The sequence below is a fragment of the Carassius auratus genome, chromosome 12 (genome assembly GCF_003368295.1).
Source record: "Carassius auratus strain Wakin chromosome 12, ASM336829v1, whole genome shotgun sequence".
NCBI classification, from domain to species: Eukaryota; Metazoa; Chordata; class Actinopteri; order Cypriniformes; family Cyprinidae; genus Carassius; species Carassius auratus.
The window spans coordinates 14,868,755-15,157,112 of record NC_039254.1 but is presented as its reverse complement, the minus strand read 5'-3'; the positions used below and the strand labels follow the sequence as shown (position 1 = coordinate 15,157,112).

The 288,358-nt window shown below is 37.3% G+C and overlaps 7 protein-coding genes across 14 annotated transcripts; 3 read left to right on the top strand and 4 right to left on the bottom strand.

Moving 5' to 3' along the window:
* Window positions 1–125,437: 125,437 nt before the first annotated feature.
* On the bottom strand, window positions 125,438–151,945 carry LOC113111942 (inositol polyphosphate multikinase-like). Its single transcript, XM_026277211.1, has 6 exons — window positions 151,397–151,945; window positions 148,876–148,961; window positions 138,063–138,159; window positions 137,799–137,971; window positions 131,048–131,129; window positions 125,438–128,699 (listed from the first exon to the last, which is right to left on the bottom strand). The coding sequence occupies exons 1-6, from the start codon at window positions 151,551–151,553 to the stop codon at window positions 128,170–128,172; spliced, it is 1,125 nt and encodes a 374-aa protein (XP_026132996.1). The 5' UTR covers window positions 151,554–151,945; the 3' UTR covers window positions 125,438–128,169.
* Window positions 151,946–152,704: 759 nt separating this feature from the next.
* Window positions 152,705–159,036, bottom strand: LOC113111944 (ubiquitin-conjugating enzyme E2 D4-like). 2 transcript variants are annotated; one of them, XM_026277213.1, is made up of 7 exons: window positions 158,822–159,036; window positions 155,569–155,632; window positions 155,453–155,484; window positions 154,980–155,057; window positions 154,794–154,899; window positions 154,605–154,698; window positions 152,705–153,185 (listed from the first exon to the last, which is right to left on the bottom strand). In XM_026277213.1, the coding sequence occupies exons 1-7, from the start codon at window positions 158,843–158,845 to the stop codon at window positions 153,140–153,142; spliced, it is 444 nt and encodes a 147-aa protein (XP_026132998.1). In that variant the 5' UTR covers window positions 158,846–159,036; the 3' UTR covers window positions 152,705–153,139. The 2 variants fall into 2 exon arrangements, with proteins under 2 accessions (XP_026132998.1, XP_026133000.1); XM_026277215.1 differs by lacking the exon at window positions 155,453–155,484 and having other exon boundaries at window positions 158,822–159,026.
* Window positions 159,037–161,398: 2,362 nt separating this feature from the next.
* On the top strand, window positions 161,399–165,200 carry LOC113111943 (transcription factor A, mitochondrial-like). The gene is made up of 8 exons (XM_026277212.1): window positions 161,399–161,451; window positions 161,540–161,639; window positions 161,966–162,093; window positions 162,168–162,238; window positions 162,674–162,823; window positions 162,965–163,060; window positions 163,659–163,715; window positions 164,774–165,200. The coding sequence occupies exons 2-8, from the start codon at window positions 161,554–161,556 to the stop codon at window positions 165,014–165,016; spliced, it is 831 nt and encodes a 276-aa protein (XP_026132997.1). The 5' UTR covers window positions 161,399–161,451; window positions 161,540–161,553; the 3' UTR covers window positions 165,017–165,200.
* A 199-nt stretch (window positions 165,201–165,399) lies between these two features.
* LOC113111940 (DNA-directed RNA polymerase III subunit RPC4-like) lies at window positions 165,400–171,544 on the bottom strand. Of its 2 annotated transcripts, none has more exons than XM_026277209.1 (9): window positions 171,448–171,544; window positions 170,937–171,114; window positions 170,665–170,711; window positions 170,272–170,420; window positions 169,204–169,328; window positions 169,004–169,106; window positions 168,632–168,897; window positions 167,130–167,282; window positions 165,400–166,071 (listed from the first exon to the last, which is right to left on the bottom strand). In XM_026277209.1, exons 2-9 carry the CDS (start codon window positions 171,111–171,113, stop codon window positions 165,919–165,921), a joined length of 1,173 nt encoding a protein of 390 aa, XP_026132994.1. In that variant the 5' UTR covers window position 171,114; window positions 171,448–171,544; the 3' UTR covers window positions 165,400–165,918. The 2 variants fall into 2 exon arrangements, with proteins under 2 accessions (XP_026132994.1, XP_026132995.1); XM_026277210.1 differs by having other exon boundaries at window positions 171,467–171,538.
* Window positions 171,545–172,568: 1,024 nt separating this feature from the next.
* On the top strand, window positions 172,569–234,210 carry LOC113111939 (protein bicaudal C homolog 1-like). Its single transcript, XM_026277208.1, has 21 exons — window positions 172,569–172,918; window positions 182,823–182,869; window positions 195,314–195,383; window positions 209,220–209,299; window positions 209,901–210,059; window positions 211,251–211,304; window positions 215,174–215,362; window positions 217,498–217,749; window positions 218,478–218,609; window positions 221,884–222,088; window positions 223,159–223,317; window positions 223,675–223,856; window positions 223,983–224,124; window positions 225,465–225,618; window positions 225,717–225,873; window positions 227,351–227,390; window positions 228,785–228,939; window positions 229,147–229,300; window positions 230,521–230,678; window positions 231,530–231,629; window positions 233,822–234,210. Exons 1-21 carry the CDS (start codon window positions 172,726–172,728, stop codon window positions 233,950–233,952), a joined length of 2,913 nt encoding a protein of 970 aa, XP_026132993.1. The 5' UTR covers window positions 172,569–172,725; the 3' UTR covers window positions 233,953–234,210.
* Window positions 234,211–248,658: 14,448 nt separating this feature from the next.
* LOC113111938 (phytanoyl-CoA hydroxylase-interacting protein-like) lies at window positions 248,659–275,802 on the top strand. Of its 6 annotated transcripts, XM_026277203.1 has the most exons (6): window positions 269,823–270,071; window positions 270,162–270,213; window positions 272,375–272,571; window positions 272,707–272,881; window positions 273,131–273,248; window positions 275,058–275,802. In XM_026277203.1, exons 3-6 carry the CDS (start codon window positions 272,407–272,409, stop codon window positions 275,593–275,595), a joined length of 996 nt encoding a protein of 331 aa, XP_026132988.1. In that variant the 5' UTR covers window positions 269,823–270,071; window positions 270,162–270,213; window positions 272,375–272,406; the 3' UTR covers window positions 275,596–275,802. The 6 variants fall into 6 exon arrangements, with proteins under 6 accessions (XP_026132986.1, XP_026132990.1, XP_026132987.1 ...); XM_026277201.1 differs by lacking the exons at window positions 269,823–270,071; window positions 270,162–270,213 and adding an exon at window positions 248,659–248,950; XM_026277205.1 differs by lacking the exons at window positions 269,823–270,071; window positions 270,162–270,213 and adding an exon at window positions 267,713–267,859.
* A 1,124-nt stretch (window positions 275,803–276,926) lies between these two features.
* On the bottom strand, window positions 276,927–287,993 carry LOC113111937 (protein FAM13C-like). The gene is made up of 10 exons (XM_026277199.1): window positions 287,596–287,993; window positions 281,516–281,708; window positions 281,207–281,348; window positions 280,911–280,992; window positions 280,158–280,354; window positions 279,961–280,044; window positions 279,749–279,844; window positions 278,940–279,124; window positions 278,029–278,130; window positions 276,927–277,643 (listed from the first exon to the last, which is right to left on the bottom strand). The coding sequence occupies exons 1-10, from the start codon at window positions 287,762–287,764 to the stop codon at window positions 277,520–277,522; spliced, it is 1,374 nt and encodes a 457-aa protein (XP_026132984.1). The 5' UTR covers window positions 287,765–287,993; the 3' UTR covers window positions 276,927–277,519.
* Between the last annotated feature and the right edge of the window lie 365 nt (window positions 287,994–288,358).

The following is a 288,358-nucleotide window of genomic DNA, read 5'->3' as shown; positions in this document are numbered from 1 at the left end:
GCAAAGGCTCAGCCAATGATCACCTCCAGGATGATCAAAGACAGTCTGGAGTTACCTGTAAGTACTGTGACAGTTAGAAGACGTCTGTGTGAAGCTAATCTATTTTCAAGAATCCCCCGCAAAGTCCCTCTGTTAAAAAAAAGGCATGTGCAGAAGAGGTTACAATTTGCCAAAGAACACATCAACTGGCCTAAAGAGAAATGGAGGAACATTTTGTGGACTGATGAGAGTAAAATTGTTCTTTTTGGGTCCAAGGGCCACAGGCAGTTTGTGAGACGACCCCCAAACTCTGAATTCAAGCCACAGTACACAGTGAAGACAGTGAAGCATGGAGGTGCAAGCATCATGATATGGGCATGTTTCTCCTACTATGGTGTTGGGCCTATTTATCGCATACCAGGGATCATGGATCAGTTTGCATATGTTAAAATACTTGAAGAGGTCATGTTGCCCTATGCCGAAGAGGACATGCCCTTGAAATGGTTGTTTCAACAAGACAATGACCCAAAACACACTAGTAAACAGGCAAAGTCTTGGTTCCAAACCAACAAAATTAATGTTATGGAGTGGCCAGCCCAATCTCCAGACCTTAATCCATTTGAGAACTTGTGGGGTGATATCAAAAATGCTGTTTCTGAAGCAAAACCAAGAAATGTGAATGAATTGTGGAATGTTGTTAAAGAATCATGGAGTGGAATAACAGCTGAGAGGTGCCACAAGTTGGTTGACTCCATGCCACACAGATGTCAAGCAGTTTTAAAAAACTGTGGTCATACAACTAAATATCAGTTTAGTGATTCACAGGATTGCTAAATCCCAGAAAAAAAAAATGTTTGTACAAAATAGTTTTGAGTTTGTACAGTCAAAGGTAGACACTGCTATTTTTTTGAACACACCCCTTTCAACTAATTGCCCAATTGCACAGCCTTAAGAGCGTGCATATCATGAATGCTGGGTCTTGTTTGTTTTCTGACAATCTACTGAACCTACTGGTAACTTGTTTGCCACGTAGCAATAAAAAATATACTAAAAACCTTGATTATTCTGGTTAGTCACATTGTACTGCTATTATTTTGAACAATACTGTAAGACAATGTACTGCAGTTTTTATGTACATTAACTGTTCCTACAGACAGCAAGCTTTAAGATGTACACAATAATGAATTGTCTGTAACTACTCACTTTCAGTCACAGAAACATGCTTTTTTGTTGTTGTTGTTGTTGTTACATCAACAGCACTCCAGTTTCAGCCAAAACAGAGAACAAACAGAGATGATTTGCTTTCAATCACAATTCTATTAATGTATCATAAATGTGACAGGCCACTTCACCAGCGAAAGCACCTGCATTGTTCTTTTGAAATCAATAACACTTGCTCACTTTGCATTGGAAAAACTGTAGAGTTAACTTTATACTTCATGTTGAAAAAAAAAAATGTTGCCGGCAGATTTAATCTTTCATAAACACAAGTAAAACTTGTTTGTAAATAATTTGTGCTTACACTTTGTGTCATTGTTACAGTGTAATTATACATTTAAGTACTGAATAATATTAATTAACTACATGTACAGTACATCTACAGGTAAAGTGTTACCTAATTTCTAATAAATAAGTAAACACATTTTGATGGTTGCATCACAATGCATATGCTTCTTTTTTCTGATGTAGTAAACTTGCTCTGTAGCTCACCTGGTAAGGCATTGAACTTTTCAATGCAAAGTCCCTTGAAAACAATAAAATAAATAAAAGAGCTCAAATACATAAAATATCTTTGATACTTTAGCAAATGGGCTTTTATAAAGTGTACCAAGCACATTCTGAAAAGTGCAGACATAATTTGGATTAGCTCCCGTGTGGCTGGCTGCAGTATATGTCAAACCCAGAATTCTCCATGTAAAGAAAATTGTGCAGCAGGCAAACTAAAAACTACTGTGCAAAATGATAGTGGCCGGTTCTGGGACACTTTGGCTTTATTTGTCTGCAGTGGAAGGAAATACATAATCCATTATTGTACAGTCTATGGTTTTATTTTCAAATGTGATATTTTTGGAAACTTCCTTTTTTCCATTTCTAAAGTTATAATTACGAGTTTGTCATGTTGTCATTGACCACAGACTTTTGCCTGTTTCTTGGGTAAAGGTTATTAAAGCCAAAAGGTATGGAAAAAATTTAGAGTAACATTTTTTGAGTAAAACCTGTTGAGCTAACCTAAAGTTTCACAGTGCAATCTAGATATTCAGCTGGTTGAAGATTCCTAATTTTTATTTGCATCAAATGGTTATTTATTTACGTCAATATGCATGATTGTAATGGCAGGGAAAACAAAGCAAAAGCTATGTTTCTCTCCGTCACCATGTTCAAAGTTATCAGAAACTGTAGTATCAAAATTATCTTTGAGCTTCCAATTTGTAAATATGTAAATATATTAATAAGCATTTATTCACTTTGTAGTATTTTATTTCATTTAGAGTGCTTTGGCCCCCTATAGAATCACCCCTGGATCACTCTCGGATCACAGCTTGAGAGCATTACTTATTCACATCCGCATCGCCAAAGTAAATTGTGGCAGTTAATTGATTAGAGCATTTTTATTTATAAAGAACATAGGGGAAACCTCATGTGTTTCATATGTGTATGTGCTGAAGACGAAGATCAAGGTGAAATGGAAGTGAGCGTGAATCCTCTTGGAGCCATGGCCTGGCAGGCTGGCACAGTGAGTGGCATCTCTGTGTGTGTCCACTGAGACGGACTGTTGAAATGAGCTCTGGTGCTCAGGGTCTGGCATCATCTCTCTCCTCCACCTCCCTCCAGTAGCATCAACCCGCAAAACCCAACAGCATCTGCAAGCCAACACAGCTCTGCCAGACCCCCTCCAACTACTCTTACAATAGAAAGACATAATAATAATACAGGAGGAAAAGAAAAATACAGATAACAATTTTTGTTTAAAATAATTAATTGAAAAATGAACATGAATGCTATGCCGTTAATTAAATTTAATTAAACCAATCCTCATAATATTAGTCAACAGTCTTTGCAATTTTATGTAAACTGTAAAAAGTTAAAAGTTGCAAATACAAAATAGGATTATTGGGGTATGTTTAATAAGAAAAAAAAAAAAAAAAAAAACGTCTCCAGGTTATATATGTAACGAGACGCTGCGTTGAAAAATGCTTTGGGAATGTCCCTACATGACCACGTTCTGAAGTACATGTAAAACAGCCCAATGGAGCAGCTAGACATCATGAGCAGGGTGACATGAGTAACCATGAAGTATAAAATCGCATTCAGCAGTCACGCAAGTTCGCTTCGATGAAGTAGCGCAGGGAGTATAACAAAGAGACGCAGCGTCTCGTTCAATCTGAGAACCATTGTTAAATACGTAACCTGGAGACGATCCCCTTCAAGAACTCAAGCTGCATCGAGAAACGCTTTGAGAAAGAGAATACCCACTGTGCCATACAAGCAAGTCCCTGTCTTTGTGTATTTCTTGAGCACATCACGATAAGAGAACTTTGGACCCTGGAGTAGATACCAATTCTAGATTAAAGGTGGACAAAAGTGTGCAAAGAGGACCAACCCGCTGCAGCACAAATGTCCTGCAAGGCTACACCCAAGTTGAAAGCCTTGGATGCTGCCCTACTCCTGGTGCAGTACGCTCTGACCCCCATAGGGGATGGAAAGCCAGAGTCCTCATATGCCTCATAGGCCTCATAAGCAGATTAAGCCTTTCATGGCCTACTTCCTGGAACGGAGTAGAACAGAATGCCTGAAGTACTATGGGCCCTGGTGAAGAAGAGGGCACCTTAGGGACATACCCGACCTTCAGATAAAGGAATGCCCTAACCATGTCTGGAGCAAATTCCAGGAGTGCCTGGAGATCCCCAATCCTTTTAATAAGTGAGGAAATAGCGAGGATAAAAACAGTCTTGAAAGTGAGAAACTTGACTGGAACTTCTTCTATGGGTTCAAAGGGGCGATGCACAAGCCCTCCAGAACCACAGCCGGTTCCCATGTAGGCACATTACTGCACTGTACTGGCCTCAGCCTTAGGGAGCCACATAGGAAACGAGTGACAAATGGGTGTCTTAACAATGATTGACCACCCAGAAGGGTGTAGTAAGCAGCTAATGCCGCCAAATTTATCTTCAGAGTGGAGGGAGATAACACTGCAGAGAATCGCTCCTGCAAAAACTCCAGAACTCTATCAACTTGGCAGTTAACTAGGTCTTCCAGTCATTCTCAGCACCAAGAAGTAAACACTTTCCACTTTAAGGCATACAGTTTCCTTGTAGATGGAGATCTGGTTTGGAGAATGGTCTCGACAGCCTCAGTTGAGAGACCAGATGCTAGGAGCTGTGCCCACAGGTTCCACAGCTCCAGTGGGGGTGGACAATGGTGGCCCCCATCTGAGAGAGGAGGTTCCACCTGATTGGAATCTCCAGCGGAGAGCTACTAGCAGCAGAAGAGCCCCATCCCTGTGTAAAATCTCCAGAAATCCTGGGAGCAGATTGATCAGGGAAAAGCATACAGATGAAGCTTCAGACACGTCTGTACCATGGCATCCAGCCCAAGTGAAGCTGCATGCATGAGGGAGAACCAGGGTGGACAGTGTGTCATTTCCTGAGATGCAAATAGATCTCTTTCCGCCTTGCCAAACTCCTTCCAAAGGATTAACTCGATACGAGCAGGAAACAACGTGCCTGCATCGTGGTTGAATCCCACACCACACCTTAATAAGTGGTTCTCTTTAGTGGAGAAAGCACACTTTTCTTGATGTTTAGTCTTTACCTCAGCTCTCTCATATGAACGAGGATGACATTTTGATTAATGAGCTGACATCTGCTCCAATTGAGCTACTAACCGATCACCTAAGGGAATGACTCAAGATTGGTATGATTTGCCCCCGAAAGCAAACCTCAAGAACTTACAATGTTGAGGAAGGATGGAAACATGGAAATAAGCATCTTTAAGATCTAACGTAAAAACCCAGTCCTCGGACTGGATTTGAGATACTATCTGCCTGATAGTGAGCATCTTGTAGCCATTTTGACATTTGATAGCACAGTTTAGAAGACGGAGATATAAGATTGGATGAAACCCTCCATCCTTCTTTGGAACGATGATGTAACGGCTGTAAAACCTGGATGCGGAAGACGATCTATGGCCCCCTTCCTCAAGAGAGTATTTACTTCTTGTTCCGTTACCAGAGCCTGTTTGGAGCCTACTAGTATGGGTCCTGATTGATCCTGTTGTAATGAGAACCCAACTGGATTCTGTAACCTTTCTCTACAAAATGTTTCTACCCTGCCAAAAAATCTACAAAGGGAACCAACCTCTCGAGGCTGGCCTCTGGTTTTTATTAGAGGAGCCAGTTCGGTGCCCTGAAGCAGATGACCGGCAGGGAATGACCAAACTGACTGCTGTAGCACCCTCCCTCTAGGGGACGAGCCCTCCCATGCTGTACCACCGCCGGGCAGTTGCTGGGAATTTAACTCATCGGAGCTCAAGGTCCGCAGATTTCAGTCTAAAAGACCCCAACCTAGAGTGTCGCCCTGAAAATCGATCTTTCTGTGGAGGGATGCGGGTTCCAACACTCTGCTTTTGAGACTGGCAAATCTGTGGCCCAACGCAGTTCGGCTACTATGTTGGATTCCTCCTCCCCCCGTCATCCAGGTCCCTGTGCAGGTCAGCCTGGTATGCTTGTAACACCACCATGATGTTTAAAAATGCTCCAACCTGACCTGCTGTCATATAAGCTTACCCAACCAGACTTGATGTCTAATGGGCCTGGTGGGAAGAGGATGGGGAGAGATAGCTCGCAAGCGTCTGCTTCACCATTGGTATCGCCCCATATCCCTTATCATTCAGCCCCACGATGTTGGAATAATTTGAGACTGTGGGGCTGTAAATATGGGATGAGTACGGTTTCTCCCACAATCTTGACACCTCAGCATGGAGATGGGGGGAGAAACGTAAGGGCCCGTCATGAAGGCTGTGATCTGGATCTCAGAAAACTCTCATCTAATTTATTCTTTGGATGAGTGATATTTAAATTGGCTACAGAACGAGTAACAACCTCCACGAGTTCCCCATACGTGAGGGACTGTGGTGGTGGGTCCACAGTTTCCTCTGTCTCAACACTCATAATATCCACCTCCTCAGAGAAGGATAAACATAGTACTTGGCTCTCTCTGGTGGGGGAAGAAACCTCAATGCGGGCTTCCAATCCATGATAGGGAGCAGTGGATCTGGATTCTTGGAGAAATGAGAAAAGCAAGAGGCCATCTAGGATCCCTCCACCAATGATTTCTTATTTGTTTTAGACATATTGAATGAATGCTTGTGACTGACAGACAAGAGTAAAGAAGACTGACACATACATAGAGCGCTACTGAAGAGCAGAAGCTAACTTGCGAGATTGCTTTTATACTTCCTGGTTACTCACGTCACCCCTCTCATGACGTCTCACTGCTCCATTGAGCTGTTTTAAACGTACTTCAGAACGTGGTCACGCAGGGGCGTTCACAAAGCATTTTTTGAGAGAGCTGGAGTTCCTTAAGGGGAACTATTAAATACCAAATGTCATACTTAATTTGATTATTTATTTTAATTTATTTATTTATTTTATTTTTTTTTGTGAAATTGGCCATTTCTGAGTGAAAATAGTTTCTACACCAAATATGTAGCTGTTCATAAAGAGGAGTTTACAGAAGGGTTCACTAAAGCATAACGTTGATATGATGGCTCTAGTGTAGCAGAAAACAAGAAGTGTTCTAACTCAGGCAGTAAATTAATGCAACAGTGATGACTTTAAAATCAGATGTTGTGAAAGGCGTCAGCGATGTGCAGGAATCATAAATCAGGAATGTCGGTTAGCTTTGTGACAACCCTTCATTTGTCAAGGAGTCCTCCCATCATATGAACAACCTTACAACGTAATTGCAGAAAACAAGTCTGATTGGTATGCATTAGATCGAGTCTTTGGAATACCATTAGGAGTGAGCTTTTAACCTCATGCTGAACCCTGGTTTGTAATTAAAACTGTGATTAATGCTACTTATTATCAGGTCACTTTCACCACCATATGCCAGTGACAGCAGTACCATTCTCAGAGAGAGAGTGCAGTGTGGATGTTCAATAGACTGCTAAAGTAACCACCCACTTTTTCACCAGCTTTAGTGCTAGATTTTTTTTTTTTTTTATTACCCCATTTAAGTTTACCAAATGGATTTAAAAATTGTAAGACCAAAGCAATCAAGGCTTTCTTCCTAAAAAGATTTAAGAATTAAATAGATCATAGAAGCCTTTGGTGCTGGTGATCTCTACCAGTGTATTTTTAATTTAATTTAATTTTTTATGTTAAGGCCCCTTGTTTTCCAAATCAATATCTAAAGAATTAGTGTCATTTCAGGATTCCAGAAGTTATAAGAGTTGAATGTTCTTCAGGTTTTGTATTCTTTTCTAACCAAGGAATTTACTTGTCCACCATTCGTGATTTACAGGAATTTCAAAAACATTTTATAATCACTATTTCAATACAATAAATATGGTTGCACTTTATTTTACAGTACGTGTACTAACATGTACTTATAGTGTACTTACAGTGTATTTATCTAAGAAAGTTCTGGTAATACAAGGTAACACATGGGGTGAGGTTAGGTTTAGGGGTAGGTTCAGGGTTAGTACCTAGTTATTACATAGTTATTGTAATTACTATAATAAGTACATAGTATGTACATGAGGAATAGGACTGTAAAATAAAGTGCTACCATAAATATTTTAAAGCTTGGCATAACTACAAAAATGCACATGGAATTTATATTTATACTATATTAATTTATTGATAATTTACTATCTGTACACTGTACAAGAAAAGAAAAGAAAAGAAAAGAAAAGAAAAGAAAAGAAAAGAAAAGAAAAGAAAAGAAAAGAAAAGAAAAGAAAAGATATAGTGCATGGCAATTAACAATTTATTAACAACGCTACTAACAAGTACAATATGTTTTAATGACATACAAAAACACAAGTTGTTTGAAAGTGTTTAGAAGCATAAATCATCACATAACATCAGAGCTTATAGTTGGTCTGTTTTGAAGTGTTTATTAACATTATTAATATAATCAAATGCTTTTTCTTTTTTTTTGAGAAAACTGAGATTTTTATTTCCGGAGCGCTACTGTTATTCTAATAGTGTATTAATTTGTTACAATCAATAAAGATATGGTTATTTGGGTTACTAGGAATTAGTCACAAAACATTCCCATGCTACTGATTTGGTCTTATCCAACAGAGTGGATGGATACAATTATTTCGGTTCTGTATGTAATCCAGGCCTTTTCTGATACATAATAATTGGTTTATTCTGAATGTTGCCATGTGAGCCAGTTAATCTAATCATTGTGGTTTTACTTTGATGTGATTCCATGACAACATATAAATAGAATGCATTGGGTGATCTTGGAATTGAAACAAGTTGAAGTTCTGGGCAATTTCACAACAGTTGCACCATTTCTGAGTGAGGTTCTTATTTACTCAATCCATCATAAATTGAAACTAAATGCACAAGTAAAACACAATCCACCTGATCAAATGAAAGATAAAAGCATTATAACCAGACATATATCCATTAAAATGCACTTTTGACATTTTAAAGAGTAATTCCAGGTGTTTGAACAACAGTAGTGAACCAATGCTGTGTCACTTGAATGACATCTTTGATAATAAAGATGACACCGATGATTTCTGGCATTTAATTTAAACATGAAAATAAACTATATTACATTCCAGAGCTCATTTTATTTATTTTATTTATTAAAATGAATAATTAAACCATATTAAAAATTATCCTACAGACCTTATCCCCTTCACCCCTTTTCAGCGCCGCGCCAGTATTTTCACAGCATGAAATTACGTTTGTACGAGTTTTAAAATCTTCCCAGGCTATTCTGACACTTGTTATGGCATCCACTTCAAACATTACAGTGCATATGATAATGTTTGTGAACACTATAATAACTAAATCCACTTCAACGGCTAATTACACTTCAAAAGTGATGCTATAGAGAAACCGCAAAAATTGAAGTTCAAAGATAAAAAACCCTAAAGATGGCTGTGCATTTGTTTCAGATGCATAATGTCCATGTAGTGTACTCGTGGTGACATTCTTTATCGTTCTTCACTTAGGGGTAAAAAGAAGTTTGAGTTACCTGATTAGCGACATACTTTTAGCAAACATCCCGACTCTGCCCGCATTGCTGATATGTAGCTTCCTGGGGCATTTATACAAACATGTAAATATGTGCTGCTTTGAAAGCAGTGAGAAATGTGCAAAAAAAAAGAAAAAAAGCCAAACAACAGACATTAATTAATTGCAAACTACTACTGGTCTTTTCGAATTTCTCAGATTTTTATACAATTTAAATTATTTGTCACAATGTACATATAAACATTAACGTAACATTTTTCAGCAGACATGAGATTTAACATATCTTTATAGGCTTTCTTACATAATTTCACATGTCTAAAAAAAATGCTTAAAAATGTATAAAATATTGTTCCCTTTCAGTCGGTCACTCTCTATGTCACATCGGTGACCGACAAACTGGTATCTCGCTTCGAGAGACTAATTTACTTTGAGTGTAAACTAAATGAGCGAATGCATATTAGCATTCATCCAGCTGCAGCTGATCACAACGTGAGCATAAAAAGGCATTAGGTGCAATGCATACCAGCTTTTTGCTTGGCAGCCGAGCAACAACACCGTTCTGCTCCATCCAATCTCTTAAGTGAGCTATGAGTTCAACTCGCTCTTGGAAGCTTTTGGCATTTGCGACATGACACTTCAGTGGTGGTCATTCCTGTGTCGAGTGGGTTGCGCACTTCAGGTTGCACTACCCCCTGTTGTGCTGCAAGTGACATTCCCCTGTGCGCCTCAGCACTAAAAGAGCATTTTCCTGAAAGAGTGATTCCTCTTAAAGAGCTCACATGGGTGGGTATTTGTAAAGACAACGGATAGCCTTTTCTGGATGTGGTCGTTACCTGGCGCCAGGTGATGGTAATGGCTGTGCCTGATCGATATGAGGGACGCAGACAAAGTTCAGTTCCTTAATGCCCCGGGTGTCCCAGACCGGCCTCTTCGGTGATGCAGACAAGAGCCTAGGACAGAAGCTCTCAGCTGCAGAGAAGCAGACTGAGGCGGTTCATTACACCCTGCCCCGGTGGGCAGCTGCTGCCTCCACCCGGCCACCAGCTGTAGCACCCCAGCCTGCTAGTCTCTGAGGGTGGCCCCCTGCATCCACCCGCATTCCCACACCACATCCATGGCAGACTTCAGCAAGCAGCTGGATGTAGGCAGGCCACCCTACCCATCCTGGACCTCGTCAAACTCGTCAATGCTGCTCTGTGGGGGATGGTGAAGGCACCTCTCCCTCCCCCAGAGGAGTGCCAGGTGGAGAATCTGAAAAATCTTGATGTGAGAGTGGTTTCTGTATCCAAAGGAGATTCACGGATGGCCCATTACTCACTCATCCTCCTCCTTCACCAACTAGCAGCAGCAGGCAGTTCGAGAGTGACAACAAAGGCCCTATTCATGCACCCTCTACCAATCTGTGGAACCAGATAAGCATTGCACCACACACTCAGACCCCTCTTCAGTCTCCTCACAAGCCGTCCGAGTTTGGTCTCTGTGTTCCACTTCACTGCCCCACTGTGGGTATGGTCAATGTCAATGTCAATTTTATTTATATAGTACAATTAAACATAACCACTTGTTGACCAATGTGCTAAACAACAACAATAAAAAAAATTCAATAAGACAAAACATAATAATACTATAAAACAATGCATTAGAAAATTCTCAGTTTTAAAACGCTAAATCAAAATTGTATGTTTTCAACATAGATTTAAAGACAGATGGTGAAGGTGCAGATCTAATACAAAGGGGTATTGCATTCCACAATCTAGGGGCAGCTACCGAGACCTGTTTGTCTCTCCATAGACGCGGTCACCCCTACATTTCAGCCTCGACTTAGGGATGTATAATAATCTCTGGTTGGGCGACCGGAGAGACAAGAGAGGTGGGTGTTCAGTCAATAATTCAGAAAGATAAGTAGGGGCAAGACCATTTAATGATTTAAAACACTAAAAGTAGAATTTTAAAAGTATAGTGGTGGCTCCATTGATCATGCTTGCACAGTATCTGAGTGCTTGGCTAGAGTTAACCGGCCATCTCGCTGGCTTCTGCAGACCATCTGCCTCAGCTATGTGATTCAGTTCACCTGGCATCCCCCCAAGTTCAGTGCCATCCGCTCCATGAGAGTAATTTTTATTCAGGATTCAGGATGTGATAGAGCCGGTCCCTCCAGCTGATATGCGGATGGGGTTTTACAGCTCCTACTTCTTTATACCCACGAAAGGCAGTGGGTTACAACCAATCTTGGACGTGAGTGTCCTGAACCCAGGCCTTCACCGGTTACCATTCAAGGTGTTGATGCAGAAACGCATTTTTCCCCAAGATTGGTTTGCAGTGACCGTGACCATTTCTGCGGTTTGCATTCGAAGGACAGGCATATATGTACAAGGTCTTGATCTTTGGACTGTCCCTATCTCCCCATGTCTTCACGAAAGTCATGGAGGTGGCGTTTGTTCCTTCTACTAGCATAGTCTTGGGATCAGTAGTGCGAGCACAGGGACCTGGACCTAGAGTTGTTAAAAGGGTGCCTTGCCTTGAACCCTCTCAAGGTGAACTTACGAGGCAAGCAAATGCTGGTCAGAAATGGACAACACAGTGACCAATGCATACATCTACTGACAAGGTGGTCCGCTCTACTGTTGCATGTCAGAACTCACCCGCCACCTCCTCCTTTGGAGTCAGAAGGTTCTGAGGTCACTTCTTGCCATTCACATTCCATGCCTGCTCAACCGTATGCCCGATGAGCTACACTCCTGGGAAAGTTGCGACTCCATCCTCAGAGATTCCAGCTGATTTGGAGAACTTTCGTGGCCACTCAGGTAGACCTGTTTGTCTCTCCATAGACCACTCACTGCAAGTTGTTCTACTCCCTGACTAAGGAAACACATGTTATGGACATACTGGCACACAGCTGGCCATTTCCCCCAGTGAGCCTTCTCATACAGATGTCATGGAAGGTCATGGAGGATGAGGAGCAGGTCTTACTTGTAGTGCCGTATTGTCCTACTCGGACCTGGTACCCCAAACTAGTGCTCATTGTGACAGCCACTGCCTGGCATATTCCTCTGAGGAAGGGTCTGCTGACTCAGAGACAGGGTACCCTGTGGCACCTGTGTCCAGACATCTATGGAAACTTCATGTCTGATCCCTGGATGGGACGCAGAGGTTCTTGGTGACCTACCCCAAGAGGTAGTGGACACCATCACTTCAGCGAGAGCACCGTCTACAAGAAAAGCTTGTGCCTTGAAGTGGAACCTATTCCTTGAGTGGTGTTCTTCTCATAAAGAAGACCTCTGGAGATGCCTGATCGAGGTTTTGCTTTCTTTTTTGCAGCAAGGGCTGGAGCGAAGGCTGTCTCTCTCCACCCTTAAAGTCTATGTCTCTGCGATCGCTGCTAACCAAGACCCAGTAGAAGGGAAGTCGGTATATAAGCATGACCTGGTCATCAGGTTCGTTAGGGGGACTGAAGGATAAATCCTTCCTGGCCCCCCTCCATACCCTCTTGGGACCTTTTTCTAGTGCTTGAATTTGAGCCTTTGCACTCAGTCGAGCTAAAGTTTTGTTCATTGAAAACTCTGCTCCTGCTTGCACTGACCTCCATTGAGAGGGTAAGGGACCTGTATGCATTTTCAGTGAACAATTCATGCCTAGAGTTTGGGCCGCCTGACTCCCAGGTAATCCTGAGGCCCCGGCCCAGCTATGTGCCCACGGTTCCCACTACTCCCTTCAGGGATCAGGTGTTGAGCCTGCAAGAACTGCCCCCAGAAGAGGCAGGCCCAGCCCTAGCTTTGCTCTGTCCCGTCGGTTCACTGAGATGCTACGTTGACTCGACACAAAGCATTAGGACCTCAGACCAGCTCTTTGTCTGTTATGTAGGCCAACAGAAGGGGAAGGCTGTCTCTAAGCAGAGGATGGCCCACTGGATTGTGGATGCCATCCCCCTAGCTTATCAGGCACAGGGTGTGCCCTGCCCGTTCAGGTTGCAGCACACTCTACTAGGAGGGGTTCATTCTCCTGGGCACTAGCTCATGGCGCCTCACTGACTAATATTTGTAGAGCTGTGGGCTGGGCGACCTCCAAAACATTCGCTAGATTGTATAGCCTTTGTATGAAGTTGGTATTCTGATAGGCCCCATTTAGTGTTGGCTTGCTAAAACTACACCAGAGTGTCCATAATGTAGCCCCTGTCGAGCTTCTCCATCCCCTCAGCAGATACTGTGGAATGTCCTGAGCCAGTCCTTCACTCTTTGAATCCTTGAGAACATGATCAAAAGTTTTAAATAATAAAGGCTTTTTATTTCTTTATTTATTTGAAAGAAGGCTGCAATTATTTGATCAAAAACATAGGTAAAAAAGTAATATTATGAAATATGACACTAAAATAGTGGTTCTCAGTTAAAGAACAGCCTTTATTTGAAATATAATTACTTTGTAATAAGTATTAATATCTTTCCTTTCACTTAAATCAATTTAATGCAACCTTGTTGAAGAAAAGCCACGATCATATTTTGTGCATGTTTTTCGCAGCTTGTCAGTGAACAACGGCTCTGTGTAGTAAATGCTGCTCCATGTAAAAGCACGCATGTGATGGAGATTTACCGCTGATTACAGAACCGGCTTTACTGACAAGATGCGCATCAAATACCGCATGCAATTTATTGTGCAGCCCTTCTTGCTTCCATTGTGTTGTGACTGGTTTCCGCTGTATTGTGATTTGTTTTCCGTTGTGTTGGGGCTTGTCTCCATTGTGTTGCAAATTGTCTCCACTATGTTGCAACTTGTGACTTGATTTTCACTTGCTGACAGTTTTCAGGATATTGCAAACAAAAATTAAAGCTTAGGCAGCTGACTTGATGCCTTGCTGTATTTGCTTACAAAGGTACCTCACAAAACTGATTTCAGACAGACTTCTGAGGCAGCATAATGGTTTAATGATCTTGTCGGAAACTGTGGTGACATACAACCATAGCTTATTACTTCTGCCAGTTGTATTCAGGCTTTAAAATTCATAAAGTTTGTGCTCATTTGTGAGGATTATCATGATGAACCAAACTTGTAAGAATCATAAACTTGTATTGATCACAGAGCTAATTTCTGCAGTAATCCAAAAGCCAATGGAAAAATCCTGTTAGTTTTTTGTCGAGAGAGCCAGTGTGATCGTAGCTTGGTTGGTCTATAAAAACACATCATCATTGCAGCAGAAATAATTACCCAAGTGAGATCTCAACAGTGCATTTTTGCCAGATTGAGAAGTATTACGTCAGTTTACATGTTTTTGTGAAAGTGTGTTAAGCATTTTAATCAAGTTAAATTATTTGGATATATTTTTTTACATTATTTATAAAGCCATTTTAATATGATCAGACAATCTGTTTGACCATCAGGCATTTTTCCTATGGTCTCAAACAGCTCAAAATAAAAATAAAATCACACACAAAAAAAAAGACAAGGAAAAGGGAGTGTGATACATTTTTCATTCTTTCCCCAAGACACTGCTACTTTGTCAAAGAGAATATCTTAATTTTTCACTCAGGTCAGTGGAAGATTTCTTCTTACCCTATCTCATTCTGCTCCATCATGTATGGTCCATGCCCTCTCCGCAGACAGGAGTTTATCCTGGAATTGAGATGCAACCCCCTATCGTTTGTGATCAGTTTTTACCACCCTCTGACCTGGAGTATTGTAGGTCAGTTAGCCCTTGTATGAGGAGGACAAGCGCTTGTTAGAACCAAATGCTGTTGGGTAAGATAGGCCTGAGATGGGTAACCGTCAGCCAGGCCTGGGGCTGTATGACATGATGCTCATTTATTTTAAACATTCAGCTATCTTGATATGATCACACTCGACAGGAATACGAGAGAGCTGAGAAACACATGGAGCCAAATTTGAATTTCACACGTCATTATATTGCCTGTAGTATATTGTACAGAAGCCTGTGAACTATTTGGATCTGCTGTACTCATATTGAAAATTGCCTTAATAATGCAAGGTGAAATAAAAAAATGACATGATGACAAAGTAAAAATGAAAAAAAGGTCATTCTGATAATGTCAAATGTGTGCGATATAAAGTTACACTTTTATCTTTTTTTCACTTCTCAAGACATCAAGTGGTGGACTGGAGTCACACTGATTACTTGTGGATTATTGTGGTGCTTTTATCAGCTGTTTGGACTCTCATTCTGACAGCACCCATTCACTGCAGGGGATCCATTGTTGACAATTGATGTAATTCTTAATTTAACTCATCTGCATCTTGGATTGACTGAGGGTGGGTAAAGTCTTTCTCCCTCATAATTGCATGTTTAATTCATTATGTTTTTTGCCATTTCTTTGTAATTATACAATATAATACAATACAGTCAGTGTTGCCATGGACACATGCATTATTATTGTACCGCTATGTGCTACAGTTGGTCAATCAGAAAATAACAAGCCAAGTCTGGTGTCTCTAGATATTGTTCAATAAAGGTGTAGTGATATAAACTTTTGCTGTAAAGGCCGTTCAGTATATAGTTCAGATCAGTTAACTGTACCATTTACATTTTAGTTGTAACATGCTAGACTGCATGACTGCTGAAAAATAGCAAATCTTGGTGCTCATGTTAAGTGATCATTACTGAAACTAAAATATGTAACTGGCAAGAAGAGTTTATTCCTGTAGTGTGAAGAGACATGGATGGAGTTAACTGTGATTACATACTGATCACTGTACTATTATCCAGCATAATATCAGCTCATGCATTCACTGGGAATATACATTTGCGAAAGTTGTAATTTGCTCTTATTCACAATTCAGTTTTCAATATGTTTTCAACAAGTGAAGCATCAGAATAAAAGCATATTGTAGTCATATTAGCACCATGTTCTGACTATTATGTAATAATTGTTGTGTTTTCTTTATGATGATTATATATATATATATATATATATATATATATATATATATATATATATATATATGAACTGATGCCAGAGGCTTCTGCATTATTGACTCAAGGGGCTTGAGGTCACTCTCAACAACACCTTGGTGGCCATAGATGTATTGATGGAAACGCTTACAGCCAAACAGTATAGTAAAGAGTTCTTTCTCTATCTGAACATAATTGATTTCGCTCTCAGAAAGTGACTTTGATGAGTATGCGATAGGTCTTCCATTCTGCATCAGTACTGCCCCAAACCCATACTTGGAAGCATCATCCTGTAATCTGAACTCTTTGCGAGGATCAAAATAGGCTAAGACTGGGCCTGGTTCACATGTGAGTAGCTCTTTCATCTTCTTGAAAGCTTTGTCATGTTGGAAATCCCAAACAAACTCACTTGACTTCTTAAGAAGCTATCACAATGGTGCCTTAACATCGGAAAGGCCAGGTGCAAATTTGGAGAGGTAATTGATCATACATAGCTCTGTCTCGAGTTCTCCTTTGTCTTTAGTCTCTCACAGCAGTGACTTTGGCTGGGTCTGGTTTTACCCCTTCTGCAGTAAGAAGATGCCCAAAATATCTCACTTCTGTAGCACAGATTGCGCTTTCTTCTGGATTAAGCTTAACTCATCTTTCTATTGAACACTGAAGCATGGCCAGGGGCGTTGGACTGGGGGTGAAACCAGTACTGATTACCAGGGCCCCAAAGGAAGAGAGGGCCCTTGAAAAGTCTGGAATATATATTTTCAGGGGGGGACATTAGGACTGCCTATGCATAGGGCTCAGGATCTTGTGCAGTGCACCTGAGCATGGCATGGAGGTTTTCACCATGTTCTGCTTTGGTCTTTCCATAAATGAGAATGTCGTTGACTATGGCCATGACCCTATTCAAAGCTTCATATGTTTCATAATTTTTTTTACTGGAACTCATCTTGGGCTGAAATCAGTCAGAAGGGGAGGCATAAGAAAAGTTCATAGTCAAAAGTTGACTATGAACTTTCAACACAAAGACCGTGTTGAAAGTTCATAGTCCTGATGACTCCTCAGTGAGCTTAATGGCCCAATAACCCGATCTGTCATCTAGAATGCTAAAATATCGGGCACCAGCGAGTGTGGATTTTATATCTTCAAGAGTGGGTAGAAGGTAGTGAGGTCACTTAATGGCCTTGTCAAGGTCCCTTGGATCCAGGCACACCCTCAGCTGACCTGTGCGTGGTTTTTCTGCTACAACCATGGATATAACAAATTCGGTTGGCTTTATGACTTTAACAATAATATTCTTTATTTCCATGCTCTCAAGCTCCTCTTTAAATGGTTAGTTCACCCAATGATCATATTATACATATGAAAATACACTGGTCCAAAAAAAAGCAAATTCAGCATTTTCCTCTCTTCCGTGTCTGTTGTGAGAGTGTTTAAAACAAAGCAGTTTGTGATATTCGGTTCGCGAACGAATTCGATGTAACCGGATCTTTTTGAACCAGTTCACCAAAAGAGAAGACAATGCTGAATAAAGTTGTAGTTTTTGCTATTTTCGGACCAAAATGTATTTTCGATGCTTCAAAAAATTCTAACTGACCCTCTGATGTCACATGGACTACTTTGATTATGTTTTTCTTACCTTTCTGGACATGTAAAGTAGACTGTACTCACAGTTTCAATGGAGGGACAGAGCTCTCGGACTAAATCTAAAATATATTAAACTGTGTTCCGAAGATAAATGGAGGTCTCACTGGTTTGGAACGACATGAGGGTGATTTATTAATGACATAATTTTGATTATTGAGTGAACTAACCCTTTAAGAAGGCTGTGTAATGCAAGAGGAATGTGTCTGGGTGGATGAACTACTGTGGATGAACTACTGGGGTTGCATGTGGGTCAAAGTTTATGGTACACTCACTCGGAAACAGTCCAATTCCTTTGAAAACATCTTCAAACTTCTCCAAGGCTGGCACCTCCTTCTGTGTTTCTGTAACTGACAGTACCATCTTAATGAGGCCAAAATCCTTTTAGCCCTAGGGCAGGGGGTGCATTTGTGCCGAGTACATAAAATGTCATAACCATCTCAATGTTTTTGTGGTTAAAATTTGGGTTAAATGATTTCTTATTTGCTAGTAAAGAGACTGAAAGAAAGGCTTTGGGTGTAACAGACTTCACAAACTAAGCTGTGTGATATGGTGACATTTTGGAATCTAATATGAAATAAAAAATATTACTGCACATTAAATAGGGTCATAGGGTCATATTTAAAGCACTATATAAATAAAGGTGATTGATTGATTGATTGATAGCATTAATAAAACATACATACTTTATCTGAACTTTTGGCCACATAAGGTAATTTTAACATTTACAGAGGCTATTCTGTGATTTCATTGCCATTCAGATCCAAAACGTCTGCGTTTTTCTCCCATCTCCCCTGTAAAAATCTTTTTCCCTTTTTTTTTTTGACAAACCCCAAGGTTGTGTGTTCAGTTAATTGCATGAATCTGAATCCACATCTGTGAATTTATAAGAAGGGATCATTCCTAAGTAATTTTGAACGTCCTTACTGGCCACTGCCAAGACAAATTTCCAAACAGGTTCAAGCTTTGAAGTCACTGCTCCACAACAGCTAAAATAAATTAAAAGAAAATAAAATCAAACCTTTTATAATAGGCATTACATATTTTAGAAATGTATGATATGCATTTATATAAATTAGTGCTTGCACAACTAATCATTTTACTAGCTGAACAAGTAGCTGGGTCAATGTTTACAATGTCATCAACATGAAACTGCTTTGGATTGGTTTTAAAAGTGGCTCATTCAATGATTCAGTGTGTATGTTTTCTTTTGAGTCAATAATTTTATGCACTAACAATAACAGACATTTTGTTTACATCTAAACATCTGACTGAACATTTGATCAGTGCATTCCTGGGTTCGGAAGATCACAGAACTCACTCATCTATCATGAATAGAACAAATACATGACTTTTAATCACTGAGCCATGCAAATGTATTATTAAAGATGTCCCCATGAGAAACTATTTCTGTCTGAATAGGGCTCATATTAGTACTTTGTCTTTTTTTTTGTTGCAAAAAAAGTCATAATCTATAATGTGACCCTTAGAAAATGTTTTATCTTTTGCTGCTGTGCCTTATATAAGTACTTGTTTTATTTTTTTATTAACTTGTAACATTCTTGATCACTTATTGGGAAGACACTTTGGCCCACAGCTAATTTTTCAGCAAGGCTGGAGCTCTGGCACTGTTGAAAGCTATTTCAAAGCCAAAGAATTAACTTTTCATTGCCAAATGCAAGGCAGCGCTCCACAAGACCAAAGGGAAGTCCTGATGTCTGACTACCCTACACTCTAAAAACTGCTGGGTTGAAAACAACCCAATTTGGGTTATTTTGACAACCCAGCGCTGGGTCAAAAAGGGACGAACCCAGCGCTGGGTTGTTTTAACCCAACCAGTTGGGTTATCATATTTAACCCAGCCTGCTGGGTTGCCATTTTTTATGGTTTAAAATGACTATATTGCAGGGTTTCAAAAACCAGAGCGGGTGTTTTTTATCACTGTATTTCAGAAGGAAAACTACTGTATTTAGAAAATGTTCGATATCATTTCGCATGTGCTTGATAAGGCAGCGTTTGTGAGCTCAGCACCGCTCTGCAGCCATTACCGGAGAAACCTACCTCTCCCGCTCTTAGCGCCTCCTGCTGGCAGAAAATAAACTCGCAGAGTGCAGCCATGTGGGGAAACAATGCATTTCTACGTTAAAATTAACCCAAATTGAGCTAGGCATTAAACCTACAAATGTTGTTCATTTTAAATATCACTTTTACACACAAATAATAATTATCAAAAGGAAAATATTTATTAAAAACAAGAGAAAAGTCAAAAAGTAACATGTTAGAAGAAATGCAGAAAAGGATGGCATTAACAGCTACAGAGTTCATAAACAAAGCATTGAACATTTGATGAATATAACTGAATTAGGTTTTTTTCCAACTATTCTGGCATGACAGTACACAAATAAATCACAACATTAACTTTGATATTATAACAATTAACAGACGCGTGTGTGTGTGTGTGTGTGTGTGTGTGTGAAAGAATGTGAGCAGGTGTATGAATGACAGTGTAAACTCTTCTACTAAACAACACAGAAAAAGCATTTAACTTTTTTTTTTTTAACAAATTATACACTTACAGTTTGTTTCATAGTCCATGAATACAGATCATGCATCACGGTCAATTTTCATGATCTCTTTAGCATAACTGATGTAGTCATGAAGAAACCCCATCAGCACAGCATCTGACATCTTCTACATCATCCAGGGCAGCGTCCTCCTTTAAAACCACCGCTGCATCAGTTCAGGGGAAAGAAGATTCTCCTCTCTGACCAGCATTCATCCCAGTCACCACCTGCTCTTCATCAGTGGCCTAAGAGAAACACATTTGAAAAAATTAAACATTTAATTAAACTATCGATTTTCAGGTAGAGGTGTATTCACATCCGTAAGGATAGGTAAATAATCGGTTTTAAAGTTTCAACACTTTGTGTGGTTGTTTAATGTCTGTCTATCACAGCTCTCATGAAGTCTATAATGGCAGCACTAGTGTGAGGACATGCGATATTGTTTGAATAAATATTGCTTTCAGAAAGCTTCTTTGAAACATTAAAACAGACATGACATTCACATACCTCACAAATGTTCATGTACGTGGAGGGCTGCTCTTCAAACCGTTAGTTCACCAAATAATTAAAATGTTTATAATTTACTCTCCTCATGTTTTTCCAGACTCATACAAACTCTGCTCATTTTTTGGAAAAAATATGAATATTTAATATTCTCTTTTTGTGTCCTCCATTGCTGGTCTGGGAGACCAGTATTTTATTTTGAACATACATGTTTGCTATCATATAATTTAAGATGTATTCATATATAAATATCAGAATTTACTTCTACAATAACTCTATATTTATGAAGCTTGAAAATACTGATTATCTAAACTATAAATGGATTAACAAATATTATGAGAAAACTAAAAATATATTAATTTATGTTGTAAAGACAGACAAAAGTCTTATAGGTTTGGAATGACTTGAGGGCAAGTAAATTATTTTTTGTGTGAACGTTACCTCTAAGAGCGAAGACCAAGAATGGTGACTCTCCAAATCAGACAACTCCAAAGTTGGTTTGATTTCTGCAATAAAAAACACAGACATCAATGGTCTTAATGAAATGAGCACGTAATCACACTGTTGTTGCATCAAAATGTGAAGTAAACTGGCAGGAGACAACAGAAACATTTTCTAAAAATAACTTACATAAAATCTCAAAGGAATGATGCTCTCCCATGTCTCTTGCTTTTAACATCTACAAAAACAAATATTATTTTACTCTTAGTAAAACACAACAACAACTGATAACATGAAATTATGAAGTTTACTTGCCTTAAACGATCTTTCCCTCTCTTCCAAAGAAGCTGAGAAAACCACCTCCTCACACAAGCAGACTTGTGTGTCCTTAACTCCAGTTAGTTTGAGTTCTGCAAAGAGGGACATCAATGGTTTCAATAAAATATTAACATATACATACATATATATACACACACACAGACATATATATATATATATATATATATAAAATCACACTGTTTTTGCATCAAAATATGAAGTTAACAGGCAGGACACAACATAAACATTAATTTTCTAAATAAAAAAAAAGTAATAATAACTTACATCAGTCTCAAAAGAATGAAGTTATCTTGTCTCTGGATTGCAACATCTAAAAAAACAACATTATTTTAGTCTTGGTAAAAATAAAGATAACTTGATGTTATTCTGAAGTTTACTCTCCTTAAACCGTCTGTCCCTCTCTTCAGAAGAACACCTCCTCCTCATCCTCACACAGGTCTGTGACTCCTCACACAAACAGCTTCTGTGTCTTTAACTCTCAGCGCGAGGACAATGAAGACAGGAGCTGGACAAGTCTGAAATATTACATGTAAAACATACTTTTAACAGTTACCACTTCAACAGCCTCAAAATAATTATGCTAGTCTTTACTACACAATGCCGTTTCCTTTAGGAGACAAACATGCATTCAGTTTAACCGCGAAAAAAAAGACAAATTCACATGACCATAACCGTCTGTTAACGCCTCAAAAAGTACAGATAATGTAAAACCTTGTGTAAATATGACAAAATACATTCACAGACGTTAGATTAAAAGTACATCCTCCGTTCAGTACCGTTACATGAGGCAGTTAAGACCTCCGTGTCTGAGGCGAAAACCGCGTCCGTTTTATTTTAAAAAATATATATATATATATATATATAACGTTAAGCTCCTTTGTTTCCGCCTTTCATACAACCGGGTAAACAATAAAAGATAACTTTACATTTTGAATATTTACTTACCATAGTCTTTCACTCGCTTCTCGCTTCTATCACGCTGAGAAAATGGCGGCTGCTCGCACTGGAGACGTACGATCTTGACGTGACGTGCGTGCTCTCCTTCACGTCCGCGTCCTCAACCCAGAGGAAAAATTTTTTTTAAACCTTATTTTCAACCCAAACTTGGGTTAAAACATCCCAAAGTCCTATCCAACGGCCTCAACCCAGCAGTTGGGTTGAAAAAACAACCCAGCGTTTTTTAGAGTGTACAGCCTGTCCAGATGAAGAGGTCTAGCTTGTGAATGGCTGTTACAGAGCTCTAAATATACCCAAAATTTGAGTTTTTATCCACTGAAAATGCTATAGCATGTTAAAATCATGTATTTATTGTCACAATCAGTAAGGAAATTCAAGAACCAGTGGGGTTTGGTTTTCATTGCTGTCAAACCTGCCATCATATTGATCTGTATTTTCCAATATAAAGGTCAATAAGAGGATTTTGTGTGTGTTCAGTTTTTGGGTTTTGTTAGAAAATTAGACTTTGAATCACCCCATTGTCATATTAAACACATACTTTAAATTGGCTGAGATAACCCAACCTGAACTGGGCAGAAGGTGAAATACAATATGTATGACTTGGTTCTGTTTTAAATCTTCTAGGTTGGCTAGCACTGGTCACTATAGAGTTTCATTTTACTGGAAGGAGAAATGTCAGCATTCTTCAAAATATGGCTTCAGAGGAAGAAATAAAGTCACTAATTAATTATTTTAACCGCAATTAACAGTACAGAGGAAAATATATTGTTCTGTTTACCTGATGAAGCATCTGGGTTTCTAATGAACAAAAAGCTGTTTGAGGCAAAATTTGCTGTCTGCCCCAAGGAATGTTAAGTCAAGTCAAGTCCCCTTTATTTATATAGCGCTTTAACCTGTTGACCAGACCCCACATTATGGGACTCACAGCTGAAAGTGCCCTACCGAACTTAAAATTGCAACAGTTCCTTACTTCAGTGTGTTACACACATAATTTTGATGTCTTTGGAAAGAAGACCCTTTAGGCTTTACTTCTGATAAATCAGAGCTGATAATGCTTAAAAATATTAAAAGTTATAGACACTGAAGTGCCTTGAAAAAATTGTACCACACTGTTTATTTTTTTATTTGATCTATAAATATATTAAATCAGTTCTGGAGCAATCTAGGAAAGGAATGGGTTGAAAGTCACATGTCTCATGAGTTTCTACTTCAAATCTGAAGAAGATACCATGAAAAATGTGATTCCTGCAACCATTTTTCTGAGATTATATAAAAAACATTTACCAACTGTATTGAAGGGTTATACAAACTATTTTCGTCATTAAACATACCACTGCATAGTTTTTCAATAATGAAACAATAGACTAATGAAACTAACTAACCATAATAAAAATAAATAAGATAAATAAAAAAGATTTAATGTATGCCAATTATAGTACATCATGAGATTGCTAGACATTCAGTATTTACAATGATTTCTGCTCATATAGTCACTTATTACGTGATGACGTGCTGATGGCCAGTTATAGAGATGGTTATCACACAAATGCACCATAAAGTCAATAATCACACTCTATTCAAATAGACAGCATTCACATTGATAGCTGTGATAACACAGTAATATCATGCTGATTTGCACTCAAACAGATGGTAATCATGCCGATACAGACACATTCCCCACAAAACACATTCACACATATATGAAAAATAGTGGGGGGGGGGGGACAAACAAACAAAAACAAAGAAAAAATGATCGCTAAGTTACTCCTCCATCAGATGACTTGGATTCAGATGAGGTTCAGTTGGTGGAGTTGGGTTTGTAGGAGGGAGTTAATTGCAAGCAGCGATGCGATGGAAGAGACGCTGAAGAATGGGAATTTAAATAGACCGCAGGTAAAAGGTGTCAAGACTGGATTGGTACAAATCAGGAACAGCTGACTGTCAGCTGATGCAAGCGTGACTAACGTGGCCTGACTCAACTAACGCGATGCTCAATTTCAGTGAGATTGTGTCAGATTGTGTCAAAGCAACTGAACAACATTAATTAGGAAAACAGTGTGTCAATAATGTAAAATGAAAGTTAAAGGCAGTTCCTCATTGAATTCGGTGATTTAATCATACAGCTTAGTTCAGTTTAAATACTATCTGTGCAATTATTTGCAATCAAGTCAACGATATCGCTGTAAAGGAAGTGTCCCCACCTAAGCAAGCCAGAGGCGACAGCGGCAAGGAACCAAAACTCCTTGAAATCCTTGGGAGAAACCAGGTTCAGTCAGGGGGCCAGTTGTCCTTTGGCCAGACAAAACCAGAAGTTCAGTTCCAGGCTGCAGCAAAGGCAGATTATGCGAAAGATTCATCTGTTTCGAGTGGTCTTGTCCCTGTGGTCATCTCATACAAGGTCTTTACAGGGGATCTGTATCTGGAGCACATCTAGTTGTCCTGGTCTCCGCTGTCTTTCAGGGCTGTAGAGGTGCTGATCCACCATCTGGGCTGGATACATACTGGATCCGGGTGACTGCAGTGACCATCTGATCTGGATACAGACTCGATCTGGTGGCTACGGTGACCTCAGAATAAGACAGAAACAGACTAATATTAGCGTAGATGCCATTCTTCTAACGATGTAGCAAGTACATTGGGTGTTATGGGATGTTTTCCCGTTTCCCATTTACCTTATTAATGCAGCCTAAAAATCCTCTAACGGATTTGTATATTAGAGGTGTTTTATGTCTAAGCCAGGTTAAAGAGATGGGTCTTTAATCTAGATTTAATCTGCAAGAGCGTGTCTGCCTTCCGAACAATGTTAGGTAGGTTTTCCAGAGTTTAGGCGCTAAATAGGAAAAGGATCTGCCACCCATAGTTGATTTTGATATTCTAGGTATTATCAAATTGCCTGAGTTTTGAGAATGCAGCGAACGTGGGGGACTATAATGTAACAAAAGCTCATTCAAATACTAAGGTGTTAACCATTCAGGGCTTTAGAAGTAATAAGCAAGGTTTTAAAATCTATACAATGTTTAATAGGTAGCCAGTGCAGTGTTGACAGAACCGGGCTAATATGCCAGCTGGACCAGCTGGAGTTTGTTTATTAACCATGCAGAACAACAACCCAATAAATTTTTATATCGACTATGCATTCCGCTACTTTTTCAAATGTGTATGTTTTGCTGGGCCACGAAGAAATATAGAGCTGAATATCATCAGCATAACAGTGAAAGGTAACACTGTGTTTCCTGATGATATCTCCCAAGGGTAACATGTAAAGCATGAAGAGTAACTGCCCTAGTACTGACCCTTGAAGTACTCCATACTACACTTGTGATCAATATGATACCTCTTCATTCACTGCTATGAATTGAAGGTGGTCATATAAGTACGATTTAAACCATATGCATATGCACTTCCATTAATGCCCATAAAGTTTTCTAGTCTATGCAAAGGAATGTTGTGGTCAATAGGGGCGAACGCAGCACTAAGATCCAATAGGACTAATAGAGAGATACAACCACGATCAGATGATAAGAGCAGGTAATTTGTAAGTCTATTTAGAGCAGTATCAGTACTGTGATACGGTCAAAATCCCGACTGGAAATCCTCACAGATACCCTTTTTCCCTAAAAAGGAATATAATTTCCCTAAAAGGAATATAATTGTGAAAATACTACCTTTTCTAGTATCTTGGACAGAAAAGGGAGATTCGAGATCGTTCTGTAATTAACTAGTTCTTTGGGGTCAAGTTATGTTTTTTTTTTTTTTTTTTTTTTTTTTGATAAGAGGCTCAATAACAGCCAGTTTGAAGGTTTTGAATTTGAATTTTGAATTAATAATAGTCAGAAGAGGATCTATGATTGTATCTGTAATAGTATCGATCTTAGAAGTAAATTAGTTCATAAAGTAATGCCTGCTGTGCTCTTGGGAAATGTTAACACTTGTTGATGCTTTACTCTTCATTAAAGTGGGGGGGGGGGGGTGAAATGCTAGTTTTCGGTTCCAACACACGATCGTGACCCTTTTTCGTTGGGACTGCATTATCCTTAAGAAATAAATTATATGCAAATTTTTGGTAATCTGTGCAGGGTTGTCTTGCCCTGGCAACCAAAAACACACTTCTTTAGTGCATTTCGCTCTCTCGTTCTGAATGTCTCTGCTCTGCTCTGCTCTACGGGAGCACGCGATCTTCCGGGAGAAGTGCCCTTGGGACCCATATAAGGAAATTCTGCTCTATCTAACGTCACACAGACCCATACTCGAAAAAAACTTTCCGAAACTTGTGACAAACCGGAAGGAGTATTTTTGGAACAAAAATACTCCTTCAAACGTACAACTTAATTTTTGAAACTTTGTCCATGTTTAGCATGGGAATCCAACTCTTTAACAGTGTAAAAAACTCAGTATGCATGAAATAGCATTTCACCCCCCCTTTAATTTAGCCACTGTATTGAATACATACCTGGGGTTATGTTTGTTTTCTTCTAAAAGAGACAAAAAGTAATCAGATCTAGCAGTTTTTAATGCTTTTCTGTAGGATAGGTTACTTTCCCACCAAGCAATATGAAATACATCTAGTTTTGTTTCCTCCAGCTGCACTCCATTTTCTGGGCTGCTCTCTTTAGGGTGCAAGTGTGCTCATTATACCATGGTGTCAGACTGTTTTCCTTAATCTTCCTTAAGCGTAAAGGAGCAACATTATTTAAAATGCTCCATACTCCTGTTACATAATCAAGTTGTTCTTAGGTTCTGAATAAGCTAAGGAAATGGGATACATCAGGAAGATTACTCACAAAGCAGTCTTTTGTGGTAGAAGTGATGGTTCTACCGTACTTTAAACAAGAAGTAAAATTTACAGTTTTAGCTATATGAAGTTTGCACAAAACTAAATAATGGGTCTCTGATATATCATCGCTTCACTGCATAATTTCAAACCATTAACATCAATTCCATGTGACAATATGAAATCTAGAGTATGATTATCAAACCCCAATAGAGTTCAGAATGTCTATAAATGTTGATCCCAATGCATCTTTTTCATTATCAACATGGATATTAAAATCTGCAGCCAGCACTAACTTGGATATAAAATCAGCTAATTCTTTAATAAAGTCTGTATGGTGCCATGGTGGCCTGTATACAGTAGCTAGTACAAGCATCACAGGGGATTTATCATTAACACTTGTTTCTCTGGATAATGTTATATGAAGCACCATTACTTCAAATGAGTTATACTTGAAGCCTGCCCTCTGAGAAATACCAAAAACATTATTATAAATTGAAGCAACACCTCCCCCTTAACCTTTTGGAAACAGCTCATGTTTATAACAGTAATCTTGGGGGGTAGACTCATTTAAAATAATGTAATCATCAGATTTTAGCCAGGTTTCTGTCAAACAGAGCACATCTAGGTTATGATCAGTGATCATATAATTTACAAAAAGTGCTTTCGTAGAAAGGGACCTGATGATCAGTAAGCTAAGCCTTATCATTTGTTTATCTGTATTGCATCTGTTTTTTATTTGTTGAACCTCAATTAAATTGTTACTCTTAAATTGGTTTGGAATTTTTTTGTATTTTCTAGTTCGTGGAACATACACACTCTCCATAGAGTGATTTTTAGGTGAAAGAGTGTTTATGTGCTGAGAATTAACTGACTTCCGTCATGTGAGGCAGCTAGCAGATGGTCGGTTTAGCCAGTCTGTCTGCTTCCTGACCTGGGCCCCAGTCAGTCAAGTACAAACTCTAAGACTATGTGCCATATTTCTAGAGAAAAGAGCGGCAACACCCCAGGAGGGATGAAGACCATCTCTTTTCAACAGGTCAGGTCTGCCCTAAAAGCTCATCCAATTGTCTATGAAACCTATGTTTTTCATATTAAGATGAGCAGATTATCCCCTGCGGTGTTGATTACATCAAGAGGAGGGTAAATGGGCGGATCCCTCTGTTGGCGTCAAAACACAGGTGGGAGGGCTAAAGTCATCATGCACTCATCATCTCATCTCAATGAGGTATTGCGTTTACAGTAGGAGTCGTCAAGTTGTCTCTGTACTTCGTTTTCTGCCCACACAGAGATGAGGCACCTGGTCTCACTGGATGTCCAGCCACGAGGATCCATTGTTTCTTTTTTGTGTTCTCAGAAAATAATACTTCTGATTCGGCCTGTTAATGTTTAAATCCTGTCTAATAAGTGCACATCTTTGTGAGTCTCGCAATGATTACATGTCCATTAGGTCAGTAGGCGCTCTTTTGTGGCTGCTCGAATACATTCGACCGCATCAGTGTCTAACACCACGAAAGCAATCCGATCAAATGGTTTTGACTACCTCTGAAAGTGGTCAAAAGTGGACGACCTCAAAACATTTCAAACCTCATTTACACCTGTATTTAGCATTGTCCACTTGTGATCCAATCGACCAAAATGCATCTTAATACCAATTGTAAACACGCCCTTAGCTCTATTGTTGACAATGTTCATATGATCAATGTAGGCTTTTGGGAAATGACCCCCTGGTATTTTGTCTATGTAGATCCTTCATTTTTAAGTCTACTCTTCCCAGATTTAAAATTTAGTTCAACTGTTGTTGTTGTTGTTTTTCTGAAGTCACATTCGGTCAAAACTGTCTTATCCCACATGGAAAGAACCTATATGTGGATATATGCGCATATATGAAACCTATATGCAGTGTATATGCACAAATATGCTGCATATATGCACATATATGATAATGTATGCCACATATAGGCAAAATTGAGGTGCATATATGTGCATATACAGGAAATATAGGTCACCTGCATTGCTTCTTCATATCCACATATAAGCCCTATTCATACAAGATATGTCTTCTATATAGCTAATGGCAGGATATGGTCATTTTGTAGCTCATATCTCATTTTTGACTGTCATACATGATGCCTAGCTCATATTTTTCTATTATCAAGGCAAAAACTAAGAATTAACGAAAAAAAATTATGCAAGAACTTCTGTATGTGCGAACACGTGAAATTGGTATCACATGTAATTGGCATGTTATGGATTTTAACGATGGCAATATATTAACAGGATATACAGAGCCGGACAGTAACAGAGTACTTTACTCGAGTATAATTTTTGGGGGAGTACTCATGACTTTACTCAAGTAAATTTGAGAGGCAAATATTGTACTCTTTACTCCACTACATTTCTATCCATAACCGTCAGTACCCGTTACTTCTTCGGCCCCGTCCACACGGAGACGGACCCCGATTTTTTTCCCTTGTCTCAAGAAATAATCAGAGTCCACACAAAACCGATGTAGTATGCATGCCTGACCAGCATGTGGCGCTGTAATTCTGCCACAGAGATACACTTAAAATGGAGAAGAAGACATGGATTTGCTGATAAACCTTGCGTGTGGTACACAAACAAACAAGGAACAATACATTTATTAATCCGTGTTAATGTTAGTTAATAAAAAATACAATCGTTCAGTGTTTGTTCATCTTTTTGTTGCTGTTACGTGATGTAGTGGTGTTTGACTAGGGGCGAGACACGGGCTGATGACGTTATATTTTCAGAAAATGTACGTATTTGCCGTCCAGACGAAACGCAAAGACGGCGTTTTTCCAAATATATCCCCTTTGGACGCGGTTTCAAAACATCGGTTTCACTCTTCCAAAATGCTAGATCCGTGTGGACGAAAATGCCTATCCGCTAAAAAATTTGTGTGCCAAAAAAAAAAAAAAAGGAAAAATAAAAATCTCGGACACCCAATCAAACGTCATTGGATAGTGCAGGAAGGAAGAGGAAGAGGAAGATGAGGAGGCGGCGGAGGAGGATGATGAGGCGTGTTATGACAGAACTTCAAAGAATAATAAAGATAATTTTTTTTTCTGTTCAGTTTTTTGTCTTATTTTTGTTTTTGTACTATTTGATTGTTCTTGTAAACACATAATGCACATTTCTATATTTGGGACTTTTATTTATGTTGCCTAGCAGGTTTTTTGTCTTTTTGTTTTTTGTTATTGAACTATAATTTTTGTTTGTACTATTTGATTGATCTTGAGTAAATAAATAATGTACATTTCTACATTTTGGACTTTTATTTATGTTGCCTAGCAGCTATGGATTTTAATTTTACTATTATAGGTGAACATATAGGTGCATATATACTGTACATGCATATATGGGTATATGTATGTGTGCATATATGTACATATATGTACATATAATATAGGAAAACGGCCAATTTTATCTATGTCACATATATTAAAAACCTACATCAAAACCTATATTGAAACATATATGTTTAGATATTTTTTTTCCATGTGGGATTTGCTGGGCCATGTTCTTGGAATCATGGAACAGCTTATTGTTTTTCTCTTTTGTCAAGAAAAAAAGATACATTTTATTGTGAGCATATTGGAGAGGTAAGGCAAAAATAGGCAGGCAGGTTTGAGAAATGACACAAACCAGATTTGAACGTGAATCACCCACAAGCAGCATTGTGCAATGTGTCAGAATCATATCACCAGGCCTTTGAATTTAAACCTATTACTGTCAGTGTGCTTTTCTGTGAGCTTTGCTTCATGTGCCCAAAAGCAGAAGAGTAGCACAGTCAGAGAACACTGCCCACATGAATGAGATCTGACAGTCACCAAATTATCTTCCCATGAAGTGTCCCTGGGGTAAGATGGGTCTCCTTGGACCCTACCTCATTCGTTCTCAGCATCATGAGAGCTGGCTCCATTTGAGCTGTACTTCATCAGATGAACATGTTCCCACTGGATTCTGAAGTCGTTTTCATATCTGCGTTTGTGCACTTTGCATTGAACTTGTGGTGTAAATCAAATGCTGCTCAATAGATAATTAATTATACTGGTGGGTTTATGAATTTACACTACAACACTACAAAATTCATTTTCAGGAAGTCATCGAACAGTTTAAAATGTGACACATCCCCACCCCCAACATTATGATACCCAGATTGTAAATTAAATTTCTGGGATTTTTCTCAGTAAATAGTCAAGGATTCTCAGAGGAGTTTATTGTGCCTATGAACCTGGCAGGAAGCCCACAGGTTGTGCTGAAAAGAACTGTGGGGTGAGTATAAGCCATAAATGATTATACAAATAAAAAAAAATAAAAAAAAAAAGAAGTACATAAAAGATACATAAAAACACATATTTAAAAAAATCCATTAAGAACAAATTTTAGAAAAAAAAACCTGATTATTAAATTACTCTTCACACTAAGAAAAAAAAAAAAAAAATTATATATATGTGTATATATATGTGTATATATATATATATATATATATATATATATATATATATATATATATATATATATTATTATTATTATTATTATTATTATTATTATTATTATTATTATTTATAAAAGAACATAATATTTTTTAGATGCAAAAATGGTGCTTCGCTCTTAAAAACTAAGGTTTTTTTAGAGTCTGTCATTTTAAAAATGGGATATCCAGGCCTTGAAAAATTATATAGTAAATATCAATTGTTGTAGGTATACTCTGCTTAAAAAAAAATAAAAAAAATAATAATAATAATAATAATAATAATAATAATAAATGTAAAAAACTGATTGGCGAGAAATTGCTCTTTGTGAATGCAATTTCGAAATTACACACATTGTCAAGTGTGTAATAACACACTTGACAATGATACTTCAAGTACTTCTGGAAAAGAGGTGTTTTGGATTACAGCAAATATGTCTGTATGTGTGGTTGAAAGAGTTTCATCAGGATCAGCATGTGACGAATATGTGTGGATTCACAGTCCCAATTCATCAATATTACCATGTACATTACCAATCGTCATTACTGATGTTGTAATAAGAACCTTTCTTTTTTCATAATTCTTTTTTATTTTTTTACTTTAAACATGTCAGGCTATTATACCTCTGAAAACATATGTATATAATCAAAAATATGATGTTTGTTCGTTTGAAACCATACATGAAACTTTATAATAATGTAAATTAACATAAGCATATATTTTAATACTGTATAATGATTATCAGCTCAAATCTGCTTCTATGAAGAACCTGCAAACATATAGTTCATGATAATTTCATACTACTTGAAGTTCATCAAAATTAAGATGTTTTTCAAAATAAATGTCTTATACTCACCAAGTTTGCACTTAACCAAAAATACAGTGAAACAGTAATATTGTAAAACATTATTACAATGTAAAATATCTGTTTTCTATTTGATATATTTGATGGCAATGCTCAATTTTTAGCATTATATCTCCAGTGACATGATCCTTCAGAAATCATTCTAAAATGCTGAGGAAGTAGCTTTTTGGGGGCAAAACTTTAACTGAATAACGTCTCTTTGATTTCATTTGAAGTTTGTAGTGGCTTTCATCTGCTTAACCATGGTGCCTATCATGAACAATTTCTCTGTTCTTCAAAGACATCTCGATACTCAAGATGATGCCTCATGTTGGTTGCATGTATTTTTAGATTCTCAGCGTGGCCTCTGCCTTACGTGACGCTAAACTAAGATTCTATGGTCTCGCCCGGGTAAAATCAAGGTTGGGCCTGAGGTGGTGAGGCAGGAAGCCGGAGGTGAAGTGTGTTCTGGAAGCACGAGCAACTCCCACACATCTGACATCACGCTGAGCCCTGGTTCCTTTGACTGCTCTTCGTCAACACGTCACCCTGCTGCTTTCAAAACAGCAGCAGACAGGAGAGATCATAGCTATAGACTTCTGCAACAAACGTGCATGGTGACAATGGGAAGTTGTTCTGTACCAATGAAGGAAAGAAAGTAGTAAAGAATCATTTTACTTGTTCCTAATTTAAAAAATGGGATTTAAATTGTTTTAGTTCAGACCAGAAAAGAAAACTTGAAGTGAGTGATGGATATTTGAAAGTAATTTGAAACGTCTTGAAAAGTTTGGATTAATTAAGATATTTGTTTTTTAAAAGAAGTATGTCAGCTCACCATGGCTATATTTACTTCCCAAATACAGTACATAAAACACATATTAAAAAATAAAATTTCTTTATTGGCGTCCATGGTTCCATGAAGAACAAATTTTAACATCCATGGAAATATTCAGCTCCACACAAGGTTCTTTATAGTGAGAAAAAAAAAAAGAAAAAAAAAATCTTATAAAATTTTCTTCACACTAAATCTTTTTAAAGAGGACCTATTATTTTACATTTTCAACTTGCTTTAGTGTGTAGAGTTGCTGTCTGAGGGAGTTATTCTCTATAGCAATAAGCGCTGTTTGGACATTCAAACAATAAAACCTCTTCTAGTAGACTCCAAAAACAAAATCAAGACTTTTTAAAAGAACATAATATTTTGGGGATGCAAAAATGGTGCTTCACTCTTAAAAATTAAGGTTCTTCATTTGCATTTATGGCTCCATGAAGGATATATATATATATATATATATATATATATATATATATATATATATATATATATATATATATATATATATATATTATAATATATATTAATATTCATGGAAGCTTTAAATTCCACACAAGGCTCTTTATAGCAAAAAAAAATATATACTATATTTACTTCCAAAATACAGTAAAAACAATAATATTGTCAAATATTATTCTATTTAAAAGAACAGTTGTAATGTATTTTAGGGAAGTTACAAAAGATTTCTATAAACAGGAGTAAATTACATTTTATAAAATATATTCAAATAAAACATATTTAATATTATTTAAAATAATTGCTGCTTTTGCAGTATTTCTGATCAAAATAAATGCATCCTTTGTGATCACAACATATGTTTTTGTTTAAAAGTTGTTTCAAACATTTGACTGGAAGTCTACATGATGCAGACACAAAGCTGAGTTATTGTGAGCCTTATCTCTGACATTTGTAGCAGTGTTCTTTTTCATTAGTGAGGTTTAGCTGTTGGATGACAGCATCCCCTATAAAGCACAAATGCTACAGTCTTACAAATTGAAATGGACACCTTTGGCTCTCACATATCACACTGTTTTTTGAGTGGCCCACTTTAAATTCCCAACTGACACTGTAGACATGCACATGCAGACAGATATCTGGCCCCATCTGATATTGGTGAAACATATTTGGCAAACGCTCCCATGTATATTTGCGTTCTGAAGAGTGTCAAATATTCACTCACTGCACCACTCAAAACTTAGAGTTTTTGCCAAGTTCAGATTCTTGTGCAGTGCAGAGAGCTTCATTAATTAGCAGAACATTGTGAGGTTGTGATGAACTGAAGTGAATGACAGGCAGGATTATAAAGTGCAAAGAGTCATTGACAACTTTTACTGATAGTAGAGTGATGCTCTTTGTGCACTTTCTAGGCTCTAAAATCCTTTCTGACTGCCTCAGAATGGATATATTTACCTCAGAGAAGTATTGTGTTTCGAGTCATTATTTTATTTGTCTTGAGGTTTCAAAATTACTTGCTTGTGTGCTTTTCCTATGCGCACATGTGAGAACTGGTCACCACTCTTACATATGCACAGACACCACTGTATGCCTTCAGAACACTTGGGATATGGAATATGGGATAATTTTATATTTTAATCCTTTATGTAAAAAGATTGAAGAAAGATACAATTAATTAAATGGACAAGTGCAAGCATTGCTTTATTATGTCTTCTTTTAAATGAAAAAAAAGGTACTTTATGTGGCTTTAGAAGAGCAGCAGGTTGACTCAATTATTTACTTAATTTGTGAAGTGATAAATAAACTACAAATTATGAGAGAGAGTGAGAGAAAAAGGTATAAAAGGTATAAAAGTTTAGGTATAAAAGGTATAAAAGAGCACAAAGTTATTGTGTTGGGGCCCCAAATACCTGAAATTTGCTTTTTGCTCTCCTTTTAAGGAGATCCTGATTTGTAAAAACTGTATAAAAATATAACAAATATAAATTTGGGTGTGTGTGTGTGTGTGTTGTCACTGACAAGTCTTCAGAAATTACAGGTCAGAATATTTCTTTCTTTCTTTCTTTCTTTCTTTCTTTCTTTTTTCTTTTCTTTCCTTTCTTTTCTGGGAAGTTTTGGCCTAGTGGTTAGAGAGTTTGAGTCTAGGGTTAGGTTCAAATCTTGGGCTGACAATACCACGACTTAGATGCCCTTGAGCAAGGCACTGAACCCCCAACTGCTCCCTGGGCGCTGCAGCATAAATGGCTGCCCACTGCTCTGGGTGTGTGTGTGCACTTTGGATGGGTTGAATTAAGAGCACGAATTCTGAGTATGGGTCACCATACTTGGCTGAATGTCATTTCACTTTCACTTAAAACTACAAGCTTTTTAATGTCAAAATGGAAGCAAGCAGATGAGCTTGTTACTGTTTAAAATAATTTGAATGGTGTTAAACATATTTAAATTCTGTGTAACCCAATTAATTGTATTTAGAATGGAAATAAAATTTAAAAAAAATAGATTAATGGATTGCAAGAATTTAATATTGTATGAAAGGATTTGTTAATGTGTCACTTCAGCTCTGTCTGATTGCCTCCCTCCAGCTCTCGCCTGATAAATAGGCACTGTACTGAAAACTACAGTCCATCTGTTCTCTGGATGTATTGTTTGCTTTCTCTACAATTTGTGGATATTGTATTTACTGTTCAATTCATCAAGAACTAACTGCACCAAGGTCACAGAAGAAAGAAGTAGAAATACAAAAAAGTACATGACATCTAACTTCCAACTGTCAAAGTGAGTGTTCCCATCACTTTATATTTCAATTAAGACATTTGAGCAGATTTCCAAAGTGCCAGCACTTGTAATTGGATATTCCTTATGCTGTAAGAAGATGATAGTGTGTGTGAGTTCTTGAAGTTCTTGAAGTAATATTTAATATAAGGTGAGCAAGACTTGGTCATCTTTTGGAGGGAGAATAATAATAATTGAGGAACTTTAAAGCCAGTTGTTTGATGGAAAAAAAGAAAGAAACAACTTGGATATTACCTTTTTCTTATTGTCGAACTAAATGTGTAACATATCAGTTTAATATAATATTTGCCCATGCTACAGCTGGTAATCTCAATATTTTCAAATACAAACGAATACTAAATATTGTACTGTAGCACAGAAAAACAATCATGTGAAATAGACAGAGTATATATAATAATGAAGCATATTTCTAGAAAAGTTCTATGTTCTATCTGAGTAACTTCCCTGCATGCACGCATTTATCAAACATTCCTATCAAGAACTGACCCGCGCTGCTTTATTGAGAGTTCATGAACTCTTTATTAAAAATATTTTGAATAGATTTTTATTTACAATCTCAAGGGAGCAGTACATGCACTGATGACATGGTTCAGAACAGACTGTCAGATGTTCATAGAGCCTCAAAGTCATCATTAGCGTTTTAACATTTTTGATCTCTGTTTGTGGTGCTTTTTCAAAGAACCAGCATGACTCTATTTGGTACAACAGATGCGATTACACCCTTGACATTTTATTGTTTGTTTTTCTTTAAATGTTTTAATTTGTAATTTTTCCACCTATTCATATGAAGTATTTCATTATGATAAAAAAAGAGCTGCTAAAATCTCAGAGCTGCTACTACTGATAAAATGCTTGAGCTGTGCCCTTTTCATTCAGCATCTAATGTGGTCAAACCAAAATATCAAATGTTGCTCTTTAATAACTTTGCCATGAAATTGTGCAAATGTATTGTATTAGAATTGTTTGTTAATAATTGATTATTAATATTTTATAGCATCAGTTTGACTCAATTATTTACTTAAGTTTTGAAGGGGTAGATAAACTGTAAAACAGTGGTTCTCATACCTATCCTGGAGTACCCCCAGCCCTGCACATTGTGTATGCATCCCTCATCTATCACACCTGATTCAACTCATCAGCTCATTAGTGGAGACTTGAAGTGGGTGTGTCAGATAAAGGGAGACATACAAAATGTACAGTGCTGGGGGTTCATGAAAAGGTTAAAAAAAAAAAACTGGCATTCTCAGTGGGGGGAAGAAACCACGGGGCAAGCTTTCGATCTCTGAGAGGGAGCAGTGGATCTAGAAAAGATCTATTTGAAAAGAATTGGTAAATCTAACAAGCTCAAATTAATATTCCAAATGTAGGTTTTTGCAGTGATGTCATATATTAAACTTTCAGTGAACAGTTCTTAATTATTTTTCTTCTTCTTCTTCTTAGTGTGAAAAAAGTTTGAACAATCTAAATAATTTTATCACACTATCTGTCCATATTTTGTGCACTGAAAAATGTAATGGATATTGATGGTTCTTCAGAAGACAATAAATGGCAATAAAGAACCTGCTGATCTGAGCTTCTCTGAGGAACAGTGGTTCATGACTTCTGACTCAAATCTGAGGCCTAAGGTCCAATCACAGCTAAATTCTGGCTGGTGTGTAAATCTTAATAATGTTAAATTATAATTAATAATGTTAAATTATAATAAATGTCAGTTGTGTGTGTGTGTGTGTGTGTGTGTGTGTGTGTGTGTATGTGTTTCAACTACAGAAATTGTGTTGTATGTATTGCTTCTGGTTAATAGAATAAAACGTCTCTAGGTTACGTATGTAACCCTAGTTCCTCGAGGGAACGATACGCAGCGTCAATGCACTTTGGGCAACGCGCCCAGCGTGCGTGACTCTGAATATCGTGTGAAATCAGACCAATGGAAGAGCGTGACGTCACCGGCGGAGTGACATAAGCGACCAGGAAGCTATAAAAGCACGTGCCACGCAGCTGGCGTCAGCTTCGAGTACCAGAAAGCGCCGGCAGGGGTCCCGGGGGTATGGCTCCGAGACGCAGCATCTCGTTCCCTCGAGGAACTAGGGTTACAAACGTGACCTAGAGACGTTCCTCTTCAGGAACTCAAGCTGCGTTTTGGGGAACGAGTACCAACGCCGCCAGACTACCAAACCCCTGCCTAGTGTGTATCCGAAGAGCACAGCTTAGGACAGGAGGACAGAAGCGCCTGGAGTGACTGGCATGTCTAGGCCATAGAATTTAACTAACGTAGAGGGCGTGGACCATCCCGCAGCATTGCAGAGTTCCAGCATGGATACACCTGCTAAGAAGGCCTTGGAGGCCGCCATACCCCGAGTAGAGTGAGCCTTGGCTCCTGACAGCGGGGGACGACCAGAGGACTAATAGGAAGCGTTGACAGCCTCGACTATCCAACGACTAATAGTCTGCTTAGAAGCAGGAGAACCCCTCTTGGGGGGACCGTAGCATACAAGCAATTGATCGGTCTTTCTCCACAGGGCAGCTCTGTGGACGTATGCGTCCAGCGCTTGAACTGGACACATACAATTTAGCTTCACCTGGTCGGGCTCCCGAAAGGGAGGAGGACAGAAGACCTGCAGCACTACAGGTTGTGGTGTAACAGAGGGAACCTTAGGAACATATCCCGCTCGAGGGTATATGAACGCTTTAGTCATGCCTGGTGCAAACTCAAGATAAGTAGGGGCTCTGGATTGGAGAAGGGTCTCAACAACCTCGGTTGAGAGACCGGCTGCCCACAGCTTCCACAACTCCGGGCGAGGGTGAATTATCGTACCCTGCGCCTGCGAGAGTAGGTCTGTCCTGATCGGTATCTCCTACGGAAAGCCGTTGAGGAGCGATCTGAGAACCATACTTGGCCCGGCCAGAACGGGGCTACTAACAACAGACGGACCCCGTCCCAGCGCACTCTCGCCAGAACTCCCGGGAGCAGAGCAATAGGGGGAAATGCGTACAGACAAAGCTTCGGCCAGGTCTGTACCATAGCGTCCAGTCCCAGAGGAGCTGGATGAACTAGAGAGAACCAAAGGGGGCATTGTGACGTCTCTTGAGATGCAAATAGGTCTACTTGAGCCCTGCCAAATACTCTCCATATCTGCTTCACTACTTCTGGGTGAAGTCTCCATTCCCCAGGCCTCGGCCCCTGCCTCGACAGTATGTCTGCTCCCATATTTTGTTTCCCAGGAATATATACTGCTCTTAATGAGAGGAGTTTGCTCTGAGACCACACCAGGATCTGATGCGCCAGCTTGTACAAAGGGGCGCGAACGCAGACCTCCCTGGTGGTTGATGTAAGAGGCCACCGATGTGTTGTCGGTGCGCACCAACACATGTTGACCCCTTAGGTCTGGGAGCAAGTGCTTCAGTGCAAGATAAACTGCTAGCATTTCTAGACAATTGATATGCCATGTTAGATGGCGATCACTCCCCAGACCACGGGCAGGGTGGCCACTCATGACTGCACCCCAGCCGGTGAGGGATGCATCCGTCGCTAGTGTTACACGGCGACAAGGAGCTCCCAACACCAGGCCCTGTTTCAAGAACCAAGGTTTCTTCCACATGTCTAAGGCAAGGAGGCAGTGCCGCACCGCGTGACCTTGATAGTGCGAAGTAGATTGCCCCTCGGGGAAAATCCCTTGGTCTTGAGCCACCACTGTAGGGGTCTCATGTACAGCAGGCCAAGAGGTATCACGTTGGATGCAGCTGCCATCAGACCCAACAATCTCCGAAATTGTTTGACAGTGAGTGACTGGCCTTCTTTGACTCTCTCGACTGAGATGCGGACCGACTCGATACGGACGCAACCCCCCATCCTTCTTTGGAACTATGAAATACCGGCTGTAAAATCCGGACTCCCTGTCTTGAGGAGGGACCACCTCGATGGCCTCCTTCTCTAATAGGGTTTTCACTTCCTGTTCCATAACCAGACCCTGCCTGGGGCCGACTATCGTCTGAACGACCCCGTTGAATACTGGCGGCACGGAGCCGAACTGAATACGGTAGCCTTTTTCTACTGTGTGCAGGACCCATCGAGATACATTTGGCAGTAGTTTCCACGCTGCTAAATAATCTACTAAGGGAATCAGTCTCTCGAGACTGATCTCTGGTGTAAGAGGCCCCCGCAGGGGCGGCGAGCTTCTCAGCCCCGCTACGCGCACGGGCGGAAGATACTGAGAGTGATACTTGCTGGGACCTGCTGCGCCCTGGAACACTGGCAGGGTTGGCAGACCGGCCCCCAGAGGGCACTGAGGTGAGACGGGCACCGTGTACTGCGGTGTGTACCACTCTACCCCAGCAGAGGCTGCCCTCTGAAACCCTGGGCTTTTGGCGTCAGGGTTTCTTGGCCGAGGACTTCTTAGCTTCGATAACTGCCCTAAGATCTTGTTTGGGCTGGGAAGTCCTCGGCCGAGAGCGTCGTCGAGACTCTCGTTCCCGACGCGGAGGAGCACGAGAGGCTCTGTTTTTGGGCCTCGCGGTACGAGGAGCTAGGGTGTGGCTGGGGCATCTCACGCCCAGATGCCCCAAGGGAGCGACGAGGGAGGAACTTATGGAACGCCGCAACTTGTTTGCGGGCCTCCTGAAACCTGTCCACGACAGAATTGACTGCGTCCAGGCCAGTCGGCTGGATCGGGGCGTCCATGAGGCAGACCCTGTCCCGCTCTTTCATGTCGGACAGGGTCAACCATAAGTGCCTCTCCGCGGCCACAATAGCTGCCATGGACCGCCCAATCGCTCGAATGGTCTCCTTGGTGGCGCGGAGGGAGAGATCAGCGGTCCTTCTTAGCTCTGATATATCGTGGGACTTGATCTCCTCTCCCTCATCTAGCTCCTTCAGCAGGTCGGATTGGTACGCCTGTAACACCGCCATGGTGTGGAGACACGCACCAGCCTGACCTGCAGCCGCATACCCTTTGCCCACCAAAGCCGATGTTGCTCTGAGTGCAATGCCGGGGCCTTTAGAGACGATGCCGCGCCAGGGGACAGATAGCTTGCGAGCGTCTGTTCCACCCGGGGCATCGCTCTATAACCGTGCTCTCCCATCCTACGTTTCCATAGTAGTCTGACGAGGGGATGTAGAGGCGGGCCGAGAATGGACGCTTCCACGACCTGGCGATCTCTTCTTGCAGGTCGGGAAAGAATGGCAGGCCCCAGCTGGGAGGTGGCTGACTCGCGTGCAGGAAGCTCTCATCAGTTGTTTTCCCGGCGGGCCAATCGATGCTTAATTTGGCCACCGCGTGAGTAACCACCTCCAAGAGCTCCTCATACTGCGGCGAGTGGGGTGGCGAATCCCTGTCGATTGACTCCACGTCAACCTCCTCGGAGGAAGAGAGGCGGAGCGTCGACCCCTCTCCCTGAGTGGAAGGAACCGCTGAGCGTGCTTCCGACTCTAGGGATTGGGTGCCGGATCTGGCAGAAGTGGAAGGAGATAGGGACTGGCCCGTCTCCATTCCCTCCACCAGATCCACTTGCAAACCCCACGAGTGCAGCCGCCGTTCTGCCTCAGCAGAAGCGGAACCCTCAACGCGGGGAACGCTGGCGAATGCCCCCTCCTCGAAGAGGGCCCTCCGGGAACGAAGCAGCCGCACCAACATACGTTCACAGTGCGGGCAGTTGGCCCCCTCGAGAGCAGACTCAGTGTGCTTCAAACCCAGGTAACCACGCAAAGGCTGTGTGTATCCCCACCAGTTATATATCTCGGGCAGGGAGGAACACACAACCTATAGCGCGATTTGGAATCGCCATCAGTGTGTTTGGCTTTCGCCTTGCTCTTTGGCATGTCTGGGAGCTCTAAACTGGACAGACAACAGTAAATAAGACTCACAAAACAAACAGTTTGACATTCACACACAGAGCGCTAGCTGAAAGACGCGAAGCTGACGCCAGCTGCGTGGCACGTGCTTTTATAGCTTCCTGGTAGCTTACGACACTCTGCCGGTGACGTCACGCTCTTCCATTGGTCTGATTTCACACGATATTCAGAGTCGCGCACACTGGGCGTGTTGATGCAGCTTGAGTTCCTGAAGAGGAACTACTTTCTCAAAAAACAATTATCATCATGAATAATATCATGATTCACTTTTAATCATGTAAAGCCTAACAAATGGAATGGTAAAATTTAGTTTTTTTTTCTTCTTCTTTTAAATTAAACTGCTTATTTAAAGGTGCAATATAATTGTCTTCAGAAACATTTTTGTTATACCATTATTTGTCTTCATACCTGTTTTTATTGGCTAGAGATTTGATAAATCAAGCTTTTATGGCTCATATAGTATTATATATTAAGAATATGAAGCTCATGTTCAAGGAGGAAAAAAAATTACTTGAATTTAATTATAAATGTATATATTGGTGTCGTTGCTAATATTTTTATAACCAAAAAGTAATATTTATGATGCCTTAGCACTCTAAAAAATGCTGTGTAATTTTTTTTAACCCAAATGCTGAGTTGAGACAGCTGGGTAGGACAGTAAGTTGTTTTAACCCAAGTTTTAACCCATAACCCAGAGACACTCAAGGTTGGGACCGCAGACGTGAAAGAGAGCACGCACAGCACATTCACATCCTATATGACACCAGTGCGAGCAGCCGCCATTTTCTCAGCTTAAAAGAAGCGAGAAGTGAATGAAAGACATTATGGTAAATAAAGTTTCAAAATGTAAAGTTATCATTCATTGTTTATGTCCGGTGAGTATTTTGAGGTTTCATGAAAGATGGAAATAAAAGAGATTATACTAAAAAAAACACTTATGCAGCCTTCGCATCAGACATGGAGGTCTTAATGGCCTCTTTTACTGAACGGAAGACTAGGTGACGTCACTTTTAATACAATGTCCGTGAATGTCGTATGTCATATTTACATAAGATTTTACAATATCTGCACTTTTTGAGGTGTTAATAGATGGTTATGGTTACAGTTACACGCATGTTAATTTGTTATCTTATTTTTCGCGGTTAAACTGAATGTACATTAGTTTCCTAAAGGAAATGGCGTTGAAAATTATTTTGAGGCTGTTGAAGTGGTAATTGTTAAAAGTAATGTTTTGCATGTATTATTTCAGACTTGTTGAGCTTGTGTCTTCACAACACAAATGAATATATTTTTTATTTTTTCATAATTTTTTTGTTAATCCATTGAGAGTCTAGATAATCTGTATTTTCAAGCCTCATAAATACAGAGTTATTGTAGAAGTAATCCATTCCAATGTTTAAATATTAATAAATCTTAAATTATATGATAGCGAACATGCATGTTCAAAAGAAAATTTTGGTCTCCCTGACTTGCAATGGAGGACAAAAATTAAGAGAATATTAAAAATATTTATTTGTTTTCCAAAAAATTTGCAGAGTTTGTATGGGTCTGGAACAACATGGGGGAGTGTAAATTATGACCATTTAAATTTTGGGGTGAACTAACCTTTTGAAGAGCAGCCCTCCACGTATGAAAATTTGTGAGGTATGTGAATGTCATGTCTGTTTTAATATTTCAGTAAATAAGTAGCGTTCTGAAAGAAATATATTCATTCAAACAATATTACATGCCCTCACACTAGTGCTGCCATTATAGAATTCTGGAGCGCTGTGGTACACAGAGACATTAAACAACCACATGAAGTGTTGAAACTATAAAACAGATTATTTACCTGTTCTTACTGATGTGAATACACCTCCACCTGAATAGAGATAGAGTTTAATTAAATGTTTTCTTTTTTTCAATTGTGTCTCTCTTTTTAGTTCACTGATGAAGAGCAGGCGGTGACTGGGATGAATGCTGGTCAAAGAAAAGAATGTCCTTTCCTCTAAACTGATGCAACAGTGGTTTTAAAGGAGGATGCTGTCCTGGATGATGTAAAAGATGTCACATGTGCTGATGGAGCTTCTTCATGACTACATCAATTATGCTAAAGAGATTATGAAAACTGACAATGCATGATCTGTATTCATGAACTATGAAACAAGTGTATAATTTGTAAAAAAGCAAAATGTTAATACCTCAATACCTGAGCTTGCTTGTAGTTAGTTCAGGTCGTGAAACTTCTCTGGGAAAGATTTAATGGCAAATGTATTAATTAAATAAATCCAGATGGGACATTTAAGAAAAGTCATTTGCACTCGTTTTGCATTTAAATGTCATAGGAAGTCCAATTTTAAATATCATCCAAAAACAAATGCATAACCATTAGCAAAGATATTAATAAAAAGACACTGCATTCAAACCTCAGTTTGATCATTGTATTTAATTATTATGCATGCATCCCTTATGAATTCATATTAACACATTTCATATAGGCCTATATTTAATCCAAAAACTTGATGTTCATTTAAAATCAATAATCATACATATATTATAAATCAACTCATTTCTGGTAAGGTGGAAGAAGTTTTATGCATGTGGGCCACATATTTAATACCAGTAAAACCAAATCTATAAAATCTCTTACAGGTTACAAGGAGTTACAAATTGGATTAAACATTTAATTAAATACAGGCCTAGGTCTGAGAGTGAAAGGATTCAGAGACAATCTAGTTAATGCTTCTCGAGATAAGTAGCAAGTGCTTTTATTGCCTAACTCTGCTGTTTTGATCTGTGGAAATGAGTGGAAATGAGATGGTGGGCTATCTGAAGCTAGGACACATAGCTGTTCTGTCCCTTCTGTGTGCTTTATATGTGACCCCGGACCACAAAACCAGTCGTCACCCAGGTATATTTGTAGCAATAGCCAACAATAAATTGTATGGGTCAAAATGATCGATTTTTCTTTTATTCCAAAAATCATTAGGAAGCAAAGATCATGTTCCATGAAGATATTTAGTAAATTTCCTACTGTAAATATATCAAAACTTAATTTATGATTAGTAATATGCATTGCTAAGAACTTAATTTAGCCAACTTTAAAGTTGATTTTATTGATATTTATTATACATAGTTGTATCTTGGCCAAATAGTGTCCTATTCTAACAAACCATACATCAATGGAAAGCTTATTTATGTAAATTTGTCAAATTTACCCTTATGACATGTTTTTTTGGTCTTGGGTCACATATATATGGCAAAACACAATAGAATTATTAAAACTTAAAAAAAATTTCAATCTGTTATTTCCTTTGCTAAAGTTATAGATGTTTCAATTTGTTTGAGTCCAACCAACAAATGTTTTACTTTCGATATTTTATTATATGAATATATTTTGTCTGCTCTGTCTCAGTGGTGCATCTTGGTACCCAGCCGGTCAAGATTCAAGATTAAAGGGGATCAATTGGTGAATGCGTACAGCCATTATATGGGCAATAGCTCTTTGTCCCAATAATTCTACTTTAATTGCTAGTTAGCTCAGTGGTGAAACTTCTCAAAGAAAGATTCATTGACAGATGTATTAATACATTATCCAAATGGGATATTTAAGAAAACTAAAGTCATTTGCACTCTTTTTTATTGCTAATAAATACAATTAATGAGCATAAAACTATTTGGTTAAATAATTTTAGAAGAAAATGCATCACGTTTTTATTTTAAAAAATATATTCAAAATAGGTGACCATGCTCAAACAAAAATTCAAATGCAACCTTTTTATCTCTGTCAAGTCTGAAGGTTGATCCCCAGGATCTGTATTGAGAACTGCAATGTTATGAATTTGTACAGAATGACAACTTTATGAATATAAACAGGCAGTGTAAGCTGAAAATAATTTGCCCCTTCCCTCAGGTGTTGTTCTTCCTTTGTGACTCATTTCACCCTCCATTTTAACAAATGCCAGTGCCTCCACTTAGTAGTATAAAAGGCTTTGATTACCCTGCTAAACTCTACTAAATCTATGAACTTAAATGCACTCAATTCAATTACTACATGAGATATGCTATTAAATGAAATAACTTCTTACCAAAACTTTGAAATATCATGGTGTCAAATGTCATCAGTAAAAATTAGTTTAAATGTTTTTTTTTTATTTTTTTGTTTTTTTTATACTTTCCCAAAATCAAGTGCTTTGCACTTTCTGCACGAAAAACACAAGTGACAAATGCATTCACAGATATATATTCACACAAAACACACACATTCTGAGGTAAAATAATTACCATAAAATTAAAATACTACATTATCTTATTCACCTTTTAAAGGGGAAAATTAATAAAATTAACATTAAATAAATAGGTGCTCACAACATGAGGTATTAAATATCTGACTGATATAAAAATACATCAAAAACATTTTAAACTGTCACTTCTACCCACTGGTCAGGAAAATCCAAAATTCTTTTTTTGGACTGTCTTCGCTTGTAAACAGGGCTTGATCTGAGTATATTTTTCTCCTGAGGTGAGATGAGATATGAATAAAGAACTCATATTTTAGCGAGATGCAAAAGTTTGAAGGTAAAAATGCCTTAATGATGAATTTGTTTTTTTACAAACATGAAGCTTTTCGCTCCACAAAACGTTAACTGATGGACTGGAGTCTTGTGATTATTTGGGGGATTATTGTGATGTTTTTATCAGCTATATGGAATCTCATTCTGACGGCAGAGAATCCACTGGTGAGCAACTGATGTAATGCTGCATTTCTCCAAATCTGTTCTGATGAATAAACAAACTTATCTCATCTTGGATGGCAAAAGAATGATTAAACTTTTTTTGTAAACTATTCCTTTAAAGATGTGTACTTGTCTAAAGTGGTGAAGATAACCTCTATGGGATGCTTCTGTGGATTGAGATGGTAACCACACTTACAGCTGCATTTCCAGGTCTGTTCGCCTTCAGTCACCAAAGAATATGTGTTTTCAGCTCCTGAATTGGAGGAGTTTTTGAGTCCAGCAGTAGGATGTGGGCATATATTCAGCTTTTAATGTTAATTAGATAATGATCATTAAGTATGCATAATGCACACAGCCATATGCACATGCTCAAAAAGCCATAGAGATGTTCTTACTTGCAGTTATGGTCTAGTCTGCAGAAAAGAGGAGGAGAGGAGGGAGAGAGTTGGAGGATGGCTATTGCGGAAATGCTGCTGTAATTTCTGAATTGTGTCCAGCAACCTGATTGAAACATCACTGTGATCTCTCCTAGTGGACCCAGAAGAGATGTGTACCTTGTGTAAAAAAATAAATAATAATAATTAAATAAATTACCACAGAGTTGACAAAAAATGCAAATAGCATGTCCAAAATAGTTTATTTTTGTTGATTGTTTAATTTGTTATTATGATTTAGACAAAAAATCTGCATATTAACAACCAAGCTGTTAAAGGGTTAGTTCACCCAAAAATGAAAATTGGATGTTTATCTGCTTACTCCCAGGGCATCCAAGATGTAGTTGACTTTGTTTCTTCAGTTGAATACAAACCAAGATTTTTGACTCAAACCGTTGCAGTCTATCAGTCTTATAATATATAAGTGGATGGGAATCACGGCTAAAACATATAATAAAAAAAATGTAAAATTAAAAAACATACACAAACAATACCAAATTAAACCCTGCAGCTCGTGACAATACATTGATGTGTAAAGACACAAAATGATCGGTCTGTGCTAGAAACTGAACTGTATTTATATGTGTTTTTTTTTTTTTTTTTTTTTTTTACCTCTGCTTCACGCAATGTCAGAACTGTTCAAACTCTCCTGAGCATGTCCTCCTGTGTGCGTTCTCAGCAGCAGGCACATGAGGGGTCTACTTCTTCCTGCTTTGTGGCGGATTGCAGACTTATTAGTGCATTACCACCAGCTATCTCTCAAATGCACCATTGACACTTTATCTACAATTTCAATTAGGAGTGTCAATAGTCCACTTGAGAGATAGGTGGCTGTGTATGGTTTATTATTATTACTATTGTTTTTTTTAGCCCAGATTCCCATCCACTTGCACTATACGACTGATAGACTGCAATGTTTTGATTTAAAAATGTTGGTTTGTCTTCTACTGAAGAAACAAAGTCACCTACATCTTGGATGCCCTTTGGGTAAGCAGATAAACATCAAATTTTTATTTTTGATTGAACTATCCCTGTAAGGCTTAAAAAATATTTGATTTTATGAATCTCACATTACCAGTGCTGTTTTAGTATCATTAATATGCTATTATAGTTTTGTTATGATTTTGAACTATGTGTTTGTTTTGTGTTTGTTTATATTTAAAATTGGATATAAAAGTTATAGAGATTTTGTTGTGTGCTTTTGTCACTTTTTATCAGTTTTTCAATGTCTGTATACTTTTTATATATTAATATTAAGTTTTACTTTATTTCGTTTTAGATATTTTATTACTTTAAATTATATATATAACTAAATAAATCTACTTAAATCACAAAAAATACTTTTTAGAGTTTATCAACAGCCTACTGTTATTTTGTTGTGTTTTGCCCCTATCTTTGTTCCTGGATTGTTTTCCTTATGTGGTCTTTTTCCTGTCCTTGTTTAGTTTAATTATGATTCCTGGCACCTGTGTTTGTTAATTATCTCCAGTATTTAAGTCCTTGCCTTTGCGTTCTACAGTATGTTTCTGTTCTACTTGTTATGTTTGAGTGTTTCCTGCTGTCTCCAGTGTGGATGTACCCTGTATTTCTTGGATTAAAGAATTTACTCATGCCTCCTGCGTGCTTCCTAAATAGCAAATTGTGACAGAAGATCTGACCGAAACTGTTTCTTCTGTGTCTACGTGCCGTTTTTTGTTATTGTACAGTTTTTTTTTTTTTTTTTTTTTTTTTTTATTATTATTATTTTTTATATACGGACCCCTTCGCCCGCCCTGCATACATCTCTCAAGGGTCATGTGTTTTGCCGCCTTTGTTCCTGGTTTTCACTTTTTCTGTCCTTGTTAAGTTTTATTATGATTCCTGTAGTTCCTTTAGTTTAACTATGATCCCCAGTATTTAAGTCCTTGCCTTTGCTGTAAGTGTCAGCAAACGGTGACACACACATTTTCGAAACTTTGCTTCTTTTTTTTTTTTACTTTACACAGCCATGTCAGTAGATCCTTCCTCTGAGGATTCTGCCAGGTAGGGGCTGTCACAAGGAGCATTAGTTCCGGAAATCAATAAGGCACCACAAGCAGGACCTCCTACTTGCCCTCCATGATAATAATAATTAATATTAATTCATTACATTTATATAGTGCTTTTCTGGGCACTCAAAGTGCTTTACATAGAAAAGGGAATCTCCTCAACCACCAGTGTGCAGCATCCACCTGGATGATGCAACGGCAGCCATATTGTGCTAGAATGCCCACCACACACCAGCTTATTGCTGGAGAGGAGAAGGAGTAATAAAGCCAATCAGAATATGGGGATTATTAGAAGGCCAATGGGTGAATTTGGCTAGGATGCCGAAGTCACACCTCTGCTGTTTTCGAAAGACATTGTGGGATTTTTTAATAACCACAGAGAGTCAGGACAGTTTAAAATATCATCTGAAAGACAGTGCTTTTTGACAGTATAGTGTGCCTACACTGGGGGGTTGGGGCCCAATTATTATTATTTTTTGTCCTTTGTTTTTTTGTGGCATTCCAAAGAAAGTGTGTGATCTGAGAAATTTGATATTTTACAAGACAGGCTTATTTTAAAAGAAATGTGATTTATATTGAATGTGACAATACATTTAATGTGCTTTATGTTCTTACAAAAATAAACAAACAAATTCTGCTCTATGTGTTATAATATTTCAGTCTGTGGTCTTTTCAACCCACTTCAAAAACCCATCTAATCCTTTATTCTGCTGCTTGTTCTGAATCTGCACAGATGCAAGAAGTTCAATCTTTGAGTCATGTTGAACAAATGAAAATCTGCTCACTAGAAAAGAAAAAGAACAGGAAAGAGGAAGTGAAGCTAAAATTACAGAATATTTCTGAGAAAGGCCAGTTTATAAAACCTGATTTGTTGCATTAACATGAATTGAGAAGTAAAGTTTTAGCACTCCAAATGTTCATTTATACAGAGCCCCTGGTGATGGAAAAAATATGTGATGGGAGAAAAAATTATATGTCAGTGACAGTTCCCAAAGAAACTTTGCATTCACTTGCAAAAAGTATTGTGTTCACCCAAAAAATCTTTGCATTGAAATATAGTTTCATATCTGCATCATATATTTCCATCACCAGTTTCCTTAGAGAATGCCAAATATTTGTTGCACTGAAATAAATTGTTTTCTTCTCATCACATTTATGTCCCTTATTATGGAGCCCCTAAAGGTTTCCATCCACCTCTTATTTATATCACCAGTTTTGCATTCCACGCAAAGTTTCTCAAAGGAGCGGAAAAGTTTTGTGAGCAAACAGCTTTAGAGAAATATTTACATAAAATTGCACCCTCGGGACATCCCAGATGTAAATTAGTTTGTTACTTCATCTGATAAAAACATAACAATGAAACATAAAAAGACTCCAATGCATCAATTAACGCATTATTGAAGTAAAAAAGCGTCTCTAGGTTATGTATGTAACCCTAGTTCCTCGAGGGAACGAGACGCTGCGTCGAAACGCTTTGGGGAACGCGTTTAGCGTGAGCGACTCTGAATATGATATCTAATCTGTCTTATAGAAGAGTGTGACGTCACGGGCGAGGTGACGTAAGCGACCAGGAAGCTATAAAGGCACGAGCCGCACAGCTGGCTTCAGCTTCGAGTACCAGCAAGCGCCGGCAGGGGTGCCGGGGGTATGGCCTCGAGACGCAGCGTCTCGTTCCCTCGAGGAACTAGGGTTACATATGTAACCTAGAGACGTTCCTCTTCAGGAACTCGAGCTGCGTCGAAACGCTTTGGGGAACGAGTACCAACGCTGCCAGACTACCAAACCCCTGCCTAGTGTGTATCCGAAGAGCACAGCTTAGGACGAGGGGAATGAAGTGCCTGGAGTGACTGGCATGTCTAAGCCATAGAATCTTTCAAAAGTAGAAGGCGTGGAAACCCCGTAGCATTGCAGATGTCCAGCATGGACGCACCTGCTAGAAAAAGGCCTTGGAGGCCGCCATACCCCATGTAGAGTGAACCTTGGCTCCCGACAGCGGGGGATGACCAGAGGGCTCAGAGTGGCGTTGATAGTCTCAACTATCCAACAACTAGTAGTCTGCTTAGAAGCAGGGAAACCCCTCTTGGGGGGACCACAGCATGCAAGCAATTGGTCCATTTTTCTCCACAGGGCAGCTCTGTGGGCGTATGCATCCAGCGCTCGAGCTGGACACACACAATTTAGCTTCTCTTGGTCGGGCTCCCGAAAGGGAGGAGGACAGAAGGCCTGCAGCACTACAGGTTGTGGTGTGATAGAGGGCACCTTAGGAACATATTCCGCTCGAGGGTATATGAACACTTTGGTCATGCCAGGTGCAAAATCAAAATAGGTAGGGGCCACTGAGAGGGCCTGTAAATCTCCTACTCTCCTCAGAGAGGTAATGGCCAACAGAAAGGCAGTTTTAAGAGTCAGATGTCTATCTGAGATATCTTGAATCGGTTGAATGGAGATTTGTAAAGAGCCTCTAACACCACACCCAAGTCCCACGGGGGAATACGGGACCGTACTGGAGGTTTCAGCCTCAGCGCACCGCGGAGGAAACGTGTAACTAGGGGGTGTCTTCCCAAAGACTGGCCATCAAGAAGGGCGTGGTAGGCCGCAATAGCCGCCACGTGGACCTTCAACGTGGAGTGGGTCAACCCTGCAGAGAGCCTAGCCTGTAGAAACTCCAGAACTGTACCAACCGGGCAGTTTGCTGGGTCTAACTGGCGGTCTCTGCACCATGAGGCAAGGAGTTTCGATCTCAGGGCATACAGTTTCCTCGTTGAGGGAGCTCTGGATTGGAGAAGGGTCTCAACAACCTCGGTTGAGAGACCGGCTGCTAACAGTTGCGCTCCCCCTCAGGGGCCACACCCACAGCTTCCACAACTCCGGGCGAGGGTGAATTATCGTACCCTGCGCCTGCGAGAGTAGGTCTGTCCTGATCGGTATCTCCCACGGAGAGCCGTCGAGGAGTGAGACTAGATCTGAGAACCATACTCGGCCCGGCCAGAACGGGGCTACTAACAACAGACGGACCCCGTCCCGGCGTACTCTCGCCAGAACTCCCGGGAGCAGAGCGATAGGGGGAAATGCGTACAGACGAAGCCTCGGCCAAGTCTGTACCATGGCGTCCAGTCCCAGAGGAGCTGGATGAACTAGAGAGAACAAAAGGGGGCATTGTTCTACTTGAGCCCTGCCAAATACTCTCCATATCTGCTTCACTACTTCTGGGTGAAGACTCCATTCCCCGGGCCTCAGCCCCTGCCTCGACAGTATGTCTGCTCCCGTATTTTGTTTCCCAGGAATATATACTGCTCTTAATGAGAGGAGTTTGCTTCTGGGACCACACCAGGATCTGGTGCGCCAGCTTGTACAAAGGGCGCGAACGCAGACCTCCCTGGTGGTTGGTATAAGAGACCACCGATGTGCTGTCGGTGCGCACCAACACATGGTGACCCCTTAGGTCTGGGAGGAAGTGCTTCAGTGCACGATAAACTGCTAGCATTTCTAGACAATTGATATGCCATGTTAGATGGCGATCGCTCCGCAGACCACGGGCAGGGTGGCCACTCATGACTGCACCCCAGCCGGTGAGGGATGCGTCCGTCGCTAGTGTTACACGGCGACAAGGAGCTCCCAGCGCCGGGCCCTGTTTCAAGAACCAAGGTTTCTTTCACATGTCTAAGGCACGTAGGCAGCGCCGCGTGACCTTGATAGTGCAAAGTAGATTGCCCCTCGGGGAAAATCCCTTGGTCTTGAGCCACCACTGTAGGGGTCTCATGTACAGCAGGCCAAGAGGTATCACGTTGGACGCAGCTGCCATCAGACCCAACAACCTCTGAGATTGTTTGACAGTGAGTGACTGGCCTTCTTTGCCTCTCTTGACTGAGATGGGATCGACTCGATACGAGCAGGGGACAATCGTGCCTGCATCGTGGTCGAATCCCATACTACGCCTAGATAGGTGGTTCTCTGAACCGGAGAAAGCACACTCTTCTTGGCGTTCAGTCTCAAACCCAGCTCCCCCATATGTGCGAGAACGACACCTCGATGCCGAGCCGCAACCTGCTCTTGACTGAGCTTTTATTCAACCAGTCGTCGATGTGGTTGAGAATGTGGATGCCCTGCATGTGCAGGGGGACCAGAGCCGCGTCTACACATCTTGTGGACATGCGGGGTGAGAGTGCAAGGCCGAAGGGAAGTACTCGATATTGGTAGGCTTTGCCCCCGAAAGCGAACCTCAGAAACTTCCCATGTGGAAGGATGGAAATGGGGAAGTATGCATCTTTGAGATATATTGTGACAGACCAGTCCTAGGACCTGATCTGATCTACAACATGCTTAATTGTGAGCATTTTGAACTTCAATCTCATAACTGAACGATTTAAGACCCTCAAGTCTATAATCGGACGCAACCCCCCATCCTTCTTTGGAACTGTGAAATACCAGCTGTAGAACCTGGACTCCCTGTCTTGAGAAGGGACCACCTCGATGGCCTCCTTCTCTAATAGGGTTTCACTTCCTGTTCCATAACCAGACCCTGCCCGGGGCCGACCATCATCGGAATGACCCCGTTAAATATCGGCGGTACAGAGCCGAACTGAATACGGTAGCTTTTTCTACTGTGTGCAGGACCCATTGAGATACATTTGGCAGTAGTTTTCACGCTGCTAAACAATCTACTAAGGGAATCAGTCTCTCGAGACTGACCTCTGGTGCAATAGGCCCCCGCAGGGGCAAGCGAGCGTCTCAGCTCCGCTACGCGCACGGGCGGAAAATACTGAGAATGATGCTCGCTGGGGACCGCTGCGCCCTGGAACACTGGCAGGGTTGGCAGACCGGCCCCCAGAGGGCGCTGAGGCGAGACGGGAACCGTGTAATGCGGTGTACGCCGCTCCACCCCAGTAGGGGCCGCCCTCTGCAGTCGTGACCGAAACGTGTCAGGACTTCTTAACCGAGGGCCTCACAGCCTGAAGTACGGCCCTCAGATCCGCCTTCGGCTGGAAAAAAAAAACCCTGGTTCAGAGCGTTGCTTCAGCCTCCGGTCCCGACGCAGGGGGAGCGTGGGTGGCGACGCTCTGACTACAGACTGGGAGGGCTGCTCTCGCCCAACAGCCCCTCCAGTATATATAATTTCTCAGAGTGAGATAAGTGTCATTATATTCCTCAGAATTTAATGCAAACAAACAATCAGACGAGTAAACACGGTCTGCATTGTTAATATAATTCATATCTAACCTCTCATAGTCAGATAGATACTGAATTTAATTCCTCAGAATTAATGCAGTTAACCAATCAGACGAGTAAAGACGGTCTGGATTTGGTAAGATTTACATCAAAACTGAAAATGATGTAGTACACGCGCTGCCTCGGCAACACGCGAGCCGCATAGTCACACAAACAATATAAATCTCCTCAGAGATAAGTAGCTGCAGCTGCGAGTTCACAGAGGGGGAAGGAACCGTTTCGCGTGCTTCCGAACCTCGATGAACTCTAAATCTAGGGAATACGGGTGGAGATAGGCAGAGCCGTCTTTGATCCGTCCTAGATATGCGAGAAGCACAGTCAGCCCCCTTATTTTTATTTATATTTCGAGAGCTGGCTGCGTGAGCTGCGCTCCTCATTAATGCTGCTCGTTATACAGTTAGGCATAATATGTTTGTGAAACTGATGCTTGTGTAACTGTTTGTCTGTGCAGCTGATGTTTATGCAGCTTATGTTTGTGCAACTGCGAGCTCATCGACGCCCTCCGTTTTAATCTCCTCGGAGAAAAGGTGCGTCACGGCCGTCACTCGGGGGGAAGGACCGAGCACTCGGGCTTCCGCACCCGGAGATCGGGCAGATCTGGCGGGTGAGGTAGGAGATAGGGACGCGCCCGTCTCCCTACCCTCCAGCAGATCTATCTGCGAACCCAGCGAGTGCAGGCGCCGCTCCGCCTCGGCGAAAGCAGGACCGACACCGCGAGGAACGCTGGCGAAGACTCCCCCTCGAGAGAGTCCTCCGGGATCGAAGCGTCCACACTGGCTTGTACCAGTGCAGGCAGTCGGCTCGCTCAAGAGCCGAAACAGCGTGCCTCAATCCCAGGCAGACCGCGCACAGACCGTGTATTCTCACTCGTGATGAACACACAATCTGAAACGCGATCTGGATTCGCCTTTCATATGTCTCGTCTTAGCTTTGCTCTTTGACTATTGCTTACTTTTCAAGGAGCTAATAGTGACAAACAACAATAAATAAGACTGACAAGACAGAATGACATGCATACACAGAGCGCTTGCTGAACACGCAGAAGCTGAAGCCAGCTGTGCGGCTCGTGCCTTTATAGCTTCCTGGTCGCTTACGTCACCTCGCCCGTGACGTCACACTCTTCTATAAAACAGATTAGATATCATATTCAGAGTCGCTCACGCTAAACGCGTTCCCCAAAGCGTTTCGACGCAGCTCGAGTTCCTGAAGAGGAACTGGATGTTTGTAAGAAACAAACCCAACAGTAATAAGCTTTTAACTTCTAATTGTTGCTTACAGCTGAAATATGTCCTTTATCACTAATATTGCTTTTATCCTTTAATAAACAGGCCTATTCTAATGTATATTAGTGATATGACACTGAAGCTTCGAAGCGTGTATCGAGTAAGCAGCACACTTTCTCACGGTGCTCTGTGCCGGAACACATATTGTTTTCAGAGAATCACGTGATCAACGAAAACCTAAGCCTCACGTTCTGTCCAATCACGCACAGGTGTCGGAACGTTTGAACCCACAGATCTTACTTTACGAGTAAGTTTTCATGCAGGCTTATTCAGGCTCAAACTGCTACGTGAAGCAGGTTGATGGCTGGCTTGGCTCTGGGTCTAACATACTTTAACCAAAATAAAAATTTACAAAATTAAAAAACAAAACGCAGGAACACACAACTCAGACTTTTACTTTCAGGTCTTCTGTCACAGCTAAAGTAAATTAAATGCATGAAGACAATGAACAATGCAGATAGTCTTTAATACCACAATAGGCCAAATATAGGACGGACAGGCAGGATCACACCTAGGGGCGTAATAGACCGGAGAGGGAACACAGGACTGAACACAACTTTAATACATTGGTACTGTAAATGAGGATAATAATCAAGATACACCTGAACCAAATGACAAACAGATATAGACGGAAAACTGTGTCACACAGAGCACAAAGGGGATGAAGACACAACAAACAGTCTTGGGGTGTGACAATATGAAAGATAAGCTGATAACACTAAAGAACAAAAATAAATTAACTGATCAAAGATCAGAAACTATGACAAAAAAATTTAAGATCAAGAAACAGACATTAGACAAAAAATAATAAATTTTTTTTTATTGATCCAATTTTTTTTCTCTCTCTAGAGCCCTGTTCTGACAGTAAGTATTGCTGTTTTTTTTCTGCTGATTCGTCTTTTCCTTATTGAAGGCTTGTACAATCAGGTGTGTAGCCAGAAACAAACTTCTCTCCCTTAGTAACAATACCCTTATAAATATAACTGCATGTTTTCTTATATTTTGGTTTTTGCAGCTGGATACTTAATCTTGAGATTTCAGGGAGGATTTGTTACATCTTGCCATCAGGTCTGACTCCATGAGCCATGAGTTGATGGTCTTGTTTTTGCTCAGCATTAGCTGTACTGTACATGATGCTCTCTGTGTTATTCTGTAGGTCTTGGGGGGGTGGGACAGATGCTTCTGGTGACATGATCAAAATCATAATAGTGAGGAAACACAGATAAAGAGAGCTGGTCACCTGATTTTGAGAACATCGCCAGCTCTCTAAGGAATTCTGTCCACATTGACCTGTGATCTGTGCAAAAAAAAAAAAAAAAAGAAAAAGAAAAAAAAAAGAAAGATAAACCTCACAGATCCAACAAAACCTCCTCTGCCGCATCACTTTTCTGGCTCGTGTTACATGGGTTATTCAACTATCATCCTTGCTAAGATACTTGCTTGGTAACATTAGTTAGTGTGCTAATAATTCAGTAATAGTCATATTTGCTTAAAAAAATTATAATAATAATAAATAAACTTTATGGATTTTTAAGAATAACCAATTATGTATTTTATTGCAATTATACACTAGAGATTTTTTTATGTTTTTGAAATAAGTCTTATAGTCACCAAGTCTATCTTTTTAAATCAAAAATACAGTAAAACAGAAATGTTTTTGAAATATTATTACAATTTAAAAGAACTGTTTTCTATTATGTTAACTTGCTGCTCAAAAACAACTCATATTTCAAATAAAAACTGTTCTTTTGACATTTTTATTCCTCAAAAAATGCTGAACAAAAATATGAAGCAGCAAAAAGTCTTTTCAATATTGAAAATTATGAGAAATATTTCTTGAGCACAAAATCAGCTAAATCTTAAATTTTTAGATATGGGTAACACTTTACAACAAGGTTGTATAGTTAACGTTAGTTAATGCATTAGTTAAGATGAACTAACAATGATCAACAAATCTGTTAAACATGACCTAATTTTTGTTCATGTTAACTTATTCATATACTAATGTTTTAGTTAATACATTAGTTAATATGAACTAACAATGAACTATGCCTGTGGATAGCTTTATTTAATAAGCTTTATTTAATTATTGTCATGTTCATTAGCTGGGGTGCCCATGATCTCCAGTAGAGGGCACTCCACTTGGTGTCCATTTCCATTCCCAACTCCATTTCCCAAAATCCCGTGCTTAGGGCTAATCACCACCAGGAGTTCCGCATTACTACTCCCCTTTATATACTGTATTTGGACTCTATGATTGCGAAGTTTTGTTTAGCCCTTTCTAGCATTTCCAAGAGTTTTCTTAGTGTTTGTTCTTCCCGTGTCTGATTTTGGATTGTGTATACCGCCTTTGATTCTCTGCCGCCTTCCCCGACCTCTGCCTGGTACTGTTACTGATTTTGGATATTCCTTTACACACTTGATGCTGCTGTTGGGTTACTGTCTGTTTGACACTCTATAAAAACTACTGCATATGGATCTGACCGTTTCTGACTCCATGTTACAATTATAATACAGTATGTACACATACATTTATTTAGCAGCTAACACACACAATGGATAAACAATACCAACTCTCCATTTGGACACTGATTTGGGCTATTGGTAAACTTGGAAACCATCTAAACATCAACTAATAATGCTTCTCATGTTTGTAGACTGTTTATTAACATGACTTATTACTAACAAAGGATTATTTAAAGGAATTAATTTGTGAAACTTATTGTAAATTTTACACTAGTCCAACATTAACTGATGTGTTACTAATATTTGTACACTGTTTATTAAAACGATTAAGGCATACCACTAACAAAAAAACAAACAAACAAAAAAAAACTAAAACAAAACAAGCAAACAAACAAATATAGATTTAATAGTTTTGTTCTTATAGTGTGGCAGTTTTTTTTAACAGTCTATGGTGACAGCACACCACACACTTAAATGTACAGGTTGTAGTACCTGACACTAGAGGGCGCACTACCAAAACAATAACAATTGCGTGGTTTGGTGACGATAAGGAGGAGCGTGGAATGATGGGATTTGTTGTCTTCTACCCAACCACTGACGGCCATCAATCAGACGATATGAAAACGATTACCACTTGTTCAAAAAATATATACACTCGTGTACATTCAAACACAGTAATTGGGCATACATAGCAAATGTAAGTTCAATGATTTGTGCGAGTAGATTACATACAAGGTCAATGCAAAGGCGCGATCAGACTATCGCATCCTTGCACTGGTCTAGAGACGCGATGCCCCGCGTTTGCCGTGTATGCCCCATAATACTAATCTTGTTGATCGTTATAATAGCATACATTTTCTGTAACGATACGAATCAAAACAACTCACCTGTCAAGTAAAACAAAAAGTTTGTCGCGAAGCTCTCTCTGTCTAGAAAATGCAACACCGAAATTGATCCTCACTCTTTCTCTTCTCTTGTCCCAAACTCTTCTTGGGTCGTTTGGTTGGCCATTACTGATATCTTTTTAGCTAAAGTTCACAAAAAAAAAGAGAAAAAGGTCTGGATTAAGTCATGGAAACGGTGTGAACATGAACTTTATATATAACAGCACAAGCTTGAGGAAATTAATGCTTCCGTTTTCCTTTGGAAATCGCTTCGTTCCACGTGACGATCTACTGAGCGCGTGCACATTTGTTCTCGGGGTTCGGCAGTTAAATCGCCCGCGGGAACAGGACAGACTGGTCCTTCAAGAAAAACGTCTGATGTAGTGGATTAACTGACTTGGAAAGCTGGATAGAAATGATCCTCTTGGACGATTTTTCAGTGACATTCATCAAAAAAGCAGCTTTAAAACACAAAAGTGATTACTAACTGTTTGTCCATCCTGACCATGGTTGCTCACTTCCAGTTAACATTAGGAAAAACACCTTCTTCTTCTCTAAATTTGTTTATTTATTTAATGTTACATGAATAATGTTACAGTACATGTTGGTACCAAGTAAGCCAGAATTTAAAAAAAGGGCACGACACCCCTTTCAATAATCAAATCCACTTATTCCTCAAACAAATACAATAACTTGTATCTTAAACTCAAGAGACTGAATTGATTTTTATTATTTGGGAAAGACTGAGCAGAATCTGATGACCTGTCATCTCTGCTGATGTGGGTCAGGTGGAAGTGCAGTGGGTGGGTTGAGGCTACACTGAACTTGTGAGCATTGGTAAATATTAAGGAATGAAGACAAACAGAGAGGAAAGAGAGTTTAGATGGTATTGAGCAAGGGGATCTGATAGCAGCCATTAATATAGGGTAATCTGGATAGTTCAATATGGGAATAACAAGAGGTGAGAAAAGAAAGGTCAAAGAATGTTGACTAGGAGAGAAATGGATGACTTTCCATTATCTCTTATACATTTCATTCTCTTGACCTATATATGTCTACATTTGGCCAGAGAGAGTATTTACATAAATCCAAAACATGAAATATTCATATCATTTTATGAAATATCAATACATTTCTCTGACTTTCAAAACTCTTGAGATTGGCCATTAAATTCGAAAATGTGTGGACAGAACTTGACTCCAGATTGCCGCTGAGCATTCAGTATTCGTTGATCATACATTTCTTGGCATCCTTGTAGATGTTGTGATGTACATTATTCACCAGCAAATGCCACTGTGTTCTCTTCAACTCCTCTCATTGAAAGTAACGATTAAGCTAAGTGGAGCAATGTTCTCTTCGGTGATGAATGCAATGGAACAGGAATTATTATTTTAGCTGGAGAGCTGTAAAATTAAGAATTAACATGCAAAGGGTTCATATCAGTTGCATAATTTTTGTTCCGTTAGCAAATATTCTGATCAGTCTTAAACAACTGGGTAATTAAACCTTTTATTTTATTTTATTTTTGTCTGAGGGTGGAGTTTTATAGTTGGTTGAGGGTGGCAGGCTACTCACCACATCTTTAATTATGAGTTCCAGGTTTTTACAAGACCTGGACAAGAACAGTATTTACAGAGCCTACTATTGCATGAAATTCTGTTCTTGGATGAGCTACGGCCCCCTGGCCCGTTTACTGAGAGGAGAAAGAGGCTGCAGACACCTGCTGTGGTGGACATGATTTCTCCAGTGTGACGATTTTGGACTCTCCACAGCATCCTGGTTCAAATAGCTTGTCACAAACATCAAAACAAGAGCTGTAAAGACTCAAGTTGGTTTCTGGTTTGTTTATGCTTCTGGAATCACATAGTCATACTTTCCAAAGCACCTATGGACTATCACACTTACCAAATAATAAAATATTTCAAGTTAATTTTATTAAGTATACTTAAGTAAAGTTCAAGTATATTTTTAAGTATACTTTATGTAGCAAGTATACAAATATCAGTGTTCTAGTAGTATACTGTAGTTTACGGTTTCAGTACTCCTTGGGACTTAATTGTCCCACTTTCTAGAGTATACTTTTGAGTACATAACTAGTTTACCTCTATGTTTGTAGTTTGTACTTCAATTAAACTAAAAGTGAACTTATAGGTATACTGACAGTTTTCTAATTACATACTTTGTACACTTTGAAGTATAGTCTCAGTAAACTACTTTAGTAGGTAAGTTTTCTTTAAGTGAACTTTACATCATACTTTAAGTATACTGCTATGTCCCTCTTTCAGTTTTAATTTGTATATATTTTGTTATATGAATATCTGAATATACAAAACATCCAAAGAAAGAACAGGGCATCTGCTAGTAATAAAAAGATTTTAGTCACTTTAAGCCCATTTCTGAGAAGTATAAAAAGTAAACTAAAAGAATACGTTCCTATTTTTAGTTTAAAAGAAGTATACTAATAGCACACTTGAATAAACATATTTTTCATAAGGGCAATTATCATGAACTGTTTAATATCAGAAAACCATTTTTTTTTTCAAGTCAGTAATAAACATTGCTAGAGGTGGGCAAGATTTACATTTATTCATTTAATTTTTTTTATGTCAATAAAAAAACAAGGTTGTTTAGTTGTGTGTGTGTGTATATATACATATATATATATTGTTATCCTAGTCGTGTCGTGATTGTCCTATCTGTAACACCTGTCGTGTCTTGATTAGTTCCCCTATTTAGATCTCCTAGTGTGCTCTGTCTTGCGTCGGTTCATTGTACTACTTATGTGTTCTACACTTGTGATTGTACCTCTGAAGTCCCTGTATAACCGTGAGTGTTATTTGTAGTTAGTGTTCTCTAGTTTTGAGTCTTTGTTTATCTTGTCTGATCAGTCCTGTTTAGTATTTGTTGTATCTGCCCTAGTCCTGTTTTCCCCCTCGTGGGTTTTTGTTTTCCCCTTTTTGTAAATAAACCTGTTTGTGTTGTAAATCCTGTCTGCACCTGAGTTCCTCCCTGCCAAGATCCTGACAGATACAGAACTTAATAGGTAGACTGTAAAATTGTGGTAATATGATTTACATTTTCTTGACCTGGTAAGGACTCTAGCCGCTGCATTTTTGATTACCTGTAGCTTGTTTATTGAAGAAGCAGGGCAACCAGCTAGAAGTGCATTACAATAGTCCAGTGTAGAGGTCATGAATGCATGAACTAGCTTTTCTGCATCAGAAACAGGTAAAACATTTTCTAGCTTGGCAATGTTTCTAAGATGGAAGAATGTGGTTTTTGTAACTTGGGAAATGCAGTTTTCAGAAGACAAATTGCTGTCTAATATGACACCCAGATTTCTGACTGTAGAGGAAGTAACAGTACATCTGTCTAGTTGCAAACTGTAGATTCTGTGTACTGTTTTTTGCTCCAATAAGTAATATCTCTGTCTTATCAGAATTTAATAGGAGAAAATTATTAGCCATCCAATCTTTTACATTTTTAACACGCTCTGTTAGCTTAGATAATTTAGAAGTTTCATCTGGTCTCTCTGAGATATATAGTTGAGTATCATCAGCATAACAGTGTAAACTACTAGGACCTAGGCCAGATTCTTGTGGCACTCATTTTACTGGTGATAAATAATTATCAGTCCATTGCTTAACTCTATATCATGTATGTAATTCACACATTTGATTTTCATATTCTAATCACAAATTTGTTTTCCTGTGGCTCAATTGGTAGAGCAGTGCAATGTTGTGGATTTGATCCTCAGGAAACACATGTTAGGTAAAAAAAAAAATGTTAACCTGAATGCACTATAAGTCACTTTGGATAAAAGTATCTGCTAAATGCACACATTTTTTTATTTAATTGTGTATGTATTTTGTATAACTATTGAATAGTTTATAGGTTTATGTTGGGTATGTAGGAGCTTGAAAATCCATGCTTTAAATGTTTCTATCAATCAATACTTTGTAAAATGTATTATATTCTTGTTATAGGAATGATGTCCAAATCATACTCTGCAAGAGAGGGAAAATTTAGACTGATAAGATAACATGCTGTTTTATGTATTGGGAGGAGAAACAGCAACACCCAGAGATAAGACAATGTCTAATTGGGCAATACACAATTTGGATGTGTCCACCAGCCCAGTTAAAATATTCAGGATAAAATATGTTTTTTGCCTTGTCGGCTTTTGGGTTCAGATCATTTGTAAAATAAGAAAAATGCACTTAAAATATTATTATTAATATTATTATTATATATATATTTTTTGCCCATGAGATACCATAAAATGATTAGCTATTAGTTCATTAATCTAACGTTCTGCCAGTTTTCACCTGTGATATTATAACACTGAGAAGAATTATATTTTTTTTGAGTCTGAAGTATGCAGATGGCTTTTTGGCAGGAGCTGTTGCCATTGTGAATCGTAATATCGGTGCTCCATTGATAATGGCTTTTTATAGTTGTGGTGCACGCGCTTAACTCAGAGTCAGTCAATGTAGAGTTGATTAAACCAACTACTTTCAGCTGTTGTATAACCGAAAGCTCAGAGTTTCCCATATCAGGGTAAGTCAACTCAGATTTCAAGTTTAAACGGGCCCCAGGTGATTAGACCAGAGACCCGACAGTTTATATTGTCTTAGATTTATCCAATAAAATCTTATTTATATTGAAAAGAGAAGTATCTTGTGTTTTGTGCTTACAAGTAAAAGTCTTAAACTGCCGATCTTGTTACTTTGCTGATAAATAGTGTTTTCACTATATTTTGGATTTTAATTTCCATTGCAGGGTTGATTTTATACAGCTCATTCAATGAACTTCGTTCCATGATTCAGTTGTTTAGCCACAAAACATTGATTCTGTTCAAAATCCCTATAAAATAAAAAATAATGGCCTTTGAGCTAAATTTACTTGTTTTCCTTCCAACCCTAACTTGAGAAGCCAGCAAAGTTCATTCTGATTTTTTTTTCTCTACATCATTTGTTTCAGTTTGCCTCTTTTTTACATTATAATCATATTGCAACATGTAAACAGTATATCTTTTGTGTTTCTTTCAGATAGCTGTATTATTTTGAAATAAAACATCTTTTTTGCTCATTGTCACCAGTTCAGCAGACAGCACAGTACTGGATGAAAGCCTGAGTCTCCCCATACGAGTCGTGAGCAGCATGTCAATTCTTCCCGCTCACACTCAGTGTGTGTGTGTTTACAAGTGTTGACAAGAACAGCTCCAGTTTACACTCTATGACAGTCTGTGTGGATGAACTGAGAGTGAGAGGTAGGTCACTAGTTCACTTCAAACAGAAAAGACCATGCATATCTCCCCAGTTGCGTAATAATTGTTTGAGATATATGACAATATAGTTAAATTGATAATGGCTTATTTATTAATAAATTTATATGTAGTCGTTCCCACATACTGCACCACTTATATGGTGAATTTGATCACATGTCATTTAAAGAGTTACCTCTTGAAAAAAATGAACATTAGAAAATCATTTAATCACTCTTATCATCAACAGTTTTATTTGGCTGAAATCAGAAGCCTAAGGTGCAAACATCTCTTTTATGCGGTTTGTTTGACAGTAAAGGCTGCTTCTCACAAACTCTTGATTTCTGCATCCACTGTGATTTTAATGCATCATATATGCAGCATATATTTTTATCTGTTTACTTGCCTGTCATATGCCACTAACCAACATCAGAGAAAAGAAAATAGTTAGTAAAGATAACAGGTGTTATACAAAAAGTTTTATACGAAAAAGTTAACCAATTCCTGCCATGGAGGAAGATATCTGACTGTAATTTAAGCCCTTCACATTCCAGTGATGTGATTGGCTGATGAATTGTCCACACAGTAATACCACAGTAAAAAATAAACAATAATAATAATAATAATAATTTCTCCAGTCTAATATATACAGTTTTAACATATTTTTAGAAAGGTTTACCAATCTATTACTACCAAACCACTTAAAACAACCTAGAGACTGTGCAGAAAATATTTTAGACAACAGCAATCATTTTCTGAAGGAATATAAATGAATACTGCCAGTTTTGAGGAATAAAAGTATGCCTATAACATATGAGAGAGTAATCATTATGTATGTAATAATATTCGGAATCATTATGTTTTGGGGGAGTCGTACCACTTAAAATTTTTACTATTTTGCCTTGCAATTTTAATATAGAAAATAAAACAGTAATCATAGCTTTCAGGGTGTTTTTTTAAGTCACTGTATGATTTATATATATATATATATATATATATATATATATATATATATATATATATATATATATATATACTGGTTTCTAAAAAAAATTATAGATGTGATTCTTACTCATATTTATTTAATTTTAGCATTCAGTTTAATTCAGCATAACACAATCTGGCTTTATTGTAAATGTACTGTAGCAGACAATTTTAAACATAAAAAAGTAATAAATAAATTGACTGATGTAGCCGTGCTGCTTGACAAAAAATAGAAATTGAGTGTCCAACTGAATGAGGCACCACATTGGGTTCTTAAAGTTTAGACAGGCTCGTTGATTATAATGGGATCAATTAATTATAATTAATTAATTATAATTAGCAGCAGGTTCTCTTGGCAGGCCTTCCTGCATGTACTATCAAGCCTCTGCAACTGATTCAGAATGCAGCAGCCAGAGTGGTCTTCAATGAGCGGAAGAAAGCTCACATCACACTTCTCTTCATCAACTTGCACTGGCTGCCAATAGCTGCTTGCATTAAATAAAAGGTATTGATGCTTGCTTACAAGACAACCACTGGCGCTGAATCATGTGGTGGTATGCCTAAACTTGCTAGTTCAGACCTACACGCCCTCCAGAATTTGCAAAGTTCTGCAAATGAACGACACCTCATGTTGCCATCCCAAAGAGGCAAAAAAATCACTCTCATGGGCCTTTTCCTGGACTGATCCCAACTATCTCAAACCAAGCAGCTGAGGCCCAGTTTACACTAGTGTGTTTTCGTTTTAAACGCATAACTTTTACTACAGCCATTTTCCACGTTCGAAATTGGTGACTTCTGAAAACGCTGCTGACCCGTTTTACTTTGAAAACTCTGGGGTTGCATTTTAGTATAAATGGACCAAAATGGAGACTTTCGAAAACGATGGCATGGCTGCCCACGTAATCTCTGTGTATACTTGACAACTGTGTAACTGTATCATAAACCGTAAACATGCTAATTGTTGAACCTGCCAGTAACTAGCAAACGACTTCTTGTTTAGGCTACACTTTTATGCACATGCCCAGTGTGCATGAATGGTCACGTGACATGCGTTTTTGGATATATACTGTAGATGGAGATAGTTTCTCAAACGCAGCTAAAACGCCAGTGTAAAGATGAATAGTTTTAATTCTAAAATAGTTTTAAAATGAAAACGCACTAGTGTAAATGGGGCCTGAGTCTTTAGCCATTTTCAATAATTTACTTATTTAAAAAAAATAATGATAATAATTACATAAAATAAAAAATCCTTTCTATGTGCACTACTAGAATAACTCAGACTTGTAACAGCACTTGTATTTTGTTGTTCTCTCGTTGTTCTGTTTTCTTCTACTTTGTAAGTCACTTTGGATAAAAGCATCTGCTAAATGTAAAAAGATGTGAAGACATTATCCTGCCCCTCAGCCTCTGCCGTTACTGGTTCAGAATCAGTGCGTTTGACAGCCAAGAACATAATTTTCTTCTGTGGAGTTCTATGTATGATCTCCATTTAAACCCCTAAGAGATTGTTTGTTAGTTGGGTCCCACTTTATATTAGGTGGCCTTAACTGCTATGTACTTACATAAAAAAATAAGTACAATGTACTTATTGTGTTCATATTGTATTGTAAAACACATTTGCTGTTATTGAGGTGGGAAAGGGTTAAGGTTAGGGAGAGGGTTGGAGGTATGGGTAAGTTTAAGGGTGGGTTAAGGTGTAAAGTATGGGTCAACAGTGTAATTATAAATGTAATTACAGAAATTACATACAGATGTAATTACATGTCTTTTTTAAAAAAATATAAGTACAATGTAAAAACATGTATGTACACAATAAGTACATTGTACTAAATTATTAATTAAAATGTAAGTAAATAGTAGTTAAGGCCACTTAATATAAAGTGGGTTCGTTAGTTGTTTTATCTGATGCAAACAGCATTTGTTAGTCTTAGTCTAAAACAATCCAGCCCATTGAAGTAAAAGTTTACCACTGTAGTGGTTGAAAAGAGATTTTGAAATGCCAGCTTCACTGCTGCCCACAACAAATGTAACATTTATGACATCAGTGATTCTTAGCTGGTTTCGTTTCAGGACTCTGGCTTTACACTGGACATCAAATAGCTACGTGGATGACAGCATGTCACGCAACCTGTCCATTTTGGCATCTGCCTGATTTGGCTGCTCCTAACAGGTGACAGATGAACATTTACCAAAATACAGCAGAGTTTGATTTAGGATGGAAAGACCTTAATGCAACCAGTTTTTTTCCTTACCCTATTTTGTTATCCCTTACCAAAAAGTAGTATACTTCAAGTTTATTTAACTAAGTACACTTAAGTAAAGTTCAAGTATATTTAAAGGGGGGGGGGGGGTGAAATGCTATTTCATGCATACTGAGTTTTTTACACTGTTAAAGAGTTGGATTCCCATGCTAAACATGGACAAATTTTCAAAAATTAAGTATTTCTGTTTCAAAAATTACTCCTTCCGGTTTGTCACAAGTTTCGGAAAGTTTTTTCGAGTATGGCTCTGTGTGACGTTAGATGGAGTGGAATTTCCTTATATGGGTCCTGAGGCACTTCTGCCGGAAGAGCGCGCGCTCCCGTATAGCAGAGCAGAGAGAGGCTGAGCACAGACAATCACTGATCCGAGCGAGAGCGTGGTGAAATGTCACAAAAGATGTGTGTTTTTGGTTGCCAGGGCAAGACAACCCTGCACAGATTACCAAAGAAAAAACAGCATTAAGGGACCAGTGGATGGAGTTTATTTTTACAGAGCATCAACGGAGTTGTGCAAGTGTTTGTGTTTGTTCCCTGCATTTCAAAGATGCTTGTTTTACAAACAATGCCCAATTTGACGACAGATTTGCGTATCGTTTATTTCCTAAGGATGATGCAATCCCAACGAAAAAGGGCCACGATCGTGTGTTGGAACCGCAGGCGGTGAGTAAAACTGCTTAAAATATCTCTGCCTCCTTGTTAGTGCGTCCGCCTCCCATCGGAGACCCGGGTTCGAGCCCCGCTCGGAGCGAGTCATTGAAGCTTTTTTGAAGCTTTGATTGTGTTTACAGTGTGAAATATAACACGTGTTCATGTTTCGCGTGTAAAAAACAGTGTTTTTCACACAATTCACCTATCTGTATACCAATGTTTTCACTGTCATAAAAACGGGCTGATGACTTCCTTGTTCTATAAAGTCCCTCCTTCAGAAATACGTAATGAGTTCTGATTGGGCCAGTGATTCTTTTGTTGTGATTCGACTGCAGCTGAGCGCGCTGCCCTCCTGGAAATGCGATTGGACTAGTTTTGGAGTTTTTTTGAGATGCAAGTGGGCAGGAGAATGTGCTGGAGATGAACTTATAATCACAGGAACGTTTTTACTGACGAGATTCACATGAAAATCGCACAAATTTTCAAATCTAACATCTAGTTAACAAAGCTAAACAGCGTTGCCCTTTGTGTAATAAATTACAGAAACAGTTAAACTCAACTTAAATAATAAAATACACTTAGCGGTTGTGGTTCATAAACAACGCCTTCTCCAGACAAAGAGGGAACTGCTCCATCTTTCAAGAATAACCTTTGTGCAAATCCGGCATTAAACTGATTGAGATTGAGGAAGTTGTCCTCAGCAAAATGTGCTGCACATAGTTTTACATGTGGATTATATTTTTCGGGAACCGAGTTAAACATAAATTGTAACCATTTATCTCCAAGGACTGTCCCTGGGAAGCCCAAACAAAGATGATTGGACTCCGAGATGAAAATAACAGCGTTTTAACGACATGTCAACAAACACAAATGCAGCTCTTCTTTCTTCTCCGTCGGAGCGCAACAAGAGCACGCCTCCCTTTTTGTGAATTCATGTGGGCGGAGGTTAGTCAAAAAACTGTTTTAGTGACATCATTACTGTAGGAACTAGAGGGATGTAGTCCAAACGGGTCATTTTTTGTAGGCGAATTCTGTTAAATAAAATATCTCGCTTGGCATTGAACTTTGAGCTTTAGAATTTTACAGATATTATTTATACTCTAACAACAACATCACACACTAACTAAAATTTAAAACATGGTATCATGAAGAAGGGTACCTTTAATTATTACCTCTTCATCGGTCGACATTTTATTCCATAACATTACAGTTTTGATGTTAGTTTGATGTTAGTTTACATGTGTTAGTATCTGTTGTTTCTTTTTTCTTCTTCACTTGTGTTTTTTTGGAAATTATGTGCAGAAGATGTTTACTAGCGCCCTTTACCGTATAATAATGAAAACACGTGTTCTAGGAGTATAGCTCAAATATCTTTTACTATGGATGAGGAGATACCCCCTGACAATGCAAAGCACTTTGAGTGCCTAGAAAAGTGCTATATAAATGTAAGGTATTATTATTAATTATAATTATTGTTATTACGATGTGACGCAAAATTTCTCTAAATCTGTTCTAATGAAAAAAAAAACTTTTCTACATCTTGGATTCTATGAACTTAAGTAAGTTTTCAGCAAATTTTGGTGAACTACTCTTTTAAGTATATTAATTTAAAGGGGTCATATGACGTTGCTAAAAATAACATTATTTTGTGTATTTGGTGTAATACAATATGTTTCTGCAGTTTATGGAAGAAAAAAATTAAATAATAAAACAAAATAACATTATTTTCCACATACTGTACATTATTGTTTCTGCTATATCCCCTGCATTTCTGAAACACTTCGATTTTTACAAAGCTCATCATTCTGAAAAGTGAGGTGTACACTAATTGGCCAGCTATCCAGTGCTTTTTTATTAGCCAACTGCCTCAAGCGTGTGGCGAAAATTTGAAAGTGAAAAAAGTATTGCGACCCATACTCAGAATTCATGCTCTGCACTTAACCCATCCAAAGTGCACACACACAGAGCAGTGAACACACACACACACACTGTGAACACACACCCGGAGCAGTAGGCAGCCATTTATGCTGCGGTGCCCGGGGAGCAGTTGATCATGATATTGCCAGTCCGAGATTGGAACCCAAAACCCTAGGGTTAGGAGTCAAACTCTCTAATGCCCCCCCCAATGCCCCTTACCATACTGTCATGCCCGGCGCGACAACATAAAACCAATAAAACCCATTACAAACAAGGTATTTGTTGCATCCAATGGGGACATAATTACTGATTATTATGACTTACCTGTACACTGTTTTTTTTACGCATTGCAATGCAATATTGCGCCACGTGAACATAAAACAATGTTGTGATCAGTAAATAGACAAACAAAAAGCCCTACTCTACAATGCTCAAAACTCACATTTAAATCCTCAGTGGCAAATGCTTTTAATATGAAAACGTACTTAGAGGCTGTGAGTCAGACGTGCCCGACTGTCCTCACAAAGTTGGAATTGCCTCACTTTATAGAAACAGCCTTTTTGTGTAGACGGCATTGTAGGCAACTTTCCCAGGTTTCCCAGTCCTCCGTAAAATGCACTGCACACATCTGAATATTTGGGTTGAACTGTTCCGGAACAGTGTGGAACTTAACCTTATTTCTAGTGTCCTTGTGGCATGGGAGGCGTGGTTCAGCGAGGTCTGCGACGGGAGAGAGAGTGAGAAGATGAGCAGAGGTAAGTGGGTCAAGTGCAAAATGAAGAGGAGAGAGAGCTGAGGACTCGTGGGGATGTGAAGTCGAAGCCGGAAGAGACGAAGGCTGCAGATTATTGTGAAATAAGGACATAATTTTAAGTAAATGCACATGTGCTGTGATTATTTTTGTTTGAGAAATAAAATACCCATGAGCCTCAGAGAGCCAACCCTGATCTCCTTCCTTCTCACCCATACAACTAGGAACTGTATTACAGTCTTCAATTAGAAGGCAAAACAAAGCAGTTTTGCTTTCACAACAAAACACACAGCATCTCCACAACATGGCGGCGGCAGCAACAATACTGCAGCAAGAATAAAAGTTATGCCTTCTTTCTTTGCGTGAACATTTGGGCAGTGTTATGCAAATCTTCCCACACTGTGATGTAGACATGTGGATGTTTAAACGAGACATTTTAGGGAGGCATGGTCGAGTCTTAACTTTTACAAATAATATCTGTTTAGGTTTGAGACTTTAGTCTTTGCAACTTTATGGATCTTATCTATGCACAGACAGCTTGTAACACTCCAAAGAGAAAGGAAAACTTGATATTGCATCACATGACCCGTTTAAAATATTTAAGTGTAACAGAAATGACTCGAACCAGACAAATTAAAGAGTTGATCAGGGCTGTGTTTAAAAAACACGAGCCGAATTCCTCAGGAAGTCATAAATCAGTTCTAGTGCCACAAGCCCCAAGCAAGATGACCGACCAACTTGTTCACACAACAGCTTTCAACATTAACACCACTAGAACAATTATATACAATTTCAATTCGAAGAAGATAAATTTGGAGTCAAATTTGTTGTTCGTAATGCAAATGCAACGCTGGACATCACATGTAAACCCATGAGAGTAAACGCTTCCATTGACTTCCTCCCACCTAGCAGAACCAGAACTGAAATTCCTAAGGGGGGGGGGGGGACTTGTAACCTCTGGTCTCCACAGAACATCCCTATGTCAGAGAATGAATGACAAAGAAACTGTCTTTGTACATATTTATGGACCAGAATGAACTTTGATGTTAAACGGTTCATTCAGTGAATCGCAGGGCGTCTCAGTGATCAGCCGTGAAACAGTGATTCTGTTCAAATACCCTTTAAAATCTTAAATGATTCCCTTTGAGCTAAATTGACCTGTTTCCCTTACATAAGTATGCTAAAGTATGCTTTTCGTAAGAGTGGTTAGTTGCATTATTTGTATTTAGTGCTGTTTTATTTCCCTGTTATCTGCAACAACCACAACCCAACATCTAATCAGAACTGCTTATTTAGATCATAAAACATTTGCTCTGGTCACGTGTGACAGCTAATAATGAAGAAAATTCTTGTACACTAACGGTTAAACTGTCATCATATGAGATGAGCTTCATTGCCTCCTCATTTCCCTCCTCATTTGTCATAGTTAAACCTTTTGCAACACTTTCTGCTCTACTGGCAGTACAGAGAAGGCAAATCCATTAACAAATCTTATCTATTTGAGAATCTAACAAATAACCTGCAGTGAACAAGGTCTGAGTCATTGCACTCAAATTCAATTGCACACTGACTGATGTGATTTTTCTCTCTGGTGTTGATGCAGCAGACAGGTTTGGACTTGTTTTGTTCTCTAGCTGCTCAGAGATCTCTAACACTAATGGACTAAACTCCTAAGACTGGGATAAGAAGTGCATAATCCATTCCTGAGTCTGATTTGAGCCACAATAAATGTTTTTTTTTTTTTTAAAGCACTTTGGTGTTGCAACGCAAGATTATCAAATTTACTAACCAACAAGTCACAAATGTTTCCCTAAACAGTACTAATATGGTTGCACCTATCGTATGAACCACACTGGTTTAACAATATAGGACTGCCGTTAATGAGGTCTTGCACACAGGTGATGGAGTAATAATTTCTGCTAATTAATCCTTTCAATTTCTCTGGGATTCTGCTAATGAACATGGAAACTGACTACTTCAATGTTTTTTTGTTTTGTTTTGTTTTTTGCATAATTTTGCTTTATTTGATGTTCAGTTCATCAAAGGTTCCCTTATATGTCATACTCCTTGCACATTTATGTACATGTGTACTCTTCAAAACTGCACTTATTGTTGACCCACTAAAATAAATACATTGAAACATATATGTATTCAAATGTAATGAATATTTAACAAAAAATTATACTTCTAAGCAATGCTGTTTTTACCCCAATGTTCTTCAAAATATCTTTTGTGTTCCACAGAAGAAAAGAAAGTCACTCAGCTTTGGAACGACATGAGGGTAAATAAATGATGACATAATTGTAATTTTTGGGTGAGCTATCCCTTTAAGTCCAACTCAAAGCATAACAAAACTATGACTATCAAATAAATATAATGTAAATATTGTGATCTACTGAAAGTCAAACCATGGGCAACTCACAAGAAACATTGCATGTTTCAGTGAACTGACCAGAGTACTTCATCTACAACAGCAAATCATTAGAACATTGGAAAATGATCAGCTTGATTCTCCAATAAAATTAACTTGAAAAGATGCATTATGATTTTCATTTCTGCAAACTTTCCCATCGAGACCAGGCAGTGCATGCCTTAATTCATTATCATTTGAATGCATAGCGAGGGCGTATAACCTCTTCTGACTCATGGCATTTCGTTTGAAAGTTTCAGTCCTTTTCAAAGTTTCTCTCATACAGAGAACTTCGACCACATTTGCAGGTTTAATAATATTACAGTATGAATCTGAATTTGCTAATGTTTAGTCAGGGTCAAGCATACATTCTGAAGCCAGGAAGAGACTGATTTTTTATTATTTTTACAAATATAAAAACATATTAATATTAATAAAATGAAGTAGGCAGACAGACAAAATCACTCTAGCAGTCTCACGTTTTAAAAGGTTACGTGTTTGCATGTCCTAATTCATCCTTTTATCCACATCTGCTGTCATTACAGACATGAATGAGGATGAATGTTTGGATTAAAGTACCAAAATACAGCGTAACAAATGGCAAGAGCGGGCAGATTAGAACAGTGGGAAAAGAACATGCATGTTGTAGTTTATTCAAAGGTTTACACAGGGCCGGCCTGCGGCATAGGCAGTATAGGCAAATGCTAAGGGCGCCACTCATCCATAGGGGCGCCAGAATGAGTGAACGAGTGAATTTTTTTTTACATTTTTTTTTTCTTATAATAGGCTACTATTTAAAAACCATTAATTCAAAATACTACCAAATAAAGCAAAAAAAAAAAGTCCGGCTCTTCAATCATCCCCCGCCCATCGAGTGCTTGAAGTGCGTCAGAATTATAGACAGTAAAAGAAATGGACACAGCGACCCCATTGGAACTCAACTGAGACAATTGAAGCCCATTTTTAGCGTTTTCTAGCACTTCCGTTTCTGACGCGCAGGCTCAAACGAAGCTTGACGACGTCAGCAACCTGTCTGACAGATGTAAATGTTCTAGTAGCTGTGCGTGCAAACTGCCATCGTTAATCTTGCAGAGACGGCGAGCTTGAGCGGGGAGTTCTTTGGCGTGAGTGAGCAGGAGTAAGTATTCTGATTAATTATTTTGTATAGTATTTTAAAATGTAATGCCAGTACGCCATATTAAGTTAATTGCCTGCGAGCTTCTCCTCCTGTCTGTACGGTAATGCGACAGAGAGTTGAGTGGTTATGACGCAATCGTTAGCCTATTTTTTTACAAAAACTGTTTCTACGGGGCCATAATGTAACATAGAAGGTAATGGAGCCCTTTATACATTGTTGTGTATCTTTACAAATAAATAATGGACAAACAGAGTCTTTAAAAGCCTCAGATGTAAAGTTATTCGCTGTCAAAGTGCCGCCAAAATGAATGGGAGTCAATGGGAATGCTAACGCAAGTGAAGTTCTGCTACAAGATGGCAGCACGCAGCCGACATCAACTTCCGGTCGACTTCCTTGCCGCCTGGTCAGAAACAGAGCGCGCGCACGATCAGTTGTTGGTAATTTGTTGTGTAGCGTGCCCGACGCCGCATCCAATGTAGACAGCACTGCTTTTGTTAACACACAGCTCGTAGAAATGGGCCTGGCAGCTCGCGCCAGTTCTAGACACGGTGAAAGTTTCCTGATTGTGACGGAAGGCCGAATTTACATGACACATTATAAATGAGCATGGTCTGCGATGGATCCAATGCCAAAAAGAAGAGAAGAGGATAAAGACAGAGGTAAAGAGATGTAGTGAAAGAACAATTTATTGCATAGGAGTAAGATAATAATATAATTTCATGGCAGTTATTTTTACCTTAAACTTAATGTTAGCAGTTGTTCTGAGTTCTGAGTCCCCAGACTGTGATTTTGTACAATCATGTCAGTTTTAAGACGCATTTTTTATTATCACTTTTTTTTATTAATGTTTTACTCTACAGTTGTGCAGTTTTGTGGGGATACAGTACAGGCCAAAAGTTTGGAAACATTACTATTTTTAATGTTTTTGAAAAAAGTTTCTTCTGCTCATCAAGCCTGCATTTATTTGATCAAAAATACAGAAAAATGTAATATTGTGATATATTATTACAATTTAAAATAATTTGTTTTCAATTTATTGTACTTTAAATTATCATTTATTTCTGTGATGCAAAGCTGAATTTTCAGCATCATTACTCCATTCTTCAGTGTCACGTGACATCCAGTCTATCACATGATCCTTTAGAAATCATTCTAATATGATGATTTATTATGAGTGTTGGAAACAGTTCTGCTGTTATGTGTGTGTGTGTGTGTGTGTGTGTCTGTATATATATCTATATATCTATATATATCTATATATCTATATATAACTATATATAACTATATATATATATATATATATATATGTATATATATATATATATATATATATATATATATATATATATATATATATATATATATATGCTAAATCATGAACACAATGACAGGGTGAAATGGGATGTGATGCATGGGGCGCCAGGTAAAATCTTGCCTAGGGCAGCAAATTGGTCAGGGCCGGCCCTGGGTTTACATGAAGTATGTTGATTAAGATATACATAAATAACCCCACAGTATGTGTGTATAGTCATTGCCAAAAGTGACATAAATTTGGTTTTGCAAAGTTTGCTGCTTAAGCTGTTGTGGTGTTCATTCACTTTGTTTCAAGATTATTGTGTAAACTGATTAGATGCATTTTAAATAATTGCTAAAAGCTTCCCAGGCCAAAACAAAATACTTTTTATAAACAAAATAAAAATTATTTTGACCAGCTAACATTAATTGACTAATCATATCAGCAGCCCATGTGAAAATGTGAATGAGTACTAGTCAGGTGAAATCACTATCATACTGTAGCATGTTCAAAATGTTGTTGTGTTGTAGATAACAATGTGCTTAATGTTAATGTTGCACTTTATTAATTATTGTGTTGTGAACTGTTATTGGATGTTCAAACTGGATGTGAAAAGAGGCTCAACCCCTGTGTGTGTGTAAGGGGAAACCGAGAGAAGGAGGGAGCAGAAGAGTGCCTCGCTGGTTCAAGTGCAGTTCGCTTAGAAGTCGTGGTGTGTACGCCATGGATTGTGGCCAACAACAGCCCAAATAAACACTCCTTTTTTCATTAAAATGCCTTGTCCTTATCTGAGAACACTACGATACTAAATTCATTGTAAGAGCAGACTGATTGCTATAAAGGGAGGGAACACGTGCTTCCAATCATTGTGTTCTTGTTAGAAAATGGTTACCTCCAAAGAAATGTGCAACCATCATAAATTTGCATCAAAATGGCCTCAAATGCAAGGAAATTGCTACAAAGAATATTACACCCGAAAGAACCATTTACCGGATCATCGAGAGCATCAAGGAGAGATGTTCATTGTAAACTCTAGAAGGTGAGGCTTCTAAACTAGGGTGTTTTTAGGAGCGTGATATTCAACTGACGATTGTTTTCTGCCACCACATTTATCAATGTGCGATCATTCGTACAATAAGATTGGCGGTAAATTGATTTGTGTGCAAGGATCTGCACTTGTTTCTACATTAGATTGATAAATGTGGCCCAATAGGCCTACACTGTGCTTTTATAGTAATGTAAATAAGGGTTTAGATCTTACCTAGTGTAGAACCGTATGCTGTTGCATTATTAAAGTGGCCCCTGCAGAAGGAGTGTGTCCATGCATGCGATCTTGCGGTTGCGTTCGCGCTCCTGCTGAGGCACTGTTGTTTTGTTTCGTTTTAATGTGAGTTTTTTCTACACCAGACCGTGTTGACTCGTCTGGTTGTTGACTACATTTAATTCTAAGGAATAAAATGACATATTTATCTGACTATGTGAAGTTAGATGTGCAGGGGCTGTAGGTATGTAATTCCTTGTGTGAGAAAACACGTGTGTACCTCTCTTCCTCTGAGGAGATGGAGGCGGTCAGGGCGTGGGAGGTGGCGCTCCCAGGCCGAAGGCTTCTAGTGGAAAGCAGTTCTGCAGACCATTGTTTTCGCTGGATAACCTTCACCATAACAACCACATTGACGGTTGGTTGACATCAGCTCAATCTGACGGTCTTTCATGTGACCATCACATGAAAGAGCTGGGGTTAAGACTTAACGCCAAGAAAAGTGTGCTTTCTTCAGTACAGAGAACCACTTATCTGGGCAAGGTGTGGAATTCGACCATGATGCAGGCACGTATGTCACCTGCTCGGATCGAGTCGATCCTCACTGCAGTCGCGAGAGTGAAAGAAGGTCGGTCACTCACTGTTAAGCAGTCACGGAGATTGCTGGGTCTGATGGCAGCTGCGTCCAACGTGAATACTATTGACCTGCTGTACATGAGACCCCTACAGTGGTGGCTCAAGACCAAGGGGTTCTCCCTGAGGGGAAACCCACTTTGCATGCTAAAGGTCACGCTGCGCTGACTACGTGCCTTGGATATGTGAAGGAAGCTCCTTGTCGCTGCGTGATGCTAGCGATGGACACGTCCCTCACTGGCTGGGGTGTGGTTATGAGTGGCCACCCTGCCCACGGTCTGTGAAGTGGTCGCCATCTGACATGGCACATCAACTACCTGGAGATGCTGGCCATGCTTTGTGCACTTTATTATTTTCTCCCAGACCTAAGAGATCACCATGTGTTGGTGTGCACTAACAACACAGCGGTGGTCTCTTACATCAACCACCAAGGAGGTCTGCACTCACGCCATTTATACAACTAGCGTACCAGATCCTTGTGTGGGCCCAGGACGAATTCCTCTCGCTCAGAGCAGTTCACATTCCTGGGCATCTTAATATGAGACAGCAGATATAATAGCAGACATCCTGTTGAGGCCCGGGGAATGTCGGCTTCACACCGAGGTGATGAAGTAGAGTTGGAGAGGTTGGCCAGACTCGGGTGGATCTGTTTGCGACTCGAGAGACAATCGACTGTACCCTCTGGCTTCCTCTGATTCATCCAGCTCCACTGGGGCTGGATGCCATGGTACAGACGTGGCTGAGGCTTCATCTTTACATTTTTCCCCGATTGCTCTGCTCCCGGGAGTTCTGGAGAGAGTGCGCCGGGACGGAGTCCGGCTGCTGTTAGTAGCCCCATTCTGGCCGGGCCGGGTATGGTTCCTGGGCCTGATTTCTCTTTTTGACGGCACTCCATGGGAGGTTCCCGTCAGGAGAGATTTCCCCTCGCAGGCGGAGGGAGGCTGTAGGTGTGGTCTCTGAGGAGTCACATCTCTTAGCTTCCGGTCTCTCAACTGAGGTTGTTAAGATCGTTCTCTAATCCAGAGTTCCCTCAATGAGGAAACTGTATGCCTTGAAGTGGAAGCTTTTCACTTCTTGGTGCGGAGACCGCCAGCTCGACCCAGTTAACTGCCCGGTTGGTACAGGGCTGGAGTTCCAGCAGGCTCTCCGCAGGGTTGACCCACTCCACCCTAAAGTTCTACGTGGCAGCCATGGTGGCTTACTGTGCCCCTCTCGGTGGCCAGTCAGTGGGCAGAAAACCTCTGGTTACATGTTTTCTCCATGGTGCACTGAGGCTGAGGCCTCCGGCCAGAAGAAGCTTATGCTAAGCGGTGATCAGGATGCTATCCTAAGCCTCGAGTCCTCTGATCTCGTCTCTCCTGGGGGTCAAGACTCACTCCTTCTGAAGTTTGGCCATTGGACGGGTTGTACCCCATTTCTGTCAGGCTCCTTCTGCTTCTCTTTCTTTAGCTGTGCTCTTCCACACTAGGCAGAGATTTGAAAGTCTTGCGGCATGGACATTCTTGTTCCCCATTCGTTCTCAACGCAGCTCGAGTTCCTGAAGAGGAACGTCTAAGGTTACGTATGTAACCCTGGTTCCTCGAAGGAATGATATGCTGCATCGTATTCAGAGACTTCACACTGGACGTGTTCCCCATTCGTTCTTGACGCAGCACAAAATAATTTTGCCACAACCTGCGCAAAATTCCTTTTGTAATATCAAATCAGCAGAAGATTGTGCGTACATGAATCTCCACCCCATCTCCTCCCCGAAATAGCCATTCATGGTGCTTGCAGCCCACAGTTTTATTATGCTAAACGTCCTCTGCATATCATTTCCATGCATATTCCTATCCACGTGACACCATGTTTAATGCAGTTAAGGGTACAATACATAAGGAAAATATGAGATCCAGACTATAAATGCATTTTGAGACATCACTGTTCTTATTTATGGAATTTGCCTAAAAGGAAAACATATATTTTAGAATGTTTATAGTCCATATTTTTATGAAAAGAGATTTTTATCCCTTTGTAACACAGTTCCTAAGTCGGGAAGAAGGAGGTTGTAACCGACGGACATTTAAATGAAACAAATTCAATTCAATTCAAGTTTATTTGTATGGCGCTTTTTACAATACAAATCGTTACAAAACAACTTTACAGAAAATTATGTTTCTACAATATTTAGTAGTAGCTAGTAGTTTGTGCACGTTTGACAGGATTTTAGAAAAAAAAAAATAATAATAATAATACAAGACGTAGTCAGCTAGACAACGAACTATCAATATTATTAATTAATAGTTATTTATATGATGCAGTCCCACATGTAGCAATAATTGTTAGTTCTAGCATCATCTGGGGTCCTCTGAGGGTCAGCATCATCTCTTCTCAGGTGTTCTGGATCCATACTGGAGCTTGTGTAAATCCTAGTTACCACGGGATTAACATAGAAACAAAATCATTATTAGCATAGCTGCTGATCCAACAAAGTAAAATTAGTTTAACCCAAGCTAATGAATAAAAATGCACATTTGACCAGATGCAACTACACTCACAATTTAAAAGATACATTATTTGAATGCTTGGCGAAAGAGATGTGTTTTTCATCTAGATTTAAACAGAGAGAGTGTGTCTGAACCCTGAACATTATCAGGAAGGCTATTCCAGAGTTTGGCAGCCAAATGTGAGAAAGCTCTACCTCCTTTAGTGGACTTTGCTATCCTAGGAACTACCAAAAGTCCAGCGTTTTGTGACCTTAGGGTGCATGATGGGTTGTAGCATGGTAGAAGGCTAGCTAGGTACACAGGAGCTAAACCATTTAGGGCCTTATAGGTAAGTAATGATAATTTGTAACTGATACAGAACTTAATAGGTAGCCAGTGCAGAGACTGTAAAATTGGGGTAATATGATCATATTTTCTTGACCTCGTAAGGACTCTAGCTGCTGCATTTTGGACTACCTGTAGCTTGTTTATTGACGAAGCAGGACAACCACCTAGAAGTGCATTACAATAGTCCAGTCTAGAGGTCATGAATGCATGAACTAGCTTTTCTGCATCAGAAACAGATAACGTGTTTCGTAGCTTGGCAATGTTTCTAAGATGGAAGAATGCAGTTTTTGTAACATTGGAAATATGATTTTCAAAAGACAAATTGTATCAAATCTAATATAACACCCAGATTTCTGACTGTAGAGGAAGTAAAAGTACATCCGTCTAGTTGCAGATTGTAATCTACAAGATTCTGTGTAGTGTTTTTTGGTCCAATAATTAATATCTCTGTCTTATCCAAATTTAATTGGAGAAAATTATTTGTCATCCAATATTTTATATTTTTAACACACTTTGTTAGCTTAGATAATTGGGAAGTTTCATCTGGTCTCGTTGAGATATATAGCTGAGTATCATCAGCATAACAGTGGAAGCTAATTCTGTATTTTCTAATAATATTACCAAGGGGCAACATGTATATTAAAAATAGAAGGGGACCTAGGACGGATCCTTGTGGCACTCCATATTTTACTGATGATAAATGAGATGACACCTCATTTAAGTGAACAAAATGGTAGCAATCGGACAGGTAGGATCTAAACCATCTTAGAGCCTGCCCTTGAATACCTGTATTGTTTTGTAATCGATCTATGAGTATATCATGATCTATGGTGTCGAACGCAGCACTAAGATCAAGTAAGACTAGAAATGAGATGCAGCCTTGATCTGACGCAAGGAGCAGGTCATTTGTAATTTTAACAAGTGCAGTTTCTGTGCTATGGTGGGGCCTAAAACCTGACTGAAATTCTTCATACAGATCATTTTTATGCAGGAAGGTGCTCAATTGAGCAGACACAACTTTTTCAAAAATTTTAGACATAAATGGAATATTTGAAATAGGCCTATAATTTGACAGTACACTAGGATCTAGTTTTGGTTTCTTAATAAGATGATTGATAACCGCCAGCTTGAATGGTTTTGGGACGTGACCTAAAGATAACAACGAGTTAATGATATTGAGAAGCGGTTCTTCGACTACAGGTAACAGCTCTTTCAGTAATTTAGTGTGTACAGGATCTAATAAACATGTTGTTGGTTTAGATACAGTGATAATTTTATTTAGCTCTTCCTGTCCTATATTTGTAAAGCACTGCAGTTTATCTTTGGGTGCGATGGATGAAACTGAAGTGTTAGACGCAGAGATGTATAGTAACGAAGTAGAACTACTTCACTACTGTACTTAAGTACTAAAAGGCGGTATCTGTACTTTACTAGAGTATTATTTTTTTCTCCTACTTCCACTTTTACTTCGGTACATATTTTCGCTGAGTTTAATACTTTTACTCCGATATTTTTTTTATGTGCTGCATCGTTACTCGTTACAATTATAATAATGTTACGAATCATTCCATTACAAACCACTGCCAGAACTGTAGATGGCATGTTTGATGAAGCTTGCACATCATTGAGCGAATCAAGCAAGACTGCGCGTGCTGACTGAACTGCTGTGAAGAGAGAGATGAACACCGAGCCGAGCCAGATAATGACTCGTTCACGAGTCAAGAACCGGTTGCATCGGTTTTCGGATGACCAGTAACGTTAGTTCTTTCTGACAATTCGATTCAATAAACCAGTTGAAGAAAACAGTTCACCGATTCTTTTGCGCTCGATGCAATGGCGTCATTGGCATTGACTGCACATGAGCTCATAACATTAACACAGAATCAGTTCAGAATCAATCACCAAAAGAATCAGTTCGGTTCCAGACGCTCTGTGTGTCGGTTTGCTTCACGCTAAATCACACATGCGCAGTATCATCAGCTCCTCGGTTCACGAATCGGACAGAAACGGTTCTTGACTCGTGAACGAGTCATTATCTGGCTCGGCTCGGTGTTCATCTTCAGTTCTCTCTTCACATCAGTTCAGTCAGTGTACTGTTTGAGTCAATGAATTACTCCGGGATATTGGTTTGTTTTAACTCAGAGGGAGTGTCAGACACATTAAACAAGTTAACAGCTTAATTCATCTGTGGATTAATGCGTATTGGAGACGCGAACTGTTTAAAACGATTCAGTTCGATTTGGTGGACTGTTTAAAAAAGATCCGGTTACATCGAATGATTCGTTCGCGAACCAGATATCACAAACTGCTTTGTTTTAAACTGTCTTACAACAGACACGGAAGAGAAGACAATGCTGAATAAAGTCTAGTTTTTGCTATTTTTGGACCAAAATGTATTTTCGATGCTTCAAAAAATTATAAATGACCCTCTGATGTCTTACCGGTTCGAAACAACATGAGGGTAAGTTATTAATGACATCATTTTGCAAATTGGGCTAACTAACCCTAGTAACTGTTTTTTGTTTACAAGAAGTTACAGTCAAAGGAATTGTGATTGTCCTTTAGGTTAATCATTTGAAATAGTAAAAACAATATGTTCAAACTTTTGACTACTTTCTTTAATAGCTACATAACACAATACTTCTACTTTTACTTTCAGTACTTGAGTAGTAAATTTTAAAATAGACTACTTGCAATACTTAAGTACAAAAAATGTTGAATACTTTAGTACTTCTACTTAAGTGTGGTGCTTAAAGAGCACTTCTACTTCTACTCAAGTCACTTTTTTGATAGAGCACTTGTACTTTTACTCAAGTATGGTTCTCTAGTACTTTATACATCTCTGGTTAGACGCTGTAGAATCTACATTCGCTATTGTATTTCTAATGTTATCTATTTTATCAGTGAAGAAATTCATAAAGTCATTACAATTAAACGTTGGTGGAATATTTGAATCAGGTGGCGTCTGGTAATTTGTTAATTTAGCCACAGTGCTAAATAAAAACCTTGGATTGTTTTGGTTATTTTCTATGAGTTTGTGTATATGCTCTGCCCTAGCAGTTTTTAGAGCCTGTCTATAACTGGACATACTGTTTTTCAATGCAATTCTAAAAACTTCTAAGTTAGTTTTTCTCCATTTGCGTTCAAGACTACGAGTTACTTTCTTGAGAGAGTGAGTATTACTGTTATAACATGGTACAGTACTATTTTCTCTAACCTTTTTCAATTTGATGGGGGCAACAGGTTCTAATGTATTAGAGAAAATAGTGCCCATGTTGTCAGTAATTTCGTCTAATTCATGTGTATTTTTGGGTACAAATAGCAGTTGAGATAGATCAGGCAGGTTATTTGTGAATCTTTCTTTGGTGGCTGGAACAATAGTTCTGCCCAGATGATAACGCTGAGACATATAGTTAATATCAGTTATACGCAGCATGCACGATACAAGGAAATGGTCTGTAATATCATCACTTTGAGGTACAATATCTATAGCAGTAAGATCGATTCCATGAGATATAATTAAATCTAGTGTATGATTAAAACGATGAGTGGGCCCGGTGACATTTTGCTTGACTCCAAAGGAGTTTATTAGGTCAGTAAACGCAAGTCCTAATGTATCATTTGCATTATCAACGTGAATATTAAAATCTCCCATGATTAGTGCCTTATCAACTGTAACTAGAAGGTCTGAGAGGAAATCTGCTAATTCTTTTAGGAATTCTGTATATGGCCATGGTGGTCTATACACAGTAGCCAGAGCAAGAGATACATTAGATTTCTTTTGCATGTCTGACAGTGTAACATTTAGCAGAAGTATTTCAAATGAGTTAAACCTGTATCCTGTTTTCTGGGTAACATTGAGAATATCACTATATATTGTTGCAACACCTCCGCCATGACCAGTCTGATGGGGCTCATGCTTATAACAGTAGTTTGGTGGAGTAGACTCATTTAGACAAAAATAATCATTTGGTTTTAGCCAGGTTTCAGTCAAGCAGAGTACATCAAAACTATTATCTGTGATAATTTCATTTACAATAACTGCTTTTGGTGTGAGTGATCTTAAATTTAAGAGCCCAAACTTTAAAAATTGTTTTTGTTCATTTACACATTTTTCTGGTTTAATTACGATAAGATTTTATCTAGATCCTACATTATATTTATATTTTGACCTCACTTTTCATGGAACAGACTCAGTCTTAATAGTTTTTACAGCGCAAGTACTTATATCATTTAAGCGGGTGGAACAAAACTCATCATAATAGTTATCTGAGAATTGTCTTACTAGTCACAAGGAGCGAAGTGTCCTGGAGATATTGTCAGAGAGCAGCTCCGCTCCAATTCTGCTGGGGTGTAATCCATCAGCGTGAAACAGCCTAGGACGCTCCCAGAAAAGATTCCAGTTATTAACAAATAGCAGTTTCTGTTCTTTACACCATGACAACAACCATTAATTTAAAGCAAAAAGTCTACTGAACCTTTCGTGTCCTCGTCGATACGTGGGCAGTGGTCCTGACACAATGATCGTCGCCGCGGGCGTCGTGCTGCGAACCGTCTCGATCAGGCTCCTGAAGTCCCTCTTCAGCGTCTCCATCTGCCGCAGCGTGGTGTCGTTAACCCCGGCGTGAAGCACGACCGCTCTGGGGCTATCGTCGGCCTTCAGGATCGCGGGTATCTGCGCAGAAACATCGAGAACACGAGCACCAGGCAAACAATGAGTGTGCACTTTACCTTCGTCTAAAGTAGCACTTACGTGTCGGACGATGGATTCTCCGATGATCACAGCGTCGCGTCCTGTCTCGCGGAGGGGAGCGAAGCGGTTCCGGATGGAGATCTCGAAGGCAGGAGGGGGAGAAGTCGTCGCCCAGGGACCCGGCTCGCGTCTTCCGCTATGGATGCACCCAGGGTCCGTGGTGTCCAGGCGTCGCAGTGAAGGACATCTGGGAAGATCGCGTCCTGGGTGCACCGGGCCTGTGCAGAGAAACACCCGGAGTAGACGTGGTAGGACTGTTAACAGCACGCTGTATACTTACCCCGGACTTGTGAGCATCAGCCCGGGATGATTCCAGCGCTGCTCTCCACTCTCTTAGCTGGGCCTGCCTTACCTCCAGGTCGCGAATCTGCTTCCCCACGGCCTCGAGCTCAAGCTGCACAGAGTGGAGACATTCATCCGCCATTAAAGCAAGTAACAGTGAGTACAGCAGTGGTAATGTGTGTGAATAGAGTATTAGCAATGTAAGCACAGTTAGCAGCAACACCGCTTGCTGAAGCTAACGGGCTAAAAGCTAATAGCGGACCCGGGAGATCAAAATAAAACTAGTGATAGCGAGGCGCTCTGATTGTTTTTGTTTTAGAATACAATAGAGGATATATTCACACATTATATAAATGGAAACGATGATGTATAAAATTTATTTTTAAGTTAAAAATAGTCAATGAAAAGAATATAGTGACGGAGCTCAAATGCAGTACAGCCGCCAACAACAAACAAGAAGTTTTTGATGTACTGTTGTTTTTTCTTTGATTACGTAATTAATAACAAATAAATCTAGAAAAATAAAAACAGTTGACGACTGTCGTGCACAAACAAAATCAAAATACTAAATAAAACCCAGGCCTGGTCCTCTCTCTTACACTGCCATCACTCCCCCTTTTATCCTTCCAGAACTCCTCCATGGGACTCGAGACCGGTGAGTGGCGCAGGTGTCGCACTCTCACTCTATCAGCCTCACTCCATTCCCACGGCTCTCGGCCCCGGGGAATAACAAAACAATTTGAAAATAAAACATGCATATATTATATTTTCCATGGTGGTAGTCACAATATTGGGAAGAGAAAGAAAGGGGTTATCATTAGGCTACTGTCTGTGCATGACACCTGTGAACAGAGGTTCTACTGTCATCGGATCTGTTCTAACAAGCCAATCGACTGTTTGATCAACGAGTGCATCATGTCTGTCATTACCGACTATGTTCCAAAGTCATCAGATGAAGTAAAGTTCACATCAATGATCATTATCTGTGCAAAAGTATTTTCTCAGAACATGAGTTTTGCTATTTAGAACACAATTTAAAGAGGAATTATCTATACGCCAAACAATCCTTGCTGTGAATAAAACTTTAAATCACATACCACAAGAAAATTGTTTGAAAGCAGAACATCCACTGCAAATATTTCTGTTTAAATTCATATACAAATTTTATTTCTGGATAATTTCATTAAAATATCATTCCTTAACTTCATTATTCAGAGTGTCATATTTAATCTAAATGTGCATGTCAAATGTTAAATAGACTTACAAATCATTCTGGTTTTTTTTTTATTTTTTTTTATTTTATTTATTTAAAGAAACAGGGACAGCGTACAATAAACATTAACCTCAAAGGGAGAGATGCATAGTACCAGGTTTTAGCTCAAGAGCTAATTTTCACCTGTAGTCCCTGGGCAGGCTGATGTTAAGCTACAATATATAAACATACATGAGTAATAAGATTTACACTTGCCAAAAAAATAAATAAAATAAAAAGTTCATGTTCACACCTTTCATATACTTAGACCTTAGAACACACACTTACACACATACACATATCTGGTCACATGTGGGGACAAATTTGATTTGATAAAAGCCATTTCTTTGCTTGGCGTGTGAAGGTGTAAAAATTTGTGCTTTTTTTTAGCTCTATAGGCAACATATTCCACTGACGAGCGACCACACAAGAAAAAGCAGAGTTTCCAAATACTGTCCTGCGTTTCGGGATCCTGCATTCACCTCGCACTGTAGATCTTGTGGCTCGAGCTGTTATTTCAGAGCCCAAAGATATGAATTCTTTTAGTGGAGGAGCAGCGTTGTCATGAAGTATCTTATACATCAAACACAGATTGGTGTGAATTATCAGATTTTCAAAGCTGAGAAACTGGTATTTTACAAGAATATGACAGTGATGGAATCGTCTGCTTTTCTTATCGTGAATCTTTAAAGCGCTTTTATATAATGACTCAAGTGGCTTGAGGGCAGTTTTAGTAGCCTGTGACCAACTTGTCATACAATATCGAAAATGAGGAACAATCATGGCATTTAGATAGGCCCCTGAGGCCTCGATTGTAAAGGAATTTCGAATGTATCTGAACTGTGCCATATTAAATTTTATTGTATTTGTTAACTTTTTTAAATGCTTTTTAAAGCCTAAATGTGGTTCCAATATGACACCTAAATATTTTACCTGTTCTTGATTTAAAATAATTTGTCCATCAATTAAAATATTAGGGTAAATTTGTATTTTAAAACGATTTGTGAAAAACATAGAAACAGTCTTATCTAAATTTAGAGTGAGGCATGAGTTTTTCAGCCACAAAGAAATTTTCTTCATCTCTTTAGTCAGTTTGTGAGCGACTTCTTCCGCAGTTTTACCATGTGCATATAGCACCGTATCGTCAGCATACATAATAATTTTACTCTTACACACAGTTGGTAGGTCATTTATGTAAAGGGTAAAAAGCAGGGGGCCCAAAATGGAACCTTGTGGCACTCCCATGCTACAAGGTCTTAATGGTGATTTTTTATTGTCAACCGCAACACATTGTTGTCTGTCATTAAGGTACGATTGAATCCATGTTATTGTATTTGTATCAAGAGAAAAATCAGATAGTTTGCTAATAAGAAGCTGATGATTAACTGTATCAAAGGCCTTTTTCAAGTCCAGAAAGACCGCCCCTACCACACCTCCACCATCAAGACTGGATTTGATGTCTTCTAGTAGGTAGCAGCACGCAGACTCTGTGGAGTATCTTTTCCTAAACCCAAACTGGCACGGATGTAATGCATCAGTGTGGTTAAGATGCTCCACTAGCTGTTCTGCCACCACCTTCTCAAAGATTTTTGAGATGGCTGGTAGAATGCTAATAGGTCTATAGTTTGAGACACAGAGCTTGTCTCCTGACTTGAAAATCGGCTTGACTACTGCTTTTTTTAGCGCCAAAGGAAAATTGTTTTCATTTATGGATTGATTCACAGCTATTGTTAGTGGAGAAGTTAAAATAGTTTTGTGTTCTTTTAAAAGTGATGTATCAAGTCCGAATATATCCTTTGCTTTACTATTTTTTAAATCTGACATTATTTTGAAAATTTTGTCTTCATCTATATTCTGCAACCTAAAGTAAGACGCATTACCATCCCCATGATCATCTCTGCAGCAGTTCACTTCAGGGAAAGTCTCCGCCAGGTCTAATACAGAATCCAAGAAATAATCATTGTAGTGTTTAGCCAAAATAGAGCTCTCATTTTGAACAATTCCATTGATTTTGAGCTGTAAAAGCTCCTGATTTATTTTTTGCCTTCCCAATAGTTTGTCCATACTTCTCCACAGATTTTTACAATTACCACTGGCCTCTTTGATTAAATTAAGAAAAAAATTTGCTTTTGCTTTTCGAAGCAGCATGGTAACTTTATTTCTAAGAGATTTATAAATGTAATAATCAGTGGTTAATTTAGATTTAAGAGAAACCTTGAGAGCTTTATCTCTCTGTTTCATTGTATCCCAAAGGGATTCATTAAACCACGGGAGACTCTTTTTATGTGATTTTCTATGTTTAAGCTGTGTATGTTTATCAACTTTACTCTTTATAGCAGTTATAATATTGTTGCATGTATGTACACAGCTATCTTTATCAATTTTGGAGGCCCAGTCAATTTCATTTAAATCATTTTTAAGGTGTTCTTGATTTCTTTTAGGAATATGAGTAATTTTGCATTGTTTATTTGCATGTTCTTTGTTTATGTTTCTTGATTTATTTAATTTCCTGGCTATTAGAACAAAATTATGATCGGATAGTCCAGTTATTAGGTTGTATGTTTTAACTATCCTGTCTGGTTTATTAGTGAAAATTAAATCTATCAAAGTTTGAGACGTTTTTGTTATTCTAGTAGGCTTTTTAATCAATTGTGTCATTTGTATTGAGTTTGCAATATCTTTTAGGTGTTACCTCTTGCCTTTATCAAGCCAATTTACGTTGAGGTCACCCATGAGCAATATTTCCTTTCGTTCATATGTTGTTAAAATTTTTGTTAAACCAGTATAAAAATCACTTGTTGCATTTGGTGGTCTATAAACACAAAGTACAATAAATGACATTTGAGGCGATAGTTTGATTGTAACACCAACACACTCCATAGTTTGATCTGGAATGTCTATTTGGTGACTGTCAATACTGTCTTTTACTGTCTGTTTGCTTCCTTGTTTTGCTCAATTTAGTAAAAGATTGCATATGCATGGTCTAGAGCGTCCGTATGGTGTGCACATTTTCTCCGAGTTTATTTTAAATTCTGATATGTGCGTGGAAAAGGCCACAGGGTAGAAGTTATGAAAAACCAGCTCTATCAAAAATTCTTGCAACCCTTCATTTTTTGGCCCCCAGTTCTTTTTAACGTAGCCTACTGTGGCTTATTTATTTCATTATTCTTTACTTGTATCTACGATAATTTGCGCTGTGCTTGTTATTGCATTGGTCAGTATGTTAATGAGATGTTCTTCAGGTTGCATCTACTTGTCATGATTCTGCCCTCGTGTCCTTGATTTTTCCTAGTCTTGAGGCAGGATCATGGCAGACCCGTGTTTTGTGTTCAAGCACATGGCCTTGTCTTTGGGCCACGTGCTTGTGTTGTCTCATTCCCTTGCCCCGCCCCCCTTGTTATCCTAGTCTTGTCGTGATTGTCCTATCTGTGCCACCTGTCGTGTCTTGATTAGTTCCCCTATTTAGATCTCCCAGTGTGCTCTGTCTTTCGTCGGTTCATTGTTCAACTTATGTGTTCCTACCTGTCAGCCTCCTGAGATATCTTGTCCTTGAAACCCCTCTAAGAAGTCTTTTGTCTAGCACTGAGTGTTTATTTGTAGTTTGTGTTCTCCTGTTTAGAGTCCTTGTTTACCTTGTCTACTCAGTTTTTGTTAAATTATTTAGTGTCTACCCTAGCCCTTGTTTTCCCCCTCGTGGGTTTTGTTTTTCCCCTTTTTATATATAATAAATCCTCTGTGTAACCCGATTCCTGTCTGATCCCTCCCTTGCCAACCCTGACACTACTGTATGTTTTTTAATTTGTGCATTGTTATTAAATCACCTGCATTAATTTCCATGCCCATCTGTGCTTTTTTGGAACTGCACTCTCGCGCTAATTTGCCCAGTTTAGTAAACCTGGCCCTAGATCTCTTAAGGGTTAATAATGGAACACATTTTTTTTTAAACTATTTTTACAACAGGATCTGCAATTTCATGAGCTTATTTTTTGTTATAAAAGATAATACAACAACTTTGTCTAACACTTCTTTCCCGGTAACAAAGAAAAAGAAAAAAAGAATACCATAAAGATCCATTTGTTTTCAAATCTACATAATTTTTATATCACAACATAAAAAAAAACTTGCACAAAACATGGTAATTTTTAAAAGAAGAAGAGGTCCATGGAGCACAGGTGCTTCTCAATAAATTAGAATGTCGAATAAAAGTTCATATATTTCAGTAATTCATCTCAAATTGTTTAACTCATGTATTAAATACATATTTAAAAAGTGCACATAGACTGAAGTATTCTAAATCTTTGGTTCTTTTAATTGTGATGATTTGGCTCACATTTAACAAAAACCCACCAAATCACAATCTCAACAAATTAGAATATGATGACATGCCAATCAGCTAATCAACTCAGAACACCTGCAAAGGTTTCCTGAGCCTTCAAAATGGTCTCTGACAATCATTGACACCCTTCAAAAGGAGTGTAAGTCACAAAATTGTTCACAGAGTGCTGTATCCAAGCATGTTAACAGAAAGTTGAGTGCAAGGAAAAAGTGTGGAAGAAAAGGATGCACAACCAACCGAGAGAACCTCAGCCTTGTGAGGATTGTCAAGCATACTTGGAGAAAACTTAGAGAACTTCACAAGAAATGCACTGCGGCTGGGGTCAAGACATCAAGAGCCACCACACACAGAAGTGTCAAGGAATTTGGCTACAGTTGTCGTATTCCTCTTGTTAAGCCACTCCTGTACCACAGACAACATCAGAGGCATCTTACATGGGCTAAGGAGAAGAAGAAATGGACTGTTGCCATTGGTCCAAAGTCCTTTTTTCAGATGATATCAAGTTTTGAATTTCATTTGGAAACCAAGGTCCTAGGGTCTGGAGGAAGGGCGGGGAAACTCATAGCCCAAGTTGCTTGAAGTCCAGTGTTAAGATTCCACAGTCTGTGATGATTTGGGGTGCAATGTCATCTGCTGTTGTTGGTCCATTGTGTTTTTTAAAAACCAAAGTCAGTTCACCCGTTTACCAAGAAATCTTGGAGCACTTCATGCTTCCTTCTGCTGACCAGCTTTTGAAGCTGCTGATTTCATTTTCCAGAAGGATTTGGCACCTTGACACACTGCCAAAAGCACCAAAAGTTGGTTAAATGACCATGGTGTTGGTGTGCTTGACTGGCCAGCAAACTCACCAGACCTGAACCCCATAGAGAATTTATGGACTATTGTCAAGAGGAAGATGAGAAACAAGAGACCAAACAATGCAAATGAGGTGAAGGCCACTGTCAAAGAAACCTGGGCTTCCATTCCACCTCAGCAGTGCCACAAATTGATCACCTCCATGCCACGCCAAATTGAGGCAATTAAAGCAAAAGGAGCCCCTACCAAGTATTGAGTACATTTACAGTTAATTAACATACTTTCCAGAAGCCCAACAATTCACTAAATGTTTTTTTTTATTAATGGTTTTATGAAGTATTCTACGTAATTTGTTGAGATGGTGAATTGTTGGGTTTTTGTTAAATGTGGGCCAAAATCATCACAATTAAAAGTACCAAAGACTTAAACTACTTCAGTATGTGTGTATTGATATATAATACATGGATTTCACAATTTGAGTTAAATTAATTAAATAAATAAACTTTTCCTCTACATTCTAAATGATCGAGAAGTACCCAAATGCACTTCCTGGGAAATCCACACTAAATGACTACATCAGCACTTTCCGAGAAAAAGGAGAAAATTGTGACCTGAGCGGCTTCAACATGCTGTCTGTCAGACGCTATAACATGGGGAATACATAATGCACATGAGTAGAAACCGGTTTCAATTGACTTTACTGATTTACTTTTCTCTGCTTCTCAGTTTCAAAAGATCAATGTATCAAAGTTTGCTAAAATATTGTTTATTTTCTAATAAAAGATTATACATTTTCACATCATTTGTTACATTCAATTATCTCTTTGATTTTGAGATGAAACATTAAAGTTTCTCACACATCTAATAATCTTCCTTGTGTAAACATGCAATTTGTGCATCCAGTGCTTTAAAAACAAAGCAGTCCTCATGTAAATTGCCTGCTGAAAATATTCTAATACTTCTGTACAAATGGTGCAGCAACAAAAGCTAAACAGAAAACACAAAACTTCATTTCAGACTTTTTAAAAGATCTACAGCCGGTGTGAAGTCTCTAGGCATTAGAACATCCATGAGCTCCTTGCATTAAATCCATTTGCTGTGGAATATGATTCTAGCTGAGCCATTTTGCCTAGTTGACTTGTCGGAACAAAACCAAGGGAAGAAATGCCATCATGATCAGTGAAAAGCACAGATAAATGCTTCCCTGGAGAGGCATTTTAATGCCCCATCAATGCTCCATCTTAATTATTAATCATGTATGTATGTTTAGTTTGCATTATCACGCAGGCTGCAGTATGAATGATGGAAGGTTAGCCTTTGATCAATCACTGAAATGTTAGAGGACCACTCAAGCGGAAGAGATCAATCCATTGTTAAGTGTTGGCTTTTTTTTTTTTTTTTTGAAGATTTAAAAAATGCAAATGCAGAGTGATATCCCTCTGAGCCCCAACAATGAATCATTCAGCAAATCTGTCTGTGTCAGAATTTAAGGATGGTGGTTTTCTGCCTACAGCAAGCTTGTGTTTCTCACCCTTTCCATGATATAGCTCCATAGAGGAGATAACATCACCAAGCTTCACAATCTTCATTTTAGCTTGTTTCTGCTTGTTTTCAAATTTCCCTCTCATAATGGGTGTATTTAAGGTACATTAAAGCGATATTTCACTTACAGTTGTACTGAAATGTGAGTATCTTTTCAATGTCGCATTATTCCAAAAACAACAAACTCTAAAAAATAAAGATTGCAATGGGGGGTTTCACAGTCACTCTATAGAAGAACCATACTCGGTGCCCAAATTTTGGGCACCCATATCAAGCGCTACATATTACTGATATTGTTCAAAATTAGCTATTATTAATGTTTTATATGTACAATTATACTAGCTTCTGTTTGTTTGTTTTGCTCTTTTTCCTGTAACTGTTGTGTTTTAACAAAGAATAAAGCAAAGGTGAAAATTTGCTGAAAATTCACTCACTCTCAGGCTATCCAAGATGAGTTTGTTTCTTAAACAGATTTGGAGAAATTTTGCATTACATCGCTAGGATCACCAATGTATAGAGGCCATCAGAATGAGAGTCCAAACAGCTGAAAAAAATCACTACATCAATCAATACATTGTGAAATAAAACATAATAATGTAATGAATTCATCAAGATCTTTTTAACTTCAAACAATAATATACAAGTCTTCTATAATGTTGCTTTCTCCAGTGAAAAGGGCATCTCGTTTGAATCAGAAGACAAATATGCACAGATCAAGCCCTCTTCACAAGAGAATACAGTTCAAGACTGTTCTTAACAATTATTTTGGCAGCTTTTATGTGAGACTTTTTCACTGAATGAAGTGTCTTAATGATAGATTTGATAAAAGATTTTAATTTTCGGACTGAAGTGGTGTGGATTACTTGTAGTTTTTTGTGAAGTTTTTTATCAGCTGTTAGGACTCTCATTCTGATGGCACCCATTCAGTGCAGAGAATACATTGATGAGCAAGTGCTGTAGTGCTAAATTTCTCCAAATCTGTTCTGATGAAGAAACAATCTCATTTATATCTTTGATATTTCACTTAAATGTGAACTGGAAGACAATGGAACAAACTTTACACTGTTCACACTGTTTTCACACAACATTTTGACCACCACTATCATTCTGACCATCAAGACACCTCTCTAGCTTGTTTTTTGGCACACACCTGCTCTTTTTCATGTAACTTCTGTCGTTAAGGCACATTCAATTTCAGGATTTCACTTTTATTGGTTGCAAAGCACTCAGTAAATGTTTGGTTCAAGCTCTGCCACTACAAGGTCAAATATAATTGTAGAAATGGCTATTTGGCAACAGCAGACACTTTCTCAATCAGCAGCGTCTGTCTCTCCTCTCACAGAGGGATGTTTAGGCCAATCACAAAGCCATTCAAAGTTAAATGATGCAAAAGAGTCTTATCAAATTTCTGTGAAAGCAAGCAGCCGATCAGCTTTAATCTCTTTTGGGAAGGTTTGGAAAATCCTTTTAAGTCTTCTTTCTCCGTTTTATTTTTTTATTTTTATATTTTCTCCTCCTTGACAGGGTGAAGGTGAGTGTATCTGACTTGCAGTTTAGCGATGCTCTGGGACCAGTGGACCATGCCAGGATCTCAAGGTGTTTTTGTTTTTAATTTCCTGAAATCAATGATACATTAGAAGCATTACCATTTAGCTGAAAAGAGAAAGATTAGATCTGTTAGTTTTCAGTCATTTGTATGATTCTCAATTATGTCACATTGTTTAGCAAATACCTGACGTTAATTTGAATGCTTTTGCAGGGGTGTCCATTGTAGCCATTTATAGTCAGTATAAGACAGTGGATGTAGCCAGCACACAAATATACAGTTGAGATAAAAAGTTAACATACACCTTGCAGAATCTGCTAAATTTGAATTATTTTACCAATATAATATATATATATATATGTGTGTGTGTGTATATATATATATATATATATATATATATATATATATATATATATATATATATATATATATATATATATAAAAGTAGTTTATTGTGCACTTCTTTTTTCATTTAAAAGTAGGCCTACTGCTTTATGAACTGAAGTGTAAAAACATTTGGATTGCAAACACTTGAAAACACTAAACAGATAAGGTGCTTTTTAAAGCAGTGTTCCTTTTACATAGTAGCAGTTCAAATATATTTATTGTATAGACCAATTCAGAGTAGATGTCACAGTTACATCACTTGCAGCTGCACGCATAGTGGCTGCAGAAAAACACTGGGAACAAGTGAAGGTAAATGGCTATAAGAGAATAAGAGAAAAAATATATATATTTTTTTGCCTTTTGATGTAAAGATCGGAATGCAAATAAATTTTATAGAATACTGTCGTCAAAGACGCCATTTGAAGCTAAAAGCTGATGTTTAAATGGACATATTTTGGATGAAAACTGCTATGATTACTCTACTTTTAAAGCATACATTTGATTTAAACAATAGGTTTACATAATATTCACATTTGCTGTTCATTGATGTATTGTATTAGCCCTACAAACATTACTAGTAACATTTTAACATTTATTTATTTTATCTCACAATTCTGACTTTTTTTTTTTTCATAGCAAATGCAAGTTTATATATCCAAATGAAGACTTTATAACTCGACTTAACTCAAGAATAGTGAGTTGAGTTTGTCAATTCTGAGAAAAAAAGAAAAGGGAAAAAAGTCAAGAGCTGAGGGGAAAAGAGAGAATGATGAGTTGTTTTTCCTTATTAGAATTGTGAGATATAATCTCGGAACTGTGAGAATAAAATCAGAATTTTGAAATATAAAATCAAATTTACTTCTTTTTTTTTAAATTATTTTATTCCAGTTGAAAACCGTTATTTTCTGCCACTAGATAGTCTCCACACACAAAAAAACGTCATCCCTGTTACAGATCTGTAAGACTATCCCACTATCTAACGTCAATTTCACTGAATAACAGTGCTTATCGCTGAGTGACAAGCTCTTGTAATATGCAGAGAACATTTTAAAAATGACATAATCAATATAATCTGCAATCTTTTTAAACCTAACAATGTATACTGTATCTGTGTAATTCTCTATCCATAAAGGCTATTCGCTCCCGGGTTTTCTGCAACCATGATGCGCACGCATCCTGAATGTTTACAAACCTAAAATTGGTCAAAAGATCAGTGAGTGTGAGTCCTAACCACTCCGGAGTGCAGATCTTCTGATACGTGGTGCATGATTGCGTGAATATTTCTGAGAGGCAAAGGCGATAAATCAAAGCAATATATTTTGAGAGGGACGTGTGTAACCATGTCCAATACAACTCAAAATATTACATCACAAAGTTAGCACAACAATTCACTCCACTGTTTTGAGCAAGAGTGCTTCTCTGCTGTCTTCATGTGCTATTGGAAACTTCATATTTCCAATTTATAAAGTCATGATTACGAGCTAGTTGCATTCTTTTCCGTTAAAAATAACAGTGGACAGTGGTTTTTGAATGCTGATGCTTAGCCTAAATAATTTGATCGGGAGTATCCCCTGTGACCCATGATTTGTCTGTATGTGTATTCAGAGCCAGTGAGCAACGGACTTTCATAATAAAAAACGTCTCAGGTTACGCATGTAACCATGGTTCCTTGAGAATAGGGAACGAGGCGCTGCGTCCTCTAGAGGGTGCTTCGGGAATGCTGTCAGCATAACCAGTGTCAATGAACTTGACCTTGGTGGAATCCTATGACGTAAGCTAATGAGCGACTATGGATATAAAAGGGCAATTGTAGAACACATCATCCTCTTTTTTGTCTGAGGAGACAAGGGCATGATACCCAAGCATGGCACAGAGACGCAGCATCTTGTTCCATATTCTCAGGGAACCATGGTTACATGCGTAACCTAGACGAGGGAACTCCAAACTGCGTCCTCTAGAGGGCGATTTGGGTACAGTATACCAACGCCGCCATGCTGAGGGATAAGTGCCAAGGTAACTGTTTCCCCAAGTCAGCACTTGAGGAACACCATTCCTATTAGCGAAACCGCTGGGCTTTACAGCAGGCTCAAGCTCATCATAGATTAACTCACCCACCAAAGTCTGGAGCTCTAAGAGTGGAGGTCTCAGCATAATGACTCTCTAAACCGAGAGGAGACCTAGCCACACTCAACACCAGAGGCAGGTATTGAGGCTCAAATAAAAAGAGCTCACTACTCACATTACTGCCTAAGCGGTGCAGAATGACTCTCTAAAACGAGAGGAAACCTACCTGCTCACCCCTGTTAGGGGAGCTCTAAAGAGTGGAGGTCTCCGCATAATGACTCTAAACCTAGAAGAGACCTGCTCCACTCCATGCCAGAGGCACTTAGCGAGGCTCAAAGAAAGAGCCAACAAACTCATATCACTGCCCATGATGGAGCTCTGAAGAGCGGAGGATTCAGCAGGATGACTCTCTAAAAAAAAGAGGAAGCCTAGCACTCAACCCTCTTAGAGAAACTCTTAAGAGTGGAGGCCTCAGCATAACAACTCTCAGTGTGAGAGGAGGTCTGACAACACTCAGCGCTAAAGACAGTTAGCGAGGCTCACAAAAAGAAGAGGAGCCTACCTACCAATATTACTGTCCAAGCAGAGCTATGGAGAGTGGAGGCTTCAGCAGAATGACTCTCAAACAAGAGGAAACCTACAATGCACCAAACCCTGGCAGGGGAGCTCTTAAGAGTGGAGGCCTCAGCATGATGACTCTCTAGAGCGAGAGGAGGCCTAACAACACTCAGCGCAAAAGACAGTTGGCGAGGCTCACAAAAGAGGAGCCTAAGTACCAATATTACTGTCCAAGCGGAGCTATGGAGAGCGGAGGCTTCAGCAGAATGACTCTCTTACTGTCCAAGCCGAGCTATGGAGAGCGGAGGCTTCAGCAGAATGACTCTCTTAAATGAGAGGAAACCTACACACTCAATCCTAGTTTGAGCTCTTAAGAGTGGAGGCCTCAGCCTAGCGGCACTCAGCGTCAAATGCAGTTAGTGAGGCTCAAAATAGAAGAGCCTACACCCCTCTACTGCCTGGGTGGAGCTCTGGGGAGCAGAAACTTCAGCAAAATTACTCTCTTAAATGAGAGGAAACCTACACACTCAATCCCAATTTGAGCTCTTAAAAGTGGAGGCCTCAGCCTAGTGACAACTCAGCGTCTAGCTTAAGAGGAGGCCTGACAACACTCTAAAGCTAGCGCTAAAGACAGCTATCTAGTTTCACAAAAAGGAGCCTACATACCAATAGTACTGTCTAAGCTGAGCTCTGGGAAACGGAGGCTCCAGCAGGATGAGTCTTTAAAATGAGAGGAAGCCTAACAACACTCAACCCTGGTAGAGGAGCTCTTAAGAGTCGAGGTCTCAGCATAACGACTCTTTAAACCGAGAGGACACCTGGCTACACTCAGCACCAGAGGCAGTTAACTAGGCTCAAAGAAAGAGCCTATAACTCATCACTGCTTATGACTGAGCTCTGAAGAGCGAAGTCTTCAATAGGATGACTCTCATAAATGAGAGGAAGCCTAGCACTCAACCCTCTTAGAGAAGCTCTTAAGAGTGGAGGCCTCAGTATGATGAACCTCTATAGTGAGAGGAGGCCTGACAACACTCAGCACTAAAGACCGTTAGCGAGGCTCACAAGAAAGGAGCCTACAAACCAATAATGCTGTCTAAGCGGAGCTTTAAGGAGCGGAGGCTTCAGCAGGATAACTCTCTTAAATGAGAGGATGCCTAACAACACCCACCTAGTTGAGGAGCTCTTAAGAGTGGATGTCATAACATCTCTCTGTCTAAGTGGCTCCACAGAGCTCAGTTGAGAGCACCAGGAACTGTGATCTCAGCCTAGCAACCCTCAGGACAGCCGATGAGGGAGGCTCACAGAGAGCCTCACAATCTGGGCTAAGAGGAAGAGGAGGCTCAGAGGAGGCTCAAACAAGAACCCAACAACTCAAAAAACTTTTTTATTATTATTATTATTTTATTTTTTACCAAGTCAGGAGCCTCCTTCACCAAAAATGTAGATAACCCACATTATACACAGTTCCTATTCTATATAAAAAGAATTCTTGGAAGAAAAGCATTCCTCTCAGATTCCTTCCATGCCCCGCCTACAATCCCCGTGCACAGCCTGAGTAACTGCCTTGGCAGCCGCAAGACCAAAGCGCGGGTGAGAGGCACTAAATTCTCAAAAGAATCAGGCATTCTCAATGCAATCACATCTCGCAGTGTGGCTATCTCTCCTGAGAGACGTACACACTTGGAGAAGTCATGGCCTAGTGGTTAGAGAGTTTGAATCAAAGCGCTAGGGTTTTGGGTTCGAATCTTGGGCTGGCAATAACACGACTTAGGTGCCCCTGAGCAAGGCATCGAACCCCCAACTGCTCCCCTGGTGCAGCAGCATAAATGGCCGCCCACTGCTCCAGGTGTGTGTTCACAGTGTGTGTGTGTGTTCACTGCTCTGTGTGTGTGTGCACTTTGGATGGGTTAAATGCAAACCACAAATTCTGAGTATGGGTCACCTTACCTGGCTGAATTTCACTTCATGTCACTTCACGTCACATCACATCATGTCATGTCACGTCATGTCACATGTAACACTCTGATCAAATACTTAATTTCCTCAAGAATCAGGCAAGAATAGAAACTGCTGCGAATGCATCGCATTAAGCTTGTTCGACTCCCCCGAGAGGTGAACGCACTCATGCAAATGTTGGCAAAAACTTGAGTACAAACTTCTGCTCTAGTAGTTCCGCGAATGCAACAGTGACCGCATCCTACTCTCCCTTGAGTCAAATGCACATGAGGCTTACACAAGGCTTGAAGACAAAAAATAGGATGATGTTCTACAGGTGCCATCTAATAACCACAGTCGCTCATTAGCTTATGCCATAGGCTTCCCCTGCCAATGTAAAGTTCATGGTCAATGCTTCAGACACTGGTAATGCTAACAGCCTTCCCAATGCGCCCTCTAGATGAAGCAGCGTTGAGTTCCCTTTCGAAAGGGAACTATGTTAACGTGCAATAAAATATTTGTCAGCATTAATGCATTAACTAGATAATAACGTGTTAACTTGCTCAGCCCTAAATATAATATAATATAATATAATATAATATAATATAATATAATATGATATAGACAAAACTACAGAATGTCACATTTTATTATTGGGTGATTCAACACAACAATGTTTTACCAGCTAAGAAGATAAGCACTTTTAGAGTTTCATCACCATATCTGATGTGAGCATAAGTATTGTAACAGTTGCCTCACAGATCTTTCTAAGTGTTCAGCTGTGTCCTGTTGTATTAATTCTTCGTATATTAAAAAGCAGGGAATGTATCTTATCAGTTATATCCATTGCTTCTGCATTCTAAGTCTTGCATTCGATGATGACACACACAAACCAGGATGAAGACGAGGAAGCCAACTCTGAAAGAAAAGCAAGCAATTTGGATGCTAAAAGAAAAGAGTAAGTCAATTAGGACTACATGAAAAACAAAGAGCATGGAGAAATCAAAAGTTTGGAAACTACCGGCCATATCAGCTGGGGTCATGCTATGTCAATCTACTGTCCGCAGGAGAATCTAGACACAGAATTACTGAAGCTACACAGCAAAATGCAAACCTCTGATCAGCACCAAAAATAGAAAGCGAAAGCGATTGTGGCTTCACAAATGTGAGCCAGTAGAGTTTTGGAACTGAGTTGATGGACGGCAAAGATTAACCTTTATCTAAGTGGTTGGAAAGAAAAAGTGTTTAGAAAAAAGGGAACTGCAATTGATCCTACGCATACAACCTCATCTGTAAAGCTTGGTGGAGGTAGTGTCATGGCATGGGCATACATGGCAGTAGCAGAATGAATTTGGAAGGGTACAAAATCATCTTGGCTACCAATATTCAAGAAAATGCCACCAAACTCATTAGAAAGCACTTCATATTGGATCAGAACAATGAACCAAAACACTGTCGGTTCAGTCAAGGACTTTATCAGGGCAAAGAAATGTAAAGTCTTAGATTGCTCAAATCAGTCTCCAGATTTAAATCAGACTGAACATTAATTTCACCAGCTGAAGAGGAGACTAAAGACAGAAACTCCCCAAAACAGGCATCAGTTGGAATTTGTGTAAATATTAGCTTTTAATCTTTTACATCTGCCTTAAATTCAACTGTTCCAATACTTATGCTTACATCAAATAGTGGGATGAACTTTAAAAGTGTTGTCCTTTTTATCTGGTAAAACATGTATCTGTTGAAAGACCTAATGATAAAATGTGACATTCTGTAGTTTTGTTGCATATTCATCTTTTAATCATATTTGCTATTTTCTTTACTCCACAGCAGAAAAAGCAATTTTGTCTTTACTGTTCCAATACTTATGGAGGGCACTGTATATCAAATAAATGATGTTCATTTGAATTATTCATCAAATAATCTTAAAATCACCCCATAAACATAAGCAAGCCTGAAAAAAAGGTCAACCACCCCTTTAAGCAGCAAAAACTTTTTTTTACATTGATAATTATAAGAACCAACATTAATAACTGAGCACCAGTAATAATTCATCAGCAAATCAGCATATTAGAATGATTTTTTTTTTTTTGAAGGACCACACTTTGGCCAGTATTGCATAGCCTTATACTGTTCGCCCCTTTTTTTCTAGTAAGCTCTTTGCTAAGCTGAAGGCAAAGATAATTTTAACTTGACATGGTGCAGTGCAATTTATTAACAAAAATGTTGAGGACTTTTCTTAAAACTTGTCCTTTTCGAAGTGAAAAGTGCATCAGTAACATGACAAATTTTGAAATTCTGCTATGAAACAACATGTAAGCGATGGCAGTGTTTTTCTTTGACTACAAAAGCCAACAGAATAGCAGTCAGCCATTAGGAGCTCAGGAACGGAACGGGAACAAAAGCTTTGATTTGTGACTTGAACACACACAATAACACTCCCCCAGTTTTTGTGAACTGCAATGTAACATTACTGCAACAATTGCTGCAGTCGGCAGATGGTTAGTGGTAGTACAACAACAACAACATCAACAAGAGTGTTTGGATGAACAGCACCCCCGTATTTGCCTGGAATGACTAATCTGGAAACTTTTTCTTGGGTCAGGTACTCTTTAGATGAACTGAGATGTCAAATTAGCCTTACTGTTAAAATTTCAGACCTGCCTTCGCTTCATGCGTCTCCAGATGCCCTTGAAAAAATTCATCATAGCAGTGCAGAACAGATAAGGCTGCTGAGCTATAATCATGGCAGTTGATCAAGTCTCGGAGGAGGCAGAGATGGGTTCACTCAAAAGCTTTTTTGTTTTTGATCAACATCTTGTCTCATATATCTGAAGCACGGTGTAAGCATGCAATGCACCTCTGATGCAACAACCGCGCAACAGGAAGCCCATTGAGATCCCATTGTCAGACTTAAGCCATTGGTGTATTTATCTGGATTATCTCACAAATGCTCATGGGAGTTTAAACTACTGAGTAAATGAGTGAAACGTGAAATTACTGTGTAATTAGTGGGTCTTTCAACTGATGAACTCTATGACTATTGTGTGCACAATTAAAAGGTCATCTAAGTACTGATAGCAAACATAGTTATTTACACTCTAATCTTTATTTATAGCCCGACTTGCATTAAAATGCAATGAATCCAGCCAAGCTTTACACTGTAATTATTGTTGATAATAATAATAATAATAATAATAATAATTATTATTATTATTATTATTATTATATACATTTAGGAATTATTTTATTCATGTAATTAGGAATACTAATTATTTTCACATTAACACAAATTGTATGAAATTAAGTGTAACCCCAAACCAGCATCACATTCTGCATCTCCACAGAGCATCTCATCTCCTGTCCCATCCTACCCAGTTCTATCATCCTAGTCCCATGGAAGAACAACAACAAGACCCTTCACCCACAAACCCCAGGGATCCATTTTGGCTCCTATTATTTACTTTCTTTGTACATGCTCCCATTGGGTGATATTTTTAGGAAGCATTGTCTATCTTTCCATTGCTATGCAGATGACATTTTAATCTATACCTGCCCTTAAAACTGAGTTAAAATGGTCTGGTAGCACTTATGTCTTGCCTGCCTGATGTGAAAGCCTGGTTGTCTTTACATTTTCTTAATTCCAATAAGAGTACGCCTTGAAGCCTTTGGTAAAAAAAATAAATAAAAAAAATCTGAGTTTTATTTTTGATGTTGGTTTAAAAGTTGACAAACAGATTAAACGGTGATCAAGTCCTGCTTTTTTCAGCTTCAACTTCTAGCGAAAGTAAAACCTTTTTTGTCTAGTAAAAAATTTGAAGTAATTTGTGCTTTTTTCACATCTAGGTTAGACTACTGCAACTCACTGTATTTTGGGATTGGTCAGTCAGCCCTATCCCACTTGCAGATAGTTCAAAATGCAGCTGCAAGGCTTTTAAAGAGTACCAAAAACGGGATCATATTACACCAGTTTTACATTCTCTGCACTGGTTGTCTGTGTGCTATAGAGTTAATTTTAAAATTATTCTCTTAGTGTTGAAATCATTAAACCATTTGGCCCCTGCTTATTTGTCAGATTTATTGACTGAACATTGGCTGAACATTTTATTGTGCAGTACATTGGTCAACCCATGTTTATTTTTAATAGTGCTATATAAATAAATTTGACATTGACATATTAATATAGATATATAAACAAATCATTCTGTAATATCTTTCATAATATTTTTGAGAATCTACGTACAAAATAGCTATACTAATAACAGAGTTTAGAATAAACTATATTTATAACTTGGGTGCTTTTTTTATATTTTTCCAAAGCAAAAACCTAACCCGTCTTGGCCATCACCACAACGGAGTACTTCTTTTCAATTAATATGGCATTACATCTTAAAATCATTGTATAAGTCGACTGATCATGCCTATAGTCTTCATAAGTAGAAACAATTTAACTTCAGCAATAAAACCATAACATTGTGTAGCACAGCATAACACAACTGTGTTTAAATTCAAAATCCAACAATCTGCAAAATGCTGGAAGAACTGTGAGCTTTTTGAAAACATTATGCAAATGAATTCAGTCTATTTCCATACACCATAACATTCTGTTCTAACACAACATTACATTTAGCTCACAGATATACATTTGGGAATTAAATAAATAAAGCAGGCTAGCTGTTAAATAAAATTTGCACAAAGTTCTGGACGTTCTTTTTTTTTTTTTTTTTTTTTTTACTATTTTAGTCTGATCTATGATAAAAGAAAGCTGTTGACATATGAGATTGAATGAAAGCTTTCTAAGATAGAGGTGAACCGGAAGTTTGATTTCCATCTGCTGAAATGACTTATCATAAGTACATTTCTGAATGGGTTTGCCAATCAAACACGTGAAAATTCATTGCATTTGGCTGTGTTTTATATCTGGGCTCTCCAGGGGTATTGCCAGTGGGGGGAAAACAGATTGACATGGGCCCATGAGAAGATGTTTTCTGTCCCCACTGAACATGATTATGAGAGGGCCCGATAGCAAAGTGAGAGCACAAGTCTCAGAATTCCTAGCGACACCACTGGGGGAGACCCAAACAGAAGTAATTTACATTTTTCAAAGAGTATGTTTTTTATAGAGATTTTCTGTTATCAAGATTATTATTATTTATTCTTGAAATAATCTGCTCTTTAAAGATTAGAAGTTATTAAGTTTCAATGTAATACTTCATCATAAATATCAAAATGTGGGACACAAGTAAATATTTAATTTCAGTAATTTTCAAATTAATTAATAAAGTATCAAATTTAAAGTTATTTTTTAAGTATAATGTTTTTACTAAAAAAGGATGATTATAAATTCAATAGATTATGTCGATTTAAAAAAACAAAATAATAATAAATGTATAAATGGATGAATCAGAGCAAGTTGGGACGTTTTGCAACAAAATCAAGACCTTTTAAGCCAAACAAGCCAAAATCATAATTTTAAGGGATAAATACATTTATTTTTTAAGACAAAAAAAGGGTTTCAAGTTTCAAGTTTGTCATGATAAAACAGACAATGGACAATGAGTTCTGTTGACAGAACTCCCTCCAAAATTGAGATAAATTGTGGCCCATGATCGGAGACTACTGTATGTCAGAAGGTAGCCCATGGATTCTAAAAACATGAACAAATATTGTTAGCGCTGACTCCTTAACAGAGGAGAGACTGGGAAGGGGAACAAAATGGGCCACCTTGAAAAGCGATCAATAACTGTAAGAATTGCAGTGTTCCCCACGAAAGGAGACAGGCCAATATCGGAATCCAAGGTGATGTGCAAATTAGGATGAGACGGAATAGGGAGGCGTGAAGCAGACCGGAAGGCGGGGAGTTGCTAGACTTAGATTCAGCACAGACTGGACACAAAGCTACAAAATGGCATGCATCACGGACTAAAGCATGCCACCAGAAATGTTGGCGCACAGTAACTAGAATCCATCTCACTCCAGGATGTGCAGCGACTCCAACAGAGAACAGCTGGACACATGGACTTGGGAATTAACAATTTTTAAGGGAAACACACCGATTCAATTTGCAGGTTCCACTCAACTTTATTTAAATCTCAAACACCACTCGGCTGGGGCAGAATTCAGAGAAAGGAGGAGGGGAACAGTTAATATGAGCCTCCAGCCCCTCCACTAGTCAGGGTAGATCATGAAGACCAGCCCACACAGTCCCAGAGTCAGTGCCAACACAATGTCAGAGAGAGAACAGCTCACAGAGTCCAAGCGTCGGTACTGACGCAACGTTAGAGCAGAGAGTTCCTTGTAGTGCGTGTAGCGTATTCTGGTAATATCAGCAACTAGAAGAACTATAGAACAGAAGTCTGGTGAAACAAGAGGCTGAGAGTAAGCAGAAGAGAAGACAAACTGAAAACACTAAACTTCACTTGGAGCCTAAGAAAACATGACAGGACATGACAAGACTAGTTGTAGGTCACAAAGTGTAGCACATTAACTGGACAACGGTTGGACACAAGACTACACACGAGGGGAACTTACAAAGAGGGTGAACCCGACCAAGCGTGTAAGGAAGCTTGAGCCACACAGAATCACGGTTTTGCCTTTTGATGGGGGAAGGCCAGAAACAAAATCAAGGGCCAGGTGTGACCAATGATGAGGGGGAATGGGCAAAGTCTGCAACAGACCAACAGGAGACTGGTTAGACGTCTTATTCTGAGCACACACTGATCAAGCCAACACAAGTGCCTGACATCGTGGACCATGGATAGCCACCAGAAACACTGACAGATGGCGGCCAGCAATCTCTGAACCACTGGATGACAGGCTACTCTGGATTTGTGACCCCACCAGAGGACCTCAGGGCGTAGCACAGCTGGCACAAACAACTGACCAGCAGGACACCCCCTCAGGACCTCCCCCTCCCACATGGCCCTTCCCACCTGCTGCTCGATATCCCAAGAGAGGGAACCCACCACCACCCCCTTGGGGAGAATGGTATCAGGAGCCACATCCCTCCTAGGACCCTCAAACAGACGAGAAAGGGCATCAGGCTTGGTGATCTTGGAACTCGGCCGATACGAAAGGGAGAAGTTAATCCACCCAAAGAAGAGTGCCCAGCGGGCCTGGCGAGCATTGAACCTCCTGGCCGAACATAACTTTTCCAGGTTCTTATGATCTGTCCAAACCATGAAGGGCTGCGCTGCTTCTTCCAACCAATTGCACCACTCCCCCAGAGCCAGCCTTACTGCCAGTAGCTCCCTGTTACCCATGTCATCATTTCGTTCAGCAGGGCTCAGGCAGTGAGAGAAACAGGCACAGAGGTGCACCTTCTCATCTCTGGGGGACCGTTGGGACAGAACCGCACCTACCCCAACCTCTTAGACATTCACATCAACAATAAACTGACATTTAGGATCTGGAAGACAAAGAACAGGAGCAGAGATGAAACAGGACATAAGAACATCAAAGGCCTCCTGAGCCTGAGAATTCCACCTGAACGGTACCTTTGGTGAGCTGAGTGCTGTTAAGGGTGCAGCAACCAGGCTAAAGTTCCAGATGAATCGCTTATAGAAGTTGGCAAACCCCAGGAACCCCTGCAACGCCTTCCAAGAGTCAAGGATTGGACACTCGGCTAAGACCCTTACCTTAGCAGGATTCGCTTTGACCCCCTCCACTGAAATAATATGCTCCAAGAACAAAACTGACTTGGCGTGGAACACACACTTCTCTGCCTTGACATAAAGCTGGTTCTCCAGCAGCCGGTGTAGCACCTTGTGAACGTGTTGAGTGTGTTCCTGCAAGCAGGGGGAGAAGATGAGGATATCATTGAGATACACAAAGATAAATCTGTTTACCATGTCTCTCAACACATCACTGATCAGGGCCTGGAAGACAACTGGGGCATTGGTAAACTCAAAGGGTAAGACCCAGTATTCAAAGTGTCCCATAGGGATAATGAAGGCTGTTTTCCACTCATCCCCATCACGAATACAGATCAAATGGTAGGCTTTGTGGAGGTCTAATTTAGTAAAGACCCTGGTAATCAATGCAAGGATGCAGGGAGCCATCCTTCTTAACAAAGAAGAACCTCGCGCCAGCAGGTGAGGAAGAGGGATGGATGAGGCTGGCATTTAAGGATTTCTTAATATACTTGTCCATGGCCTCTTTTTCAGGACCAGACAGGGAGTACAAACACCCTTAAGTGAGACTCCTCCGTGACAACGGCAGAGCTGGAGTGCGAAGACCAAGGAGCACTGGGACAGGAAGGCTTAAATTAGGATCTCCATCATAGGGAGGAGGACTGTTGGCATGGGGTTCTGGCTCAACCAAAGGTGGAGAAAAAATAACTGAGGAAGCAGATCGACTGGCAAGGGCCTCCTGGTGTAGTTATTGCACCCAGACATTGAGTTAGACTACTTGGGCTGTCAGTAGGTCAACTTCACTGGTGGTGGCCGTTAACTGGAAGGAATGCGGGCAATGGAAGTCATGACGCAATCTACCTGTCGGACAATCTTGAGGAATAACTATTCAGATCACATTACCATCGGGAAGGATAGTCTCTGTGGATAAGCCATCCTCCGAAAAACCGAACTGACAAGATGTATAAGGTTTAGTATTCTTAGATCCCAATTTGTAGAAAATGGTTAAGTTGAACTGTGCAAAGAATAGAGCCCACCATGCCTGTCTAGCATTTAATCTCTTACCTGAACAGGTATATTCGAGATTACGGTAATTAGTCCAAACTACAAATGGGTGGGCTGCCCTCTCGAGCCACTGGTGCCACTCGAATAGAGTTACCTACATCGACTAGTTACCTACATTGTAGTTACGTTCTGCTGGCGAGAGGCCATGATGAGGAAAAAAAAATGTCATTCCCACCCTAACATTAGACGCATTGGAAATAATCTCTTGTGATGGTCTAAGCTACTTGAGCAGCTTCAAAGCAACAGAAACAAGATTTAGTCGAAGTGAGGGTGGTAATGAGGGCAGCCACTGACTGAAATTCAGAATAAAGTGATGGTAAATGTTTGCAAACCCCAAAAATCTTTGGAGAGCAGTGCCTGAGTCAGGGATGGGCCAATCGATAACGGTGCACATCTTGGCCGGATTCATACTAATGCCCTCGATGGACATGACAAAACCCAAAAATGTAACCAAATCAGCATTGAAAATCTACTTTTCAGCTTTAACAGCTTTTTTTTTTTTTTTTTTTTAGCACACAACGCATGTGCAGAACTTATTCCGTCATCCAGGTACACGAAAACAATGATATTTTGCATGTCCCCAATACATTGTTCACGAGCACTTGGAAAAGAGCTGAACGATAACACGCGGTATTCAAAGTGACCAAATGGGTGTATTGAAGGCTGTCTTCCATTCATCTCCCTCCTTGATGTGTAACAAATAAGAGAGAAGCAGCCCGGGAATGACTGAATACCACTCACAGATAATGGTACTCCTTCAGAAGACCAGATAAATCAACAGTTTCCTCCTGAAACACAGACCAGGACACAGCCTGTGGGCACCACAATACATGCAGATACCCCCTGTAATGTGGCGCTGGCACTCCACATCAGAGATATGGAGACCCCCTAGCTGCATGGGCTCGGGTTCAAATGATGTAATTACTAGAGGTGGGACGGCAGACAAAATCGCCAGTTGCTCAGGAATGGGGGTACAAGCGCGGCTGTGCATCTCAAAGTGATTGTCAATAAGGATGGACAGTTCATCCAGCTAGTCCAAGCAGGAAGGCAGAACACGGGCGGGAATCTCCTCCCTTATCTCACCAGAGAGACCCTCCAAGAAGTGAGCAGTGAGGTTCGGCTCGTTCTACTCGCAAGTGGTGGCTAGGGTGCGGAACTCGATTGAGTATTTGGCAGCAGACCACCTTCCCTAGCGAAGTGTTGCAAGTTGTCAAGATGCCTCAAGACCATAAACAGAGTTGTCAAACACCTTTATCATCTACTCCTTAAAGAAAAATGCTTTCAGCAGTCTGCCTCCAACTCCCAAATTGTTGTTCCCCCGTCACAAGTCTGTCCAGTCAGGACAGAGAGCACGAAAGTAACCCTGCAGCGATCCTTGGCATATGTGATAGGCTGGAGGGAAAAAAACACCTCACACTGCATCAAAAAGGCTCGGCACTCCGTGGGCTGTCTAGAATAGCAAGGAGGATTGCTAATGTGAGGTTCAGGAGGATTACATGGCTGGGACATGGGTGGCCATTCAAGGCGCAGGTTCTGCAACAGATTAGTTAAATCCATCACCTGGGCTGACAGGCTCTCCACGGTGTACCTGGCGGTGTGAGTTCCTCCTCGTGTTGATCCAGCATTGTGCCCTGCAGCTCCACGGCTGAACGAATAGGAGTCTCCTTTGCTGGGACCATCCTATGGCCAGATTATTCTTTCATGATAAAAGGACCCAAAAGCAAAGACAAGTCAAACTTATTGGATTTATTGTCCACAAAAACAAAGACTTAAGCAGTCTGCCATTCACTGGCCGTACTTAGCATTCACAGAGCTGGAAACTAACACAGGAGAACTGGAACTTAGGATTGACTTGACTTGAGAGTTCAGGATGCCATGCCAGACTGAAGGGCGAGTAGCTACTAAATCTCTGGCTGTTTGGTCCGGAGGACTGCATCTGGAGGAAAGCAAACAGCTGGCATTACTGTAGGTAACTGGGAGACTGGGCAGAAATCCAGGTAAGTCACATGACAGGATTCGTCTTGACTATATAGAACTGGACACAACTAATTCACAAAAAAACGGATGGGAAATAGTTTGCTTAGAGATAGACATCAAAGCACAATGATCTGGCAAAAGGCCACGTAACACACAAAGAGAAATAGGGAGGAAAATCAGCGTAAAGCCAGAGCAGGTGCAGTCACAATCATGTGTGCTGATTGTGATCGTGAACAGCTGAGTCTGGGATAGCACAGAACAAAATAAAGAAGAAAACAAAACTAGAGAGTAACCTGGCTCATGACAAAGATAAGGTATTTTTTTGTTAGATTTGTTAGTTTGTCTAACAATTTAAACAGTAAAAAAAGGATGTATTTGTAAGAATGGGATACAAAGTGTATTTTATGCTTGGTTAACTTTGACTAACATTCACAAACATTCACTATATGAACAATAAAAAGAGACAAAGCAGATAATGGGAAGCATAGACAATGAAAGAAAGACTCATTAAAATGTAGGGGATATATAAAATGTCACTATGAGCAGTGGGATTTGACATGTGGTGCATGCGGTGAAATACAGCCCACACGCTGATTGTGTATCTGGAACGTAACACTGTTCATCACGCCAATCTATTGTGCCTGTGACAGCTGTAGGGACGTCTGCCATTGCACACATGATGCAGATGATACATATTTTTTTCTTTGTGTGATGCTCAAACATCCTGCTCATAATGAAATGGTTATATTTCCAGCGGCGTGCAACAGAGCTGTGAGTCATTTGCACATTTGTAGTGGGTGTACGCTTTGGGCAGAATACAAAATGTGAACCACAGGCGACCCTGACTACAAAGTACAGTGAGGAAAAGGTTCAACTGATCTTAGACCAGAGCAAATGGGCAGCACCACAATTTTACAAATGTCACAGCTGCAAATCAAACACTTTAAATTTCAGGACATAACAGCCCTAATCTGAAGACTTAATTATCAGTCATTGCAACACATTCTCACTCCCAACTTGTCAAATATTGACACTTGGTCAGGACCCCTTGGCATCAATTTTTGACATTCAAGGTATCCCTTTAGCATCATTTTTTTACGCACAAGGTACCCTTTTAGCATCACTTTTTCGACATGCAGGGTTCTCAATTGATTTCAGTTGTTTGCCTTTATTAAATGGTTTGCATGCATTTGTAGAATAGAAATCATTTTATATTAAATTATACTTTAATTGGAGCACCTAAAAGTAAAAGTACAGTCACAGGTAACATTATTTATTGCAAAAACTGACCATAAAAAGCAGTATAAAAGTATTACAAATAAGTCATATTGCGACTTGTCCAAGTCTCCAAGTCTTCTGAAGCCATACCATACATATCTTTATGCGAAGGAGAGTAAAGCATTTCGTTTTAATAAGAGAAAATGATCCCACTCCATTTATGTGCTCACATCTCATTCAAAAAGATACTCACATACTTTAGCATGACCCACAAAAGCCAATGGCATTTCACAACCAAATCTGACGCTTTATGGCAGATGTAGACAATTATTATTCCTATTTTTTCAATAAATTATGACTGTAGTTGTACCTACCTGTTATACACTCACCTAAAGGATTATTAAGAACTCCATACTAATTCTGTGTTTGACCCGCTTTCGCCTTCAGAACTGCCTTAATTCTACGTGGCAATTCAACAAGGTGCTCATAGCATTCTTTAGAAATGTTAGCCCATATTGATAGGATAGCATCTTGCAGTTGATGGAGATTTGTGGGATGCACATCCAGGGCACGAAGCTCCCATTCCACCACATCCCAAAGATGCTCTATTGAGTTGGGATCTGGTGACTGTGGGGGCCATTTTAGTACAGTGAACTCATTGTCATGTTCAAGAAACCAATCTGAAATGATTCAAGCTTTGTGACATGGTGCATTATCATGCTGGAAGTAACCATCAGAGGATGGGTACATGGTGGTCATAAAGGGATGGACATGGTCAGAAACAATGCTCAGGTAGGCCATGACATTTAAATGATGCCCAATTGGCAATAAGGGGCCTAAAGTGTGCCAAGAAAACATCCCCCACACCATTACACCACCACCACCAGCCTGAACAGTGGTAACTCTCATTCTGTTTACGCCAAATTCTGACTCCACCATCTGAATGTCTCAACAGAAATCAAGACTCATCAGACCAGGCAACATTTTTCCAGTCTTCAACTGTCCAATTTTGGTCAGCTCGTGCAAATTGTACCCTCTTTTTCCTATTACTAGTGGAGATGAGTGGTACCCAGTGGGGTCTTCTGCTGTTGTAGCCCATCAGCCTTAAGGTTGTGTGTGTTGTGGCTTCACAAATGCTTTGCTGCATACCTCGGTTGTAACAAGTGGTTATTTCAGTCATAGTTGCTCTTCTATCAGCTTGAATCAGTCGGCCCATTCTCCTATGACCTCTAGCATCAACAAGGCATTTTCGCCCACAGGACTGCCGCATACTGGATGTTTTTCCCTTTTCATACCATTCTTTGTAAACCCTAGAAATGGTTGTGCGTGAAAATCCCAGTAACTGAACAGATTGTGAAATACTCAGACCGGTCCGTCTGGCACCAACAACCATGCCATGCTCAAAATTGCTTAAATCACCTTTTTTTCCCATTCTGACATTCAGTTTGGAGTTCAGGAGATTGTCTTGACCAGGACCACACCCCTAAATACATTGAAGCAACTGCCATGTGATTGGTTGATTAAATATTGCATTAATGAGAAATTGAACAGGTGTTCCTAATAATCCTTTAGGCGAATGTATATCCTGCTTTATTGACAAATGGTAGGTTTAGGGTCAGAGGTTGGGTAAGTGGTCATAAATGGTGTAAATAGTGTAAAGTAAATAAAAATGTTGTGACTGTTTACATTGAAAAATCACACCCTAACATATATGCAATAATGACAACATTAATTCCCAATATATAATTTAAGGATGACGTTAATATTCCCATTACCTTTCGTGTTGCCATATTGATGCAAAAGGTTTATTTTTTTAAAGCAATGGAGCCGGAGGACCCTGCACATCGAAAAAGGACACCAAAAGGTTCTGACCAAGCGTCAATTTATGACAAGTTATGAGTGAGAATGTGTTGGCCTTTCCAGTTTGTTAAATAAAACTATAAATATAGGCAAATAAATATTCCAGAATTAATAAAGTTGTTTAATCAACAGCATTTTTATCTTTTCAGTGTACATCAGTGGTACTATTATTATAAGTATATACTGATATACTTCTTCTGTTTTTTTATTAGTACTGTATTAACATAAGGGAATAATTTATATTAATTAATAATAATTTATTTTACAGATGTTTTACCTGTATTTTGCACTGCATTGTTGTTAAAAAATTTCTGTAAAAAAAAGTCATGATAAAATAGATTTTTAAACTGTAATTTTTATTTAGTTTTTATTATTTTCATAATTTGTAATGTCTATATATTTTAATCGTTTAAATTTGAATAATTTTAGTATATCAAAATGAAACTAAATAAAATAAGGAATTGTTTCTTGGCAAATATGCTACAATAAAGTTTAAAAAACATAAAACTTTATTTATTTATTTACTTATTTATTTATCTGTTTATTCAGTCATTCATTTTGTCACAAATTATTTTGTTTGGCATTAACTTGTACAAAACGTTTTAACTAATATTTTACCCCACAATTGTCTCTGTATTTGTCTGATACCTGTAGAGTGTCACTTATCAGGCTCTATTTAATTTAATATGCAGGCAGTTGACGGTAAACTCATTGAGTTTTGAAACAGAGTCCAAACCAAGTCTTACTTTTGCATCTTTTATATGAGAACACCTGCATAGCGCATTCTTCGCACACAACTGAGATTGTATAACACATCCACCTGGTGGAAAGCTTTGAGAGACTGTCAGATTCAGTTTCATCATCTTGTCCTCAGGGATGGGAGATGAGACCTTCAGACATTGATACTGATACACTGAAGCCCGCAAAGCAGACACAATCTCATTCTTGCCTTTAGCTACCATGCATTTTGTCCAAGGAATCAATAGTAATAACGAGAATCCATGGCCTTGTTTTGTGAAGGGCAGTCGACCTGAAGACACACCACTATGTAAAAGTCAGGCCTTACTTAAGAGACTTTCTCAGACTGAAGGCCGCAAAGCATGCGGATCGAGGCTTAATGCATAACATTCAAGAGAAAGTGTCTATCAACAGTGTTTTTAAGCTCTTGAGCTAATAATAAATCAGCCTGAGCACAGACACAAGATATAATTTGTAGATTAATGGATTCATATTATGGGTTGAGTGGAGCTTTATCTGCTAAAGGACTTCAGGTTACAGTTCAGCTGATGAAGCCCTGAAGCTCATTAGCGGCAGCAGTAAATTCATCATCTTAACCATGTGTCTTTGAAGTAGAGGCGGACAAAATTAATAATTAAGTGTGAATTGGCCACAACAGGATTTTGAATTGGATAGGGTGAGGAATTTAGGTAATTGCAGGAGAACTTCAACAAACATTTTGTAACAAAACATAATTAGTTAACTATTTTTTGTCAATTATTATGTTATAGTGTGCCACACTAATTGAGCAATAATTGACCAGTGTTGATTTTATTAATCATTCATTTAGTCAATCATTTTATGTACAAACCTTTAAATCTTGAGTAAATAAAAATACTGTAATTAATAAATTGTGTACATTTAAAATGTGTTAATTTGACAAATTAGAGAACACAGATCAACTGTTATGTTTAAATTTAAATATATAACATATCATGAATAAAGTAATTAATATGTAATTTATTACACACACACACACATATACAATACAATATATATACAAATGTGTTGTAAAACAACTTTCATGAAAACATTTTAAAGGTAGAAGTTTTTAAGAGCATTTTAATAATGTAAAATCCTTTTCAAGTATAAAGAACCTTTAATGTATTGAAAAGTTTTCATTGATGTTTAAAGTTCTTCATGGAACCATAAATGCCAATAAGGAGCCTTTATTTCTAAGAATCTAAGTTCTTTGAATTCCATTCCAATTTAGTTTAATTATGAATACACAAAAACCCATCTTTGAAAAGGGTCGAGGCTATGATATTGCAGTGGCCCTCAGAGCTTTCACCTGTTTCTAAAATGTATCTGTCAAAGACGGACAGAAAACATATGATATGGCAATTTCCTGGATGTGAGTGGAGAGTTTAGTTGTGTAAAGTATTATTACAGGCCCATGGTGGAAGAGGAAAGCCCTGCTGTGGATATTGATGAGGATCCTGTTGTTTTATTGAGTGCTAATCTCAGGACTGCTCCTACATTTGAAGACGAGAAGGACAGAAGAGGAACAGGACTACAGTAGCTGCCAATCAAAGCTTGGTTTATTTTTCTTCTGCAGTCAGGATAAACCTTCATGTTCTCTCTCAAACAAACACTGTAATGTCTAAGAATATTCTAGAGCAGAGAAATAACTAGGAAATCCTTTAGCATACTGACATTTAATAAATCTATAGATCACATTTTTCCATCTCAGCCAGGTACAAAGCCTTACAACTTTGGGCATAAATGTCTCTTTTTCTATATTCCGCACATTGATTAAACTGCTTGTTGCACAATTTAAAGGCTGAGGGTAAAGCAGAGCAGACTAGCTGTAAATTCAGTAGTTTTTCAATCTCTATTGTGGTTTACGCTAATTGGTCTCAATTGTGCTGCAAGCTGAAGCTGTTGGTGTCTGATTTGTAGTTTGAGTCATCATTTATTATTAAAGCGGGTCAGAAACGTCACCACATCACCAAGTTCATCGATAAAAATAGGATTTCCAGCCGGGATTCCACCTAGCAGAACCAGAAAGGTCACCGAATTGATTGCCTTTAATATACATGAGATCCAGTTTTTCATTTCAGTCTGCTAGCATTGCAACAAAAACTCTTTAGTCGACAGGGCTGATCGGCAGTACGGTGAGCGTCACTCTCGACTGCGTGGAGTGTTTGTCTTGTGGAGCAGCGATCCTCAAGATCGGGCCTTGAACTTTACAGACAACCTCCAGCAGTTGAGCTGAAAATAGACTGAAACTGAGAGTGGCACACATAAAAATGGCTTATTGATTCTTGATCGGCATACAATGACATTCAGCTCATCTGTGGAAATTCTAAATGCAATTTATTTGGAAATGTCACGCTTCTTTTTTCCACTCAAGGAAATCAAATCTTCCTGTGTATGAAAGGATGAGTGTCTGAATGTGTTGCGGTGGTTAAAAAGATTGAAATCATCAATTACACATTACTGAAAATAGCATCTCACAATGAGGCCATGCAGCTGAAGAATACCATGTTAATGAATGCCATTTAATGTATATTTAATTCACAAGCCCCTCTATAGAGCCTATCAGTGAAGGCATCTGAATAAAGTGCCATGGAAATTTTACGACAAACTAGTGACCTTGTTGATCATCCGCAGATTAAACCCCTCTGTAATCTTTCTAGAGCCTGCAGCACATTTTCCAGATATGTGCACACAGAAATCTCTCTCAGGATAGCTTCAGACATTACAGGCCATGGGGAAATCGGTGCACCGCACTCTGTCGTATTATGTGTCAGTATAGCGCTTGCTTGGATGTCCCAAAAGGACAGTTACTCTGACAGGACTCAATGCATTTGAAATTGCTGTGAAATCCCAGACTGAATTAGAGCTCTTTATTCCTAGCAGCGTTCCTGGTGAAAAATCACCTCAACAGCGAAGTAAGACCTGGTCATCGACTGGTCTGTCACCTTCATTGACAGAGACAGACAGGGACATGTGAGCAATACAGTGGTCTTATAAAGCTTTTCCTTTCTAACATGAAGGCTGTTCCAACCTGCCATGGTTATCTGAGCTTAGTGCATTATTATAAATTAAAATAAATTCCATTTTGATATATTTCTTCATCATATGACTTATAGGCCATCTTCAGGTGGAATAAAAGCCACAAAATAATTTATGGGTTTCTCTGGAAGCCCAATTCCACTGGTAATAACTAAGATTCAGGCATTTTTAGGATCAACTGGCTGTTGTGAACAACCTCCTTTCAAAAGCATCAAAATTTCCCATGATGATGAAGCGCTAGTGGTTTGCAGTCAAATTTATGGCAAACAGTTTTGGCTTTTCTCTTAGTGATGCAAGTACATAGAAAACAGCAAAATGGTTCAGAGAACAAAGTATTGTTTCTCTTAAGAGAACCGCTTTAAGAGAACACACTGGTAATGTATAAATAAATCTTAATAACATACATAAAATAGGGTTTATAAATAGACACAACGTTATATATGCATATCTTAACACTGACGAAAATGTTGGATTAACATGCATAAGATATTAAGGTGACTCATAGTTGAGTAGGAGAAATAATAATGCTTTATTTAGCAGCCTGTTCACACCAAGGAATATAACTATAAAGTTTTAATAATTATTCTAATACTTTGAGAATAGGGAAGTTCACACCACAGCTATTGACATCAAATCAGAATCCACCCAACTTTAAAGTTTAATAATAAACAATATCATTGTGAGTTGGTGTGGATGGTAATGTAATTATTGTTAGCTATTGTTTAGGGCATGAGTAGGCCTCGAGTCTTTAAAGTTGCGGAACTGCTAATTCAAACTTTTACACATATAGAAATAAACAGCACCTTTGAGAAATGAGAAACATCATTAAAATTATGTACAATACAAGTTAATACTATTCATATTGGTCTCAATGTTCCAGGTGCTTTAAAAAGCCTAAATGGAAAAGTCACACAATAAATACACACATTCTCAAATATTCAGCTAACCTGCATATTTTTGGATTGTGTGAATTATCTGGACCAAACAGGTAAAATACTTTTCATGTTAGTATTATTTTAGCTGAACAAACAAACGTGATGATACAGTAGTCAAATTTTACTGCTGATCTGAAATATGTTATTGAAATGATATAAGAAATATAATTAAAGGTACATTTACACATCACTGGTATATTACAAAACAGAAAAGCTTTGCGTAGACAGCAGCATTGTCAAAACAATCCCTGTTCACACAGATCCATGAAAACTACTAAAAATCCACTTCGCATTTTTATATTTTACATGGAGATGACAAGAGCACTGATTATAACTTGCACTTTAAAACCTGTTTTCTAAAGTTTGTGTTTTTTAGGCTCCCAAAATGCAGTTGTTGTGTGAATAATGGCCAAAATGTATAACAAGTTAAGTTTTTGGTCCCACTTTATATTAGGTGGCCTTAACTACTATGTACTTACATAAAAAAATAAGTACAATGTACTTACTGTGTTCATATTGTATTGTAAAACACTTTTGCTGCTATTGAGGTGGGATAGGGGTAAGGTTAAGGAGAGGGTTGGAGGTATGTATAAGTTTAAGGGTGGGTTAAGGTGTAAAGTATGGGCCAACAACAGTGTAATTATGAATGTAATTACAGAAATTAAATACAGATGTAATTACATGTAGGTTTTTTCAAATATAAGTACAATGTAAAAACATATAACGTACACAATAAGTACATTGTAATAAATTATTGATTAAAATATATGTACATAGTTGTTAAGGCCACTTAATATAAAGTGGGTCCAAGTTTTTCTCTCATTGTCCATTCCCCTACACCTATTACAGACAAAGAAGATAGCGCCAAGATGTCCACCATTTGAACTGACTTCTTACGAGGCTTTGTTCATACTCAAATTCTGAAGTTTGCTTATGACGGGGATCACCAGACTTGGCTCTGGAGGGCCGGTGTCCTACAGTGCTTGACTCCAACCCTAATCAAACACACCTGAAGCAGCTAATCAAGCTCTTGTTAGGAATGCTAGAAATTTCCAGGCAGGTTGTGTTGATGCCAGTTGGAGCCAAACTCCGTTGGACACCGGCCCTCCACAATCAATTTTGGCGACCCTTATTTTAAGAAGTTTTGGATCAAAAAAAGTTCAAATATTTGTAAAGATAATTATTCTTGACTTCTCGTTTTCGCTCTCAGTCATAAACACAGCATTTGAATCCATTACATCTTTCAGAAACCAAACGTTGGATGGTCTTCCTCAACAGCACCAAGTTCACTATCAATATTCTGCGGAAAAGGTTTACAACATTTTTCTTTTCTTTTTTGAGTAGGCATCACTCGGGGAAAGAGGTTGACAGAATTAGAGCATCTTATCTAACACTTTTGGCCTTGATAAACTCCCTTGGCCAGATGAGAGGTGAGGTGTAAACACGGTTTCGATGATCCATCTTATTTTTTGTGACTGATGTCTGAACTTTTGTTCGTACTTTGCTAATTTTAATGACACATTCCAGAAGTAAGAGTCAAGCACATACTATATACATCAAACAAATACTGACATTCAATTTGTGCAGTGCGTTTGTTTCTGTCTAATGTCTCTTCGGCAAAATATCTTCTTGAAGACTCACCATGTGAGTGGATTTTGAGCCGCAGACTTACCACTGGCTTGTTTTCCTCATCTATATTTGATGAGCAAGGTTGATTGTGGCAAGGGTTGATACATGGAGCAAAAGCCTTGGGGAGCACAGATTGAGTCGAAGCCAATGCTGTGCTGGTCTCTACAGAAATATGATTCAATAATGAGGAGAATCAGTTTTGTAAGTCGTTACTGTACTAAATTTGAACGCAGTTTTCAGTTTCCGGGGTTTTGCTCATACTTTTTTATTAAGGATGCAGACAGCATGAGATGATTTGCTAAATGCTTAATTGCCTGATTTAGCAGATGATATTATTCAACAACATCAAGTTCTCTCTGGGAAATGAACTTTATAATAGAACCCTTCACAGAATGCTGAGAATATCAATGATGCTGTGGTAACCTACAATTGTAAACTTAAAGAGCTATTTCTATCTGATTCCACTCATAAAATACTTTTGTTGGTATAAATTGATGTATATGTGATGTTAATATTTTCCTATAATGAGCCTTAATAGATTACAATTTTTTCCCCAGTGTGTACACTAAACAGGACTCAAGCATGCTCTCCAAACTATAAGATCTTCATCAGGAACACAATATATGACCGCTGGTATAGACACATCAATCAATGAAAGAGAAACTGCATCAACAATAGGTAGTTAAAAAAAAGTTTCAAAGTTTTGTGTTTCCCCCAAGTTTTGTGAGGATGTTTGAGTGGTGACATGATTTTGGCAAGCCTGTTGTTTCTGCTACAATGTACGGACACACAAAAAATTATCCTCTGCATTATTCAAAGTTTTAGTCATTGTGGTGGCTCTGAACCAAACCAGTCTACTTAATTATCCCTCAGATTTCTCTTAGGAGATTTCATTAATATACACTTAAATCTCCTCAATAATTATTGTGCACAAATGCATAGTGACTTTGAACGGTGTGTCCAAACGTTCCTTAAACAACTTTGGGAACAAATTATGTTGAGGGAATACTTTTCCACATTATCTTCTGGGAAAGTTGGCAGTGAAAGAAAAACAGGAAGTGTCTTTTTTTATTTACTAAACATAGTAGACAACATCTCTGAAGCCTGCAAGGCTTTTTTTTCTGATAACATCCAGGGAAGATGTGCACTTCTGACTGCCTCGAAGGCCATCTAAATACTCTGTACATGCAAGCTTGCATTATTTATAGCTCTGTTAAAACTCATAGAGTCACAATGGAAATACAAGCACACACTCAATTGCGATTTTGCATCTGCATAAATAAAAGATTTCAGTTTGAACTCAAATATTTCTCAAGTAATTCTTCCAAAAGCTAATTATTTGAACTTGAATTATGTTTAAGAGAAACATCTAAGACTAACTAAATGAGAACTCATTATCTCTTAAGTTCTTATAAATTTTCTGAACAATAAAATGTACCTTTGGGTGAATAATTTATAAAAGAAGTATAATTGCGCATCTTTCCTACCCGAATCAGACTGCATGTCAAACTTTTGAGAAATGACATTGCAGCATAGTCACTCCATATTCAAGTGGGGTCCATGTAGCCCCCACACCTTCCCTTGCGATATATTGGAGAGTGATGCACCAGACGGGCTCCATGGTTTTGGATCCCAAAATTCAATCACCCAGAATCATTACATCTGAGCTGTCAGTTTACTGACAGCCATATTTGTAGGACGTCACTCTTTTGGCTCCAGAGGAACAGTGAGTAAATTATGAAGCATGGTTATTAAGAGAGTTCCCATTCCTCATACCTCATGCACGCCTGGAAAGGACCCCACGGAAGGATGAATTCTCTTAATTGCTCATTATGTTTTCCAAGAGACAAATCTACTTCTGAAATATTCATTCTTCTGGGGAATCTGAGGCTACATTTATCTGCGACACTGTTCATTAAGACTGTATACAGCATTTGGATGCATCTAAATATATAGTGTTTATTCACTTTGTGAAGGTTTTTGGCTCCACCAAGAGGACATTATGATATCTCTGATCATCACAGTCCTGGTTTTGCTTTGAGCATGAGTTCTCTCGCGCTCTCTCTCTCTCTCTCTCTCTCTCTCTCTCTCTCTCTCTCTCTCTCTCTCTCTCTATATATATATATATATATATATATATATATATATATACACACACACTATAATGCTATCTTAAATTAAAAAGGGCATTTTCTCCAAAGTATCTGTATGAATCTGCTATTTATTGGAATTTTAGAAATTTTTAATCAGACATATAAAATTAGCCAAGGTGTCTTTAAAAAAATCTAACCACCATTTTGGTCAACATGCAAGATATTGTAATAAATCAAATGTAAAAAAAAAAAAAAAAAAAAAAAAAAAAAAACATTTAAAATGTATGCAACTTTCAGACTCTTGTCTGGATGAACTGTATTACTGGATTAATGTGTTTTATTGTGTTTGCTTGCTATACAACAGCTACTGAAATATGATGAATTTTAGTTTTGAGGACACATAAATTATATTTTCATTTGAGAGGGCTTTTAACTTGTGCTTGGAAATAATTTAATACATATTTGTCTAATCGGACTGTGTTGTGGCCCTTGTGACAACTATAGCCTCAGTCAATACACCTAACATGTTGTGTCTAAGAATAAATATAATCTGATGTGTGATAGTCATAATTCTTATGGGCAGAAGTAAGCAACCCACAGTGGTTTAAAAACATTAAAAAAAAATCTCTCTGGTTTTTGTAAGACTAAAGAAATACGTAATGAAAACAAAACGTTTGTCTGTACACATTCTAATGAGTATAGTTGCAATATGCTAAATAAAATAACAGGAAAAACTACATTTTCATAAATTATTCATTTCTATTTTTATTATTATTATTTACTATCATATTTATAGATGTTGTGCAACAAATATCCCCCATGTCTATTTTTTAATGATTGCAATCGGTCATAAAATGTAATCTTTTAAATTATGCCTTCTTTAAGGATAACAAATATTGAAATTAGACTAATGTAGAAGTATTCATGAATCAAATCATATTCTGAGCTAAGCTTTAAATAAGTGGTCTACCTTTAACATAAGATTTAATCTGAAAATGATTTCTATAACAATACATTTATCATTGTTTTTTTTTCTACTTTATGGTGTAGAAATTTGTAGCACCTTTAGGTAGTTCCAATAGTTTCTAAATGAAGAGATCTACAAAATACAACACAAATGTGGAAGCTAATTTATATTTAGTTTATTTATAGAGTGCTGCAGCTATATGGTCAGAACCCAGAAGAATAATTTGCCACTGCTTCCTCCAAGATTTTCCAGTGGGGTTTTTCAATTCAGGGGTAAAATTAAGTCTTTTATATTGGATGCGGTTAATCAACATGAATCATTTGACAGCCCTAGTTTCTAGTAATAATTAGATAAGACAGTTTAAGATGTCAGTTTAAGTTTAAGATATGTTTAAGATATGTTTACCACAGGCTTTATTTTACTCATAAATTGGAAAACCCCATTATAAACCCCATAGGAAAATATCGAAGGAACCAGTGGCGAATTGGTCTTCTGTTTCAATCACATCTACAATGGTTTGTCAACAACGAGGAACGGTGTGGTGGTGGCTGTGAGCCAGAAGTACAGCGATAACATTATATCTGATAAGAGCATCTTAGCCCACCTGACGTCAGTCAAGATTGAGATGGGCAACGTCATCCTTTGAGTCCTTTCTTCTTACGCACATTGTGTTGCACGGATCTGGAGAAGGATAAGTTCTGAAGCTTTCCATTGATCAATGCAGGACATCAAACATGTCAAAGACATAAATGGTTAGCTCTTGAAGAATCCACTGGACATCCATCCTTCACCAGTGGAAGGGGCACTCGCCCAGGTCTGCAATGAAGAGTAACAGCATGCACTGATACAGGTCCGTTCCTGCAGATCACAGCAGCTGAAGTTATGGTTACTATCAGAAAGATGAAGATGGGTAAAAATAACTGGACCAGACAACCTCCTGGAAGCTTATGGAGATGCATGGGGCAGAAACGCTTGTGATGCTCTTCAATACGATCATGGACTCTTGAAGCGTCACGATGCCAATATGGAAGAACAAGGGTGATGTCACGACTGAAGCTACAAAGCTTGTATCGAGTACACAGCATTAAATTAAATTCATTTAAACTAGCCATTAATAAAGCCTGTTTTTTTATTGTACATATGCTAAAACTATGTTGTGAACAAAACTGAATGATATTAGGCTCTAAAAATGCTAGGAGGAACTCATTATAGTAAGCTAGCTCAGTGCAAGTACAGTAGGCTTGCAAAGCCATAATATGACATGACGTGCCAAAAGACATCTCAATCCCTGTGAGATAACATATTCAACTTCACTTCAGTCACTCATGAATATTGAAATGACACATGGGTCCCCCTGGCCAGGTGCAGATGAGGAGAGACAAGTAGTTCAGACCTGGCCGGTCATACATGTGATATCAAAAAACCCAATGATGAATGTGTGTGTGTGTCTGTGCATTAATAACATCATCTTACACCCACTCAGATCAATGTAACGCATGCAGTAGATACGGCATGAGTTCTACACCAGTTTACCGCTTCCAGTCACCCTTTCCACAAAGATGAGCCCATTACTGATCATCATAGTCAACCTTTAAATATAATGACAATTTAAAGACATTAATATGGCTTAATTTAACACTGAATTAAAAATGAATAACAAATGAGATTTGCCTTTCCAAACACCACTAATAACGACATTACACGCTGTGCTGCAGTAATTTTCTGTCTCCAGAAGGGGAGTGATATTAAAGTAATAGTTCATCCAAAAATGAAAATTTACTCACCCTTAGGCGATCCAAGATGTAGATCAGTTGTTTCAACAGATTTGGAGAAATTTAGCATTACTAGTCCAATCAGCTGGTAAAAACACCACAATAACCCACACTCGTAACATCTAAGGAAACAAAAAGCTGCATTTGTAAGGAATACATTTATATATATTTCTTTTTCCGGTGAAAAGTCTAAATCAGGAGAGATATATGCAAGCGAAAATGAAGTGAAACAGTTCTAAACAAATATTTTGGTGGATTTTCATATTTAAGATCAACGGAGAATTGACTTTTTACTGGAGGATTTTGGACTATGGACTCTACTAAAAGCAGTTTATAGTTAAAATGCCTTGCTGGATTTATTTCTTACAAACATACAACTTTTCACTTCACAAGATGTTAATTGAAGAAATGAGGCCAAGTGGATCAATGAAGACGACATCTTGGATGACCTGAGGCTAAATGTATTTTAATTAAGACTATGTGCGAGTTTTGAAAATCCCAAGTCTGAATGTGTAAAATATTCTATAAAATGAATACAAACAACAAAAATTGGTATTAAATGTAGGTTTTATTAATGAAAAATTGCCAGATATACACCCAGTATCATCCAAGTAAATACTAAGTTCATATGTCTATATTCAAAGGTGGTAATTTAAGAGAACAATTAGATCAGGGTTGAACAGACATTTCTCCAAAGACTACACACTATACAGGTCAGTAAGCATCAGATTTGCTTAAACCAATGTTCAGTTTTGAGTTTGTTCACTTTTCAGTGACAACTGCCCAATACAACAAACGTGGTTTATTCGATTTTCAAGAAAGATCACTATTAAAACAGTTCAGGGCTGCGATTCTACTCGGGAAACCATGGCTAACATTTGAATACAATTTTTATTTGGAAACCATAAATGTTATGACATTTACCATAATGTTATGGCATTTGAGTTGGTTATTATTTGCAGAATTCTGTCCTCTTGTATTAATCCCCATGTTTATGGAAAGTTTAAGACAACACTAACCCAGGCCTGTATATTTCCACATACTGAACAGCAAGCATTAGGACGCCAAAGAGATATCATCATATCTTCCAGAAAATGAATGCCATGGAAATATTCCTGCAGTTCCACCGAACAAAAGATCTAGCCAGTGTACAAATGTTGATGTGAGGGTTTAGACTTAGTTTGTCCATTTGTTGAGATTTAACAGTTTCATGCCCTTAAATAAGATTGATCAATTTCTTCCACAGGAAAATAATATCCAGTCTCACTAAAGGCTCCCTAAAGTGCTTTAAGCAGCACACATACAGTAGTTACCAATTAGGTGCTATATACTATTATATAAAAAAAAAAATTATATAAAACAATCAGAAAAAGAAATGACAGATCATTTTTAGTAATTAACAGAAAGCATAAATGTACACAATATTTTAACTTCCTTTCAGTGCATAAATAAGACAATTAATGGACAATAATTATTGAGTTATGCATGTACGACTATATAACAATGCGTCTTTGTCCAGATAACCATAAAGGTAGAATGTAAACATGACATCAGTTCATTTATTTGTGAACAAAAGCATACTGTAATGGAGAGCACTATATATAATCCACTTTCAGTTCTTGAGGTCCGCTGAAAACCTTTTATACACCAGGAACTATTTTTTATTTGATAGGCACAAAGGCAATTTTAAACTTTGCCCGAAGACACATATTTCTATAGAGCTATGCTATTCGTGCACTTTTTGTATTTATGGGTACAAACAGAAAGCAACTTTCCTCATGTTGTGCCACTTTAAAGGTGCATGTGAACAAGAATGTTACATTGTTTTTCGTACACTTGGCGCAGTCTACAAACTGTGGTCGTTCGACATCCATCTCAACCAAGCTAATGAAACATAAAACACAAATAACACAAACAAGAGAAACGTGAAAGTTACAAAAGGACACTATTTTCTGAGGAGTTCAGTGAGACACATTGAGATGTAAATGAATGAATGTTATTCATGTAAGCATTAAGAACCAATTTATTAAAATGCTATGCCTGAGATTTAAAAAAAAAAAAAAAAAAAAGGATGCAAACAGGGTTCCCACACAATAGACCAATGAATTTCCATTCTTTTTAATTTCATTTCACTGGATACACTCAAAATGAACAATTACTAGCTGATTAAGTTTTTTGAGTTAACTAAATTAATGATACCAATAATAAAAGTGGCTTGTAGAATTTTTTGTTTAATTCTATAAGTTTTAATTCTCTAATTAATTTTTAATGACTGTGGGCACCCTGAATGTTCCTTGTTTTTGTTTTTTAAAGCTGCTAATAAACATGTAAACGACAAATGCAAAAGACACAAGTTAAACGATTACTGACAAATCATATGTTTCTATATGCAAGATGAATTATGTTAAAGTAAAAAGAAAGAGATCGACAACAAAAGAAAAAGAAAAATCTATTTCTGAGATTCAAATGTTTATGATTGAGGGTATCCTTGTTTTCCTCTTATATCGAGCAACATCCATGTCTTTTTTAGTTCCTATCACATCCTATGCTGTCACCAAATAAATGTGTACAAACAATTTAAAGAAATAACTGGACACCCAGTTAAATTAGCTCATATTCCAAAGAAAGACTGTATTATTCAAATCACAATTCAAGTTCTTTTCATTAATGGAAACTTTGGCATTTGATGTAGACAAACCTCAAGGGCTGTACAATGGAAAAACAATAAATGATCTCAACCTTACTACTCTCACTGATATTTCAGTCATATTGCATCAGTAATCACAGAACATGAACACACTCACAGAAGGTTTAATTCTTTTCAAATCACATTTTAAAAAATGAGATAAAATTCAACAGGTCTGAAACAGGCAGGGTCATAATGGCAGCATATGCAAAAGAAACATCAAATATATTTTCCTACATCAACACTCATGAAATTCATTCCTATTTTCAATTACATTGATTTAAAAAAAGGAAATGGATAAAAAGAAAAAAGAAATCCTGCAATGGCTCTGGAAACAGGAACTAATAGCAATATCAAAGGCATAATATGATGAGAGTGTTTCTTCTTTGTTAGGATAAATATACAAGTATTATAGATTCATTTACCTGAGTAGGATATCATAAACTATACAAAGCTTTTAAAAGACTAAAGCACATACATTAGAGGAAGGATTCCAAACATGTTACTCCACTGATGGTGTAGGTAGTGCAGATTAGAGAAAGGCGGGTGGACAGACGTGAAAGTGGCTACACGGTTCATACCTTCAACAACTTCATCACTCCTCCAGAATCTGATGCAGGACCTTCAGTAGGTTCTTCAGGCCGTAGATGTAACCCTGGTCAGGAACGTCACTAGTGAAGACATGTGCAAAGTCAATCATCTTCACCTCCACGTCACTGACCGTTTCCTGTCCCGCTTCGCTCTTGCTCTCCTTCCTGTCCTCTTCCAGTCTTGCGACGCTGTGGTTGCCGTTGGGCTGCTGCGAGGAGCGCCAAACGCCATTGTCCTGTTTGGCTTGGTAGTGGCTCCGGCCGCAGCCTTTCTTGTGCAGGGAGTACATGGAGAGGCTCTGATTGATGTTGTTGTTCTGCTCACAGGCCTCGGGTGCGATTGGGTTCTCCCGTACGGTCTGGGAGACGTGATTTGGCATGCTGACGCCTTCGTAGACAAAGAGCAGAGAGCTTGCATAAAAGCTGAACCGACTCTGGCCCTCAAACCATTGAAGGATCTTCTGGACTTCGAGGATGCTGGCAGTGATGGCGTCTTTGCGGAGAATGTCGCCGTTGTAGAAGAACTTGGATAAACCTGCAGGACAATGAGAATATTGTTAGAAACTGAATTGGTACACAACCGTTCAAAAGTTTGGAGTAATTAAGATTTGTATGTTGTTGAACGAAGTCTCTTATGCTCACCAAGGCTGCATTTATTTCATCCAAAACACATACAAAAAGTCTGTACTATTGTGAACATTTTTAAACAGTTTTTTTTTTTTTTTTTTTTCTGTAAAGCAAAACAAAATTTCCAGCAGCAATTACTTCAGTCTTCAGTGACAAGATCCTTCAGAAATCATTCAGTCTAAATTTTAATCAATTATTATTAATGGTCCTTATTACTATCAAAGATTGCTGCTAAATATTTTGTGGAAAGTTTTTTTTCTTCTTCAGAATACCTTGAAGAACAGAAACTGCAAAAGAACATTTATTTGAAATACTTTTTTTTTTTGTAAAATTATATAAAAAAAACTTCACTCATTTATGATTTCTTTTACGATAACCTTTTAGTGCCATGTTAAAAAGAAAATATTAAATTACAAGATTAAAGTTGTAATATTTCAAGAATGAAGCTGAAATACTATGAAAATAAAGTTTCAATACTACGAGAATAAAGTCGAAATATTGCGAGAATTTAAATAATAGAAATTCAAGTTATACGATTTTGAGAGTTAAGGCTATATTGCGCATTCAAATGGCCCGGATTGAGAGGACCAGGAGTTGTCGTCGGGCCACGGCAATAGAGAATTTAAATATAGATGTGTCCAAGTGGCCACATCATCTTACTAGGATGAGGAAGAGTCAATTTATAGGACTCACAAAAACGGCTTAATATCAAGAATATGATATTTATTAACAGACTGAATAGGAACATTTTATCTTAACTTAGACTTTGAAATATCTCCAGACGCTCCCAATCCAGGCCATTTTGCATGTGCAATAGGCTAGAATATACTGTCAGAACATGACCCTGAAGCACAAAACCAGTCTTAAGTCTCTGGGGTATATTTTTAACAATTGCCAAAAAAACATTGTATGGGTCAAAATGATCGAATTTTCTTTTATGCCAAAAATCATTAGGATATTAAGTAAAGATCATGTTCCATGATGATATTTAGTAAATTTCCTACTGTAAATATACTGAAACTTAATTTTTGATTAATAATAAGAATTGCTAAGAAATCATTTGGACAAATTTAAAGGTGATTTTCTCAGTATTTAGATTTTTTCGCACCATCATTTTCCAGATTTTCTAATTATTGTATGTCGGCCAAATATTGTCCGATCCTAAAAAAAACATACATCAATGGAAAGCTTATTTATTCAGATTTCAGAAGAAGTAGAACTCTTCATTTTAAAAAAAAAAATGGTTTTGTGGTCCAAGGTCACATATTATAACTTTATTCTCATAGCCTACTAAGTAATTTGACTTCATTCTCATAGTATTTCAACTTTATTCTATTTTGACTTTATTCACATACTATTACAACTTTAATCTCGTTATTTTAGATCGTAATTTTTTCTTTACGTGGCACTTAAATGCTGTTTTACAATTTAACAGACTTTGCTCAGCAAATTATTATTATAAATCTTAATCCAAAATTTAAAAAAAAATACATAAAAATAAGTTAAAGTAAAAAAATAAGTAAAAATACATAATACATAAAAATAAGTAAAAAAAAAAAATAAGTAAAAAAAAAATATATATATATACTTTCAGAACTGAAAATGTAAATGTTTCTTGAGTAATGGCTGCTGAAAATTCAGCTTTCTATCAAAGGAATAAATTACATTTTTAAATACACACACACAAAAAAAAAACAGTGCTTTCAAATGATTAATCATGATTAATCTCATATAAATAAAAGTTTTTGTTCACATAGTATGTGTGTGTGTGTACTGTGTATATTCATTATATTTATCTAAGATATTAACTGCAGTCTGCTATCAATGGCTCAAGCCTCAGTTACTTGGTATTCAATTATGTTTTGGATTTAGCAATGGAGGCACTGGATGAGATGCATTAAAAAAATCCTACACACAATAGCATTTTAAGTACAAAAACCAGATATGAAATCTTGAAATATATTTTCTGATCAATGTCTTGAGGCCTGGTAAATATTATCTGTCCGTGACCGACAATAAGAAGTTGGTTCATAAATTAAACACCTAGTTATCTGCTAAAAAAATAAATAAAACAAAATAAAAAGATAGAGTCTTTGATTTTAAAAGACAAATGTCAATCCAGGAAAGAATACTGTGCTCATCAAGGTGTCTTTAAGAGTATTCATCCTAGATAAATGCAACAAAAGCATGGTCTGCTTTAGGTAAGAGTGTTATGGTGTAAACAGTATGATGCTTTGACCCTGTGGTTGATCTTACCTTCCTTGATTGTGTCCTTCACGAGACCTCTTCCGTAATGCTGGTCATATGTGTCATAGCTGTCTGAGCCAACTTTATACACCTAAAAGACAGAAAGAAACATTTTAAACTAGAGTTGAATAAGAATGGTCTCTTCACAGGTCTGGCTCTCCCTCTAGAGGACATTCAAGGTGATTGCAGTATCTCCTCTGATTGAATTAATTCCAGTGGGGAAATGAAATTCAAGTTGAACTTCTGGAAAGGGTGATGAGGGAGCCAGTATAATATCGTACTGTGTAATTTGGGTTTATTTTCTGAGGGGCATTAAGTTCCTTTCTATATCATCCAAATCAACAGTGCAATTATGAGTAATGGCTCTGTTTGCTTGGTGGTTATGTAGATCGGCTCTTTTCATCCATCTGTTTTTCCGTACAGGCTGGCAGAGAGCTGAACCCCTGGGACGGCCTGAGACTGAGAATTTACATACCGTCTGCTCCCCATCAATATTTCACCAAGAAACTGGACCTCGCTGCCCTTTCTGTGTGTAATTTTAGACAACCCCAATCCTGAAGATTTCACATTTCCATTTTTTTTTATTTTTTTTTACATAGTAAAAGGTCAACCAACCATTTTCCTTAAACGACTGGACTGTGCTTCCTTTACTTAAGCTTCCCTTTGAGGCAGAGTGGTAAAAGACCTTGTAAGCATCTTGAAATAAAGTATCTAACACATAAATTTAACTCCTAAAATATGTCAAGCTCCATAAATAAGGGATAGACACTGAAAAGAAAACAACAGATGCATTGTTTCTGTTCTTATATAAAGTACTATGCAGAAGTCTTAGGCTTTTAGTTTTTTTTTCACCAACAAACAAAAAAAAATGTTATAAGACACTTATTTCTATATTTTGCTTTAGTGGGCCAGTAGGAAATATCATTTTATATTTCCAAACTTTCCTTTTGCCATTAATTATAATAATTCAGTAATCCAATAATCTAGTCTGTCTGGAATTACTTGAAGAAACAGAAAAAAAAGAAAAAAAAAAACTGAGACAAGACTAAATTCTGAAGAACTGTGTGACAAGACGCTTGAAGAAACCTTCCTACAAAGCTATCTGAAAAACTATGCGCAAGTGTTCCTAGGACAGAAGCTTTTAAATGCAAAGAGTGGTCTCAGGAAATACTGATTTGATTTAGTTAATAAATAAATAACATCTATTTCATGACATTATTTTAGTAAGCATTCTCACTTTATAGTTTTTTCTTCACACAAGTGCTTAAAACTTTTCCCAGTACTGTAGCTTTGCAGGTAGGTTTCTTCAGGTGTCTTGGAGACATTGTCATGGTTCTTCTGGATTTACTCTGTTACTCAAAGTTATTCCAGAATCCAAATTTTAAATACAAAAATACAAAAACTACACTGACAGATTAATACTACACTGAATAATTAATTTTGTATTTTTTTCTAATATTAGTGCACATTGAACTGTATTAAATTGAAAATTTTCTGTATTGGTTTTGTTTTTACACACATTTTATCTTTATTTTGAATTTTGGACATGCACAACATTTGGCTTTGTATTGTAGGGTAAACAGAAATATCCATAATAATTGATAATGTCCTAAATTCTTAATTGATAATGTAGCAGTACATTTTCCTTTTTTTATTTTATTTTATTAATTTTTTTACAGTGTATATTATACTACAGGGTTGTTGAATGCTTGATTGAGATTTTAGAAGGTAATAAATCACTCACACTCTGAACGTTCTTCTGTAGTTTCTTACTAGAAGTAGATTTAATAGCTTCAAAATTTGTGTTTCAGTATGGGTGTGTAGATTGTAGAGCAAACATCAAAGTATTGTCAAGTTTTGTTGACCACAGACCTTATTTTACTCATGATATGAAAAAGCCCATTATAAAAGCCCATAGGAAAATCTTAAGGGAACTCATGGCAAATTATTCTTTCGCATTTTGTCTTAATATCTGTACCACTCTATTAACACATGATTCACACATCTACAATCACTCTCTGTCACTCATTCTAATAACTGCATTAGAGTTTATTAATAACTGCATTATCAATGGCTCAAGCCTCTGTTACAATCTCTATAATGACATTTCGGAAACCGCAACAGAGGCTTGAGATGAGATGTGCAAGTTGCCCTACACCCAAAAGCATTTGAAGGACAAAAACCTGACAAATGCCTTAAAATACAACATTTCAAGGTGTGGTAATTGTAGTAAAAGTGGAACAATTGATGATGAGCCATTTAATTCCTTGTTAAGTTAGGTTATTGTCATTCTGCTATATGTGGAGACATAAAAAAGGAATGAAATATTGTGCCTCACAGGAACACAAAGACATAATAATAATAATAATAATAATAATAATAAAGTATGTACATGTAAATATGTTTTTGTTTTTTATTTTCTCACGGAAATCATAGGACCCTATATATGGCATACAGGCTTAGGTATATCTACATATACCCATATAACACATGCATATAATACCTATAACATATATAGGGCCCTGTGATTTCTGTGATGCAGAAAACGGACATAATTGCAGAATCCAGTCATAAAAATAGAATTAAATGTATAATGCGGTATTTCACGGAATTTGTCAAACTTTGGATGAATTACTCAAAAGTTCATGAGCATTTTAGAATTTCATTTGAGAGAAACTATATCATATTCACTCAGAAACTTAGATGATATTCACAGCAATCCTCAAAATAAAAGTTTGATTTAACTTGAAGACATTGTGCCAGAAATATATTAGCTTACTATTGTTCAGTAACTGTACTACTACTAAAAGTATTAAAACTTTATTTTTAAGAAATAATCATGAAACATTTCTTCCAGTTTGTAATTTTAAAAGTAAATCTCCATTGTTTGCCAAAAAAATAAAAAAAATAAAAATAAATTAAGTTTGTTAAATGTTTCTGATAACCAGAAAATTTTACATAACACTTAATTCATAAGGCTATTCTAAGAATCAATTTGAATAAATTAAGTTGCTTTTATGTATTCAAATAATTAGAGATGTTAAAACACAGAATTTGGTAATAATAAAACATATGGTGTGAAAAACATTTCATAGGCCCTAAATGTCATTTTTGTTACACTTTTTATAAATAGATGTGAAATTGTATAAGCTTCATGATTTGAATCAATCAGACATGCTTTGATTAATAAAATGTAATTTAACCATTTAAAAAGAAGCCTAGAAAAAATGTAAAAACAAAATCAATTAAAATAGAAAAAAATTAATTTGAAGAAAAATAAAACCGAATTTGGGAAATATACAGATTTCATAGGGCCTTACATGTATATGTAAATGGCCCATCATCAATTATTCCTTAAATTAATAATATATTGTATTACACTACAGACATTTATTTCAAAAGGTGTTTGGCTTTATTAAAGGGAAGATGCACTTACACATCTTACCTTGCTCTTGCATGCAATGCAATCAGGAATGTTTTACATTACATATTAAAATCCATGTACAAATGAAGAAAGGCAAAAAACATAAAGGCTGTTCTCAGATGACCAGCACATTTGCTCTGAAATAATAAACAATGACATGGCTCTGCGTAAGTGAAGAGTGTTGAGTAAACCTCATCCATCATGAGCTGATGATAGAGTTTAGAGGTCTCCACCCGTGTTTCTCAAGGGAGAAGCAGAGGACCCTGAGGATGCTGGGAGAGGCCACGACTTGATAAGCTCATCCTGTCTGATGGTACAGATATCCTCGCTCTCTCTCAGCTGAGGTTTGGGTTTTTACTGTCACTGTTGATCAATGTAATGCATCCTTGCTAAATTCATTATTAATGTCTTTTAAAATGGCGTGTTATGGTTCACAAATATAAAGAGAAAGCAGCAAATCAGCATATTAGAATGATTTCAGAAAGAACATCTGACACTTAAGACTGGAGTAATAATGCTTCAAATTCAGCTTTGCATCACAGGAATAAATTTTTTTTTTTTATATTTTAAAACAGATATCATTATTACATAATCTACAATGGTCATTAGCTCATTCTTCTAGTTTTTTGATGAACAAATTAAAAAAGATTTCCCTGACAGCATGACTCACCGCATGAACTTCTCTCATCTGTTCAGATTTAGAATGTGCAGCAGAGGAAGATCGAATGTTTTCAGAGACCACAGATGAAATTCTTAAACTACTTGCACAACATAGTTGATGATTTGGTGATTAATTCTTTTTGGAGATGTTACTAGAATTGCTCACCCTTTCTACATGTAATAACACAATAAACGAGAAGAGCTGTCATCATCTGCGTCAATCCCTAAAAGTTTGTCTAGCTTTTGAGAAATTACAGATAGCTCTGGAATTTTCTCTCATTTCCAAGATTGATACACATATGCATGCTGCCAGGAAAACGTATGACGAAACAGGTCAGATTGGTAGCGCAAGCTAAATGAACAGGATATGTTGTTACGCAAGACATCTGGTGCATTCAGATCTACACAGAGCATTTACAGAACATGGATATAGCAAACAGATACAGATATAAGCACTGTATGCTCATCAATAAAATAACTGACAAATAGGGATGTAACGATTCACTGAAAGCCAGTTGAAAATCAATTCAAATGTGACGATTAAAATCGGTTTCCGTTCACACAGCAGTAAGGGCAGTAACGGCAATTATATAATAAAAAAAAAAAAAAAAAAAGATTACATTTGAGATTAGTTTTTTTGTTTTTGTTTTTTTACTAGGAGCATGGATTCCTTTTTGTGGTCATTTAAAACCAATAACATTCCACTTAACTACACTTGCTGATATTATCATAATTTTTTTAACTAGGCTTCTTAACGCATGCTCCGTTTGATTAAACAGAAAGAAATGTCCCTCCCAAGCTATTCAAACAGTTCACTACAGCAGTGTTGATGAAAGTGCTGCTACTGCCTGTTGTGTCCAGGGTTCAGTTAGTGTGTGACTGTAGTGCACACAACACTGTGGCTTTAACACTGAGCTTTACCACCGAGTCTGCTCTAAAGCTGTTAATCAACCTCTTAAAACACAAGGCTCTGGCACCGGCTGTTATCATTAGATGAAATGACAGAACCGCTGAAAGAGCAAAGCCACATTCTGGATTGAAAGATCCAAAAACATATTCAAATATATTTGTTTTGAGCTGACTAATAAAAACATCTGCAGACATCTTAAGGATAGCAGTGTTTGGGTTGTATACAGGAAGTAGAGATGATTCAAAAGGGTCAGTAAAGAGTGGAACAATCACCTCTGAGCGTGTTAGGGGAGTCTTTGACACCGGCTGTCACACTTCTACCTATAGCCACACTTTAACCCCAGCAGTTCTGCTTCATATTACAAAGCATACACGACCCGCATGCAATTCGCAAGTTTCAAAATGTCAATGTGACAGCAGCTAACAACTAACCTTTGCAGCTAACACGCATTCAAAAATAGACCTATTTTTGACCTTGTTTAGATCTGCACTCTAAAAAGAACCCTTTATATCAGCCCGACTAGATGAATGTGTAGTGCTGCAACAACCAAAGGCAAAGTGAATACTATAACGACTTCGTCACAGTTTTGATAAGTTGATTCTAGTTGCCAAAAGTCAAAGCCAGTCTGTATATGTGAGTTGACAGATTTCATAGAAAAATAAAATCATGTAGTGTAGGATGGTCACAGAGTCTGATTTTTTTAGCTTCAGACTATGAATCCCATCCAGTTAGAGGATATCAAACAGGCTTGATATTTTGAGTGAGTTTTAAAATACATTATTTTCATTGTCACTAAGCTAATGTATGACAACGATGTCTTAAAAAATGCTCGGTTTAACATTTTGTGTAGTGTATTCCAGCCTTAAAAGGTTAGCTCACCCCAAAAAAAAAAAAAATTATGTCATTAATTACTCACCCTCATGTCGTTCCAAACCCATAAGAACTTGTTCATCTTGAAACACAACTTAAGTTATTACTGATGCATTCCGAGAGCTCTCTGACCCTCCCATAGACAGTAGGGCTGCACGATAAATCGCATGCGACATTTAACGTGCATCTTGTCAGTAAAACTGGTTCTGTAATCAGCAGTAAATGCCCATCACCTGCGCACTTTCACATGGTTCAGCATTTACTACACAGAGCCGTTTATCACTGATAAGCTGCCCAAAACCACAATCATATTTTGTGCACATTTTGCGCTGCTTGTCAGTGAACAACGGCTCCATGTAGTAAATGCTCCATGTGAAAGTGTGCAAGTGATGGAGATTTACTGCTGATAACAGAACCGGCTTTACTGACAAGATGTGCATTATCGCATGCAATTTATCATGCAGCTCTAATATACAGCAATGTAATTACCATGAACAAGGTCTAGAAATGTAGCAATGAGATTGGTAAAATAACCCATGTGACAACAGGGGTTCAACCGTAATTTTACAAAGCTATAAGAATAAAAAATTTTAATGCAAAGAAAACAGAAATAATGACTTCATTATAAAATTTGTCTCCGTGTCACGCTGGCACTATCTTGGAGCGTAAACAACATACGTGTGTGATGAAGCTGACACAGAACAGCATACACCATTTATGTTCAGTTTTGGGTGAACTATCTCTTTAATCAATAAAAGAGGGGGGGGTCTAATAATTCTAAGAAAAAACTTTTTCTCCTCTCAAATATTTAATATGTAAATACACACACAAACAATATATATTTTGAATATATGTACATTTATATTAACAAAATTATTTTAAAAACAAAAACATACCCTCATCCCCAGAAGCAAGAAGCCGATCTCCTCCATTAGCGGGTACTTCCTGATCTGCTGTTCCCGTTTCTCCTGTGAAGCGAAGGGGTCATAGCTCTTCTGGCCGATCTTCACGTCCATGATGCATGGCTTCTGAAACCTGCGTGTCACATCCTCCAGCTTGAGGTACAGGTCTGCGGAAAAGAGTGAACAGACATGCTGACTAAACATGCTGTACAGAATATCCACCAATCTCCTCATAGCTTCGTGCATCCATCTTTGTACCTGTGGGAGCATCTGGTGAGGACCACGTGCCATAGTACTTGGGAAGGTGAGTTTTAAGGTCTACAAGACAGGGGTCGCAGTGGTCTTCAGCACACACCTGACAAAAACAACAAGATCACTCTGTGAAATTTTTGTATTGGAATGTATACATCATTTACTATTGTAAATGTGTCGTCACTTTAGCAAAACTTGGCTACATTTTGCAGACAAGAAAAGTCTATTAGTATATGCATGCAGCACAGCTCACACAGATTCCTACATCTTTACATTTTAAAGCTTCTACTTTTTACATTATATGTATATGCATGCTCAGATACTGTGATTTCCTTCTCACATTGATAATTTCACCATTAACTCTTCACCTGAATAGTTTATGTAGCTTTATACGGTTTTATTGTAATCCAAGACCATCAAAACATAAGGGTAGACATCACCTTTTCTGTGTTTTCATGTTTGGTTCAGGAGATGAAACAACATACTTGATTTGGTAATGGCATAAAGTAAAATTGTCAACATGGCAACCACAAGGTGTTTTAGTGATGGCTCCATTTCTGAAAATTTTTAAGGCTGCAAACTATACAAATGTACCAGGTAATGCTTTTATGAAAAAGTGAACATTATTTTCACATCATCTGGGGCCGGTTGCACCAGCTAGACATAAAAAAGCTGGGTGTAATTCCTATGCTGGGCTTTGCAACATCCAGCTTTACGATAAATATTTACACCTGTTGCACAACGATCAGGAGCAACTATGTCCAGTGCAGACAAGGCGCATCCATGCGACACATTCTCCCGCATCTATCGGAGATGACGTTCACGCCACAATGACTAATATAGAACTGAATTGCTTAAGACATCATAACCAGTGAAGCCACCGCGCCATGATTTCATTGAGTAAACATTTCCTAACAAGTCTGCATTTTTAAATCTGAAGTCTCTCACATTCCCATGGCGGATTTAATTAGGGTTAAGTAAAATATAATACATGTAATATAATGGTTCTCTCTAGAGTTATTTTTTATAGCCGACTATCAAGTTTATGTACAATTAATGTCTTAAATGCGACTTTACATGACATTGTTTTTTACTGGTGTCTTTCTGTGGCAGAAAACACGTTTATAGTTTGTATTTTGTGAAAATATTTAAAAGCAAAATTTGAAAGTTGACCATTTATTTCTGATTAAAAGTAACAAAACACAACACTCATTGCAATTATTGGATGGCAAGCACGTTACAAATAATGAATGCAATTAAAGTAATTACATATTTCCAAGCATTTACACTGTCCAAGATGTTTCTTTTAATAATCCCAGTTCATATATAACATTTTACTGCATAATTATTAAGCTACATGACTTACAGGAATAGATTTTGTATTCAATTACTGTCAACAGTGTGGTAGGCTACATCGAGCTTTGCGATTATTTAATATCCTGCCCAAAAAGACAAGTCCATAAGCATTACAGTTCACATCTGCAGTAAGAATAACAGACGTGAATCCTGAAAACAAATAATGTCCGAGCAAATCATGACTTTTCACTTTACACCTACCTCTGACTAGGCGCAAGATTTAGTCTCAGACATAGCACTACACAGAGATGGCGCAACGGGTATAAATTCTATGCACAACTTAAAGTGCATTTTACGTCCAGCCTAGTCTTACGACCGGGTGTACGTCCAGCTGGTGCAACCTGCCCCAGGACTATAAGCAAACTATGAAATAACTAATGATAAATATAATAATTAATATTAATTTATTAATTTACAAAGTATGGTTCATTCAGTACTGTTAAAGATTTTATTTTTTAAAGAGTAAATCACGGTTTCCATTTAAAAAAAACTAAAAACAATTCATTAATCTGTATACGCCAGTGTGGTCCAACCTAGCTATCTGTATTGGTAAAATCCATTATCGGTCAACCTCTAATGTGCATGTTTTCTGATATGATGGTAACCATATTTTAGCCACATGTAACTAGCCAATATGACTCACATTCGCCTACTTTTTGTTTTGTTTTGTTTTAATGCCTCAGAGTGGCAACCATCAGTGTTCAGAAAATATACATTAATCTAATTTTAATGAGATTTTGGAATACACTTTAAAAATATCCTCTAAACACATCAATCTTAAACTATCCTGCGCTATATCCGGTTTCCCGCTTTATAATTTTCTCTGTATACTGTAAGAATTTTGTGTTGCCAGGATTTTCCTTGAAAATATATGATACCAAGTGCTCACAAACTCAATTATTGGGAATACAGTCGATTACAGCCCCACTGTAATTGTATCATATCATACGTCAGCTTTATATCAGCTACCTTGCTGTGTAAGATATCGGCACTAGACACCAAAAAAATAAATAAATTATATATATATATATATATATATATATATATATATATATATATATATATATATATATATATATATATATTAGGGATGTCAAATTTCGATTATTTCCATGATCGATCGTAGTTTAAATTAACGATCAATTAATCGATTAATCGTTAACCATAATACTGCAAAATGCGTCTATTGCAGGCACGCAGTCAGCGGTATGACAGGATGTGCAAAAGCCACACACACACACAAAACGCTTTCTCACTTGAATTAAAGAGGTTTTAGTCTGAATAAAATGCTAGTAGCAGGATTATAAAATGAATAGATGCGATTATGATCATTTGATAAAATGAAGAGAGCGCGCCATAGGCCTACTTTTGAGGTCATTTTACTTTGTTGACAGTTTCCAATCCCGCACGGAGAACGCTGAATGCGCCTCTTTAAATGGTTTTGTGGTGCTCGTTGTTGTATTTTAAAGCACAATTGCAATGTTTTCAACTGACATTATTGTATAAAATTATCCGAAATGTGGAGCGCGTGTGACTGCGCTGCACATTAAGTGAACTACATCGGCGCTGCTGCACCAAAACACAGTTGCTCACATTAATTTGATCCTGCTGGATTCTGTCCTAGAAAATGTCAGATTTTTAAAAATCCGGCATTCAGCGCATTAGATCGTGACAGTGCATACGTGCAGACGAGGATGAGCGAGCGCGGCTTTGGCTAGATTTATTTGGAGGTTATTGCTCATGTCTCATTCGGCACAAATCGAAATGTTTCCATATTCGCAATGTATTTGAATGTTAAACTATTATTTATAATGTAAACTAGGCTTGTCACTTAACACGCATTCGCATATAGACGGAAAAGATGATCCTCTTCATATGAGCAAAAACGTCCTTGGCATAACAGCAGAGTGGACCGGTATACTACGGTCGATTTAAACTGACCAGTGTAACCTTTTAATGTTTAGTTGACATTTTATTTTGATAATGAACAGACTGCGATGTAAGTTTGAATCGCTAGAATATACGTGTGCAGCAGGCTCCGGGGCGATCGAAACAGCTGAGACATTAAAAAAATATATATATTTTCCGCAAAAGTGTTTACTTTCATTTGTGCACACCCACAATAAAAACAGAAGATTTGTGCTCTTGTAAAATAAAGCAAACAAACAGAATGCGTTGTCATCCTTTTTTTTTTTTTTGTGAACTTATGGAGCGCCCACACTTCTGTTTTAAATCCGTTAATCTTAATTAGCCTATTTAAGTCGGATATATTTCGCATAGCCTATTAAAAAAAAAAAAAAAAAAACATGAAAACAAATTGTTATTTTTATGTTGGGCCTATTACTTAGTAGGCTATAAATTTTCCTTAAAGCATCCCATTTTGTCCCAGGGCTTAGAACCTGTGCCCTAGTCAGGTCCATGCAGAAACTTGTGAACGATGCTCGGCGTCACCGTTTAGTGACAGCAGTGAATGCTCCGGGAATGTGTCGGTCACAGCGCCTATTAATCGCTGTTTTGAATCCAGCAATTATTTATTTAGAAATGATAAGATCTGATTATGACAAGTGTGGTATAAAAGCTTTGTTTATTAGAGGAATAATAGGTTAACTGGAAAATGTTAGATCGCGACCATGCTTTTGGACCCCATAGTCTTCATTTACGCGGCTTTGTTCTGGTTTGCCGGTTGGTCAAGAATTTCCACAAATTCAGTATATTTAGGCATCGTTTCTTTTCCTAAATCTTCATAGTCTAACCCTCTAATTTCCCAGGTTTATTTTATTATCTTTCGCTTTTAATAACTGTTTTCGCATCTCTTACTGTGGTAAACATGGGAAGGGAAATTAAAGATTTCATGAATTAAGAATTCGTTCGATTTATTAATTTGTTCCCTTATTTCACTTAAATCATGGGTTATTTAGGGAACAAAATTAATGAAACATGGACAATTGCCACATTAATAATTCGTAGGAATGAATTAACAAGTTGTAGGAATGAATAGACTACCTGTCCTGTCACTGTGTCCCGCAGCCCTGCAAAGCGCACGATATAAAACAGTTATCTGATGAAATGATTAGTAACTACATTTCTATTGCATTTAATGTTGAAGAACTTTTATGTTGTTTCTATTTTAATGTACTTTAAAGTTTAAATCACATTAAAAGCTTAATTTGTACATTGTGAATGAATGATGATGCTTTTATATATCGTCACCGTCACTCACAGCCGCTCGCACGTGTTGAGTGCGCATGAGCCGCACGCAGCCCAACATTGAATCGGTTAACCGACCATCGATAGCCTTAATCGATTGCATCTCTTATCGACAATTAATCGATCATCGATTAATCGTTGACATCCCTAATATATATATATATATATATATATATATATATATATATATATATATATATATATATATATATGTAAAACCGAAAATTCTGGATCCACTTGGTTTATTGTTTTATTAAATAAAACAAAGGTATTTATTTTAATAACTCAATTTTAATGATACTGAATTATAAAAAACTAAAAATTTTTACTTAAAGTAACAATAAAATTGGATAGAATTTATATTTATAACACATTAAAATATGGCAATGTCAGTGTGGTATCAGTGTGGTATGAGAACAGCTCCAGTCACTTAGCTGAGCACATCTCAGAGTCTGCTCTTCCCTCTCTGCAGGACATCTACCTCAAACGCTGCAAAGGCAGAGCTGTTAAAATCCATCTAAAACTCCAACCATCCTAGTAACTTACTTTTAACTTTGCTGCCATCTGGTAAGTGCTTCCATAGCCTGATGGCAAAAACTGAGCAACTTAGGGGTTTCTTCCCCAAGGCCATCAGGCTCCTAAACTCAAAACCATCCTCTTAAAATCCACTTGTCTCCACTTTATATTCACTTAATCAGTAAGATATTCATCATTCTCTACCTCACACTGACATACTGACAGTGTCACAACCCGTTTACACATTTGCCTTTTGTACAACCCTGTGTATCTTAATATTTAAGACTATAGTATACTTCCATGCACATTTTCTATTCTATAATTTAATTTTACAGTATCTTTTTATATGTATTTTATTCTTATTTGTATCGTTTACTTTTATTTGATTCTTTCAAACCTTTAAAGCGCTTTGGATGGCCATGTGGTCTGTTGAAAGCGCTATATAAATGCAGTCCATTTACCATTTACCATTTATGTATATTTTCATCCGTGTTGTATTCTTTAATAATTGCATTGTCCATGCAGCAGACCTGACTCACATTTCACTGCTGGTTATATATGCTCAATATAATAGTGTATGTGACGAATAAAAATCTTGAATCTAGTCTTAATTAAAACCTTTAAATAATAATATTATGGTTGTTAACAGTTAATGTACTCTGAATTAACATAAACTAAAGGTGAACATCTGTATTCTCATTTACTAACATTAGGAAAGAAGAAAACTGCATTTCTTTTAGAAAATTACTAGTTAAGTTGTCCAAAGTAATTTAATGATACCATTAACAGCGTTATTCAAACAGACCTTTTCACTGACGTAATGAATCAATTACATGCACTTGCTAACCTGTTCCATTTACGTGTTCTCCGTATGCTAAAGAGGAGTCTCAACTAGCCTCTGAAGGAAGTGACTTGGAAGGATCAGTCCTACCAAGGAAGTATCCTTGACATTGAGAAACGCCTAATGAATTGTTCATGTTAGTTAATAGGCTACATATTAATACTTAGTTATAAGGATGTATTCACACCAGTCTTGTTTGTTTCGATTGAATCTAACTCAAGTTCCTTTCCCCTCTTGGTGCGGATCTTTTGGGCAGGTGTGAATATAAGGTGTTTGAACACAGTTGTGTGGCCACAGTGTGTGAAAACAACCAGCCTCTTGGCTCTCTGTAAGGCTAATGTTGCTAAAGCTACCATCATCTGGTTTTCACTATGCTGCTTTCACGTGCTACTAGAATGATTGTAAATAGAAATGTGGTGGTTAAAATTGCATATGGAAGGAAAGTGAGGTCAGTTACATGGTCACCATGAGTTAAACCTGTGTACGCAAATAAAATTAACCCTTTACAATTCCGAACAATATATTATTCCTTTATGAGCAAATATGAGGGCGTACCAGAGCAAGTGAACAAGTGAGCTAGTTTGAATACACCCTAACACTAACTAATGGAATCTTATTGTAAAGCGTTACCTTGATATATTATATATAACTATATTATTTTATTTTATTTTTTTCAGTTCCATGCAACAGAATAATTTAAACTAATTATCCAAATGTATAATCCTACAAAGCTATTTTTATCAGTGAGCAGAGCACAATAGGAACAAATATAGGTGCATCTCAATGATTGATGATTTCAGCTCACATTTAACAAAAACCCACCAATTCACTGTCAACTAATTAGAATATGATGACATGCCAATACGCTAATCAACTCAAAACACCTGCAAAGGTTTCCTGAGCCTTCAAAATGATCTCTCAGTTTGGTTCACTAGGCTACACGGTCATGGGGAAGAAGGGTAAGCCACAAACATTCATTGCCAAAGAAGCTGGCTGTTCACAGAGTGCTCTATCCAAGCATGCTAACAAAGTTGGGTGGTAGGAAAAAGTGTTGAAGAAAAAGATACGCAACCAACCGAGAGGACCACAGCCTTATGAGTATTGTCACGCAAAATCGATTCAAGACTTTAAGTTAATTTCACAAGGAATGGACTGAGGTTGGGGTCAAGGCATACAGACGTCTCAAGGAATTTGGCTAGTTACGCCACTCCTGAACCACAGACAACGTCAGAGGCATCTTACGTGGGAAAAGAAGGACTGGACTGTTGCCAAGTGGTCCAAAGTCCTCTTTTCAGATGAGAGCAAGTTTTGAATTTCATTTGGAAACCAAGGTCCTAGGGTCTGGAGGAAGGGTGAAGAATCTCATAGCCGAAGTTGCTTGAAGTCCAGTGTTAAGTTTCCATGGTCTGTGATGATTTGGGGTGCAATGTCATCTGCTGGTGTTGGTCCATTCTGTTTTTTGAAAACCAAAGTCACTGCACCAGTTTACAAAAAAAATTGAGCACTTCATGCTTCCTTCTGCTGACCAGCTTTTTGAAGATGCTGATTTCATTTTTTGTAATCTGCAGAGTTTAGACTTAAATTATGAGACTACAGTGTTTCCCATACATTGAGTATGGGTGTTTTTATATCACTGTATTTCTGAAGGAAACCAACTGTCTTCAGAAAAATGGATGTCATTTTCATTTAATCTTGCATCTAATGTCTGATAAAGCATTTTTTTTTTTTTTCGAGCAGAGCACTGCTGTGTGTACAGAGGTTACCAGGGAAACCTTGATCTCTACCACTCCAACAGCGACTCCTGCTGGCAGAGAATAAGTTTGCATATATATGCCGCCTGGGAAACGAGAAGGGTATAACTGCAGCCTGTAGATCTCCAAATAGGGGCGGGAACTCCAAAATGGGGTGGGAGCTCCAAAATAGGGCATGCCTTCCTCCCATTGAGAGACAGGCGCATGGCACCGATGCACAATATTTCCCCCAATCCACTTCAGTCCAAACTCCACTCCAAAACTGATTCTGAAATGTTTATTGGTTGTGTCAGTTGAGCCCCTTTCACACTGCACGTCCGACCCGGCAAATTTCCAGAACTAGCCGGCTCGCTTTCTGTGTGAAAGCAACCACGTCCCGGGATTGATTACGCCATTAAACCGGGTCGGGGACCTAGTAACATAACCGGGTTCAACCCGGGACGAGCGCTGTTTGAACAAAAGCCAGATCTAATGCCGTGTCGAAGTGATGACGCACGTTATCGCGTGACTCTTTTACTGGCTGTTTTCAGAAAGATCAACGTTCGCGATGAAAAATATGTGCAAACTGTAATGAAGCAGAGATCAGTTTGTTCCACGCTGACGCCGAGATCGTTCACTTGCTTCAGTGATAGTATAGCATGGCTAGCGTTTTTGACTCGTACATTAAACGTCACGCCCTGATGTCATGTGCCATTACGGGATCTTTACGGGTTGTGTGTGAAAGCACGCACATATCCCGGGTAATCACTGGCAATGTGAAAGTGCAAAATCTTGCGACCCGTGAACAATTGCCGGAACACTTTACCCGTGTATTTGCCGGAATGGCAGTGTGAAAGGGTTTTTAAAGTGTTTCCTAAACTATGCAACAAAAAAATGCTAACCCCTAAACCTTCCCCACACCTTACCTGAACCACTGAAATTGACTGAATGGCAGGATTGGCGCTGAATTAGGGATGCACCGAAATTTCGGCCACCGAAAATTTTCGGCCGAAAATGGCCTTTTCGGTTTTCGGCCGATAGACTTTTATCACCGAAACAACACGGCCGAAATGTTGTGATGACGCAAACAGAAACCGCGACCTGCACGTGCACCTGCATAGCAAAGACCACGAGCTCCCCGCGACATTCACTTAACATCAGTGAGAACATTCTCTCTCTTCGTATTCCTTTATTCGCAGCACTAAAGCGTCTCCTAACAAAGAGATTAAGACGGACCACGAAGTAAAAACAAAGAAAAGTACAGTCTTATAAAGTCTGTGAGCACACGTCTCACTGAGATCTTTTCGGATCCTCTGCACTTCATCGCGAATGTGCTTGATCCGCGTTATAATGACCATTATTTGGATGCGGAAATAAGGCAGCGCGCACGAGAAATGATCCAGGCCGCGCTGGATGCGGAGAACCCGCATGGAGACGGAGAAGCGCCAAGCGCAGGAGACACATCAGAGCGCAGAAAAGACTCGTCTCTGCACCAGATGAGTGGCATGCACCATCGTTGTCTGATATGTTCAGTGGAATTATGCAAGAAAGTGCCTCAAATAATAATAATAGGTTGGCTATTTTGTTCTTATACACACACACAAACATATATACATACATAACATCAGACTGTAGCCATATTTATGCTAGATTTTCTGCTAGATTTCTGCTTTAATTTGATAAAAATGTTCATTTATGCCCTGGCCCTATTTAAATACACTTTCTCAAATATTTCTCAAATGTCAGGCAGATGACAAGCTCAACTGCTCAACAGCTAGATGGTTATCTGTCTGAAGTCCCCATCCCCAGAAGTGATAACAGTCTTGCCAACTGGAGAAGTAATGCACTTTCTAGTCCTACATAGAAAAATTTCAAATGCACTTCACCTAAATGCACTTTGTTTTTATGAGAGAACTGTTCATTTTAAAACCTTTCTGCAGGCCAGTAGGCCTGTACATTATTATTAAATATACACATGAGTGGGATAAATTTTTAGTTTGAATTTTATTTTATACTGTGCATTGTTGCAATGTGCTTAATAAATATTTACATCATTTGTAATTATGTATTTTTATGTTTTTTTTTTATAAGTTATGTAATTGTAATTATCTTTGTAACTTTAATATTAATTTATGCAATTGCAATGTCTTAATTTTAGTAAAGTTACACGGTCATAGCAATTAATGCAATGGTACTAATAATTGGCATAATTTATTTCGGTGTTTTCAGTTTCGGTTTTCGGCCTTGGTTTTCTCTTTTTCGGTTTTCGGTTTCGGCCAAGAATTTTCATTTCGGTGCATCCCTACGCTGAATAGTTAGGTAAAGAAAGTTCAGGAGGTAAAAAGTTAATAAGATAATGTGATATGTGGACAAAGGCACATTTTTCGTGCCCCGGGACGACCCCGTTGCTTGGAATAAAGCAATAGAGTAAAATATTTCCCCTCCGATGGGTATAGCTCCTGAGTGATTCCCGTTTACATCATGAAGCAGAGGTTCAGACTTGGGTCCAAACACCACTGGCCACAAGCTTTGGCTTCTGCTCTCATAGAGAATATTTTTTTATATAGCATATTTTATTTTAGATGAACTAGAAACAATGTTTAATTTATAAAGTTTTATTTTGAAATGCAAGTCAGTAACAATTGGCTGAAGCCACAGCCAATGATGAAAGTCTTTGCGAAAGGAGACCCCGCCCCATTTTGGAGGTTCTGCCCAATTTTGGAGTTCACGCCCCATTTTGGAGATCTCCGGTCTGTTATACCCACTTGTGGGAAACACTATGGTACAAATAAATTCAGTTTCATTGCAATTTATGTTATAATGTTAGTTTAAATAACAATAAAAACAATAATACATATGCACTTATCTGCACATAGTAAATGCAGTTATTTTTAAGCAGTTTTTCACATCCTATCTAAAAGGTGATTTAGCCCCAAAAAAATCTTACCACTTAAATGAACTTAATATCTCTTGCAATATCTGTGCGTGCAAAAGTTCTGTGCAATCCTCTTGTTCAACATTCCTCTGGGTCTTAATCCAACTCAAACTGATGTGTCAATATTGACTAAATTGTAAAATTCACCTGGAGTTGGAAAATGAGCCTATTCTCAAAAACAGTGGAGTGTTCCTTTAACCAGTCTTGAAGCCAAAACATCCCAGTAATGCTCACCATACTGTAGAACTGCATCTCTCTGGGTCCTCTTGGAGGAGGCTGCAGCTGTTTCAGGACCGTACCATCAGGATGTTGCAAGATACCTGTAATTAGAAAAAAAACAACCCATAATCACAGTGCAAATGTCAAACAACAAGCCCACACTAACATTTTGTAAATAGGCATTGATTTATACAGATGAATAAACACTCCTATCCACTGAGTTAAATGACGGTCTGTGAATAGGCCCTTTTGAATCTGATGCGAGGGGAAATCACAGCAGTGTGTGTAATGACATCACAGGTTGGCCTATATGGTGCTGAGAACTAGGCTGGCAGGGCTTAGAGATTACGGTCAAAGACTGTGAAGCTCTGGATTTAGGTCAGGCTCCCCCTCTTTAAAAACAGCTATTTTAAAATCTATTCACATCATTGGTATACAAAAGGAAACATGACCAGGATGAATGTATGAAAACAAACATGATATACCACAAGGAATTTGCTACCACAGACACTATTTAAATAAAGCATTTATTGAAATGAATTCCATACATCTCATTTACCTGAAGGAGCAATTCTTCCAGTGACTCACAGTACATCTAGTTTAAACATTCACACTCTATTGTCTACACCCTAAATAAACAAATACATGTTTTTGTCATTGTAATAACACTATCATGACAATCAAACATTTCCCTCTAATTGCAATGCATCTGGACGCTTTATTATTCAGTTTGTTTGTTATTTTATAATCCTGAATGATTATGCACATTCATAAAAAAAAAGAAAAAAAATTACTATGACACATTTACTATGAAAAAAAAACACGTTTATGAGGATCAAATTAAATAATGGAATAAAATAAATAAAAAAATACAGTAATAAAAATTATTCAGTCCACACCTTTTCATTAAAAGCAGCATAAATTATGCCAAAAACATAAGTGCAATATGTACAAAAACAAAAAAAGTATATATATAATATATATATATATATATATATATATATATATATATATATATATAAAATATATGACAGTGTATTACAGGTTTTTTACAAGTTATGGTAATACACTTAAATACTGCCACATTGCAGCAAAAAACCTTAATAGTCCTAAAAATAGATAATAATATGCAGAATAACATTATGTGCTGCCCAAGCAAATGGGTGACAGGCTCTGTGAGGATCATCCAAAAATATTATTGCAGTAATAAAGAACTACAGCGGACGCAAATGCAAGTCAAAAATTCCCTGCGTTTTACCACATTGGTCAAATTCTGTTTAAAACTGCGTTATCACTGACTCACTATATGGATTATACATATAGAACTGTTTTCGCATGTCAGCAGAGAAATCCAACCGAGTCAGCAACAAAACCTGTCAGCCCATTCAACTTTTTCCTCTTAAATCTGTAGCGCATCAAGATAATTACTAATCAGAGACCAAGGCTAGTTTTCACATGAGCTTATGTCAGTAATATTTAAAGTCAACTCTAAATAAACAATTACTTGTTTTCACAGTATTTTTATATGATTGTTTCAAGCAACTAATGAAAAATTATATTTGAAAATCCAATATGAATAGATGTTGTGTAAAAAAGCCATGCATTCAGGTACAATTCAACATTAAAACTAAAACAGATTTTTAACTGAAACGGTTTGTCTATTAATTTTGAATGAAATGTTAGCATTGGGGCTATTTACATGGCAAACACAAGGTCAGCACAATTATCCATAAAATGCAAAATAAAATATAAAATACATTCAGGTGACAAATTACAGAATATTCCACTTAAACACATTTCTGAATAAAAACGTTTTCAGCCAGTATTATGACAATTACAGTCCACTGAAACGGTTAGGATGAGAGTATTTACTTAAATTCCCATCATATTTCACGTTTTTATCATTATTATTCATTTATTTATTTTTTTTGTGTGTGAATTTTCATAAAATTTTGCAATCAGAATATTTGCTAGCCAAAAGAGCATTTTAAAAGCTACATTTAAATGCTTTCATGTATAAAGAAGTATTTATATTTTTACATAGGTTAAGTTACATGTTAGCTTTTCTTTCCTAATGTTGACAATTCTTCATAATTATTTTACGGTGTAAATTTCACTGAAAAAAAAAACGACAGTAAGTAACATTTATATTTTTAATTTGACATTATTTCTAAATGGCACATTATACATTTAGTTTTCTGCTTCATAATTGCTTTACGGTTTCATTTGAACTAAAAGGCATATGAAAGACTTTTTAATGACAAGTCCCATGGTGACATCTCACCCCATACAGTGTGACAGACAGCATGTAGTCTTGCAATCCGCCGGATCTTGTCCGTAGATAAAAACGGTAACGTAGTATTTAAAGGACAGCTTTACACAGAGAAAACCTAAAAGTATACGCATATGCTGTATAAAAACTGCCCCCTGAGAAATGTTCACTGAGGTAAAAATTAAGACCGCTAGCCCCATACACAATTCTAAACGACAGACTCCTGGTTCAAATGAAAAGGAATGACATCAAATGTGTACTGACCCACTTTATCAACGCCGTACTTGTGTCCGGCCACTTGATGAGAGAGCGGCACGCAGCCGTTCAGGTGAGCGCTCTGCCCGCCCTCCGGTAAACATGAGCCGCGGGTCATTAACGGACGCGCGAGCTCCAGCCTCCCCAGCGCCACAGACGAGTCCATTATGATGCTGAGCTGACACTCACGCCGAATACTTCACTGCAGTGGCTCGTTATTTCTCTGAACTACTGTCCTCCACGCAAGAATTCACATATTGAACGCACGCCCTCGACGCGTCATCCTGATGTGTGTGACCGATAGCGTGCCATCAGTCACGGCGCCCACGCTCGCGACCATATAACGAGCTTTTCACCTGGGCCACATCCCACTTCCTGACTTCAGAGATGTTTACACTCCTCCCGCGGTAATTGGTATGAGATGGTAGATAAGGAACGAGCGGAGCACAAAGATTGACGCGATATTCTGACGGAGTGAATCATATCGCACGCAACCTCGCAGTAGTAAGAACGCTTCGCTGTTTGTTTCCGCCCCGAGAGACCCAGCGTGTGACGTCACGACGCACAGCGAGCGCAAACGTCACGGAATGCGTCGAGCTATATTATTATTATATATTATAATATATTATAATTCCTCATGTAAGGTCTACATTGGGAATCATTTCCTAAATGTAAAAAGCTTAGGAGCAAAAACATGAACTCTTAACAGTAAAAATGTTTCTATGAATGGCAGGCTCGCCTCTAAATACTTCCGGGTAGGTGTAATCTACGAATACGATAAAAGTCTGTTTATGTCACTGAACGTTCAGTTATTGTGACTTATGGGAACGCTGATAAAAACAAACTACTAAACAAACCTCAAGATGGAAAATGTTTTACATAATGATATGATGCATGTTCTCAGACTACTGAGCAATTAAGAAAATCCCTCAGGCATAATGTGTGTCATCCTACTGGGGATATCGTTGTAATTATGGATAATATCAGGAACTGTTTACAAACAGTTGCCAGATATATAGCTAAATATTACTTCAATACCTAAGGTGATAAACAAATTAGCCCCAATTAAGTATTTTGTTTGCGGTATAGGTTCTAATGGACAGAGAAAATGTTTCAGAAAGCAACAGAACAAATTAAAATCTTTGATTAGGAAGGATCAAAGAATTAGCTAAATTAATTTTGAAATCAGAGACACTTGCAAGACTGCATTGGACTTATACTCAAAGCCGGTTTAAAATGCATTTTAACAAAGCAAATAAAAACACTATTGTGTACAAACATGAGCAAATGCAAATTAACATATGAGAAACACAGATGCACGCTTTTAAACAAATTTTAATGCAAAATAAAAAAAAAGAAAAATATAGATCCAGTATAGTTGCTCTTAACTATACAATAAAAATATCTAAAAGAAATGTAATTAACTGAATGAGAGATACAATAAAAATGTTTCTAATTTCTTAATTGCCCTTGTGTAGGGTAACTGTTGTTGTATAACTTCATGCCAATCTTAAATAGGATTCATTAAACAAGAAAAAGTGCCCAACACCACTGCTGGGAATGACCAAAATGCACAAAACCAATAAAAAGCTCAGCACAGTCCCCTTCAAAATACTAGTTCAGCTATCATTATTGGTCATTTCAGATGGTAAATGTTAACAGTACAATGTGTTTAATAATATAACCTAATCTTACTTTTAGATGCTAGAATTTACAGTGATTTGTGACTTAAAAAAAATGTCCATTAAGTCTTCACATTGCATACTTCTGGGTCCATTCTCTTGCTAGTCTGTTGTACCTGGTACAAGAAAGTCAAAAATTAATAAGTTCATAAACAGACTAGTTTGTCTAACCAGATTTTCCAATCTAACGTAACACGTATGGTCTATGTCACTCGAACTCGTGATGTTCCAAACCTATTTAAATGTTCACAAAGGGTGAATTCCTGAAGAATAACCCAGTGATTCTTGTCAATATAATGAAAGTGAAAACACTGTAGTCAGTGCTATAAATTACAGTCCTCTGAAGTCATATGATGGCTAGGAATAAACCACAATTTGAGCAACTGTTTAATAAAAATCTTGATATCTGCCCTAACTCTTCTTCATGCATTCTGAAGCACAGTAGCGACACCCAAGATGTAAACCTCACACTGGATTATTACAATGAATCAAGTTCACAAAACTGGTCTGAACTCATTCATGAACTGGACTGATTCACAAATTCACTGAGTCAATGGGTGCTACTCAAATCTCATATAGGTGCTTCCTCGTTTCTTTGCTCTTCAATCCAAGTTGGCCATCTTGAATGACATGTTGCACTAAGAGTAGGCAAGGATCAAGGAGTGAGGAATCTTCCAGTGGAGCGTGAATACACAGTGTGTCTTGACGAAAACCTTGACACTCGTATAAATTCTTCAACCCTTCACATTAGTCCCAATTTTGATTTACGTTTCACCTTTCCAGTAAATTTCACATACACTCAAATAATATGTAAGCTTAAATATATACCTTTGAATTGCACATTAAATTTCCATTCATTTGAATCGCATGGTTTTTTAAGACTTTTGGAATAGTACTAATAAACTAAATGTGTTTAAATACACAGTAATCAAGTTTATATAAATGTATCCTCAATAAATCCATTTTTTTTTTGCACAGCTGGCCATATTTAAAATATGTTCATACTTTTCAAATAAATTTTGTTTTGTTGATTCTAAGCAATCAGCATCAATACATTCTGAAATGATCAATTTATGATTTAGATGTTGGATACTATGCCTAAGTGCAGTTTCTCACCCACTCCTGGAGTGCAGTGGGGGATGCTTTAAATTACAGTGGTGATTAAATGATCAGGAATATTCCAATATACAAATCATTTATTTTGATTCCTCGATCCTCATTTTTCCTTGCATCCTTTCCTCATATTCTAATGGGGGGGGGGGGTACAGTGCAGGGAAATGAAACAAGGATGCACAATGATCTGAACACACTGAAGGATGGTATACGCTCATCAATTTTGGCCTTTTACACACCAAGCTAATATATGATTTCAGAAGACTTGAAATACAGCACACAAATTTCCAGCACTTGACTTGAGCACTTTTTGAATGCTTTTGTGGTGCTTTAGGATCCCTTTGATATGTTTTCAGTGTTGTATGGGTTTGGAACAACACGAGAGAAACAAATTAACACTTTTTTTTTTACATTATACTTACTTTTCTTTGTCTGATTTGTAGATGTGTGCTATGTCTGGGACTAAGGGGTCATCGGGATTTGGATCACAAAGCAAAGAACATATGGACAAAAGAACTGAAAAAGAGATGAAAACCAATCACAATCATGAAATCATAGGCAAACAGGATTTTTACTAATAAAGTACAAAGAATTAAAATACACACAAGTACCTTTTGAAACTGTTAGAGCTGGAGACCACTGCGACCTCAGGATGTCCAGGCAAATACTTCCATTACTGTTAATGTTGGGATGGTAGATTTTTGTTGTAAACGCAACCTGTTAAATTGATATGGGTGTCAAAATGCCATTTTAAGATAACACAGCAAGTACACGGAGGTGGGGTGTAGCGTCACTACCTTTGGTGGCTTGAAGGGATAGTCTGTTGGAAAGTGAATTGTGAGAAAGAAGACCCCTCCTTGGTATGGACTGTCACTCTGCAAATCAAAAGAAATGACACTAAAAGTTAGCAAACTGTATGGGTGTATTAAAATAGGCTACATATTTCTCAGATCGACCTTTAACAAAAGATGCTTTTGCCTAGTAACAAATATGCATAAGTGAAGACACAACAGAAGTTAAGACAGAAAAACATAAGAAAGCAGCGGTCAGGTTCACTGATTTGTTTGCAATGTATCCGGCACATGCAGTCACAGAAACAAATAAAAAACTATTATATACTGTATTTATTTGAATATGTTCAAAGCTGGGACAGTTTGACAACTGTGGCCTGTTTTCTCTCTAAATTATTCTTAAAATTGAATTCACATCTTCACATTCAGCATGTATTATTTAGTAAAGCAAACTGCTAAAGTCTGAGGTAAGTACTTACAGGTCCCATTATTGTTGCCTGCCAATGAAACACTAAAAATAAAAGAAGAGGCTTATTGAAATTTGTGTTAGATGTTATTATGGAAAGCAACTCAAAGAGACTGAGAGTGAACTTACAGTCATCTCCAACCGGTCCAGCAGAGCACTGGGCAGGAGGATCCCTCTGCAAGTCTTGAAGCTCCTGAAACAGAAGAAGAAATTCAAAAATGAAATTATTACTCAACAATTATGTTTCTAAATATATTTAGATATGCACTTCACATTAGAATGGCTATGTGAAAAAAAATTCTTTCTAATTTCAGTTTTCAACTAATTTCATTAAAAAAAAAACTAATTCTAAAACTAGTGCATTAAACTGATTCCATAGTTTAGTTTATTGACGTGATAAAGCCTGCAGTATGATATTTGATATGGGAATTTCCAAGGCATCTAAACTCTCTGCATGAATAAAACTTTTGCTGAAAAATCTACCATGTGCATTCTATTTTATGTATTTTTGTAATGTGAAATCTTTAATGATTTTAATGAAGCAAACATAACTTGTTATATTCTTACCGGACTAAAGCATCTTAGGTTTATGTGGTCATTTATACATCAGAAACAAATTGGTTTAAAAATCTAACATGATGCATCAGGCTTTTAAGGAATATTTATTTGTTCATGGTCAGAGGGACAAGATGTCCCATTTTGTGTCTGCATCTAATTTCATTTCAGTTATCATACAACATTATTATATTTTAAATGATTTAATATGACAAATTGGTAAAACATCGTGGTTTGAAGGAAAGTGGCAAAGATTGGTAAAAATTTAAAATTACAATAAACGCTGTGATCCTTAAACTCGTTTAAATGTCATCTAACATGATGCTTGTTCTAAATATGCCTGACAAGATATTTTCAGTTTACAAACTATTATTACGCTGAATGACATTCTTGTGGGAGTCTTCTGTAAATCATGCTAAAAATGTGATGTGTTGTTTTAATTGTTTGTTTTGCCGCAGTATAAATATACACAGTGTGTGTGTATGTGTGTCTGTGTGTGTCTGTGTGTGTGTGTGTGTGTATATATATATATATATATATATATATATATATATATATATATATATATATATATATATATATATAGGTGCCATATAATGCAATAATCACTTCTATAAGGTGTCTGAACACAGTTGTGTGGCCCCGGTGTATAAAAACAACCAGCCTATATTGGTAAAAATCCACTCACTCATTGTTTATAATCCCAATAATTCATAAACAGTCTCTCCACACGAGCAGTCCCAGATTTCTCACGACTATAGCGCCATAGTCGGTGAAAGTCCTGCCCATTTGTGATGCTTTCTGCCCTATTACCATATACACAGCCCTGAGTGAGAAGCTGCGGCCCGCCATTACTGATTTCTTGCTGTAGCTGCTGGAGATACACTGCCAGCACTGTACTGACTGCTGAGGACACGGTGGTGACATCTCATTTTCGAAGGAAATATCCCGAAAAAACAAAACTCTTATACGTCTGTCCTAAAATTTCACGCCAGATTGCCTCACAAGCAAGAGTCAGTTCAGCAGTGGAGTTGTGCAAAGATAGCTTCTGAAAGAGGGATTGATACCAACACTTTGTGCGCAAACGTCCAGACTCCAGACAAAGTAAGCATCACACATCATATTTTGTTTTCCAAAAGAGCTTCTTGGCTCTTTGTAAGGCTAACGTTGCTACAGCTACCATCATCTGGTTTTCACTATGCTGCCTTCACCTGCTACTAGAATGATCATGAATAGAAATGTGGTGGTTAAAAATTGCATTTGGCAGCAATATGAGGTCAGTAACACGGTCACCAACAGTTATACCGTAACACAGTTATGCCCGTGAGCATGAGCTCTTCTGAAAAGAGAGGTGGGAGCACCAGAATATTTACATTTAAAGGGGACAAACACAAAAAGACAGCATGTTGTGGCTCTTACCCTAAAATCCTATAAAAAAAATATCTGTGGGGTATTTAGAGATAAAAATTCACATACACACTCTAGGGACACCAGAGAACTATTTATAATATTGAATCAATGCATTGTATGACATCTTTAAACTTTTGATTTTATGCCTGAAAACCCAGTTTCATCTTTTACCTCCATGTCTCTTATCCAACACTGTATTTTTGTATTACATTATATAGTTTGTCCCAACAGCAAAAACTACAGAGATTTGGTCAATTACAGAAAATTTTAAGACATTATCGAAAGATAACCTGACATTTGATATCTATTTGCATTATGAAAGTGGTCTGCAAATCAGTTATAAAGATACATTATGAGAACTCCATCCATGTAAACAACACGGTTTTTATTTTTAATAAAAACGTTTCATAAAATATTAAATAAACTCTGCAAACAATATGCACTAATACAAATATATCAGTACATAATTATTACTCTTAACATAAGCCCATTTTAATAGACGTAGACAATCTGATTATGTTCCTTCTGGCAAGGACTTTGGGACTTAAGTTAAAAGGGTGTTTAACAACACTGACGGAGTGTTGCGAAACAGAAACTGTCAAAATGATGGCGTCACGCTTGAACTTCAGAGAATCAGGTTGTGTTGCTTTGTGCCAAACACAACACAACAAACACAACAGAGCCAACCGGCCATATTCAGATAAACTACATCAAATCAATTGTAGCCTAAGTCCCCCGAAATGTCCCATCAGCTGTGATGTATAACAAAGCACACAAAAGTGGCTGAATCCACACAAAGCTTGGCCTCGTTTAGTGCGGGTGCTGCCGGAGCTGGAGCAGGTTTGCGGTCTTTGTTCAGTTCTGGGCCTTCTCGAACACGGTTGAATAGACCACATAACAGGTTTATTATTTTAATATTATATATTTTCAGTACGTCTTCACGGTGAATAGCTGAATAAACCACGCGTTCTGATGTAACCAATTACACATTTACTCACTGTTTGTTTTTTACACGTATAAATGTGTTTGTGTGCTAGCAGCGATACATTACGATGGTTGACTGACAACATTGACGGGTCGATTTAAGGTCTGGGTTACCAGCTTTATTAACAATAAATGCTATTCTACATTTATTTACATCACCTCAAACAAACAGTCAACAAACAGTAAAAAAAATCGTCATGACTGAGCGCAGATACACTGCTAGCTAGCCGTTATATGCTACATTCCGTCGACTAAATAAATAACGTTATATTAATCAGAAACAGCTTCACTTGATTCACACTATCAACACCAAACAAAACATAATATAAGTAAGTAAGATAAATCTTATTTTTAACCCCGGTATTCCATATAAACAACTCCTTAAGGTTAAAAAACGTAGCTAATGTTGGTCATGTACGCACAAAGGTCTTACCTTCTGTATTCTTTTTAATGCCATGCTGCTTTACTGTCTATACCGCCCCAGATTTACGCGATTATATTATGTGTCCGATATTATTGCTACGAAACAGCTCAGCAATACTGTGTTTCCCTGAGTAAGAAATGAACGTGAGAGGCGAGAGAGACAGCTGTAGCACAGCTAGCTGACACTTCCGGTGCGAAATGGGAAAACAAAATAAAAGTCATTATGTATTATTTATTCATTTTAACATTTAGTCATTTTGCAGACGCTTTTATCCAGAGCGACTTACAACTGGGGGACACATGAAACGATTGTTCTTAAAGAGGCAAACAGACACAGGACGTGCTTGTAATACCAAGTTTTAGACATTGTTCAAAAAAGTCCAAAATAGAAAGAGAAGCAATAAATAAAGAGAAATACATTTTATATATATATATATATATATATATATATATATATATATATATATATATATATATATATATATATATATATATATATATATATATATATATTTGATGAAGTGAAGTACCTTAGAAAGAGATTCGTTTTCAGCTGTCGCTTGAAAATTGTCAAGGATTACACATTCCGGATAGACTGGGAAGTTCATTCCACCAGCCAGGAACGGTGAACGAGAATGTTCTGGAAAGTAATTTTGAGCCTCTATGTGATGGTACCACGAGGCGTCTGATTACATGATAATCCATCTGACCAGAAAACAACAAACTGGACCCTAACCAGTCAGGATTTAGGAGTGGCCATTAAACTGAAACTGCACTACTGTCAGTCATGGAAGTAGTGCCCTAACCTTAACCCTAACCTAGACGTGAAACAACAAAATGTTTTTACCATACAGCTAGGTTTCTACAATTACCCTATCAACTTTGTTTAGAAATCTTGGTGTAATCTTTAAAGACCAGCGGACCTTCAAGACCACATTACAAAGACTGCCTGATCTTACAGGTTTGCATTGCACAACATCAGAAAATCAGTCCCTTTCTAACAAAGCATGCTGCAAAACTTCTTGTACAGGCCCTTGTCATTTCTGGGCTGGACTACTGCAATACTCTTCTGGCTGGACTTCCATCAAGCACAATCAAACCTCTACAAATTATTCAGAATGCAGTGGCACGACTGGTCTTCAACAAGCCCAAAAGTGCCCATGTTACACCTCTCTTTATCTCCTTGCACTGGCTACCGGTTGCAGCTCGCATCAAGTTCAAGACATTGATGCTTGCGTATAGAACATCCTCAGGCTCAGCCCCCTCCTACTTCAACACACTACTATGAATCTACATCCCCTCCAGAACTCTGAGATCCGCTAATGAGCAATGCCTCGTGGTGCAATCACATAGAGGCTCAAAATCACTTTCCAGAACATTCTCGTTCACCATTCCTGGCTGGTGGAATGATCTTTCCACCCCTATCTGGAATGCTGAATCCCTGACAATTTTCAAGCGACAGCTAAAAAAAAAAAAAAAAACTCATCTTTTTCTTATAAGTCACTACTTGACTTCGTCCTAAAAAAATAATAAATATTATAATAATATAAAAAAATAAACTTTGTCTTTCTCTTTATTTATCCCTTCCCTTTCTAACTTGTACTTATTTGAACAAATGCCTGCAACTTGTTATTACAAGCACTTCCTGTGTCTGTCTGCTCAAAATCACTTTCCAGAACATTCTCATTCACTATTCCTGGCTGGTGGAATGATACTCCCACCCCATCCGGAATGTGAAATCCCTTACAATTTTCAAGCTATAGCTGAAAACTAATCTCTTTCGAAGGTACTTGATATCATAAAAAAAAAAGTATTTCTCTTTATTTATTGCTTCTCTTTCTTGCTTGGACTTATTTGAACAATGTTGAAAACTTGGTATTACACGCACTTCCTGTGTCTGTTTGTGTCTTTAAGAAGAATCGCTTCATGTATTCCCCAATTGTAAGTCTACAAGCGTCTGCAAAATGACTAAATGTAAATGTCAGTGTAAAAGTTAATAAGCTTTTAAATAACCAGTTGCGTTCCACAGTGGTTTAACGTTTATTTAGTTATTTTTTATGTTAAATCTTTATTATAAGTGTTAATGTAAGAATAACTTTCATACTGTTAATAATATTTTAGTTTCATTGCTGGACTGAAGCAACTTAAATTAACTTTATTATATATCTGCTTTTTTTATGAAGAGAAATCTTATTAAAATGCAAGTATCAAATATGACACATCTGGCTTTCGATGAATGTTTGTTTGTACATCTCTCAATCACCATTGCATTATAAACAATGGATTTAATTATATTACAACTATATGCAACTGATATGTTTATGCTTTTTATGTAAATAGCCTAATTTTGTTAAAAAATAATCATTGATCTATCAAGATTACTTACTTTCTGGCCACCTAAATAACAGCAGCAGCATATTTTGGCACTTTTATTTTATATATGTCAGGCTTCAAAGGGTTAAAGCGTTTATGTACAAGCTTTCCCGCAAAAATAATAAACTACTATAAATAAATAGGTAAATGTTGCTATTCCTCAAATGTTATTTAAGTACATGTACTTTTGTGTAATTTTAAACGAATAATTCTCCCATAATGCACTTCGCTTGGATGGCAGATGGAATGGCGCCTTTACCGGAGGAGGTGGAACTGTAATTCACAACCATAACATTCATTTCAAGGTCTTGTTCTCACCGTGCATATTAAATATTTGCCTCATTTTATTGGGAAGATCACAGTCCGTGTATGATGGCTCCGTTCAGTTTGATGTCAGTCGGTGCTAATCTTTTGGTAAAGTCTTTGGGTTTGTTCTCGAGTGCATCTGTTGTGAGGTGAGCATGCTTCAAGTTTAAGGTTATTGATGCATGACTGGTTTATTAGTTAATATATCATATCTAATGCATTTTATTTTAACAACATCTTTAAATGCAACTACAATAGAGACAGCTATACGTTCATATTTTCACATCTGAAAACACACTAACGTTTTGTATATATGACAAAGCTGCACTAGCTCAATTGCTAAAGTTATAATGTAACTTTTTTTGTAAGGTGTAAAAAAAATGTTTTCTTTTTTTTTTTTAACTTGTTTTTACGAATAATTAGTCCATAACATCCATGACAATTTTTGTACAGTGACAGTTATTTGCAATTGTAGGTGTTCATGTGTAGCTCCAGTGTTAAAGAGTTTTAGCACCACAACTGGGGGTCCACCCAAAAGACCCCTGACCGCATACATGAGGTATGTGAAAGAGATGCATCCCACCATCAGCAGCCAAAATCCAGGTATCCGCTTCAGTCTTCCGCTTCCATTTCTGGTTTGTTTTGAAACAAGATAACGAACAATTTGTTTTGTTCAGGAGTCAAAAATGTGGATATTGTCCGAAAGTTAGCACAGCAGTGGAAAGTTCTGACTCCTGAACAGAAGCAGGTAAGTTCTTGCTTCAAGTATGTGTGTGTTCATATGTTTAGTGTGTTTTGAGTAAATGTTGTACATATACATGCATCCAGGGAACAGTTTAAGTTTGCTGTAGATAAAAAAAAAAAAAAAAAAAAAAAAAACACCAATCAATATTTATAGGGATTTTTTTTATCTAGGGCTGTGTTTTGACAGATTTGACAGATCTAGTTATTTAAATGTGATTGTATATATTATGTACAGAAATACACTTGTATATCGTTGTGTACAGTGATGTACATTTTACATAAAGTTTTTAATGATATATTTACATTTTACATTTTATTTTTGGATGATCTGCTCCTTCACTGTTATATGGGCCACCCTGCTCTTTAGTTATTGTTATTGACATTGGCCATTTAATAATTCCTCAGTCATCCACTAATTTGAGCTATATCACTTGTGCAGCCATTTCAGGATGCATCTTCAGCATCCAGGGAGCAATATAAGCTTGCTCTGGAGAAATACAAAGCCCAACTGACTCCTGCACAAACTGCTGCTCTTGCAGTAGAAAAACGACAAAAAGTAGCCAAAAGAAAAGCACTTAGGAGAAAGAAGGTGAGTTTTGCCTTCCATTAAGTAAGTACTACACTGACCCACCAATGAGACACTTAACACTGACTAAATATAAATTTCTTCTTCAGAAATGAAGTATTTTAATTACCTTTATAGTAAAGGAACATTGTACTTCACTTGTAGGAGCTGAACAGTCTTGGCAAACCGAAACGTCCCAGGAGCGCCTTCAATATCTTCATGTCAGAGCACTTTGAGGAGGCGAAAGGAACTAATATGCAGGTGAAAATGGACTACTTCTACATTTTCAAGGTTCAGGTTTTATACAGTATGCAAACATTTCTGCATCTTAAATCTAGTTAACTCTGCTAACTTAAAAAACGAGGGGTCAGTAAGAAAATTAGTCTCTTATCCTCATCAGGGCTGTATTTGTTTAATAACATCACATTATTACACATAACATTATTACAATTGAAAAAGTGTTAATGTATTTTGAATGTAATTTATTCCTGTGAAGGCAAAGGGGAATTCTCTGCATCATTTCTCCAGTTTTTCAGTCTTACATGATCCTTGAGAATTTATTCTGATTTGCTACTGAAGAAACATTTTCTAACTGCTTTGTTTTCTTGTGAAACCTTGGTACTTTTTTCAAGATTCTTTGATGAATAGAAAGTTCAGAATAACTGCATTTCTTCTGTTTATTGAACCTTTTGTAACATAAATATCTTTTCAAATAATGTATTTGAAATTCACAGTTTAACCAAAGGTACTACAGACCATTAAAACTTAAAAACATTTGTGTAATATGCAATTGAAGTATTTAACACTATATTTATTGGTTGCAAACAGTTGGTTGAATGTAATTTTAATTTTTTTCCAGACAAAGATGAAGTCTCTGAGAGACGACTGGGAGCGTTTCAGTAAAACACAGAAACAAGTGAGTTTTTCCTTGAGCATCAAACGTAACTCACACTACGGCTCTGTTCCATCATCCTGTGAGCTGCCTGCTGTCTTCTGCTGATTTCAAAACACCACAAGTATTATCTCTGTGAATCATAAATAACACTTACAATTAGTTATGCCATGGTGAGGACATATTAGGTTAGTGATGTTTAGGATTGCATCACAGGATTTAAAAGGAACTGTATGTAGGATCGACACCGAGTGGTTGAACTAGGTGTTGCAGTCCAAATTCAAAATATTGGAGAGGGTTTTTTTCACCTGACCCCTCCTCAGACTTGACACACACACACGCAGGTTTCCAGATTGACATTTTCCACCAACTGGCAACCCGTGGTGCTGAAATACATTTGGGTAAACTGGCAGTGGGTGGGTTTCACAAAGCAAATAAGAGAACGACATTCCGGCCTGGAACGCACATTTTCAAAGGAGAAGAACTGACTGAAGCATTGTTTTCCAGATAAACGACTATGTTAACTTTTCTAGCATTTCTTAAATATCTGGAAACATCATATGGTATTTTTATGCTTCAGTGGAGTCAAAAACTTATATAATGCACCTTTAGCAGTAGCTCTTAACATCTTTCCCTTTCTTTCAACAAAATGAATGCTTGAAAATGGTGGGTTCATTATTATTCTAAATGAAAAACAACAGCAATAAAAAAAGTACATTGACAAACTCACTTAATCGTAGAACAAGATGTGTGACATACAGAGCACTGCACGGCATGCAGACAAATATATATTTATTAGGGTAGCGACTACATTAATTTAATTGTTCCTATACTAATTAATTCCCTCAATTTTGATTAAAAAACAATCGCTACGAGATGGACATGATTTAATAAACTGAGCAAACAAGCCTTTTGGTGTTTGTCAAGTAATGCCATTTGTGTGTGGCCGAACACCGCTACTGGGGAATTTCTACTCCGTTAGCTTATAAATATAAAACAATACAACATTATAAAGCAATTGAAAGATTGCTATGTTTTGCAGCGGATCCATTATCTGACTTATGTCTCTTCTTTATTTTCAGATGTACATTCAGCTGGCAGAGGACGACCGAGTCCGTTACAAGAATGAAATCAAATCGTGGGAGGAGCACATGATAGAGATTGGAAGGGAAGACCTTGTTCGGAGAAAGGAGAGGAGAGCCATCAAAGCCAAAACCACTAATGGCATAAAGAAGAAATCCAAAGTAACAGTGGTAAAGGCAAAAGCACCAAAAAAGAAGACTGGAACAGCAGTGAAAAAGACTGTGAAGAGCACCAAGAAGTGAATCGATCTATGTGACTGTTAGACAGAGTGTGTTGTACAAAGGCTAGTACCGTCCTCAAAAAGCCTGTGCTTTCTGTTACTATAGCTGCATTTATAGTGCGCAAAGCATGAAGGCTTTACAACTGTGAAGAGTCCTTCATGATGTCTCATCTTTTCAATAAATCCCTTTTTGCTGGTTTCATCTACTCTCTGTATCATGTAAACTATAGTTTAGATCCGGATTACTTTTTATAGTACTTGAATTGCTTTTAAGCTACTCAAGAACTCAGTGTTTCTTGGCTGGCTATGAAACGTAAGACTGACATCAGTTTCCATTTGCTTCTTAGAATGAGTTTGTGTATCATGCAAGAGGATGCCATGTTTTGTATAATGACTTTACTTAAAAAATAAACATTAAGATTTTCTATAAAAGCAACAGGAGCTATTTACAAAAGAATGCTACACAACTTCATCAAAACATTTAACATTTCATAAGTGTGCTAAGGTTAGAGATATTGTACATCCCAAAATGAAAAATTAGTCATTTACTTGACCTCACTCACACATCAAACCTGTATGACTTTCTTGATCCTGTATAAAACAGATTCAGATATTTTAAAGAATGTCTGAGCTGCTCTTTTCCATAATCTCCAAATGGGCAAATGTACATATAATTATATGGAGGGAAAATGTCTTGAATATTTTTCAAAATTTCTCTCTTATAACATGAAAAGTGAGTAAATGACCATTTTCATGTTTAGGTGAACTATCCCTTTAAATACAAATCAAAAGGCTTTTTTACATTCAAAGGTTTAAGATGAATACTATCTTATAATGCAATTTTCAACTCAGAACATGAAACCTCAATTTTTTTTACATTTAAAATCGGTTATTTACAATATAGTTTTAAAGAGTGGGGTAAAATCAGGACTTTGAAGCCGATCTGGGATCAGATGGCAGTTTGGCTTCTTGCAGCAAAGTCTCAAAATCAGGTGAACACACCAGTTTGTGTGTGATGTTTCCAAGCACAGTCATGTCGCCGGTCAGGCCCTCCGACATCCGCACACAGACTAGTTGCTGCAGATACAAAAATGATTATATTTCATGAAACACACTTCTTGTAAATGAGATGCACAGTCCATTTGTTTCTTCATCAGAATAGATTTTGAAAAATGTAGCATTACGTCACTTGGATCCTCTGCAGTGAATGGGTGCCGTCAAAACGCAGTCAATCCAAACCGCTGATAAAAATATCACAATATAATCATAATCAACAAGACTCCAGTCCATCAATTAATGTCTTGTAAAGCGGAAAAGCTGCTTTTTTAACTGTCACTTCTGGCCAAAATAAAAAATGATTTAAATATAACAAAATAACTGATTAACTGGAGTGGTGTGAATTGCTTGTGGATTATTGTGATGTTTTTATCAGCTTTTTGGACTCAATCTGATGGCACCCATTCATTGCAGAGACTGGTAAGCAAATGATGTAATGCTAAATCTCCTCAAATCTGTTATTCTGGATGACCTGATGGTGTGTACATTTTCAACAAATTTTCAATTTTTTTGTGAACAATTACTTAATGATAAATAAAACAAATCCAGTTGACCTTAATATTGGGCTCTGCTAAAATATCTTACCAGAATGCTACCATAAAGCCCAAATCCCTCTTACTTAATTTCTTCCATGGAACACAAAAGGATTGTATAATTACATTGTTTAAAAAGGCTGAAAAAAAGCATCATAAAAGTGATCCATATGACCACTTGTGTTATATAGTTGTATGACAACCTTTAAGATATGTACTTTTTGACATTTTGGAGATTGACAGGCCCAGTTGTCATCTATTCTATCATATGTTAAAGTTGAAAAAAGGAGAGAAAAAAAGAATAGCAATCAAATAATCTGTTATAAACATACTGAAACTAGATGAAAGCTGATGAGAAGAATAAAATAATATTTGCATATTCTTGCATTATGATTTGACTTTCCATTATGATTTATTGTAGTAATATAAACTTGTCATACAGATATTTTTGTTTGTGTCTGTTTATTATTATGTTTGCACAACTGATACTTTTATTTTTAATTTTGCTACACTGCATCTATTAAAAAGGTCAATGTGTTAACTCACCTGTAGGAAAGAGAAGGCCGCTCCCTCTGAGACATCTAATGTAACATTTCCCATGACCAGCTGAACTTTACCAGATTTTCTAATCTGCAGTTTTCCAATCAGACCCTCTGAGAAGTCTGACAGCACAGGTACAGGGGCTTTATCAGGCTGATCCTGAAGAATGATATCACAACAGCATTAAAATCCTTAAAGAGGGTACTGTAGATGATATGAAATGTTTATAAACATATGTGGTTGGCTTTCAAATGCTCATTTCATGAGGAAATAAACTACTTGATCTTCATAATTAAGAGTACTATAAAATCATATTATAAAATTCAGCAGCAAAAACAACTTGTGTAATTTACAGCAGAAAAAAAAGTTCAATATTCACAATAAAGGTCTTTGCACACAAAGTTTGAAATTTTTGCAAGTAAAAAAAAAATGAAAACATCCTCATGTTGTGTCTTAAGTTTACACACTACCTCCAAAACTTTCGTCCACTAAAAAAAGAAATAAGGTTCATGTTGCATTTTCGCATCTAAGCATTTTGATAGGAAAGGATGATGAATACGAAAAAACACATACGAAAATTTCGGACTTAAGGTCTTTGCACACAGAGTCAGAAATTTTTGCTTTGGTTTTTCCGTTTTTCTGTATTCATCATCCTTTCCTATCAAAATGCATACTACGAATGCAAAAACGCAGAAAATCTAATCTTATCCGAATTGTTTTATGACGGATGAAAGTTTTGGAGGCAGTATGTGAACATGATTGACACAAAGTGAGGTCGCATTTATTTTTCAACATGCTAAAATTTCAGACAGAAATTTCGGACTCAATGTGCAAAGACCTTTATGCTACGTTAACATGACAATGATGTATTAAACACAGAAAAATTGTACCCTTGCGTTTTTAAAAAGTTTTACGTATAGACAATGTTTTTGAAATGATTTGCGTTTACACAAATCTGCGATACTGCCAAAAATGCTGTATTGCGTATTCCAGGCCAGTAGCTGGGACTGTCAACTTATTAGTAAACAATACCTGTAAGGAAATGACGATTATATGTTAAATATGATGCGTCTCCGTTGTTGGTTGTAATATTGGTGAATTAAATCCACACTTTGCTGAAGAAGCGTTAGCAAACTCTTGAGCAGCAACAACAGTACCATGTACTCCCCCATTGTGGTGTATGTTTGTTCGTGCTTGGCTTTTTAAAATCGACATGTACTGTGCATGTCTACATACCTAACATGTACTAGTACGCACACACATGACGTAAACATTTTCAAAGATTTCTGTATTGGGTATTTACACGGAAATGATAACGGTGGCACTAGCATCTTCAAAAACTTGCACTTTGAACTCCCGTTTTCAGAAATATGCGTTTTCAGTCCTCAAAACGCCGCTGTAGTTTTTTTTTTTGGCTAAAAATGTTCTCATGTTCTCACAAAATTATGTATACAACAATACAGTAAATATATGATATCTTTAAGGCATTGTATGGAATATAAACTCACCAGAGCTTTCATTTGTGAAGAGCGCTTATCTTGGGTCTTGCCTTCCTTTCTGGGTTTCTCTGGGCTCGAGGTTTTAGGTTGACCAGGTAAGATATCAGGAAGTTGAATAAACAGTAGTTCTTCCTTATCCGAAACACTCAGCTGTTGGAACAGTTCTCCAACCGTTGGTTGCTGCGGACATGCAGACATGTGCCTCACTGGCACAGGGTATTTCTGCTCTGCTTTGGCTGATTTAAGTGCATTATCAGATGCTGTATCTTCTTTAACTGCAAAAAATGCCTTTGATTCAGTTACTTGTTTAATGTAAACAGAAAAAAACTAGCAGCAAAACAAGCTAAATAAAAATTACTGTTAGCATAAACTGTAACTTACATGAACTAGCTGCATCTGTTGACAGGAAGTTGCATGACTGATAGAGTGGGAGTATGATTGGTCTTTGCTTGGGATCATTTTTTAATCCAGGGTCATCCAAAAACTGCTCAATTAAACCAGGAAAAAGCATTAAAATCCTTCTGATTAACTTTCAAGACTTCATGCAATTTGTCAAATGATAAAGGGTCACTGAGGCGTACATCATCTCGTTGGAGTTTTTGTAAAATTTCATTATCATCATCCTCTGCGTTTTTCTTTTCCCTTTTAATGCATTTTGTGACGAGGGCAGGATCACAATCACTCAGGTTAGAACCGCTCCAATGACCTGCGAGATCAAAAACACACCCACGAATGTTGACTTGTTGAAATTTGATTTGATATTTCATATTTATTGTACCCCCATGAGTCAGCAGTAAGTGCAAATTTATTTATATTTTTAGCACTTTTTACAATACACATATCTTCATGCTGGGTGATATTGTACTCTAGTTGGATATAAAAATTAGTGCTATGAAACTATTAATCGTGATTAATCGCATACAAAAAAGTTTTTGTTTACATAATATATGTGTGCATACTGAGTATATTTATTATGTAAATATAAATACAAATACATGCATGTACAGTACAGACCAAAAGTTTGGACACACCTTCTCATTCAAAGAGTTTTCTTTATTTTCGTGACTATGTAATTGTAGAGTCACACTGAAGGCATCAAGGGCTATTTGACCAAGAAGGAGAGTGATGGGGTGCTGCGCCAGATGACCTGTCCTCCACAGTCACCGGACCTGAACCCAATCCAGATGGTTTTGGGGTGAGCTGGACCGCAGACAGAAGGCAAAAGAGCCAACAAGTGCTAAGCATCTCTCGGGGAACTCCTTCAAGACTGTTGAAGACCATTTCAGGTGACTACCTCTTGAAGCTCATCAAGAGAAGCCAAGAGTGTACAAAGCAGTAATCAAAGCAAAAGGTGGCTACTTTGAAGAACCTACAATATGACATATTTTCAGTTGTTTCACACTATTTTGTTATGTATATAATTCCATATATAATTCCACATGTGTTAATTCATAGTTTTGATGCCTTCAGTGTGAATCTACAATTTTCATAGTCATTAAAAAATAAAGAAAACTCTTTGAATGAGAAGGTGTGTCCAAACTTTTAATCTGTACTGTATATATTTAAGAAAAATATGTTAGGTTTCTATATTAAATATACCGGTAATATAATAATGTCCAATCACTACATTCTTTAAAAATGTGCTTTACCTAGCTTCCTGTAGGTGTCTGCTGGACCCTGCTCAAAGATGGAGTGAGACTGAATGGTCTGAGGTTTTTCTCGTCGCCGTCTCTCTCTTTGTCTGTCTTCCCTCTCTCTTCTCTCTTTCTTTGGTGCAGTGTGCGTCTCCTTCTGTAACCTCCAGAAAACAAGGGATATATATGACAAAGCCACCTAGTTATGTATCTTTTTTTTTTTAGATAAGAGCTGACGATGATGTGTTAGTCTGAAATTAATCTCCGGTATTTATACTTTAGGACAAAAGGGATTTGAATTATTTATTATGTATTAGTGAGCTGATTAGAAAAATGTGTTTGTATCTGTAATTAAAAATGTTAATGGAATGTGAATGTGGTGTTTAGGATGAGGTACAAAATACTTACTCATCTTTAGTTTTGCGGACAGAGTGAATATTTGGTACAAAAGTTTTCTGTAGGGGGAAAAATAATAAATTGAATATGCAAAATCTTAACTATATTATTGCACAGCTGTATATATAAAGTTGGATAAAGTTACTGTGTAACCATGAATTGATGGAAAGCTTATTCATTCAGCTTATATATATTATGAATAAATACTGACTTGACTTTTAATATCTTGGTGTTTTAAACAAAGTTGAGAGCATTTGTTACTGAACCACTGACGAAAGTGCAACCTTTTTGTATCCACCCAGGGTCAGATCTCTGGAGCGCAGGGAGGTCAGTCTGCCTGGTGGGGGTGGATTCAGTGAGATTCGGCCTGGTGGGAGAGCTCTACCCAGAGAAAAAGAAGTTCTGAGAGTGTCAGATGAGCTCGCTTCTGCATCCCCATCCACATCTCCATGTTCACACATCCTGTCCAAACCCAGAAACACTAACTGAGAACACCGACTCTAATCGATTTGTTTGGGGCATCTTACGCTATTTCTCAGACTTATACAACGGCAAAACGAGCCTCGGAGAGTGTTATGCGTGTTAAAACAGACGCTCGCTCATTCAAACACAACTGCTGCTGCGCGCTCAGTCAAGAAGCGCGCGCCTCCATTTTGTTAGCAACCTAAGCTATCAAAACAAAGACTTTATTACCGTTAAATGCCGTTTGCACCATCGCATTTGGAAATGCGTAGAATGATTATGGTAATACAACTGTCTTTAATACATAAAACTGAAATTAAAAATCGTACGTACTTGAAATTTGTATAAACACCTTAAGTTATTTCTGTTAAATTCCTCCAGCTGAGCTGACAGCTACATCCTCGCAAAAGCATCATGGGTCACGTGATCCGGATTTACAAAAAAGTCACAGAAGAATTTATATTATATTATATAAAGGTGTATGTACACTATAGGCAGAACTATGAACATGTGAACATAATTTACACTATTGCAATGGACAGTAAAGTGCATAGAAAATATTCCAGTGCGCCAGTTACTTATCATAACTAAACAAATTATATTATATTATATTATATTATATTATATTATATTATATTATATTATATTATATTAGATTAGATTCAACTTTATTGTCACTGCACATGTAGGTACAAGGCAACGAAATGCAGTTAGCATATATTATATACTAATGTAAATTGATCACGTTAATTAATATTATATAATTATATAATATTTATATTCTATACTGTATGAAATAAACTATAATGTTATATTATATTATATATGTATATTATATTGGTTATATATGTTTATAATGAAATTCATTATAAAAGTATATAGTATTTAAAACAATAGTGTGTACACACACTAATTGTTTTGTTATTGAAATCTTTGTTATTAATCATTTTATGAAATCACCACGCATCAAATCATGCTTGAGTAATTCTCCGTTCCAATGGTACAACTTAAAAAAAAAAGAAAAAGAAAGAAAGAAAAAAACAGTATTAGGCTACAATAGCTTATAGGAATTATCTATTATATATGTATATATATAAAATAAAACAATATAACGATAACCAAATATTAACATAAAAACGTTAAAATGTAAAAAAAAAAAAAAAAAGTTGTATATATATATATATATATATATATATATATATATATATATATATATATATATATATATATATATATATATATATATATATATATATAAAGTATTCTGTATTTGTATACAATGGCCGTGTCTCAAAACTCAGATCGTGAGCTGCTTACCTAGACATAAACCACAGGCCTTTTGGGGGCATCATATGCTGACTCCTAAAACCAACGGGCCAAAAATGGTGTTTAGAAGACACCATAAGTTTTGTGACAGACCCATTCCATCCACCCTTCCCCCGGCTCATATTGAACAAAGGGCGGCGCTCTGCTTCTGCCTGCCCTCACTTTATAGTCCTCCGGTCAGTGTAAGTCACACACAGAGCCCGTGGCCGCAATGACTAGCGCTCGCTCTCCGCGGGAATGATCTGATCTGACGGCTGCGGAGAGTCAGCGGTGCTCTGTGAAGTCATGGCCGCTCAGTGTGAACCCTTAAGCGGATACTTACAGCAGTCCGACCCGGGCTCCAACAGCGAGCGCAGCGCTGATTCCCCTCTGCCCGTGTCAGAGGATGACTCCAGCGGACCCACGGCGCCTCCGGACCCCGAGTGGACCGAGGAGAGGTTTCGAGTGGACCGGAAAAAGCTGGAAATCATGCTATTAGGTAAAACTGTTTCCATGACAACTATCACCAATTTTTTAGTTTAAAAAGTTTGAAAGAAACAAACAAACACTCTGCAAGTAAAGTAGTCAGAGTTTACTACTCAAAATGCACAACTGCTGTTAATCATTGTTTTATTTAAATGAACAGACACTGTGACTGTGATGTAAAATCTAATGCATTGCTTCCAGCATCTGCAGATCCAGTTATGTTACTCTTCTTTTGTTTAACTCCTGTGTGATTCCATGGCCATTTTTGTTTTCAGACATTCGTTTAAATAAATAGTAGGCCCTAATTAAAATTATATGAATTTAGAAATTCAAGATTTAGAAAAGCAAGTAGTTGAGGCTCCATTGTTCAGTTTACATGCATAGCTTCCAACTGTTTTAAAGAAAGTTTGTATATTTTGGAAATGGATATAACTATCTGTCATTTAAACATATTTAAGGATTTATTTTTCAAATTATTGGTTGTAGGCTATAGTTTTCTGCTTTTTTATTATATACGCTTGGAAAATAGGCTAACTACTTATTCCAAAATATTATTGAATATAATATAATATATATATATATATATATATATATATATATATATATATATATATATATATATATATATATATATATATATATATATATATATATGTGTGTGTGTGTGTGTGTGTGTGTGTGTGTGTGTGTGTGTGCGTGTGTGTGTGTGTGTGTGTGTGTGTGTTTTATTTCGGTGTTCTGATATTCAGGTATTTAGTGTAAAATCCCAATTTTGTTTTGTTGTAAGGAAGAGAAATGTGCTGTATTCTTTCAGAGTATGTGTGTAGTGACCAGCTCAACAAATAGAGGGCAGTGTTATCGCATTTCTGCTTTTGACATTAGCCTTGAGTGTTGTGTTTTCCTCAATCTCCTTTTGGGACAATGAGTTTTTGGCTTTTGATTCACTTAATAAAATAGGACTGAGCAAAGAAAATGTCGCATTGGTTTAAAGTAGAGGCACAAATCATTCATAAATGCCTCCCTGTCCTTTGATCTGTTGTAATTTAGTTTTTCAACTAGTGAATTTATCAAGAAGTTGATAAAAATCGACAAGGACTTCTCATTCTCCCGGCTCTTTAGGGATGGTAAAACGCTTTGAAGCTCTCTGCTGTAATACTTTGTCCATGTCGGGTCATGCTTTCCATGTTGTTTCATGATTCTGAGCGAGTTCAGAAAGGGAATCATCATCATCATCATCATCATCCTACAGTCACAAAGTCTCTAAGTTCAGTTCACCACAGCAATCCTTCCAGCTGAGGTCATTCAGCATCTCCTTGGTTTTAGAGTGTATTTGATCAATCTTCTTGCTGAAGGAATGCTATTAGGATTGGGATTTTCCTAGAAGACAGTATTCAAGACAGAGAAGCTTGTTTAAATTATGAGATATATTTTCCAAATGAAATGATAGGAATTCAGCTTTACCCAGTTTGATATCAGTATCAGTAAAACTAGAATTACAAACACGACTTTGTGTCACATATCCAAACCAACCATTCTATGATACATATAAGTAGAAAAAAAGCACTTTTATTTTGAGAGGGAAAAATATTTAAGTTTTTCTTTGACTATACATTCTATTATGTCATATTGTGCAATTTTGTCAATGGATGCATAATTCATTGGCAGCTCTTACAAGATTAAGTGTTGTTTGTAATGTTTTTCTTAAAGAATGACTTAAACGTTGTTTATCATAAGAGCAATGTTCACATATTTAAAGTTGCAGGTGACCGTCTTGTTTGAAATGTTAATGTCACAGGTGTTCGCTCCAAAAGTACTTAGTCCATCAGATATAACGACAACCGTTAAACAGCATTCAAAACTGCTTTTATGGGGGTTATTATACCTCTTGAATGGCAACAACTATAAATCATTTCATTTTATAACTATTTTAGCTGGCTCATGTTGGAGGAATGGCTCACTGTCATTATGGAATTCTCTAAAATCAGTAATGAATCACGCAGAGGAGGCCTGAAATTGTTTTCTGTCCCAGATGTGTATTAATTTTTACATTTGTGTAGATTATGTCGAGCAGGAATGTGTTGAGACCAAGATGAATTGTGAGCTGTGTCTGTTTAATCTTATGTTCACTGCACCGGTGTCAAAATGATATACATGCTTCCGTGCCTGAGGATCAGCACCCATATAATGAAATACAGTATACATTCTGTTGAAGATCTAGTGAGCTGCCTACATATAAGCAGCATTTTAATTACAAAAAATCAATTGGTCATTGTTAAAGATAAATAGTAGCTACAACTGAACCTTCTTTATACATAAGATTTTTTGGTAGCACTTTATTTTACAATCCTGTTCCTCATGCACATACTATGTACTTATTATGGTATTTGCAATAAGTATGTAATAACTAGGTACTAGCCCTGAACCTACCCCAAAACCTAACACTACCCCATGTAGTTACCTTGTATTACCAGAACTTTCTTAGATAAATACACTGTAAGTATACTATAAGTACATGTAAGTACACGTACAGTAAAATAAAGTGCAACTGATTTTTTAGCTGATTCTTGTAACATCCTGCTTAATTTACGCTGAGACCAAATGGCAAAAAGACTCATGGAAACAATCAAGATGGATTCAGAGTTGGGAGCAGTCAACCCAATTGTTCACGCTGTAATGTAGGAATGCAGTGGTGACGCTGAAAGCCGTCTTCATGGGTCAAGAGAACTGTTTAGCAGTCACTGACTGCGTATTTTGGAGATTGTTTATTATTACAATTTCTTGACTTTATAGATAGAGTTTGCACAATAAAGGAGTAGTTCTCTCTGTCCAGTCTACATCAAGGACTTTGGGTTTTTCCAAATTTCCAAAGCTCAGACTGTTTTGCATTACGTGTCTTAGATGAGATGGAAACGGTTTCTCTTCCAAAATTTTGGCAAGAGATTTACAAAAGTACCCTTGCAAAAGACATTCCCAAACAAGTTTACATGACAGCTCACAGAGTCAACGTCTTTGATCAGTCAGACTCGGGCACTTTGAGAGTCCAAACAGGAAGGGATCAAATGCCTTGTTTAACAAGCATAACTCTTATCACAGATGGGACTGATCCATTCTGGGGAGCCCAAACATAATATTGTTGCTGCCTAGTGATTTTGTAAAACACTTCAGTTTTTATAGCATGTTTATAATGTGGGAATTTTAGGTGAGCTGTTTCTCCGAGACATTAGCTTTTGGGTTTGGCTTTAGAGTTATTTTTCCCATTTTAAAGACTTCTGTTTACTAGGACTATCATTTATTTACTATGTATCCTTGCTTACTAAATTCCTAGTAAACTGAGACATTAAAGTGGCCTTCTATTTATGGAAATACAAAGAGTACATTCTGAAACTGCATGTGTGTTAAGTGTATTTTGGCTAGCTGTGTTCTGGTATGTTTGTGCGTGTGCTTGGCTGAGGCCTGGTTAAAAAGTTCATCTTTTTGTTGTCTGTTTGATGAAAGTATAGAGACAGGAAGTGAGTCCGATGAGGAATGTGCTTGGGGCTAACTGTCCTCTGGATGGAGGCCTAGGGAAACACAGTTCTCTTTAGCTTTCAGAGGGTAAACGTGGCATTTTCCCCCAGAACTACTGCTGAGGTCAATTGCTTGTAGCCTTGATTTTTACGTTCATAGCGGTACGGAGTTTTAAGCATGTCTGACAGACAAAGAAACTCAGCTGGCACGTAGCAAGCCTAATACAATGCAAAAGGCCAATAACCGTTGAAAAGACTGGAAATCAGTCTGTAAAAGGTGGTAGAATCAAGTATATTGGGACCATTCAGGAAATCCTGGTTTGTGTTGTTCGGGTCTGAGAGACCCTTGAGAGATGGTGGGCGGAAGAGTCCCAATGCTCATAACACATAATTCACTGCAGCTGTTGGAGAGTCTCTGTTTTTAAAAAATGCTGGCGTGGACCAGAGACTTTGTTATGACAAGGAAAAGAACGAGCCATTACACTACAGCTACTAACTCAGCTCATCTGAGTCGAAAACCAAATGGTTGTTTTTCAAGGCAATCAAACCTGTAAATGTGGTCACATTTTGTTTATAGGCATGCCTGTTTTGTTGAGTAGACAAAAAATATTTTATGCATTGGCATTGACATTATATACAAAAGTAATCAGTAATTACATTTCCTAGTTCGTGTTTAGGGGATCTCTCAGTTCATTTAAAACAATTTTGTAGAATCCACCCAAGAGTTTCTCAGTAGAATGAATAATGTCATTGGCATTTTAATTTTAATACATAGATTGTGCTTAAAAATGTGCACACTTTAAGGTTTAAGTTATAGGATGATTTTTGTTTTCCAGTATTTCTGCTTTTCCCTGATATTGGCAAAAAGCAGCATTTAGGCTTACTGCAGGGTTCAATGGCATGGAAGAGAAGTTACATTAAACATCCCGTATGGTTACATTCAGACATGCAGTGGGAGATAGTTTTAATCTCTACTTTAAAATTCATGTCGTTTTTATTATTCGTGCTATTTTTCACATTTGAATGCAATTTATATAGCATCAAAGTAAAAATGTCATTGTGTTACCAAAATGTAGAAAAGGCTAAAATTCTTTAAAAAAAACTACAAGACAGTGTGACCGTTTTTGAAGTGGCAAGTTATCAATAAACGGGACTCTGAGCATATTTTGAAAATGTTTTTGAATGTAATGATTATACCACTTAACATTAATGCATTAAAGTTACAGATCTATATTTTACATACATCCAAGTGAATCTGGTTGTCATAAAGAAAAAAAATAAAGGGACGGGGCTTCGTTATATCCATCAGTTAGTCTCAGTCTCAGACATCCCGCCCACGGACCGTTGGCTGAACATATAATACTGGCACACAAAACTAGGAACACTTTGGGAGTTTTGAAGTCGTCATCTGATTGGTTGAATAATACAGGATTTGCGTGTGTACCACATTCTTTAGTGTTCCATCACTAAACAAAGATGCTGTGATGCAAACCCCCCTCATGAAAGGAGAAAGTCAGTGTGTTTACAACTGTGACTATATCCCCTTTCACACATACAGACTTTACTGGTAAATTACCATTGAGAGATCATGTTTGAACAGGACCTTTTGGATTTTTTCAGAAGTTTGGATTGATGCTGTGTGTGAAGGCAAATGTTTTGTTGATCTAATGATGTCATCATTAGCTAAATTGCCTGTGCATATTACTTTACCTTCTGAGTCTTACCAAGTGTGCATCAGAGTCCGAGTTGTTATCACATTCACTTGAACCATTCCACATTTCACTACAACCGAACTCAGAGCATCTCCTTCAGGTAGTCACGGGTTTGGTACTCCGGTGTGCTTCCGGGTCCACATGACAGCTTCCACATTAATATCTTTTCATACAAACCACGGCCTGTTTAGGACTAAGGTGCCAGTGTCGAACACACTCTAAATGATCTAAAACATTCATTTCGAAAGTAGATAAATTGTAAACATAAAATTTTCACATGTACACTTACAATTATTTATTATATAGCCCCAAAGCAGATTACCCCCAGTATGTCTGGTTTTAAATGGGAGGCTCTTAAACTGCACACTCTTATTGATGGATCCTTATCCCGGCAAACAGAGCCAAGAAAGGCAGCTGCCGATAATGGTTTCTCAATACACTGTTGAGTCCAGCTTTTGGTGGATAGTGCTATGGTGATGGTATGTACCCTCCATCCACAGATAATCTGGAGAAAGCGTGCATTCTTCCAGACTGACTCGCATGTGAACAATGTGCCACAATCTGAAGCAAGCTTTGTTTATCATTTTTAATGGTTTCCGTTAACTCTCTTTACGGGTCAGAAACAAAGGATATCCGAGTTGATGAAAGGAAAAATCTTGTAAAAGTCAGTATGCGCCTGCCAAGTTCATGGAAGGGTAATCTTTGTAGTCTATTCATGTTGGTTTTATACTTTTTTGGGGAAATGTTTATTTCATTTTCAGTAATAGGTTAGATTTAAAACATTTTCTTCATGAGCAGAACTAATTTTTGCTCAGTTACTTAAAATTTTCTGCTTAGCATAAATAAGGTCCAATTACTCTAAAAATGTCAAATGGTGCAACCAATTAAAAGTGATAAACAGTATTTTCCTTGTACCTTGACTGAAAGTCATAAGTATTTTTATGTTAATACATATTTTTATTTATTTTCAAAGTATTATTTCAAATATATTTTAACGTTAAATTATCTTGAGGAGTTATTCCACCAGATATCTGAAAACTCTAGAAGAGTAAAATAAATTGGCTTCCATTATGTTGGTTACACCACACTGACTTTCACTTGGTAGACAACATTTTGTGAAATACAAAATTATATTTTAAAACAAAAATACTTTACCTTAGTAAGTCACAAAAAGTATATGTGTGCATGTATTATATATATATATATATATATATATATATATATATATATATATATATATATATATATATATATAGACAATACATGCACACATATACTTGTGTCAATTGGTCATTGTTAATGTGTCATTGTACGTCATTAATTGTTACAAACCTCTGTGCTCATGGTTTAATATGGTCTAGAAGCTTTAAAAAATGTGTAATTTGTGATACGTTTAACTTGCAACTGTTTATGCATGCAAAACCATCAAGACCATCAGTATTCTGCTATTTGCATTATGCAACATTTCCATGACATCAGTTTGAAAGATCATGATATTGTAGCCAACAGTTATGAGGTCAGCAAATCCAGTCGGAGCCTTGGACCTGGCAACATCACACATCTGTGCGATTGTTTGGCGGTTTCCAGGCAACAACAGGCCGTTGTTCCCGCAGAGGTCCATTGAACCAGTGTAATGACATATTTAATAGATAGGTTTTCCATCATAAGCAATTTAAAGTGCACAAATAAAAGATAGAGTCCCTCTGAAGCAAACTTGTGTCCAGTGCCAGAATTCCTAAAGAACTGAATGGGATCTCATTAATTCTCAGTTCATGCGTAACTCCCACCTGTAATTGAACTTATAACCTTTGTTTTTGCAGGCTTGAACTTTGACCATAAAGATTCCATTACCTTAGATCAGGGGTGCTAATAACATGTAATAATGTTAACAGTTGTGACAGAGCAGAATTAAACCACAGTATTTTTCTATTTCAGAATCTACTTAAGACTACTTAAGGTTTAGCAAGGAGGCATATTATACCTGGAGCTGTCTGTTAGGATTCCCATTCATTTGAATTAATGAGCATTCCTGAAAACTGACATGATAATAAATGAACATTGCTTATGTGGAGAATAAGTGTCCATAATCCATAACATTGCTTTTTTCAGTGAATATATAACATTTTACAAACTTATTAGATAATAGGGATTCTTTAAATGATGCATTTGTCCTATTGTTACATTTATTATATATTTATATATATTTATAATATCTTTATAAATGAGGATTTCCCCAAAATGTCATCTTTTTCATTCTGTACAGTGTTGTGATTCCTAAATTCTTACTAAGTATTTAAAATGATTATGAAAATGAAAATCATTAATTTATCTGCCATTGGCTGTAATTTTAAAATAATTATTGCCTCATTAATAATATCAGTGCATGCAGTTTTTTTTTTTTTTTTTTTCTTAGAGCATCTCTACGATTTCAGATTCATCCTTTAAATACAAACTGGAATAATTTGGTTTCTAGATGCATTGTCAGGTATCATAATACATCCTAATATAAGCTGACATAAGTGGAGGAAATGAACCAAGATGAGTGCTGTTTAGCTTTCCCTTAATGGTGTGAGATATTACATGAAGATTATGTTCTCTATAGAACACGAACCCATTTCTAAAAGCCTGCTCTCATAACGGTGTATGTAACCTGGTGGCCTTCTTTGCTTACAGTGAGGTTAACCGCCAACCTTGCATGAGAGGATGTTGGCAGCGCTGTGTTCTTTAACTTTGCACTCTGCTCCGAAGGGAAGAAATCTAGTCACAAAGAACACATTTGGGCCACTGAAGCTTTTGGGGAAGCGTTCCCTGAACACAGCCCATCTTGGAAAAGAATGAATGTTTTACCTGTGCCAACAATTCATAGATATGTTTTTATATTCACTGTATGTGATGACGGACAAAGTCTTGACATTTATCTGTAGAGCTGAGCATTTTGTTGATTTATTCTTATGTTCCATAAGGCTTTGGCTTATGTTGGCACGCTGCGCTAAGCAGTAAGACACTAAGTGCCAAGTAAAAATCATGTCAACTACAAAAAAATATCTGTCTTTGAAGCTATTATACAGAAGTTGGCGTGAAGAGCCTGACCTCCCAAGTGTAGTTATGATGAAAAATGCGCTAAATGTACCTTTCTGAGGACAAACCCATTATGTGTGGTAAAATCACAGTAACTCACTGCCTTGTGTGGCTTACTGCTGTTATAAAATGGCAATGAAAGCTATAGATAGTTTTCAGAGTTGTTTTTGTGTGCAATATCAAACAGTGAGAGAACAGACCACCCTTGTCATTGTTACATGGCGCCAACACATCAAATGTTTTGAGCAACATGGAGTTAAATGGTCAAATTCTGTTCATATTTTTTTTTTTTTTTTAGAAGGTTATGGTGTTTATGAAAAGTTTCCCGAGGTCTTTCCACAGTCTCATAAATCCATTAGAGTATGTTTGGGTTTGTTTCTTGGCCAATCACAGAAAAATGAGTAATTCTGTTTTCTCTCTGAACGTAGTTAATTTGTAGAGTTCAGTTTTTTTTCTCAGGGCTTCCAGAGGTTCCTCCACTGGATAGCATGTCTTAGCGGTAAAGCAGGACTAGTTTAGCCGGTGCCTGTGGTTTGAGCAATTTTTAGTCAATCTGCTCTGAAAAAAACTCTCCCTGTAATTCACTGGATATAAATAAACATGTCACATTTGCCTGGATTACAGCAGACACACATTTTAAAGCTTGGCCCGACAAGACCATGCCTGCATCTCTAAGTCTAGGTCACGTTCCTGATCTGGAGAAATCTGAACCAAAATAGTTGTAGACATCTGTCCACAACTGTATTTTGTGGTTTTGAAGTCTTTAAACAACATCCAAATTTGCTGAACAAGTCATGGTTTTGTATTTTATTGATTCATTTAAATCATACGTTCTTGGAAAACCAAACACGCATGTCAGTTTACTTGTCTAATGTGGGTTACGTTTACATTTTCACATTTAACAGATGCTTTTATGCAAAACCGTGAATTTAGTGTACATGTCGATTTGTGGAGAATCTGATTCACTTGCCGTTGGTAGTCCCTTGATCTACAATAGGCTTTCCCAAATCAGCTGATGATAAGCTAATAATTAAACTGAATATACAATTAAAATAAATCTGGCTAGTGGCTGCACAACGGATTGTAATAAAAATCAAATCTAAAATATATTATATAAATTATATAAATTTAAATTTTTATATTTATATCAAGTCTAGTTAAAACATCAAAATAAGGACTCAAATGTTAAACACTTGTGTGTCGTGTGACCATTTGCAAACCATGAACATGCAAATGTGACAATAAATTATTGAAATATTAACTGGGTTACTTTAAGTTACGCTAGATGGGGTTCAAATCAGCCCACAGCTGTACCCACTGCACCACACAGTCTACATTAAAAAGATACACTTCATTTAAACCTTCTAAATGTAGGATCACAAAATGTATTACAATACTGCATAAACCTTTAAAAAGTTGAATGCATAAATTTTTCTACAGAGACGACTTGCTGCAAATGGACAGGAAAATGACCCGCGCCCTGCCTAAATTGCACAGACATTTTTCCACCCAAGGCCACGTGGAAGAATGTGTTGATATGAATTGCTGATTTTGTTAATATGCCAGCATAAGTGATTCCTGATGTTACGCTTTTTCTGAAATGTCCCATTCTTCTCCGCAGCTGCCACGGAGGGGCGAGTCAACGGAGGTGAGGACTTCTTTCAAAAGGTAAGGAAAACCACATTGCTTTGGCAGCCGCATGCAGCGGTCGAAAATAGGTTAGCATCATGTTGCATGTATAATTATTTCTGCTGAAGGACATACTGCAATTAGTACTGCACGATACAGCAGTGCAACAGCTTTGCGGTTCTCAAGCCTCAAAGTTCTACCATTGCGGTAATAGAATAAATATGGGACTTTTATAACTAGCATTGTATAATATGCCCAGTGTGTATTTGCTCAGCATAATTTCAATCAAAATGATGTGCTCGGCAACATAAAGAACTCACTTTTTCTCATTTGTGTTTTTGCAAATATTGTGCCTGTTACAGTTTAGAATATGAATTTCAAGAGGAAATGGCAGCACTTTCTTGTTCAAATATAAAATAAGCATATTTAGAAAACTTATTTCAGTTTTCTATGAAGATTTTACTGCCCCTAAGTCTTTGAACGGTAGTGTTCCTTTGGTGCTGAATTATTACCTTTTATTAATTATTATATTAATTAATTAAATATTAATTATTAAATATTACTATTTTATTCTTAATCGAAAACAAACAAACAAAAAAATCTAAAATTACATGAGTGATAAATGTGGTGCTTAACTTCATTTACTTGGCAATGCTAAAATCCCCGTTAAAATCTGCATCATAAAATGGAAAAATAATAGCATTCAAACTGATTTTTGCAAAAGTTGGCAGAATGTTCGTGCAAAAGTGTGAAGTGTGTGATAAATCACATTTACTTCGAGAGCCTATCAGTGACTCGTGACACAACAGCTTTTCCTGAAGGATACTCAGAACAGGTCTCCTGTACGTTTATGGCCCCGCCAAAACAAGCACACTTGGCGTATTTGGATTCAGTGGGGTAGAACAGTCTTTGGGGCGAACACTTGCTGGCCTAATTGGCAGGCTGTGAATAAATACAGACTGGAGAAGCCAGACAGCGCGGGGCAGGAATGATATTCAGCACCTGAATCAAAGCATGCTGGCCTTCAAAATAAACACACTCGCACTCGCAGGCAAGTCGATATTGGTAAGAATTACAGTCCATGTCAAAGTTCCATTTGTTTTAACCTGTAAGGTGTGGGAAAATAATCAGACCCAGTTAAGAGAGCTTGGAAAGTGCCTGTTCTGGAAGATATGGCTGGCTGCACCGTGAGCCTTGGGCTGCCACAAATTTGGGCAGTCGCAGCTGCAGCAAAGCTCCAGGAACGCCAGTTCCTGATTTTCAAACAAACACAAGCTACCATATCACGAACAGTTAACAATGACCATTTCTCAAACGACACCCTAAATGTGGATTTATAGCCTCACGGACTTTGCTCGCGTGCATCCATGAAGTCCATGCTTCCATATACACACACGCACAAAATGGAGTAGGATATAATTTGAAACTATTTTCACTCAGAAACTGCTAGTACATTTCACAAATAATTACAAATAATTGGCATGTTATGTGGAATTACATCCAAAAATTAAAATTTGCTGATAATGTACTAACCCCCAGATGTAGATGAGTTTGTTAAATTGTTACTTCATCAGAAAAAAATGATGAGAAAGCATTTTATAACTAAAGCGCTTAAATTTTATTCGGAAACAATTATTTGAAGATATGTTCAGTTACATTACATCAACACACAGCTTTTCGCTTCATGTGTCGACTGGGATTATTTATCACATTACTTGTGGATTATTTTATCAGCTGTTTGAACGGTCTCGCTCAGACGGCACCCATTCACTGCAGATAATCCATTGGTGATGAAGAGATGTAATGCTAAATTTCGGAAAACTCATCTAAATCTTGGACAACCTGAGGGAGAGTACATGTTCAGCAAATTGTATTTTTTTGGTGAACTATTTCTTTAAATGTTTAATTTTGAAGTAAAAAGAATTAAATCTTGTAAAACTCCAATAATTTTTATTTACAGATTACAATGTAGGCCATCCAATTGTCAGAAGAACCATGTACGCATCTTTCTTCTGCAAACTTCTGCTCATGCGCCAAAGTGTAGACTTTTAGACCGGCCATGTTTTGCATCTGTATAAGGGGATATTAAAAATTAAGGATGTTGTGATAGTTCTTCTGTGAAATAACACAGTGTATCTCCTAAGGAACCTTGTAAATTTGATCAGCAGATAAGAGTGGTATTTTTATGCTCATGTCAACATACTTGTGCTGAAAACAAATACTTTATCTAAACACACTATGTAAGAATGTGAAATTCAGCCTGCACCCAGAGACACAAATGGATTCATGGAAAATGACCTCAGAAATTATCTCACAACAACAAACCATTAAAAGAAAAGTTTCTTAAAAATGGTATAAAAGGGACTTCTTTTAAAGGAATCTTTTGACTGTGATGAAAATATTTCTGCCAACTTAGCATCCCACGCCCCAAGAGCATGTCTTTGGTAGAGTGATACCAGTCCGCTAAAATTGCGTGTGTTTTCATTAACAACATTGCGTTCCTGTCTATCATGGCTGCTGCGTTTTCGTGTCTGCGCCACCGGGTATTCCGTGATTCTGCACAATGATGGGATTCAGCCCTCTTTCCTTAGTCGTTTCCCTCACGCTGAGAGCTCTGATCAGGTAACAGCGAAACCTCAGGAAACCTCGCCTCATCTCTCTGAAAGAATGCAGCAATGTTAACTAGTTTTTTAAGAGAATATTGGCTTAGCTACTCAAACTGCTATCTAAATACTCGTTTTGTAGACTGTTCTAGGTGCCAGCTAGTTTTGCTTTTGTTGCTTTGTGCTTTTTCAGTATTGAATGAAAGAATGGCTCATTGATTTCTTTTATTGTTTGTACTTAGGGTTGGTGGGGGGAAAAAATTGAACGCTACCTGATGTTACCTTAAACATTTTTTTGTTGGTTTAAACTTAGCTCAGTGGTAGAGCATTGCGTTGGCAGCGCAAAAGGTTGTGGGTTCGATTCCCAAGGAACAAATGTTAAAGGGTTAGTTCACCGAAAAATGAAAATTATGTCATTATGACACTAGAACAAGTCAATCTTTTGTTCGTTATCTGGCTCGGCTCAGTGTTCATCTTCAGTTCTCTCTTCACATCAGTTCAGTCAGTGTACTGTTTGAGTACATGAATTACTCCGGGATATTGGTTTGTTTTAACTCAGCCACATTAAAAAAAGTTGACAGCTCAAGTCATTTGTGGATTAATGCGTATTGGAGACGTGAACCGTTTTAAACGATTCAGTTCGATTTGCTGAACTGGCTCGAGAAGATCCTGTTACATCGAATGATTCGTTCGCGAACCGGATATCCCTACACTGTTGTGTTTTGAACTCTCTCACAAAAGACAATGATGAATAAAGTCGTAGTTTTTGCTATTTTTGGACCAAAATGTATTTGATGCTTCAAAAAATTCTAACCGACCCTCTGATGTCACATGGACTACTTTGAAGATGTTTTTCTTACCTTTCTGGACATGGACAGTATACCGTACACACAGCTTCAATGGAGGGACTGAGAGCTCTCGGACTAAATCTAAAATATCTTAAACTGTGTCCCGAAGATAAACAGAGGTCTCACGAGTTTGGAACGACATGAGGGTGAGTTATTAATGACATAATTTTCATTTTTCAGTGAACTAACCCTTTAAGTAAATTAATGTTAGTCCGAATGCACTTTAATATCGCTTTGGACATTAATTTTAAACTAATTTATTTAGATTGATCTTGTGATGTTAAATAATATTTTTGACTTGAATAAAAATGTATATATTTTGATTTTAAAACACAGATATAAAAATGACCTATTGACATATAATCAAAAAATCCCAACAAACAAGCACAGCTGCAAATAAGCATTTTTTTTTTTTTTTGCAGATTTTAATTCGCAGTAACACTTTTTATTAGAAAAACAAAACTGCTATTGTTTTTTTTAAGCCCTAGAAAATACTGTAAGTTCCATATTTAGGGCCTAGAATATCATAGAGGCTCTTTTAATTTGGTTAAGTAAGCAATCACGTACACACCTCTCTCAACACTCACAATGGCATAGTAATTTGCTAATGAACAATCAGAAGACATTATCGATGTTTACAGCAGTGCTCTGACACCATCCACCCTAGCACTGTGGCGACACAGGCTTGCGTGAGAAAATGTAAACATCTGTGTTTTAGTATAGTTAGATTATTTATTTTAGGCAAATGAAACAATGAAATTAATAGATAAATGTTTGTCTGGTCTTGCATGATGCAGTTTTTCATCTCTGGTATGGATTACCGTCATTGCTAACTCATTTTATAAACTCTTCTCTGCCCCTTCAAACCCTCAGTTGTTTATAGAATGAAGATGGATTGTAAACTGTTGTAAAGTTATTTGTCAACAGGCTGATGTGGAATTTTGGGAGGGAAATGAAAAGCAGGTGAATGATGGCTGGATCAACTATGGAAAGCCTTAACAAGAAGGGTGGGTGCAAAAAGTAAACATGGCACTTTTCTGTACAAAGACCTGTATTGTACTGTGTGCCATAATTTAATCTATTTCGTATTGGGCTTTTAAAAGTGTCTGAAATCTGAGCTCCCTCTGAGGTACATTTGATGTATTTTATGATTATTAAAGGAGTAATTTCCCAGAAATGAAAATTGTGTTATCATTCACTCATCCTGTCTTTCATAATAAATTTGTATGAATCTCTTTCTTCCATGGGAAGCCCCCCCCCCCCCCCCCCCCCCCGAAAAAAGTTATTTTTCATAATGTCCATGAGGCATATTTGTAGGGCATTTCAGAAGTTAATATCACCCTGGTTCCCCTGACAAAAAAAAGAAAAGAAAAATCTCACTTTTGGATTATTGTTGTTTTGCATGTTTTGTGTGAATGGTCTAAACGGGCTGTCCCTATTCTCCTAATGAGTAATGGGTGTTTTTTGGGCGTTACGTGCAATAAGCCAATCCCCTTTAAAAGCCAGTTGCGCCATGGTGGGTTCGCTATTTACATGGCGGAATGTAATTTTTTTATATATGTGTTTGTGTGCTGCTGCGTGTCATGTGTGAGTAAAAAGGAAAGTGTACATGTGTTGTGCACCCACTCATATTACTAACGCGCTCTTTAAATAACAAAGAAAAATTATTGTGCTAGACTTTAGACGAGGTTCGAGTTGGACTATGATGCAGTCTAATTTCAGTTCCTCAAGATAGCAACGCACCAACAATCCGCCTGAACAGACCTCTTTTTTAGACCAGCACTCCCATGGGCGCACAAATGGACGCAAATGCATTTGCTTTTTAAACAATGTGGCGGACGATGGGAAAACGAGAACTGCATTGAGCTGAAACTAGCATAAACACTTACGCCACACCTTGCGCTGCATTGCACTGGGTGTGTGATAGGACCCTTAGAATATTGTGCAAAAGTCTTTCATGATGATTCTATAATTGTTTTTTTTTGTTTTTTTTAGCTTGACGGCCTCTGGTCACCATTTATGTTCAATGCATGGAAAAGAGCAACGTTAACATTCGATAAAATATCTTTAAATTTGACTTACTTACTAATTTGCACGTGTGATGTTCTCACCCTTTCCTGATCCTTCCTGGTTTGTATTTCTCCTCGCTGCTGAATCCTTGTTTTTGTCTACGAGTCTGTGTTTTGCCTATTTATGTGACAAGATGTCATGATTTATAGAAAAACAAACACGATTCGTCAGTCGTGCAGGATGCCAATCTCAACGCTGCACAGGGTGAGCAACAACATCTTGCACAGTACGCTGAAGCCGTGCGCTTATGGAAACACAGATTTGGGCCGTTTCCTAGCCCTCCACCCACAATCCTGTTCGCTGGATGTGACACACGAGCTGTGAGGTAAGCCTCCGTGCTCTGGCGCGATGGATCAAACTTCTGGCCCTCAGCGGGTGTTTGTGCCTCACACAGATAGAAGAGAATCTGTTTGCGACAGGGATCATTTGGAATTACTCTGCCAATTTGTAATATTGCCAGGCTTTTCCTGCGCCTCATGATAGATGACTTGACAATGCTCTTGCTCACTGTCTGTCTGCCTGATTTCCGCTGAACGTAATAATGAAGTGCTCTGGTTGGCTGGACTGATTTTTGACCTTTCTACTGAGCATTTTTCCCAAAACAAAAGGCGAGGGATTTTCCCAAGCCTGGATCTCAGGGTGTGTGTGTGTGTGTGTGAGGTCGGGAAATTATTTATAAGTTCTCGTTAACTCAAATCGAGAGAACTGTTTTGAATGTGATAGTACATTTCCTTTCGTTGGACGCCGTTGTATCCCTTCAAAGGAGCAAAATGCACATCTTTGATGAGTTAACAGCGCTTTGGGTCTCTAGAGACTCAATTCATCTTACAGAAACCGTGCTGTAAACATTTCCATTGTGAAATGTTCTACAGTTTGAAGAATGGCTTGCTTTCTTGCCTTGATCCTAAGCGAAGTTCTTTGAAATGGGGTGTTGGTCAGTGTGAGCGTATTAGATGATGATTGATTTAAAAAAGCAAGTAGTCAAAGTTAAAAACGGAACTCTGTGCCACTGAATATTAAATCCTCTGAGCTCATTTTCCTTTGGGATTTGTAACATTTGTCATAAAAGCATGTTTAAGTGAACGAGTCACTCGCTCATACTGAAGCAAGCTGGTTACATATCGATGGTCATAATATATGTTGAACGTTCTGTTTTTTTATAATAAAACGGGCTGGTTTCTATTATGCTAATGAATAATGCTTCACTCAGCCATGCAAGTGACAGATATCTAGCCATTCAGCCATGTGCTTTTTGATCATGGATACCATCAATGAAAATAACGGCCTTGTCCTGTCCAAGTTTCTAAGTGACTGATTTGATTGTGGGCAATTAACAGCGTAGGTTTGCTTTGATCGTTTGTCTAGAAGTTTAAGCATCTTGGAACCTCAGCGATGCATCGCTGCAGAGGTTTGGACGATGTGCAAAACAGCACTGGTTCAAGATTCAGTGGCTCATTCAATCTCTTCTTCAGTCTTCATAGAACTGCAGCTAAAAACTCTGAGAGCCCCGAGTGCATTTTTGATGTATGCTTGTGTTTACAATCATAATCCTAAACCAGTTATGCTTATTAACCTTAGCACTTTAAATCGTGTTACTTTTATCAGGTAAAGGACCCAAACTGTAAATTTGGAAGTTGCTTATTTCTGATAATTTACCTATTTTTAATGACATCCATCATTTTAAAAGATACAGTGCAAGTCCCAAAAAACAAAAAAAGTAGCAAATCAATTTTCCAGTTATAAAATAGGAGATTTTAATAAAATAAATAGGATAGATATACCTTTCCAGTAACATGTTACAATGGCAGTACATTAATAATCATGTACCGTACTAATCCCTAAATTAAATATTAGTTTAATATGAGTGAATGATGAGTTAAGGCATGCATTAATCAATAACGAACCTTAACGAGTCATATGAATTCATGTGTGAAAACTTACCCCGAAGTGTTAATTAATACATTAACTAACAAACAAACATGTAGTCAAGGTATTTATCATTCACACATGGATTCTTATGACTCATTTTATAAATAAGGCTAGATTAGAACATGCCTATTGTGTGAAAGTAATTTATAATAAATAAATAAAAAATGGGACTGAACAATTTTGATCCATTTTTTTTTACAACAATTGTGTACTTGCTTAGCAATTCAGTGATTTACATGCATGTCAGTATTCTGTTAATCAGAATTATTAATCAGAATTTGGCAATATTCTAATTAGTATTAAGCCATGTAAATTCCACAGTCTGATTCCCTGAATTTGTAAAAAGAAAAATTCTTATTCCCTAAATTCTGATTCCGATTCAAATTAACAACTGTCCGTCCTATTCCATTTGTTGTGTGAGGGCTAAAAGTGTTTGAGTCCTTATTGTTCAATAATTTTTAAAAAGTAGTTCTATTGTGAAAAACTATATTAACAAAAGTAACATTTTGCTTCAAAACATTATATTCAGAATATGGCTGCATCCTGATTATAGGTGTGCATGTAAATATAATCAGTCTATAACAATTAAGATCTGATTTGAGTCTGATTTGAAAAAGTAAAGTAAATATCACCCTTGGAACAGATGACTTTAGACTCCTGTTAAATTATAATGAGAGTATTCACGAGTCCAGAACAGAGTGAAGCTGTACTGCAAGACTCAAACAGTCACACAAAGCTGTATAAACATGCGGTGTCAGCTTTGTTGGTTATAACAGGATGGGGGCGTTCTAGTTTTTGTCTTGTTTTGGTCGCTTTCTCTGTATAATTCATTAAAACTAGCAATAGTTTGTTTTTCATTCTGCTCAGAGGGCCAGCATGACGTTGAGTGGTTAGTCACTGTTGATTTGAGAGCTTTAAGCAAATCGTACGGTTTCTTTGCGGAGCAGTAGATGTGCTTTTGTTTTCAGTGAGCACGAATAGAGCACCCTGGTTTGTTTTTCAACTCCCCCGATGCTTTCTGTTTATGGAAGGGAATCTTCAAAGATAGCAATTTTTTGAGGAGATCAAGAAAAAGAGGGTGATATTATACAGTTCCGGCCTCCGCTGTAGAAACAGGTTGAGGCTTTTCCTTCCATTCCATATGATTATGTAAAAAAAAACACCTGAGGTTTGTTTCTTACCCTGCAAGTCAAATGTCTCTGATGCTAAGGTGAGTTTGTATTACATGTCTCTCTCACTTGTGTAAGTTCACGGTCCTTACGTACCCAAACTTTGATAAAAACAGGAACATTATCACCCCGACCCACTGGACCAAACACACTTCAGAGCCTCAGCTGTGTCAATAGAAGGTCCCTCGTATTTTATAATGACACTCAAAGCTGTGACTTTTTTTTTGAACTAAGGCCCAAATTTGAATCTGGTCCTGTAAGGCCCAGAATTCCTTGCCGAACACCTGTGGGACTGCACAGCAGGAACGGGGCAGGAAACAGGAGGCAAACACAGTCTTGCATCATTTTGTCCATTCTCACAGTGGAGCGCAGCAGGAGTGTGCTCGCACCAAAAACATAGAGTAATCACATGGTTTAATATATAACACAAAGTCCTTAGTAGTCTGGCACATGGTGTACACACAAGCTTATTTGCTGCTCATTAATAATTTATAAGGTAGTTGTTAAGTTGAGGGTACTAGGTAGGATTATGGATGTCATGCATTATATGTACCCTATAAGCACTAATAAACAGCCAATATTTTAGTAATAGACTTGCTAATAAGCAACTACTTATTAGTGTGAATTGGACCCTATACTAAAGTGTTACCGAAGTTATCTTAGGCTCTTTGTACTTTTGTCGTCACCAGAATATTCACATCCTATTTGATAAATTCATAGAATAATATGACATTTAATCTGGCTCTAAAAACACAATATCCTTGAAATGTCTCTGGGCAACCAGAGCTGAGTATTAATTCTGGACTTGTTAAATGAATAGTCCATTTAATTTGTAAGAACATTAGAGCTGTTAAAGATTTGTCCAGTAACATGGAACATTTGGCTGAGTAAGTTTTTTGGAGCTGTGTGTGGTCTCTTGAAATCATCTTTTAAACGGGCACAGCTTTGCCAAAAACAGCATTCACAGAAGCATTTAAGCGTGTCATTGTCAGATAGCAGGATGCCAGCCCGAGTTCTCTTAGTGAGTCTGTCTAAAACAGAGCAAACAGAATTCTTCAAAGTCATAATTGATAAAGAACCATAAAAGAGGAATATGAGACCAACATTGGGACCACGAGCATTCAACACACTGTTCCAAAACATTACATACTGCCTTGATGTTAACTACCTTCGAAAGCAGCATCTGAAATGAAATCATATTTTGAACACTGTTCATAGGCAACAGATCCACATACAAGTTACTGCAAAATGATGTTATGTTGCTTCTTACACTTTTCACGGGACTTTTAAAATGGCCATTGAGTGGTGTTAAAAGTACAGCATTTTTTATCCAAACCAGATTAACGCAAATTAGGCATCGTTTTATTGCATTTGTTGTAATATGTCATGGCAGTTCGGAAATGAACATACCACCAACACTAAACCTTACCCTAAACCTAACCAATAGAATAAGCCAAAGTAAACAGGAGATAAAAAAAGCTTTTGTTGAAGCAACCATGCCATTTTAACTTGATGCTAGAGGATTTTGAACTTTCACTGTGACTTGTACATGTTCTGCTTCATAATGTAATGCTATACCGGGTGAACTATCGAGCAAGTTTACTATATTTGAAAAGCCATACATATGGAGTTGGTTATGTGATGAAAATCTCATAATGTATTAGTTTACAAATCATGTGCTCTGGTAATAGCATGTTGAAATAATAACATATTATTGTGAAAAGAACATATAAATTCATTAATCGGGTAAACTGCCCAAAGTTTTTAGGAAAAAAAACGAATATAATTTTTACTACTTCTAGTGTTCATTTCAGTTGGAAATTGCAGTGAATTGTATATATACGGTAGGTACGTTTTTGGGAAAAATATAGAGTAACATAGGCTATTTCCAATTATTTTTTGTAATAATGTGCGATATTGATTTTGAATTCTGCAAAAAGAAGGCATCTTAAAAGGCATAATAATGCAGTTTAGTGCCAAGCATTTAGACCAGCCTTCACATCTGGAGTGCTTGTGATGCCCACAGAGGGCTTACTGGGATTTGGAACAGAGCCAGAGGTGACATCTGCTAGTTACAGTCCTTGGAATTTCCTACTGCCCAGAAGTGATATCAGCTTATTTGCTTCTTACTTAGTTGAGATCGTTCAGAGTCAAGACTCTGTAGTTATCCAGACAGCAACAATCTGACAGCAAAGGGACTGTACTGGCCACTGCTGGTATCGCTAGATACAGCTGCACAATGACTTTTACAAGCACTTTACTGGCCCTCACATCCTGTTCAAACTCTCTCCCGATGGCTATGGACTTTTACTTTCTCCATTTGTAATGCTGAAAATATTCAGAGGGATATTTTCTGTTTTCCATTTATAGTCCCTTGGTTTCCACCAGAGATTTTTTGCCTATTTGCTTACTGCAATTAGGTGGTATTATTTTACTCTTACTGAACAACAAATCTGAAAGAGCGCAATGGATCATCACAGTTTCAACAGATCGCTTTTGGATAAAAGCATCTGCTAAATGACTAAATGTAAATGTGAATATATTACGTACAGTTTTATCTTGGGGATTGATGTTATATGTTATATACAAATGGTAACTTGTTGTTCATAAGTTCAATATTTTCAAATCCATTCATTAAAATTTTTATTATAATGTTTAGACCATATTGATGTACCTCAAACAAATTATTTAAAAAATTACAGTTTTGTCATTTACTCACCCTCATGAGATCCTAAGTGTTTATAACAGTCACACACCAAAAAATATTGTTTTAAAAAATAAATGAATCTGTAGGTCCATTCAATGCATGTGTAGTTGACCAATAGGACAGTTTTAAAGCAGTCGATACCCTTATGTGTCTTCTGAGGTGGTCTAGTTGGTTTGAAACTTCTTTTGATTTTACATGCATAACAAAAACCTAAAAATCTTTAACACTTTTCGTTTACTGTCTTACTGAACACAGGTGTTTCAGTCTGGTTAACCACATGGAATAAAGTTAGTTTGTCCAAATAAAATTCCCAAAGCATCATGTTGTAAAGGTTAAGGGATAAATATTTTGATTATGAATTACCTGTATATTCATGTTGTTTTCTTTTTCGTGTCATCTAAATCTCAAAGAAAGGTCAAAAACCCCTCCCCTGTTCAGTACTGTGAAAATGTAATCTTGACAGGAATGCACATTTCTTTTTCTTGGCTCTTCTCTGATGTTGTTAAGTTATTAGTGGTATGTCATTATTAATAACATATTAGGCAGACAAGCTCTTGACATATCATTCAGATGACCAACATCCCAATTTCTGATGTTGACCATTACTATGGAGAGGATGAGAAGACAAACAGCAGTCCTATACATGCAGCAACTTTATCACATTTTTTGATAGTTAAGATGAAGTTATACATATAGTCGATGTACCTTTTTTGCAAGTATTTAAAATGTTCACATATTGTGAATATTATAAACTGTCGGTCAGAAGATTGGAATAATTGAAAGAAGTATTTTCCTGCTCACCAAGGCTGCATTTGTTTAATCAAAAATACTGTTAAACAGTAATACAGTTAAATATTTTAGAAATTTAATGAGCTGTTTTTTTTATTATTATTTGAATGCATTTCTCCATAAATGTAATTCCTGTGTATTCTTGTGATAGTTAAGCAGAATTATTTCAGCTTTATTACGTCAGGGTCACATGATCCTTCAGAAATCATTCTAAAATGCTGATTTTGAGCTTAGTGCTCGGTTATAAAAAAAAATAATTTAATAAATAAATAAATAAACTTCACAAAAAATATTAGTGTATATGGAATTGCCGGAAAACCATGTAGAATATGGTCTTTTAAATATGTTCTTTCTTTTCTGTTCCACAGGTCATGGAGGAGACAGATACTCAGATTGCCTGGCCTTCCAAGCTAAAGATCGGTGCGAAGTCAAAGAAAGGTAAGACCTGTGGTGTCCCTCATCTGATCTGAAACATGCTCTGCTGAACATGTGTGTGTGTGTGTATATATATACTAGTTTCTTAGTTGTGGCATTTTTCTGTTACTCATTTACATGCACTCACTGGAATGAAAGCAATCCAGTTTGAGATTCTGAAAGTTCAGTTCATATGAAACTTTGCAACCCGATATTTGTTTATATGTGCATTACATATATTCTAAACAAGATGTCTATGCACGTGAAATGCCCAGAAAAAGCCACTGCAAAAATCTTACCATATCTTCAGTACATACTTGCCATTTTTGCCTTGATGATATACCTAAAAAGGAAATTAACATATCTGTCAGAAAAGCTTTTTAGCAAATATGACAAAACAATATGTTTACAAAACAAGATGAAATTTTTTTATGTTTTTCTTTTGCATTCTTGAACAAATTTGCATATAGGTAGAAACATTGTCAAAATGATCCCGTTTACATAAATCCACAAAAATGTCCAATATTACTGCATTATGCATGCCTGGCCAGTAGTTGGCGACGTCACTTTGTAAAGAAACACCACGTCTCTGGATGTATGTAACAAGTAAAAAGCAATTATGCATACATATGACGTCACCATTTTACCAAATTCATAATTTTCATAGTTTAAACGACAACAGTATCGTTTCCAAAAATGTGCATGTTGAAACCTGTTTTAAAAAATTTCAGGCACCCCAAAACATGGTGTGTCTCATGTAAATCACTTCTCACCCTCCTCAACTGACCAATAATCATCAACAATAAAAAGAGCTAGCTAGTTTAACTGATTGCCTTAAAAGTCTATAGATATCGCCTTAATCTATAACACATTCTCCGACAAGCAGAAGAGATGAGAGCTGTTTTCTGGGTTTGGTCAGATGATGTTCAACATAAACTAGGGCTGCGCGATTATGTCAAATATTCATCGCATTGGTTTCTTGTTTAAATTATAAAAAAGTAAAAATATAAATGTTATTACAGTGTTATTCTAAAATTAAAATTAAAACAATGGAAAAACCTTTGAGATAACATGTAGAAAGAAACGAAGAAAGGAAACGCAACTTAAGCACATAGACGTTGAACAATTAATTGCCACTTTGAATGATTACGTAATTGTGGCATCCATAATTGTAATCGTGATTAGAAATTTGATTATTTGTGCATCCTATTTTTCAGATGTGCTGGTAATATTTTCATATGTATCATACAGTACAAACTAATGCCAGCCAGCCCTAATGTGTGCAAATAACTTTTTAATCCAATTAAGAAAGTAGTAAAATCCTAGGGTTTACATGGTTACAATTTTCACATTAAACAGATTATTTATATAAATCAAAACTTCAATCAGTTCACATGAATAATCAGTCTGATTATAAATGAATTATTTGGTTGCATGTAAATGCACCCCTTGTACTGTTTAGCATTCAACACCCCTACTCTTGTTTCAGTGGAATTTGTCTTATCGAAGTGTTACATAAATAACATTTACAACAACATTTTAAATATCTTCACATAGTCATCCCTGACAGTATCTTGGCTTCAGGGTCAGATGAATCCTTCTAGTAGTATCTCAGCTTTGGTTACCCTGATTACGGTCATCTTTTGTCTAATCATTGTAAGAAGAGGACAATTTGCGTGTTAGATTATCAGTCCTGTTTTGACAATGTTTGTTTGGAATATTTTCATACTTACAGTTTATCACTGGATATTAATGAGTTTGCATTGGGCTGCTTCATTTGTTTTGGAATCATCTTAATCACTAGTATCATGTTCGAGTCCAGTCAGTTGTTCCGTTTTACCACTTTACATATTCAACTCTGGCACATAAGTCGACCTGAACTGCTGCTGTGGAAAAAGGCATGATTTTGCTACGTAAAAATGAATGTTGAAATGAATGATTAAATCATGTGGCTTTTTGAGAAGAGGTACACTATTGCTTTTCTAAGCATTCCGACTTAGAATATTTGACTCTTTTGACTTGGAAAAGTAAGCAACCACCCATAACAACATGCATTGCAAGCAAATGGCTAAAATGCACCCTGTTGGATGTTAACACATTTAGCAGATGTTTTCAAGATGTTTATGGCTTATAATGTATGTGCATTTGTGCTTTTTTAGTAAACTGACTACTTACATTACAATTTTTTTTTAAAGAAAGTAATATTTTATTCAGCAAAGATTAATTAAATTGATCAGGTGTAACACTAAAGACATTTATAATCTTAAAAAAGATTTGTTTCAAATAAATGCTGGTCTTTTCTATTCGTCAAAGGATCCTGAAAAAGATGCATCACAGTTTCCACAAAAATATTATGCAAATGTTTCTTAAGCGTCAGAGCAGCATATTAGAATGATTTCTGAAAGATGATGACACTGAAGACTGAAGTAATGATGCTGAAAATGAAGCATTGCATCACAGAAATACATGATTAACACATATAAAATAGAAATCAGTGTAATAATATTTGAGATTACATTAATGTTTTTACTGTCTTTTTGTCAAATAAATGCAGCCTTGATGAAAATTAAAATATGAAAGTTTTACCAACAAACATTTAGATAATAGAACACAAAGTATAAATACCAATAATACCATATTAGATTTATTTTGGACCTGCATACATATGTTTTGGCATATACCATGGTAATAATTTTCTGAAAGTAACTTTATTCTTGGAATACCCTGGTAAACCAAGAAGCAATTGCAGTACCATACTATGACCATCTGAAACAACACTGTACCATGGTAATTCCACAACACCTATGGGTACAATTCAATAATTTCCAAATGAATCACAGAGGTCACAGCAAACTACTGGCGAACTGTACTGAGTGTCCTTTGATACCGAAATATTTTCAAAGCCATAATGTTCATCAAACATTTGTTACGCAATCATACAAGTGTTTCATTTCTCTGTAAAGTTTTAAGAGCTTATGGCAACAGTAATAATATTGCGATCAAGAGGACGGAATGCAAACAATGACAACAACAGCTTGGCCATTCCAAACAAACACCAGATCAAGTTCATATGGGCTAACAATGTGTTTTCAGGGTCACGGCCCAAGTCAAAGGCCATTCGCATTCCTGTGTGTGGTTTATGTTGGCGTGCTGCCACGGGCATTGCCTGCGCTGACAAAAATGTTACATAATCATTTGCGGTTATCTGGTGACCGAATGCAGCAAACATCCAAGCTAATTAATGATGAAAAACACATGCACAGTTCTGACATGTGGACTGCACCAGGCCCGGCTTAGTCTTTGTGGCCTTCAGGGACCCGCTGTTTCCTGCGAGTCTGTCTGCAGCTTATTATGACCGTTAAGATGTGTTGATCCTGCGCAACACCTCTGGAAGAAAGCAGGCACCGTTCAGCTAGATAGTGCAGCATGCGATTAAGCCAACAGCCTTGACTTTGGGTCCGCCTCTTTTGTATGTATGTGATTGTTGAGAAGCAGAGATGTTTGTAGCTTAAGGGATTGAATGTTGTAGCCCTAAACCGATTAACTACATTCTGATAACTTTTAAAGGGGGGGTGAAATGCTATTTCATGCATACTGAGTTTTTTACACTGTTAAAGAGTTGGATTCCCATGCTAAACATGGACAAAGTTTCAAAAATTAAGTTGTACGTTTGAAGGAGTATTTTTGTTCCCAAAATACTACTTCCGGTTTGTCACAAGTTTCGGAAAGTTTTTTTCGAGTATGGCTCTGTGTGACGTTAGATGGAGCGGAATTTCCTTATATAGGTCCTATGGGCGCGTCTGCCGGAAGACCTCATGCTCCCGTATAGCAGAGCAGAGAGAGGCTGAGCACAGACAATCACTGATCAGAGCGAGAGCGTGGTGAAATGTCACAAAAGATGTGTGTTTTTGGTTGCCAGGGCAAGACAACCCTGCACAGATTACCAAAAGAGAAACAGCATTAAGGGACCAGTGGATGGAGTTTATTTTTACAGAGCATCAACGGAGTTTGTGTTTGTGTTTGTTCCCTGCATTTTGAAGATGCTTGTTTTACAAACAAGGCCCAGTTTGACAACGGATTTGCGTATCGTTTATTTCTTAAGGATGATGCAATCCCAACGAAAAAGGGTCACGATCGTGTGTTGGAACCGCAGGCGGTGAGTAAAACTGCTTAAAATATCTCTGCCTCCTTGTTAGTGCGTCCCCTCCCATGCCGAGACCCGGGTTCGAGCCCCGCTCGGAGCGAGTCGTTGCTGCTGCTGCTCTCGTTCAGTTTCAGCCTCGGGATCTGATTCTGGATCATAAATAAACGGCTGAATCTGACTGTAAGCCATGGTTTGTTTTGGATGATGGCTTTTTCCTCACGGTAATGTCACAGTTAGTTTCCACATGCTCTCAAAGTAAAAGCCTACTGGCGCTCGTGATTCTTTAGCTCCGCCCATATGTCATGCCTCCAGTCGGTCGTGTTTTTCCGGGAAAAATCGGTACAGACTATCTTTCTCTTATGAATATAATAAAACTAAAGACTTTTTAGAGTTATGAAGGATGCAGTACTACTCTATAGGTACTCAAGATTAACAGGAGATTGAGTGGAAACGAGCATTTCACCCCCCCTTTAACAAAAATAGATTATACAATTTCCTGTGAATTGGCCCATAATGTTATAATTTATGTGACTGAATAGATTAATATGTTGTCTAATACTTTTAAGGCCATTAGATTTACCGTGTTTGTGCATTACTTCAAACTGTTTTATAAATTACAAATTACACATTTTTTAAGTGTATGTACTGTACACTTAAATGTATGTATGTACTTTATGTAAGTGTATGTAGCTACTGAGCAAGTTTACTACATCAGAAAAGCCATATAGAGCTGGTTTTGTGATGCAAGCTTCAACATGTATTCATTTACAAATCATGCACTATGGTAAAATCGTTTGAGTTTAGTTTGCATTTTAACAGTCCACTGTTTTTCACTGTGAGCGTCATTACTGGAACCAGCATTTACCGATTTTATTTTTCTGCCAAAAAACTGAAGATTACTAATAATTAAATATTTTCATCTGTATGCTAGGCATGTCTCTTGGTGGCGGAAAGTGCTTAGTAATATCAAGACCTCAGCTGCTTAATAATGACAGATACTTTGCAGAAACATTTACAGGCTCCTAAAAGTCTCTGGAACCATGGATCATCTGGGATTGGACCAACACCCACAGTTATGTGCTATTATCCCTCTCCTCAATTGGCCAAAGAGCCATCACAACTAATGCAGTCATCATCGCCTTTGGATGGGCCATAACGGGAATGCTAGGAACTAGAAATGGCCTCGAGACTCTTTTGTGTGTTAAAAGTGGAAATGCAGCTTGCAGTATATTTATGTGGCTCCTGAGGACGCATTCCATTTCTGCAGAGTCTGAACCGACGTAGGGTATTTTCATCTTAGTCTCTGAAGTCTCTCGCTGTCTGTTTCACTCATTTGCCATCGTAAAGCTCAGGCTGATGCTCTGCAGACCTTCACAGAGCACTGTCACAAGAAAAGGTTGAGTTTGATTTACTCTGAAAGACTTTGCTTCTTTCAGAGTTTTCATTCGGTGTTTGCATGTTGACATTAAATCAAAATGATATCCACTTTGTTGTATCTTAGCGGCATGCAGTGAATGTCCTGTTCTAAAATTAGCAACATTTCATGTGTTGCTGGAACTTTTCAAGTTGGGATTCAGAATTGACCCTGTATTTATTTTGTTAATGCACGTTCATTGTCTTTTCGAATGAGTCATCTGTGCATGTTATTGTAAAAAGGAAAAAAAGCTAGTCTTTCTTATCTTTCTTGAAAAAAGAAAGCACTGCTAACTAAGCACTGCTATTTGTCAACCTTTTTGTCAAGAACCACTTTTCACAATGTAATTACCATGCAAACTTTTGGCCTGTTTTTTTATTTTTTATTTTTTTCAATCGCAAATACATCATATTACAAAAATAGCATGTATTGTGAATGCTGCTTTGTTGACATTTAAATAAAATCTAAATCACTGTAAATCGAAGAAGCATCAATTCAATTAAATGTCAGTCTTTTGACAGCTAAATTTTCTATTAAATGGTCTATGGATGGATGGATGGATGGATAGATAGATAGATCTAATACATGTATGCTGATTTGCTGCTTGAGAAACATTTTATATCATTATCAGTGTTAGAAAAGTTATGTTGCTTAATATTTTTGAGTTCATTTTTTTAATGAACAGAACGTTTTATAACATTATTTTCTTTGGTAAATAATTAAAAAAAAAAAAAATCTATATAACACCTTTTGAAAAAGCATTGCCCCAGTGACAGCTTTTGTACCTTTTCTTCTGAGAGTGTTGAGCGACCATTATCAGTTCAGCTATGCTTTAAAAACAGACTTTGAGTGTTTCGCTGCTCTCTCTGCCTGGGCCGTGCCATCTTCTCACACAAAGATGGAGAAACCTGGCTGACATTTCTGACTCACCCTCACTCCTAGCCCATCTTGGCCAGTCCAACTCAGAGCCCTGAATAAATCTCAGGCTGCTGTATGAAGAGATTTATAGGAGGACAGGAGAACAGAACTCCCACTGGCCTGCTCTTAAAGGGGGGCAGCAGCTGTAAAAACAGTCCGAAGCGCTCCGTTCTTCCAGTGCTTATCACCCGGTCCACCACACGGTTGAATCAGACCGGGCTCTCGTCTCCATGGAGAGCTGTTAGGCTGCTGGCGTGTGCGGCCCAGTATGCTCCCACAGTGGACCCAGAGGGGATTTAAGGTTCCCTCCTTTAAATGAACGTCTTTGGCTCTTTTGTCGGTAGATTTTGGATACAATAGACTCGCCCTCTTGATCCCAAGGAAATAAATTTCTTCCCAGAATGACTCTGTTACAGTGTGAGGAGCAAATGAGACATTACCATAACAACAGATATGAGGAACATTGGGATTTTATGGGTCCAACAGGATTTTATAGCTGATACAAAACAAGTTCTATAAAAAAAGGTCATAATCACAATCTCTACATAATCTTTACTTAATATCCTAATTATTTTTGGCTTAAGAGAAAAATCTATAATTTTGACCCATACAGTGTATTGTTGGCTATTGCTACAGACTACAGACAGGCTGCGTGACTTAAGACTGGTTTAGTGCTCCAGGGTCACATATTATTATATTTCATAATATTGCATTGCTATTCTTGCAAATTATACATTAAGCAATATATTTTGCATTGTGCTTTGTTTTTAAAATATTCAAATTAGGCATAATTATTTAATTTTTATTATTTTAGTGTATTATTATTTGGTCAACAGCAGATTTTTAAATAATTAGAAATGTATACTTTGAGACTATTAATAATGTAAAACAGTAAACCTTACATTATAACATAACATAACATAACATAACATAACATAATATCATATAATATAATGAAGTTCTATAAATAGTTCCTTAGTTGTATTTACTAATTTGACATGCAATAAACTAAAAAAGAAAAACATGAACAAATAAGATTTCATGCATTCGCATTTTTATTAACTTATTATGTATTTATTATACCCAAGGTTAACATTTATTTAATTTTTATTTTATTTATTAGTTTTTTATTTTTTAAAATTAAACATCAAACTACACATAAAACAATATACTTTGTATTGACTTCATTACAATAGTTTTTATTTTATTTCATTTTATTTTAATGATCTATTCGACACGACTACAGACTCTTTTGCCTGAAATAAGTTATAACTTATAAATTATAATTTGAAATGTTTGCTTCATAAGAATATAATAAATATCATATCATATCGTATAATTATATAATACACGATTACAAAAAAAAATATTTTTCATATTTTAAAAAGCAAAACTTAAACTTTGTTGTCTCTGTTTTATTTATATATATATATATATATATATATATATATATATATATATATATATATATATATATATATATATATATATATATATATATAGCCTATATGAGCAATAAATGCTAATGAAAGTGGCAAAAATTATTTTAAATCATTTAAATGTATAAATTATTATTATTATTATTATTATTATTAAGCTTTTTATTTGGTAGATGCAAAATACTGCAGAAAGCCAAGTTATTTAATCCTTTCAAAAATATGTGTGTGTTTGTTTGAGGTTGTAATGTTGCAGTGAGCACACAGCAGTGTTCTGCTACATAATGAGACATTCAAAGCTCACGTGTATGTTCTCTGGGACTTTCTTGCAACACAACAGCAATAAACATCCCGAATCACTTGGGAGGCCTCTTCGCTGTTTGGAGGAGCACAGGAAAGCCTGAGCCTCTCCATTAAGGTCTCAGTATTATCATCAAACTTTCTTTGGTTGCAGCCCTCACACAAGAAGATGTTATCACATCTCCATTGCTGCCACAACATCTGTCTGCTCATGATGGTGGAGCAATCCAAATTATGTAGTAGAAAAACAGAGCAGCTTCCTGCTTTTCCTTCATGCAAAAAGGCCTGTGTGACCTCAGAGCTCCATTAAAAAATTACTGTCGTTTGAAATGTTATTAATTGCTAGCCTCCATAATAAATTTCCCTCTTTCACGTGAACTATGCTGAATTGAGCCAGAGTGTGTGAGTGTATTTTGTTTTTGTTAGCTCACGAACATCTGTTCGGTCACACACAGCAGTAGAGGCGAATAGTTTTCGCACTGTTTGTTGTGCAAGATGTCGTGACACCAGATGTGCTATATCACGTGACATATGAAGCACATGAGAACACAAATTTAAAAGCTAAGGAATGGAGCAGATTTATATAACCTGTATGTTGTGGAATCTTAAAAACATGGATGCAAGGATATTATTTTTCTGTACTTGAAGCCTCTTGGAAAAATTGGTGAACATGGTAAGGATACTTTCCTCCTTAGACAGAGAAAGTCTTGAGGCTGCCACCTAGTGGTACAGCAATCCTAAAAACCATTAGTGAATTCCATTAGAATCGAGCATGTGGACACCCAACCCCATCATCACAGTATGGGTTCAAACTAAATTGAATCAAGTATAAATCCATATTAAATTACATTTGCCTTCCTGTAGTTTAACAGCATGATGCTAGCAACGCCAAGGTCATGGGTTCATTTCCTGTGGAATGCATGAACTTATGAAAATATGTATATATTTAATATAATGTAAGTCTTCAGATAAAATCATATGTCAAATGTTATTGTAATTGAATGCATTATTTGTAAATTATTGTGTACTTTACAAATTAATGCATTCATTTATTCATTTCATTTCATTGCATTTAATTTGTAAGGCATGTAATAATTGACCAATTATATAAATCACAATAAAAGTTAAAATAAAAATAAAAATATTTAGGATTAAAAATAGCTTTGCAGTATTTAAAACTTGTGCTGCAGGACTCAAACCAGTGTTTTTTTATTTTTATTTTAGTTTTTAGTTTTTTTTACTACATTTATGCAATTGGCAGACGCTTATCTTATAGAGGAATATAAGCAACTTGTCACAAAATATTTAGAGTATACAATACCATGTTTATTAAAAGGCTATGTTAGGAAACAATGCAAAGAAAAAAAGGATGTGTGTGTGTGTGTGTGCTCTTGTTTTTGTGACATCAGGACACAACTCTGTATAATGACATGGGTATGACACAGGTATTACAAGGAAAGGGTGACTTATGAGGACATAACCCATGTCCCCATTTTTCAAAACACTTATAAATCATACAGAATGAGTTTTTTTGAGAAAGTAAAAATGCACAAAGTTTCCTTTGAGGGTTAGGGTTAGGTGTAGGGTTGGTACAGTGCCATAGAATATACAGTTTGTACAGTACAAAAACCATTACGCCTATGGGATGGTAAAAACAACAAACATGTTTGTGCGTGCGTGTGACTTTGATATCAATGTATATTCCTCAAACTCACATGCTTCTCAGGATGCACATTCTCCTGTATGTCTTTTAGTTCTAACTGCTATTGCTGTCTTTTACTACTGCTGCTTTCACTCACAGTGGCAGCACTGCAACAGTTTGCGGGTCTCTCAGCACATGACACAATCCACTGTGGGCATTTCCAAGCAGCCCATAAAACGCTGCGGCCTCCAAAACAGCATGCTCCATTTAGCTCATGCCACCCCCTGTGTGGATAAACATCTCTCTGAAGAGACATTTCCCTATTAAACCCAGCTTCTCCACTAACTTGAAAAATTATAAGAACAAATCAAAGGATCCTAAACCAATCATCAAACAATCATGCTTTCTATAGCCATTAGCAGTCAAACCCATTCTTTCCACGTGATTCAGCATGATGAATCATGAGTGTAATGCACTGATTTTGGTGTATCCAGCTTGTTGGTTGTTTATTTTCTCTCCTTTTTCACATTCCCCTGCTGTGTTGGAAATGACTGATTTAGTCTCTCAAAGAAATGTATTTCAACAGATGTGTTTCTCCCCCCACAATTGTGAGTGCACCAGTTATCAAAGCCAGCTGTGGATGGACGTGTGTCAGCAAAGCATCTTTAGATGGAGCTATATTTAAACACTAGTCAAAGGGTGTGAGGAAACCATGCGGAAGAAGATGTGCTTTACTACTCTGCTAGTGGTTAATGTAGTTACACTATTACAGTCTTTCTTCACTGATATCCTTAGCATTCTGGCCACACACAATATTACATTTACATTTATCCAACGCTTTTATCCATTTATCCAATGCTTTTATCCAAAGCATGTCAGAGGTCACACGCCCCTGTAGCAACTAGGGGTTAGGTGTCTTGCCCAGGGACACATTGGTGTCTCACAGTGGATTCGAACCCGGGTCTCTCACATCAAAGGCATGTGACTTATCCACTGCGCAAACACCACCCCATAATATAGCTGTGTGTGTGTGTGTGTGTGTGTGTGTGTGTGTGTGTGTGTGTGTGTGTGTGTGTGTGTGTGTGTGTGTGTGTGTGTGTGTGTGTGTGTGTGTGTGTGTGTGTGTGTGTGTGTGTGTTACAAATTCTTAAGATTTCTGTACCACCATTCATAAATGAATAGCTCAACCCACCAAAAATATTATTATTATTGCAGTGAATGGGTGCCGTCAGAATGAGAGTCCAAACAGCTATGAAAAACATAATAATCCACAAGTGATCTACACCACTCCAGTCCATCAGTTAACATCTCGTGAAAAGAATAGTTGCATGTTTGAAAGAAATAAATCCATCATTAAGGCATTTTAACTTTAGACTATTGCTTCTAGCCAAAATGCCACTCCATAATCCATAACAATGCTTTCCTCGCACTGAAACTATGGTGTTAAATTGCTAGAGTGTTTTGCTACAAAAACAATAAAGGTATGCCTCATTTTTAACTAATAGATAATAGCAAGTGGGATTTCAATATTTCGTTTTTAATTTCAGAAATCTAGTCACCTTAGTTTAAATATTGTAACTTGGTTGAACTTTTCACTTTAATAGTGTCATAAACTGTGAAAAACATCTAGTTAAAGCCTAGATTTTTCCATGAAAATCTCAGGAATCCCAAACAATTTGTCTGTGCTTTTCACAAACCCACCCTCTCTCATGTGTATAACAATAAATGCACCAACGGCATAAAGATTTATGGTTATGGTTATTTTTGCTTTGCATGCACAAACTTGAAAGTTTGGTGCATTGTGGCAGCCTTGAACACCATCCACACCAGCATTGTTTCGCTCTAGATGCAATAGACATATTACATTTCAACGTTTTCACCACTCTTGTAAATCCTACCCTTAAGGGGATGCCTCTCAAAACTGGTGAGGTGGACAATAATTGCCAGCGTGGAAGCTGAGCGAACCTAATCATTGGGTGTAATCCTACATCTGTTAAACTACACTCAGTTGGCGCGTTTGCATGGGACAAACCCCTTTGTATGCGATTATATTCTTGTTTTCCCCCTAACACCACAGTATAAACTGTAAAACCTCTATTGAGCACTTGAGTTTCACCACAGAAAATGTTCACATTACATGCAATTTTAACTAAGGCCAGTCTTACTGTAGTGGCTATAAACGCTTGGTATGTTTCCTGCTTCATGGAATGTTGCTGGAGCCGGGCTGGAGTGATTTCCTCCCGCAGTGTCCGTCCAGTCAGGCCGAATGGGTGTTTGCAGCATTCTGTGGTGGAGAGATTCGCTTCTGCGTGGGACAGTGATTTAGCCTGGCTTTTCCACTCATTCCCTCTGGCATTGAAAGCTCTCATCACAAGCTTCCTTTAAGCACCGGAACAGCAGCTATAGCATGGAAAGCCAGACGTGTTTCGCTAGACCTGGAGCCTTGTGCTTGTCTTCCTCCTTCGCGGAAAGAGAATTACATGGCTCGGCGTGTCTTGTGGCTTGCTTTGGATTCTAAACTAGTTACTAAAACATGTGTGGGGTCATGAAATGAACTGTGATGAAATGTAAAATTTGTTTTATTTTTTATTCCCATGTTACTAGTTTTACTTACATTTTTTTACATTTGAATAAATGTAAGAAATAATCAAAAAGCCCATCTTCTCCACTTAGTTCATGAAACTTTAACAATGTATTAATTTATGAAGCTATTAAAAATAATGTTGAAATCCTGTGTGTTCTGCGTATTTAATTACCGTATTTTCCGGACTATAAGTCGCACTTTTTTTTCATAGTTTGGCTGGTCCTGCGACTTATAGTCAGGTGCGACTTATTTATCGAAATTAATTTGACATGAACCAAGAGAAATTAACTAAGAGACATGAACCAAGAGAAAACATTACCGATTACAGCCACGAGAGGGCGCTCTATGCTGCTCAGTGCTCCTGTAGTCAACCACTGAGCAGCATAGAGCGCCCTCTTGTGGCTGTAGACGGTAATGTTTTCTCTTGGTTCTTGGTTCTAAATAAATGCGACTTATATATGTTTTTTTCCTCATCATGACGTATTTTTGGACTGATGCGACTTATACTCAGGTGCGACTTATAGTCCGAAAAATACGGTAATCTTTTAAAAATGCAATCAAATAAAAATGGAACAATTCCTTACATTTTTTTACAAACAAGGTGGGTCTAAGTGGGCGTTTGTCGGGTGGAAAAGTTTTAAAGTGGACCAGACATTGCCGTTACCAGAAGTCTTTCTGTGGGACACTAAGCAGAGGTCTACTTCATTTTGGCATGAAGGTTGGGAAAGTGGATTAGTTTAGGGGAATTTGGGGGGTTTTTGCAGCACAATGAGACAGATGTTTATGGTGCGGAAGTCAGTGACAGAATGAGCAAGTGCTGGAATGATATAAATATTGTCTGGATTTATTTAACCGTGAAGCACTGTATAGGCAGTTTTCTGCCAGCCCTACTTGAACCCAACATTATTCATGTGAGATAGGACTTACCACATAATTTATATGAGTAAATGGCCATATCGTTGATGAAGGTTTATGATGAATATAATAACTGCCTGACTGCCTATGCAGAACTGACTTACTACTTGAAGGTATTTTGGGTGACGTTGTTTTTTTTTTTATTTAATACTGTTTAGAGGTTTGAGGTTGGTAACATTTTCTAAATGTTTTGAAAGAAGTCTCTTATGCTCACCAAAAAAAAAAAAAGCAAAAACAGTAATAATGTGAGAATTTATTACAATTTGAAATAACTGTTTTCTATTTAAATATATGAAAATTTCATTAGTTTCTGTGATGCAACGCTGCATTTTCAGCGTCATTACTCTGATCTTCAGTGTCACATGATCCTTCAGAAATAATCATTTTAATATGCTGATTTGCTGCTTAGTTAGCTGTTTGTTTAACTAATTATTTTTCGAAAATGCTTTAAATAGGCAAATAAACTTTATGACATGCCTTATGCATTATATATTTTTTCTCTTTCAGATCCACATATCAAAGTTAGTGGTAAGAGAGACAATGTGAAGGAGGCCAAGGAGAAGATCATGTCTGTCCTGGACACAAAGGTGAGCATGTCAAGTCAGATTGGGGGACTCTTATTTGATATGTCATTGTGCATTTCAAAAAATGTCTCATTCATCATCCCTGCCATTCTTGGTTGCTGTAGTAGCTGGATGCGTTTGGTTTTACAACTATGTGGAGCTTGACATCAGCAGCTTTATAAGGAATGAGCCATGGCTTAAATCGTATTAGCAAAAGGAAGAAGACACATTATAGAATTGGCTGACCGAAGCCATTGGTGGATCAGGGGCATCTGACATCTGTGACTTCTTCTCTAATAAAACATTTCAGACTATATTCATTCTTCTGGTAATTTATGATGCAGAACATCCACCAAAGCCAACTGAAGAGTTTGTTGTAGTTTCCCTCAAACGTTTGACGTGAAATGGGAAATGGTGTGTATTGACATCTCTCGGTAGACTTGATGTAATGAAAATCTGACTTGGCTCTAGCTCACAGATCTAATTCAATCTGTCACAACTTTAATAAAGCTGCTCAGAGGAGCAGGATCTGTTTCCTGTATTTAAAACTGAAGCATTGCACCTTCAGAACTGAGGTGAATATGGAACCGCAGTTAACACAATCCAACACAAATTGTTTCCTCAGAGCAATCGCGTGACTCTAAAGATGGACGTCTCACACACCGAGCATTCACATGTCATCGGCAAAGGGGGAAACAATATCAAGAAGGTGATGGAGGACACGGGCTGTCACATCCACTTCCCCGACTCCAACCGCAACAACCAGGCTGAGAAGAGCAACCAGGTGGGATTCTGACTTACCCAGCCTACTCAGAAAAAAATACAAGAAAAAGCTGAAGTTTGTGCATTAACAAAAATGACATTTTTAGGGCTGGTAATGTATTTAGTATTGCAGTGTTATTTTTTTATAGCAATTAAGCACAAGTTTTAATTTACATAATGTATGTTTAAATTTTATTTTCATGTAATTGTTATTATGCTAAGTATACTGAAATACAGTATTTTTCATTATTATCATAAGATAATTGCATAAATATCACCACAGTAATGAGAATGAGGGTATGTTTAATTGTCACACAGATGTTCGTCAGTTTCACTTTCTTTAATAAAATTAAATAAATCGGTTGGTGATAAAAAAAAATCTCATTCGATTTAAAACAGTACAACAAAACAGTCTGTTTTAGTGTATTGTAAATTGTGACGTATTCCTCTGATGGCAAAGCTGAATTTTCACCATTATTAATTTAGCATTTAGTGTCACACGGTCCTTTAGAAATCATTTTAAAATGTTCAATTGAAGGATTTATTTCCTTAAAAAATCTGTTGAATGGAAGAATATATGCAAACATAATATTATTATAATCATAATAATGTCATTTATACGTATAAATGTGTTTGTACGCTTGTTATTTTAGGTCGAAGTATGACCTGGGCATGTTTCTTGAGATATTCCCCAAAAAGAGTATAATTTCCATTTCAGGACCTGGAGCTGTTTTGATTTCTAAAATGAGTTTATGTATCACTGAGCTTCTGATTGTATGCATATTGCCTGCAGCCTAAGGGAGGATAAGGACTGAGCCATAATTGGACGCGAGACATGTTTCCAGACTTGATGAAGTGGGGAATGTGGAAATTGAGCAATGACATGGCCCTCCCTCAGTGTGGGCTCGTGTGTTGGGTTCAGAGTGGCTGGTACTTGCTGACAGGTGAATGAGAGCCAGCCAGGGCAGAATGAAGAAACCTCACCTCCTAGTGGTGCTCGTATGATAACGCTTGGCAGACGAGTATTTTTCATTCTTAAGGGATTAGTTCACGCAACCCCCCCCCCCCCCCAAAAAACCCAAGAAAATCATTTACTCCGCCTCATGTCATTCCAAAATGCACGGAACTTCTATTCTGTTGAAAACAATTAAAATATAATTTCTAACTTGTTCTCTGTGAATATACATCTGACTTTCTTGTTTCTTCTCTGCAGGTGTCTATAGCCGGCCAGCCAGGAGGAGTGGAGGCCGCCAGAGCCAGAATTCGGGTAAATAAACATTCATACTATGATTCCAAATGTCTGTGTTGTTCTGCGATAAAGTCAGGAAGTAAAAGAAGGAGGCTGTTATTCATCTTGAGGAAGTTGACAGGTACAGGGGGTGTTAACATAAATGATTTTTTGGATGAGATAGACACATTCCTCAGCATCCCAGCGGACACCCCGGCAACACAACAAGCAGCATTCATCTTTCTCTGGATGTTTCTTGTTGAGAACATGGTGCTTGAATCAGAAGCGCTGCCCTCTATTGGTGTATTTTATAAGCATTATAGCCACTTCTATCCAATTCAATGGCATAAAAACCTTCCTTTCACAAAGCTTTACAGGCAAAAGCCTTTTAATAGGATAGAACATGAGGAATTAGAAGGCTGTAGGAAGGTCTTGAGTTTTACTTTAATAACGGCTTGATGCGGAACACATGGTGCCAATTGAAGCTGGTTTGAAACTGCGGCTCGAGTGATATCTTGACTGTTTGGCCGGGTGTCGCCTGTGCTCTCTTTCTCCGTCCAGACTCTCTCCTCGGATTTCACCAGCGCCAGGGCTCCGCGCACGTGCTTCCTCCTCAGAGAGAACCAAGAAAAACAAGCCCGAGCATTCGAGCACAGCCAAAAAGCCATAAAGACCGAGCCCCAATTAACTCGAGGACGTTCTACACCAGAAACTATCATAAGCATTCTCTATTGTTTCACGAAGCAATTTGTATTAAATGAGTACCTTTTGAAAAACCAGGCTGCTCCATTTTTCATGTCCAAAACATATAAAGTTCTGCGGGTGAGGGAAGGATGTTAGTGGGGCAGCCTCACGTTTTCTCTTCCTCATTCGCATGACCAGAATTCTTCTTTTGACCACCTAATCATCTCCACTTCTTCCTTTTTTCTCTCTTCAAAAGAGATTTCCAGCCACAGTCGTTTCGATGCTTTATTGTGCCGTTACACCCATGTGAATGGTATAGCACGAGCATAAGTCTCACACTTAACCTCAAGTCAAGTTTCAGGCCAACTGAGATTGTTGCGGTAACGTTAGAATGCAAATTAACATATTTCTATGAAACCTGAGAGGTTTCTGTCCCTCCAATACAAATCCAGGTAACCAAAAGTTAAAAGGTTATAAGGGAGGCGTAAATCAAATATGATGACGAATAAATGATGACAGGATTTTTATTTTTGGATCTATTTAATGTTCTGTTGTACAAAGGTCAATGATGCATAACTGCGTCCACAATTAAGAAAAGGAAACATTTCAACCTCTTTTTTTATTATTATTTTAATTTAATTTGTGATGGTTTTGAGAAAATGTTCTACCGTTTTCAAGAAAAGCTTCAATGTATAAATGAATCGAAAAATGTTGTTGCGTAACAATAAAGTAAAAAGTAAGAGCTTATTTCAGTGTACACATTTTAATCATTATTTAAAAATAATAATACATTTATTCTTTTTTGTTTATTCAATTATTTTTATGTATAACATAAAATAATTAATTAATAAAAATGAATACATTTCGGGCAGTTGCACCACCACATTATATTTTACAACTTGAACTAACCTTGCCTTGTCATAAAAAGGTCAAATAATCTCAAATTAGTAAAAAAAAATATATAATAAAATATTATTCCAAACTTAAAGATATGAAACATTTTCTTCTGCTGAACACAAACAAAGTATTATTTTGAAGAACAGTAACCATTGACTTCCATAGGATGGAGGGAAAGAAAAAAATACTGTTGACGTGAATGGCTTTTGTCAAATTTTTGGAACATAAGGTTAAGTAAACGATTACAGAGTTTTCCTTTAAGGAAGATTTGTGATATCAGGACACTATGTTATGGTCCTACTGTAAAACACTATCAAAATGTATATTAATTCAAAATAGTATGAACATCATCATAGTAAGGCTGTATTCAAACATTGAACATCATGCCATTGACCCACAAGCAAAATGTTTGTATTGCATGTTTGTGTTTGAGACCCTGCGTGTTTGACCATATCCCAACACTTGATGCTTGAGCGATTAGCCCGTTTAAAGACTAGCCTTGCTTTCTTGGAGGGACCTAGTTCATTTTGATGGAATGATCCACAGTGCATCCTCCTCGCTCTTTGGATGCATGTTGTCTGTGAAAACAGAGAGCAAATACAGAAGTTATTGATTTTACAGAAGGTCGGAGGAAAGCTCAGACTTCTTGTCTGTAAAAGATCAGAATACAGAGCTCCCTTCCAAACTCCTTATTAACAATAAGCAAAACAAAACACAGCTTTTAGTTTGGAAAGCTTTGCTCATAACCAGTGCATAAGCCTTTGGTAAAAAATAACCATGCTTATGGTTGTAATAGCTCAAGAATGATGAGAATATTAACAAAGATAAATGATTGGAATTCCTAAGCTTGCTCCATGACGGATGCCCTGCTCCCAGCTAAAGCTGAACCTAATAAACCTCTCCTTGTCTAAAGGGAGAGTGTCTGTCCTGACCACATCTAAAAGTGCAGAGAATGTCTTTCTTTTTGGCCCCCGGTACGGAATATGAGGGTGAGCAGAGCCCCCACATCATATGGGACTGATCAGAGCTGCATTTTTAAGGCTTGGCTATTCAATCTGTTTACCAATTCAGTTTGGTAAGGCACTGTTTGCTGGCCCTAAATCACAGTAGAATGATGGGAAATATTTGCTTATTCCGCTTTGTTTCTGAAGACTTCATGGCTTGAATGGCATCCAAATGGCCTGCTAGCAGTAACTCTAATTTTGGCCAGCATTCATTTAGAGCAAACCATGTTGTTTACATTTAAAGCCAAGCACACACCATGTTGTCACCCTGTGCACATTTCTTGTTTCCCTTTGTCAAAATCATTACGTGCAGCTAATTGTAGACTGTGTGTGTGCTTCAGTTAAAGTCGCTCTCTTCATCAGCTGTGGTCATAGTCCTGAAATGGGATTCTTGCTCACAGCTTTTGATTTGTTGAGTTGATTCTTGAAGCCTTCAACCAAAAATTACAATTTGCAGGAAATGTATTTATCCCCAAGAGATCCTATATATAGGTGTGTTGGTTTCTTCATTGGAACATATTTGGAAAAATGTATCATTACATGACTTGCTCTCCAATGGGATCCTCTGCAGTGAAAGAGTGCCATCAGAATGAGAGTACAAAAAAAAATCTAAAGAAATCCAAAAAGTTATTTAACTGTAGACCATCACTTCTGGACAATATATGAGCCCATAATATCCATAATAATGCTTCCTCCAGTGGAAAAAGTCCATCCCCTGTTGTACTCTCACATCAAATTCCACTCACACCAAGACTCGAACCGGCAACCTTCGGGTAACTAGTCCAGCTCTCTAACCAATAGGCCACAGCTGCTCCCAAAAACGGTGCATCATTATAGTTAGAGGACTTTTATTTTAGCTGGAAGCAGTGGTTTGAAGTCAAAAAAATCTTGATGAATTTGTTCATGCAGACATGCAGCTGTTCACTTTACAACATGTTAATCGATGGACTGGAGTGTTGTGGATAACTTGTGCTGTTTGGACTCTCATTCTGATGGCACCCATTCACTGCAGAGGATTTTTTTTTTAACATTTGAGGATTTTACACATGTGCATTCAATGCAATTAAATGCAGTTTTGTCACAGTGAAAATCTTGAGCTTTTGCTTGTGGGGGAAACGTGGATTTGAATCAGTTTCCAGTTTACTCTAGTAAAATGTTTCAAAAGAAAAAACCACTTGAGCTGGATTGGTTCTGTTGATTAATTACCCATAATCCTAACCTGTCAGCAGCAGAAATAACACAGTTGATATCAGTTTAATGACTATAATTCAATATAAGTAATTCAGACTGCATTAACTGATGGGTTTGGTGGTTTTCTTTCAGGAGTTACTTCCTCTGGTGTTGATGTTCGAGCTGCCAGTCATAGTACAGCTGAACCCTGACCCCAGCTCTCCTGCCATCCAGCACATCTCCCAGACCTACAACATCTCTGTGGCCTTCAAACAAAGGTCCAGACTCTATGGAGCAACAGGAGTAGTGCGGGGCTCACAGAATAATGCTGCAGCCGTGAAGGTGAGACACTCACACACTCACATATGTCAAAAATAACATATTTCCCTCCACTGCACCTCTCAGATCTCATTTGTGTTTTTGCATATTCAAATATAGCACTTAATGGGTTTCAGGGCAAAAATCTGAGAAGCAGATGGATTTTATATGAGCATACAAGTTTCTTGGCTTTAAGGGCTTAAAGGTCTTATTTCACCATTCCACAAAATAAGACTTTAAGAAATCTTAAGAAGGGCATAAAATGTTGCATGCATTGCCAAAAGTTAATATCTTCCTCAGTATTTTTGTCTTGTTTTCCAGTACAAATACCTAGACGTCTTTAAAGGGATAGTTAACCCAAAAATGACATTTCTACCATGTTATACACCCATGCTTTCCTCTGAATGAAAACAGGGTGCTGTGCAATGCTTGTTCTGCGTCAGCAGCACCACACAAATGCGTTGTTTTCCTGCAGATCAAATATCGTGCATGTGTTGTGGTACACTCCAAAATGGTGCAAGGGTGACACAGAGGAGAAGAATTGTTGAATAAAGTTATTTTGGTTTTTTGTCGCGTACAAATGCAAATTATTGTTCGCAGCTCATTAACATTGAGAGAACATAATGACTTGGTCTTAAAAAGGTCTTCAAAAAGTATTACATTTACTTTCATAACGCCTGCAGAAACCATACATTTTAAAGGAATATTCTTATAGGGTAATATGTTTGCAAAGCATTTTCATCTCCTAAAGAGAACATCCTCATTAGCTCCAGAGAAGATCAGAGTGAATCCTCCAGCATACACCTACACAGCCTTTGATCTCTGTGTGTCTGTGGTGATTGCTGGAGGCACCGAACTCTTCATGTTGTGCTAATGACTGCTGGCAACACTGAGCATCTAGTGTAGAAGAAGCCTGCTTTTCTTCCCAAAGAGAATCTTCTTCCATCGCTGGTCTTGAGGAAGGGTCTTGGGCTGGAGTTGACCTGTGGGCTACTGGCTATGCCTGGTATGTGTTGAGAGCCAGTGTGAGTAGTTTGTTGCAAAAAACCGCCAACGAACACAGCAAGAAAGGAACCCCTAAAGACCCCTCTGCCTTTCCTCTCTTCGCCAAGTTTTATGGCACGCTGAAATAAACTCGCAGATCTAGGCCATTTTCAGGGTCGTATATGCCAGATGGAAAAGCAAGAACATAGAGAGGTTCTTGTTTACTAAAACACGCTCCATTAGTGTCAAAAGCAGCAGTCGTATTGGAATATCGTAACCAGGGTGGTTGTGATTGACGTGAGCTTGAAAAAGTCTGTGAGGTATTCATGCTTTTGTTCAGGTTAGGAAATAAGCTTTTCCATTAAAGGGATACTATTTGTCCCCTGAATTGATTTCCAGAGGCATTTTTTTTTACCTTTGTGAATGCATCTTTTATAATTACCTGATTAGATGTATATGCGTTGTCTTTTATGTCAAATACTTCAATTTAAGCGATTACTTCCATCAATTAGAATACTGTAAACTGTTAACAAAAAAATGTGATCAACGAAAGTCTTTACATTGAAACATATCACATTTTTTTTCGCAATTACGAGTTTATTTCTCACAATTCGTGTGATTTTATACCTAGCAATTGAAAGTTATAAATTTGTAATTTTAAAAATGTAATTTTAAGTTATAAACTTAATATTATGAGTTAACATCTTACAATAATCTTACAATTTATAATAAATGATAACATCTTACAATATGACAAAAGTGACAGTTTTCTTAGAAATTGAAGACTTTTATCATCTCGCAGTTCTCGCAATTGCGAGTTATAAAGTCAGAAATGAAACAATTGCAAGAAATAAAGTATAGTGAAATGAATAAATTCTGAGAAATAAAAGATGAGAGATGCAGAAGCTCAAAGTAGTGAGAAAAACAAATTTAGCGGTCACAATTGCAGAAAAAAATAAAATCTGAATTGTGAGATAAAAAGTTGTAAACGACTTTTTAAAATGTTTATCCTGTGTCAGAAATGAGTTTTCCCAACGCTTTTTATTCATTTTCACATTTTATTTTGATTGTGTCAGTTGCAATAGATTTAGATTTAATTTAGGAGGCAGCTTTGTTCATTCCATGGCATTTTTCCCCCAAGTCCCCATTCATTTCCAACCCTGGTGTCATTGCAGAGGGGCACAGCGGTGTTACTGGAGCACCTCGCGGGCAACCTGGCCAGCGCCATCACGGTCAGCACGCAGCTTGACATCGCGCCCCAGCACCACCTCTTCATGATGGGCCGCAACGGCAGCAACATCAAGCACATCATGCAGCGCACAGGAGCGCACGTCCACTTCCCAGACCCCAACTGCCTACAGAAGAAATCCACCGTCTACGTGCAGGGAACCATTGACTCTGTGTGTCTGGCTCGCCATTACCTGATGGTGAGACAATATTTAGTTCATTATTTCTCATGTAACAGTATTTGTGGCTCTGGTTTGTCTCATTATGTGGTGGTTCTTTTCAAATTAATTGTCTCCAACCAACACAGAAGAATATTAAACTGACAAAGGCAGGGGGACCAGAAAAACAAAAAAAAACATAATTATTTTAAGGAACACACAAGTAGAGCATTCTCTCATTCTGAAAACAGAGTAATTAGCCCTCAACCTCACTGTGGTTCTCTCTGGAGACAGATATCGGCCTGTCTGTTCCCACAAGTCCAGATTTAAACACTCAGCTGGAGGCAGAGGGAAAAGACAGTACTCACAAATAATTTATTCACAGTTTCTGGCTCAATTTAGATCCATTAAGGACATTTTTAGCATTCACAAATAAGACTGTCATAGCAGGCTTTCTCTAGAAGTTTTCCTGCATATGTAGCAGTTTCTTCACTGCCTGCTGAGTTAGCTGTGTCAGGAGAGGAAAAAGGAGGTCAAGGCCCAGTAAATGAAAGCCTTGCGCCTGGATTACCTGCTGCTGTTTTTCTTTTCAACATGAGAAGTAGGTGATGGATCACTGCTGAATAGCTGTAGCTTTGCTGCTTTAGGACAGAGGCCAACAGAGTCCTTTAAAAACACTTAAAGTTCAACTCTATGAATGATTTACAACGGTGTAGAAAAATCTTTGTTCACTACTTTTTTTCTTGCTTTCTTCCTTGTGCTTTCCGCAGGGCTGCCTGCCACTGGTGCTGATGTTTGATATCAAAGAGGACATCGAGGTGGAACCGCAGTGCATTACTTCCCTAATGGAACAGCTTGATGTGTTCATTAGTGTCAAACCCAAACCCAAGCAACCCAGCAAGGTTAGCACCCTCACACTATTTACATGAACAAACTCGACCTTACATATGCAACATACAGTATATCACTCATGGTGGTGGACACTTTTAGATGTTACACTTTGAGCTTTTCTCAGAACTCACTTTTTGTTTTTGAGCCATTTGTGCAATGGCTTTTAATGAACTAGTTTCATGGGGATTTTTAGTGGATGTATGAATTCAGTTCACGTCAAGTTCACACACAGTTGTTTTTACTCTAAAATTATATTAAATGTAAAGTTAATTATGTTACAGTTTTATGCCAGATAAAGGAAAATTATTATTAACCAATTTACAGGTTTTTGCCATAGTGTTGTAGGCCCAGATTTACTAAACAGGGCAAATTAGCTGATGGGTGAAAATTCTGCGATGATTTACTAACAATGTGCACATCCTGCTTTAAGACAGGCTTTTTTTGGACGTTAAATAATTGCGCAAATACCAGTAATTTGATGAGCGTAAACATTATTAAATTGCATTGCTTAATTCATTTTAATACTCTCATCCCATAAATTTTGCATCTTCAATAAGTGTCCACACCTTTTCAGCGCTAATTCTTCACCGACAGTACTATTATAACACCAAACCAAGATGGTTTGCCCTGGCGCAAGCTGTTAGTAAATCTTGCCCTTAGTCTTTTATCATTAAATTATGGATTTGAAAAAAAGCTTATATATATTTCAAAGAATTTTTTTTTAAACTTTGTATTCATAAAAGAATATTGTATAATAGTGATGCATGGGTCGTCTCATGAGGTTGGGGCGGATAAAGAAATTGGCATTTTATTTGTGGGGTGGGTCATTAAAAACTAAATAAAAAAATCCATGTTGCGTGCAATTCCCTATAGCCTATATAAAATATTTGGAATATATACTTTCATATTTTAATAGTTATCTTAATAAGGTCACAATACGAAGGTCTACGTAGCAGCATTGTGTGATGTCCCCGATGCGCAGGTCATCTCATAACACGTGGACCCTGCGGGTAACCCTCGGGTTGGGGCGGGTAAAGAAATTTTACTTTATTGCTGGGTGGGCCAAATAATTTCATAAAAGCGGGACCCGCGGGTTGGACAAATATGTGACCCGTGCATCATTTTTGTATAACAATGTTTCCACAAAACAATGAAGCAGCATATTCAGCATTGATGATGATAATACAAAAATCTTCATGAACACCAAATCAGCATATTAGAATGGTTTCTGAAGGATCAGGTGACACTGAAGACTGGAGTCATTGAATTCAATTACATAAATTACATTTTAAAATACATTCACATAGAATACAGTTTATTTCAAGTTGTAATAATATTTCACAATAGTACTGAACTATTTTACTATATTTTTAATCAAATAAATATTTGATGAACATAAGAGACTTTCAAAAACATTGAAAAATCTTATTGACCACAGTAGTCCCTGTAGTGTAAAATAAAGACATTCATACATTTTTAAGTGTAGACTAAGTCTCCAGCTTTTTGATGCCACCATGTAAGATGCCTCGAATCCTCAGATCAAGTATTAAAGCCTAGTTCTTTTAGAGGCTTAAATTAAGACGCCTAGTCTTGTAAAATAAATGTATGGAACGTATAGGATTTGTGGGTGGTTTACTAGCAGGATGTGGAAACTGGGAACGCTTCACGTCCTTGGTCATGGTCAAGGATGAAATCTTATCCTGTGTTTTAAGCTGAATGGCAGCACTGTAAATTATCAGTCTTTGTATAAACCTGTTTTTCCATTTCAGTGATTTGTGTAGATGCCTCTAGCTTCTCTTCTTTCACCCTGCTAATAGTTTGCTACAGTAGTAGCCTTGACTAATATATACAGCACATATGCTAAGGAGAAAGTACTGTATATACTACCAAATGAAAGGGTAATTTGAGATCATGTAGAATTTCAGTACATTCACAGAAAACCTCCACTCTCAGGTTCAGTTAGGTTCAGGAAGTTCACCACTAATAGATCTTTACAACCTCAAACTCATATTCATATACTCATTCACATACTCATAATTAAAGGGATCATGAGAAATAAGCGTTCCAATGATCTTTTGAAATGATGTTAAATGAAAACATACTGAAATCAGAACTTCCTTCCAAGTGAAAAAAGACCATTTATTGAAACTAAATTTACTCCTAAATAGCAGAGGAATTAAAAATGAAAATGAAATATGGTAAAGTTCACCAAAACATGTGCTGTTTCTTTCTGTGTGCAGCATCTACAATAAGTGGACCTCAAGGGCAAAAACTTTTTTCAAAAATCATGAATTAAATCTCTTTGAAAGGAAACACATTCCACATTATATTCATGATGCCATTATGCCAACACTAGATGAGTTTTTTGGACTCGTTTTCTGAACTCGGTTTTCTCTGAATCTGAGCACAGTTTAGCCCAAACCATCTGTCACCTGACAGATCATATGCAAGATGGAAATACAAACACGTAAGAATAGTGCATGTTTACACAAAATAAAAAATAAAAACAATTGAAATCAGGGCAGTGGAATGCAAAAATCTGTTTTGTGTGAATGCCGCCTTAAATTAGACTAAAGGCCAGTTCACACAAAGCATGATAACTATAAAGATAACGATAAAGTTCTACAAACCGTTCTCAATATTAAAGAATAGCCGAGTCCACACCACAACTATAACGATAAAGGCACACAGAAATGATATTGTTGGAATCACTTTCAAAACTATTTTTCCAGCTGAACTATAAAAACACTGACAGCCAATCAGAATCAATCCCAGTGTGACAAGCTCAAGAGTTTAAAGCTGCAGACACACATGTGCTTAGAATAAACAGACGATATCGTTCGCTGGTGTGGATGCTAATAACGTTATCTTTATCGTTATCATTCTTGGTGTGAACAGGGCTTAAGAAGGAAAACTATAACAATAACTAAATTATCATCCACACCAGTGCATAATAACTTTCTCTTTATTACAGATTGGCAGTCAATGTTTAAATTATTCATCATTTGAAAAACCAACAACTATTTATCTGCGTCGTTATTGATATAGTTTAAATAGAGAATGATTTTTAGAGTTAACGTCTTTGATGTGAATGGGACTTTACTGTCTTTGTGACAATTAATTATTCTATTGTTGATAAAACATGCTACAAACAAGCCATTGTTGTTTTTTTGAATGACACCAAACAAACACTGTATGACTTTTGCATGGTGCTGAAATATAGCACCTACTAGTGGACAGGAGCTGATTTCTAAACTCTAAATCTCTTTTCCTCTGGGCTGTCAGTCAGTGATAGTGAAGAGTGTTGAGAGGAATGCTCTGAACATGTATGAGGCCAGGCGTTATCTGTTGGGTTTGGAGAGCAGTGGGGTATCAGTCCCCACCAGCAGTAGCAGCAGTCCTCCCTCCGCCCCTGCTCCACCTCCACCTCTCAGCTGCCCTGTTGGCCTTGACATATTGGCCTCTGCTGGCCTCGGCCTCACCAGCCTGGGTAAGAAAACAGTACATTTATTTCTGGCGGTTATAAAAGTACATTATTCTTCTAATCAGCTTGAGGATAATTTAATAAGTACATCTGAATCAGTTCCTGAATCTGTTTTTTTGTGGACTGAGTACACTATACAGCAGGGTTCCTCACATCCTGCACTGGAGGTCCAATGCTGCAGAGTTTAGCTCCAACCCTGATCAGAGTCACCTGCCTGTGATTTTCTAATGACCCCAAAGACATTGATTGGCATTGATTAGCATGCTCAGTTGTGTTTGATTAGGGTTAGAGCTAAACTCTGCATTAAAGTGGATCTCGACTGCTTTACAGTATTCAAAAATCCAAAAAGCAAGGGAACATTATTGTCAGCTTGACTTATGAATATTTATGTAACATACTCCCAAGAGACTGTTAAATATTGAAGAATTTGGAAGCAGAAAAAGTTAGGGGAGATAAATCAGTTAGAATTTCTGTCTCCCTGCTAAAATATGACTAAAATTAAAAGAATTCAGTCAGAAGTCTAAATCGCTAGAATTAGTGTTGTCAAAATGAACACTACATTAGCTGAACTGCTGAATGAGATGTGCTACTTGCACAGTAAGTGCTTTCAAAAACGAATGTTTGTTGAATATTTTCCCACCGTCAGGCCATTCTAAATGTGCAATAGATGGGTTTGTTATATCATCTGAACAGATTTGGAGAAATGTAGCAATACATAATTTGCTCACCAATGGATCCTGTGCATTGAATGGGTGCCGTCAGAATTAGAGTGTTAACAGCTGATAAAAAAGTAAAGTAAAATGAAAAATGTAATTAAAATGCTGCATATTTTTAATAAACAAATCAGCTGTTAAGACTCTAATTCCGATGGCACCCATTCACTGCTGCATCCATTGCTGAGCAATTGATGTAATGCTGAATTGTTCTCATTAAGAAAAAAACTCTCATTCATCTTAGACAGCCTAAGAGTCTGTAAATTTGCAGCAGATTTAATTTCTGAACTATTCCTTTACATGTACAGAAAATGTCTTTTGTTGAAATTATGTTTTTGGTTTATTGTCTCATATTACCTGTAGGTCTGCTGGGACCTCCGACAGTCTCCATGACAGGACCCTCCACCAACTCCCTTCTAAATGCTCTCAACAGCTCCATCAGCCCATTACAGACATCCACCTCTGGAACACCCAGCCCCAATCTCTGGCCCAATTCACTGGCCAGTCCTGCCAGCTCTCCAGGTAAGACTGGCAGACATCCTAGACTTACACACTCCGTATGGATTCTACGTACCATATGTTTACACTTTAGTTCACACTTGAGTTATATTGAAATAAAATAAAACTTGAACTTGAAAGTGATTATTTAGGTCTCAGTCCACTTTACATTCACATTGTTGTTATTTAGAACCCAGTCTATTTGATTTGATTTTATTGTATTTTATTTAGAAGATAGTCCATTATTATATTATATTATATTATATTATATTATATTATATTATATTATATTATATTATATTATATTATATTATGTCATTTTATTATACAATAGTAAGATACATCTTTTAAAGCAAACTGGATAATTGTTTTTTTTCTTAGGTTTCTCCTCACACTTGATGATCCACCCAGCCACCCAGGCCACTCTAACTAGCATCTTGCTGTCAGGGGTGCCAGGCTACACCCAGAACACTCCATCCCCTCCACCTGGTCTCGCCCCCATAGACGCCCAAGTCAACATAGTATCAGACTGCAGTAAAGCCGTGTCCCCTCTTAGTAGCAAAGTGAGACTTCTTTCACCATCATGAGATGATATATAGTTATGCAAAAAAGCAGTCCTGTATATCTCTCATAGTTAGTCTTCTTTGACTTTCCTTGACCGGAATATTGTGTGCATGTGTGTTGTGTAGCAGCCCAGCACCATGTACAGCAGAATGTCTGCAGCGTCTCTGGCAGATAAAGTTCTGACCGCGGTTCATGGCGACTCTGTGCAGGAAGCCAGTCCCCACTGTCCTTCTGAACCGCTGTCCAGCAAGTCCAGCCAAGACCAAGGTCTGCATTACCCACAGCTCCTCATTATGTACTCAATACAAGACGTGTTACATTTCTCTGCACTGCAAAAGACATTTAGCTTTTATCTTAGTAAAAATATCCATAATGTAATATAGATAAAAGTTTGCTAGTGGGATCATTGTAAAATATTAATATTATTTTTTAATGTATATGGTTGGTATACATATACATACTACCAAGACTTTGGGTCCTTTTTTTAAATAAAAAATAATAATAATAATAACACTTTTATTCAGCAAGGCACATCAAATGGATAAAAAGTGACAGTAAAGACATACATAATGTTACAAAAATGTATATTTGAAATAAACAAAATAAATATCATTTTGAGATTTATATTCATCAAAGAATTATTTTAAAAATCCACAATCTATTAATCAGCTGTTTTCAATATTGATATAAGAAATGTTTTTGAGCACCAGAATGATTTTTGAAGGATCATGTGACAACAAAAACATTTTTAAAAAATCAGCTTTGATATCACAAGTATATATTAAAAAAATGAGGTAAAACAGAAAACCTTTTTTTTTTAAACTGTACTAATAATATTTCACAATATTATTGGTTTTAATATATTTGTAATCAAATAAATTCACCCTTTAAAAATTCAAAATCTTACTCAAAACTTTTGAACTTCTACAGTCTAAAGCATGTTGTTGTTTTTTACCTATTACACTCAGTCAACTGTGATGGCATATTCACCAAGACTGATCCCTGGCGTATGTCAGAATTGAGTAATTTTATCTGGTAAATGCCAGCTTTATTTATACTGCAGTGTAAGCCATGTGAATCAACATTTCATGCATGCCACTTTCCAAGGCTACATTAATTGAAGGATATATTATACTCTCCTTTGTTCGAGCCTGATGCAACCAGTGACATTCACCGCTGAATTATGTCAACCTTTTGATTAGCACTTGAAACAAACTCCTCGACCTTCTCTAGACTGAAAGCGAGAATTTATGGACGTTGGTCAGTCTAATTATGGATAAATATAAACTCCGTTCCAAATGATTATACCTTTCCTTCCTGCTCCCTGAATGGGGCATCTGTGGAAACACAAGGCCAAGGTTTTCCGTGCTCCAGCATTGTTAAAGCTATTTGAGTTGGCCTAACATCCATTTAGTCAGTCTGTTTTTGCTTTCAGATGAGGCGAAGTCAATTCAATCTCGTTATTCCTTAAAAGCAGCGAGGGTAAATGGCGTGTTAGATCCCCTGATGCTGAGTGCTGCAGGAATACAATCTCAAACCTCTCAACTGAAACGTTCAATATGGGGGCTTGTGGAAAGAATAACACGTTTCGTCTCTGCGTGTTTCAGGATCGGATACGTTTGTGGAGGTGGGCATGCCTCGAAGCCCCTCTCACTCGGGGAACAGTAATGAACTGAAGCAGATGTTGGCGTCTTGTAAGACGACGTCAGGAAAGAGGCAAGCCCTGGAGCTGCTACAAGGCACCAAGAACTCTCTCCTACAGTATGATCACATGCACAATCACTCAGCAGTCAATCACAGTCAGTGTTAGAGTTAGCCACTGATGCAGCTTTTATTTATCTATTCTTTTATCCATGTAGCTCAGACTGTCTGTTGTCAGACTCGGACTCCAGCGCCTCAGAGAGTCCGGTGGCTGATAAACGCGCTCCAGGCAGTGAAAGAGCAGCCGAACGGGCCGCTCAGCAGAATTCAGACAGAATCCGACTGCCGCCCCAATCCTCCTTCTCCAGCATGCAGGTAATGAGCCCAAACTCTTTAGAAGAGAGAACGTGCTGCCCTTAGTTACAAAACCTGCTAGTAAGTTTTGTAAAGCATTTCCTTTACTCTTTACTAAACAATCTAAAAAGGGTAAAATTTTATGTGTTTGAGGTCTGAGATGTGGGAACATATTTTGCATTTTAGGTCTAATCAGCCAATATTGTCTTAAATAGCCTGTAAAGCAATTCATCTTTTATAATGTGGGATTTTGACCAAATATATTCAATACTGATTTCTGTAAAAAAAAAAAAAAAAAAATGTTACAGTTACAGTTTTGGACAGGCAGTAAAAAAAAAAAAAAGTTAAATTCTATGTGGAGCATGCCCCAGGTTCTCACATTTTTTTCCCCTTACCTGTTTGCATCTCTGAGAAATAATTCAGAAATGGCCAGTAATTATTATCTGTTATTTATAATGGTTCTTATTCTTGTCAATGCTGAAAGCAATGATACTTTTTATTCAGGATTCTCCAGTTCATTAAGTTCTAAGCATAATATTAATCTGAAATAGTCATCTTTTGTAACATTATAAATGAGTGCTATGCATAGTATATGTGTGTGTGCTGTGTATGTTTGTTAATTATATATAAATACACACACATGCATTTACATATTTGAGAATTTTTTTTTATATTTATATATGAATTATATTTATATATTATATAAACTATATGAATATAAATATATATAATTTAAATATTTTAAAAACACATTCTGTATGTGTCTTTATATATATATAATATACACAGTACGCACACATATATTATGTAAACACATTTTTTTATTTTGGATGTGATTAATTGCGATTAGTCGTTTGACAGTCAGTTTGATTATTAAAAATATATTTACTGTACTTTTGATAAATTGAATGCATTCTTGTGAATTACTAGTCTTACTTATCCCAAACGCTTGAATGGTAGTGTTAAAATGTGATTAAGTTTTTCTTTTACTGTTTTAATAAGAAATCTTTCTTGAGCAGCCAATCAGCATATTAGAATGATTTCTGAAGAATCATGTGACTCTGAAGGCTGGAGTAATGATGCTGAAAAATCAGCTTCACATTAAAGGAATTTACATTCTAAAATTTAATCAAATCATATAATTTCAAAATATTAATAAATAATAATAAATAATAAATGCAGCCTTGTTAAAGATAAGAGACTTCTTAAAAATAATAATAATAATAATAATCTTGATTATTCCAAACTTTTGACGGGGTCTGTGTTGTGATCTCATGCCCTGCCTCTTAATACAATGCCGTGTTTTCTGAAATGACAGAAAGTCGGTACTTTTCGGTTTGCCACGGTCTGTTAAATGGTTTTGACAGAATGAGGCAGTGTTTACAGTTTGCCTTTCTCGTTCTATAAACCAAACTGACAGGAGAAATGAGGGACATAATTCTTAAATCCTTTCCAACAGCCTAAACATTCTTTGCTTTCTCTCTGTTCACCTCTACAGGCGTTCGACTACGAGCAAAAGAAGTTACTGGCAACCAAAGGTATGTGCTTGACAAATCAAATCACAGTTAAATCTATAAACCGAGCCATCTATATTGTTAAAAATAATTCTGCTGGTAGGCTGCTGGGGGAATTGGAAACTAGTTGTGTTTAGTCTAGTGTGCCTGCAGTGAACAAAGCAGGACTACAGTGTCCTCACAGGCTGAATGTCTGGCAGTGAGTCGGGTGTCATTAAAGCCCTGTTTCACATTTACGGTAAATACACTCTACCTCATAAAGCTTCTCCACACCTCATGTCCTGTGTCCAGCGTTCTTGCTGTAAACTATGGACCTGAGAATGAGGAATGTACCCAGTGTTAACTTCTTAACACTGTTCTTCTTGCCCGCACACTGTAAACAATTATTATTTTGGTTAATTATTTATGTTGGAACTGTATGGAAATGTGGCACACACCGCTTTATTGTAAAACTTTAGAGTTTTAACCGATTTAGCACAGTGCAAGGGAATCTGGCAAGAAAAAAATTCTTGATCAATTAATTAGAATTCCTGATTCCTACATCACACACCAGGAACATTCACTTTATTGAATACCACCCAGGTCACGGTTTGCCAAACATTGCCAGAAACAAAGTTTATTTTGTGAGTATATTAAACTCTTTTAGAACTATTTAAATATTTTGTGTTATATTACTTCACATTCCTCCTACAAAATTCTCCATATTGTAAAAATCATCAAATCAGTATTGTAATGTGTAAAAATTATTATATATTATTGAAATGAATAATTAAATAACAGAAATATAATTTTTTTTAATTATTAATATAATAAATAGTTATGCAGATTTCTGGTAAAGTACTAAATTTTACACCATGATTTATATATATATATATATATATATATATATATATAATTATAATTATAATTATACATTTTTTGTGCATAGAGTAATATTATTATATTGGTATATATTATTATTTTTATTATTTAATTTTAATATAAAAATATAAAATAAATGTTAGTTTTTTTGTTTTTTTTTTACAAAAAAGGGACAGTGTATATTAATCAACATTCATGAAAGTACTGTAAATGCACCCAAATTATCCCAAAGGCTAGTTTTCATTGGTAGTGCCTTTGCCAGATGTTATTAGGCCAGAAAACTAGTGAAAGAAAAGAAACAAAATAGAAAAACAATAGAAACGAAATTCAACCAAAAATCATACATGATTCTCTAAAATATAGGTAAACAACAAATTATACAAAATAACAGATTAAAAAATAGAGATAAAGATAAAGATGCTCTGAATGAAAAAAACAGCTTGACCAAACAAGATTTTTATATGTGGAATTATGCAATGAGTTAATAAAATATAATGCCATGTAATTATTATAATTTATTTTTTTAATACATCATCATCTTCTGTTTCTATATTCAGCCATGTTAAAGAAGCCAGTGGTGACGGAGGTCCGAACCCCTACTAACACGTGGAGCGGTCTGGGCTTCTCAAAGTCTATGCCTGCAGAAACCATTAAGGAGTTGCGCCGGGCAAACCATGTGTCTTATAAACCTACCATGTCAACTACATATGAGGTAAAAGCACACCAAGCAAAAGGGCTAAGCACCTCTCTCCTATGAATTGCTGTACACTGATAGTAGTTCATTTGGTGCATTCAGTGTGTACAGAACCATATATTGCTGTGTTCTCACTGGTGATGACTAGCTCTATTATTATTTTGTACTGACGAATCACTGTGGGTTTTTAGTGGAATAAACTTGATATGATTTGTGTTTTATAAGGGGTCGCCTCTAGCCCTGTCCCGCTCCAACAGTAGAGAGGGGGTGGCGAGTGGCAGTGACTCGGATAACTGGAGGGAAAGGAATGGGAGCGGGCTCCCAGGACACAGTGACTTCCCCTCTCCCATCAGCCCCAAAAGGAAGCAGAACAAAACAGGTGTGCTCTTCAGTCAGAATGACTGAGCTCTGTGATTTTTTTTGTTTTTGTTTTAGTTTTTTTGTGACATGAATTCAAAGACACGTTTTAATTACTAATAGTTAAATATTTCAATTACAAAATATCTAGTGATATTGAAGGTCATTTAAAAGATCATTTAACTTCACAAGTGAAAGAATTGAGACGATACATGGCAACTCTGTTAACAAGCACTAATACTGCTCCTCAAGCAAACTACACAAGGAGATCTAACTAGCTAACACTTCCGAGTTCAATATATTTTGAGGTTCGAATGATAACCTCAGTTAGCATCCAGTCATTTTAACACTGTAAATCACATTTTATCATGTTCTTACAAAAGTGTACTTACTACAAAAATATTAAACTTTAAAGGATATGCAAACTGAATGTAATGATTTTGGACACTTAGTTGCATTTCATTTGCAGTTACAGTAAAGGAAAATGTATTATAGTTTACATTTTTATTAAATGCAGTTAGTTGAATGTTTTTGACTTAACTAGGACTTAAGTACATCATTATATGTTATAATTACTTTTATTGACTTTGAAATATAGTTATATTGACAAATCTACTGACAAGCATTTACTGTATGGTACTGTAAACTAGGATTTAATGTTAATGTTCTTTTGAATCCTGGATAAATGTGAAAATATGTCTACTTTAAATGTAATATAACACACTTCAGTTCAAAATTAAAGTGCACTTAAATTAGTCAAAATCAAGCTTTCATATACTTTTTATGTTACACATAAAAAAAAAAAAAAAAAAGTACTTGTTTAAAGCATAAAAAAATTACGACAAACTGTGATTTTAGAATGTACCTAAAAAGTAAACTTTTAATTTGACATGAATATAAAAGTGCTCTTTTTAAAAGTTTATGTGTGTTCTGCTCTCTTTAGTGCTTGGTGTTTTTATTTCATCTATATATGTATTATCAGCAAGAGCAGTTTATATATATATAAAACAAAGTGATATACACTTGTAATGTACATGACATAAAAAAAATTAAAAAAATTTATATATATATATAAATATAATATTTTTTTTTTTTATGTCATGTATATTACAAGTGTATATCACTTTGTTTTTCACAAGACTATGAATGCAGTTTGGCCAAAACAACATATCTGCAAAGCCTTAAAGTGCTGATTGATAACCAGGGAGACACTTAACCATGATTTGATGTATTTTGGATTAGAACACTACCTAAGCAGCAGCAACTACATGGACTGCATCTCGTCAGTGACGGGAACTAACGGCTGTAATCTCAACACATCGTTCAAAGGATCAGATCTGCCTGAGCTCTTCAGTAAACTTGGCCTCGGCAAATATACAGACGTCTTCCAACAGCAGGAGGTACAGACGGAGCTGCCGATATCTTCTCTATCAGTGTTGTTGTTTGAGATGAGAACATTTAAATGAGCTTTAGATGATTTCTGCCACCGGGAGGTTGTTTTTATGTCTTGGGGCTATTAGCGCTTAGTCTGTTTTAGCTGCGCAAAGTGCACGGAACTCATGTTGGAAATGCACTTTAAATCAGTCTTTGGCTAAATAGGCTTTTATGAAGCAACATGAAATACTGGAGCGAACATTTTTTGAATGGCTTGACAAGTTGTCAAGCTTGAAAATTTCTGCACATAATGAGTGTGAACAATTTGGATGTATATTTTCCATTTCATATATATATGCATTGGATTTCATGACAGTCAGGTCTGTAATAATACTGAATGACCAACTCCAATTTATTGGCTTCTAATAAAATAAATACTCAATGTGGTAACAAAGAGATGACTTAATATTATGTGGAGCCACAGCTCTGTTACGCAGCAGAAACACTGTCAGTGTGACCGCTCTATCTGGCTTGCATGTATGCTGTCAAACTGGCCCGAGGTTACAATGACGCAACTTCCAGCACAGAACTGAAACCCTCAGAATAGCCAAAAAGATCTGCAATTCACACATTATGCCAAGTCCTTTATTTCAAGATGCCAGAGTTAACATTGAGGAGTCCAGAATTTGGTTCTGGCTTTTATCTTATAAACATATCATCCGAAAGTTAGAAAGAGCGCTGTGGTGCAGTGGTCAGTGCACATGCACTTAGACACAGGTTTGATTTTGCACTGTTCTACCATTCTCCCTCTTTCTCACCACATCTCATTTTTTTCTGAAAGTCCAAGCTAAAAGTACAGTTTGTGTCTGTTTCTCAGATTGACCTTCAGACGTTCCTCACGCTGACCGATCAGGACCTGAAAGAGCTCGGCATCACTACATTTGGAGCCCGCAGGAAAATGCTGCTGGCCATTTCAGGTCAGTTCCCTTCCGAACACACAACTGGGGCTGGCACAGTAGCATTACCAGCAACATTTCACCATTCTTTATACCTTTCTCGATTCCATTGCAATCAATCAGTGAGTGCAGTCAATCGATTAAAAAAATATCCATTTATTGCTGTCTATTACCATGAATTATAAATTGTCCAATATCGCCAGTTTCAAAACTCTTACTGACGCCTCTAAATAGATTTTATTCAATTTTGGGGGGGTAAATAGAGAGACAATATAGCCATTAAATTATAGTAAGATTTGTGCCATCATTTAATAGACCTTAACTGTTACAGAATGTTAAAAACTTTTAAGTGAACTTAAAACAATGTTCATATAAACCCATTATAATAAATGTCACATTTATTAGTGACTTCAATATAGTACAGTATGTTATATGAATATAGTGATGCTTCTGTTGATATCATCTGTTTTTCTCACTATGTTTATTTTCTGAATTCATTTTCATAAGAAAATTAATAAGTAAAACTATCTGGATCAATATTTTTATGCGAGCATCAGAAGTATTTACACTTATTTCTGCAATTGCACCTGCAGGTCTTCATCATTGCGACATTATTATGCCCTCAAGTTAACAAATAACAATACAGCATGTACTGTATTTTTAGGTATATCTTTATTTATTTATTTTTCAAATAAAGTCAGTAATTAAAGAAGTCAATCAATGTATTCACTTTTTTATTGAAATTGTTTTTTTTTTATTAATATTAATGGCAATAATAGACAGGCAGCAAGTCTGTTGGGTTGATTGTAATACACAGATCAGATTTTTGTTTTTTTTTGTTTTTGTATATTCACCATACTATACTGTTTGCAGTAATACCAAGAAGTTCATTTGACTGTTCATGCACACAGCTGCATTACCGTGAGCACTCAAATACATATGTGATTATTGGAAAACAGCCGCTTGTTATTCAATATTTACTGCAGAAAGACCGGTCTTGATACATTTCTTAAGAAAGTTTAGTATCAACTTAATACCAATCAACACAACAATAACCATGATGGCAGATGGACACAACATGCCATGCAAGATTTTCCTTTTTAATAGCCTTGAGTAATTTGGACAGCTGCAGGGTTTTGGGATTATGATTATGATTTATTGAGGTGTCAGAGATGAAATTGGATTTGGCTTTCCACTTACGTAACCAGCAATGGTTGACTGCCTGTCCACATCCAAGCATGACAGCAAGTGGAAGTGACAAGCTTGGCCATTTCGAACATCTGCGATATATTTTGACCACCCACTGCTCAATAACCACAATGACTTCCTGAAATCTGGCAAGGATATTTACTAAAACAAAAGCATTGTTCCTGTTTTATCAGCCCTGTGGCTTGAGAATAAAACACAATGCCTGAGATTGAGCCGTTAAAAATTAAATTGTGGTGCAGATGGGATACTAAAGTGTAGAGGTACGAGGAAGACAGGAAATGACTGCAGGCCTGTGTTTATTTCTCTGACTGACCTCGGACACAATTTACTGTAATATGGGCTGATGCAAGCTTGGTCCCGGTGAGAGAAATGTCCTGCCTTTTGTCCTCTACAGCAGGAAAATGGAACGTTGGCACTGTCAAGCCCACTTACATAAATGAGATCTGCCATCTAGAAATCATAATGCAAAGACCGAGCTGTCAAAAATAAATAAATAAATAACTAGTGGGCTGTCAACACTGGCAGCATTTTAAGGTTGTAAACAATTTTTAAAGCACACTGCAGGAGAATGCCAGAAGCTAAATCCAAACAAACCAAAAGAAAAATGTTGTTTGGAAATGTATTATTCATTCTTTGCTGAAAAGTATTTAGAAAAATAAGATATTTATTTTAATATTTATTGCTGTTTTGCAGAATATTTGTGTGTAAATCTGTATGTATAGCTACTAATGTATTTCATGTTGTAGAACATGAAAATAACTTGAGCTTCAAAATATCCACTGATTTCGGGAAGACTGAACTGCTAACATGACAAAAATGCTATCTTGTTTTCAGGTTTCCAAATCAATATTAAATATTTGGTAGAATATTTTTTTTGTATTTTTAAAACCTTGTTATTTGCAATATGGCTAAAAGATCTGTCACTACTCCAGTTTTCTGTGATATTAACATGCATGTATGCAGTATAAACTATGAATATTTAAGTCCTCTTTTTGTTTTGACAGAGCTGAACAAGAACCGAAGGAAGCTCTTTGAGCCGCCCAACATCCGCTCCTCATTCCTGGAAGGGGGTGCCAGCGGTCGACTGCCACGTCAGTTCCACACAGACATTGTCAGTGTGAGCGGGCGCTGGTGATCCCATGCCAGTGCGCCAATGGACAGCCTGAAACTGCACAAATTCCCATTCCCAACTCCAACCTGATATCCAGTACTGGACCAAAACCCGGACCTTCTGAAACTGTGCCAAATAAACAAAGTCTATGGATCAGAGGCTAAGGGTCAAAGAACTGTCGAATATTATATGCAGTATGGTACATTACGCAATATGGTACTCATGTTACAATGAAGGATCATTGGAGCTCCTGCACTGTGCTTGTATATGGAGCAGGCAGATTTTATTTATATGCTTGTCTTAGGCTTCGACACACTAATTCTTTGCACTTTAAAAAATGCGAAATATTTTGTCCATGGACAGATTCGCCTGACTAGATGCGCCTGGATTTTATTTAAAGCACTTAAATGGATATCAAGCCAAAGTGTTCCGCACCAATTATCCATAAGGGAAGCTTATCTCATCCCATGGCTTAATTACAGTGAAATCACCAGCCTGTTGTTATTACTTCTGGATCTTAGTCAGAGTAGACAGCATATTGCATTTGACAGAAATGAGATGGAGTGTATGTCCATGCCTCACATGCTTGTTTTCATTCATGTCAAATTAAAATGGTCTACCCTGACTGAATTCCACAGTACATTGTATATATAGTATTACTAAACCTATAAATAGTTTACTTTTAAAGGGAAAATGAAAAATCTAAATACTTTTAGTGTATGACTTTAGTTCTTCTATGGAACTCAAAAGAAGATACTTCAAAGAATGTTTCAACTGTTTTTGTCCATACAGTGAAAGTCAATTGAGTGCATTAACTGGTTCCAGAAGTATTTTTGCCATTAATTATTTTTCCCAGAAGGATTATGTAGAAGAAAATGTAAAAAAAGAAAAAAAAAGAAAAAGAAAACTTATTTTAAAGTGTTAAAAGCTAGGAACCATTTTTTTTGTACAGATTTATTAACAGGTAATTTCTACTGTTTTTTTTGTTGTTGTTGTTGTTTTTTTTTAATGAGTTGAAAATACAGCTGAAATCATCATTTACTGGGGTTTAATCACTTTAAAGAATTTGAACACATATAAAATAATTATATGTATTATTATTTAGTAACCATCTAAATCAATTATTTAAAAGAGCATTTCTGGTAATTCCAGGTCAGTTACCATAGAAATGTGATTTATGGCTGTTATAGCATTGTATTGTAGTCCAATATCCATAAAAGTTTGCATGCCTCTTTAGTAGGGGTGTAACGCTACGCAAAAATCACGGTTCGGTACGTACTTCGGTTTTAAAGTCACTGTTCGGCTCATTTTCGGTACAGTAAGGGAAAGAAATGTAAACATTAAACTGCAGGTTGTTTATTACTATAAACTTTTTTTTTTTTACAATTTGTTTACACTTTAAAAAAAATACTTTTTAATAAAATATATATAATTATTTAAAAAAATAAAAAAGAATAAGAAATAAAATACTGCTGCAAAGTTCTCCACTAAATAAAATACTCTCAGTCTCAAAACAATATCATATAATAAAATAAAATATAATGAAAAATATAAATAAATAATTACAGTGCAGCATTACCAATCCCAGCTTGTATGCCTGTTGTATGCCATATTTAAAAAATATATATCACTTTTCCAGCATCAACAGTTTCAGTTTTTAGACCTGCTCAGATTTCATTATTGCGTTGGACCGATCGGAATTAAGAGCAAAGGTCTGTTTAAATGCCGACGGGAGCTGCGTTTGAATTATGGTTGTTTTTTTTCCTAGATGTAGTGATGTTCACACTCTCGTGATGCCTTTTCAAACCTTAGGCCGGTGACAAACTGGCATATTGCACCTGTCAAACATAGTCTATCTTGCCTAGGCTTTATATTTATGCTCAACATGAAGTATAGATATTGTTGTAGTACAGCAGAAACGCCACGCTCGTCACTCACGCCACGCAGCCAGTGCGTCACCGGCCTCAGAATCAGCTGCAGGGCGGGATTTGCGCTGAACGTGGAGACTTCCGCAACTTAATATTTTCGTTTGGAAACAGGAAAACGTGCCTACGTTCCGCGTACAAAATATTGCATTCGGTCATTCGGTACACATGTGCACCGTACCGAAAGCCCTGTACCGAAACGGTCCGGTACGAATACACGTACCGTTACACCCCTACTATTTAGTATTATATGCTGCATGGGCTCACCTAATTTCAGAAAGTTCAGAGTTTTTGTTCAGGAATTGTAGGCTTCTAGGTATATTTGGCCACGTCCATATTGTAATGACCCTGTTATAGTTAACATTTTAAACCTTTTTGATAATTATTGTCCCTAAAGAGTCCAGAGAATTTTACTGCAGTGGTTTTGTTGAGATTGAGTAAAAACCTAGGACAAGTTTGTAAAAGTAGGTTTTTAAAATAATCTTGAATAATTAATGAACAATTTGACTGACAGTTGTGGTTCTTGAGGAAAAGTTGTTCAGAATGAGGAGATCTAACATATGATACGAATATTGTGTGTGGGGGTAAAACGCTCCATGATTTTGTCATTAATCACTTACCCCCATGTCGTTCCACACCTGTAAAAGCTTAGTTCGTCTTCGGAACACAATTATATTTTGGATGAAATCCGGGAGGCTTGTGACTGTCCCATTAACTGCCAAGTAAATTATACTGTCAGAAAAAAAAGGTGCAGGAAATTATGAAAGACATCGTCAGAATATGTCTTTCATAATTTTTTGGACCTTGACAATATAATTTATTTGGCAGTCAAAAGGACGGACACAAGCCTCTCGGTTTTCATCCAGAATATCTTAAATTGTGTTCTGAAGACAAACAAAGCTTTAACAGGTTTGGAATGACATGGTAAGTGATTAATGAAAAAAAAAATCAATTTGGGGTGGAGTAATCCTTTAATTCTTAATTCTCTTGCACTTTTTAGGATTTAAAACAACATTTGACTCTACTGACTTTCAAAGTATGGACAAAATATTGTTTTTCACAGTAGAAGGAAAGTTATGCAGAATTATAATTTTTGGATAACCTATTGATTTAACTGTTAGTTTTAGAGTTTAATGTCAGCCTGTCAGTAGCAGCTTTCTCAATAGCATCTCAGTTTAGCCACTGACAGAATTGCTCTCTTTCAACCACCTTCCTGAACGCCACAGACCGCAAATCTTCACAGGCCTCACTCCCCAAACCAAGCTTTTTGTGAAGCCTTGGAATTCCTTTCAGACCCGTTCACGGCTTAATCCATGGCTTTTCTCCTGCACGCGACCAAAGTCTGTGCTGCTTTCTTCAGCTCTAGTCTTCCTACGCCCTCTAAAGTGCTTCGTTTGCTTCTCTCTTCTTCATCTTCTCTCATCAATCAAACGCTCATCATATTTTTCCGATATTCCCAAAGCAAGTTTTTCGATTCTGTCTATATCTAAAGCTGTGAATGTTGCCAGATGTACTCCGAAGGATTGAAACCACCAAGTGCCTTTTGCCTTGCACTGACAACTCTTCCAAAGTAATCAAAGACTATCGATCTCTCAAAGGTACAAATGTTTTACTAGGAAGTACCACTTACAAGTAACCTTGCAGTGCATTGCTTTATCTTTACATGTACGGTATATATTAAGTATTTTCATTTAGCTCTTGAGTACGTTGAAATTGTACCTCACGTGATAGAGTTTCCGTTGTGTGTATTGTCTTATTATGAGTGTTTATAGACTTTTTAGCAGTTTGCTTTGATAATTTGATAATCAATCAATTTGTGTAATGGTTTGTAATGTTTGTTTTTTAATCAGACTGAGATGGCAAATGAGTGAAACGATAGCTCTTGGTGTTGCCTAAAAATATTGATAGTGATAATAAACTGCAACAGACTATGCAAAGAATCACTTTGCCATTTTAGGTTTAAATGTTTCTGTTTAAGCACTATACTGTACGCTTTTATTGGTTGGAGTTTTATAGACTTTGTTTTCAGTAAATTGCTTGATACTGTATATCTTAGATTAGTGCCTTTTGTATGCATCAAATGCCACTTTAGTGAGAGACCAATTGTAATTAGTATGTAGAATTGTTTTGTTCTCTCCCTAAGAGGGAAAAATAAGGGACAAATGACGTCTTAATATTCTGACATGGCCTTCACATGGCCAGCACATTTTTGAGTATTTTTGTGGTCAAAGTCAATTGCGTAACCTCTGGGTTATGAGGTTATGGGCACAAATGAACAGGGCAGTGAAGTAAAAACAGGACATTAAAGCACATTAACCAGTATTCTTCTTCCAAACATACATTAGCTGGCCAGTGCCTTGGAAATTACTTTTAAGATCTGTGAGATTGGCACAGATTTTGTAATATACTCCATTCTAATGTTCAGTGATGATACATTTGCCATAAATGTGGTATTGCCGAATGTTCCTACAAGTTGAAGGTATTACGAAAGAATAAAGCATATGCAAACCTTTTCCATCTTCTGTATCCTGCTACTGCTTTGTTTGTACAATGACATTTAAAGGCATAATTCACCCCAAAAAAGAACACTCTGTCATCATTTACATCCCCCCAAATTGTTCCAAACCTGTATGAGCTTATTCCTTCTGTTGAGCACAAAAGAAGATATGTTGGTAACCAAACAGTCGCTGGTAGTCACTGACTGGAAAAATACTATGGAAGTCAATGGCTGCTGTCAGCGGTTACCAAGCATTCCTAAAAGTATCTACATTTGTGCTCAACAGAAGACATGAGGGTGAGTAAATTATGACGAAATGTTCATTTTTTGGGCCTCACATCTGGTTGGCTTTGTGTATTTAGAAATGCGTACTTGTTTCATATTGACTAATTTCCTTCATTAGTGACAATAGCATCTGGAAATGTCTGACTAAACTAGATGTAGTGGCAGTAGAGAGGAAAGACTAGCGTAAAATGTGCTTTAAGATGAACCGCACCCAGTAATAGCTTATGAGGCTCTGACTGATTACAATAGGTCACAAATATGTTTGTGATCTCAGTGAAAGCCTTTGCTTAAACAAACACATGGACTTTTGGGAAAGGGATGTTCTTTTCATCTGTTTTTATGTCACAAGCAGATATGAATCTGTAAGGAACCGAACAAAGAAGTGTAGTCTGAAAACTGGGTGTAACCGTTTCGATATTTTACTAGATTGTGTTTTTTCTGGATTATCTCTGTGCATACTGTAAGTCAGACCTGGACTGGAATGGGAACAGGACAGCTTGTGGCTGGAACGAGAGGAAATCATATTCATTTTTCTCTGGCAAGCTCACATTCCAGCTTTTGAATCTGGCCACGTTGTCTGGATCGTGGAGACAATGTGAAGAGAGTGTCCAAGGGTTATTGGGAGGATGAAATGTTGATTTCACTATAATAACATTTAATCACACAAAAATGAACTCTGAATCATCAAGACATCTTTTCAAAAACACATAAACAGGAAAGAATGGAAGTTATTTATTCATTTAGACAGACCGTGTGTACTTAAACTGGACCAAAATCCACCACCAAACCTTCATCTCAAAGGCCATCTTTTGTTCGTTTTTTTTTTTTCTTCAAATATTATATGATATATTATATTATATATTAAGAATATATGATTACTCTTTATTTTAAGGTGTCCTTGTTACAGTGTAATGATATATTTAAATATTTAGTAATATTAATAAACTAAATGTACTTACTATATGGTTAGGGTTAGGATTACTTGAATGTAATTATGCATAATTTATTGTTATTAGAATACAAAAGTACATGTAACGTGTAATAAGGACACCTTAAAATAAAGTGTTATCAAATAAATGAATTGTCGTTTTTACAGCATCAATTATGAACGTCATATATTCTCTATATTTCTGTAAGACGTTAATGAGCTTTGTGTTTATGCCTTTATCAATGCAAATGCATTACTGTAGTTTGTTCTCCAACAGGGGGCGCTAAGGCATGAATTTGATCAAATTGGACTGGTCCACCAATGTATTGCTTTATTAATTATCTGCGTCTGTCAGTAAGTTTTCCTTTTTGGTCAGTTAGTGTCAGATTTATATTTCAGTTCTGTCACATGAAAGCACTGATTAAAAACAGTAGCCCACATTTGCACATGAGAATAATAGGTTACCTCAGAGCAGCAATATTTTCATCATCTATTATACATGAATGAGATATACCAGGATCTCATCCATCACCTCACGTGCCTGGTGTGTTTTGCCTGTGTTTTGCATACTGTATGTGCTCATGCACCTTATTTGCCTTCAGCAGCCCTACTGCGTCCCTAACCAGCATAACAATCATTTGTATGTTAGATTTAAACATCAGTAGAGAACTGGACTGAAACATTTCACCTTGTCTGACACTGAACTGCATGCATTGACATGAAGACTGGGCCTATGAGGTGTTCTGATCTATTTATGATATGTACAATCACTGTGAAATATGCCCCCCCCCCCCCCCCCCCTCCTCCTCCAAACCGCTGTCTCTAATAGACACACTCAAACCTGGACAAAACAGAATATGCTTTATTTTTATTTTCTTTCTTTCTTTAGCATTAAATCCTTGTCCTGATTAATTTTGCCACAGACAATGCAGACTTTAAATGCACACACTATAATCAATTGTGTGTTACTCTAGTCATTACAGCCCTTGGCAATACAAACAAATCATTTAAAGCTTTGTAAAAGTATTTTTTTATGAAGGAAATGAAAAATCTACCATCAAATATACGTAATTCAAGTGGATTCAATTATATAGCGGAGTGGGGCTAGTTGAAGGAAAAAATATATAAAATAACAATAAAAAATAATAAATTTTAAAAAAGAAAAATATTTAAAATTGATTTAAAAGGTTTAAAATTAATTTAAAACAGTTAAGAATAGAAATGATTATACATAAAATATAGTGCAATCAGTTCTGACATTGCACAGTGCACATTCAATAAATGCATAGCTAAACAGATGATTTTTTAGTCTGGATATAAATGTGAGTAATGTTTCAGCACATCTGTCCAAACTGCTGGCGAAATAATAACTAAAAGCAGAATGTTGACAAAATATTTAAAAAAATCATTAAATATGTAATTAGATTATTCTCCATTTCTACTCAAATTAGAAATAGTGATCATATATACTCTGAAGTGCAAAATGCTTGCTGGAAAACATAATTAATATATGAAATTCATGCCCGCTTGAGAGACTCCCAAACTATAAGAAATGCTAGGAAACTCTGATTAGATGATGCACTTAAAGAAAGGGCTGTAAAGGACGGCATGTTGTGTTTTGTTTGGAATTATAAATGACTGGGTCAGCTTAAGCAGTGTTGGATGCATTAAACCCCATAATTAAAATATGAACCACAAACCCATGGCATATGTCAGTATGTTCTGAGAGCATGGCCTGCGTGACTGTTCGTGCTAGCATGCTTCAGCAAAAGCCCTCAGGCCATTTACTGCTGTGTAACTATACAGCAGGAAAGAGTAGGTCAGAAACACATGTGTGTCCTCTGTCTGCGGCGTCACAAATCCTCACTGCAGCACAGATTACCATTACAGCTCTGCCTCATAAAAATCCCTTCATCATATCAGCGTGAGTATGTGTGCGCACACATCGCTTCAACATCTCTGATCATGAATACATTGCTGTAATACATCCAGGCTGTTTTGTTACTGTATCTGGCTCTGCCGCTCCATGTGGTTCTTTCTTTCCTCTGCATAATAAATTCTTACCATCTGCCATCTTCCCCTCACATTTGGCAGTAGATGAAGATACAGCATTGTGAATACTTTAGTCTTAACATGTGACCAGAAGCAAAACATTTGAATATAGGGCTGATAAAGATGATTGGTAGCCTGGGATCAGTGTGAAAGAGAACCCTGTAAAGCCTGACATATGAAATGATTATATAAAATCATTTCTTTTTTTTTACCTAGACATAATAATAATAATAATACATATAAAAATTGATATAGCCTGCTATTATAGCTGATGTAACATGATATGTGATATACTGTATAGAGGACCTCATGCATGAGGATCATGAAAATCCACCTGAATTTTATTCAATGACTCAAACTGAGCAAATGTGCATTTTGGTGCAGTTGCTGATATTTATATGGCCAAAAAGTAAGATTAAATTATTACTGTATCTTTATAATATTATTACAGATAACTTAATTAAAATGCATAAATATCAGTTGCCACACTATACACTGTAAAAACAGTTCTGTAAAAAGTGTGCTGTGGTTGCCAGAATTTTACCACAAAAAGTATGGTATCAACATTTTAAGTTCTGTATCTGTATCCTGTATATAAAATTAAATTAAATGTCCATTACAAATATCCAGTAGTAGGGGAACTTGCTGTTAACCAATTAATAGGTTTTTAATGAAGCATTTTTAAATCTTTACAGTGTATATTTCAGTTATATGTCTTAAAATTATATTTGAATGCTTAGTTTTTTATCAAAGCTCAGCAGTTTCAATAGTGGGAGGCAGAAAAAACGCTTCTGTACCAGGTGAGCCAATGAACAAGTTTACCATGTCAGAAAAGCTATATTTATATGGAGGTTGTTATAAGGTATTAGTTCAAACTAATTGTGCGCTTTGGACAAAAGTTTTTTTACCTGTTAACAAGAAGCATTCTCACAACTTTGGCACATGTAGTTTAAAAACGCAAAACGTTCTTAGACTACATTTTTGTTTGCTGGGTTGAGGTCATAGTATTTTGCATGAAAAAAAATGTAATTTAAAATCTGCCTTGTTATCATAATTTGTGTGAAAAGTAATATAATTTGTTGGTGTTTTGCTACTACTGATGTTCCTTTCAACTGGAAACTGTGGAGAATTGTATGTACTGTATAAGTACATTTTTTGTAGCCGGATATTTTTCCAATGAGCCTGTGCTGCAACATCAGCATGTCTACAACACAGAAAGCTGTGTTGTGTAATGTAAAATATTACCTTTGTCTTACTAATAAAAATCTATTTCTGAAAATAAAATGTAGGCCTGTGTTTTTTTTTTTTTTTTTTTTGTGCAACATTTAAATTTGAGAATGGACAAACAGAGGCAAAGGTATATATGGAGGGATGCTTAGAGGGGGATGGGTTTGTATGGTTTTCATAGGCTGCTTTAAAATGCTGGGGGAGGAGGATCCTACCGGCAGATTATTAATGGTTAGCAGGGTGGGGGTACTGGATTAGCTGCCCTCTCAGGGGTTGATGACAACTCTGCTGTATCTCCAACCGCTTTACATCACCACACACTGCTCCTGCTTCAGCTGGCACTAGAAATGCAAGTTAAGATGTGCTTTCTGTTTGATCTGAATGAAAAGCATCTATAGTGTGACCATTCAACCATGTGACTTTGGTTCATCCCGGCATGATATTGCACAGTCTATTGAACTACTTAATCATGTGCATAATTTATTTCATGCTTTATGGGCACAGTTAGAAATGTTAACATTTAAAAGTATTCCTTAATCTTATGCTTTTAGGAAAAAATGCTCATATCTTTAATGTTGCCATCACAAGGTTAACACCAAAGGGCAAACTGCAAGACTGATAATACTGTTCTTATACTATAGGTACATATATAAGGATTTAGCACTTTGTTACAGAATGATTATTCAAATACAGTAAAGTCAAGGACAATTACAAGCAAATGGAATTAGAATAGAAATTATAGCAGCAAGCAGTGATTACCAGGGTTCAAGCACTTAAGGCATTTAAGCACATAAGGAAAAATACAGAACATATTATTTAGCTTGCCTGTAAACACCTAACTCAATTATAAAAATAAAAAAAATTAAAAAAATCCAGGTAATTTACTATAGGGATGTGATTTTCTTTTTCTTTTAATATTTATGACTGTTATAGAAACTGCTGTGGTCTGATCTCCTCAAAAATCGGCATGCTGGTTTAGAATCACCTGTCACATGTGCTCACCAGGTTTTGTGAAGTTTGGAGTTATCCTTTAGGCTTTATAGGATTTGGGGTTAATTTGGATAGCTTCCCATCATAACTTCCAAAATGGTAATTTTTAACATGTTTTTGATAATTATGGACATAGAGTGTCCAGAGAATTATACTGCAGTGTTTTTTTTTTTTTTTTTTCAGATTATGAGAGAAAAACCTTGGACTAGTTTGCAAAAGTAGGTTGTTGTTGTTTTTTACATTTCAATCGTTTAACAAATGATTTGATTGACAGCAGTGGCTCTAGAGACATAGTTGTCAAGAATGGGGAATTTTATGATACAAATATCATGCGTATGTGCGGAAAAACTGAGCAATGTACAATCGTTTACGCCCTTGAAAAATGTGATAATGCCCCCCAGTGGCTGGTTTCTTTCACATTTCTCACAGACCTTTGGGGCCCACTGAGTTTTGTTCCATTCTGCCTCCATTAACCTTATCTAATAGGTGCTCAAAATTTGTCAGCCAATGGCAGCCTTGTTTTTTTATGATACACAAAAGTCCTTATAGACACTTGTGGAACTTTGGACCAAGTGCAAACTGAAAAATGGTTGCGCAGTTATAGCCATTTTTATGTTTTTTTTCCTCTTATTTCACAACCAAGTGGCCAAGCTTCACAATTTTTTTACTGTTAGTTCAGATGGAGCTCTTACGTAAGTGTTCGGAGTTTGGCGATATCTCATTTCTTTCAGGAGTTTTACTAAAAGTGTCCCTGCCTCTTGGATGTTTGGAAATTTTCTACACTGGTTTGGTTCTGATCGGGCGAAAATCTAGGATTAGTTCCCAAAAGTTTTTTTTATATATATATATATATCCAAAATACCTGAAATTTTCACCAAAATTTCACCAGCTCATGAGCAAATTTGAGGCATGCTTATGTCTGACGTGAAACAAGAATTCCAACGACATAAAACACTTCAGCCTGCAAATGACAATTTAGGAGTAATTTCATACTTTTGATTGCTGTAACACTGCCCTCAGGCCAATTGGGGAGAGCCTTGGTCACATTGTAGGCAGTGTGAGTACTACCATCCCTCCAAGTTTCAAGTCTCTACGACTCACGGTTTGGTCTGCATGATTATTTTTATATGGGGATTGCTGACCTTTGGGCATTCTAACAATTACAATAGGGTTTCAGCTCTACAGTAGGTGCTTGAACCACTAATGAATATAAATGAAAGTAGAAGTGCATCATTCTGAGGCAGAAGAATCATTGAGCTAAACTGAAGTCAGGGAGCATTTTAAACAAGTGTCTCAGACGCTCCCTGTCTTCCACTGGTTGGACAAACAAATATTCCTGCCCAAGACTTATGCCATCGGTTGAGCCAGTGTTGGTCAGGATGCTCAAACAGAGAGAAATATTTTGAAAGCACCAAAGACAGTGTTACACTTTTCAGGTGAATCAACCTACAATTTACTGATAGTTTCCTCTGCATAGTGTACTTAGATTACAAAGTAAAGTAGGGGATTTCAGAGAGGTTAGCAATAACAAGTTAGCTTTGAAAGCATAATATTCCACCCACCCTGCACAATCACCAAACACATGAGTGCGAACATGCAGTGGCACACCAGTGACATGATGAGCGACAGCGCTGGTGGAGAGTTGAATGCAACACTGTCAGATTACCTCATTTGAGAAAACATCATAGTACAAACCGCATAATATTACAATATTAATGCCTTCCTTGCTCACTCAGCTTGCAGTAGTGTAATGGAATGCACTGATGATGTACCATATGAAATAATCTATTTTTTTAAGAAAGCTGTGTCTTTAATGATTGTCGGTAAATCGCTGTTATGATTAGATAACGTCATTGCATAGGAAAATATCTCAATGCCCCCTATCTACTGCAAGATTATTCACATACAACTATAACTTTGAATTTGTTTACTTACAGTCTGCAATGTAGCTGCTGCCAGATACAGTATACATATTCATCTTCTTTGCAAACTCCCCATTACATTGGTTTTTACTGACATACTATCTGCAGCCAAATGCTCCAAACAAACATAATCCTTCAACACAACTGGGGACACCATTAAAAATTAACCATTCACTTGTTCCTGTCACTGGAGAAATTCTAGAGGCTTTACAGATGCAAACAAGCTCCTAAAAAGGACAGTGCGTTTTTATTAGTAATGAATAATGGGGGCAATACAAAAGAAAGTGCAACACAAAATATGTCTGAATAAGTCCCGCCTTCTAAATAAAAGAGCCAGTCATGAATTGGTAAAGTCAAACGTTACTACAGCTTCCATAAAAACATCTTTGTCCTCAGACATGCAGACTGGTTGGTACAATCCGCTAACACTTACAACATTTATGGGGCAGTTTATGCCAGGTTTGGTTGCTGGTTTGAAATATGTATTTTCAATACAGGCTATACATATAAAAATGTATACTATGAATGCAGTGCTGTTGCTTTAGATGCTTTCTAACCATTAGGCCACAGCTGCCCCGTTATTCAGAGAGGAGCATAATAGAAAGATCCACCAATTTATCCTCTCCTTTACTAGATTTAAACTTATTTGTTTGACAAAGTGTACCAGAATATCCATGGGACGACAAGAAAGCAGACGGGCTGTAATCTTGTTACATAACAAAACACTTAATTCACTTTTCATTCAGCGTTAATCCGTTCTGTTCACCGTTTGCCCAGGAGCACAATAAACACTTGTAGCTTTCCACGATGTTCTTAAGATAACATGTTAGATAATACTTTCTGTATTAAATTCCAGCTTGAGATTATGTTACACATTACATGGCTTGGAACATCAGGGGTGAGTAGATGATGACAGAATTTTCATTTTTTGAGTGAAATATCCTTTTAATGCATAAGAGGATGTTCTGGGTAAATAAACTTAACCTCTATTGACAGCATCTGTGAAATGTTGCCAATAACCACAGAAACAATTTTGTTTCAATTAGAGAAAAAATGTGAGAAATATGAGAACATTTATTAATTGCATTATACATTTAACTAATCTCATCTGTTAAAGCATTGACTATTGTGAAGAGTGAATTTGCTGTAAATTTGGCCTGATAAATATTCATTTTGGTTTTGGTGTAAATTATGCTAAAAGTTCATATTTTTTTTAATTGAGACTTTTTATTTTTTATTAAATGTTTTATATTTTCTTTTAATTTCTAAAATAAACAAACAACTCGCAGCTTACATTTCGCAATTGAGAATTTTTTTATTTTTTAGAATAAAATCAGAATTGCAAGTTATAAACTGATAAATCTACTTAAAAATTACGAAAATTGGATGCCTGATCTCTTGTTCCCAGCATGCTTTGCATACTTTCGGCACACTGACTGGATGAGAACAATAGATGATACAATAAATGTAAAAATTTTCATGTGATTTTGCTAACACTTTATAATAACTGCATGCTTTTAATCATTAGTTAAGCATTTGGAAACAGTTAATTCATTATTTATAAAGCATTAATATACATTTATAAGCAGTTTATAAATACACATATAAATGTTTTATACCTGATTTAAAAGCACATCTATAATCTATTTAATAATTGTTTTTTCATACTTTATTAATGATCAATTTATCATTTGTAAATTAAGTATAGCATTATTTACACACCAGTTATTAAGGAGTTGTCAGTGGTTCATAAGATCACTTTGAAATTGTAAGTAAATGATTAATAAACTATTTAAATGTGCATTCATACATCTTTTTATTCAGACATATAGTAATAGTTACTTATAGTGTTAATAAATGGTTTATTAACATGTATTTCTACTGTAATTCAGGGTTAATTCAGGTAGTTATAAAACATATGTAGTTGTTAGTTAACTATTTTTGTGAGCTCATCTAAAGTGAGGACTATTTATGCCTTGTAAAGATTTTACAAATGAGATTTAAAGGATGTTAATATTTCTATGTTCTGTATCACTGTGTTGTGTTTGTTTCTGTTTTTTGTTTAGAAGATAACTGAGCCTTTAAATATCCTTTATAAATGCTTTACAAGGCATAACTAGTCCTCACTTTAGATGAGCTCACATAAATAGTTAACTGACCACTACTAAATGCTTTATAACTACCTGAATTTATTACATTTCTTGTGATCTTATGAATCACTGGCAACTCCTAAATAACTGGTTTGCAAATAATGCTATACTTCATTGAGAAATGATAAATTGATCATGAATAAAGTATGAAATTACACATATGCTTTTAAATCAAGAACAAAGTGTTTATATCAGTATTTATAAACTGATTATTACTGTCTATTAATGCTTTATAAATTATGAATTATATGTTTACTAATGCTTAATTAATGATTAATAGTGTGTAGTTATTATAAAGTGTTACCGTGATTTTTTGTAAAAGGAAAGACCTCCCTTTTTAATGCTGTTTTGTTTGGGTTTTTCTGTTATGTTCTTGACATTCATTTGATTACCACTGTGCTTTCTTGGTTCAGCAGTTTCATTAGAAATTTTCATTAACTTTTCCATTATTTTATTTTTTATTTTTTATTATTTTCTGCTTATGCCAGAGTGAGTATTGCTGAGTTATTTTTTCACTTAATAATTAGAACTGTTGTATAAAACCAATATTACACTCATAATCGTGCTTTGTACTGAATGTCAGATCTGAAATCCATCAGTGCCATTAAAATTATGCAAAATAGCAGCATAGTAATAGCTCATTAGTTTTTCACAGTACAACAGGTACAGTGGCGCTGTGATGTAAATTGTGTGACCATATAAATATGAATATGGAGTGTAATTACAGTAGTGAACACGTCACTGCTCTTTGCCCTTGACCGTGCACGTCGCAGGAGAGATCAGCTCTGATGGAGCTGCCGTGACGATGTGCTGACGTGGCTCTCATCAGCAGCACACTGTGGAAACCCGCGGGAGACAGAGAGAGCACGGAGTAAAGATCTGTCCTGCAGTACTGCAGTCACTCTCACTACCGGAATATCGTTCATTTAGAGGCTCAATGATGGAGGTTCCACGCGTGGGACATAGTGTCAGCAGCCCCACGAGCCCGTGTGAGGACATGATAAAGAATCTCAGTCTGGACGCCATCCAGCTTTGTGAGAGAGAAGGTAAGAAGTGTTGCTTTTGTTAAATTATCCATTTGTCCTCAGAAAGGAGAAATGGATTGAAGGAGCAATGCCATTGCGTTTGAGATTTTAAGACGGGGAAAAATTTAAATGCATGCAAAATACAAAATGCAAATGCACTGAAGGCGCATGCTTCTAAAGACCCTGATGCATACTATAGGTTGGGGTTGCTCAGCAAATCTCTCATTTAGCTGCAGCTGGTTTGGTGTCATTGCATTGGAGCTTTCACTTGGAAATATATTTTTAATGCACGCAGAAGCAGTCAGGCAACTCACGTGAATAGCAGTTTCGCGCATGAAAGTGCATGGAATAGATTTGCGCGTGAGGTTACTAAGTTATTTTTCTTCAGAAACATTGAATTTGAGCTTTCTATACAACTAAAGGTTATTATAATCCATGCACCACCATAAGACTCACGTGCAATGTTTCATAAAAACGAGCGACGTTTTCATGAATAAATCACATAGTTCCATGTCGACTAAATGCTTTTAAGTCGCATGTATGCACACTTGGGCGCCATTTATTATTTCCCTTTGGGTCACATAAATAGATGCATTAATATTCCATGCACTTGAATGCTTGTTTCAATATGAATGCTCGCGGAACATTCAGCACCATGGACACGGTCATTACGCGCGCACAATTCTGAAACAATGCCGGATTGCAGCTACATGCATCTGAGGCTATAGGACCAGTGACCAATTCTCTCACTCGCTCACATCATAATGAAACAGCATAATGTTTAGTTGAGCCAATCTCTGAAAATGCTGATTCATCTGGGTGACACTGTATTGCCCATTGTCTTATGCGCGTACTGTGTATCTGTTACATTCATGATTAATGGTTATGTACAGGATTTACATGGGTGTATCCCAGTGCGTGCGTTTCTAGGCATACTTAGTCAATGACTTTCCAGAGAAAGCTTCCTTGCCAGGTTCTGCCCTTAAAAAGCAGTTTAGGAGTATAATATTAAAAATACAAAGCATAAAGAACAATAGCCGTTTGCCTGACTGGTGTTTTTTTTTTTTTTTTCTGTATCATAATGGCAGAATATTTAGATAACTTCTTTAACTGACATATGTGTGTCAGATTCACTGTTTACTAGTGACTTATAGTTTTTTGGTTTCAACTGCTGTTTAGTGAATTTTGAGTAAATGTTAATTTTAAAAAAATCAGAAATTTTATGTACGTATTTGAAATATTGCCACCCTTCAGCTCTTTTAAAATGTATCACAGTCTTGCCACTGAAACCCATAATAAGTCAACCACTATTAATCATAACTATTGTAATTAACAAGAGGTGAGGCCAATCAGAATATGCAGAGGAATAGCTGTGTAGATTTCTGTGTATATGTTTATCATCAGTATGTCAGCGCTTAAGAACATGTTTTGTGTGAGCTGAACAAAATTCCCGTAGAGCTCTGTTTTATATTCTATACCAGCACTGTGCAGAGGAACTCGAAGTCCCTTCAGCCGAGCTGTCACAAGACATAGAAAGATATAAACAAAGAGAGAACGTTCTTATTGACACGGTCCATGCAGTGTAGCATCAACGCTGTCACAGTCCTTTGAGTGATATAATGGGTGTAGACACACAACTCTATTGATTTTCGATTCTATTGTTTTAATGTTCTTATGGACAGTCAAAGAAAAAGACAAGCTTTTCATAAATACTTTGTTCATTCCTATTGCAGTCTATTAAAACAGATATCACTTAGATGCTTTTGTTTGCACTAGACATGTTAACATGGACAGAATCATATAATCTGATTGGTTAATGGAACTTGGATAATAATTTGCACAGATGTGGGCCAAGATGGAACATGATGAAGAAATGATGAACATGACTGAGTCACAATGGGTACGTTCTGTTCTGACCCATCTGTCCTCTGAGTTTTATACTTCTCAGTGTGCCATACTCACCACCCCTCTCCATTTGTGCTGGCGTAATAATGGACATCTTTGCCAGAGTTCATAAGAATAATAAACCAGTTTTATAAAGCTATTAAGTGAACTTTTTTCAAAAAATTTCAATAATTTAATTGGAAAAGATTTCTAAGGCTTACCAAGGATCTAAGGACTATCAATTTCCAAGGGTCAAAGTATCATGGTTATAACCACAATAGACACTGGGAACCACAGTAAGGAAATTATTCCCATCATTATTCAGATCAGTGGTCAACAATAGATTTTTTTTTTGTTTTTTTGTTTTTTTGGCTGATTACTATTTATTTATTGTTACTAACCTTAAGCCAAGCCATCCAAACCATAAAGTAAATACTGTTATTTCAGCCATTTCACAGTAAGGTTGGAATAATACTCATCATTTTTTGAATAGGTTTTTTTCACTCAGTTGTAATATATTTATAATCCCACATGATCACTGAAATAATAATAATAATAAAAAAGTAATAACCAATGACATTTGAATATCAGCAAAAAAAATTATTTACAACAGCATGAGTTAAAATGCATCTAATGTGCCATTTGTAATATATAATCTTTTCTGTATTAATATTTATACCTGTATTTTGATTTCCATCATAAATTTACAATTATTTTTTAGTTTTTTGTAAATTGCATTGCACACTAAATAAATGTGAATCTATCAAACATTGTAAATCTGGCCAATACCCTGTTAATTTGGTCACTGAGACACAAAGACAAACCATTTCCAGTGAATGAAAATGAATCAGGTGTTCATTTCAGAGTTGGAACCAGCTATGATCTTCTAGTTAAAGCTTGGTGCTAATATGGGAAGTACATCCTTTACTAAAAATCATGAGGAATGAGTCCATATTTCCATTATATAATCAATGTGAAACTGCAGATGCACTCAAAGCAAGCATTTGCTTCTGAAACACAGAATACTCTAAGGACAGGCTTCCATTTGTGAAAAGAAAAATAATGGACGAGCCGCCCTCCTGGATAAGCATGCATTAAAGGGGGCGTTTCTTCCCCCTCGGGGCAGGCCTCAGATGTGGAGTCCTTTGTTGTGAGGGCCTATAGGAGCCTGACAGTGCTAACTCACCACCCCATCTGAATATACAGCTTTGGCCAGCTGTGTATGGGGGGACTGGCTCCAAAACTGGGGCCACCATCTGCCAAGCCCGCCTGAAAGAAACGATTTAACATGGCCATCAATTTGCTAATTGTGTCCACTGTGCACATATACCACAGCAAAACGACAACAAAACAGACATGAAATGGATAAATAATGTAGTTGATTCATGATTATTAGCCTATTCTCAGCCGAACATGCTTATAGAGACAGTAATGCTGTTTGAATAAGTGAGATTTGGGGCAAAGAGTGTTAGCTAAATGTAAACTCTTTTGGGTTAAATCTAAAAATATGTGTTTTGTATGTCATAACTAAATTACACAGTTAAATGAAGCAAGTTTAGCAAACTGAATGGATGTTAAAAACCCATGAAATTTCTTCACGAGTGCAACTTAAAAACAGAAATGGGATTTAAAAATATTTTAAATAGAATATAATCTGTAGTTTAAAGGGATAGTTCACCCAAAAAAATATGTCATTGTGCATTCACCTTGGGGTTGTTCTACTGCCATATGATCTTCTTTCTTTTTCATACCACACACAAAAAAATAAATGTTTAAAGATCTTCTGTTTGTCAGGATTTTGGATAAATAATACATACAATTTAAATTTAAAATTTAGAAACAATTTAGACAAAACCTTAGAATACTTGACAAATATGGAACTGGTCATATAAGATCATACACTAGCATTTTTTCTGTTAAAGCCTAAAATTAGTCAAAGGCTGTTTCTGCCAATCAATAATAAAAATAAAAAAAACACCTGGCACATGGTCTAAAAGGATTGTCCCTTTTCTCTTAATGAGTAATGAGTGTATTTGGGGCATAATGTGCATTAGAGTCTCATCTCCCATTCCCTTTAAGAGCCAGTTGCGCTTGCAACATAGCGGATTCACTATTCACACAGCAGAATTTGCAACCGCAAAGACTTAATGCATCTCCAGAGAGGAAATGGAACTGATTGTGCGCAACAAAGAGGAAGCCTAATTCTGATACATGCAATGACTATCCATTATTACATGTAGGCATTTTTACATTTATGAAGCCTCCTCAATAATAACCTTTTACATTGTAATCCTTTCATTTTTATATATTTGGCATGTTTGTGTGCTGCTGCATGTCTCTGTGTGTTTAATAAGCAGAGTGTATAAGCGTTGTGGACCCGCCTATAGGCACATATTACTAACCGCTCTTTAAATAACAAAAAACACTGCTCAATTGACTTTTAGTTGGACCAGGTTTTAGTTGGTCAATGGCACGGTCTATTTCAGTTGCCCCAAAATAGCAACACACCGACAATATGACTGAACACACCTCGTTTGCAGACCAGCACACCCATGGGCGCACAAATGGGTGCAAATGCATTAGATATTTAAACAACATGGCGCAGGGCATGAAAATAAATGATAATTGTGTTGGGCTGACACTAGCAAAAAATTACACCTTTTTCCAGCATTGCACCGGGTGTATGATAGGGCCTATTTCTCAGAATGGCAAGTTTATGTCTTGCAATTCTGACTTCTTTTCTCGCAATTGTGAGTTTATATTAAATTAAGTCAGAATTGTGAGATGTCAACTCCCAATTGTGGTCTGCAGAAGAAAAAAATCTTGTAAGTAATTGCTTGAAAAACATCAAGGTTGAGTAAATAAGGTTATTATTATTATTATTATTTTATTTATTTTTTGGATGGTGGATGACAAACATGCTGTAAACATGGTTTGATACATGATATTGCAATTCAGAAGCAAGTGGTATCAGCTGATTGGGAAAAAAATTGGGATGAACCCTGAGTGCTAAATGAGTCATCAACAATAGGAAAGTTTTCAAAAGTTTTAATTACAAAGACTTCCAAACATAATTCCTGAAATGTAAAGGCTACATACAAACATGTCATTAAACCAAAACAAGAACTATACCAGAAGTCACAAAACTCAAATTATGATTTTTACACTTCTAATAAAAGCTCAACATACCCTTCAGCCTTTTCCATCACCTCAAGCACAAACATCACACCAGAAGAAACACCATGCCAGGCTTGCTTTTCTCAGATCACATCACTCTCTGTGGTGTTATATCACTGGCATCACAGTTTCACACTATGTACGTATGTGTATGTGTGTGCTTTAAACATCTTATCATTCTGAAAACCAGAGTGTTATGGCAGTTACATGCCACATTGTTGCTCTATTAAGTGATTCAGTCATGTGATTACTCATGCTACATGCTCCTTAGACAAGCTTATCGTTCACTCATGGATGAAGACTGAACTGAAACTTTAACTCTTTTCATCTGTAGATTCTCATCTGAGTTGAGGTTTGCATAATTCTTGCCAATTTGTGTGTTGTTTGCATGTTTTTCTGAAATTCCCCCTGTACCTCAGGACTGGTTTTGGTTCAGGAGCCAGATTTTACATTAGACATCAAGTGGTGAACAAAGACAGAACCAGAATTGTTTATCATAGAAAGCTAACATATCTTCTAACAATAACTAAAATAACATGATTTAGACTGAATTGTGTAAATGTATAAACAACAAGAGAAGTGTGGTTTAGCAGACTAACACATGGAACAAACAGTAGCCAAATATTGTATAAGTGTTCCTGTAGCTCAAACAATACAGCGCCAGCAATGCCAAGCTCATGGGTTTAATTTCCAGAAAATCCAAGAACTAATAAAAAAAGAATGCACTCTTTGAATGTAATGTAAGTTGTTTTGAATAAAAGCGTTTGCCAAATGCTTAAATGCATAAATGCAGCTACAGTGTCTAAAAATTAGCCATATTCTTGACAGATTGGTTTAATGATGATTAATGTGTGCCAATATGCGCCAGAGTTTGACTAGTCAACAACAAGAGATGATGGAAGTGTTTTCTTCTTACTTTCAAAAGATGACAAACCAATTTGTGTTTTTAACAATACACAAATCCTGATTCCATGACTATATGTATGTAATTATTTGCGTATTGCATGGATTTTTCCTGCTTTTTGCATCCCATATTCATTCACATGATGACTCAGATTAGAAACAGACTAGCAGATTAGTTAATATTGGAAATATGGCTTTGGTGATCTCCAAAACGGATCAACCCGTTCTAAATCAGGACTCATGAACAAAATGGGCATATCACAGTAAGAGCCGGAACTTATAATACAACATATGGTTCTTTCATTACCTTTTTGAAGCTTTAAATCAACTAGAACATTGTTTAAAATTTTTGTTTTGTGTATCACAGAGACTAAATTTCACAACATTAACAGTCAGTGCAGTAGAGTACTGTCATTAAGAAAGTTGGTTTAGTGAATTGCAAGGATTACAACGAATACCCCATGGGGTCTAGACTGTTTAATATGATTATGTTATTATAAAAAACAAACCATGGGGGTTAGTGAAATAAATTAGGTCAGGCAATACAACTTATTCTGGAGTTGGCAAAAGAAATACAGTTTAGGTAATTTCATATTTAAATACACAGTTAGGTGAGATAACACATACTGATTTTTATAGCCTGATCAGTAATGAAAAAAAAATAATGATAATAATAATAATAATATTAAAAGTTAAGCACAGTGCTATTATAAAAGGTATTACTCTACAGAAAGAGATACCAGGTTTAACCTTGAACAAAGATACATTTAGATTGAAAGTGACCATTCAGAAAGGTTTTATGTTTTGCAATGCTAACCGAATGTCTGACCAACAGAGACCAAAATAAACCTGTGAAGATCATGTTCGTATGGAGGAGACCTGTGTCAGTGCTTGTGTGACATTGATCAAGGGGAGACTATCTCAATTGATGACTCAGCCATTTCAGCCTTTCACAGCATGTATATACAGTAAACTTGCAAAACAAAACCACTTTCCTGCATTTTTCATACTATGCAAAAATACAATTAGTGAATGGATCATTTAGTCAATATCTTGAAAAAGATTGATGACTTTAAAACCACTGCGAGTAAACATGTATGGAAACTTGTTTCCGCCACTGAAGTAAAAACAAAAAAGGTAATTGTAACATTCAACTCAATCAGGGTATCTTCCGTCCATTCCAAATCCGTTTCAAATTAAAAAACAGAAAACGAAAAACTCAAGAGGATTCAAGTGAGAGAACATGAATTAAATAACGAGAAATGGAAAAATGGCTCGTTTATTCGTTATTCCATCTAGGTTAACAAACGGAAAATGAGTTTTTGACTTGATTTCTCATTTTGTCGTTTTGGGTTTAAAAAACGGCTTATGGCTTCAATATTTCATTCGCACTTGTGGGCGGAGCTGAAACGCTCCTTTCATCTGATTGGTCGGATCGCTCCGCCTTCAACTCGGGCTCCTCAGTCTTTCAGAATAAGAGTCATACAAGAGCAATATCTGAAACCAGATGTAGACACATAATTCGCGTTGTTGCGACTTGCAAGTCACCCCTTTAAATTATTTCTAGGTTATAGTATTGAATGAATATTGTCCAACTGTAAATACAGTGCAAATAGTTCTGTCTCCTGGGATAAAAGTGAAGTGGAAATAAAAATCAATAATAGACCGAACATTTCATTGATAATATGTCTGTAACATTAACCACTCTCATCTTTTAAGTCTAATGGCACTAGGTAGGTGTGTGTGACATTAATAATTAATTGTGGAAAATAATATAGATACATTTATTAAATAAATTAGAATTATTAGTTTTATTACAGACAAAATTGAATGATGTTTCTCTTTTAGTCTTCTTTGTTGGCCTTGACAACGACTAAAATTTTATTGTTTCACCAAATTCAGCACAGATCTTCAGACTCGATTGACTCGTTGCTGTAACTGGTCAGACTTTTTCCTTCTCAAAAAATCCTAGTGACTTTCATTATCTGAGCGATGAAGGTCTTACACTTAAGGTCCACTAGAGGGGGAGACAGGATTTCTGTTTTTGTAAGTTTAAATGACAGATAAATACATTAATTTCATGTGTACTACCATGAATATGCCATATCTGTGTAACACAGGTTCTTCAATGATAGATGGGGTGGTAGGGGGGTATACCTTAGCTCAATGATAGCTGTATAATATAAAACAACATTAACTACTGTAGCTGGTACCAAATAAAAATGATTAAGTTTTGGAAAAACTGCAAGTCAAATGTACTTGCACAAATGACTTGCTGTTACATAATACCCCATATGCGTTGTTGGGGACGTTTTCGTCCACTAGGGGGTAAAGTTGAGTCTTATTTTGGCCACAACTTTCTCTGTGTTGCAGCTAATGGAATGATTGGTGACAAATCTTATTTTGACACTTATTTTGGGAAACGCTTGAAATTTTTCAAAAACTCAACAGTATACTGTTGGGAAATTCACTACCCTTTTGTTATGTTTGGGATGAAAACACCCACTAAATTAAAATGCTGTAAAAATGTCTCAGATAAAGATTTTTTTTTTTTTTGCATAAATCTATTAATCAACCTCAGTCCTGATCAAAACTACCAAATGTTTAAAAAGAAAATCCAAGATTTTAACTCTTTAATTACCAAGTTCATAAATTATGTCACTGATTTGGGAAGAAAAAACACACACAAAATGACATATTTTCAAAATAAAAAGTAATTGTGGACTGGATATTTTTTTTTTTTACCTTTTATGACAGTCTTGGGCATGTCAAAGATTAGTAACTGTAGATTAAATTTGATGTATTGTTAGTTTTGTGCAGCATTAGATTTTAATTTTTTCTCCCTCATTTATTGTTGGTGGCTGTTTTTGTCCCATTGACTTCCATTATAACGTGATTTTTTGATTGCAAAGCCATGACACCATATAATCATGCACTCTTGATTGTTGGTGGTTTTCCCTGTTGGGAAGAGGTAACATTTGTTATTTTTACAGTTGATCACTAGGTGGGACCATTAACCCTTTAGGCCTGTGCAAAAAAAGGCTTAGTTTCTGGCCTGTATATAGAGTTATATGGAGTTTAACAGCAAATTATAGTGTGTGTGTGTGTGTGTGTTTGAGAGAGAGAGAGAGAGAGAGAGTGTGTGGGAGAGACCTTTGTTTACTTACCTTGATGTATCTGAAAAAATCCAAATATGCACCTCATGCTCTCAGAACTACATGGACTAAACAATAAAAAAAAGAAGTGTGTTTATGCACCTGCTGACTTTTGATGGTGAAAAGAACGGAGGGCCTATGTGTGAAATACTTGTCTTTTCTTGATGGTGAAGCCAGTTTAAAACCTTTAAATCTTATAAAAAAAACGACTTTGAACATAATTGATTATGGACCAAAATGCAATACCAACTTCAAATAAGCAGCAACTCGCTGGAGGGGTCAAGCTGCATAATCATTTCTAAACCTCAGTACAAGTCAAGCCCTTTCTCGTATTGCATGCTGCTCTTTTCACCATCAAATGACCAGAAGGATGGCATGCAAGTGTTTAAATCCATGTACTGTTTTTGTTTAGTCTATACTTATCACCACCATTAAAAGGCAGCAGGTGCATAAATACACTTTTGTTTACTCCATGTAGTTCTGAGAGCTGAGGTGTACATTTAGATTTTCTCAAATACATCAAGGTAAGTGCGCAAAAGTCTCTCTCTCTCTCTCTCCTACACACATACACACAATATAATTTGCTGTTATACTCCACATAACTCTATATACAAGTCAGAAACTAAGCTTTTTTTTGCACAGGCCTAATCTAAAGGGTTGATGGTCCCACCTAGTGATCAACTGTAAAAAATAACAAATTTTACCTCTTCCCAACTGGGAAAACCACAAACAATCAAGAATGCCTGATTGTTTCATGGCTTTGCAATCAAAAATTTAATTATAATGGAAGTCAGTGAAAAAAAAAACAGCCACCAACAATAAATTAGGGGAAAAATTTTTTATCTAATGCTTATAGCAGTTTAATTGAGTGAATGTTTTCATCCCGAACATAACGAAAGGGTAGTGAATTTGAACAATGCACAAGGGATACATAATAATTTTTATTTGGCACCAGCCGCAATTAATGTTGACAACTAGCAGGAGTGTGGTGGGGTGCGAGGTCTGTTTTGACCAATGGATGGAGACCTCAAGGCAGTGGCCTAAATGCTTATCTGAAGATTTGTCTTTATAGATTACAGTTTACATTGTACTTACTGAAGTACACCTCTGCATGCAGACACCCAACTGTACAAATTCATTTATAGATTTAAAACCCAGTCCTGAACCGGGAGAACCATGTTCTGCAGAGTTCAGTTCCAACACACTTGCTTGGACATTGCTACTGATCCTGAAGACCTTGCTTAGCTTAGGTGTGTTTATTTGGGGTAGCTAAACTTTGCAGGACACTGGTCATCCAAGAGGAGGACTGAGAGTCCTGACATTAGCATTTACATTCCGTGCATGTGATTTATCAACACTGAGTACATCTTAAAATGTACAGCTCATGAAAAATAAAAGTTCTAGATGGACAAACATTAAATGCATAAACCAGTGTGAATAAAAAATATATTAAAATACATTTGGAGGTAGGTTGAAAAAGCCAGAATGGGAAGTTTTTATGTACAGCTTGAAGTGTGAAGTTTATTCGTGTACACAGATATGGCATATTCATGGTAGTACACATGAAATTAATGTATTTATTTGCCATTTTACGTAAATAGGAATCCTGTCTCCCCCTCTAGTGGACATTAAGTGTAAGACCTTCATTGCTTAGATAATGAAAGTCACTAGGATTTTTTGAGAAGGAAATTTGGTGAAACATTAAAATTTTAGTCGTTGTCAAATACTCTCATAATAAATGATAATAATGTTCAAATATATGTTGGCTTTCTCAAGGCCAACAAAGAAGACTAAAAGAAAAACCATTCAATTTTGTCTGTAATAAAACTAATATTACTAATTTATTTCATAAATTTAACTATAGTAATTTCCCCAATTAATTATTAATGTCACACACACCTACCTAGTGCCTTTTGACTTAAAAGATGAGAGTGGTAAATGTTACAGACATATTATCATGGAACTGTTCAGTCTATTATTGATTTTTATTTCCTCTTCACTTTTATCCAAGGAGACAAAACTATTTGCACTGTATTTACAGTGGGACAATATTCATACAATACTATAACCTAGAAATAATTTAAAGGCGTGACTTGCAAGTCACAGCAGCACGAATTATGTGCTCAGCAACATCTGACTCAAATATTATGTTAATTAACAGTGAGCGGTGGTTTCAGACACTACTCTTATAAGACTCTTATTCTGAAAGAATGTAAGATCGAGTTGAAGGCGGAGCGATCCGACCAATCAGATGAAAGGAGCGTTTCAGCTCCGCCCACAAGTGCGAATGAAATATTGAAGCCATAAGCCGTTTTTTAAACCCAAAACGACAAAATGAGAAATCAAGTCAAAAACTCATTTTCCGTTTGTTAACCTAGATGGAATAACGAATAAACGAGCCATTTTTCCATTTCTCGTTATTTAATTCATGTTCTCTCACTTGAATCCTCTTGAGTTTTTCGTTTTCTGTTTTTTTATTTGAAACGGATTTGGAATGGACGGAAGATACCCTGATTTTTCAGACACTACTCTTATAAGACTCTTATTCTGAAAGAATGTAAGATCGAGTTGAAGGCGGAGCGATCCGACCAATCAGATGAAAGGAGCGTTTCAGCTCCGCCCACAAGTGCGAATGAAATATTGAAGCCATAAGCCGTTTTTTAAACCCAAAACGACAAAATGAGAAATCAAGTCAAAAACTCATTTTCCGTTTGTTAACCTAGATGGAATAACGAATAAACGAGCCATTTTTCCATTTCTCGTTATTTAATTCATGTTCTCTCACTTGAATCCTCTTGAGTTTTTCGTTTTCTGTTTTTTTATTTGAAACGGATTTGGAATGGACGGAAGATACCCTGATTCAACTCACAATTCAGATTTGTTATCGCAATTCTTATAAAAAAAAAATGTATGTCTTCTCGCAATTACAAGTTTATAATTTGTAGCTGTGACATACAAACTCGCAACTGTAAGAAAAACGGAGAAGTGTGAGATAAAAACTATCAATTACCTTTTTTAATATTTTTATTCTGTGGTAAAAATAAGCTTTCAGGTATGTGTGCTAATTAGACTTAAAAAAAAAAAAAACGTGTGTGTGCATGTAATTTATCTCTCTATCTGCCATTTAACATATTTCACCCATAACAGGTCTTTCAGCAGAGTTTAGAGAGCTGTGGTTTGGACAGGTCGTGTTCTGAGGTTCTGAAGCGGTGTCAGGTTGATGAGACAGACCTGCTGTGAGGACCATATGCTCCTGCAGTGCTAACACTGCCATGAGCTCTTCCTGTACTGGGTCTCATAGTGGGGCGGCACAGTAGATCAAGCCAGGGCTGCTTTAACAGCAAATGTCTCAGTGTTTGTGAATAACCTTTTACTGTCAAGTCCGCTTTCTAGGTTTACTGTTCAAAATAATTTGCACATAAAATTCCCTCTAACTAATATACACTGTAACTTTAAAACATGGTTTATTACTAACTTAATACATACAAATTAAAGGTTGATCAACTTTTTGATTTTCCTTATACATTAAAATATGTTTAAAGAAAGGCAACAAACATATTGTGAAGATAAGAATAGCAAAATCTGTAAATGTGTTAATGTTTTTAATCTTAAGATCAAAGAGAAGCTACAAAAGTGGGCAAAAGAGAAGCTACGAGAGTTTAATTTGAATTAAGTCAGGAAAAAGATTAAGTCAGGAATGCATAATGCGACTTTTCATTATAAACATGCTTTACTACTTCCAACTTATTCAAAAAGAGGGAGATAAAATGCTTACTTTTGCTGCCATCTCTATAACATATTATGATATTGATCATGATATTATCAATCGCGCTTGGGCTCTGGTCAGGACAACCGTGCCTAGTGTGAGTACACCCTTAAACTTTCATTTTCATTTTCACTTAATTAGATATGTTAAGACTTTGTATGACCTTAAATTTGATCAAACCGAATTTAATATGTTTTACATGAATACTGGTTCGGGAAAACAGTTTGAAAACAACTGTTATTTTGCAGTTACAGAATAAATTTAACAGCATTACTTCATCAGGATACAAAAAAATGGTAACTGTAATTTGTTATAGTTAGTCACATAAAAAAAACGAAGTAATCAGATTACAGTTACATTTAGATTCAGATTTGTAATCAGATTACAGTTACATGGCAATACTATCAGGATTACAATGGTTTAATTTAAGTAAGAAATTGTTGTCGATGGCCTGTTGAATTATTAGAAAATAATACATACCAGAGGTGGTGATGCAGCCACAATGCAAAGTGTCAGACTAATGCAGTTATTAGAGAGTGGGAAAAATAGAGAGAGAGAAAGAGAGAGAGATTAAACATGTGTAAATTTGTCTGTGCAACTCTTGGTAGTGTTCAACAGCAGCGTCTGTACTAATAGCAAAACTGTACATTCATCTGCTTCAAGAACAGTGCCGTTATTACCTCGCTAATGAGAAATGTCATGCCTCTCGCTAAATTATTTTGCTCAAGATCATCATCGATGCACATGTTTCCGTTTGTGTGAGTGTGCCAGGTCATTTTGAATTACCTATAAAACTTACAACACCTACAGAACAATATTTTTTAGCATTGTTTAATGTTAATAATTCAGCGCATTTGTTCTTAGTATATTAGTTCATTTATAAAAAGCTAATTTCTATTCTGCATTTTTGTGTTGGAGAAATATTTATTCGGTGTAAGAATTCTGGTTTCATATTAGCAGTGCATTAGCAGCGTTCTTCAGTGGCATTTTCCAAAATATTTTACATTTTGCATCAAATATTTTATATTTTGCATAAAATCCAAAATAAATCTAACTATTTTTGATTAACATGCTTTTTTAATTGACTTTATTTTCATATGTGACCTTGAAGAAATCCAAAAGTAGTTAAATTCCATTACTTTCATATTGTGGTGCTTTGATTAGGTTACTAAGAAGTACTTTATACCTGTAAAGACATCCATTTTCAAAGTAATCCTCCTTTACTTGGATGTTAGTAGCACCAAAATGCCACATTTTAGCTTTAAGTCAAATCAAAGTGGTTACCTCATTTCAATGCACTTTAGTGAAGAGTGAAGACTAAGCTGTAAACAAATTCAATTGATATAAAACAAATATTTCTTTCAAAATAACACTAAAAGTATTTTTACAGTCTATTTGATATGGCATATTGGTAAAGCATTAGTCCAAGATCTGATGTTGTTCTATAAACGTGACATTCCCATAAATATCCTGAAACACTGACCGATGATTCCATCAGAAAACTTCACAGCAGAGACACAATATCCTACAAGAGTTATTTATGATTCAGTGGCCTCATCAAACATAAAAACAGCTCTGTGAAAATGGATGTGTCCACACATTTATTGCTTGTCGTCATTCTGATGATGCTTTAGCTTTGGTCTAAAGGCACAGAAGTAATTAGCCATTCTAACAAAATGCTCCATTTCCTCTGAGACCAGTACAGTGGTAATAATCTTCAGGAGCATTCCAAGCTGTGCATCATTAAGCCTTTTCCTTAATTACCATTGCTTAAGATCCTTTGATTCTTGACAGCTTTGAGAAAATGTGCCTTCATGCATTAAACTCAAGGGTAGACGGGCTGCATTTGGTGCTGTCTGTACAGTTTCTGCTTGCCTGAGGTCAGGGTGTCTTACTGTGTCTCAAGATACCAGCTGAGCCCCTCAAACCATTATAAGAATGATAAAACAACTGCAAGGTCAAACAAAGTCATATAAAATCATGAAATAAAGTTAAAGTTGCCATGAATATTGGAAATTTAAAACAACTGTTTTAGCATGTTGCTTTGCAGTTGTTAAAGTGGTCTTGGTTGTTATGAATTAATGAGCTGCTTTTCCTACTTATTTATTTATGCAAAGTTGCATTTACTTGATTAAAACACTCATATTGTGAAACAGTATTACTATTTAAATAATTTTCTAATATATTTAAAATCATTCTAATATGCTGATTTGATGCTCAAAAAACATCAATGTTTCTCATGATTCTTTGATTATACCAAATTCAAAAAAACAGTTGTTGTTGTTTTTTTTTTTTTGTTTTTTTTTTGGAACATACTGTAAATCCATTGTAACCTTACAAATGTATTTACTAGACTTTACGTGTAATTTAATCCAGTATTTATATATATATTATTTCTAGCAATTTTAGGAAAAAGATGTTTAAAGACAATGTTTTTACTTGACATATCACTGAAAGACGTCATTAAGATTTATGAGCTGTGAACGAGAAAACTGTGAGCAATTAAACATTCCTCTGAGTTCTTGATGCAGTGCAGAGGTTTGGGTTTTAGCAGCTGATTTTTAATTTACACTGCGATGCCTTCCACTGCACAATTAGCACTTTTATTTCTCCATCACTGTTTTCGTGTCAGCGCCCCTGTCAACACTTCCTTGGCCAAAACGAACAATGTGTCATTTAATTTGCACTGTAAGACAGCTTGGAGGATCTCTTCTCTGCAGCATCGGTCCTCTCTGATTCAACACATTAAAGAACGAAATGCTGGTCTATTTATAGTCTTGGGACCAAGGACTGATGAAACTTTAATGCGCTGCCTCAGACACAAGAGTGGTCCAGTAATACCCGCACCCTGGAGATATTAAACTCCATCATCCTTGCATCTTTAGCGGGAATTGAAGGAGGAGAGGTTATATAAACATGAACAGCCACTGGGTTGAGGGGAAGAGCTCTGTGTGTGATTTATTAAAGTGAAGCGGTGGCCTTAGCTTTAAGACATTACCCATGAGGCCACGGCATTTCATAAACCATGGGATATTATGGTAAATTCCCAGTGTCAGTTATTTGTATTCATGACTAGTCAGACAGATGGCCAGGTTCAGCCAGTCTATTGTGTTATCCTGTAGTCATAGATTTCGTTTTGCATGTTTTATGATTCACCAATAACAGACTTTCCTCTAGCAATATCCAGCACCACATGAATCACCCAATTAAAAATGCTGCTCATGACATGTCAATCCATATGTATTTGTTTGAGGGTGATAGTGATGCCGTTTAACTCTGGCCATGTATTTCATCCACAAGTGTTTCATGAAAGGCTCTGTTCCTGCATCATGTTTCCCGTTTATTATTCATTAGGATGAATGCAACAAAGCAGTCCCTCTCTTTCCTCAGCTGCTGAGGGTCTTTTTCAGCTCAATGAGGGTGTTGTGGGGCTCATGGAGTGGCCCACCAGAGAATGTTGAATATGAAGATGCCCATTGTCTGCGGTCTCATGCGTTCTCTCTGTCCATTGTTGTCTGGTCATGTGAGGATGCCAATCGATGTCGTCATTGTGAGGTCTTATTTTGCGAGGGGTAGGGTCCCTATCTTTCCATCTACAAAGTATGGACAAAAGTATTGGAACACCAGACCAATAACAGGGACTTTAATGAAATCGCATTCTAAGTACATATTTTAATTTTATTGTCCTTTCGTAAATTATTTTTGTACTGTATCTGTGGCAACTCTTAAGTGATCTAAACAAACAAACATCAACAGATTACAACATTACAAATACATACAGCCAGCATCAAACAACATCCCCTTTTATAACAACAGAACCACTGCCATAGATGTAAAATCATTGGTCTCCATCCCAAAGGTGTTCAATGGGGTTGAGGTCAGGGCCAATCAATTTCTTCCACACCAAACTCTTCAAACCATGACTTTATGGACCTAGTTTTGTGCACTGGGGCACTGTAATGATGGAATAGAAAGTGGCCTACCCCAAACTGTTCCCACAAAGATGAAAGCATAGCAGAGGCTTTCACACTGGAGGAACCATTTCATAGTTCCTAAAACTACTGGCTGAAGTTTCCCGCTTTTTGGAGTATTCGCACCACAAGAACTAAGAACGTATTTAGCTTTAGGAACTCCATTTGGGGGAACTAAATTAGCTCCTACTTCAGAGTAGGGACTTAAACAGTTCTATAGGACAACAGTTGTACCAGTGGCGTAAGTGTATCCTGATTGGCCAAATGCACATGAAACATCTACTAACTAATTTTTAAAAATCCATGTAAAAATGTTTACTCCACAAATATGGAAAACAGCTATAATAGCTTTTAGCTACCTGTTGTCTGCAGCATTGTGTTCTTTTCTCAGCCTCGATGATATGTAACACTGCAAGTCATCAAATGAACCACCATGCCGGGGTGCATTTCCCAAAAGCATCGTCAGCTAACTATGGTAGTTAGTTCCATTGAAATCTACTGGTGACAATGTAACTTGCGACCAAAGTTGCTTTTCGGAAACACACCCCTGGCTAGTTCCTAGAACTACTTGGTGCAAAAGTCCCTGTTGTCCAAAATGTCTTGGTATGCAGAAGCATTACAGTTTCCCTACACTGGATGTAAAGGGCCTGGCCCAACACCCTGCAAAACAGTAATATATACCATTAACCCTCCACCACCAAACTTTACAGTTGGCATAATGCAGTCAGGCAACGTCTCCCTGGCATCTGCCATACTAAGACTCGCTCATCAGACTGCGAAACAGAGAACTGTAATTCATCACTCCACAGAATGGGTTTCCACTGTTCCAGAGTCCAGTGTCAGTGTGCTTTAAACCACTCCATACGATGCTTGATATTGTACTTGGTGATGTGAGGAATGCATGCAACTGCTTGGCTGTGGAAACCTATTCCATGAAGCTACACCCAGTGCTGAATTGTGCTGATATTAAAGCCAGTGGAAGTTCTAAACTCTCCAGCTCTGGAATCAGCAGAGCGTTTTATGCACCATGCACCCCTTAGCTCTCTGTGACCCTAGACTCTTCCACTTTCCTATAACAGCAGTTGACTGTGGAATATATAGCAGGGATGAAATTTCACAGACTGACTTATTAGAAAGGTGGCATCCTATCACAATACCACACTTGACTTCACTGAGCTCTTCAGAGCAAACTATTTTTCATACTGTAAATGTTTGTAATTGTAGACTGCATGGCTAGGTGTTTGATTTTATACACCTGTGGCAATGGGTCTGATTAAAACACAACTATCTATCCATTCATCCATCCATCCATCCATCTATCTATCTTACTGTCTTCTTTCTCTTCACCTAGAACCATAAGCAACCAGCAATGTCTATGTATCTTTAATCTCTTCAATATGCCCATGCAATCTAACTTCATCATGAGACTTCAAACATTCATCCAGGCAGATAGTCTTGACAAACTTTTTTCCTCTCTTTATTACTGGAAGTGTCAGAAAGTATGAAATCTTTGTGGAATGTCTAACACTTACTGTAAAAATGTCAGTGTCACGTTCCCAGAATGCAGGCGGATTCTTCTTTCCAATTGCCACAGTAGGAAATAATCTCTAATACACTGACATCCGTTATAAGAATGATGTCATCTTCTGGAAATATGACAGACAACGCAAACGTTATTGTGAAGGGGAGGGATGCAAAACTTCAAAGGATATTTCCCCCTTTCCTAACGGGAATGGGTGACCAGATTACCCAACTCAGAGACAACTCAGCTCTCTCTCTCTCTCTACCTCCCTCCCTCGCTCTGAAATTTCAGTCCAGCGCTGACCCGCGGTCAGTCACCGAATCCAGCTGATGACATAATACGGGCTCCTCCTGTGGGAGTGTTCTAGGCTTGTAAAACAAACACTAAAGCTGCTCTAAGCCAATAGCGTGGGCTTTAGGGACAGGGTGCACTGGAGACAGGTCAGCACGCTGGGTCTGGACAGGAGACTATGTCCACTAGCTTTAGCTACGGCATTACATCTGCTGCTCCTTTCGGAAAGGAGTCCATGAAAGGACAGTGTTCGTCTGGCTGGTAGGTGTAGCTGTAGCTGTTTCTGATATAATCTCCTGCAGGCTCAGGCTTTTGCATCACCAGTTGATTGTCTAGTCTGTTGTGAACGAAGATTACCTGGAACCGGATGCGGAGAGCGGATGAAAGCCAGAGTGAGTATGTGTGCTCAGTAGTGAAACAGATGCTATGACCTAGTGACTAATAAATAACGAGTCTGTGTTAATGAAAGCATAACACTTCAATGCTTCGTCCTCGGCATATTTTCTACTATTGCTTTTTTCAGAAATGGATTATTGAGTTCTTTGTGGTAATGAATTGCTGATGCTATCTTCGAAAGGAGAGGGCAGTTTATTTTAGAGCCACTGCAGCCAGAAGAGGATGTTACTGATGCAATAATAATGGAAAGACAGATAAAGGATATATGTCTAAGACTGATAGAGTAGGAAGTGACATAACATCTAATCATGGATGGAGATTTCAGCAGCACTCTTTGTGGAAGATGGAGGCTCTCCCCATGCCTTCATATCACCCCATTCAAATGTCCTTACAAGGAGAAAAGACAAAATTAGAAGGGTTTTGCATTCCTGGTGTATAGCACGGAGGCTTTTCTAAACTGGGTTTCCTGTGCATGACTGTGTTTCCGGATCTTTGATGATGACTCTTGATGACAAGTCATTAGTGCTGCTTGATTTCTCATTCACTATTGCGTGCCTTTGTGCTGTTATAACTGCTGTAAACATATACATTACCAGTCAAACATTTGGAGAAACTTGAACTTGTTTCTTTAAAATCTTTTGGTATAACTGTTTATGCTTAAATGCTTACTTTTTATACAAATTTAATATATATATTTTTTATTATTTTTTATTAATTTTATTGATAATTATATGAATGCTTATATTATTAATTACTATTACTGCACTGTTATTCAATATGTATGACTAATTTATTAATACAATAATAATATGAATACATATTATTTCTATATAATATTATGCTACTATTCAAAATAGTAATATTAAAGAATTAGAATGTGTGTGCAAACTTGGGACTGGTATTTTATGCCATCTGTGAGTTTTTGGCATGCTCAGAAAGATGTGGTGTAGTCATGGCTTTTTGTCCATTAAGCCTGAGATTACTCACTTCCCACCCCATGGAGAATCTAAATTGTGAGCAGTTTGGCATTTTGATCCTCTTAAGGCTTTTTAGGTCTAATTTGAGTTACAACATGCCACAACGGTGTCCTTGCAGTAATGTTGTTGGATAAACGTTATTGATGGCGTTTTTATATGCAACACTGCTTCTTGGTACTTTAAAAGCCTCATAACAAGGTTAAATCAGAGGTAGAATTATTTGTGAATGGTCGCTTAAAGTTTCTTTTAACTATTTTCACACACACATACACACACACACACACACACACACACACAAACACCCACACACGCACACACTCTCTCACACAAACACCTGTTTTTCTATAACATTAAAGAGGAGACTGGCCTTTCAGTTAGAGCTAAAGAAAAAGCCAGTGGCACTGACAAATACAAATAACTGGTTAAATAGCATAAAGTATGACTAAATTTGGATGAAAATAAACTGTTGGGGACCCTTTGATGAACAGAACGTTTGAAGGATACTTGCCACATTTTTTAAATGTCATATTAAGTTTTTTTAACCTGTGCTGCTCTACTTTTAACATTTCACAGCTACTTGATACAGAAAACTGCACAAACCAACAATAATTACACTAAACGCGTAGACTTCCTTATTCTCTTGTCTCTCAGACCCTTTTGGTTGTGAATAAGAAACACTTGTGAGATGGAACTACCGTGTAACAAGTTCTTTATTATGTAGTTGAAAGTAACAAAGTGTTCCAGAAGTAATTCTCAGCTGAGATAATAGTGTGCCAGTGAGACAGTCCTGGGTGTCAGAGCGCTCCTCCCTAACGTAGGCGATCTCTTGTTATCCTGAGTCTTTATTCTGAGAACTCACAGTGCAGGCGAAAGATAAAACAAGAGCTGGTTTCAGCGCTGGGAGCTACAGTAAGGGGCTGCCTATGAATCATTCATTCAGCCTCTCTCTGGTGGTTGAGAGGAGCTCGCTCATCTATAACGCTCCATCTGAAGAGACACGTGAGGACGTCTCCCTTATGGTGCTTCTCCAGCTCTGACTCGACTGCCTTCATCTCTCATTCTCCGGCGTGTTTACGCACCAGTTTTAGCTGGCCGGGCAGGTAATGTGTCTGCATAGAAATCCCGCAGGCAGTCTCTGGCTTTTTCTTGCTCTCTTTATTTTAAGTTCATTCATTCGTGTCTCCCTATAGAGCTGGAGTGAATGGACTGGCCACCCTGGCGCCAGGACCGAGAGAGTTTGGGGTTTGTGTTTGAATAGCTAAGTCTCCTCACGCCAAATGTCCAGTATACCAGACACATGTTTAGAGAAAGTTGTAGGTATTATTTTGAACAAACAGTCAGTGAAAGAATGTGCTTAACCTTATGAAAAAAATGGTGATGGTCAAATTTGGGAGGACAAACTTTATTGCTGAGTTGATTTTCAAGCAATTTTTGCAACTTTGTTGCTGAAATTTATCTTTCAGTTTTTGTGGATAGCTTGGAAACAACTGTTGCTATTGACAAACTTATATTTCACATACAAATATCTTACATTTCTATCTAAATATATTTATTTGATAGTTTTATCTTAAAATAACCGTGGTTGACCTTAATGAATGCTGAATAAGAGTTTTTACCATGCTGTAGAATGTCCCAAAGATGTCACAATTTGTCCTTTCTGTGACACTTTTAAAAGATGCTTTTATTCTTCCAAGGACAATCAAATATTAACAGGGTTCAATGCAAAATGTGGGATACAAAACTATAGGTAAAATTACAACATAATGCCGGAAATTAAGTTCTCTGTATATCAGATGTTGAAAATTATGAAACAGAAAATTTTAATAAATTGAAAGTTAATTTAATGTCATTTAATGTTTTGAAGCAAATCTTTTGCATCAGAAATATTGTGCCTCTAATGATGTCAAAGTACAGAATATGCTATCTGTAAGAATGTGAAATTATTGTTGTCAGGTCAACTTCTGAGCATTTTAGATGGGCAGTGAGATTATTATTATTATCATTTATTATTTATTTTTTTACAGCATAGAAATCAAATAAAAAATAGCAGCCTTTGAGAACAACACTCCACTCTGAGTGTTAATTGTGTTTATTTACACATTCATTGTATAATTGCATTTTTACCTTAAATATCTTTTTCAAATATCTGAAATATTAGTCCGATTTTTTTCATACAGAAAACTTGAGTGAAGAATGAAATGTTTATCTAGTAGGGATGTAACGATTCTCTCAGCTCACGATTCATTTTGATTCATGATTTTGATTTCACCATTTGATTCAATTGATACATCCCTTATATATAATATAGTTAATATAGTTTATAGTTATGAAAAATAAAAATAAAAAATGACTTGCAGTGAAATGTTACCTTTTACCTTGCAGCACTGGGGAAATAATAAAAAACCAAAGAAAGAATATTGTATAGTCATTTTGCTTTTTAATATGCAGGAATTCATGAAATTGTAAGTATTTTTCCCATCTCTGGACAGAAGAGGCTAGAGATCGTGATGTTGTTATGCTGTGTGCTAGTTTTGATTTAGGGCTGCAAGCTGTTTTGCTGATTCGACCTTCTACAGGTCTCAAGGATGATTGTGTTGTCTTCTGATTTATTTCAGAGCTAAAAGAGAAATGCTTGAGGTGGGTCTGATTGTGTAGTGTGCTGATTACAAGATAAAAAGCCACACATGAAAAGACGGTAATTGCAATTTGTAGTGCAATATGCCATTTGTATTCTGGAAGTCCACTAAATTAAAGCGCAAATCGAGCAGTTGATGATTAAACTAAATCATTACACAAACAAAAACTCCACAATAACTGATTAGTGAGGCTCATTACTTAACTTTAAGGTGTCAGAGACAGATGGGGCCTCATTTATAAAATGTTGTTGCTATAAACCGTTGTTCTAAGATCATTTTGAAAACGAACGTGCGCACAAAAACACGTGCGTAAATTATTAAAAAAATCCTTCTTATATCTAAGTATATCTTATGTAAAAAAAAAATAATAATAATAATAATAAGCGTATACAGTAAAACATACATTATTAATTATATTATTAATATTTTATCAGATTAAGCTTCAAAAAAGTGTAAAAGTGCTGTGCCGCACTGGGGAAAATAATGTGTCAGAATAATATCAAACTTGAACTATGACTTGCTACTTGCTATTCCTAGCCAGAGGAATGTGGTATCTGTGGTGGGACATTCTCATTCTAGAGAGCATTTGATTGGACAAAAATTTGGACACACCCCTGAGTGCATGATGAGTCATTCATGTTTTAATTTGTTTACTCAGAAGAGAAAGACTACATTCTAAATGTGTTTATCTTCTGAAAGACGGTTTTATGTTGACAAAAGCTTCCTTGAAGAATCTCTTCAAATATTGTTCTCTGTGTGTCTTTCAGGAAACAAGTCCCTGGACAGCGGCATTGCCGAGATGGAGGAACTTCCTGTTCCCCAGAACATCAAAATAAGCAACATCACATGCGACTCCTTTAAGATCTTCTGGGATATGGACTCCAGGTCCAAGGAACGCATCACGCACTACTTCATCGACCTCAACAAGAAAGAAAACAAGAATGCCAACAAGTTCAAACACAAGGTGTGTGTACACAGCAGCTCTATATTCACTCATTCTTACACATCCTGATCTGACCCGACCTTCAGTAACGTGTTTGCAGAGATTGAACTGCAGGAACATGACCGTCTAATCTAATTTATTATCTGTCTATGCTAGGACGTCCCCACTAAACTGGTAGCGAAAGCTGTTCCTTTGCCCATGACAGTGCGAGGACACTGGTTCCTGAGTCCACGCACTGAATACACTGTGGCCGTACAGACCGCGTCCAAACAGGGTGATGGAGACTACGCCGTCTCTGAATGGAGCGAGATCATTGAATTCTGTACAGCCGGTGAGATGCACATTCATGCTTGAAATATTTGAACACAGGATTTCCAAAATGGGGAAAAGTATAAAATATATCAAATGTTATAATAAAAATTTGGTAATTATGATTTAGCTTAGTGTGACTCAAATATTGGGAATCCCTGCTCTAAAATATTGTTGATATGACCTCCATGAACCCATTTAGGCCATTATTGGCACATATTGACTCCATCCAATACTTTTATTTATTTCGTTTGTTTGTTTGTATCTACAGATTATTCCACTGTTCATCTCACACAGTTACTGGAGAAAGCCGAGGTCATTGCCGGCAGAATGCTGCGGTTCTCTGTCTTTTATCGAAACCAACACAAAGAGTACTTTGACCACACAAGGTAAGTTTCTACAGGGAAACCAACACTAAATTATTAAAGGAACAGTCAGCTTTATTTCCAAACCTCTATGACAGCTTTCTTCTGTGGAACACAACAGGTAAAATTCTGAAGAACTTCCCTGATGTTCTTTTCCATTTAATAAATGCGGCTTAAGTCTGTAAATTTCAAAAAGAAGCATGTCTGGTATCAGAACAGTCCCCTTCAAAAATGTCAAAATCCCTTTGTGTTTCACAGAGGTAAGTCACATAGATATAGTACAACATGAGGGTATGTACTGTAAGTGATGACCATTTTCAGTTCATATGAATATTTATTTTCTTCCTATTAGAAAATCCCTGAAAGGTTTTGTTGTTTTATTAAAATGTTCTCTCTATTGCAAATTATCTTTCTAATTTTGAATGTACTTTTATTTATCCCTGTGATTTAAATGTCTTCAACTAATACGGTCCTGTATAGCATAATTCGATGAAAACAGCCATTAAGTCAGTCTTTATAGCAGGAAAGACCATTTATGGTGCTGAATTTAATGCATCTAAGGCGATATAATACATCTATAATGAGTTTTCTCTAAGTATAAAGTGAATATGATTTTAAATGTAAGAGGCACTGTGGAATCAAATGAAATCCATCTGAAAAGGCTCACTGGAGTCTAAAGTAGTGAAGGGGGGAGGGGGCATTCATTTCCCTTCAGAAATCAACATTTTTTTAATATGGCTCTAGTTTATGTATCTAAATATACCACTTCATCTTACTTCACTGAGTTTTACAATATTCATTGTCTTGCTTTATTCAAAAGTAATTAAATTCGGTTTCACATCAGTGAGTAAAAGCCTAATGTCGTTGTACTTGCCCCATGCAAACTCAAGGATTAATTCCACCCAGACTTGATTAGATATCTGGATGATAAATCATGCGTTTCAACCTGTTTATATCATTTCAGTTTTATCTACCACATTAACAACAAAGATCAGGCCTAACCCTGATGTGATGGTAAAAAGGAAAAGGGTTTCTGATCAGACTTAGAATTAATAAGAAGACAATTAATAATGCTAAATTACATAAAGGCTGTTTTTTTTCTTGTTTACAGAATAAATCAATAAATAATAAATGTATTTACAGAATAAATATATATATATATATATATATATATATATATATATATATATATATATATATATATATATATTATTGTGATTGTATAGTTTGTATATTACTTGCATTTCTGATTTATTTTGATTTAACATCTTTATTATTTTGACTTCTTTTGCCAAAAAATTGCTATGTATAAATTCTGAACTGTGAGAAATTAAGAATTCCTATAAACATTCAATTTTGAAAGTAAGTCTGAACTGTGAGAAATTAAAGCAAAACAACTAAAATAAATAGATAAAAATTGTGAGATATTATGTCAGATTTGTGAGATAAAAAGTCAAAATTTTCTTATTCTGATGGAAACTACATTCCATTGATTGTTAAAAATATCTTTCTCCTAAACAAATATTATCTCACCCTATAGTCATGAACCTATATGACACTACATGTTCAATGATTCTCAATGGTCCTTGAGAATTGTGTTTTTTTTTAAACCATTATATAGCTTTGCCGTTACTTTTCCAGTTTCCGAATTAGCTGTAATGCGTTCTCCATCTACTACACACTGTACTGATTTAAGTAGGTTCGTCACTGGCAGTGAAATTAAGTGCATAAGTCAGGAAAAAATGGAGTGCATTAAATCTCATTTCTTTTAGCGCCACTGAACATCACCTCCATGAAGTCATTTGTCATTTACAGTGAATTCTCTTGTTGCAGGGAGGCCCAAAACAACAAGATGTTGCCATCAGTGAAGGACAACAGCGGTAGCCACGGTTCGCCCATCAGCGGGAAACTCGAGGGCATCTTCTTCAGCTGCAACACCGAGTTCAACACGGGCAAACCCCCACAGGACTCGCCATACGGCCGTTACCGCTTCCAGCTGCCAGCCGAGGAGCTCTTCAGCCCCAAGACAAACCTGTATTTCGCTGACTTCTACTGCATGTACACGGCCTATCACTACGTCATTCTGGTGATCGCGCCGAAGGGCTCGTCTGGAGATGAGTTCTGCAAGCTGCGCCTGCCAGCACTGGATCTCGCCAACAACCGCTTCATGACGTGCTCGGAAGAAGAAGATGGCCAGCTGGTGTTCCACCACGCACAGGACCTTATCCTGGAGGTCATCTACACCGACCCCGTGGATCTGAGCCTGGGCACGGTAGCTGAGATCAGCGGCCACCAGCTCATGAGCCTGTCCACAGTCAACGCCAAGAAGGATCCCAGCTGCAAGACCTGCAACATCAGCGTGGGACGCTAACCTAAGAACCTGAACCCTCCAGCTGCCTTGAACAGCACAGAAAATCGCCTTCTCCTTTCGCCGTCCTCCTTACCCATTATCGAACTTATCCATCATTCCTTCTGGTGTCTGTAAGGCTCCTCCGCAGCATGTGTCTCATAGCTTTTTTTTTGTTTTGTTTACTAGCTTATGGATCTTGACCCAGGGTTTGGGTTAGCTATGTTGTGCTCCTATTTTTGTGCTCAATCAAACTGCTTCTTTAATCCTATTGGCTATCAGACCTTCCTGTTAGAATGCAGAATTGTAACCAAAGTTTACACAAATGTAACACTAAATGCTCATCAAGTCACTCAAATCTGTGAATCGAGGCAGCCGTTCTTATGAGGCATTATGAATGTGAGGATATCAAGTGAGGTCTCTCAAAAAACGTGATTGGACATATCTGTAGCATGATTGCAAACATTTTTGGAAACGTTGACATTAGCACTTCCATAACTGTTCTTCAGCAGTGTTTCATGCTATCTATTCCAACCCATCCAGTATACTGTGATTTAGCATATAATCAATGTGATATGATGTGTAGATAGAAAAATATTTATTTTTTAACTGATGAATAGAAAATGGACAGGATCAGAAGTGCACAATACAGGACTTTGGTGATGAAAAAAATAAATAAATAAATAATATATATATATATATATATATATATATATATATATATATATATATATATATATATATATATATATTGTATAAACCAATGAAGTTACGTGGACTATAGCTAGCATTCAAAAGCTACATTTGTCATTGTGGATGTGTACAGCAAATAAATTCTGGGACGACATTAACATGACAGAATAACCACACCTGATTGTAGCACAATTCAACAGTTTAGCTGGTTGGCATGCAGAGACACTACACAAAGATTGTAATAGTTCATTGCAGTAGAGCCGTCGGAAAGCAAAGATATTGATTGTTTCGTTTCCAGAGAGTAGCTACTTGAGCAGAATTGCACTTAAAGCGCTCATCCGCTTCTCATGATCATATCTCCGCTTCGGGCTTCAGTATTGTTTTTAATGTATGATGTGATTGGACAGTGTTCATTTTAACCAATATATCATTTGCTCTTGATGTATAGGAGGAAAACTGTGCTCTGTGATGACCACGTACCATACTGTAACACGTTTTTGAGAAAAATGGATCTTTAGAAATACAATCCTTAGCTCCTCTGGGAGAATCTTTTCAATTCTGGGTAGTATGTCTCATTTTGTGCTCCCTTTTTAATGCGAGAGACAAATATATGAGAAATAAACAATTACGTTTTGTTGGCTCATACAATGCATACAATTATGTTTTGTTTCTGCTGTTTTTTTATGTTAAGGAACTCATTGAAATTTGCATAAAACCATTATTTTAAGTGCTCTGAGTTGTTTTCTATCTAGAGCGTTGCATTATTTGACAGTCTAGAGATTTTGTCTAGCCCCAGAGAATCATGGATCCTCATTAGTGTGCACAATGTCACTACGGTCCTAATTAGAATCATAAACTAGCTTCAGACAAGAGCAAGAAAACATTACAATTGCATACGATTCGACTTTGGTTAAAAATAAAAATAAAAATCTTCTCCAAAAATAAAGTGCCATGTTCCATAAACATAGATGAATACTCTATTCTCTTTTGCCCTTTGAAATCTGAATGAGGTTTGTATCGATCCGTCTCGCTCTGTACACAGCACAGAGATCGCACACGTTTGTGTTTGTTCTAGTAGTCACTGAAAGGCCTTGATCGGTTCGGCCCAACCCACTGAGTCTAGGACTTCTAATGTGGTCAGAAAACATATTAAAGTGCATTTTAGCATCATTATGGCACAATTATGTCAAAAGTAAATCTCCATTTGGTCCAAACATTGGGTTCAACACTGAAAGGCAGAAAGAATCTCTTTAACTCAGATAGTCTGTGTGGTTTCCCGTTTGCTGAGCAACACTTCCAGTAAGCGTAATTTGGCTTTGAGACTTTTGTACTCCTGGTACTCCTCGGCCACGGGGATTCGGTCATCTTTTTGTGCGGTTCTTCATTATGTTGATGGAGAGGGAGAGAAGTAAATAAAGAAAAACAGATACCGCATGAAACAGATGACTCTGTGAGATTACACTACCATTTAACCCTTGAGTTGCCTTACTGAAGCAGTTTTGTACATCAGTGGATAGCAGAATAAATGGAAATGTATTTTATTTAAAAAACAAAATCCATATATTGTGTACAGAAACATTGTTTTGTTTCGTTTTTTCTTCCTGGTGGTATTATTTTGTGTATCATAGATGTGCATTATGCTAACTAGGCTGGAACTATTGTAATCTTTATTTACCTTTTTCCTTCCTGTCCATGTTCAAAAAGACAAAAGTAACTAAATACCATTAAAATGTGTTAATGCCACAGTAACGTATCAGTGTTTACCTTCCCATCTGTCTGAGGAACTGCTCTTCAAACTCTCTGATGGCTCTACGTCGTCTCTTCTTTTCGGCTCGAGTCTCATGCAAACATTCCAGCAACTCAGACCTGCAATTCAAGCAGTTTGTAAGGGAATATTTTACCATACAATTTATCATTACAGAACATTTACATACCCACGTCACCCAAGGTTTTCAGTCAACACAACAGAATATACAGTATATTGCAGAATATTGTCCAGAGGGTTGGCAATTCTGTGATTTTCCTAAAGAATTTTACAATTTTATACTGTTAGCCACCGTTTAAAGTTTAACATATTGTTTTAAACTATGTAAATTTGCAGGAAATTCTTATACTGACATATTTTTGTCTACCCAATTTACATTCTAACGATGATATAACTGATGATGAGACACTGTAAGGAGATTTTTGTGAGAGAAAGACACTGAAAGGGATAAAAATATCTTAAATTGTGTTCCAAAAATGAACAGTGAAGGTTTTAGGGGTTTGGAAGGACATGAGGGTGAGTAATTAATGACAGGATTTTCATTTTTGGGAGAACTATCACTTTAAGGGATCTAAAATAAACTCACGCAGAGTAAGGCATTAAGGTTACACTTTATTTTAAGGTATCCTTGTTACATATAAGTACTGCGTAATATTAACTACTTGTACTAGCTATATGGGTAGGGTTAGAATTAGGATTTGGTTCAGGGTTACTTGCATGTAATAATGCATAATTTATTGTTATTGTAATAGTAAGTACATGTAACGTGTAAAAGGGGCACCTTAAAAGTGCTTTATAAGTACTAATAAAGAGCCAATAAGCAACTAGATAATAGTGAGGATAGGTCCCTAAATGTTACCACTTTCATTTAATTACATGTGATGTCCCTCAGTGACTAAGGCTTGTATACCTGGAGGCCTCGTGGAGGTTGGACATGGTTATGGCTGAATGTCTCACTGTCTTGATCTCATCCAGTGGAGACACAAAGGCCGGGTCACTGTCTCCCTCCTCCCCCCCACAGCCGCTCTTATCAGTGAGGCACACGGGTGGGGGGGTGTACCGGACAGAGTCGTCATCTGAGCCTTCTTCTTCTTCCTGTGAAACATTCAAAACAAGCATACACAATCTTACTCTAAATTGTAGTTTAAAAACAAGAGAATTTGTATTTTGTTTGTTTGCCATTATATCAGTCTTCAGTGTCACATGATCCTTCAGAAATCATTTGAATTTCCTGATCTGGTGCTTAATTGTTATTCATTATTATCGATCCTCAAGTATTAATAATGGTTTGTATTATAAACAATGTTGCTGCTTACATTTTTTTTATGGAAATCATAATACATTTTTCAGGATTCTTCAATGAATAGTTCAATAAAGAGCATTTTTACTTAAATGGAACATTATAAAAGTATTTACTGTTACTTATGATTGCTTTAATGCATCCTTGCCTTTTTTTTATCTGAACCAAATAGCAATGGATCTAGTAATGTATATAAAGCTAAGCAGCAACTGTTTTCAACATTAATGATAATAATAAATGTTTCTTGTGCAGCAAATCAGCATATTAGAATGATTTATGAAAGATCAAGTGATGCTGAAAAATGGAGTAATGATTAACGTCATCAAAGGAAAAATACATTTTAAGTGAAAGTTCACCTTGGTGAACAATTTTTTTTATTATTATTATTATTATTATTTGCAGTATATAATAACACTTACTATAGTTGTAATAGTGGGAGTCGCACACAGGAGATGTTTCACCATCTGGTATCTATCATAGAGAGGTTTTACCAGGTTTTTCTCTTGTTTGGTGCCCTACGGAGACAATATCACATTAAAATAAACATTTTGTTCAAATATTAATGCTATAATCCTAATCCGTATCTAATTAACTAGAACATTTCTGTACTTAAATGAGAAAAATCTCTTACAGGGCGGCCATGTAAGCTCTCAAAATACAGTAGACATTTTTGCAGAGTGATCTTCTCTAGGGCCATCTGTCTTTGGGTCATCTCCTGTGGACAGAAGAGCGCATGTTGAGGTAATCACCGCAAACCCTGGCCGCACAAGCACACAATCAAATCCCCATCCACCCACCCGAACAGAATGCATCCGCAGATGGCTTCACCTTCATGTTGTCTGGGAGGCCGAGGGCCTGGCGTTTCTCCCGTAGTCGTTTCAGGAGTGCGCCCACTGTCTCCTCCAGAGAGGGCTTGTGCTGCTGCTCTGGCGTCACCTGCTGGCCGATGGTGTACCTGCAACTATCTGTGGACTGATTGTTCTCATGTGTCGGGGATCCCTCAAATGACTGTCTGAGCTTCAAATCTGCGGAAACGAGTGAACAAGTTCATTACAAACATTAACTGTCTGCACATGAATATATATATATATGTATATAAGATCATATGTAACTATTATTTATATTTTAACTAATATTGACAACAATATTTAAAATATTATATATATATATATATATACACACACACACACACACACATTTTATATTAAAATATATTCATTTATATATATATATATATATATATATATATATATATATATATATATATATATATATATATTCAACATTTTTTTTAATTAGTTTTCTATTTTATTTTATATTTTTCTAAATAACATTTACCATTACTTACATTATAATTATTATTAAAAAACATCTAAGACTGACAACAAAATTTGAATCTACTAATTATGTATTTATGTTTGACTCTTTTTTTAACAATAAATCTGAACATGGGTTCAAAGACTTTACAATAAAATGTATAAGAATGTCCTGAGAGCCATGTAAAAATGTATCTTTTAAAATTGTTGTAATTAATAAATTGGCCCATGAATTAAATTTTATTATTCGTAGTGGCAGTCTTACCTTTGAGCTGCTTGCGAGACCTGGCTAGTTCACTCATGAGTTTGAACATCTCTGGATTGGCTGATTTATCATTGTGTGAAGGCTGTAGGTGAGAACAGGCACAAACTCAATTCAGGAGCTGTAACTTCTTATCAGGAATCATATGTACAGTATCATATATGACCAATGATTCTCCTGGTTATCTAAATGACATAACACAGCGCAAAAGTACGATGCTTCTCCAGCAGAGGGCACTAAACGACCCCTTTAAATGTTATTGGTCATGATAGATATCCAGGATTTTTCATTATTCTGACCTTATAGTTCATTTCTTGCTCAAAGCGCTCCTCAAACCTGCGTATTTTCCTCTTGAGAGTTTGGATGTGTTTGCTGAGGAGTGGGATGGAAGTAGCTTCCTTTGTGTCTCCAGGAACCTCCATTCTAACAACTCCACGAGCCCTAAATAGAAGAAAACAGACACACATATAAACACACTAGTGCAACTACAGGGATCATATAGACCAGGCTACTTTAATTGGAGTGGTAAAATCATTACATATACAGAACGTCCCCATAAAACATGGAAACGCAATGTGTTTGTGTGTGTGTGTGTGTGTGTGTTGTACATTATGAGATGCTGTGCGCAGGGTGGAGACGGGGCAGATTCAGGGTCTGTGTTGAAGCGTTGGCCCTGACTGAAGCTGGAGCAGCGTGGGGAAGGCAGGGGGCTGTTGTCGTCTGTGATGTGCTGAATAAGTCGACTGGGCCCCGGGCTCCGCTGGAAATCACTGCTACAGTCACTCTCTGCCAGCCTACAGTCTGAACACACACACAGAGAGAGATCAGAGTCCCACGCTGGAATAAAAGCAGTGTGTCTGAGAGCTGCTGAACCTCAGATTACGATTCGAACTGAGCAATTCATCTGGAAAAGACAGAAGATATTCTCAGTTGCCTGATATCCAATATCTGATCCATTTTAAATACAACTAAACAGTTCAATTCACTGTAAAAAAAAGTGAGTGGTGCTTGCTGTGCAAAATCTGGCAGCTTGATTCCGAAGTGTTGTGCATGGTTGCTAGTTTGTTGCTATGTGGTTGCCAATGTGCAATGTGGGAGTGGTTGCCAGGGTGTTTATATGTGGTTGCTAAGATGCTGTGAGTGGATGTTAATGTGTTGCTACGGAGTTGTTAAGTGTTAGGGACAGTTGCTAGGAGTTGTTGTACAGTTTCAAAGGTGTTCTGGGCTGTTGCTATGGAGTTGCTATGTAAGTGGTTGCCAGGGTGTTTATATATGGTTTCTAAGATGTTCAGAGTAAATATTAATGTGTTGCTAAAGAGTTAGTTAGGTGTTAGGGACAGTTGCTAGGAGTTGTTATATAGTTTTAAAGGTGTTCTGGCCTGTTGCTAGGGGTCTGATATGTGGTTGGTAATGTGCTATGTTTGAGTGGTTGCCAGGGTGCTTATAAATGGATGCTAAGATGCAGTGAGTGGTTTGTTTCTGTGATGCTATGCAGTTGCTAGGTGTTGTGACTTGTTGCTAGCAAGTTCCTATGCAGTTGAAAAGGTGTTTATATCAGAAACGTATTTACTTAACCGAGATGTTTGTTCCATAAAAATGAGCTCAGTAACTGTATAAACTAGTGAGAATAGATGGCCCTTGCTAATGAATTTGTTTCTGTAATATAGGAACTTATGCTAAGGTGGTTGCTAGGGTATTTTAAACTCAGTGCATAGTGGCCCCAAGTATAAAAAGGCCTGTCCCAAAAGGTTTATGATCATCTTTTTTTTTTTTTTAAGATAAAATCTGAGGCTTTTCATCCATTTTTGTTGTTTTTGTTTACAAGAATAAAATCATAAATCTGGCTGGTTAGAAAGTAATAGTACACCTGACAACAAGATGCATGCTTGCTGGTTGCCATACAGGAAGTCACCAATGAGGCAGCAAAGGGATATAACAGACCCCCCCCCCCCCCTCTAGGAGTGACTCATGGCACTCGACGTGGATGTCCCCATGGTCATGGAGCTGGTCAGTCAGGTTTGGCTCTGTGGAATTCCTCTATGAGTGATGGATCCAGAATGTCATTATGCCCATAGCCCTCCCTATCCACTAGATATTGGAGCTGACCCCCTCTTCACCTAGAGTCCAGCAACATATTAACCTTATACGCAGGCGATCCATCGATTTCCAATGGTGGTAGCGGCTCTTGATGCTCGCAGTTGGGGTCAACATCCGGGTGGAAGGGTTTGAGGTGAGACACATGAAAAGGAGAGATACGATAAGAAGCAGGAAGCTCAGGCTGGTAAGTGACTTCACTGATGTGTCTAATTATCTTGAAACGGCCAACATACCTGGGGCTTAGCTTCCTGCTAGGTAGCCATAGCTTGAGGTCCCTCATGGAGAGCCAGACCCATTGTCTTGGTTGGTAGGGAGGGTGTGGATGGAATCGTTGTTTGGCCTGGAATCCTGGTGTCCTGACAGCCCTTTGTAGACAAATGTGAGCACTGTCCCACACCCTCTCTGCCTGATCCAGTCCTCCAGTGTTGGGAAAGATAAAGGTTCTCCTGAACATGGGAACAGAGAAGGCTGATATCCCAGAACACCCTGGAAGGGGGTTAGTCCTTTAGAAGAATGTGTCAGAGAATTTTGAGCATATTCGGCCCATGGAAGGAATTTTGCCCACAGATGTTGTTCCCGGCTAAAATAACACTGCAGATATCTTCCAATCTACTGGTTGAGTTGGTCAACTTTTCCAATAGACTGAGAGTGGTAACCTGAGGTTAGCTTTACATTTGTCAAGTTGCTTGCAGAAAGCAAGTAGGCCATAGATTCTGAAGACATGGTTAAAAAGAGCGTGTGCATTTACCATGACTGTTGGGAGACACTTGAGGGATATTAGTCGGCTTGATTTAGAGAACCGGTTGATGTTCACCAGAATGGTAATGAATCCATCAGAGGGAGGTAGATCAGTGAGGAAGTCAATTGATAGATGTCTCCAGGGGCAAGGTGGAATAGGTAGTGATTGTAACAGGCCGGAGGGCAGTTATTTGGGGGTCTTTGATTGGGCACAAATTGACATGTCTTCACAAAAGCGGTAACAACTCTACTCATTGAGGGCCACCAGAAAGAATTTTGTAGCAGGTTGATTGTGCGTGAGATCCCTGGATGACCTGAACTTAGAGTTGTATAAACACATTGCATGACTCTGTGGGGAAGAGCTTGAGGTATGTAATGCTTGGTTGGGGGGCAGTCATTTGGTGGTGGTTCTTGCTGATGGGTTCGTTTAATTTCCTCCATGATGTCCCAATTAACTGTTGCGATGATGGCAGTTGGTGGCAGTATAGTTTCAGGTAGACCAGGAATAGCAGGAGAGTCATGGCATATTGACAGAACATCTGCTTTACTGTTCTTACTTCTGGGTCTGTATGTAACTGTAAACTGGAAGCATGTAAAAAACAGGGACCATCGAGTTTGGCAAGGATTCAGACGTTTGGCACTTTGGATGTACTCCAAGTTCTTGTGGTCTGTGATAACTTGGAACGGATGGACTACCCTCTCTGACCAGTGTCTCCACTCTTCAATGGCAGCCTTCATAGATAATAGTTCCTTATTGCCCACATAATTACGTTCTGCCAGTGCGAGTTTTCTCGAAAAGAAATAACATTGATATAATTAACCAGGTTGTCCGTGTGACTCTAGGAAAGTACAGCTCCAATGCCACTGTATAAGGCATCCACATCGACCACAAAGGGGAGATTAGGGATTAGGGAACACAGCTGGAGCACTGACTAGCACATACAGCATAACGAGGTACTCATAGTGCCCCTAGTGCTGATAAAGATTGTCTTTCAGTCATCCCCTTCACGAATCTGGATCAGGTCGTATGCATTTCTTGAATCCAATTTAGTAAAAATCTTTGCCTGTCGGAGCTGCTCAAGGGCTGCTGAAACCAGAAGAAATGGGTAGCAAAACTTGACTGTTACGTTATTCAAACCTCTGTAGTCGATACAAAGTCCACTGTCCTTTTCCTCAACAAAGAAGAAACCTGCAGCGGCTTCGATGCAACTCTTCATAGCTTGGGTTTCGTTATGGGTTAGTAGGTACCCTTTACTTTTGGGTGGCTGGGCATTGAAAAGGAGATCGATAGCAGAATCCCAGGAACAGTGAGGTGGTAATTGGGTGGCCTTCACTTTGTTAAATACCTCAGCATAGTCATTATAAAAGTCTGGGACTTTAGTGGTTTGTTCGGTGACTGGGCTTTCAACACTGGTAGACAGACACCAAGATGAAATATCAAAGTGCATACAACAGGTTAAACTGAAATTTGACCAGTGTGTTAACTCAACACGATGCCAGGAAATAGCTGGGTCGTGTAGTGATGGGCCTCATTCACAACAATATTGAGACCGCATACTTGGATGAGGTAGAGAAATTAACATCATGGTGCAAGGACAACTGTCTCTCTCTGAATGTGAGCAAAACTAAAGAACTGATTGTGGACTTCAGGAAGAGACAGCAGCAGCCCTATACTCCTCTTATGATCAGCGGGACCCCTTTGGAGAGGGTTAGCAGCTTCAAGTACATTGGTGTAAACATCTCAGAGGACCTGACTTGGACTACACACATTCAAACACAGGTTAATAAAGCCAGACAAAGACTGTACCAGATGTGTAAATTCAGGGTCTCACCAGCAATCCTGAAAACATCCTATTCAGAGGCCTTTAAAAAATGTATTGACTCAGTGTATCTTAGTGTGGTATGGGAACAGCTCCAGTCAAGACTGCAAAGCCGTGCAGAGAGTTGTGCGCTTAGCTGAGCACATCTCCGGGTCTGCTTTCCAATTTTTTCCTGACTTCTACCTCAAACGCTGCAAAAGCAGAGCTGTTAAAATCACTGAGGACTCTATCCACCCCAGTAACCATCTTTTCACTTTGCTGCCATCTGGTAAGCGCTTCCGTAGCCTGATGGCAAAAACCGAGAGACTCAGGAGGAGTTTCTTCCCCCAGGCCATCAGGCTCCTAAACTCAAAACCAGCCTCTTAACATCTTCATGTCTCCACAGGTAGAGAATGATGAATATATTACTGATAAAGTGAATATCAACTTTATCAGTAATATATTCATCATTCTCTACCTCACATTGACATACTGACAGTGTCAACCTGTTTGCACATTTGCCTCTTGTACATTCCTGTGTATCCTACAGTATAATGCACATATGCACATTGTACATCCCTGTGTATCTTAATATTTAAGACTACAGTTTACTCTCATGCACATTATTTTGAATTCTATATTTAATTCTACAGTATACATCCTTATATGTTATTCTTATATTTTTATTTTTTACTTTTATTTCATTCTTCATAGCTCTAATTATGTATATTTTAATCTGTGTTGTATTCTTTAATAATTGCACTGTCCGTGGAGCAGACCTGACTCACATTTCACTGCTGGTTATATATGCTCTATATAATTGTGTATGTGACAAATAAAAATCTTGAATTATGAATGTAGCATTCCCCTAGCGCCATCCAGAGGATGCAGCATAGAGTTCCGTTTTGAAAGGGAACAGTAACTTCATACTTTAACCTCGTAAAAAGAGCAATGGGATCTTTTAATAAAATTTTTGGGATAGAACACCTTAATCAAAATGCAGAAGATTTGACTCAAGCAAACCTCAGCATTCCACACATTTAAAAAAGAACAATAGCAGACAAAAAACATTCAAAAGTACTCTACCATTCAAAAGTTTGGGGTCAGTACTTTGTGTGTGTGATCAAAAGTGACAGTAAAGACATTTATAATGTTACAAAATATTTCCATTTAAACAGCTGTTCTTTTAAACTTTCTACTCACCAATAGAAACAAAAAGTTTCAACAAAAACATTAAGCAACACTATTTTCAACACTGATAATAATCAAATTTTCTTGATCAGGAAATCAGCATATCATAATGATTTCTGAAGGATCATGTAACATTGAAGACCAGAGTAATGATGCTTAAAAATTCAGCTTTGCAACACAGGAATGAATTTCAAATATAAAACAATTGGTTTAAATTGTAATAATAATATAAATGTTTTTACTGTATATTTGATTAAATAAATGCAAACTTGTTGACCATAAGTGACTTTATTCTAAGATTTTCAAAAACACTTTTGAACAGTAGTGTACAAATATCACTTCATTAGATGAAAGTGCATGCTTAAAAAAACTATATATATATGAGTTACTCTTCTAGGACGAGAGCTCAAAAATCACCAGCTGGTTAAAAGTAACTGCTCAGAAGAGTAAAGTTTGCTCTGAAAAAAGCTCCAGCATCATTTGTTAGCTTTTAGAGCAGAGAAAAATCAGTGAAATGACGTACGCAAGAGGTAGTACATAAAATATCTCACCAAACTATGCATGTGTGTGTTAAAGTCGTGCTGTGAAGAGGTGCCTGCGATCTCAGTGCCTGCTTATTAATAGATGCCAGTGTGAAGAGGCTCGGGCAAGTGACTCACATGTGCCCAAAAAACAAGAGCCAGGTTCTTCACAAATCCCATAAAAAAATAAACCTGGCACTCCTATCAGTCATGTTAGTCGGTCGGTGGGTTTTCATATCAGCAGACCACAATCATTCATTCATGCAACACAGCAGCCCACCATTCATTCTGACCATCAGGCACTCACATGCTATACCCATAAAGCACTGCCGTCTCTCTTACCTGGTAAACTGTGCTCTTGCCCAATGCCATTGCATGAAGAAATCAGGATTTCATCTTTGAATCCCAGGCTGGGAGGACTTTCTTCGGGAGAGGGGTCTGAAGAAGGGCTGGTGTCTCCCTCCAGAGCCTGGAGCTTCAGCAAAGAGCCCTGCAGGCAGAAGCAGAACATGCCGGCTTCAGCTTTCGGAGCGCAAGAGGAAGATCGTTCTGCACGCGTCGAGTGGAGAAGAAGGATGTCACTGCAGTCTCACACGCCCCTCTGCTCTGCCTACAACAGCCCTGCTCACGATACACACATGTGTTTTTTTGTGTGGCCAAATGTGTGTGTATGTGCACGAACGTGGCTTGTGATCATGTCCCTCTCTGCTGCAGTTCTTTATCTAGCATGGACTATTTATGCAACTTGTTTAGTGGCGAAAAAGGAGAAAGCGAGAGAGAGAGAGAGAATAGAAAGGGGGGTCTTCTGGCATCAGTAAGCCCCTGAGCAGACTGGCTGAAGCTGGTTCCTCTGATATGAGAACATGTGTAGTTGGAAAGAGAGGGGGGCGAGTGTATGCAGAGGGATGCGTGGGATACACGGAGGAGGGATTCTCAGATTTTAGCTTGGCGGTTATGAAGGCTTTTCCCACATCTGGAGGTGTGTGTATGACATCATAACTCCTCCCGCATCCATTCATAAAATAGAAAACAGACCAACGCATAATCGTGCAGCTCCGAGATGTTACGGATCCATATACCTACGTATACTGATGTCAGAAATGTG

What these genes read in the sequence shown, in the direction of transcription:
- LOC113111940 (XM_026277209.1), bottom strand. Translation starts at nt 171,113, where the DNA reads ATGTGTGAACATGGAGATGTGGATGGGGATGCAGAAGCGAGCTCATCT. An exon ending in AGACACCTACAGGAAGCTAG is followed by an intron (nt 169,329 to 170,271) that starts GTAAAGCACATT and finishes TTGATCTCGCAG; the next exon opens with GTCATTGGAGCGGTTCTAAC. An exon ending in CTTCACAAATGAAAGCTCTG is followed by an intron (nt 167,283 to 168,631) that starts GTGAGTTTATAT and finishes ATCATTCTTCAG; the next exon opens with GATCAGCCTGATAAAGCCCC.
- LOC113111938 (XM_026277201.1), top strand. Translation starts at nt 248,842, where the DNA reads ATGATGGAGGTTCCACGCGTGGGACATAGTGTCAGCAGCCCCACGAGC. An exon ending in CCAGCTTTGTGAGAGAGAAG is followed by an intron (nt 248,951 to 272,374) that starts GTAAGAAGTGTT and finishes TGTGTCTTTCAG; the next exon opens with GAAACAAGTCCCTGGACAGC. An exon ending in GAGTACTTTGACCACACAAG is followed by an intron (nt 273,249 to 275,057) that starts GTAAGTTTCTAC and finishes CTCTTGTTGCAG; the next exon opens with GGAGGCCCAAAACAACAAGA.
- LOC113111942 (XM_026277211.1), bottom strand. Translation starts at nt 151,553, where the DNA reads ATGGACTCGTCTGTGGCGCTGGGGAGGCTGGAGCTCGCGCGTCCGTTA. An exon ending in GTACGGCGTTGATAAAGTGG is followed by an intron (nt 148,962 to 151,396) that starts GTCAGTACACAT and finishes TTCTAATTACAG; the next exon opens with GTATCTTGCAACATCCTGAT. An exon ending in TCTTGCTTCTGGGGATGAGG is followed by an intron (nt 131,130 to 137,798) that starts GTATGTTTTTGT and finishes TCTGTCTTTTAG; the next exon opens with GTGTATAAAGTTGGCTCAGA.
- LOC113111939 (XM_026277208.1), top strand. Translation starts at nt 172,726, where the DNA reads ATGGCCGCTCAGTGTGAACCCTTAAGCGGATACTTACAGCAGTCCGAC. An exon ending in GTGAGGACTTCTTTCAAAAG is followed by an intron (nt 182,870 to 195,313) that starts GTAAGGAAAACC and finishes TCTGTTCCACAG; the next exon opens with GTCATGGAGGAGACAGATAC. An exon ending in TGTCTGTCCTGGACACAAAG is followed by an intron (nt 209,300 to 209,900) that starts GTGAGCATGTCA and finishes TTGTTTCCTCAG; the next exon opens with AGCAATCGCGTGACTCTAAA.
- LOC113111937 (XM_026277199.1), bottom strand. Translation starts at nt 287,764, where the DNA reads ATGTTCTGCTTCTGCCTGCAGGGCTCTTTGCTGAAGCTCCAGGCTCTG. An exon ending in GTCTCGCAAGCAGCTCAAAG is followed by an intron (nt 280,355 to 280,910) that starts GTAAGACTGCCA and finishes TCGTTTCCGCAG; the next exon opens with ATTTGAAGCTCAGACAGTCA. An exon ending in AACCTCCACGAGGCCTCCAG is followed by an intron (nt 278,131 to 278,939) that starts GTATACAAGCCT and finishes CTTGAATTGCAG; the next exon opens with GTCTGAGTTGCTGGAATGTT.
- LOC113111943 (XM_026277212.1), top strand. Translation starts at nt 161,554, where the DNA reads ATGATGGCTCCGTTCAGTTTGATGTCAGTCGGTGCTAATCTTTTGGTA. An exon ending in CATCAGCAGCCAAAATCCAG is followed by an intron (nt 162,094 to 162,167) that starts GTATCCGCTTCA and finishes TGTTTTGTTCAG; the next exon opens with GAGTCAAAAATGTGGATATT. An exon ending in AAGCACTTAGGAGAAAGAAG is followed by an intron (nt 162,824 to 162,964) that starts GTGAGTTTTGCC and finishes CTTCACTTGTAG; the next exon opens with GAGCTGAACAGTCTTGGCAA.
- LOC113111944 (XM_026277213.1), bottom strand. Translation starts at nt 158,845, where the DNA reads ATGGCATTAAAAAGAATACAGAAG. An exon ending in CATTAAAAAGAATACAGAAG is followed by an intron (nt 155,633 to 158,821) that starts GTAAGACCTTTG and finishes CTTCTGTTTCAG; the next exon opens with GAGCTTCAAGACTTGCAGAG. An exon ending in ATCCCTTCAAGCCACCAAAG is followed by an intron (nt 154,900 to 154,979) that starts GTAGTGACGCTA and finishes TCAATTTAACAG; the next exon opens with GTTGCGTTTACAACAAAAAT.